Below are 255,493 nucleotides of genomic sequence, written 5' to 3' on the forward strand. Positions count from 1 at the left end.
CACAAGGGTACTTAGCCGTTTTTGGTGTTTGTGTTTAACATTTGACTTATCATTACTTATAAGTAATGGATTCTGACCGCAATTACGATGTTGCTGAATTCACCCACAAAGTGATTGATGACTTAAAAATTATGCCAACATTGACAATTTCGTTCCACTTGTCGACGAATATCTGTTTCAAAACAGCGTTACTAGACCCTCGTATACACTCAAATATAATCTTTTCAAGCGCTAAATAGAAACAGACCGTTGAAACCACTGTGATGTATCACAACCAACTTGAGGCCAACAAGAAGTCATTGCATTAGCAAGTGAAAATGCTCATTCGTTAAATGCATAACCAAGTTCGAAATCCCAAAAGAGTTCTTTCGACAATGACGAAATGAAATTCGCCGCTATATCTACCATGATTCATGTACCAACAAATATGTTACACCAAAATGACCCAACTGAGAGAAGAAATATATCGACTGGCATTTATTAAGGACGCACTTGTTCGGGTAACAGTTATTGGGCTGAAACGACTAACATCGTTTACTACACCAGGCACGGGTGTAACAAGTATATTTATAAATGATAGTAATGATGGGCCTCGAGAAAGAAGAATTGTTAAAAAGTTAAATATTAGTTAGATTTTTTGTTATGGTTGCATGACAGTTGTGCCGGTAAGAAAAGGGTAATCACAGCTCTGCCAGTGAAAAAAAGGGTAATTGGTCAGAAGTACGCGTGTCTATCGCACATGGTCGTGGTGAGTCTGGACTGGGTCTGCCGGTCGGGCACATATACTACACGATTATACTACTAATAAAAGAACTATGATAGACCATCAATGTTATCGACGTGAAAAAGTACTCGATGCGCAGCAACGAAGAGGACCGCGCTAATCGTAAAATATAAATGTACATGTCTTGTCACCAATACTATTTGTGGAATCGCCGCGATAATAACTGTTGGTCTGGGTGTAGTAGGAATGGCAGCCACATTAACTATTATAGGCACACATCGGAATCGGTTATGGGGCTATATCGATAGCAACCGGTGTTGCTAGTGGTGCTGGTAAAATAATTTTGATACCATTACATTAGCGAATACGTGTTTATTCAGAACTGCTCGTGGCAGCACGAAGTAGTCCTAATACGATGAAATGCTTAGCATGACAGACTTTGAGATTGTTTTGGCGGAAATGGAAAATCACCGACAACACCGATCAAAATAAAAAGGCAAACAAAATCTTGAAGTAACTTATTGATTTACAGACTCAAATTAAAGTATTTTATTTCCCTCAAAATAAAGGGTATGATGAACATTAATTTACACGCACTAGTGATCACTGGCAATCATCAAAGTAATCACTGGCTTGAGCACATTAGTGATTAACTAGCTATCTGCTGATTTTTACTTGGTATAAAGTATTAAAATAAAGCCCTATAATTTGTCTTTGGTTTATTTTTAATTTTTTTGTCTTACATTTATTTTGTTATTGTCTATTGCTCTATGGTGGTGTGACAGTGGCATTAGTAATCATCAAGTCATTGGTACAGAGGCTGTGACTTATATAAAAACCGGTCTAAACCAAACGATCTAAATCCGCCACTATATTCCCATTGAAGATTTTGAACGTCAGCGATAGATTGAAAACTGATTCATAGATCTTGACGAAGGAAGTATCGCCTTGCTTAGCTTTTCGTAAGGTTGGTACTGACGCTTGAACACGACACAGGTACAGAACACAGCCATGGCAAGTTTCCCCCTAGTCATTTATATAGCACACACAGTCCGCTTCCTCTTCATTCCTCCGCCAATTACTTAGAATCCATGTGGTAGTTAAGAATCGGTGTGATCGACCAAACTATACAAAACAACGCTTTCGAAACCAAAAGCGTATCTAAAAAACACAAAGTGTAAATGATTTGTTCAAATAATCCATTTCATCGCTCTTTGGACATCATTCTAACATTCACTTAATTTTTATAGCGCAAATTAAGCGAAATAAATCTTATATTTTCTGTTTGATTGGAGAGAAGGTACGTCCATTCAAAAGCCGATTTGTAAGGGAACCTATCTACCCACCCCTGTTGAATATTTGCAGCTAAATTTCGGGGCGGTATGCAAGCAGAAGAGACTTTTGAAATATCTTTGAAATCGATTTATCGAGCGATCATATTTTAAATCGATTTATCGAGCGATCGTAATTACCTTCTAAAAATTAAGTCAGAAACTCTTACGTGTATAGATAAATCAGACTGTGTTCACTGTATCGAATGGGCGAGATTTCAAGCCTTTGCTGGCCAATCATATCGAGTTATCTCTTACATATTTGTCCCGTGTGTGTGTGTGTGTGTGTTTGTCAGAGAGAGATAGAGAGAGAGAGAGAGAGAGAGAAACAAAGATGAAAACGATGAAATTTTGTACCATGTTTAATTTAATTAGACAACAGGGATTATTAATATTTTTCTCGTTATTTTCTTACTTTGCTAATGATTAGTGAGTGGACCTAATCGAACAAGAAAGATTGGGATAGGCAATAAATAAATGCATCTATGGTAAGTTCCCCCAGCATCATCACTACCCCCCCTCCCCGTTCTCTCTCTCTCTCTCTCTCTCTCTCTGTCTCTCTGTCTCTCTCTCTCTCTCTCACACACACACATACTTCTGGACCGTCTGTCAGGATATCAGTTTTAACTTTGTCTGTCTCTCTGTCCCTCTCTCTCTCTCTCTCTCTCTCTCTCTCTCTCTCTCATTCATCGTAGGAAGATATCGGCCAAATAATCCATGAAAAATGAGCACGGCGGATTTTCTATTGTGTCGTGCAATGGTGACTCTTGACCTGTGAACGTTACCAAATGTACGGTCACTCGGAAAGAAAGAAATGGGATATAGAAACAATAGTATGGTCTGTAGCAATGTTAATGACTTACATCACCTATAAATACATTTAAAGGTTTGATTTACCTCTTGCTGGTTCGTCATTGTTTAGTTTATATATCCCACAAGCCGGTAAGTGAAATGTCTGTGCGTTCAGTGTTCAAGTAGCTAGCCTAACCCTGATGTATTTGTAGTGCTCTACTTTCTTCAGTTAAACCGTCTTTCATACTTAAATCATAAGTGTGCTTTATATTTATATAATCAATATGAATGGAAAAGAAGTTAAAAAATAAAGAAACAACTTATCAATTCGCAAAGAAGATTCTGATTAGGCGCATAAGGTAAAAAATGCCCAAATTATTTTGTAGTGGACACACTGGGTAGAGATGTGCATAGGCCGATAAATCAGCCTCTCACCCGTTTTACGGCCTTGCTGTGGAAAATTTCGAGAACTGTTCATGGAACACGGAGGGATCGATCCTTTGAAGGAAGCCTGAACTATTGCCAAAGCGTGTTCCTTTGCGTACCGCGAACGATTCATGCCGGAAAACACCATGGCTGTCATCAGCCCTCAAACGACCAACTTTGTCAAACATCAGTACTCGGTAAAAGCCCTGCGCTGGCTACATTACTTGTGCGACAAGGAAGACAAATGGATCCAACAATCTCGCAACGGAGGAGGCAACAAATAGCATCGGAACGTATTCGGTGGATGGCTGAGACTTAGAAAATCCCCAGATCGTGTGTGAGTTTAACGGTTGCTTATTTCACCGATGTCCCCTCTGTTACCCTCAACGTGGCACCAAAAATCAGTTTTTACAACGGACCATGGAAGACTTGTATGAGGCCACTTGTCATCAGCTACTGAAGTTAGAACAGCAAGGATACCAAGTGATGGAAATGTGGGAACACGAATACGATCATCGTTTGAAAACCGATCCCGAGTTTAAACGCATCGTGGAAAGTTACCAGCTGGTAGACCCACTGAACCCGTGGGATAGTTTGTACGAATGCCACCTGTTTGCTGCACCACGCTGACGAAGAGAAAGAAGAAATCAAATACTTGTACGTGTGTTCGCTGTATCCTTACGTGTGCAAATATTGTCGCTTTCCCACAGGTCACCCGCAATTGCCGATGGAACACATCGACTTGTACAACATTCGACAATACGAAGGCATGATTAAGTGCAAAGTCTTACCTCCCACCGACTTGTACCATCACGTTTTACCTCACCATGGCCAAGGAAAACTGGTGTTTTCCTTGTGCCGTACTTGTGCCGAAACGTGCAACCAAGCCCAGCTTTGTCATCACACCCAGGAAGAACATGCCTTGACGGGAACGTGGGTCAGCGTAGAATTATTTAAAGCTATGGACATGGGATACCAACTGTTAGAAGTGTACGAAATTTGCCACTTTCCCAAGACAGAACAGAACCACGAGGGTGACGAGACTCAGAAAAGCATTTTCGCAGGCTATGTGGATGCTTTTTTGAAACTGAAACAAGAAGCCAGCGGCTATCCTTTCTGGTGCCAGACTCCCGAAAACCAAAAGAAATTCAAAGAGAGGGAAGGCATCACCTTAGACCACATAGAGAAAAACGAAGGAACGCGATCGTTTACCAAAGTGATGTTAAATTGCTTGTGGGGCAAAATGGCACAACGACCGTGTTTACCTAAGACGGAGTATTTGACAGAACCTTTCCGGTACTTCCAGATGTTTCACAACAAAACCAAATACATTAAACACGTGAACGTAGTTCGTGAGGATTTGATCTTAGTCAATTACGAATAAGAACTGGACTTAGTACAAGCTGACGAATTTGGAAATGTCATCATTGCGGATTACTTGACAGCCCATGCTCGCTTAAAATTGTACGAAGCTTTAGAACTGTAAGGTGATCGAGTCCTGTACTTTGACACGGATAGTTGCATCTACATCGATCGCCCGGGTCAACGTCACCCTGACATCGAAGGAGACCGTTTAGGAGCCTGGACAGACGAACACTCGGGCAAGAAGATTCTAAGTTTTGCTAGTGGTGGTCCTAAATATTACGGCTACGAATACCGGGACCAACAAGGATCAGTGAACACGGAGTGTAAAGTGAAAGGATTGACTCTCAATTATCGCAACAGTCAAGTGGTGAACTTTGACGTATTGAAAGAAGTACTGCATTCTGGAGAGGATGGAAAGTTTAAAGTGACCACGTACGAAACGCACAAGATTGTACGCTTACCCACTCACCAAATCGTCAGTCGACCTTTGGAAAAAGTGAATCAAATCGTGTACCACAAGCGAGAGCGGCTTTCTAATCACTTCACTTTACCGTATGGACATGTCGGTAGAAAAAAATTGGTTCCAAGACGATAACCACCAACAAGAAGGATGACTTCGTCACAGCAAGAATCGAGTGAGAGACCCAGTGAGAACTCCAAGTTCAAACCAAACCATTTTCCTGTCTTCTTGCCTGACTATTGTGATTGTGCCTGTCGATTGGAAACGTTTCAAAAATGACCCACGGATAGGGAAGGATTACCTACTTCAAATATTTTAGCTAGAACAGGATTTCTCTACCTGGGACCTGGGACTGGATTGGGAACAGAAGTACAGTGTTTCAGTTGTGGTCTGATGCTGCAAATGGATCAATGTTTCTAAAAAGATTGAGCTCTTTTGGAACATACTCGATGGTCTCCGCAGTGTCCTTACCTTTCTATGGCCTTTCCACCTATCACACTGCGGTACATTTATGACGGTGCCTTACAGAAGGTAGTACCTTTGTCCAGGAAGAAAAAAAGGAAGACTTCCAAAACTAGGCATAAAAAGGAACGATGTACAAGCTCAAGACTTCATTACGGCTAGTATAAAAAGGGACAACATTCAAGACCGATAGTTCAATGTAACTACCAAGACCAAGCGAGAAAGATGAATCCTTTTAAACAGACATCATTAAAGTCTGGATACTCTCAAGTGGAGTGCGATGCTGTGCCTTGCGATGAGAGCGATGTCGTACGCTGTGACCTCAGCGATGCAGTAAAGCATCATGGGAACTTTGTTATAACTACTACTACCACTACACCTACCATGGAAAGTGATGATGTGTGTGTCAAACCTGACGGATGTGAAAGTCATGCCACTCGTTATCGTGGACTCTTTACTGCTTTTCATTGTCAATGTCAACCTTCACGTGAGACCATGCGTCTACCACCCTATGAATGTCATCAAAATCTGAGCAAACTCCTGTCGATTTCACCCTGCTCTCATCGAAACGAACCTGTGAAAGACGAATACTCGTTCCCTGTGCGTTTGCCTGAATACTGCGACTTTGAAAATCGTTTTCAAACGTTCCAATGAAAATAGCCTAAATATCTGGGAGGCCCTAACCCCAAAGAATTAGCCAGAGCCGGAGTTTTCTACTTGGGCGAAGGGGTTAAAGTCAAGTGCTTCAGTTGCGGTTCACCAGTGGGAACAGAAAGATTTGGCATACCTGGAACATGATCGATGGTCTCCGAATTGTCACTACCTACCTTTAGTGGGACCGAGTTATTGAAGTGACATACCATGTCGTTTAAGAATCCAGATTGGCTAGCAGTCAAACGTTGGACACCATAGAGACCAGTATTTAAACCCCATTTAAAAAATAATATTCAAGGATTTCCAAACGAACTGCAAGAGAAGATCTACAATGAAATTTGGCAGGGACTTGCCAGAGCAAAATCTCAATGAGTGACTGTAACACTTTTGTGTCAAGAAATTCACAAGATAAAAGTGAAAACAGTCAACAAACGGGTCAGATTTCTCTGGATCAAGTGTGCATTCATCCTATTATTCCGCTTTAGACCGTTTGCATCAGAAGATGTTATTGATATTCTTGACCGTTACCCTAAATGGCAGTGGTCAGAAATTACTCGCTATGTTCATTATCATCACATTCGCTATAGAAGAAGATTTTAAATAAAATAATAATGACTGACATGATCATGGATACATTACAAGAGAACATTCGTGGTTTGCCTGTGGAGTTGAGAGAACGCATTTACCGAGAGCTAGTCAAAATGCAAGTTCAACGCAAAGAACAATTGCATCCGTTACATCACCGGTGTTTAAACCACTGGTACCTGAATGCTATAAGAAGACTGATTTAGATGAAAGTATTCCAGTGGTCAGATATTGTTAAACTGGACGTGGGCGAGAAGGATTGGATTTCTTTTTACTACAAGGTAGACATATTGCAACGAATTCCAGAAGAAGAGTTAGAAGATTACCAAAATCTTTTGCGCAACATAAACTTAGTTCAAGAGGAAACTTCTGAACGGAGTGTGATGTGTAAGTTAGTGACTAAACCATTTATATTTGCCATTGTAGTATGATCATCTCTGTGCAGAAAGTACATTTATTGCCTCCGACAAAAAGAGGAATAAAAACAGACTACCATACCACAGTCTTTATCATAATTGATACAACAGATTCCGTGGAAGGAAATCAATGACACTGTTCAGACGTAGGAGGATTACCAACACTTATTACAAGAAATGTGTCCATTGAATTGGGGTCGTCGTATGGTGTGTGTCTTAGTGACCTTACATTCGCAAACCACGACCTGCAGCGACGGTAACCGCGTCTCCAGTAGCCTCAGGTTCATCCACTTCTCCGTTGCTGTTGATGTCAGCCAAACCCAATTTGACTACCGTTTTTCCTCATTTGATGAAACAATGGAATCCGCGTCTCCAGAAACTTCTCCTCCAGCGCTGACACCCTCCTCCTCTTTAGCTGAAGTAGCAGCTGCTCACAAAGTACCTGCTCCCAAAATCTAAGTCTAAGAGTGATCGGGCATGTTACAGAGTTTACAGGATTTGTCCAAGCAAGAACTGTCTCGATTTGGTCCGTTGCGAACCCCTCCACGACGCGTGACGCCTGTCATCAAGTTGATACGACGTAAAGACAATCAGTGGCGACGCGTTCCAGTATAAAAAAGACCTAAGGTAAAGAAAGGGCATCAGTGTTTTTGTGCTCCTGAACAAGTGCGTTGGAAAGGATATCCTCCCAGTTTGTATTCTTGGATCGACGCTTCGCAAGTCATCGACTATAAAAAGAAGTGACCATCATGCCCTTCCACACATTCTCAGCTACCGATACCACCGCAGTGACCATTCCTTCAGCCAGTTCTTCTCTGCAAGATCTACAAAAGCAACCCCTGTGTGTGTGGTGTGGAGAACGTGTGCCTAAAACACAAATCGTCTTTTTCGGCCAAATCTTTGTGGTGTATTGTGTCTTCGGTGCAGCCATTGCCAATTGGAGTTTGCAACAAGGAGACAAACACTTACTGACCATTTTATTGATCAGTTGCATCGGTTACCTTCTTCTCAATCCTTCCCTGAAATACTCCTCGAACGGGAACAACAGGAATCTTGCGTCCAACGTCAGTCATCACCCCAACAACAACCACATTTTGGACGGAGACACTCCTCTGATTTCCAGTGACCGCTCGAACAGCCGCAGAACTCTGGAATTATGAACAACAACAAGCAATTTTACGTAACCTTACCCAGTGATAGTTCCATGGAAGTGTTTGCCCACAACACTTTATGCTGTTACACGGCCAAATTACCTCAGACCATCCAATAGGATCACGAATGCCATTGGGAATTGGCTTTGGTGGAATCATTCACCCTACACAAATAAAAAAACATCACTGAAACTAAAAACACTTTTGAGGTCGAAGTTCTGAACAACACACTGTAACAAGCCATGTTTAGCACTAAACAACATTTAAAATTGACTGCAAATCGAGTATCACCCCACAATGACCATTCATTGTACATCTATGAGTTTAACATTAACCCAGATCATTATTTTTGTGGTCAACATGTCGTGGACGCGATTGCTGACAAATTCAATGCAGCATTTGACAAACCCCTGACCAAATTAAACAAGCCTGTCACAATTGAGTACCATAAAGTGGCTCGTCGCCTAATGATGAAATTTCCAGAAGAAAAAATGATAGGTATTAAATATTGTCCTGAATTGTATGACATTTTGGAAAGAGACCTTAATATCGTCACGGATAAGATTAGCAAAAAGGTCACCATACCAACCATTGCCAACAACCTAGATTTTGCAAGATATTTTCGTTCCCCGGTAGAACTGAACCAAGAACTGAATTTGACCTTTGTATACTCCAATGTGGTGGAGTACAACGGGGTGGAACACACCTCCGTACCGTTACTACTTGTCATTCCTTTCAAAGTAGATTCTGCCACGAACGCTGACGAGGAAGGTGGAAACACCTATCACGTTCACCGCGACTCTGTACATCCTCAATATTTGTCCGTCAGTAAGTCGTATTTTGACACTGTCAACATTGCTATAAAAGAAGATCTGGGACAAAATATTCCATTCACCAAAGGGTAAGTCAGGATGAAACTCCATTTTCGAATTAAAAAGATTCTCTAACGAACCGTATGTCATGTATCCAGTGTACCGAGGCGTCGCTTGACAGCGAGGACATGGTTTAGGAGATAGGTTTAAATCAGCCTTTCGTTCGGTGGCCTTCGTGTTGAAACCAATGGTGACACGAGGATTTCACGCTTTGAAAGATGCCGCATTGACGCACGGTAAAGAATGTCATCATCGACAAACAAAGAAGCTTTCTTGAGAGCAGGCAACATCGTCTTGCTGCAAACATGCAAAGACATTTTGGCTCGAATAGAAACGCCTATAAATGCCCTGAACGCTGTCGAGTCAGGCATTCCTGCTTCCCTGACATAACAGCAAGGGCAAGTTAGAAAGAGACGACGAAGAAAACACCCTTCAGAAGTCTTCATACCCCTAGAACTAGATACTACTAAGAAAAGAAGAACCGTCCGAGACTTAGACGTTTTTGATTGTTTAAAATATCACAGAGACAAAAAATGATGCACGAGAGTCTTGCACCTGTTCCAAGTCGGAAATGGGTCTGTTTGCCATGCCACCCACCATGATGACGATGCAAGAATCCCAATGGGTCGGATTTCATCTCATCTCCTCTGTGACGGATTCAGCTCCCATCGAGTTTAAAATCAAGGGACAACCAGAAGATTACATAGATCTGAATAGCAGTTACTTGTACTTGAAAGTGAAGATGATCAAAATGGGTGATAATCCCGATCTAGCTGACGCATCTAGAGTAACTCCCGTAAACAATTTTATGCATTCCTTGTTCAGCTCAGTGGATCTGCACTTAAATAACAAACTGGCCAGCAACAGCGTGGATACTTACCCTTACCGAGCGTACCTGGAAAATTAATTGACGTACGAAAAGAAGCCAAAAACACCCATCTAGATGCCTGCATAGTATGGAAACCTGACGCAATGGGCATCAAGTTCGACAGCACTACGATTGAGGGGGCCAAGCAAAATTTATCTGGATTTATGGAACGACAAACAAAAATCATAACCAACACAAGTTTAGAACGGATGGATCGTTTGCATTTGGACATGTGGTTGCAAGATAAGATAAGATTTGCTGAACTGTTTGGATGTCCTCTTGAGACTGAATCGCAGTAGTGCCGCTTTCCACTTGATGGCTAATACTCTCGAGTACAAAACTGTCATCCAAGAAGCCAGACTCTACGTGCGACGTGTGGAAGTGTTACCTAAATTGGGAAAAGACATCAGTCACACTTTGAGCAGAACTACCGCCAAGTATCCGATACGACGCGTGGAAGCAAAAACCTTCACCTTCCCCGCTTACCAGAAATCCATGATCGAAGATCATCTGTTCCAAGGACAGTTACCCAAACGTTTAATCTTTGGTATCGTCGAGAATGCAGCCTTCAACGGAGCCATGAATAAAAATCGTTTCAACTTTCAGCACTTTGGTGTGTGAAAGATCGAAGTCAGTCGCGATGGTAAGACCGAGTGTACCAGACCTTTCGAACCTAAGTTTGATGACGGGAAGAATTACTTGAGATCGTACTTGTCCCTGTACGAAGCCACCGGGCAGTTAGGAACCAACACCAGTCATGGTATTATGTACGAAGATTATGCAGGAGGCTATGGTTTGTGGGCTTTTGAATTCACTCCAGACCAAGGCAGCGATGAGGGACATTTTCACCCTATAAAATCAGGGCAAATTCGTGTGGAACTTCAATTTGCAGAGCGAGAACCTGATGTAACGGTAAATGTCATCTTCTATGCCTAATTTGATAATACCATATAAATCAATAGTTTGAGCGAAGTCATTCTAGACTATTAAAAGCTATGGAAGACTGTTATCCCTCTTTGAATAGTGGAGAATCTTTGGAATGGGAGGATACCGTGGAAGCAGAACCCCAAGACAAAGACGAAAAGGACATAGCCATGAAGTCCAGATGGCCAGAACAAGAATGACATTTAGTCTCCTGTTTTGCCAAACACCTGGCAGAAAAAACTAAGGAACTGATCAAGAAAGGTTGCTATGGATGTCAAAACGATCATCCTAATCAAATTCAACACGATACATGTCCGATGCTGAGTCAAGAAGAAAAATTGGACGAGTATCTGGACGAAGCCAGGAGTCTCGTCTCTGAAGAAGCCCTGTTGCATCAGTGGTATAAAGACTTGCATGATAATTCCTCTCCTTCATTGATGACTCTAGAGACCCATCACATCGAAGCTCTCTTGGCTCGGAGTGCAGAGACGAAACGAAGAAACGGTTACTTGTCAGACATTTTCAAATAGAAAGTCAAGATTGAATTGATCACTTATCATTACGTGTAAAGAAAAGAGCAAGGAAAAACTTCACAAACATGGATACCTGTGAACTTTATCTTTTGAACCACGGTTCGTATACTGCTTCTTGGAATCCTGTATTGTGTGGTAAAGATAAACTGCCTCAACGCAACCTCAAGACCATCAAGCTTATGTCATCAACACGGACGACAGTCATCTCCCAGGAACGCACTGGGTAGCCGACTACTTTCCTAAAGAAGATTGCCACCTTTGGAAGATGATATCATTGACTTTATGAGAAGAAATGCCCAGACGACACGATTCAATAATGTGAAATTACAAGGTACAGATTCCATGGTGTGTGGAGAACATTGTGTGTATTTTTTTCATCAACGCAGTCTTGAGTATTCTTTAGAACATTTAGTGATTTATTTTGATCGTCACTCATCTAGAAACGATGACAAAGTAGATCGATGGTTTTATGAACATTGTGGTTATCTTTTGTCTTTAGCTTGGAAACGTAGTGTACATCAATGACCCAATGACTTTCATCAGTGGAAGTCTAGCTTCACTTCACATCAGTGTCAACCATGTCCATAATAGATTGTTATTAGAAAAAAAATGTTTGTTAGTTAATGTGATTGTTAATTTAAAAAATTTTTGATTGTTGGTTGTTAGTTATTTGAATAAAAATGTTGTGGTTTTAAAAAATGCGTCTGTCGTTTGTTTGCCATTTTTATGATGAACCATGCTCTTTGACTTCTCTCTATCCGTCTCCCTCAAATCAAACTATCCTAGCGTTCCGACTCTAAACAGTGTAGGTATGTTTTCTATCGCGTCCGCGCTTGAGCAATATAAAGCTGGACTATCTTCAGTCTGACCATCAAACACGACTTACTACCGACAGAAGGAAAATTTATGCACATGTTGTCACTGGAAAAGAGAAGAGCAAGGTCACCAGAGGTGATATTGAATTCGAAAAAGGGTAAAACTCCCATGAACGGAATATCCAAGTCCAAACATACAACTAACGCAATTGTTAAGACAACAACCAAAACAATCAAGACCCCTACCAAAACAACAAAGGAAATAACGGCAACCACACAATCAACAGTAGGTAACACCAAGGAAGAGACAATACAACAACCAAGAATGAATAATCGAACAACAGTGGGAGAAAAACAGGCAAAAAATCAATACCATAGTATAGACCTTACCTTATTCATCGCCAGCAACAGCTCCAAACAACTCAATATAAGTACTTTTAGTTTAGCATCCATTCTAACTAAAACTTATGCTGGAGCCTTTGAAATCATCCGACCAAGATCAAATTACATCATAGTCAGATGCAGCACCTCAAGGCAAGTGGCCAAATATATGGAGATTCAGCAAATAGGCCCAACCAAAGTGAACGTAACAAGGCATAAAGCGCTCTCCAAAACCACCCCAAACATAATACAGCAGGACCAGACAAGGAACAAGAAAAAGGAGGAAAAACCAAAAAATCAATACTCAACAAGCACTGATGATTAGACCCAATTCAACTACAACATACAAAAAGGTCATTAAATTACATCAAAAATATAATCAGCTAAGTAACAACGACATAACCTTAGAACTAATAAACCAGGGAGCTGATATATCTAGAGCTTCCAGGTTTAAGTCGAGCCAAGGACAACCGACCAACATAATCATACTAGACTTTTATTCAGTTCCACCACTTCTCGTCTACTTTGATGGCCACTCATACCCACTACTAGAATTCAATATCAAACGTCGCTTCTGCAGTCACTGAAAGTCATCGGGACACCACACCAGCAGCTGAAAAAATAAAAAAAGATGCGACACAGCAGCAAATGCACATACTTAGGACAGAAATGTGCCAACTGCAACCGCCGCCACCATCCTATCTCCAAAGACTGTCATTACACCAGAAGAGAAGAGGAAATCATAAAAGTGATGAAAGAACAAAGGCTGCCCTATGCAATTGCCAAATCAACTCTCCAATCGAAACGCCCCTTGCAGGAAAAGGAACCAAAACCACGAGTGTGCTATAGATGTACCGAACCCCAAAGAATACCCCACTCCCGCCCCAACCCAAGCCGGCTCGAATCCAATAAATCGGCTTCCAAAAGGAAAAGCCCTCATGTCCTCTAACACCAATAAAAACAGGTGGATCTTAAACCAAAACAAGTAATCAAAGCTAATAATACTACTACTAAACCAACCAAATCAAACATATCGACCTTCGTTCGGGAGGTTCGGAACCAAGCAAAATCTGAAATTGCAGACCCACTACTACCAATCAATACAAGTAACAAGGGTGAAATCAATGCCGGTAACACAAGTGCGCCCCCACATGAGTAATTCTCACATGACACAATTATCCACTACTTAAAGGACCCCATGGTGGGGATCACTGACATCTCTCAAAATTATCACATACCTTGTACCCATTCTTCAGATTATTATCTGACTTACTGGAAAAACACCTCCAAACCAAACACTAATTTGACTCTATAATTTATTAACATAATTAATTATAACAACATAAATTGATACAACTAGGGGGAAAAATAGTAATCTGGCAATGGAATAGCCGAGGATTAAATATTAATAAACCGGAATTAATGATCAAACTTCAACAATCTAAAATTAAACCTGATTTGATAGTCATACAAGAAACACTTATCCATCAAAAAACTAAAAATATACCAAAAGTCCCAGGTTATTCAGCTATCAACTTCACTATGAGAGATAATGAGCTAAGAGAAGGTGGTCTAGCCATCTTTGTCAGTGACTCACTCCCAAATACATCATTTCATCAACACCCTGTAGCCACAAACGACCCCAATAATTCCACACCCCTTGAGTATCAATCGATACTCGTCCATAGTGGGCAGTTTTTATTCGAAATTTTTAATATTTATGATCCGGGCAAGCCTTATGTCGTCTCCCCACTTAACTATGCCCAACTCATCAGCACAACAAATGAATACATGATATGCGGTGACTTCAACGCACATAGCAAAAGATGGAAAGGAAAGCATCAAAACAAGAGAGGCAAATTAATCGAAGAATGGATCACCAATAACAATCTAGTCATACTTAATGATGGTACTAAAACCAGAATTTCACCAGAGGATGGATCGTTATCGGCAACTGATCTAACAATTTGCACACCCAGATTAGCACCTATATCTAATTGGAAGTAGATAGAGATTCCACGTTAGACAGTGACCATTTCCCCATAATTATTACCAATAATTTCACCAATCCTGTTGCCACTTCCTCCAAAATCTCCAAGTGGAGTTTGGACAAAGCCAACTGGCATTCATTCAATTCCTTGCTCGCCGGAATAGCTATAGCCAGCCTATGGGACGACGACATTAACAAATGCAACCAAAAAATCCTTGAAGAGATCAATGCAGCCGCCACTCAAAGTATCCCCACTACTGGATCCAAAAACACCGCTAATACTAAACAACCAATTCCATGGTGGAACGACAACTGCAAAAATATAATCAAGGAAAAAAAGAAATCCCTCAATAAATTTCGCCATACAGGTCATTCAACTGATTATACAAACTATAAATAAAAGTAAAACAAGCAAAGAATATCATTAAAAGAGCAACGGAAAAATCATGGCAAACACTTTTCTCCACCCTTGAAATTAACCAATGCAATTCAAAACAGGTTTGGAATAAACTAAAAGCATTGCGAGATACAAATAGTAACAGTATTCCAAACGTCAAGGGTGGAATAACTGATAAAGAAAAAGCAGAACAACTAGCAATACACTTCGCTGGAATGAGCAAAAATGACAACTATACAGCCAAATTCCAAGCACATAGAAAAACAATAGAGTATAAATATCGATACCTATTTACTGACCTAGATCAAAGGATTTCTCCCTTAAACGAACTATTTAGCTTGGACGAATGGAAATCAGCACTTAGAAATAAGAAATCCACCTCCCCAGGAGAAGATAACCTAGGATATAAAATATATAAGAAAATACCACCCAATATGGAAGAGATCATATTAGATTTGTTTAATCAATCATGGCAGACAGGACAAATTCCCCACAAATGGAAACAGGCTATAGTTATCCCGATCCCTAAAGCTGGCAATGACCACACATAAATATTCCCCTACATACCGATCTCCGTTACCTATACCATATGCAAGGTGATGGAGACAATGATAAACAACAGACTCAAACATCACCTTGAAAGTAACAATCTTCTCACAAAACCAAAGTGGCTTCCGCAGTGAAAGATCCACCCTAGATCAACTAATAAGGCTTGAGTCTCGTATCAAACTAGCTTTTAATGCTAGAAGAAAATGCGATAGACACCTCATAGATATTTTCTTAGACCTTGAGAAAGCCTTCGATTTAGTTTGGACTGATGGTCTCGTTGCCAAATTGAACCATTATGGAATCAATGGCAACATGCATAAATGGATTAAAACCTTTTTAAAAGACAGACACATCAGAACCAGAATAGGGGCGCATTATTCAGAAGAATATATGCTAGAGAATGGCACCCCACAATGAAGTGTCCTGAGTCCGACCCTATTTAACATCATGATAAACGTTGTAGAACGCTCTGTCGATCTCAGCAAAATAGACCTATCGCAATTTGCTGACGACAGCGGCTTATGGAAAGCGGGCAACCCACGTAGCCAACAACTATTAACAGAACTACAAGTCAGCCTAACTAACATCGGCAAATGGGCCGACAAATGGGGGTTCAAACTATCAAAAGGAAAAACAACGGGAATACTATTCTCCCTGTTACGGGGTACAAAAGTTGCAAACAATAACATCCAACACAAAGAATATTCCCAGCCAATTTGTAATGTTCACCCAAGCTAGGGTTCAAGACGACTGTTCTTTATAGAGAACAATTCTTTAGTTTTACACCAGGGCAATAGTTTATCAAAACAACAGTGATGACAAATACAGACTCCAACTCCTATGGGTCAGAATCTTTATCAGTATCAGATATGAATTAGGTAGAATTTGTTTCTAACATTACCATATCTGACCGCTTAAAATCCATTAAACTAAAACTATCATCTACACCACTGTCTCTTGTCCTAATGATAATTAATATTTGTACAATAAATTGGAGGGAAATGTTAAGCATTAATATGACGGTAACACTCCCCCATAAAAGATATAATATAGAGCCACCAACCCTACATATTCAAGGCGAGCCAATCAAATTTGAAAGAGTGGCAAAATATTTAGGTATGTACTACGTACGACCAACATCTCACATGGAACCATCACAGGTTTACAATGGGGTGCAGACCAATATACTGGTAACACTTTACAGGGCCTTAATTAGATCCAAGCTGGATTATGGATGCCAGATCTATACATCTGATAAACCATCAATTCTCAAACGCCTTGACATAATCCAAGCAAAAGCCTTGCATATATGCACAGGCACACTCCAAAATACATCTAAAGAAGAACTACAGATCCTAACAGTAGAAACATCTTTAACATTAGAGAGAAGAACTGATATTAAGATATGCAGTCAGAATTTCCATACAAAATCCAAACCACCCAACAAGGAACATCATAAACAAATGCAACATTCCATTTAGCCGGAGACTCGTCCCCTTACCACCATCTGGAAAATGATCCACACATTATGTAAAGAACTACAACTCCTCTGCCTTCGTGCAGAAATAATACGATATCCAGACCCTACTCCATGGTCAAAGCAAAACACCAATAATCAACACCCTAGCAACAACCTTCGGATCCAAAGAAGAACATCCTTTAGAAATAAAATCAAAGATCCTTACTATATTAGACAGCTCTTACAAAGACTTTGTCAAAATATACACAGACGGGTCTAAATCAAATAACCCAGACAGAGCTGCTGCAGCACTATCCCAGAACTGAATAACGAAATAGGAAGCAGACTCCCGGATAACTGTTCAATATACACAGCAGAATTGTGGGCCATATTTGAAGCAGTAAAAATAGCATATCAACAAAGAATTCAGAAAATATTAATAATAAGCCACCCACTTAGTGTACTTAAAACACTAGAAATAGGCAACTCAAAGGCGCGTGAAAACCTCCTTAAAGAAACCTATTTGCTAATTAACAAAATGGAAAAACAAGGCCAAATTGTAGAATTCATGTGGGTCCCATCACATATAAACATCCCAGGCAACGAGAAGGCCGATCAAGCAGCAAAGAACGCACTGAGCGAACTTAAACTAACCCACATCGATTACAGCGTCCCAGAAATGTACAGCATGATAACCAAAAACATTGTCTCTAAATGGCAAAGACAATGGGATACATGCCTCAAAGGACGGACGCTATACTCGATTAAAAAAACAGTGAGTCGCAATACCAAAGCACCGAAAACAAATGTCAAACATCATCAACGGATCATTAACCGGAATCAATACAGGAAAAAACTTACTTGCAAGTAGTATGGGGAATAATGTCCTAGTTAATTGTGGATTTGGAGCAAACTGCCCCAATTGCGTTGATGATTAAGACCTCCGGCATGTTTTCAATATATGTCCGAAATATGACGAACAAAGGAAAAAATTGGCCAATACATTAAAGAAAATTAATTCGTCATATACCTACCCCGAACTTCTTTACCAAACCAACCCAAACCCCAATCAAACAATTGATGCCATGTTAATCTTCCACAAGGAAATAGAAAAAAATCAATAAATTATAAGCCAACCAATCCATATACTCAGACCGACCGGACACCTAGGGCGATTACATAAGCATTATAGTTTAAGACACAGTTTTAGAAAAAGGACAGATCAATAAACATCCATACAACATTAGATTGTGCATTATCGGGCATCCCTCTTAGGTCGGCTGGGCGTGATCGGTAACTAAGAAACCATCATTCACTAAAACCTATCTTCTATCATTACTTAAGGTATGATGAATCGACTTAGAATATACTAATTATGACTGGCTAACAAAATAAAAAATTATAAGGGGGCTTAAATCTCAGCATTCAGGGCCCCCTGTAAAATGCGACAAAAAATTGACTCATAAACTGACTAGAAACTAGAGTAACAACCCAAAGTTTGATCTATAAGGTGGCTAAAAACCCATAGCCATCAGGGCAGCCACACAAGGCGACACCAAATTATATAATTAGGAATTATGTCCTTAAAATATTGATCTATAAGGTGACTAAACCCCAGTCATCAGGCACCCCGCACAAGGCAGAGACATTTATTTTTAGAATAGAAACACCAAATATTATTCGATTAAATAATTTTTCCTTAAAATAGATTAGGAGATTCATCTTGCCATCTATATCTACATCTTTTCTACAAACAGAACAAATGATTTTCCAAATCATAAATACGGCAAAACGATGACATTTACTATTCGAAAATTGGGGACAAAACTCGGTACCGGATGTAGGGCGTACCCTTTCCACTAAGCTGGATCCTCCTTTGCCACCTCAGGACATGAACCATCTAGGTGAGTGCGTGTGGACCATTCTCGCTCACCACTAGTTCCGTGAGACATAAATGTCTCGAAATCGGACCAATCAAATAGCAGTTCTTAAGTGCATTAATACGTTGGGGGAAGTGGCACCATTCCTCCCCCCCCCCCCGAAAAAATCAATCATTTCCAAATGGGAAATAAAAATTCGTACATGACCGCAAGGGGCGAACACGACTATAATCCAAACGATCGACCGACCGACCAGTCTCACCATTGCAAACATAAACTGCTACCACACATTAGAAGACCTGCAACATGTATTCAATGATTACACTAAATTGCAACTACCAACTAAGTTCCAAAAAGCACAAAAAGCAATTTTCAGCAATCCTAGACTTGAAAAACCCTAACGTCCAATTAATATCCCATAATATACTAAAATTCCTTTTAAAAAAAAAAAACAGAACTTAAAAATTGGATATAACCAGCCCCAATCAACCTCGTCAGGCAGTTAACAAGAGACAGGCGACTTTGACACGTCTAACGAGACCTGATTTTTCAGCAAAGACACCCGTCTCCAATAAACAAATATCAAATAACCTCCTCCACTAAACCTATCTCCAATACAAAAACCGATTACTCTAACTGAAAACCTAAAAAAAAAACAACAACCAGAACTAGCAGCCAGGCGAAAAAAAAAAAAAAAATTAGGGGAAAACCAAACAAATAAGTACAGATATCCTTGACCCGTCCCAGCGACCCGAGTAATTCGGCAAAGATGTCTGTCTTATTAAAATAGAGTTAGCCTGAAATAAAATAACAACACATAAATAAAGCAAAACAAAATCAACTATCATATTAGTAAACAGGCTAATAAACTTAAAACTAGGGACTGAACAAGATCAGATGTCTTTGACATGTCGTAGAGACCCGATCTTTCGGCAAAGATATCTATCTTAATAAATTAAAACGTGGCCTGGAAATAAAATAATAGCTCCATCAATAAAACTATGACAAAATAAACCAAACAACCCTAAAACCCACATCAGGAACAATAAAATACATTAACCCTTACTCTTTATTTAACCATCTGTTTAATTATTTTATTTTTAAATTTAATTTAAAAAACAAAAATAATAATAAATTTAAATTTACAACTTAAATGTGATTTAAACAAAATAAAAGATAAAACATTATACCTATACTTTCATACTAACCTTAAACAGCACAGAATATTTTTCCAAAATTCAATAAAAATCTTTAGAACATGAATTCAAACTTCCTGCAAAGCGAAACCTTAGATCAACCTGGAAACAACGCACAGCAGCCTGCTTTCCCGTACTTCTCCTCCCTTACCACGGATGGACACCAATTATCAGTACGCAATGCGCGCATAAATGTTTCCAAATAAACACATGAATGAGTGAGTACAATCCCCACTCATCCCATCAAGTGAAACAGATTATTACTTCTAAAACATGCGTGTGTTGGGTCCATTCACACTCATGTCAGCCCTCCATTCAGGCAGTTAGGGACCAATATGGACCCACGGCCTGAGGCTAAATTAACAGCGCTCCTTGAGCAAATAAATATGCCTGGGGGATGAGGCACTGATTCCTTTCCCCAGGAACAATTAACAGGCCGCAGTGCGGTCATAAACCCGAGGTACATGCACTGAATGTGCGCACACCTCGTTAATTCAATAATAAATAAATAGTCTGACCATCAATTGTTGACACATCCTCCCATAAAGATGTGCTCAAGACTAGCCAAGCTGAACGAAGCTTACGTGAATTTACATCGTGTCAGGCAAAGCCTGATACCGAAGCATGCATAAATAAAGACTGTCAGAATGTTGAAGGTGACTGAATATCTGATAGAAGAGCTCTTCCGAGAGGAAATCAAGATGGAGAATGAAGAATGGACGGAGAAGTACAGACTTCAGAAACAGCAGAGAGAACAGCAGCAGCAGCAGCAGGAACTATACAGAGGTTTTGTCGACTACCGTGTAGACACCAAAGAGTTCTCCTTCTCTTTCCGAAGAAGCAGACCCTGTACTGTGGGAAAGCCTACCGCCAGACGGGGACGCAATCTTAGACAATAAAAGATTGTCATAATTTCCCGTCCACAAAAAAAACATTCCTTTTCAGGGCTGCCCAATACTCTAGAAAAGAGATACTAATTCAATTGCCAATGGTATGTTAGTAAGTTAAAAATAGAAGTGTGTCTATAAGCAATTCGTTTGTTTGACTTTGTTAGAAGTGTGTCTATAAGCACTTCTTTTTCCGTAGCTTTTAAAATAGTCACATGCCCTTTTGGGAGCACGCGACGTAAATCCAAGTAATCAATCAATCAAGTCTGGTACCCATTGTTGATTCATCAACTGTGAAGAATGAGTAGCAGACTAACCAGGCGGCACCTGCACGAGCTGGCTATGGAGGCCGTAGCTGAAGAGGCCATAATAGAAAAAGATGAGGAGGAGAGAAAAAAGAAAGAAGAGGAGGAAAAGAAAAAAATTATCCTACCTCACGTACTGATGAGACCTGTGTGTGAGGTCAAGCCTGAGGCTAGGGCGCCTCCACAGAGACAAACACAACAGCCACTACCAACACAGCAGCCTCTACCAGAACCACAGGCAGTAGTAGTAGTACAGGTGCGTGCGGAAGATATAAGGAGACCTCAACATCCAAGAATGTGGAATAGGAGAAGAGAGATGGAAGTCTTCACTATCCCTGAAAGTGAAGACTGTGAGAGTGAAGCCGATCAACCTCACTCAGCGCTCCCAACCATACGAATCAGCTGGGAGCAGGATTGGAACCAGAGATGTGCCTGTGGTGCCAGACCTGGAAGATGTAACCATTAGCCAGGTGCATTTGGAGTTATAAAAAAGTCCTTCTCAGGGCTACCTCAATACTCTAGAAAAGAGACTATTCAAACTGACAATTTGAGAGAGGGAGGAGTAGTGTGTTTATAAACACTCACTCATTTACTGATGTGATTGTGTGTGTGTGTGTGTGTGTGTGTGTGTGTGTGTGCGTGCGTGTTTGTATGAGCTCACGTACGTTTGGGTGGATAGTAGAGTGTGTGTTTGCATAAGTAACCAAGCTTGTGTGAATAGTAGATTTTAGGAGTTTGCAAGCGTTCGCGTACGTTTGTGTAAATAGAGGTGTGTGTGGTTTTTTCCCCTTCCCTTCTGTGTGGATGGTAATTTTGGTTTTCTTTTTCTCCTTCCGTGTGTGGATAGTAATAATATGGTTTTTGATAGTATAATTTTGGGCTTGTTTTTTCTCCTTCCACGTGTGGATAGTAATATTGTGGTTAATGGTAGCATATTTTGGTTTTTTTTCTCCTTCCCGTGTGTGGATAGTATATTTTGGTTTATTTTTGTCCTCACCTTTGTGTTGATAGTATATTTTGGTTTTGTGTTTGGTATAATAAAGGTTTGTTTTTCTCCTTCTCGTGTGTGGATAGTATATTTTTGTTTTATGGATAGTATAGTAAGGATTTTTTGTTGTCCTTCCCGTGTGTGGATAGTATATTTTGGTTTGTTTTTGCTCTTCATTTCTGTGTTGATAGTATATTTGTGGTTTGTGAATAGTATAATAAAGGTTTGTTTTTCTCTTTCTCGTTTGTGGATAGTATATTTTGGTTTTGTAGATAATATTGTAAGGGTTTGTTTTTTAGTAGATGGATAGTAGATAATATGTGAAGTGAGTGTAAGGGATGTTTTCCTTCACGTCCATGCTTGACACATATAAAGTCAAAGCGTTCGTCGTTCGCGCCATTCTACACAGAATAAAAGGGAATGACGATAGAGTTATTTAACCAGTTGAAGGACAGTTGATAATGGATGGTGGATGCCGCCTATGTGGTGGAAAGGCTACAACATGAATGGAGGTATCCAGTTACCAAAGACTTTGTGACAAGTCAAGTGACCAGCCTGAAAGTAGCCGGGATCTGGTCTAAGGCATGATCGAAGAGGAAGTCGAAAAGTTACGAGGCTTCATTCAACCAACATACGTGAGAGTGGGCAAACTGAAGGAGACCCTTGATAATGTAATGAATGTAAGGTGTTTTCTATAACAGATATTGGATTGGACAGAGTGATCCTTTGTGAAGTGGGGGCTGAACCAGCTAAAGAAAGCAGAAGAACTAATAAGAAAAGTGTTGGAAGACGAAGTGAAGAAGATAAAAGACAGGTGATCTAAAAATAAGAAAGGAAAAGAAAAAGAAAAAAAGAGAAGTTTGACAGACTAAATAAAAACTGGATAAAGGTGCAGGAAAAAATTAGATCGATGGGCCATCCTGACTGGATTCCAGAGAAAGAAAAAAAGAAGAAGTAAAGAATGATTGAAAAAGTGAGGAAATGGTGGAAGAACTGGAGAAAACAGAAGAACCCAAAGACCCTTTTCAGTGCCACTCATATGTCTCTAAAAGATTTGCTTTCTTGCCTAAACATTTTGTTAGTTAGTTGTATAGTTCTTTGTATAATGTCTATTGTCTGTGTTATCTCCGTTTCTGTCCCGCCAGTCCCGTTCCCCCAAGCGTTCTAGGTTCACACACACACACACACACACACACACACACACACACACCCGCCCCGCGGTTTGCTGCGATTGAGATCATCTCCTTGATACAGTGCTGTTAATCGTCAGAGGGTCTGTAATGTATTTTTCCATTGTCAGTATGCAGCCCCCCCTTCACTACTGCTCTCTCTCTCTCTCTCTCTCTCTCTCTCTCTCTCTCTCTCTCTCTCTATATATATATATATATATATATATATATATATATATATATATATATATATATATATATATATATCACAAGACAGAGCAGTTGAGAGCAACTAATCGCTATATTAAAGCATACGAGTACATTGTAAATGGTATCTGAGAGCGAAAAGAAAAACATCAGCAGCGAAAGCAACTAAAAAGAATAAACAAGAATAAAACAGTGAGAGCAACTAATAGCTATAAGCGAAACAACAATAACTAAAAGTTATTAACAAGACAACAACGCCTAAAACCAAAAAAAAAAAAAATGCTCCAGGGAAGACAACAACATTGAAAGCAACTAAAAGCTATAAGACAACATCGCCTGAAGAAACTAATAGCTACAGCAAAACATGAATGAAATCACCTAAAGGATAAAAACAAAACAACACCACTGAAAGTAACTAAAATCTGTAAACAGGACAACAGCGCTGAAAATATCTAAAATCTACTCGCAAGACAACAGAGCTGAAAACAACTACAAGACACAAGCAAGACAAGAACACTCAAACCAACTAAAAGCTAGAAGCAAAACACCAGCACTGAAAGCAATTAAAAGTTACAAGAAGGCCAGTAGAACTGAAAGCTATAGATACAACACCAGACCCCTTCAAAGGCTGAGCGAGGCCTGGACCTCTTCGAGAGTCTGAGACCCCTAGGCCCTGGTTATACTAAAATTTGGAAATTAATGGAATGCCAAAACAAGCCCATATAATTTACTATATAAAGATTTAACAGACAATTTAATGCACAACAAAGTAAATATATATATATATATATATATATATATATATATATATATATATATATATATATATATATATATATATAAAACCGTTGCCACCCCACCCCAAACTGGCCTGCACCATACACTACAAAATACATCTAGGATGCGGAAGTGAAGTATAAGCAGCAACCGTTATATTTATATTAAGGGTGCGCTCACCAGTTATTATGTACTGTTGAGAGAGTGGCGTATGTAAGGTGAAGTTGTTTGCATTTAAAACATACACAATGGAGAGAATGTTGGCACACCTCTATACTACATTAATGTAATGTGGATGATATTTCTTTGGATATTGTACTTTTGGAAATTGTACATGATCTAAGCACACTGCTAACTAAAATGACTGCTCCCTTGTGCTAAAACATTCAGTCTGAATTAGTCTAAAGTACACTATCCATAGCAGCTAGTAAAACAGAGAAAATGAATTTTGCCAGACTAGACAATACCAGCTTCTGAAAGTGCAATGAATGAATTACCAAATATATAAAATGTAAAAAAAAACAAAAAGTTATCGGCTCTTTTCTATACAATTTACCTCTGGAGTTCAGGAACTGAAAATGACCAAGTGGAGCTAGCACTTTTTTTAAAGGTGCACATCTGGAGTAAGGCCAAGCTGTATACTCTATAACCCATATTACACCCATCAATCATGCACCAAAATAAAGGAAAGTAAAGGTTCTTTGAATTATACTTAAGATATACAAGAGGTCTTTTTAAATAGCCAGTATAACCAGTGAGGAAAGCCGGGGAAAATCTTTTTCTTTAAAATTCTAACCTATGCAAAATGCGAAACTGTAGAGCGCCACCAAACTAAAGGCTACAAGCAGATATGTAAAAAAAAAAAAAGAAAATCCAAAACACTAAACATGCATAGAGCCATACAGGTCAAACACCCATACAGTACGAGGACAGTTTGAGCGCTATCAGCAACTGTATGTATGTATGTATGTGTGTATGTATGTATGTATGTATGTATGTATGTATGTTTGCAGATGACTGTGTCCTCAACTCCAGCACGGAGGCAGGCATACAACTGAGCATGGACCTCTTTTCCACAGCGTGTACCAACTTCGTGCTCACCATCTCTACCAGCAAGACCGAGGTTCTGCATCAGCCAGCTCCTGGAGAAGATTACCTGGAACCATCCAGCACTGTCAATAGCCAAAAGCTAAAAAATGTAGACAGGTTCACATACCTCGGCAGCATCTGCTCACAATCAGTCCACATAGACGATGAGGTCAACACTAGGATTGCTAAAGCCAGCATAGCATTTGGCAGACTCCGCTCAAATGTCTGGGATAGGAGAGGCATCAAGCTTGCCACCAAACTCAAAGTCTACGCAGCGGTTGTTCTCCCCACCCTCCTCTATGCTTGCTAGATATGGACTGCGTATAGCCGTCATGATAAAAAAGTTAACCACTTCCATAGGAGCTCCCTGAGAAAACTACTGAAAATCAGATGGCAGGACAAGGTACCGAACACAGAGGTGCTCACTAAGGGCGGCATGACAAGCATCCACACCATGCCGTGCAAGGCACAAATCCGATGGACTGGCCATGTTGTCCGCATGCCGGTAGAACGCCTACCTAAGAAGGTCTTCTATGGAAAGCTACACCAAGGTAAGAGATCTCACGGTGGTCAAAAAAAAAGAGGTACAAGGACACCCTCAAGGCTTCGTTGGAGAACCTAGGCATTGATCCTGACAGCTGGGAGAGTGTCGCTGCTAACCGATCTGCTTGGCGCAGTCAAGTCAATGCTGGTGCGGCAGCCTTTGAGCAGAAAAGACTGGTGGACGCAGCTGTAAAACGTGATCTGCGCAAATCCAGGAACAGCAGTTCCACAACTCCCGGCCAGCGACCTGCACATCCATGTCCCTACTGCAACAGACTCTTCCGGGCCCGGATCGGACTGATCAGCCATCTCCGGACCCACCCGCAGTGAATCGATGACATTAAATGGTCCTCATCGACACCGATTGACGAACATCATGTATGTATGTATGTATGTATGTGCACATTTTTTTTACAACTTTTGAAAATAGTAGTAATATCATACTGTAAATAACATTTTCGTGATGCATCCATTATTCAGAAGAAATTCAGCTAATCGATTGATTATTAAATTTCCCTAGTATTAAAAGATAACAGATTCTGAGCCGTGTTAGGTACGATTATTAGACCCTAACGCATATTTACTACAGGGTAGAAACTGGTAGAATGGACTACTTCCATCTGATGGATGCTGCTATAAATTGTGACCGTGATGGTGAATTTAAAGGTTAATTCGCCGATTGGATTCATGCGATGGTCGTTCGAGAGTTATGCGTTGTTACGTCGCTGTCTTTTGAATGGATATGTGTAGTTTTTCAGTCCTCTTGACATTCAGAAGCGATAAAAGACGCATGAGAAAAGTCTAATCGAGCGCATGGTTGGGATCAGACTTGCACTCCTAGTGTTCATTTAAATTTAATGTATAGTGCCGATAAGGTGATTTCATGTTGTCAGAGACTTCGTCGTACTTTACTAATAAAACGTGAGACTCCTGTGGTATGCTCGAAATAAATGCCAGTCCATTTTCTTTGTTAACATATCTATCGAAATCTGGAACAGCTGCAAAGAAGTATTCTGCGTTGTAAGTTTTATTAGGTAACCCTTTGTGCTGTACTTACTCGAACATATATGAAGGGTCACATATTATCAATCGAGAAATTTAATTAATTTAAAAATCTGTCTTGGTGAGTGGTGAAAACATGACGTTGAATATGGAACAATTAAATAACACGTATCTTCAATCGTCCCTGTAGCGCAGTGGATAGCGCGCTGGACTTCTAATCCAGAGGTCGCGGGTTCGAATCCCGCCAGGGATGGATTTTTTTTTTTTTTTTTCTTCTTTTTTTTTTCTTTTCTTTCTTCAATTGACAATTCGTCCAATGCTTTGACGGAAAGAATACTTTAGAAAAATACAACAAAATATGCATGTCTGAAACGATGACAAAAGCAAGCTGGCAGCATTAACCGAATTAGCAAACTTCAAAGATGTTATGTTGAAGTTATGGTTAAGGATTATGTTTGCACGAACATGTTGATTAATTTATTAATTAAAAACTTAGGTTTTTTTCCACTGTTATCAGCGAGGCGGATCCTTCGGGACGAGCGGATGGAAAATTTCCTTATATCTCATCAATAAATGCTTTGCGAAGGCCACTAGTGTAGGATACAGCCCAAAAATATGATTGCCAGAAACAGAGCAGATTTTATTTGCAAAGTTTTGGTCGAGTATGTCAGATCATTTGTTAAGCAGAACAGCGGGTACAAGTAATAAATAATGCCAAATAAAAAGCAGTCATAAATGACAGATTAGAATATATAAAAAATGCGATATAATAACATTTGCATATATTTTAAACTTTAATAATGAGAAATCTAAAATTGATGCTTCACAGCCTATAAAAGTTCGGATATTTCGCTGTTAAATTACACAATGACACCACGTATACATGAAATAAAACAACAACAAAAACTGTCCACCCCCACCCCCAGAAAAGAAGTTATATTTTGTTAATTTGACACTTATAGCGCTGATTTGTACCTTTACAAACAATAATATTTGGAAAGTAAATATTTTCTTTGCATTTCAAGTTTACATACAGTTCTTCGAAGTCTTGCTTTTACAATTTTGCCGTATTGTTTATTTCCTTCGAAATAAGTCTTTAATGGTTATCTTATTTTTCCTTTCATTTTCAAATAGTAATGAACGGTTACAAACATGCATATATCTTAGCAAAAATTTATCGACATAAAATACACATATAAAAGAGAATGTGATTGATAGTTACTCAGTCAAGGGGGAGGAGACGATGTGCTTAACATTCCTAACAAATAGCGTACTAATGGGGGGGGGGGACTTAACGGACGGTTGTCCAGGGCACCAGAGGTTTTGGGGCGCCTAAACAGGTGAAATTAAGAACTTAGATAACATGAAAAGCCACAAAATGGCATTACATTACAGGAAAATCGTTTGCGGCCAGGGCCCCTCCCCGGGACCTGCTGAGGGAGCTCCCAGCACTTGCCCAAACTCCCTAGCTATTGGGAGGGGGCACTAGTCCCGTCCCAAGAACCCTCCCCGGCTTCGCTCGTTCGAGCCTCGTATTCTGACCCTTTGGGCCATCATCGCAGCCATGGACGCAATTAACGTTCCTGGCCCAGGGCGCCATTTACCCGTAGTACGCCACTGCTCCTAACACTTTAACTTTCTTCTGTCACGAGTTTTTGGTATAACTGTTTAATTAATCCACTTATCATAATTATTTTGAGGGGGAAAATCAACAACACAATTTAGAATCTTTTCTTCAGTGGTACCCATCTGAAGGACTACATTTATCAACACCAACTGACTTTGAATTATGTATTTCCCGAAGAAGTCCGAATACTACATTCCGTACATTGAATTCTGGAATTTGGTTAAAATAAAATTGTAATTGTTTGAATTTTGTCGTCTCATTAATCAGCACGGTAATTATTTACAATAAATTAACAAATAATGCATACATATATGCCACAATATAATCGGAAAGAAAAGGATTTAATTTAATTGTCAGTATTTCTCCTTGTTTCTTTGAATAATAACAGTTTGGTGTCCAGAGTCTACGCAACCACCACCCCCATACAAAAAAATAATCCAACAGACAAAAAACAACACCAACAACAAAAGAGAAAAAGGAGACTTCTGTTTGCTATAAGCTTGGAGTAGATATCTATTTTCAGATCTTGTTGTACGCTTGCATTTTGTCTCCATCTTCATGAACTGGTGGTATTCATCATACACTAGTCAGTGGATATCTCAGTTCCGCAAGATATATAGTTGAAAGTATAAGGTGGATAACTGTCACTCATTTACTGGGTTATCTCGACATGAATCACTTCAAGAGATTCATTACAGATAAACTGTATGATAATTATTCTGTGTTGCGCCATCACCTTTCTTGCACATTGGGTATATATTTATAAAAATCCAATCGTTTGGAATGCTCAAGATTGCTGTAAAGGGCATGTAAGCACTGGTACTGGTTTTCAAGCCAGTTATTTAAGTATTTTAGGGTGCATTTCATCTTGATCGCATGAATTTGAAGAGATCAAAACATGTAGCAAATTTTTAACTCCAGGAGAGGTTACTAATATATTATTAATCTTTGGTTCTTGTAGAAATGCAGGGTGAAATAATTTTGTTGGTATGTGTAAAAACGCTGCAAAATTCGGTGGTAAGAGTTTCTGCAGTTTCTGCATTTGTTTTTGCTAATAAAAAGGTCTGTGTACTTGTATGTCCCCCCCCCCCACAGTGGATGCGCATATATTGTTTCACCTTTCTGTCCGTCCGTGCGGTTAAGTATTTCTTTCGGTCAGTTTTCAATATCTGATGTAGAGAATCTGTGTACCCTGAACACATTTATACTTTTAAATGTATTTTAGTTGAAATCCTGACAATTCAGTTCGAAGGGAGTCGCTGTACCTAATATGGTAGAGTGTTAGACTCGTAATTCAGGGCTCGCAGGCGTAACAACTGCCCCACTCTTTAGTTCCGATGGCATCACTCTCATAACCGAAAAGGGATGAAGCGATCAACCATCTACCCCAGGTGGAGATCAACGAGAGATTGACTGACCCTCCAACAATGCTGGAAACTCATAAGGCCATTGAGTCCCTGTCTAGTGGGAAAGCTCCAGGAGCAGACTCCATCCCAGCTGAGATCTTCAAGTGTGGTGGGCCTAAGCTAGTGGAAAGACTAACAGAGATGTTCCGTGGGATGTGGAAGCAGAAACGCATACCCCAGGAATTCAAAAATGCATCCATCATCCACATTTACAAATGCAAAAACAATCTCCAATCCTGCGACAACCATAGAGGAATCTCTCTACTCTGCATCGCAGGCAAGGTCCTCGCCATGCTACTGCTGAACAGACTCACAGAGCACCTTGAAAATGGTCTACTGCCAGAAAGTCAATGTGGCTTCAGAAAGGAGAGAGGCACCATTGACATGCGCTTTGCTGCCAGGCAAAATTTAAATAATAATAAAAACTGGATGAAAACCAGTGTCAAAATGTGTAATGTATATTTTCTGTTTAAGGGTCAGAATAGCAAGCGTTTATAACAAATACCAAAGATGTGGTTATCTGCGTAATTGTTTGTCTATCGTACGGAGAACCAAACTGATGTGACTAAATTCACGGCTAACGACACAAGAAGGAAACAATAAGTATCGAATGAACCATGCCATGTAGGGCCAGGTACTGCGACATATACTAGAATGAATTACGGTTACGCGTTGAAAAGGTAGCAAAGTAATTTTTTCTTGCTAATGTTCTAACTGGATAGTGTAAAAGAGATACTAACTTCTACTACTACTACTACTAAACTAACGCTGCTAATTCATATAAAGAGTAAAAGAATACTAACCATAATAAAATATGTCTGATAGATTTGTCCACGGCTGATAAACTGGTACTTGGATGTAATTTTGATAAGGCTGGTTTCGGAAAGTTAGATTTAATGATTTATGCAAAATTCTCGACGCGTTCTCAATTGTAGAATCCAGTATCGTTCCATACATTAAATTAAGTGCACCCTGGGTTAGATTTTGGTGCAAGCCTCTCAAGAAACTCTGTTGAACAATCTCTCATTTGTATTGGTTTGCGAGTTTCGCATTGATTTTATTGCAAAGATGACTCGTGAAGTCAATGGTTTCACCAACACATTGGATGGCACAGCTTTCTTGCATGTCAGGAGATAGACATTTTCGCTAGCCGAGGTTCTGATGTTTTAACTCTGTATACACCTTGGCGGATCCATCAAATACTTGTATGCTTTGTCATCGCGGCATCTTTTGGATTTCATGAGTTGTCTCCCTTAGTATATAATGCCAACTAACCAATAGAGTGTAAAAGTGGTGCATTGCTACTTTGTACATCAGCCGAAAATGCCGAAGGCAGTGACATTGAAAGGATACTTTGTAAGCTTAACATTGAATGTGGTATGACTACGTACCAGGGAGGAGCCATTACAAGTGTGTTTGATGGAAAGTGTATATTTGTACAAACACGGACCGGCAGTGGAAAATTGCTTTTTTATTAGTCCATTCCAGTTGTGTGCTCCCCTCTTATCGATCATGTAGGAACAGTGTTCAGATATGAACATCCTAGTTTTTATTTTTTTATCCAATTCAATTCATCGAAGCACTGAATTATCTGATCGATCCGCCAAGTTGTAGATCGGATTTGCTAGCTAAGATGTTGGGTTATATTTTAGGCTAGATATCCTAATTTCTGATTGATTGTAAAGCTAACTTCTGTAACCGATTCTCAGAACATTTCTGTCTCAGGCATATGTTTGCAGATTATTCAGCAGTCGCACTTGCAATTATCTGTGCTTGCTTCCGTACGAATATCTTCATATATACCTTCAGACGTTCAGAAGATTCAATATGACGCCATTGCTTCTAAATAAATGATCTTTGGCACATCTGGTGCATATATTAGTATGTATGACACGTATGCTTGGGGCATATATTAGAATGTATGACACGTATGATTGGGGCATATATTAATATGTATGACACGTTGAATGCCTGGGGCGTATATTAGTATGTATGACACAGTGTATGCTTTGGGGATGTAATACTATGTATGACACGTTGTATGTTTGGTACATATATTGACATGTATGACACGTTGTATGCTTGGGGCATATATTAATATGTGTGACACGTTTTATGTTTGGGGTATATATTAGTATGTATGCTTTAGAACATATAGTATGTATGACACGTTGTATGCTTTGGGGCATATATTAGGATGCATAACACGTATGCTTTGGGCATATATTAGTATGTATGATACGTTCATTACTTGGGCATATATTAGTATATATGACACATTATATGCTTTGGGGCATATGTTAGTATGTATGACACGTATGCTTTGGGCATATATTATTATGTATGACACCTATGCTTTGGGTACATATTAGTATGTATGACACGTATACTTGGGGCATATATTATTATTTATGGCACGTTGTGTGCTTGGGGCATATATTAGTATGTATGACACGTTGTATGATGGGGACATATATTAGTATGAATGACAAATATGCATGGGGCATATGTTATATTTTATGACACGTTTTATGTTTGGGGCATATATTAGTATGTGAGACACGTTGTATGCTTGGGGCATTTATTAGTATGCAAGACACATTGCATGTTTGGGGCATATATTAGTATATAAGACACATTGTATGCTTGGGGCATATATTAGTATGTATTACACGTATGCTTGAGGCATATATTATTTTTTATGGCTCGTATGTTTGGGGCATATATTAGTTTGTAAGACACGTTGTATGATTGGGTCATATATTAGTATCTAAAAGACGTTGCATGTTTGGGGCATATCTTAGTACGTAAGACACGTATGCTTGGGGCATATATTAGTATGTATGACACGTATGCTTGAGGCATATATTATTATTTATGACACGTTGTATGATTGGGCCTTATAGTAGTTATGCTAGTATGTAAAGACATGTAAGTCTGGGGAATATGCTAGTTTGAAAGACATGTAAGTCTGGGGAACATGCTAGTTTGAAAGACATGTAAGTCTGGGGAACATGCTAGTTTGAAAGACATGTAAGTCTGGGGAACATGCTAGTTTGAAAGACATGTAAGTCTGGGGAATATGCTAGTTTGAAAGACATGTAAGTCTGGGGAATATGCTAGTATGTAAGACATGTAAGTCTGGGGAACATGCTAGTTTGAAAGACATGTAAGTCTGGGGAACATGCTAGTTTGAAAGACATGTAAGTCTGGGGAATATGCTAGTATGTAAAGACATGTAAGTCTGGGGATATGCTAGTTTGAAAGACATGTAAGTCTGGGGAACATGCTAGTTTGAAAGACATGTAAGTCTGGGGAATATGCTAGTATGTAAAGACATGTAAGTCTGGGGAATATGCTAGTATGTAAAGACATGCAAGTCTGGGGAATATACTAGTATGTAAAGACATGTAAGTCTGGGGAATATGCTAGTATGTAAAGACATGTAAGTCTGGGGAATATGCTAGTTTGAAAGACATGTAAGTCTGGGGAATATGCTAGTTTGAAAGACATGTAAGTCTGGGGAATATACTAGTATGTAAAGACATGTAAGTCTGGGGAATATACTAGTATGTAAAGACATGCAAGTCTGGGGAATATGCTAGTATGTAAAGACATGTAAGTCTGGGGAATATGCTAGTTTTGAAAGACATGTTGCAAGTCTGGGGAATATACTAGTATAGGTTTGGGTTATATATTAATATCTTGACCATCATAAATAATTCCAAAGGCACCATCATTTCATTATGCTTTTAAGAACGACTAACGCAGCATCAAGCTGTGCTTCGAAGTGACATATGTTTATGATATATGTCACGGTTCGAGGCCACCATGAACGACACCACAGCAGTAACATTCCTTTATTGACCACCTAAACTGTATTTTCACCGTCTGTTAGATAGTCTCTTCAACAGTTAACGATTCGTTTAAAGAACGCTATTTGAAAAATTAAGCTTGGGCAAGAAAGGTCACGACCCGGAAAAAGCATCATTATAAGATCTGAGCACTTTATTTCTAAAGTTAGACTGAACTAAACTTTCGGTGGTGTTGCTATTTTATTGCCGAGTGATATGGTTACAAAAAATGGGTAGCATTGCTGAATGAAAAAATATATTTCAAAAAGTCGTCTGATCAAATTAAACTGCAAATTAAACTGCAAATGAACACTGCAATAAATAAGGAAGTTGTAAAAAAGATGACTCCAGCAGCTGAAAACCGTTTGTAACAATTCGTTAGAAGACACGCAGTTCAATCAAAGACGAGAAAGTGGGCTGAACTTTGCAGCAAAAAGGAGAAAAAATGATAACAGTCTTGTCATCGTAACTAAACGCGAATCAATGGATAAGATGATAATGAAGTAACAAAGAGCAATCGTTTCTATTGCTGTATATGTATGTATGTATGTATGTATGCATGTATGTATGTATGTATGTATGTATGTATGTATGTATGTATGTATGTATGTATGTATGTATGTATGTATGTATGTATATGTACGTTCGTACATACATACATATGCGCAAACATACAATACATACATACATGTATGTATGCATGTATGTGCGTGTATTTATATATGTATGCATATATGTATGCATGCATGCATGCATGTATGTATATATGTATGTATGCATGTATGTATGTATGCATGTATGCATATATGTGTATGTATGTATGTATGTATGTTTCTATGTATGTATGTATGTATGTATGTATGTATGTATGTATGTATTGTATTGTATGTATACACATATGTATGTATGTATGTATGCATGTATGTATGTATCTATGTATGTATGTATGTACGTATAAATGTATCTATGTATATATGTATGTATGTATGTATGTATGTATGTATGTATGTGGGTATGTATGTATGTATGTACGTATGCATGTATGTGTGTATGCATGTGTGTATATATGCATGTATGTATGTATGCATCTATGTATGTATGTATGCATGTATGTATGAATGTATGTGTTTGTGTGTGTATGTATGTATGTATGTATGTATGCATATATGTATGTATGTATGCATGTATATATGTATGTATGTATGATGTAGGTATGTATGTATGCATGCATGTATGCATATATGTATGTATGTATGCATCTATGTATGCATGTATATATGTATGTATGTATATATGTATGTATGTATGCATGTATGTATGTATGCCTGCATGTTTGTATGTATATGTATATGTGTATGTATGTATGTATGTATGTATGTATCTGTGTATATATGTATGTATGCATGTATGTATGTATGTATGTATGAATGTATGTATGCATGTATGTATATATGTATGCATATATGTATGTTTGTATGTATGCATGTTGTGAGGTTTAACGCCATTTTCAGCACACGATAGGCTGTGTATGGCGGCCAGTATTCATGGTGGAGGAAGAACCAGGGAAAACCCCGGGAAGCACCACCGACCCACGAGAAGCTACTGGCAAGCTTTCTCAATGTATGTATGTATGTATGTATGTATGCATGTATGTGTGTGTGTTTATATATGTATATATGTATGTATGTATGTATGCATGCATGCATGTATGTATGCATGCATGTTTGTATGCATATATATATATATGTGTGCATGCATGTATGCATCTATGTATGCATGTATATATGTGTGCATGTATGTATGCATGCATGTATGTATGTATGCATGCATGTTTGTATGTATATGCGTATGTATGTATGTATGTATGTATCTGTGTATATATGTATGTTGTTGTTGTTGTTGTGGGGTTTAACGCCATTTTTCAGAACATGATAGGCTATACATGGCGGCCAGTATTCATGGTGGAGGAAGAACCAGGGAAAACCCCGGAAAGCGCCACCGACCCACGAGAAGCTACTGGCAAGCTTTCTCAATGTATGTATGTATGGATGGATGTATGGATGTATGTATGTATGTATGTATGTATGTATGTATGTATGTATGTATGTATGTATGCATGTATGTGTGTGTGTTTATATATGTATGTAAGTATCTGTGTATGTATGTATGCATGCATGTATTATGCATGCATGTTTGTATGTATGTATATATGTATGTATGTATGCATGTATATATGTGTGCATGTATGTATGCATGCATGTATGTATGTATGTATGCATGCATGTTTGAATGTATATGTGTATGTATGTATGTATGTCTGTATGTATGTATGTATCTGTGTATATATATGTATGTATGTATGCATGCATGTATGTATGTATGTATGTATGTATGAATGTATGTATGCATGTATGTATGTATGCATGTATGTATGCATGCATGCATGTATGTATGTATGTATGTATGTATGTATGTATGTATGTATGTATGTATGTATGCATGTTGTGAGGTTTAACGCCATTTTCAGCACACGATAGGCTGTGTATGGCGGCCAGTATTCATGGTGGAGGAAGAACCAGGGAAAACCCCGGAAAGCACCACCGACCCACGAAAAGCTACTGGCAAGCTTTCTCAATGTATATATGTATGTATGTATGTATGTATGTATGTATGTATATATATATATATATATATATATATATATATATATATATATATATATATATATATATATATATATAATCATTGCTAAATCATCCAGGATTACTAGAATTGAAGCAAATATATTAAAAACCTAGTATTTTCAACGTTGTATCAAATTTAATGTTGTCTTTTAATGTCTGCATAACTTTGCTCTTTGTATTTCTTATTAATCTGAAAGTCTCCTCACTGTGGCAGTTTTTGTTTGTGTAAATTGTGTAGTATTCATTCAATTATTCCCTTCTTTCCTTCAGCGATTTCTTTCTGTGTACTTTACTGTACTCATCTTGACAAGGCTTTCAGTAAGATTAATTTTTAAAGAATATAGATTTTGTCTTGTTTATTTTATATTTTGAACATACCTGTATAAAAATACATTTTTAAATCTGTTAAATATTTATTTCATTCTTGATACTACTGTTATTTCACGACATGACTACAAAACAAATTTCAACTAAAATGGAAGGTGATATGATTGAAACTGTAGATGCACAAAGGGTGAAAAAATAACTTCATAAAAAAGAGATATCCGTGTAAAGCTTAACTTGGAAGACAGGATGGATTAAAGTTAAAAGAGTTTAAATGCAAAAGCAGAAAAGAATTAATACATGACAAGAAGAATCAACACCAACTAAACAAAGTTAGTTCAGTGTATATTTGGATAAGTGGTTTTATATTTTTTGGTATAGTGTTTCAACCTGTTTTACTTTTTAAGAAAAAACTTAAAGAACGATCCGTTAGTTATGTACTGTGTCACAAGGAAGCATTACCAACCTTCTGTAATACTGCGAAAACTGCGCTATAATACATGACATGTGAGGAACAGAATAATTATTACTATACAGCGTTGACTAGATTTTTGATATTCACATGAAACAATTTTTTATAAGAAATAATATATTGAAAGGTTCAACAAAAACAAGAAAATCAAGCAAGTTATTAAGTTGGCTGTTACAATTTCATTTAGCCGGTTTACAATTGACACCTGTGTAGCACAATGGATCCTAGAAGATAGAATAGTTAGGTAATAAAATTGACTAATATTGGCTTCCCATTTCTTACATATCAATGGGAGAGAAAATACGTATACGACAGACAATGATATTAATATCAGTTTGCAAAAGATGAAGGAGATTAAGAATGATTTTTTTTTACGAGATTACAACATCAAAAAGGAGTCGTAAAGATTGGCAGCAGAAGTTATTATTCCTCTGTGTTCTTGTCGGTTCTGTTCAACTTTAGTGGTCAATGTCTTCAAGGAAAAGTGAATTCAACACAGTTATTAAACAGTCGGACAGTGATTTCTCAGATTAGTCAGTTAGAAATAATGGATGACGTGATGAGTAAGGCAATAAGCTAAAAGAATTTAGCTGGGAAGAATCTAATTTGATTGTTAAATAGCACGGCATACAGAATCCAATTAGCAGAAAGAAAGAAAAAAAACATAGATTCAAGACACTGAAGAAATGAAAATTAGATTTTTTGATGAGAGAAATAAGTTGAAGGAAAATCTTACAACAAAACAGAAGTCGATTGCTGTAACTAAAGTAAATTGACAACCTACAACTTTTGTATTGATTAAATTCTCATGAAGGTTATACTATGATAGAAGGACAACCTGATAAGGAAATGTGTTTTACCAAAATCCAGTTGGTAATATAGATGGTAAACTATCCATTTCATTACAGAAAATGAAATCGGTTGTCGTTATAACAATCTTTCTAATGAACGAAGAAACATATTGTATTACGTCAACGACAAAAATTAAGCAAAGTCTGTTTGAATTTGTCGTAATTTCTATAACCCTGAAAGTATAGATGAACAAAGTTAAAGATGGTTAAATAAGACAACGAAAACGTTACTGAAAAACTGTGCTTGAAATAAAGTTAACAAATTATATTCACTCAATCCACTAAAACCAAATGTATATAACCAACTTCATATCTGTTTTATTATTAATCATTAAACAGAGTGCAATATAGGAATCTACTGAATCAAGTACATTTTGTATAAAATCTAAAAACGTGTATATTTCCTCGATCAATTTTACCAACTATTTGTCTAACTTTTATTATTCATGTATGTTAGAGTCTCTTCTTGTTAAAATGTTACTGTTTTAAATCGGTGTGTCTTATAAAATGTTAATGGCCGTTATATGCAAGAAAGAAGTAAGGTAAACCGGTTATATATAAGTATTAAAGAAGAGGAAGGAACTGTGCAAGGCTTCCATGGCATGTGTGTAAGTAAATACCATTTACACAATGGGAGAGACATACTTAAGAGGTGGTAGTGATATAGATTTTAAATCAAGCAGATGAAAAACAAAAGATTTAAAAGTCAAACAATAAACAAAGAATCAAACATGAATTAAAACCACTTACTGGCTTGGATGATCCAGCAAAATCAAATGCTGCTGAAAATAAAATATTTGTGGATTCACATATTCGTAGCCAAAATCAAATGCTGCTGATAATAAAATATTTGTGGATTCACATTGATAGCCATAATAAAATGCTGCTGATAATAAAATATTTGTGGATTCACATTGGTAGCCATAATAAAATGCTGCTGATGATAAAATATTTGTGGATTCACATATTGGTAGCCATAATCAAATGCTGCTGATAATAAAATATTTGTGGATTCACATATTGGTAGCCATAATCAAATGCTGCTGATAATAAAATATTTGTGGATTTACATATTGGTAGCCACTGATTTTGGAGTATATTAATCTGAATGGTATTAAGTTAAAGAGAATACTTGCAGACAGCAAATTAGCATGTATGGAACAGTGGTAATGAACATGTTACCAGAATTCTGGATTTAGAAAATGCACTGGGTGAAATCTGTTACATGTTTAACGATGCTAGTTCTTGAGTATACCTGGTTGGGACTTGAAAACGTTTTCATGAGGATGCGTTTCATAACTATGTGAGAGAAGCTGGGCAAGTGGCGAATATTGGTTTTTGTTTATCGAAATGACCAATGGTTCAAATGTTGCAACAAAAAGAAACATTGTACTTGTTGAAATATTTGTCATATTTTGAAACTTTGCAGAGATCGGCATATTAATAGGAGTGGGAATATGCAAAATTTTCCAAACACCGAATGGAGTTTGTGCTAATTGTTGCGGTTAGAAAAACGGAGATCTTATTTTTGGTAGTTAATGGTTTGGGGTGTGTTTCCAAGGCGAGGTGTCGTGTTGTAAAATGAGTTACACGGCAAACTCAGGTATCTAATGTTTGTGCGCAAGACGAAAGGTCTGGACTCTGGTGGTGGGCTGGACCCTCTTAAAGGTTGTCCAAGGACGTGTAGTTGAGAGTTTATGAGAGATGCATAACCAGGAGTGGAAGGAGAAGGTTCTGCTGAAGGAAAAGAGGAGCTAACGTCAAAGCATGAATGTACTGTGTTTTAATTTCATAGAGAATTTTTCTTTGATATGTGACTTAAGATAAGTGTTTGAATTGATTTTTTGTCGTAAATGATATAGGAATGGTGTATGATAAGAGTTGGTTATTATTAGGTTGGTACGATGTTTTATGCCAATAAATTGTTAGTTTCCAATAGGTTGTATAAGCTAAGAAATTAATTTTGTTTGATCTATTTGTGCAACTACGATGTGAATTCTTTTAAACTATGAATTTTTGTATTAGCATTTGAGTAGCTTTATGGGGATAAACGGTCATTTATTGATCAGGTGTATGTGTGCATATGTCCAATATTTTAGATCCCATTGCAGGGGCTTAATTGTCATTAAGTGAGAGTAGACTATGCTATCAATCAGTTAGTAATGGTTACTAGATCTATTGGAGAAATACACTGATTTCCCTACACTATGTTCATTTCTTCGGAAAGAGAGAGGCTGGAGTGTATGTCGATAAATACTGCATTGTTGTATTGGACGCAAGGTTATGACTTGGAGTCAGTTATCAGTGAGTATCGGCTGTGAAAGGTGATACAGGCCATTAGGTGTGTGCCAGCGAGTGGAATTTGTGTTCAGTGCAGATATAAGCCACGAACAATGAATTAGGAAGCATTTATTTTATTTAATCAGGAAAATAGCTTGCACGGCTAATAGAAGAGATTCCACGACTAAATACAAGAGAGGGACTGAGCAACCAGTACGGTTTCTGGACGACCGAGAGAGGACTAAAAGTCGGTGTGACGCATAAGAGGCAAAACGGAGGTGTTCTAGTGCGTGTCGACCCCAATCATCAAGCTATGTTGATTCTAGAGAGTGAATAGCAGCCAGTTATTAAGTCACAAAAGACCTACCGGACAAGTAAATTCGAAACAATCAATCAATTTCGTGATAAAGTGTGCCATTTCAATATAACCAGAGCTGATAGTTGCATTATTGAACTGTGAGTTAATAGATTTTTGTCTCCCTTTTCGTTTTATGGTAGAGGTGCATCCTGCACTTGGTCCTGTACAATTTTATTTTGTATCTAATTAATTAAATTGTTATATGCATCGGGCTCGTGTTGTCCTATTCTGTAGCCTTGGGCCCCGCGCTTTTATCGGACAAGACTGTTACATTTGCATTGATGAGCCCCTCTTCATAATTACATCATAGGCATAGTTACGTTTTAGAGATATATTAGCAATGCATGAGAGAGCTTGCTGCATGCACAACAAACTTCAAACATTCATATGAGGAACTTGCAGAGAACTGAAACGCCCATGCTTTTATTAACACTTGTGTTATGTATATTCAATGTGCATTGTTTGTTTGTTTTCTTTGTTGTTTTTTTCGTTTTAATTATATGCTATGGGTTTTGTAACATTGTATTTTGTAGCTGACCTTGCCCGAAATCATGCTCATTGTCTACCTGACCAGAATCATTGACTTTTTAATTCTGTAAAAAAAAATAACATGTAGCTAATATTTTCTCTATCAGCGTGGGTTTAATATTAGGATTATTATCAATAGAAATAAACAGATGCATCTTGGTCTGAGTCAAGGACATTATATGTATCATGTTCTTTAGTATCATTTAAGTAACATACCTTGTCTATTAATAGCTTGGATTCTTTTGAAAATGAACCTTTGTCCTACATTCTGGTTCTTCTGTTGTGTCTTTTTTTTAAATCTTGTTTACTGGAGAAATTTTTATTCCTGAGATAACGTAAGGGCAGAAATCATTTAAAATGTTGCATTCAGATATTGATTTTCTGGAAAAACAAGGTGCTCATTACTATTCTGGTAAAGAGACGTTAAATGAGAATAATAGTGAATTCAAACGAGGAACTCATGGATTATATTACTGTGAGTCAACAAAAGACTATTGACATATCAGTACAATACAGGTCATTAGTACATTAGACTACCATCTACTACAGGCACATCAACACCTTCAACGTTGGAAATTATTTTGAATACCACTAAATATTATTCAGAACTTTATTCATTAGGACTTGTGTTAGTACTTCTAGGATTATCTGGAATTTAATTTACAATACGAAAGATTTTTGTGGAATTTTCACTTAGTGTTCTATGGAAATAAATTACTTGTTGAATTTTCATTTAGTGTTGTATGGAAATAAATTACTTGTTGAATTTTACAAAGCTTGTTGCTACTAATTCTTACTTATTTTTTACCATAAAGTCGTAATGCTTATTTTTTACCATAATGTCGTAATACTTATTTTTTACCATAAAGTCGTAATACTTATTATTTACCATAAAGTCGTAATACTTATTTTTTACCATAAAGTCGTAATACTTATTTTTTACCATAAAGTCGTAATACTTATTTTTTACCATAAAGTAGTAATACTTATTTTTTACCATAAAGTAGTAATACTTATTTTTTACCATAAAGTCGTAATACTTATTTTTTACCATAATGTCGTAATACTTATTTTTTACCATAAAGTCGTAATACTTATTTTTTACCATAAAGTCGTAATACTTATTTTTTATCATAAAGTAGTAATACTTATCTTTTATCATAAAGTCGTAATACTTATTATTTACCATAAAGTCGTAATACTGGGTCGTGGATATTTAATTCCAAATTATCATGATTTGTGTCATTCTTGACCTTTCAAATTTAAGAGATTTAAAGCTTGTTCTACCGTAAAAGCTTTTTTAATTGTTTTTGCTTCCTAATGTTATGTATATTTAATTTGTATTATTTGTTGGCTTTTCTTAATGACTGTATGTTATCTATATCAGTATTTTGTATTTGACTTTGTCCGAAAATCAAGTTCCTTGTGACCCTAAACGGTAACATTTATTCTGCAAACAATATAATCCATAGCTGATATTTCTGTATCATTGTAGAATAAATATTCAGATCATTATCTATGGAGGTAAATATGTTTATTTGGGTCTAAGTCTAGGACATCAGATTTCAACCTGGCAATACCAAAACCTGTTGCAACATTGAATGTTTTATAAAGTAGATTTGCATGCAAACTGGTTCTATTATCGTGTCTTAGCTCTTTATATAACGTTGTTTAACTAAACAATTATAATTCTTGCCTTAGGATCTTGAAACAGAATCAGCCTTATTGTTGTGTTCAGTTTTTTATTTTGGGTGGAATTATTTATTCAAATTATTATTCACTGGAACTACCAAATTCTCATCAAAAATATGCGTAGAATGAGACATTTATTTGAAATTATTGTGAATTCAGACAAGAACAGTTTTTGGACTATATTATTGTAATCCATCAAAAGATGTAGCACATCATAACACTCCATGCCACTGGCATATTACCACATTCGAGACTACAGGCACATCAACACATTCAATATTGGAACTTATTTGGAATACCACTTTAATTCAGTTTGAACTTTATGCATTTTGACTTTTGAAAAAAAAATGGTTAAGACAATTAGGGATTTAATACACAATATTGTCCGTAAGTTCTTTAAACATCTTCACTTTTTATTTCAGTGAATATATTAATTGTTGAACAAAAAAACAATTGCTGGTTTTCGCTCTTTTCTCTTACTTAGTTTCGTAACACTAAGAAGAAGATCAAATTTGCCAACATTTGCGCAACCGAAACATGCCGTTCTTCTGTTGCATAAGGTGTACAGATATGCAGTTCACCTCGGTTAGTTCACCTCGATTATTGCTAGGTTCTCATGACTAGAGTATGACTCTGCAGTGTTTTATTACGTGAACACATCAATTTGTATCCAACGACTATTCAAACGGCTAGGTCGGGACCGGAAAATTTCAGCTTTATATACGACGGTATGTTTAAGTAAGCTATGACGCACATTGATTTTATAGTCTATTATGGAAATGGCTCAGAGATTTCATATACAAGCCGTCTAATAAGGAACCAACGTTCGCCCACTACATATGCCTTTGGGAATATAGTACCCGGTACATCGAAGTATTATTATTTTAATAGTTCCTACCAGTAATAGGCTTTTGCACAAATTTTCAAAAGCAAACATCGATCGAAATTGACCATAGGGTGGATTAATCTGGATTATGACTTGTATGGATATCTGAAAATAATTCGTACAGATGCAGAAACACGAATGAAACAGCGCCGCAGCGCGGAATCCATGGAACATGATTAATTAGTCCAATAAAAATTCCGTCAATTTTTACAAGCAAGAGCGTACAACATTATGGAGAAAACAGCGAACTTGGATACGTTGTTCGGCGATATCAAATGAAATGGAAATTACGGAGAACGCAATCACTTGCATTAATCAAATTGAGCATTGAGTATGCAGGCGGAAAAATCGACGCAATTGGATTTTTGCCGCCAAGGGACAGTATTTTGACAGTCTACTGCCTTATAAATAGGGTACCAAACAAACTTAGACTTTCTTCAAGTCAACTAGAAATATAAATTCATGAGATAGATTTCATTTTTCTTAATGCAATTTCTTCCTGTCAGCTCCTAGACCCTACCAAGCGTAAAACCTGGATGCAAGGGTCAACTTGAATTTTCCGCGAACTGATCAAGCATTCCTTCAATTTTCGAACGAATATCGACACTTTCTCGTGTTTCAGGGGTTTGCAAGCAAGATTTCGAAGTAATATATTTCGGAATATCGTATAAATATCATCAGCAGCATATATCAAGTCTACAATGGTAAAAATATAAATCTCTCTCACTCTCTCTCTCTCTCTCTCTTTCTCATAATAAACAGATATAAGGCATGACGTAATTATGTTCTCTCCTAATGAAGAACAATGAAACTATTTTTCAAATATGCATACCAGAGTCAAGAAAAAAGGGGAAATCCTGTCGTGTGACCATAATGCGTCAATCGACCAGGCTACTTTCGTTTACATTTTGTAACGCACTAGTAAACAAACCAAACAAATGGTCACCGTGGCACACACACACACACACACACGCACACACAGAGCAAGCATAACATTTACTCCAATGCTGTCAAAACCATGTGTTTAGGATCTCTTTGATTTAGGTTATAAACAATAGGTGTGCGTCCTAACCCCACAAGTACGTTCTGCCTAGTTAACATTCGGTTAAATCTATGTATTAAAAAAAATATGTCAAACCCAGATTTTAACTGTCAGTTCAAGTGCGAGAAATACCCAGTTCATCGGTGTTTTATACCCGTATAAGGAACTGAGCAAGCTTCATCACACATTTATTATTATCATTATTATTATTATTATTATCATCATCATCATTATTATTATTATTATTATTATTATTATTATTATTATTATATCCATCATATTTGTATAAGGCAACCACATATACTATAAAATAGCAGAGACAGCATGCGGTGACGAAAAGTTACCCTTTACAGTCTTGCCTATAGCGCGATGTACGATCTTCATATCGTGAAAATGTTAACGACAACATGATTAAACTGTCAGGATGTACGGTCTCCATGTCGTGAAAATGTTAACGACAACATGATTAAACTGTCAAGATACACATTTTTGGCGTTTATTGCGCTCCTGTTTAAATTTAGGGATGAGGGAAAAAGAAAACGTAGACTCCACCCACAAATAGTACAATCAGAAACCGAAGGATTTATTTTGTAACTTTAATGGATGAAGCGTTACTTGACACCATGCTTGCGGGAACTGTGTCACATAGTTCTCATCTTTTCTTCTTCTTCTTTTTCTAATACTATAGGGATAATGTTCATTTGAAAGGGAGTTGGGGTGGAGGTTGGGGGTGGGTTAGGGATGGGGATGGAGTGGAGTGGAATCATAACAGTGATATTAGAAAATTTTACACTGGCCTAATTATTACGACCTAGTGGTCACAAAGTTAGTAACAGAAAGAAGCAAAACTAACAAGTTTTGAAAAACTTAACAAATAATTTAATTATCAAAGTTATACAATAAAAAATAAAAGAGGAAATCGTACATTATTTATGAATTGAATCCCAATAATCCTAAAAAGTTCTATTTAAGCACCCAAAATCCCATGTTCCGCTTGAGTTTCAGCGTATCCATAACTCCTTTGGCTAATTCACAATAGTCCCAGAATAATGGTTTAGTCCAACGAGCACTTTATAGTTACAATGAATAATATAAGCACATGTTTCTTCTCATTATTATGTAAATACAACATTAAATATATCTGAAGACTGAAGAACGTAACAAATAAGGCTGATTAAATTGTCCAGCTCCACGTCTTGTATACAAGCCTATGGGTAAGAATGCAGTTTGTTACTGCTCGTAACGTGATACTTTGCAAATATCCGCATCGTAAAATCCCATCTGACCAAACATATATAATGGGAAATACGGTTCAGAACTCGTACAACCACAGGATAAACTTTAGGTAGGTATGTTTGTTCAATACACAGATATAGCTCATTTTAGTTAGAACGGTTAACAAACCATACATTTGAATCTAAGCTTATTTTAATCTGTCTTAAATTCATTTATTATGGCGCAATAGGAAATAGGTCGAATTTCTCAAGGATCAAACGTTGGTTGAAGTTATTATAAACTAGAAAAAAATTCATGTGAAAATGTTGGCTTTTTAAATAGCGAGTTACAGCTGGGAAAGACTTGCGATCTGTCTATGACATAGATCCACTATTCCTGAAACAAACACCCATGATTGAAAGATACAATCAGGAATTAAACATGGCATTAACACACTGAACATTAGACATAACCAGGCATTAACACACTGAACATACTAGACATAACCAGGCATTAACACACTGAACGTACTAGACATAACCAGGTATTAACACACTGAACATACTAGACATAACCAGGCATTAACACACAGCAGCAGGGAAGTTGAACAGACCAGTGCGTCCAGCCAAAATAAACCTTCCTACGCGAACTTTCTCCGCAGAAGCCTCAGAATTCAAAAATAAAGCCTTCTACGGGAGCTAATTTTCATGTATTTCAGACCGGATGCATCGGGTGGTCGCGCCGGTGTGTTAGTAAATATAGCATCCGAGACAGGAAAAATAAAAGTCAGGGAATAATTTTTGTTTTTTGTTGCAACGTGGGGCTGCTTTTGGCCAATTTTACGTCGCATTAAAATAATATACTTGAAAATAATATGAGTTCGAAAACTAGTACAGTTGGAGAGCCTCATTCTGCTAGATTAGCGCGAGAACAATTAGCGGCACTAAAGAAACTTATTCCAGTAAAAAAATTATTCAAGAAAAATGTTCGTGATTACGAAGATACGCAATATGGAATTACCGAGATATCATCAAAATGGTTAAAGCCAGTTACCGAAACAACCGAGCGAATCGCATACGGTGACAAAAAAGATGATAAGGAACTCAGGAAACGCGGAATTGTTCCCATGGTGAAAGATATTGAGGAACATACTCGAGCGGTGCCAGATAGACTGGATCAAATTCGCCAAGCACAAGTACAAGCACAAGCGATAACTCCATCAATAATCGAGGAAGAAAAATTATTATCATTCATGAACCAAGGTGGTAAATCTATCATGTCATGGCTGACAACAACAACAGATTCCATAAACACCAATATTAACGGTGATTTTACTTGGCGTATTGCATCGCTGCAAGGTACCTCTGCGCCTAGGCGTATCTTTATCGCTTTTTTGCGTACTAGTAGATATCATCAATTATACAGTCACATGATATTTGATCACATTGGAGCAACAAACGTATCGTTGAGAATAAACGGGCAACAAGAACCATCGGAGGAAATATCGATTGATTTTGCCAACTATTCGACGGCTCGTGCGTATCATCGCTTGTTAAGTTTCATGGGTCGTGATCAAAATATCGATACCGGATTGCAAATATCACAGCTAGATTTTAATAAATTTTATCCTATCTATTACTTTTCTCTGGAGCATCTTGATCTGGTAAAGCAATCTGTCGTTGATATCCATTTCAAAGCCAGAATTAACACAGGTGGACTTAATCACAAAGCAATTGCGGTGATTCTCAGCGATAGAACAATGATCTTGGAAGGAATCAGCGGCAGAATGAGAATTATCGACGCTCCTGTCGAGAAAATGTAACTTTAAAATCGAAGATTTTTAAGATTTCTAAATTTAGATTAAACGATTATTAATATGCCATACGAACACGTCAGCGTAACTCTGACCCCCGGTCAGATGAAAAAACTTCAGTCAGCGATATCAAAGCGATGCGGTGTGAAATTAACCCTGAAAAACGATCAAATTCAGGGCGGGCCTAACAAACTGTCGCTAACTAAGAATCAACGTGAACGTTTCACCAAAGCCAAATCAGCGAATTCCGGCGTTCATGTGAATCTTAGTATAGGTGCCATCAGAGACATGGTCAAAACGGGCGGAATTTTCCCTTTCCTAGCTGCTATTCCTGGATTATTATCCGGGGCTCTTCCGGCAATTGCAAAAGCGATAGGATTAGGTGCGGCCGGAGCTGTAGGCGACAAACTAGTAAACAAAGTAATGGGAGGGCGATATGGTAAAAAAAAGGGAAGCGGCCTTTATCTAAGACGCCCCCCATACGGATCCGGCCTAAGATTAGCACGGCCTATTCAAATTTAGATTTATTCAACGAAGCAAAGAATAAAAAAATAAAATTTTTCAGAGGCGTATTTATGCGGGATCAACTATCAGAAAAACCAAACCCCACCGAGACAGGAATAATAAATCTCGATTCAAATACCGGCCCTGGCACACACTGGGTCGCCTACGCGATTAATCCTCGCGAAGTTGTTTACTTTGACTCGTACGGACTAGCTCCACCAAAAGAATTTATCGATTACGTGTCAAAGTTAAATATTCCGATTTGGTATTCGACACTTCCGACGCAGACGTTAATGGATCCACCGATATGCGGCCCAGAATCAATTGATGTCCTCGACGCAATTTCAAAATCATCCGGTCCGTATCATAGAATCGTATTTGAATATGCCATAGATAAATATCATGGTTGATATTTACGGGAGATTCCTCTACAGGAAGAAGGAAGCAGAAGTGACTGACGTCGATCTATCAAAATTCGCAACCAGGGATGATATTAATAATCTTCTATCGCTGTCAGAGGTAGATCCTGGCGAAGTTGCTATTTTTCAGAGCCGCGAAGGAAGATTACAAACAAGCAACGTCAAAATAACTGATATAATCAAGCGAGACGAATATAACGATCGCATTAATCAATTTACTAGCCTGTCAGATTCGGTATCAAAATCCATCGCTGATATCGCCGATATTATAGCGAAGTTACCCTCGAAGGCTAATATCGCGGATGTTGAGCAAAAAGATAGCGAATTATCAGCAACGTTGCTTCTGAAGGCTGATAAAGCATTACACGATGATCTTCAAGAAAGACTGACAAAAAGATTAAACGGGCTAAATAGAGATCTTAAAAAACTCGACGATACCTTAACCAAATTTAGCAAAAAAATCGAGGAAGATATAAAAACATCCGTCGATAATATCTCCACCGCTGCAAACGAACTAGCAAAGAAAAAAACCGATCAAGCATCGCATGACGATCTTAGCGATAAAGTAAGAAAAATCAACGAGGATATTACTAAAATTCTAGCCGATATTACCAAAATAAATACTGTAATGAGTCAGAAAAGCGATCAAGCATCGCACGACGATATCAACAAGGAAATAAAAAGAATCAACGAGAATATTGACAACATTGACAGGGATCTTAACATAGTGCATGGATTGGCGCTTCAAAAAGTCGATACATCGGTGTACGACGGAGAAATTCGAGATTTAAGTGCGAAACTTCTTGACGCAACTACAAAAATTAGCGATATTAACACAAAAATATCGTCAATGAATCTTGGAATATTAGCGCGTATTTCGATACCAGCGGAGGCAGAAACAAAAAATATTAGTTGTCATGTACCATTTGTGGTAAAAATACAAGATGTTGAGTGGACACCTGAGAATAACACATTTAGCTTTACTTCGCCAATTACTGGCGTATATCGAGTATATATTATCTCCTTTATGACAAAATTCAATGTAATAATGGACGATATTTATGATCTTCGTGAATATTATCCTGGGTTTTTTGTTACTACTATATTTGAAAATACAACAAAAACCTTTAGGCTAGAACCACTAATTAGAACCATGATGATGGCCAATTGTCAAGTAATTTTCGAATATTTATCCGGAATACACGCAATTGGTTAGATAACCTAACTAATAAATGACTGCATCGGATTACCGATACAATCAGGCGCGTTTATGGCAGGATTCGCTAAAAAAGCTCCTCGACGAGTATCAGGTAAAAATAAAGAAATACCAGCGCAGATTAATTGCCATCGATGTTGCTGTGTACGCGGTAAGTGCAGTAATCGCCGGTGCAGGTATAATCTTATCCGCGGTAACAACAATCGCGCCGATCATAGCAACGATATTAATCTCGTCGACAACAACAATCGCCGGTGTTCTCAATATCATCGCAAAAAAAAAATATCATCATGCACGAATGAAAAATTGTCTCTATACACGAGTAAATTATCCCAGGTCAACGAGGCGTATTCGAAATTATCATCGCTGCTTTCTGAGAGTCTCAACGACGGCGTTATATCCGATCTAGAATTTTCCGTGATGGTAAATATCTACTCTGAGATTGAACAAATGAATATCAATAATGTCGGAACTAACTCAAATCGTGACAAACACGACACCACCGATAACAACGCTGATATCGGCAAGCTCAACCAGGCCAGAATTTAGTATCGATTTTCCAATACCAATTAGCGTCAAGGAAATTGCGCTGTCACAGTTACGCGTCTATAATAGCTGGCCCAATGTTAGGTCGAAATCATTCGGTAGATTATCATCGAATAATTCGCTTGTTTTTGCCAATAAAAACCGTCCCGATGGAACTCCCGATTGGATCGTCGTTGGCATACCAACAGGCAGTTACGAAATTGAGCAAATCGACAAGGAATTCACATATAGGATATCAAATATAACCGGCGATGCTGAACCAGGAATAAAAATATTAGCACACGAACCAACGCTGTCATCGATAATCGAGGTAAAATCGCCATATGTCGTCGATATTTACCAGTCATCGATTAGGACAGTTCTAGGTTGGCCCGAAATCGCACCTCTGGCAAAACCAGAAAAATCTGATTTTATTATTCCAGGTTGACACGAGGAAGCTCCTCCAGAACTACCGGAGCCAAAAAAATCAGATTTTACCACCGACGAAGGATGGTACGGAGATATCAAACATAAACCTATAATCCACAGCGCCATTAATCTCATGAATAGCCACAAATTTAACTTGGTAATGTTCGCTTTTACTTTTAGGGACGAAAGAATTCTCTCGTGGTTGCCTCTTCCTAAAATTCCCCCCGGTGTGAAAATCTTCGACGCTACCAATATTAACAGGATAATATTTCCCATAGACGGTATCTTGGTAAGAAAAACCATCGACGAATTTATTCAAGAACATAAATTACAATTAAATTTATTGCGGGAATCCTTTCATGAATGCATCTTAAATAAATCAGGTTCATGTAGCGAAATTATCGAACGCGTGAAGATTTTAAATCAACTCGCGAATGATGTTGAATATTATCATGGTATGTTCATTCGGGCGATAATCGACGATATATCAATTGCCGATTATGTTCTTCCTATTAGCAAATTCGAGTTGATCAGAAATTCAGGAGAAAAACAAAAATTCATGAGAGTATTTGGATTAACCGAGGAAACGCTACCAAATTTCAAATTTCCTGATTATGATGTTGATAAAATGAGAAAATCCGTCGTTGATACCATCGATGATTTATTTCCGAAATTACATGCCGCGTGGACTAAAAAAATACAATCAGAATCGATTCTCAAACATAATAATGATCCTGCCGGGCAAGGGCGGCATATCTCGCCAGGTATCGTTAACATAACGGAAGTTATCGCGATTTATCTTCACGCGGACGTCGTTGAAGGTAGCTACAACGTGGATTCGTCTGTGTCAGAGCAGGCACAGCAGGGATTTATCTTATATTCGTTTTCACCTAGCGCATCTCCGGGTTTTTTGATAATAAAAGAGCCAGTAAATCCGTTTTATCTGCGATGTCACAATCGATTATTATCGAAGATAAATTTCAAACTGACGGACCAGAATGGAAATTTGCTTGATATACGCGGGGAAACACTGAGTATCAACTTGCTGGTGAGATCGTAGAATTGGAATTGGAATCGAAGATTCTAAAGATTCTTAAGATTCTTAAATCTGCCCGCCAGAGAAAAATGGCCAAAAAAATAAATAAAAACCAGGAAATTTTTCAAAATTAGTAAATTACTCAATTTTGATGGGGTAAATACCCGTCAAATTGAGTAATTTATATAATTTCGTAAATCTGTTGGGGTAAATACCCGTCAAATTGAGAAATTTATATAATTTTATGTTTTTGATGGGGTAAATACCCGTCAAAATTAAGAAAATTGTACAATTTCAGTAAATAAATTAATTTAGTAAATAATAATAAAAATAATAAAAATCAGGGAAATTAAGAAATTTGTGTAATTTTATGTTTTTGATGGGGTAAATACCCAACAAATTGTGTAATTTATATAATTTCGTAAATTTGATGGGGTAAATACCCGTCAAATTGTGCAATTTATATAATTTCGTAAATTTGATGGGGTAAATGGTAGTCAGAAACAAGAAAATTGCACAATTTCAGTAAAATAAATAAAAAAAGATAATAAAAATTAGAATCAGAATCGAAGATTCTTAAGATTCTTAAAATTTTGTTTTTTTTGTGGCAAGAATGAAAATCAAAGATTTTTAAGAATCTTCGATTTTAATTCAAGAATCTTTGATTCTACTTTCATCGACCAGCTTTTTTAGCTGCCTGACACGCGAGCTGGTAATTTTTCTTGACTCGTATTCATCAGATAAACTCGATCTCACTTTTTCTACCAGCGTCGATAATTTAACGAAATCCTCGATTTGATCATCACTGACAGTCGCAAGCGATTGATACATCGCAATCTGGATTTTCTTTATAAACTTGTATTCAGATGATAGCGTGTACCTGTATTCGAGTTTTCCTTGGACGATCGTTTCAAATTCGGACCGGATTTTACCTGTGTCCAAATCTGAGGATAAATTTACATTTTTTTTCAGATCCTCGATGGCTTCGATGATATTATTTATATTCTCCTCATTCATTTATATTATATTTGTAATATTCAATTAATTTTCAAAAATCTTCGATTTCACTTTCTGAGTCTGAAATTATCGGAATATAATAAAACTCGATCCACTCGCCAAATCGGTATGAGAATGTCGCGTTTATTATTTTTTCTGCCACTCGCCGCACCGAGGCTGGATTAATATCAAAATATTTTGCAGCAACACTCATCGATGTGAATATGGCTTCTTCATTTGTCTCTCGATTTATCGATTTAACCGCCTTAGCTGGTCGCCGTCCGCCACCGGTATTATTACCAGATTCACAATTTTCCTTCTGAGTCACCGCCCGGAGGTTGGATATCTTGTTATTAAGTTTATTTCTGTCGATATGGTCAATAACAAGATCGCCCTTGATAAGTCCATGGAAACACTCGTATACGAACCTGTGAAGGATATAATTTGTGTATCTTCCCCTTTTACCCCCGCTGAAGGTACATATCAAATAACCCGAATTACAAATTTTACCAACACGATTCTTTGTTATGATATTTCTGACGATACCATCCGATGACGCTTCGTATCCCTTGATCGTTGGATGAGATTTAAACTCGTGTGTCATTGTTGTTTCTGGAATAGCTGATTTCAGATCCATATATAATATTCTATTTGTTTAAATCGTTATTTACCTTGAATCGATTAATATAATCTTCTTCACATGTTATCACCGACGAGGATCTTTTTTCATAATATCGCCGCAATTCTCGATAATTCTTTCCTCCGCAGGCCAAACATAATCGAGTTTTCCCTCGCGTGCCAACTTGGCAAACTAAACACCGCTGTGGTCCTTTACTGCCACGCCGAATCGCGTGTATGTGAGCGCCGCAATAATCGCCTCTGCAGGATTTGTCACAGAATTTTGTTGAACCGATTAGTATCCATTTGCAATGCATTATTATAATTTAAACATATGTCTAAAATATAATTATGGACGCATTTGATCTTGATGAGGCAGAATATATTATTCCTGAAGTTGATCGAGCCAAGAAAGAGTTCTTCGACGATGGAGCGATTCACACTTGGTCGACCTGGAAAACAAATTCCATTGATGCTACGATGAATCTGGAACGAGCTAAGAAAATAATCGAGCATATAAAGATCGAACACTCCGAAGAGCGATTTATATTTGGGATAAAATTTATCGCACAAATGCCCGATGATACCTGGATTATTCGCGATAAACGAGATCCAGTGCGTGGCGGTAAGAAAAACGTTGTTCTCGATAAAAACTCTAAGCCCGGATTGTTATTGGGAATCGATGGTCCTTATTATGCTAGGGCATATCCATCTAGTGCAGTCGTTTATGGAATTTATCGGCTAAATAATAATCCGGATGTGAACAATCTACCTGCGATGAAAGAATCGCCGATGATAAATTGCGTGGCTGAGCGTGTTATCGAGCATATGAAAAACGCTCGACCGACGTGGATCTGGTTTGACACAATTGAGGCTAGATAAAATTAACGCGTGGGCGAAGACTGTCGCTGATGGTGCATCGGTGGACGATGTAGCTGCGTTGAGTAAAAAGCTTAAATTTCCAATTACCGTAAAAACGTTATCGGGAGAAATATTATACTCGTCGCCGTATAGATCCCGAGGAGCACCAATCGAGATTGTCGATCATAATTCACATGCGTGGTCGCAATCGGTGATGATATTTCCGCGGGATCGTATGGTTAAATTTTATCCCGTTGACACCGCGAAGGACAATTCCGATTCTATGTTTAGATTTATCAAAAAATTAAACGCATCTGATCCAATATCGATATGGTTGTTCTCGAGTGAAGAAAGATACGACCAATTTATTTTACCATGCGGTGATATTTACCGGGATGAAATATTACACGAGTCGATGAAAAAACTCGCGGTGAAATATTCGTCGAATCCCGATCAGTTACTAACGAATTGCTTTACAGTTCCGTCTGTGGCCGCTCATGCCGCTAGAGAGAAAAATTCGTGGAAACCTACGAGGAACGAATTTCTCGCCGATATTCAACTTAGTTGTATCGAATACGGCCATGGCGGATTGTGGAATACCAAGTACGATTTCCGTTGACATGAGCGCGTGTTATCCTGGAAGTTTCCTTGGATACGGCGATTGTGCAGATTATTTTGCTAAATTCGGCCATCCTACCAGCGAGATGACAAGAGTAGCGATTAACGGACCGTTACCTGATTTTGTCATGACCGGATTCGCTTGTGTAACGTCGTTCGAGTTTGCTGAAAATTTGCATAAAATCTGCTATATTTGGTTCGGAAGGCATTTATCTCAGCGCCGTTGGGTCCCTACGGTGTTGTTGAGATATATGCTGGATTCGTCGATGTTAGTATCGTTGACAGTGAGCGAGGCGATTATATCCTACAGAAAACAAACTAATGTGTGGTTGCCGACGGACTGTGACAACGCGAAAGATATAGGAAGAAAGATAATTGGCAAATTTACTCAAGGTGGATCCGTTGATCATAAACACCGGCACGCTAGATTATTTATCAACGACGCCGAGATGGATTTTATAATCGCCGATACGGTATCACGAGGAATATTTTGTAATAGAGAGAATATTATGATTGATGGAGCAAAGTTAGGTACCGTGATTAGCTATCTTGACGGAGAATCAGCGCAATATACGCATTTACGGTCGTCGATGCTCGCTTATGTAAGTATAAATTTACTCTCGATGATAAACAAATTTTCTGATATCGCGGTAAGAGTCGCAACGGATTCATTTTATATCGATAAAAAATACCAGTGTAGGCTGGAAAATTTAATCACCGACGGTAGCTCCTGGGGAACTTGGAGGATAAAAAACGAAGAAATTCTAGATTATTGTGAAGACGCCGATGTTGAAGATCGCGATGAATTTCATCAAGGTAAATTTGAAAAATCTTCGATTTTGGAAATATCGGCAGCCGCATCTGCATTTGACCCAATTTCACGCAGCAAATTCGTTTACCTAAATGGACCTGGTGGTAGCGGTAAAACAACGCGAGTAATAAATTTATTTACGAACTCCGATATGATTGTATTGACTCCGACACATAGATTAGCGCGAGAAATAAAGCAGTGTGGCGTTAATTCGTGCACGTATCACAGTTATTTCAAATACAGCGGTGGATCATGGGACTCGGTGCGAATGGGAGACAAATATGTCAACAAGATTATAATATTCGATGAGATTTGCACGGTGAATTTAGATATACTAAAATCGATATTAGCTTGGCTGGAAGGAAAAAATACCGCTGTGATAATGTGCGGAGATCACGGCCAGCCTAATCCGATTGATGGCGAATCGCCTCACGAATGGCTCAGAAACTTCGTTGATTATTACGAGGAAATCGACGCTGATTATAGATCGACGGATACTTTACTAACAGAATTCAAAAAATTGATTCGATTACAGCCGAATAAGATTCAATGTGACGTCATGAGGAAAATAATCGACGAGACTCCGATGAGCGATTTTCTAAATTTGTGGCGTCCCGATCATTTGATCGTCGCTAGTAGGAAAATTGTTCGTGATATTATTCAGGAAATGTTATTCAAGCTGCATTGCGAGAAATTTCCCACGTTGCAGGTACCGTTATGCTACAGGCCCACTGATACTCGACGACAAAATATCGACGTTACTTTGCCATGTGGGAAGGAAAAGATTTTGGTCCTAAATGATATTATCTTTGTTGATATTAGTCTCGTTAATGACGCGATAAATGCAGAAAAATCACCGTGGAAATTAGGCTACGCAACAACGATACACTCATCGCAGGGATTGACCGTAGATGGCCAAGTTTGGATCGTCGATGATAGAATTTCTTGGTCAAATTTGGTATATTTGGCCGTGTCGAGAGTAAGAAAATTATCTCAACTAGGACGAATTCGAGTAAATTATCTTAGTGACGCTGGCGGTAGATGAGTATCTTCTGGTACTATTTGTAATTCTTCCTTGGTAAATCCGCGTTGAGGCGCTAACGAATCTAGGATATAAATAGCTGGTCTTCCTGACGATCTTGTTACAGCGGATATTTTGTGTGTTGTAACGCTCCAGGTTGGGTCGGTTGCTCTTTTTCTTCCTCCTTCGGCCTCGCCTTCTTTATATAAATATCTGACTGTGACGCTACCTAGTACAGATTGAATTGTGGAATCTCGCTTTAGTGGTATATTCGATTTTGTAATTGCAATTGCGGGTTTCATTGCTATTGTTCGAGTTACTTCGTTATTTAGCGCGTTAATTACATGAGGCAATCTTGATACCCAATCGTGAGATCGATTATTCTGAATAAATTCACGCGCGTATTGGTATCCGAATAATCGTTCTGCAAGCGTTTTATTGAATCTTTCGACGATAGCTTGATTGTGATGAACACCTACAATACCGCGTCGGATTTTCACATTATTCTTTTTCATCAATGAAGTAACCGCGCCAAGAAATTCTCGACCTGGATCAACCTGGAGAAGATTCGGCCAGGTCAACGGGGATCGTGAATAAATTTCGCTAAACGCCTTAGCGATCTCCGTTGCTGTTTTATTCGATAATGGCTCTGCTTCTTTATACCTGCTAGCGATATCAACGACTGTCAGGACATATTTATATGTGACTCCGTCGACGGTATCGTGAGGAAGAAACATCAGATCCGCTTGATGGACCTCATTGGGGACGCTGACGGTGAAACTCGCGTACGGTATTTTCTTGGGCGGAGGGAGATATATTTGCCAGATTGCCTGTTTTGATAGCCACGATTCAGCGACGGATTGTTTTACTTTAGCGGCTTTAGCGAGTTTGGCGATCGCTGATTTTCCTCGCCAGAATCCTCGCGGAGAATAATATATTTGTTCCATATTATTTACCAGCACCGAATACTAATTTACCTTTCATCGCGCCTTTTATCAACCAAGTTGCCAATTTCTCTTTGAAACTTTTGTCGGGAATTGCGTCTAGTGCGTGAATTAGCTTGATATCAGCGAGATGCCTTTGTTGTAAATCCCCGCTGCGATACGCGAGATCGTGGTAGTAACAAGCTCTATCGATTGCGTTTACCGGATCTTCACCCTGAAATGGTTGGTTATTATCGTCGAGCCTGATATCGAGTCTAGTTCCGGGTCCACAATAATTGTACCCTGGTAGATGCTTCTCTCCGGGATATTTCGCCCAGGGAGTCCCAGGTAGATTTGTTAAGGAGGTGGCAATGTCTCCTCCGGTTCTAGTTTTTTTTTTTACAAATCTAAACTTGCGTGTCTTACAAACTTCGCATTCTCCTGCAATTGCGTTCCTGTTGTTTCGTGTGACGATTTCGGTTGGATTTATCGTGGCTGTGTGAGTGCGACACTTAACACAATATAGATCCATGTATTTTATTAACATGAATGTAATTGATTTTTCAGCCACGAAGCGACGCGAGCAGGTAAAACATAACGCGGTATTACCGAATTCGATTAGAATGATAATTATTGGCCCGTCAGCATCTGGAAAGACGCAGTTGTTATTGAATTTGATCATGCGATGGCTAAAATGGGATAAGTTGTATCTGGTTACACCATCCGTTGACGATCAGCGATGTTATCAAGTGCTAAAGGAATTTAGCGAAAATACCGACGAAGGCACAATCGAATTCATCACAGATATCAATGAAGCTCCATCCGTGGAAAATTTGGACGGCGATGTTAATAATCTTGTTGCATTCGATGACGTTATGCTGGACAAGCAAACTAATCCGGCCAGAATATTCTCGCGTGGCAGACACAAGAACACCGATGTTATTTACGTAACACAGAGATATACGCAGATTCCCAAGGTGATTAGGGACAATTGCAATATTTTATCGGTGTTCAATGGCGTAGACACGCACACGTTGAGAAATATCCATCAGACCTGGTGCAACGGCGACATGGATATAAATAAATTTAAAAATTTGTTCAGCCGCGCTCAGGCAACGCCGCATGGTTTCATCACGATAAATCTTCATGATCCACGAAGTCGGTATCGAATTGGTCTTGATCAAATTTATTCATGAAAAAGCAGCCCCTAATGACAACAAAAAAATTAACACAAAAACTTATTCCCGGTAATTTATTTTTCCTGTCTCGGATGCTATATTTACTAACACACCGGCGCGACCACCCGATGCATCCGGTCTGAAATACATGAAAATTAGCTCCCGTTGAAGGCTTTATTTTTGAATTCTGAGGCTTCTACGGAGAAAGTTCGCGTAGGAAGGTTTGTTTTGGCTGGACGCACTGGTCTGTTCAACTTCCCTGCTGCTAACACACTGAACATACTAAACATAACCAGGCAAAAACACACTGAACATACTAGACATAACCAGGCATTAACACACTAAACATACTAGACATAACCAGGCATTAACATACTGAAGATACTAGACATAACCAGGCATTAACACACTAAACATACTAGACATAACCAGGCATTAACACACTAAACATACTAGACATAACCAGGCATTAACAAACTGAACATACTAGACATTATCAGTAAGAGCCTGGTTGAAAATGAGTTGGAAAACATGGATGAGCAAAGAACAAAAGGTATGTATAAAATATTTGTCAAGACTAGATCTACAATATTCTACAAATCATTTTCATGTGTAATTTACATTGTGTCAGCATTGATAAGCAATTGACAAGCTGGACATTTTACAACGATGAATTGAAAGATGACATTTTCCAATAAAATCGGATATTTCACGGATTTCTGTTATTTAAGAAAATAAGCGACCAGACGTGTAGAGTGATTTAAGAAGGTTTTAGCATTGAGATTTGAACAAGACAACAGAAAGGAACGTGGAAATTAAAGACTTTGAAAAAGTGGCTGCTAATTACAATGCGTAGTGGTTGTTTTGTTGATGATGAATTTGTGCCTTGAAAAAAGTATAGGTTAAATATCTTGAATAATTGAATGCTTTCATTGTGTTCTCCTTTCCGTCACTGGAGGGCATTTTGGCATTGTTGTATCTGTTTTCACTGGCTAACATATATCAGGTAGAAACAGATGAAAGACATAATCTTGGTCAAACTAATATTTAATGACTCCTTCAAGCTTTGTGAAAATTAGCCATCTCTGATAAAAATCAATAAACGAGACATCAGATTTTTAAACGCTTTCCCTATTTTTGGTGGGGTTTTTTTAGTGCTTGTAAAACTGTAAAACCTATAACTGAATTCATCGGAAATATTCTTTATTGTTGCAACGTTTTAAAATATATTTTCTCATATAATGTATTCACTACTGTGCTATTTATTTTCTTACCTGCATTTTCTTTACAGTGATCATTGTTTTTATCTTTTCATTGTTTGTATTTGCCTCGCAGTGCTCTTTTGTTTTCCCAATGGCAAAAAGTTGTTAATTCGTATTACAGTGATCGGCCAAGAAAACAAGCAATCACTTGTTCTGGGAATATAAAGCATGGCAACTGACATCTGGGCACCTGGTGAACATGTTCGCTGACGTGTTGGGGGAGGACCGTGGTGTTTCCAGAACCAAATGTGTAAAAGAAATTCACAGAAGGTTTCTGATGCTCTGGTCGCTGGTGGAAGTTGAGGGTGGGCGTGTGTGCTGGAACATCGAGGTATGTGTTTTGCACGTCATGATAGGATGGCATTGCCTGCTCTGGGTTAGTCGTCTTTAGTTCATGTACTAATAATGCGACCCGAAGAGATGCTAGAATCACACACATCGCGAACATTGCCCAGCATGGCCGGAGCTCACAAGATGGCAAAACGTAAAGCAAGTTGCCTGTTACTTCATACGCATAGTAGTACTGCGAAACACAGATCCTGCGGTTAATGAACATGTCTTTAAAGGCTTTCATTACTCTTTGCACGTGCCTTTTGTGAATCTGGCGAGAGGCGAAGTCTTGATCACCTGGCCATGTTTGCGAAGCGACCACGTTTTCAGTGGAGGGTATAACCAGGGCCATAAATTTAAGACTGGCTACCTCGTTGACGGCAGAAGAGAGGGCAGAATAGTCTTAGTCACGGACAGTGCCAACCTGATCCGACAATCACCTAACGCTTCCACATACCTTGTTCCATTGGCGTCAACGAGGACTGGCAGCACAACCTTTGCCTGATTGACAATACGCGATGTGAAGGCAATAGTTGCTGTGTCAGGGGCTGTGCTCAGTGATGCGGAGTTGGTGGCTACCATGACTACTGCTTGAAAGATGACACCCAGCCCACAACCAGTGTACGGAAGACCTTTCGGTGGATGCCAACGATTCGTACTGGTAACATGCACTGAGGGTTTTTCATTGCTCGCTCTCGCCGTGGCTTTTCGCTGTGGACGATTTTCTAAATGAGGATCTTTACACTCTAATATACACATAATACATTGAGTGGTTGAGAATCTTTAGCAAAGAGGATAGCAGTGTAAAAATCAGCATCCCCTCTCCCATTTGAAAATGACCCTCCGAGAGCTACAGCATTAAGCAGTCGGCCTCCATCTTGCATTTATTGGCAATGTGTTTTCCTATCTGCTTGGATGACGACCGCCTCCACATCCAGACATATCAGCGTTTCTGCTGGTGGCCTATTTGTTTCTGTCGCCTTTGCAGACTGCTTCGCCCAAAAAGGGACGCAACAGAGCTCATCGGCGCCTCTAGGTCGGGAGTCGCGCGTCTCGTCGTTGCTGCCATAGACCTGCTGAGGTGCCAGCGGCACCATCCGTGCAACCAACTCTATCCGTGAATTGTTGTTGTAGAGTCGTTATGTCATGAAGCGCCTGTGTTGGAGGGATTTAGTAGACTCTGAGATAGTTCGCTGAAACCATTTATGTGGTTCTATTCTCTTGAATAAACCGTACACGGGTGGAGATGTCCTCACCTATATATTTAAGCATTTTCAAAACTTCCTTATGTATGTCAGCCATTAACGTTCAAAATGTGTCATTGTGCTTTATGTTGTCATTTAACAGACGAATGCAGTTGGCTCTGACCTCATTTACAGGATTGGGGGACGTGTTGACATCTTGTCAAAAACAATCACGTCACAAGGCGATCAGAAAGTTCAGCTAGATCGCAGAAGATAGTGCTACTGATTATTACTTCATTTGGCATATATTTGATTTGCTCCTGCGCCGTCCTTTGACTTTGGTGTTCACAGCTGGAAGATCTTCGTTAGTATGGATCTCAACATTATGCTATTCGGACGATGCACCTCTATGAACGAAAGTTTTGAACCGATCCATTTATGAAGCACTTGCCAACATTCCCCATTTACCTTTCAAGACACCCACTTTGGCCAATTGTCCTGCAAGTACTTTGCGGTTCATAATTTTTCTTGCTCAAATAATAGCAGCGTTTGACATATGCTAGCGCTTTCAGGAACTGCAACCGCATCACCCATATCCAGGTTAAACTGGAATCCTTTCTCGTTAAACTGACCTATACTCGGGCACTTTTGGCAAAACTGTGTGGAGGACACTGGGCAGCCTTTTCAGCGCACCTACGGTTTCCGCCCTCTTTCTTTGATGATCTCTTTTGAGTCTTTGGTCTTCTTATCCGTCTTTTCGGCGGCTTTTTGGCGCTGGCAGTAGCTTCGCTGGTGGCCTTGATGAGGGCGAAGGAAATAATAAGTCATCAATTCAATCCTGATATTTTGCTTGAAGATGTCTGACAAGTAACAGTTTCTTCGCTTCGTCTCCGCACTCTTTTTTATAGGGGGGAGGTATTGTCACGGAATTGTATAAATTCTTTTATTTATTAAATACATGTACTCTGGTTTCGTTTTTTGTGTACAACGACACCCGAGGGTGATTTATGTATATTGTGTTGTATTTCGAAATAGTGACTTCGGTTCATGCTATGCCGCACGTGCGAAGTGCTTTCGATGGGAAGAACCGAATGCCTTCAATGCACAGACGATATCTGTGTATAAATACCTCACAGTAGGTAAAGCTCTTTACATTACGGATAGTCTTGTCAGTCAGCGGTCTACTGTAAGGACTTGCACATCTTCAGCTGTACAGGTATGTAAGATACTTGCATATCTTCAGCTGTTGAGGTATGTAAGTTTTTTAATTTCTTATGTGTAAGATATAACTATTGTACAATCACATTTAGTTCTGTACGTTTGCTATGTAGCTTTGATTTGTGCAGTATAATGCACGAATTTCTATTCTTTTTTGTGACTTAGCAAGAGATTTATATTAGTAATACAAAACTACATTTTTAAGAAATGTTTAGTACAGTAAGATTCTTATCAAGCAGGGTTAGGTTTATTTCTGAAACCTGTTATTTTGTAATTATCGTGCCGATAATAGAATCAGTATAACTTACCGTGTATAACGTCATTACGTTTTTTATGCCCGTGTCATGTATAGTACACGGTATTGGATATATTTTCAGCTGTTCGGAGTGTTCGGAGTGTCCGGAGTGTGTAGAGCTGTGTAGAGCTGTCTGGAGTGTCCAGAGTATCTAGGGTGTCTAGAGTGACCAGAGTGACCCGAGCGTTCAAAGTTATGAGAGTGATCTGGGTCGACGTGGTGCAAGCTGTAAAGCCAACCACAGGAATTAACCGTAGCAGCCGTGAAGCTGAACTGGAGCAGCCGTGGAGCTGAAATAAAGTGTGCTGATGACGGAGTGTGTCTCCTTACATATAATCAATTAGCCGTTGGCTAATTTTGGGGTTCGTAAAACCCATTGTATCTTTTGGAACTGTAAAGATAAGTTGTATATCTGTCCCTTTTTGTCACCATAATTTCCCTACCTGAGTGAATTCATTTTACTACATGAGTAAAATTCTACATTGTTTACTAGCTGAGTAAACTATATCCATCTTTTCCTTGTGAAATCGTTGTGAACCATTCACCCCTTGTCTTTGTATTTTGTAAAGTAATTTCTTTGTATTTTTCATTATTAAGTCTGTGCGTTCTTATGTCAATTAATCCAATATTTGGATTATATATACACGCACATATTCATAATTAATTGTTCATTCAAATCATTCATAATTAAACATTGTATTTATATCATCGTCAAAAGTGTTTTGTTGTGAATCCGTAAATCTCACCCGGTTATCTTGTTACATTTGGCCGGTTTTTATAGGGTGAAATTGTCCCTCATCCCTGCCTTGGTCTGGAGTTAAATGAAAAACACACAAAGCGTAACTTCCTGAATAATCTTCGTACGTAATAACATGACTGATGTTAGTTCCTAACTGCCCGGTGCCATCGTACAAGGACAAGTACGACCTCAAGTAATTCTTCTCTTTAAACTTAGGTTCGAAGGGTCTGGTACACAACAGTAGTAAAGGGGGATACATTAGCGACAATGGGAATTAGCATTACAGACCCCCCTGGGACAGATTAGCGACAAGGGAAATTTAACATGGGAATAAATCGTGGGTCACTCTAGCGACAAGGGGAATTTAACATGGAACTATAGTGTGGGTCTGTCTAGCGACAAGGGGAAATTAACATGGGAATAGGGGACTGTATAGCGTCAAAGGAATTTAAACAGGGTGTGTCTGTCAAGCGACAAGGGGAAATTAACATGGGGAATAGAGTTTGGGCTTTTGGGATTTTTTTTTAAAATTTAAATTTAAATTTAAATTTAAAAAAAGGGGTAGGCAATGGAAAGGCTATCTCTTTTCGAGAAATATGGGGGCCCTGAAAAGGGCCTTTGGATTTATGTTAATATGCCCTTAACATAAAGGGCATCTGTGGCATCTTCTTGTCCTCAAGCTGCGTCTTACAGCAGGGCCATACATCAGAGTCCTCTTGAGGCAACCTTGTCTCTCTATGTAGACTCTTCGTATCCACAAACTGCTGGTGGTCCTGTGGACAACGGTCCACTTGGATCGGACATACATGAGCATGTCCGTCCTGAACATCATTGAAGACACGAAGGTGGAAGATTCAACGTCAGTCCACATCTTGCGGCTACGAGAATAGCTGAGTGAGTGATTGCACTGAACTGCGCTTATTTATAGGTACATGTAGGATTGAAACGGATTGAGTTCATTCACCAATCCAAACACGCGTTACAAAATTCAGTCAGCCCGCATCCAATCCGAAGAGAGCAGTCTGTGACGTCACTTAGTCTATATAGATTTGCTAGCGCTTGTGTGCAGTCAATCTATGCGACAGTGATTCAACATGACGGAAACTCAGAAAACGATCCATTGGGGTGCACCAGCAGGGGAGACTGCCCAAGGGAACCCGGACTTACTTTCAGAAGAGGTACATTGGGATTTTGTGGATTTTCTTACCTCGCAAGAATTTGTTCCGGAACCTTCGTTACCATCTTCATTACCGCAAGTGGAGAATTTTAGACAGAGACAAAAAGAAGAATTGGAGAAATTTATGCAACGACAAAAGGAAGCGGAACAAGCTTTTCTCCTACAGCAACAGCAACAGCAACAAGAAGAGGTAAGAAAAAAACAACAGCAACAACAGCAAGAAGAAGTAGCAGCAAAGAAACAAGAGGGTGAAAATCAAACGGCTACGGTACTGTTGGACATTTTAGCGGAGTTAAGAAGTCTGAAACAAATGTATCAGACTTCTTTATCACGACCGAAGAGAATACGACCTTCCCGAGCTAAACACGCCAACCCTGTGACTAAGCCTGTCGTACCACCCTTAGTGATTTCAATCCAATCATCAGAAGTAGGCCTTGACCGTGGCAAAGGCTTAAGGCAGTTAAAGTTGATTGGTTAAACTCACCCCTACACCAAAATAAAAAGGCCCTTTTCAGGGCCACCCACATTTCTCGAAAAGAAATACAATTTCAATTTGCCAATCACTCAAAAATAAACCCCACCCATTTTACCTTATAGTACGTGTCTGTGTATGAGTGCGTGAGTGTAGCTTCTTATTTTAAAATCAAAACTCAAAGACACTTACCTTATATCATTCATGTATTCTTTTATCCATTTTTTTACAATCCAATTCACAATTCACCACAGAACACTTTAATTAAAAGTTCATTGACTTCTTCTTTCTCCTTGTTTAGTCTCTCTGTTTTTTGAATTTCTTCACCGTTTTATCCTCATTTTCTTCCCTTCTTCTTTTCTTCTCCTGTTTCTTTGCTTCTTTTAAATAGAATTGTCTTCTTTCTTCCTCTTCTTCCTCTGAAGAATCCCTCTCTTCTTTCGAAGAATCCCTCTCTTCTTCTGAAGAATCCTTCTTTTCTTCTGACTCCTCTTGTTTCTTTTTTGGGCAATCTGGAGACCAATGTCCTTTTTCTTGACAATAATAACAGATATCTTGACTTTTGTCTTTTTTAGCCCCTGTTTTTTTTCTTTTTTGACGGTCTGGACACTCTGAAGACCAATGCCCTTTCTTCTGACAGATATAGCAAGTATCTTGACTTTTATCTCGAAAGGAAGGAGAGTAGTCCGTCGGCTGGTCTGAAGAGAATTTTCTAATGACCCCTCGCAAAGCTCTGACGAAACGTTCCATCTGGGTAGTCTCTTCCATCGTTGTGCTCGGCTTGAGAGTGAAATGAATAGTGAAAGGACAAGACACACACCCTTTTTATATACGCTGGTTTGCCAAGACTATAAATTAGTCTATGGTGTTTAAACTTGAGTCATTTGACGTTTTGCACTCAAGATGAAACGATCCCATTCATTCGAGAAGAAAGAAGAAGAAGAAGAAAGTAAGAGGCAGAAACGTGATCTATCTCCTCGTACCAGGGCTGAAATCTTGGCACAAATTCATGCCAGTGATTTTGAAGAGGACATGAGTGAACCAGAATCCGAACCCTCTAAACCAAGTTCACCACCCTTAGTCAACCCTGAAAAGTACTATTCCATTCGAGAGACGGAAAAGCGCTCCTCTAGAAAATTTAGAACCACGGCTTACACCTACACGGTGAAGTTTAAAGATTTCAAGGCCGACGTACCCTTGGAGAAAGCAGAAGGGTTTATCACCGAGATGTGGGATTCTTTGCTCACCGCACTCAAGCGACAATGTCAAGCCAAAGAAGACGATCGCTTGACACTATCGATAGATCACGACGGTTTGAAATCCCCTGTTTGGATCGAGTTTAGCAGACCCGCAGAACTGACCCCTTCCAAAGTCATGGACAAGATTCAACACGTACAACAATCTAATGACCAGTTTGACATCACCGATGGTAAAGCCACACTGAAAATGGCCCACGTCTCTCCTCCTCAAGGAACTGGATGCAAAAAGATGTTATTGGTGGACGACCTTCGCAACACCAAAAAGAGTCTCGTCCGAATTAACAACCCTCAAGACCAGATGTGTTTAGCCCGTGCCATCGTGGTGGGACGAACCTATGCCAACAAGAACGACACGGTAGAATGGAAAAGAACCTGGAAAACTATTCAACGATGCGATCGAGCCAAACAACGAAATGAAGCAGAACTCCTGTTGCAACAAGCCGGACTGTCCAAAGACACACCCTGTGGCATTCCTGAGATGCAAAAATTGCAAGATGCCCTAGCTCCACGCTACACCTTGAAAGTGCACCCTCAAGAAATGCGCGGGTCTCTGTTGTTTCGAGGCCAAGACTTTAAGGACGGAAAATACATTCATGTCTATCATCACGATGACCATTTCGATACCATTACCAGTATCACTGGATTCCTGGGATACGGTTATTACTGTGAGAAATGTGACCATGGTTATAACAATCGAGAGCAACACAAGAATTGTGGATTGAAATGTTCAGGATGTTTGGCCTCTTCACCCTGTCTGAGCGAAGAACCAGTGCCTTGTTCAACTTGTCTGCGCACATTTGTCAGCCCTACCTGTTACCAACAACATCAGAAAACGCAAGGTTCACAGAAGAAATGTGCTTGTCAACTCCTGAGATTGTGCTCTACGTGTGAACAAGTCATACGTACCAATAATACCTAGGCACACGTATGTTCAGGAAAGAAAAAATGTCACATTTGTCACCACATCGTGGACTTGGAACACGAATGCTACGTGCAAAAATACCAACCCCCACCAGAGAAAGAGGACGGTCACAAGAAGAAAGGCAATTTCATCTTTTTCGATTTCGAATGCATGCAAGAGACTGGCATTCACATTCCTAATTTCTGCGTGGCTCATCGAGCGTGCGAGAAGTGTATTCAAGAACCTATCTTCAGTCATTGCCCTCACTGCAGCAAGATTCCTGGAGGACGTGAAAAAATCTTTCGGGGACCAAACACGTTAGCCGATTTTGCCCAATGGGTCTTAGACCCCATCGACAAGACGTGGAGCCAAGAGGACATCGAACGTTACGGAGATTGTCATCGTCATGCCACGGTGATGGCTCACAATTTCTCCGGATACGATGGACAGTTTCTTCTCAGATACTATACGGAACAAGGCACCGAACGTCCTAAAGTGACTTTGAACGGAGCCAAAATCATTTTCATGCAAGTGGGACAAGTACAGTTTAAAGATTCGATGAGTTACTTGGCCATGCCTTTGAGCCGAATGCCTAAAACGTTTGGAATGACAGAAATGGCTAAAGGGTACTTTCCACACTTTTTCAATACGGAAGCCAATCAACACGCCGTTCAACCCCATTTGCCTGAGGCTCACTATTACGACCCCGACAACATGCGTACCGAACAACGAGAAGCTTTCTACGCTTGGTACCAGGCTCACGCCTCGGACCCTTTCGACTTTCAGGAAGAAATGCTAAAGTATTGTCGTTCCGACGTGGACATTTTACGGCGTTGCTGTGGAAAATTTCGAGAACTGTTCATGGAACACGGAGGGGTCGATCCTTTGAAAGAAGCTTGCACCATTGCCAAAGCGTGTTCCTTAGTGTACCGCCAACGATTCATGCCTGAAAACACCGTGGCTGTCATCAGTCCTCAAACGACCCACTATGTCAAGCGTCAATACTCGGTCAAAGCCCTACGTTGGTTACATTACTTGTGCGACAAGGAAGACAAATGGATTCAGCATGCCCGCAACGGAGGAGGCGAAAAGACCATCGGAACGTATTCGGTCGATGGCTGGGACTTAGAAAACCCCAAGATCGTGTACGAGTTTAACGGTTGCTTATTTCACGGATGTCCCGTCTGCTACCCTGACCGTGACACTAAAAATCAGTTTTTGCAACGAACCATGGAAGACTTGTACCAGGACACTTGTCAGCGACGCTTGAAGTTAGAACAGCAAGGATACCAAGTGGTGGAAATGTGGGAACACGAGTACGATCACCGTTTGAAAACCGATCCCGAGTTTAAACGCCTCGTGGAAAGTTACCAGTTCATGGACCCGCTGAACCCGAGGGATAGTTTGTACGGAGGAAGGACCAATGCCACCTGTTTGCTGTACCAAGCCAACGAAGAGAAAGGAGAAGAAATCAAATACTTGGACGTGTGTTCGCTGTATCCCTACGTGTGCAAATATTGTCGCTTTCCTGTAGGGCACCCGCAATTGTTGACGGAACACATCGACCTGAAAAACATTCGACAATACGAAGGCTTGATCAAGTGCAAAGTTTTGCCTCCCACGAACCTATACCATCCCGTCTTACCTCACCATTGTCAAGGCAAACTGATGTTTCCCTTGTGCCGTACTTGTGCCGAAACGTGCAACCAGGACCAACCTTGCCATCACAGCCAGGAAGAACGTGCCTTGACGGGAACCTGGGTCAGCGTGGAATTATTCAAAGCTCTGGACATGGGATACCAACTGTTAGAAGTGTACGAAATTTGCCACTTTCCCAAGACACAACAGTACCACAAGGGTGACCCTACTCAGAAAGGCATTTTCGCCGACTACGTGGACGCCTTTTTGAAACTGAAGCAAGAAGCCAGCGGCTATCCTTCCTGGTGTCACACTCCCGAAGACCAAATACAATTCAAAGAGAAATACTATGCACAAGAAGGCATCTCTTTAGACCACATCGAAAAAAACGAAGGCAGGCGATCGTTTGCCAAAGTGATGTTAAATTGCTTGTGGGGTAAAATGGCACAACGACCGTGTTTACCCAAGACGGAATATTTGACAGAACCTTCCCGCTACTTCCAGATGATTCACGACAAAACCAAATACATGAAACACGTGGACGTCGTTCGAGAGGATTTGATCTTGGTCAATTACGAAGAAGATCTGGACTTTGTACAAGACGACCCTTTTGGAAATGTCATCATTGCGGCTTACGTGACAGCTCATGCTCGCTTAAAATTCTACGAAGCTTTAGAACTGTTAGAAGAACGCGTCCTGTACTCTGACACGGACAGTTGCATTTACATCCATCACCCGATTCAACAGCACCCTGACATCGAAGGAGACCGTTTAGGAGCCTGGACAGACGAGCATCCCGACGACAAGATTCTAAGTTTCGTCAGTGGCGGTCCCAAAAATTACGGCTACGAATACCGGGACAAACAAGGAGAAGTGCACACGACGTGCAAAGTGAAAGGACTGACTCTGAATCATCGTACCAGTCGAGTGGTCAACTTTGGGGTATTGAAAGAAGCCTTGCAATCGGGAGAGGATGGAAACTTTAAAGTGACCACCTATCAACCGAACAAGATTGTACGTTTACCCACTCACCACATCGTCAGTCGACCCTTGGAAAAAGTCTATCAAATTGTATACCAGAAGCGAGTGCGACTTCCCAATCACTTCACCTTACCGTACGGTCACGTCGGTATTGGTCTGTATATGAAAAGGAACCCTAGGCAAGATCGATAGTTCATTGTTCATTGAAGTAACTTACCATGTCGTTGACGAAGAAGAAACCAGACTGGTTAGGAGTCAAATGTTGGACATCACCGAGACCAGGGTTTTGAGGCTTGGACACAAGAGGTGGCTCAGTATGCACGAGAGTTATTCAAGGAAAAAAAGTTACTTTTCAACCTGTGTTAGTGACGGTTCCAGAAGAACCCGTCACCCAGGACAGGACTGTCGTGGACAGGCCTGAAAGACCCTTTCGGGAGGACACTTGTGTGACCTTACCCCTACTGTAGAACTGGTTAGAACTTTACCCAAAACATGTTGTACAGACACTTGTGTTTATTCCACGTTCATGGTTATCATGTGCCTTTTATTCTTGTACTTAAGTCTTTGGCTTTTATGCATTTTTGTCTTTCGTATTCATGTTTGAAAAAAAAAATTCAATTAACGTATTCTGAAAAAGTATATAAACTCTTGTCTTGTTTGTTTTTTTCGTGTCACAAGTGACATTTCTCACACCATGGCTACCTCTGCTGTCTCTGCTCCCTCTTCCTCTACTGTCAAAGTCATCGACGAACACTTAGATCGTGCCAGTTGGGAGGCTTTCTATCTTCGCCATCCCTTTAACATGCTCATTGCTGGACCTAGCGGTTCAGGCAAAACCGAATTCGTCAAACGTTTGATCGAACATAAACATCATTTGATCGATCGACCCCGTCAACGAATCGTGTGGTGTTACAAAGAGTGGCAATCGGCGTACAGCCTCTTGCGAGAAAGTCAAGGCGATTCCATCGTGTTTGTGGAAGGCATTCCTAAAGAAGACGACGGCATCGTCTCTGACTCCCGTCTAACCCATTTGGTCATTTTCGACGACATGTTAGGAGAAGACGAAGAAGAAATTAAACTGTGGTTCACGCGCAAAGGGCATCACCGTAATGCCAGTGTCGTTTACATCACCCAAAATTTGTTTCAACAAAGTAAAGCCCATCGCACCATCAGTCTCAATGCGCATTACGTGGTCTTGTTTAAAAGCCCTCGAGATAAATCGCAAGTGCAAGTCTTAGCCAAACAGTTAGGAACGCCTTGGCTGACTCAGGCGTACGACGATGCCACTCAAACACCACACGCCTATTTACTCGTCGATTTGAAACCTACGACTCCCGAGGATTTGCGATTTCGTACCCACTTGTTTCACCACTGGTGCCAAGACGGAGGGCCTGTCCTGTACACGTCTCCGTCCTCGACTTCATTTCACTCCCCATAAAAAAATCTATAAAAACCTCAGACCCTTTTTCGTCTGTCTCACTCTCAGTGCGAACATGACGTCCCTTCAGTCGCATCTTCCCGTCAAATTGATTCGTGCCTTGTATGGCATCAGTCGAGAAAAAGATCCACAAACACGAGCTCGTGTCTTAGAAGCTAGTCTCAAAGAAGTCTTACGATGGTTCACGGTGACGGCACGTCAATTACTCCAAGGAATCATTCAGATTCCTCATCAAACCCAACGCTTTTTCGATCGAAACAAAGTCGCTTTGGTCCAACTGGCCGATCCCCGCATCGACACTCAAACCAAAAAACAAATCATTTTGAAACCTGGAGGGAGCGGTACTCTAGGAGGGGTAATCATTCGCTCACTTTTAAGATGGGATCCTAATGCCCCCAAAGTTATCCCCAAGACAAAAGTCCAAGGAAGCCCCAAGAAGAAAAAGAAAAAGACCAGGTCCCCAAGAAGAATAACTTCTCCAGTGGCAGGACCCTCCTCTGACCAGACACCACCACCCCGGAAAAAGAAAAGAAGCCCCCAGAAAAAGAAACAGAGAAAAAGTCCCCAGAAAAAGAAAAGTCCACAGAAGAAAACTAGTCGCAAGAGAGGCACCTCGGCCAGGACGCAACCTTACACTCGCAAACCACGACCTGCCACAGCGGTGACTGCGTCTCCGGCATCCTCACGTTTGTCCACTTCTCCGTTAATGACACCAGGAACTGAAGAGTACTTGGAGACGTTGATCACACCAAGAACTTCTCCGTTGATGACCCCCAAAAGAACTTCCCCAGTGGCAGGACCCTCCAATTTAGCGGCAGTGGCTGCTGCTCACAATGTACCTTCTCCCAAAATCAAAGTCCATGAAAGATCGGGCATGTTACAAAGTTTACTGGATTTGTCCAAACAAGAACTGGCTCGATTTAGTCCGTTGCGTACCCCTGCACGACGTGTCATGCCTGTCCTCAAACTAATACGACGTCAAGACAATCAGTGGAGACGCGTTCCAGTATAAAAAAGACCTGTGACCAAGTCGGATATCAGTGTTTTTTGGTGCTCCTGAAGGCTCAAAGATGTCACCCTCCAGAAAACCCCAAGGAAAGAAAAGGAAAGGATTGCCACCACGTTTAGCCAAACATGGGGACATGTTATATGTCCTGTCCAAAGCTTCTCCACCCCTACGAAAAAAACTCATTCAAACGGCCTCCAAAGAGGTCATCGATACCGTGTGCGAATGTTGTTTGAACGTTTTGAAAGGCACGATCCCTTTGTCCAAACACCAGAAACAATGCTTAAGCAAGCATCGTCACGTTCTTCGCCAAATGGTTCGAAAGAAAATTCCCATTCGTCAAAAAAAGAAGATGTTAGTGCAACGTGGAGGTATTTTACCTCTCTTGTTAGGCCCCATACTGAAAGGAGTCTTGGGAACCATGTTGGGAGGACTGGTGGGAGCAAGATAAAAAGGCCTCGGAAGTTCCAAGATCTCAGAATCGACCCCTGACAACCCCATGGAAGGACGAAAACTAGCCTTAGTACCTTACAAACGATGGATGGAATACCATCGGTGGCAAGAACAACACACCCCGCATTTACCTCCCAATCCCCATTTGAGCGAGATGTCCCAGTTACAACACGAATTGCAGTCCTTGATGGATCGCCAAGATTTGTCCGAAACAGAAAAATCGCAAAAGTACGGTCAACTCTTGCAACGACTGCAACTCTTTCACCACAAAGCTTTAGACGAAACAGCTCTACCCACTCTGAAAGATTTTAAGACCTTGATGAAAAGTCCAGCACCATCACCAGTACCAGTACCAGTACCAGTACCACCAGTACCCGTGACCAAGACAGAAATAGGAGAAGAAGAGGAAGGGTTTCAAACTCCACCAGAAAAAGTACGCAAGTTAACAACACCACCTACCTCCAGAATTGGATGGATTAAAAAGATGATGGCCACCCCTTCTTTCTCACAAGAGAAAAAGAAAGTGAAGACAGAAGTGAAGACAGAAGTGAAACAAGAACCGATATCCCCCGCTCAGACATCCTTCTCCTCTTCGACACCTATTGCTAGCCGCACACGCAAGGCATTACAATCCAAGAAAATACCCCAAGAGAAAAAGAGTAGCCTCCTCCAAGAGTGGGTGTCTTATTAACACACCAACCAACACAAAAAAATGGAAAAAGTCTTAGCCAGCATTTACTACGATCCCTCCCATCCTGCAGGTTACGCAGGAGTTCAAAAATTGTATCGTGCTGCCAAAACGCGACTGAAAAGTCTCCGTTTACCTCAAGTGCAACGATGGTTACAAGAACAAGCTACCTACACTTTACACAAACCCATTCGACGCAAGTTTGCCAGAAGTCGCACCCGAGTGGAAGGCATCGATCATCAATGGCAAGCCGATTTAGCCGACGTCTCTCATTTGGCCAGCTACAATCGTGGCTACAAATATTTGTTTTGTGTCATCGACGTCTTCTCCAAATTTGCCTGGGTCGTGCCCTTGACTTCCAAATCGAGCAGCGAGTTAGTGCGAGCCCTGCAACGGGTGTTGAAACAAAGCGGTCGTCACCCTCTTCGATGGCAAACGGACAAAGGCACCGAATTTCTGAACCAAGCTTTCCAAAAAGAATTAAAGAAACGTGACATTCATTTTTTTACCACCGAGAATCCCGAAACCAAAGCCAGCATCGTGGAACGTTTTCAACGCACTTTGAAAGAACGCATGTGGAAATATTTTACGCATCACCACACTCTGAAGTACATCGACATCTTACCGCACCTGGTGCAAGCGTACAACCAATCTTACCATCGAAGCATCGGACGTGCCCCGCAAGACGTGACTCCCGACAACGAAGTGCTGGTGTTTGAGCGCCTGTTTGGTACGTCCCCGACGAGGGCTGTCCCCAAGAAAAGTGGAGAGTTGGCCGTAGGAGATTGGGTGCGCATTGGCAAAACCAAACGCACTTTCGACAAAGGTTACTTACCTAACTGGACGACCGAATTGTTTCGCGTCACTGGACGAGTGCATGGCCGTCATCCTGCCGTCTATAAATTGGAAGACATGAACGGAGAAGTGCTCAAAGGAACGTTCTATTTGCCCGAGTTACAACGTGTCACCAAAAAAGAAGACGACGTGTACGACATCGAAAGCATTCTCGAACGCAGAACCCGTAAAGTGGGCAAACGACGTGTCAAAGAAGTCAAAGTACGTTGGAAAGGATATCCACCCAGTTTCGATTCTTGGATCGACGCTTCGCAAGTCATCGACTATAAAAAGAAGTGACCATCATGCCCTTTCACACAGCAGACGCAGCTACGTCGACCACTCCTCCTTCACCTAGTTCTTCTGTGCAAGATTTACAAAAACAACCCTTGTGGGTGTGGTGTGGAGAACGTGTGCCTAAAACGCAAATCGTCTTTTTCTGCCAAATCTTCGTGGTGTATTGTGTCATCGGGGCAGCCATTGCCAATTTGAGTTTGCAACAAGGAGACAAACAATTGTGGACCATTTTATTGAGCAGTTGCATCGGTTACCTGCTTCCTAATCCCTCCCTGAAATTCACCTCGAACGGGAACCCCGGGAACCTTGTGTCCAGTGCCAGTGCCAGTCACCACTTCAATCACAACCAGAACCCCATTTTGGGCGGAGACACGCCTCTGACGTCCAGTAACCCCTCGGACAGCCACAGAACTCTGGAATTATGAGTCACCAAAACCAATTTTACTTAACCTTACCCAGTGACAGTTCCATGGAGGTGTTTCCCAAGAACACGTTGTGCTGTTACACGGCCAAATTACCTCAAGCCATCCAGTTAGATCACGAAGCCCATTGGGAAGTGGCTTTAGTAGAAATGATTCACCCGACCAAAGTCCTCAATGTCCTTCCCAATCAAAATTTTTTTGATGTGGAAGTTCATGACGAGCAAATGCAACAGTGGATGGATAGCAATGTCAAATATGACAAGAAAACCCGTACACAAAAGTACAGCACCTATCACTTGGTCATTCCCCCAGGCTATTATTTTAGTGGTCAACATTTGGTCAGCACCATAACCTCCAGGTTTAATATCGTGTTTCTGAAAGCTTTGGAGCATGTCAACAAAAATGTCACCATGGAGTACCACAAAGCAGCTCGTCGCTTCTTGATGAAATTTGAACGGAGTAAAATCCTGTCCATTTTATTTTGTCCTGAATTGTATGACATGTTGGGCGGAGACATGGTCATGAGAAAGACCATGATCAAGAAAAACGAATTACCCATCGTTTACGACAACGAGTCTTTTAGCAAGTTATTTCGTGCCCCGGTAGAACTGAACCAAGGACTGAATTTGATGTTCGTGTATTCCGATGTGGTGGAGTACAACGTGGTGGGACACACCTCCGTACCGTTACTGCGTGTCATTCCTTTCAAAGTGGATTCTGCCACGAACACTGACGAGGAAGGTGGAAACACTTACCACGTCCACCGCGAATTTGTCCATCCTCACTATTTGCCTGTCAGTAAGTCGTATTTGGACACGGTCAACATTGCTATAAAAGGAGATCTGGGACAAAATATTCCATTCACCAAAGGAAAAGTCACGGTGAAACTCCATTTTCGAAAACGGTTCTCTCACGACTCTTAAGTCATGTATCCAGTGTACCGAGGGGTTGCTCGACAGCGAGGACACGGCTTAGGAGACATGTTAAAATCGGCCTTTCGTTCGGTGGCCCCGGTGTTGAAACCGATGGTGACACGCGGATTGCACGCCTTGAAAGATGCGGCACTGACGCAAGGCAAAGAATTTCTCCAAAATGTCATCATCGACAAAAAAAACCCTAAAGAAGCCTTCATGAGGGCAGGCAAAAATGTCTTGCTGCAAACGGGAAAAGACATTTTAGGCCAACGAGAAACACCTATAAATGCCCTGCACGCTACCGAGTCAGGCATTCAGCAAGGACAAGGCAGAAAGAGACGACGAAGAAAACACCCTTTCACCAGACTTCAAGCGAGAAAGGCCAAGAAAAGAAGAACCGTTCGAGACTTAGACGTTTTCGATTATTGAGAAAAGAGACAAAAAAAAAATGATGCACCGAGAATCTTGCGCTTGTTCCAAGACGGAACTGGATCTGTTTGCCATGCCCCCCACGATGATGACGATGCAAGAATCTCAGTGGGTGGAATTTCACCCCGTCTCCTCACTGACCGATTCCGCTCCCATCGAGTTTGAAATCAAAGGACAGCCCGAAGATTACATCGATCTGAATAGCAGTTACTTGTACCTGAAAGTCAAAATTCTAGATAAGACTGGAGGTGCTATAGACGATGAAGCAGTAGCTGCCGTCAACAATTTCATGCATTCCTTGTTCAGTGGAGTGGACTTGTACTTGAATAACAAACTGGTCAGTAGCAGCATGGATACTTACCCTTATCGTGCCTACCTGGAAAATCTCTTGACGTACGGAATAGATGCCAAGAACACTCATCTCAATGCCTGTGTGGTATGGGAAGCTGACGAACCTACCAAGTTTGAAATATTGGAAACTGATGAAAAGAAAGACAACAATGATGGATTTGCAGAACGAAGAAAGAGAATCACGGGAGCAGACACAAGTTTAGAACTGATGGATCGTTTGCATTTGGACATGTGGTTGCAAGAAAAGTATTTGCTGAACGGGGTGGATGTCCGCCTGAGACTGAATCGTAGCAGTGCCGCTTTCCATTTGATGGCTGATAGTGACGCTTACAAAACCAAAATCCTAGAAGCCAGACTCTACGTACGCCGTGTGGAAGTGTTACCTAAAGTGGGAAACGACATCAGTCAGACGTTGAGCAGAACGACTGCCAAGTATCCCATACGACGCGTGGAAGTGAAAACCTTCACCATTCCCAAGGGACAGCGATCCATGATCGAAGATCATCTGTTCCAAGGACAGTTACCCAAACATTTGATCGTTGGTATCGTCGAGAATACAGCCTTCAACGGAGCTGCCGAAAAAAATCCTTTCTACTTTCAACACTTTGGCGTGTCCAAAATCGAAGTCAGTCGCGATGGCAAGACCTTGTGTACCCGACCTTTCGAACCTGACTTTACCAAGAAGAATTACTTGAGATCGTACTTGTCCCTGTACGAAGGCACCGGACAGTTAGGAACCAATACCAGTCACGGTATTACGTACGAGGATTATGCAGGAGGCTACGCTTTGTGGGCTTTCGATTTCACTCCAGACCAAGGCAGCGACGAGGGACATTTCCACCCTATAAAATCCGGCCAGATTCGTGTGGAAATTCAGTTTAAAGACCGAGACCCTGATGAAACGGTGAACGTCATCCTGTATGCAGAATTCGATAATACCATAGAAATCAACAGTTTGAGAGAAGTCATCCTAGATTACTAGAAACCATGGAAGACTGTTATCCCTCTTTACCTAGTGGAGAAACGTTTAGTGTTGGATTATTGTTAAAAAATGTTAGAGTTCTTGTTGTTTAGTGTTAAGTGATTTTTGAATAAAAAAATGTTGTGTTTTGAAAAAAATTGTTTGATGTTATATTGTTGGATTATTGTTAAAAATGTTAGAGTTGTTGTTTAGTGTTAAGTGATTTTTGAATAAAAAATGTTGTGTTTTGAAAAAAATGCCTTTGTCTTTTGTTTAGCTATAAGAATGTTGGATTGATGCTCTTTCATTTCTTACTATCCCTCTCATGACACTCACTAAACGTTGCGACTCAAAAACCGTATGGGGGATGTTTTCCTTCACGTCCGCGCTTTGACTTTAAGAACCGGGTTGTTTCCAGTCTAACCATCCATTGTCGACTCATCCTCCTAAGAAGATGTGCTCCAAAGTAGCTAAACTCAACGAAGCCTACGTAAATTTGCATAGGGTCAGACACAGTCTGATACCGAAGCCAGAAGAAATAGAGAATGTGAGAATGTTAAAAATCACTGAAGACCTGATAGAAGAGCTCTTCAGAGAAGAAATGAACAGGGAAAAAGAAGAATGGACAGAGAAGTACAGACTTCAGAGACAGCAGCAACAACAACAACAACAAGAGCAGCAGCAGCAGCAACCTGAACCTGACAGAGGCTTTGTCGATTGCCGTATCGACACAAAGGGGTTCTTCTTTTCTTTCCGAAGAAGCAGACCTATCGCCAGAAAGTCTATCCTCAGAGGACATCGCATTCTTAGAAACTAAAAAAAGAATGCCATAGCAAACAAAAAAAAAAGAACAGCCCTTTTCAGGGCTACCCCAATACTCTAGAAAAGAAATAACGATCGATTTGCCAATGTGTGTAGGTAGAATAGTGTGAAAATAAACACTAACTCTTTTTTAAAAAATGTGAGGGTATGTGTTTGTGTGTTAGTAAGTGCTTAAGTAAGTTGGTATGAATAGTAGAATAAAATCATGTTTTTTTTTGGTGTTTGAGGTGTATATTTGGAGTTAGATTGGATTGCTTTGCGTATGTGGATAGTCTAATGAAGTGATTTATAAAAAATTTAAAAATAGTGATGGGTAGCATAAAAAAGTGAGTGAGTGTTTCTTTTAGGTCCGCGCGTTGTTGTTTTTGGTCATGATGTAGGTAACATCAATTTTATGTTTTTTAGGGGGATGTTTTCCTTCACGTCCGCGCTTTCACTATAAATTGAAACTCGCTGGGCGGTCTAGCTACCCTTGTTGATTGATCAACACCAAAAATGAACACGAGACTGTCTAAACTGTTGGAACTTCATGTGCATCTGGAATATGCCAGGCGCCTGTTGAATGAACTGGCCGCGGAAGCCATTGTGGAGGAGGGAAGGATAAGAGAGGAGGAGGAAAGAAGAAAAAAAGAAGAGGAGGAGAGAAGATATAAAGAAGAAGAAGAGGAAAGAAGATACAAAGAGGAGGAGAGAAGAAAAAAAAGAAGAGGAGGAGGAGGAGAAGGAAAAGAAGAGAAGAAGAATAAATTTCAGAATCCCAGAGAGCGAAAATTGGGATTCTGAAGCGACATATCCTGCCTCTGCTCTCTCCCCCAAAAAAGTAAAAAGTAACTGGGGGATAAGATGTGTATGTGGCGCCAGGCCTGGAAGGTGCCACCATTAACCAGGTGTCCATGAAGTTCCAAAAGAACAGCCCTTTTCAGGGCTACCCAATACTCTAGAAAAGAAATAACGATCGATTTGCCAATGTGTAGGTAGAGTAGTGTGAATATAAACACTAACTCTTTTCTAAGATAGTGTGAGGGTATGTGTTTGTGTGTTGGTGCTTGTAAGAGCTAAGGTATGTTTGTGTGAATAGTAGATTATGGGTTTCTTTATTGTTTCTTAGCGTATGTGGAGAGTATAGTTTGGGTTTTGTAAGCGCTCACGTACGATTGTGAGGATAGTAGATTATGGATTTTGTTTATTGTTTCTTAGCGTATGTGTTTGTGTGTTTGTGTTTGTGTGTTTGTGTTTGTACCCGCTCACGTAAGATTGTGTGGATAGTAGATTATGGATTTGTTTATTGTTTCTTAGCGTATGTGTTTGTGTGTTTGTGTTTGTGTGTTTGTGTTTGTACCCGCTCACGTACGATTGTGTGGATAGTAGATTATGGATTTTGTTTATTGTTTCTTAGCGTATGTGGAGAGTATAGTTTGGGTTTTGTAACCGCTCACGTACGATTGTGAGGATAGTAGATTATGGATTTTGTTTATTGTTTCTTAGCGTATGTGTTTGTGTGTTTGTGTTTGTGTGTTTGTGTTTGTACCCGCTCACGTACGATTGTGTGGATAGTAGATTATGGATTTGTTTATTGTTTCTTAGCGTATGTGGAGAGTATAGTTTGGGTTTTATTATATGAAATGAAAAAGTAGGGGATGTTTTCCTTCACGTCCGCGCGTTGTTTGGTCATGATCTAGGTAAGATCAATTTTACGTTTTAGGGGGATGTTTTCCTTCACGTACGCGCTTTAAGTATAAGAACCCACAATATTCGTCGTTCAAACCATTCTGCAAAGAATAAAAAAAGAAGATGGCTTCTAACCAAATGGACAAAATACAAACATTACAAGACGTTTTAGACAACTTAGGAATGATGGAGCAGATGTTGATAAGACTGGTTGAAGACCATTATTCCTATAGTCCCCATCGTGTAAAGATGGAAATTAATAACTTAAAAAAGGTAAAGGACAAGATTAGTGGTGTCATGAAAGAGATAAAGGAGGAGAAGGAGGATGAAGAGGAAAGAATAAGAATAAGCAAATGGAACGAAAAGATTGAAAAAGAAGAAGAAAATGAGAAGAGGAAGAAAGAAGAGGAGGAGAAAAAGAAAGAGAAGAAGAGAAAGAGTGTTGGAGATAAAATAAGAACTTGGTGGAGAAAAAGAAGAAATTAGAAGCAGAAGAAGAAGAAGAAAACCCAAAGGCCCTTTTCAGGGCCAGCCATATTTCTCGAAAAGAGATAGCCTTTCCATTGCCTACCCCTTTTTTTAAATTTAAATTTAAATTTAAATTTAAAAAAAAATCCCAAAAGCCCAAACTCTATTCCCCATGTTAATTTCCCCTTGTCGCTAGACAGACCCACCCTGTTTAAATTCCTTTGACGCTATACAGTCCCCTATTCCCATGTTAATTTCCCCTTGTCGCTAGACAGACCCACACTATAGTTCCATGTTAAATTCCCCTTGTCGCTAGAGTGACCCACGATTTATTCCCATGTTAATTTCCCTTGTCGCTAATCTGACCCACGATTTTCTCCATGTTAAATTTCCCTTGTCGCTAATCTGTCCCAGGGGGGTCTGTAATGCTAATTCCCATTGTCGCTAATGTATCCCCCTGTACTGCTCACAACGTTTTGCCATCGCGACTGATTTCGATCCTGGACTCTTTGTAATGCTGAAAGTTGAACGGATTTTTATTTTGGACTCCGTTGAAGGCATCGTTGCTCACCATACCAATGATTACAGGTTTGGGTCACTGTCCTTGGAACAGATTATCTTCGATCATGGATCGCTGTCCAGAGGAAATGTTGAAGGTTTTCACTTCCACTTGTAAAATATTTCTACATGCGTTCTTTCAAGGTGCTTTGAAAACGTTCCATGATATTCTCTTTGGTTTCGGGATTCTCGGTGGTGAAATAATGAATGTCACGTTTCTTTAATTCTTTTTGGAAACCTTGGTTCAGAAATTATGTGCCTTTGTCCGTTTGCCATCGAAAAGGGTGAGGATGACCGCTTTGTTCAACACCAGTTTGAGGGCTCGCACTAACTCACTGCTCGATTTGGAAGTCAACGGCACGACCCAGGCAAATTTGGAAAAGACGTCGATGACACAAAACAAATATTTGTAGCCACGATTGTAGGTGGCCAAATTAGAGGCATCGGCTAAATCGGCTTGCCATTGATAATCGATGCCCTCCACTCGGGTGCGACTTCTGGAACATTTTCGTCGAATGGGTTTGTGTAAAGTGAAAGTGGCTTGTTCTTGTAACCATCGATGCACGTGAGGTAAACGGAGACTTTTCAGACGGGTTTTGGCAGCACGATACAATTTCTGAACTCCTCCGTAACCTGCAGGATTGGTTGGATCGCAGTAAATGCTGGCTAACAACTTCTCCATTTTTTAATAAGTCACCCACTCTTCGCTGATGATACTTTGGATGGGGCAAAATGGTGGTTTGGAAACGGCTTTACGTGTCCGACGTGTCACGGGAGTAGAAGTCGATGGTAGTGGTGGCGGTGGGGGTGGTAATAGGGTGGTTTTGGTCTTCTTTTCTTTTTTCACTTCTCTTTTCCCTTCTTTCCTTTTCACTTCTGCCGAAGGATGAGTGGACATCATCTTTTTAACCCAAGCTTTGAGTTCTTCTCGTTGAGGATTGGGGGAAGGGGTCAACAATCACGCTGAAATTTCACTTAGGATGGGAGCTGCTGACGGTGTTTGAAAGACTTCTCGTACCTCTTCTTCCTCTGGCATCCATGGGGCTGCGTCTGTCTTGACCGCTTGGGTTGGTGATGGTGGTATTGATGGTGATGGACTTTTCATCAGGGTCTTAAAATCTTTTAGATTTGGTAGAGCCGTTTCGTCTAAAGCTTTCTGGTGAAAGAGTTGCAGTCGTTGCAACACTTGACCATACCTTTGCGATTTTTCCGTTTCGGACAAATCGTTGCGATCTATCAACGACTGCAATTCGTCTCGGTCAAATGAAGATTGGGAGGCAAACACGGGGTCCGTTGTACTTGCCAGTGTTGGAATTCCATCCATCGTTTGTAAGGCACTAAAGTCAGTTTTCGTCTTTCCATAAGATTTCAATGGTCACGTCTGAGATCTATGTTTTAACTCCAGAGTTCTTTTTTTTATCTTTTTGTTCCTTTTTTATCTTGCTCACATGAGCCCGCCCAGCATTCTTCCCAATATTACTTTCAACAAGGGTCCTAACAACATGAGCGAAATTCCTCCGCGTTGGACCAACATCTTCTTCCTTTGACGAATGGGTATTTTCTTCTTGACCATTTGGCGAAGAACATGTCAATGTTTGGCTAAGCAGTTTTTCTGGTGTTCAGACATAGGTATCGTGCTTTTCAAACAGTTCAAACAACATTCGCACACGGTATTGATGACGTCTTTGGAGGCTGTTTGAATTAGTTTTAGGTTTTTTTTGCATGAGTGGAGAAACTTTGGACAGGACGGAGAACATGTCCCCATATTTGACTAAACGAGGAAGGAATCCTTTCCTTTTCTTTCTTTTGGGGTCCGAAGATGGATTGCTTTTGGGGGTGACATCTTTGTTTATTCCGGAGCACAAAAACACTGATTCTCTATCTTTACCGCATGACTTTTTGTACTGGAATGCGTCGCCACTGATTGTCTTTATGTCGTATCAACTTGATGACAGGTATCACACATCGTGGAGGGGACAGTTCTTGATTGGACAAATCCAGGAAACTATGTAACATGCCCAATCTCTCTTGGAATTTGATTTTGGGGCCATGTACTTTGTGAGCAGCTGCTACTGCAGCTAAAGAGAAGGAGGGTGTCTCCGCTGGAGGATAAGTTCTTGGAGACGCGGATTTCCAAAATTTTATCAAATGAGGAAGAACGGGTGTCAAACTGGGTTTGGCAGGCATCACCAGCAAGGGAGAAGTGGAAGAACCTGAGGCTACTGGGGACGCGGTCACCGTCGCTGCAGTTCGTGGTTTGCGAATGTAAGGTGTGTCCTGGCCGAAATGTCTCTCTTGCGGATAAAAGCTGTTTTCTGGGGGCATTTCTTTTTCTGGGGATCTTTTCTTTTTCTTTTTCTGTGGGCTTTTCTTTTTCTGGGGCTGTAACGTGATTTTGATACCGTTGATCCTTTTCTTCTTTTGAGTTCGTTTGTCTTTATGGGAGTTGCTTTTTCTTGGGAAGGACTTTGGGGGCATTGGGATCCCATTTTAAGAGGGAGCGAATGATGACACCTGCTAGAAAACCGCTACCTCCAGGTTTCAAAATAATTTGCTTTTTTGGTTTGAGTCTCGATGCGGAGATCGGCCATTTGTGTCAATTATACTTTGTTTCTGTCGAAAAAGCGTTTGGTTTGATGAGGAACACGAATGATGCCTTGCATTGATTGATGTTCTGTCACCGTAAACCAACGTAAGACTTCTTTGAGACTGGCTTCTAAGACACGAGCACGTATTTGTGTTGTTTTTTTTTCGATTGATGCCGTACAAGGCACGAATCAATTTGACGGGAAGATGAGACTGAAGGGATGTCATGTTGACGCTGAGTGAGACAGACCCAAAGCATCTGAGTTTTTATAGATTTTTTGTTGTTGTTGTTAAGTCGACGACGGGGATGACAGGCCTTCCGTCTTGGCAGCAGTTGTGAAACAGATGCGTATGAAATCGCAAATAATCGGGGGTAGTGGGTTTTAAATCCATGAGGAAATAGGCGTGTGGGGTTTGAGTGGCATCGTTGTACGCACGATTCAGCCAATGTATTCCTAACTGTTTGGCTAACACTTGCACTTGCGATTTATCTCTAAGGCTTTTAAACAAGACCACGTAATGAGCATTGAGACTGATGGTGCGATGGGCTTTACTTTGTTGAAACAAATTTTGAGTGATGTAAATGACACTGCATTACGATGATGCCCTTTGCGCGTAAACAATAGTTTACTTTCTTCTTCGTCTTTTCCTAACATGTCGAAAATGACCAGATGGGTTTGCTTGGGGTCCGACACTATCACGTCGTCTTCGCCAGGAATGCCTTCCACAAACACGATGAAATCGCCTTGACTTTCTCGCAGGAGGCTGTACGCCAATTGCAAATCTTTGTAACACCACACGATCCGTTGAGGTGGAAGATAGATCAAATGGTGTTTATGTTCGATCAAAGGTTTGACAAATTCGGTAATTAACATGTTAAATGGATGGCAAAAAGAGAAGGCCTTCAAACTGGTACGATCTAAGTGGTCGACGATGACTTTGAAAGTGGAGAAAGAGGGAGCAAAGATAGCAGAGGTAGTCACAATGTAGTGAATGTCACTTTGACACGAAGACAGACAAGACAAGAGTTTTTATACTTTTTCAGGAGACCTTTATTTTCTTTAAAATGAACATGAAAAACAAAAATACATTTAAAGCCAAATTTTTAAGTACAGCGATAAAATACACATCAAAGCGATCAAAGTGGAATATAAACAAGTCACTGTTCAACATGTTTTTGGTAACAAAGGTGTCCTAGGGACAGTATGTAATGTTCTTACAGTCTCTACATTGAGTACAGTCACACAGGTGTCCTCCGGGAATGTCTATGACAGTCCTGCCCTGAAGTGAGTGGTTGTCCTCGGTGTCGGGTTCTTCTGGCACTGCAGTTAACACAGGTTTAAAAGTTACTTTTTTCACTGGACACTTTAAGTTCAATTTTTCCTTTGAATGCATAACAAAAATCTCGGGCAAGGTAAGCCACTTCTTTGGTCTTAGCCTGGAACCCCAACTTTTCCAGTCACGTACATCTTTACAGTGAAAGTGTAAGTCACAAACTAAACACACATCTTCGTAAGCATCCAGAGTGGCTAAAATTTCACAAATAAACTTGTCTTCAAACAGAGGTCGACAAGTTTGTAGATGAAAGTGCAAGGCTTTTTGCAGAGCTAGTTTCTCGTGCTCATTTAAACAAAATACTATCATGTATTTTGATACAGTACAGATCGTACCGAGCCCACAAGGAATCGGCTGGTAAACGAAATCCCAGAAAACAAGTCATTGAGACACACACCACACGTCGACCCCAATCCATGGGATATAATTCTCGCAATAAATGTTGGTAATCCTCCACCGTTTGAATACTCTCATTGATTTCTTCTACGGAATATGTTGTATCACCACTGATAAAGGTCGTGGCAGGGTAAACCGTTTTTATACCTCTTTTTGTCGGAGGCAATAAGTGTGCTTTCTGCACAGAGATGATCGTACTCCAGTGGCGAATCTATATGGTTTAGGCACAAACTTGCACATCACAACACACCGTCCAGAAGTTACCTCTCATACTAAGTTTACATTGTGTAAAAGATTTTGGTAGCTCTCTATCTCTTCCTCTGGAATTCGTGTCAGTATGCCTATATTGTACTAAACATACGCAGTCACAACAAAGCAATCATTCTAGCCCACGTCCAGTTTGACAATGTCTGACCACTGGAACACTTTCATCTGAATCAGTCCTCTTATAGCATTCAAGTATCAGCGGTTTAAACATAGGTGACGTAATGGCGTAACGGGTGCTATCATTCATAGCGTTTAACTTGTATTTTGACCAGCTCTTTGTAAATGCATTCTTTCAACTCCACAGGCAAACCACCAATGTTCTCTTGCAAAGGATTCATCCAGAGATTACTGAGGTCGTCCCACTAAAGGTAGGTAGTGACAATGCGGAGACCATCGAGCATGTTCCAGGTAAGCCGAATTTTTCTGCTCTTATTCGTGAAGTGACACACCACAACTGAAGCACTTGATTTTATCCCCAAAACCAAGGAGATAAATCTGGCTCTGACTAATTCTTTGGGGGTAGGTCCTCCCAGATAATTAGGCCATTTTCCATGGAACGTTTGAAGTCGACTTTCAATTTCGGAGTATTCAGGCAAACGCACAGGGAACGAATATTCGTCTTTCACAGGTCCATTTTGACGACGGTACGGTGAAATCCGCAGCAGTTTGCTCATTTTTGGATGACATCCGTATGGTGGTAGCTGCATGGTTTCACGTGGAGTATGACATTGACAATGAAAACCAGTAAAGGGATAAGGTGTTCTGTAATGAGTGGTTTCGCTTTTGCGTCCGTCAGGTTTGACACGAACATCATCACTTTCCATGGTTGGTGTAATGGTAGTAGTAGTAGTCATAGCAAAGTTCCCATGATATGGTACTGAATCGCTGAGGTCACAGCATACCGTATCGCTCTCATAGCAAGGAACAGCATCGAACTCCACTTGAGAATCCCCGAACAAGAAATATGTCTGCTTAAAAGTATTCATCTTTCTCGCTTGGTCTTGGTAGTTACAATGAACGTTGTCTTGGACGTTGTCCCTTTTTTATGTTGACCAATATCGACATTTCCAGTACGGCAAAGTGAAGTGATTGGAAATCCGCACTTGCTTTTGGTACACGATTTGATATACTTTTTCCAAAGGCCAACTGACAATTTGATGTGTGGGTAATCGTACAATCTTGTGCGGCTCGTAAGTGGTCACTTTGAAGTTTCTATCCTGTCCAGACTGCAAGGTTTCTTTCAGCATGCCAAAGTTCAATACTAGACCGGTGCGATATTTGAGAGTCAATCCTTTCACTTTACACTCTGTATGCACTTCTCCTTGTTTGTTGCTGTATTCGTAGCCGTAAGTTTTGGGACCACCACGAGAAAAACGGTCTCTTTTGATGTTAGTGTGACGTTGACCCTGATGATCAACGTAGATGCAACCGTCCGTATCAAAGTAAATGACGCGATCTCCTAACAGCTCTAAAACAATTTTAAGTGAGCATGAGCTGTCACGTAAGCCGCAATTATGACATTTCTAAATTCAAACGCTTCTACAAAGTTCAGTTCTTCTTCGTAATTGAACAGGACCAAATCTTCACGAACGACGTCCACGTGTTTCAGATATTTGGTTTTGTCGTGAACCATCTGGAAGTAGCGGGAAGGTTCTGTTAAATACTCCCTCTTGTGTAAACACGGTCGCTGTGCCATTTTACCCCACAAGCAATTCAACATCCCTTTGACAAACGATCGCTTTCCTTCGTTTTTCTCCATGTGATCTAAAGTGATGCCTTCCTGGTCCCAGTATTTCTCTTTGAATTTCTTTGGGTCTTCGGGAGTGTGACACCAGTAAGGATAGCCGCCGTCTTCTTGTTTCAGTTTCAAAAAACCATCCACGTAGTCTGCGAAAATGCCTTTCTGAGTTTGGTCATCCTTGTGATATTTTTCCGTCTAGGGAAAGTAGTAAATTTCGTACACTTCTCACAGATGGCATGCCAAGCTCAGAGCTTTAAATAATTCCAACTTGACCCACGTTAAGGTCAAGGCGCGTTCTTCCTGGGTGCGCTGACAAGGTCGGTCTTGGTTGCACGTTCCGGCACAAGTACGATACAAGGTAAACATCAGTTTTCCTTGGCAATGGATAGGTTAAACGGGATCGTACAAGTCCGTAGGAGGCAAGACTTTACATTCAATCAATCCTTCATATTGTCAAATGATGTCCACGTTGATGTGTTCTGTCAGCTATTGTGGGTGAAAAAGTCCCAGCCATCCACCGATCCGTTTGTCTTCCTTGTCGCACCAGTAATGTAGTCAGCGAAGGGCTTTGACCGAGTATTGACGTTTGACAAAGTTCGTCGTTTGAGGGCTTATGACAGCCAAGGTGTTTTCAGGCATGAATCGTTGACGGTACGCTTCGGTATTGAAAATGTGCACAAAAAAAAGCCTTTGGCCATTTCTGGCATTCCAAACGTTTTAGGCATTCGACTCAAAGGCATGGCCAAGTAACTCATTGAATCTTTAAACTTCACTTGTACATCTTGCATGGAAATGATTTTGGCTCCGTTCAAAGTCACTTTCGGACGTTCGGTACTTTTTTCCGTATATTATCTGAGAAGAAATTGTCCATCGTATCCCGAGAAATTGTGAGCCATCACCGAGGCATGCCAATGACAAATTCCGTAATGTTCGATGTCCTCTTGGCTCCACGTCTCGTCAAATATGCTAGCTTGTTCGGTCCTCGAAATATTTTTTTCACGTCCTCCATGAATCTTGCTACAGCGAGGGCAATAGGTTCTTGGATGCACTTCTCGCACGCTCGAAGAGTCACACAGAAATTAGGAATGTGAATACCGGTCTCTTGCATGCATTTGAAGTGGGTGGTCCTGAAAAGGACCGTTGGGTGTTGTTTGTTTTTTAAAAACAGACTCAGGAATGGGACGTTATCAGCTCTATCTGCCTTAAGCCTTTGCCACAGCCAAGGATTACTTCTGGACTTGCTCCTGTCAATGATTTGGTATTAATCACTATGGGTAGTATGTCAGGTGTAACAACAGGGTTGGGCTGTTTGGCTCGGGCTGTTTGGCTCGGAAGGTATTAGACCTTATTTCTTCTCCGCTGCTTCTTTCTGTCGTTTCTTTCTTGTCTCTTCTTCTTCTCGCTGTTGTTGTTGAAGGAAAATGCTTGTTCTGCTTCTTTCTGCTTCTTTCTGCTGTTGTAAAAATGTATTCAATTCTTCTTTCAGTCTCCGTTTAAAATCACCGACGTGTGGTGAAGAAGGAAAAGGTGGCGAAGGTACTGGTACCGGAACAAATTGTTGCGAAGAAGAAAGAAAGTCGACTAAATCCCAATTACAATCGGTCTCTTTGGAAGTTAGACTGTGTTGACCTTGATAGCCGCTGCTATACCATCGCTTCTCGTCTCCACTGCCAGTGCACCCCAGTTCATCGTTTTCTTAGTTTCCGTCATGTTTGAAAACTTTGTCGTATAAATTCACTGCGCACGGACGCTAGCGTGTAGAGGCAATATGACGTCACAGTCAGCTTTATTCGGATTGGAAGACAGACTCCACACTGTGACTGAATTTTGTAACGCGTGTTAGGATTGGTGAAAAAACTCAATAAGTTTCGATCCGCTCTTCCATTATAAATAACTGCAGTTCATTTCATTGCCTTCATCTGTTCTCATCACAAGATGTGGAGTAATGTTGAATCATCTACTCTCGCATCGTTGATGTTGTTCCGTACAGACTTATCCATGAATGTGAAATTATCATAGACAATCATCCGGATCACCGATACGAATGTTTGGAAAAGAAGAATGAATTTATGTGGAGACAAGGCTGTTTGAATAGAGTCCTCATCTAAGGTCCAAAAGTTAGAAGAAATTTGAGGAAGAGAAGAAGACAAATGCGATGCCCTGTATGTTAACGGAATGATGCTAACATACAACCAAAGGCCCTTTTCAGGGCCACTCATATGCCTCGAAAACATTTGCTTTCTTGCCTAAAATATTTTTTGTCAATTTTATAGTTAACGTATAACAACAGATCGATGTTCATCAATGTATGTATGTATGTATGTATGTATGTATGTATGTGTGTGTGTGTGTGTGTGTGTGTGTGTGTGTGTGTGTGTGTGTATGTATGTGTGTATGTATGTGTATGCATTATATATGTCTCTATCTCTCCCTCTCCTGTATTTGTCTGTCCCTAGATTATCGCGTATTCAGGTCAGCCCCTTGCTACGTTGTTGCCAATCTTCAGTACCTCACCTGTTCCATTCATATTGTCTCTATACAACAACTCCACTTTTCGTTGTTTCTATACAGACCCAATATTCCCCATCTTAAATTCTCCTTGTCGCCAGACGTGACCAGGGGGTCTGTAAAAACCTTGTCGCCAGACGTGCCCACGACCCTTTTGGCTGGGATTTCTAGGGTACCCCACTATACCATTGACAAGTATTTGGATTTTATTCAGATGTTCGCAACGCTGTTTTCGAAGCCAAATGCAGTCACATTATTCTGGAAGGGCTTCCTTAACGATGCAATTTGTTGTGCATACGGTTCTGTTGGAAAAGTTTAGTTGTCAATATTATCGGTGTGGAAGACAGTGATAACTCCATCGCTGACCACAGAAGACCATTTGCTGGCATACTGAAGACTATCAACTAATAAATAATTTATTTCCCTAGAATACAAAGTGAAACTTTAAAAAGAACTTACAGTAATGCAAATTAAATCCGAAATAGTCCAAAAACTGTTATAACCAGTCCTAATGAATAAAGTTCTAATTAAATTCTAGTGGTGTTCGAAATAAGATCCAGCGCTGAAGTTGTTGATGTGCCGGTAGTCTTGAATGTTGTAATGTACAAGTGGTCTAAAGTTTGTTGATGTGCAAACAGTCTTGCAATTAATAACTATAATCTAATCCAAGATCTCCTTGTCTGAATTCCCGATAATTTCAAGTTAATGTCTGTGTCCAATAATATTACTGAGTACTTTGTATTTAAAGTGAATATTAATTTAAATAAATAAAATCAAATACTTACCACCACAATACAAATGATTATGTATCAAGATCTTACGGCAAGAATGAGTAACTTTTAGATAAACAAGATTATAAAGCCGTCACCTTGACCTAGGTCACAATTATCATTTTCTGGAAATACTGACATAATGGAATTTTTTCTGTGATCTTCTCTGACGAGACTCTATTGTTGGAGGGCGTAGGTGGTCGAATGAGAGTCATTGACGAGCATTTAGAAAAATTATAGAATCGTAACGTAGTAATTTAACCTGTTGCGTGTTCAAATAATAATTTTCGATCACAAAGATAATCAGTTGGCCTTTGCCCAAAGCAGCTTTCGAAAATTAAGATCACAATGCGCATTATGGGCCGGTGGAACTGCATTTAAAAATTACTGTTGGTGGTCGTACCATACGAATCGCAAATGACCTCCGCTTGGCCATACTTTTATTTACATGTACTCGCTATGACTAAATGAGCCAAACATTTCCGAGGTGTCTTTCTGCGGGAAGAACATGAATAGATGATTCCTGACATAAAGGAAACTGGCATCATCAACCTAGATTCTGATTCCTGACATAAAGGAAACTGGCATCATCAACCTAGATTCTGATTCCTGATATAAGGGAAACTGGCATCATCAACCTAGATTCATCAACAGAACATGGAACTCACTGGGCCGGATACGGGGTAACGCCTCATCATCTGTTGTATTTTGACTCGAACGGGCTTGCATCGTCACTTTAACTTGATTATTTAGATCGTGTATTCACCATTAGGATTAAATTTATCATAACATATAAGTGATGGATTCTGATCGCGGTGGTGAGTTTGCGGAATTAGCTGACGGTATGTCGGACTGGTTGACAGCGGGTCATAAAATTGATAATGATTTTGTCCTACTTATGACGATTATCTGCGTCGGAGTTTTGTTACCAAATCATCATGTACACATATAGTCATGTTTGGAGCCAAATAGAAATCGGCAGTTGGGACCACCCTAATATCCCAATACCAACTCGAGGGCAGCTTAGCGCCGTAGCAATAACGCTTGAAATGAGCGGTAGTTGACTGTACAACCAGGCACGAAAATACTCAGGAATTGCTTCTTTAACGAAGTTAAACATAATGGTAGTGTCGCTCGAGCAATAAACTTCTGAAGTTCGTCAAAGTAGTAGCTGCAAACCGTTTTATTAATAATTTCCCAAAACCCACATACTTGATTCCATGTCGTCGGTAGCGGTATAAATCTGATACAATACTCGAAGTAACATTTTTGAATTACCCAAGCTGCGCAGTAACATCCCTGCTTGGTAATCGGGATTTTCAGTATTTATTAACAGGTCGCGATAGTCACGCAAGTAATTTTTATCCATTACATTAAAACCGTCTATTTTTTACATTTAAATCCTTTTACGATGATTCACATACACCCGGGTGACACACCGTTCATTTGCTGAGAGACCTTCATGCGCACATATATTGATTGTTATGTATATCTACATTATGTGTGTTAATTTTCATGATTAATGATTGTAATGGTCATTTAGTAAATAATATATTAAATACTAAGTCTCTTTACAATTGTGGGTTTGTGCTTTAAGATGGGGTCATTTTAGTAAACACATTACATATTTCGGAATAGAAGTAAACTTGTTAATGGAATATGAGTACAGGTCATCTTTTTTCTGAAAAGCCAGGCGGACCTAATTTCTGATTGGCTAGCTGTTAAAGTACCTGACCTTGTTGACAAACAGAGAGTTGGAAATTATCATTCACATTCTTTCTGGTTCTAAAACTGCGTATTAGTTTTTAACCTGAAGATTTATTTATTCCTAGCATAGGCATCAGTCTTGGAGGAGACAAACAGTTGTATTCGTGTCATTTGAGAGGATTTAATTTGTTTATCTTAAGTATTCGTTTGTATTACAACGTGCTCATAATTTAGGTTTTAGAAGCTGTTTTTTAATTAGTATGAATTGATTTAAATATATTTTTGGATTGTATGATTGCGACACATTAAGACTTTTGGCAAATCAGCACAATAAATTTGTCTTCATTCAGAACAGCACTGGAACTGATTTGAATTTGTTATTTAGCTTTTAGGACTATTTAGGATTTCATTCACCATATTGTACGTTATGTTTAATTTCACTTCCTATTTTAGGGAAATAAATTATTTCTTCAATTTTACAAAAGTTGCTAGTTTTCCCTCTTTTCTGTTACCTAGTTTAAGACCATAAAGTCGTAACATTATTCATATCTCCACCCTAGCCACGTCGTGTTCGTTCGTAAACCATTAGCTGGCCAAATCGGATGTCACACACACATACGCGAACGACCACGCTTACCCTGGCGGAGGAACTGTGGAGCCACCTTGACTGTTGCTAAACCGTCGACTTGCCAAATTATGGACTACAATCCCCGCTTAGGAGTGCACTCACTTTATTGCTACTTGTAACCTATGCACTATACCTTAATTCAGGTCGGTCAGCACACGAGACAACTCGCGCAGGGCCGGAAGATCAAGTGTTGGGGATGGGGGTGTTCAAAATTTTCAAAGGATCCTGACTTTCTTTTAAAAGGCATCAAAGCAATAGTCTATGTGTCTATTTACTCAGAGTGCAGATAATACCCAATACATGAGCGAAAGAATAAAACTGGTTAAATTTCAAGTGACAAGTGACTGTATGTTTTGTATGTGTACGTTGTTTGCTGTTGTTGTTTTTTTTTGTCCCCGTGAGTGGGGATGTGGGTGTATGTTGTTCATGTATAAATAGTTTTCGCCAATTCAGCGTTTACTGTTCCTGCCATTGTTGTAACTGTCGCCATTGTTATATTCATCAAATCTTGGAGGATTTACCCTTGGTATAGTCGGACCTATAACTCTCAAATGTATCTGCTGAGACCATATACTCCAATATGTATTGTTTAAAATAGTAAAAAGTTCATTTGATTTGTTCCTTTGTAAGATTACTGTAGGCTACTAATTTCTCTCATAAGTTTTGTTTCCAACAATCAAAGTCTGACCTTGACCCGTCACTAATACGTAACTAATTATTTACTTTAAAATTATATCTTATTTAAACAATTAAGAAATAGGTTAGCTCACAGCTTGTTCTTCTCTCTACCGTTTTAACTTTAAATCTTATATTTATTGGAGTTCTAATTTGTTTATGGCTTGTAAGAAGTAATTATTAAAATGCTGAATATATTGCACGTTTAGTACTAAAGTGACTACCGTTTTGAAATTATCTTCTTGGTAAACCTCGCATAGAAGTATCGTCCCTTAATGTACTCTCGACGAAGGAGGTAGTTGACCTAGAACTTGTGTTCTGCAACATACGTCTGGTATAATTTATAAGTTTTGCAAAGGTGCGGCATTACATTTATTGTAGAAAACTTTAAAATGACGTAATTCGATTTTATTTTATGCGTGTAAGCACAGATCGCATGGGGTACTGTAATAATATTTCCAGCCAATCATTCAAAGAGGGCGAAATATTTGCTGTCATCGTTGACATGATCGAATGCTGGTCAGTGGTAGATTCTGACCAAATTACGGTCTGATTCGGACGAAATTACGGACTAAGTAGGACCATATGATATATTATAAGAAAATCAATTAAACACCTGATTTATTTTAGTAATTTTTACTGACTGCAAACAAAGAGACTAAAAGGTTGATTTTCAGCTCATTGCATTAGATAATTAGTATAAACTTGGACAGTAATAGGCATAACATAACATGCGTTCAACATCGATTATTTCAGTGATACGTTTAATTTTTAAAATTTGATTCTTCATACCTTTAAATGGCAATTGTTCACTTTATTTGGACCTTTATACATCCATATTCCTTTAGAAGGTCATTATTTTCATACGGCAAAATAAATGTTAAATTATGTGGACATTTGACTTGTGGACGAGATCACAGAAGTCTGACGTTTTATCAATAAAGTACGATGTAATCTCTGATAACAAGAAATCACCTTATCGGTACTATAAATTAAATTTTTAGTTCTGGTAAGGTGATTTTGTGTTGTCAGAGATCTCATCATACTTTACTGATTAAATGTCAGACTCCTGTGACGAGATAAATCTAAAGGTGTGATGCAGTAGAATCAGGACTGAGTGTTGGTTGCTGTGATGTGAAATGAAAATTACACATGTTAATAACCAGATTCATACTACCCTATATTTTGACAGTTAGGCTCTATGTGCTTTTTTCTTTACCCAGTTTAGTACCTGACCACCATTATAAAAGTCCATAGTGATCGATAATTTTAGTCTAGAAGTTTCTTGATTACAGTTAAGGTGCAGAGCATTCAATAGTCAGGACTGAATACTCTTTGGTTAAACTTAATTAGTATTAAATTGGTAAACAGTGACTTAGATTTAATTTAAGATGAGTAATCAAGGCATTCATGACCTGTATGACTTTGCTATAGCTGAAAATCAGAACCATATACGAGTTTTCGGATGTCAGTTTTGTCTGTTTTATAGCATTTATGTACATGGAGGCGACCCTTTTTCCCATGCAATTTAAGATGGTCTTTGAGTGCAAGCACAGTTGTTAACAAAGTAAACAGATGAAGTGCTAGGGAGGCTTGATGACACTGAGGTCGTATGCTGAGAAGCAGACCACATCACTCGTCAGCTGAAGTTATGTGCCAGCAATAATGGAGCAGTTTTGTTTCAGCATTACTATATTATGAAATAGCATTATGAAATAGCATTATGAAATATCACTATTTTAAATAGCAAACTGCTTTCCTCATGTACAGTGTACAGTTTCAGTAATAATTACATAAAGTTAAATAATAAGTTTTAAATTCAGATAATGGAGATAAGTTAGAGTACTTGCTGTTTATAAGATTTATTTAGGAAGAATTCTACATAAATCTGTTTTAAAAAAGGCATTAACATATTAAGACCAGTAAAAAAAATAAAACATTAACATAACGTTACCAATACATATTGATTAAAACAAATTAACTTTGTGGCCACTGTAATAAAAATTAACAGATGGTGGTTTAAACAAATATTATTAAAATGTATTTCACCATACGACGTCTACGAAATTAGGAGAAGGTACCTGCTCATCATGTCTGGAAAATAATGAGAAATATAATATTTTAGGCAAGTATATATGTCACATTTAAATCCAAGAAGAAACTTTTTAATATTTCACATGGTATGAATTAACGTAACATTTGGTCTGAATTGGCCCATAATCTGCGCTGGATAAACCAGGTCTGAATCAGACTGTTACACAAGATGAAGTTAACCTACATTTCACTATAAACAAATTGTAGACATTCACAAATACTTCATTACAGTATTTTTCTTTCCCTTTTTTACCAGCTGTACAGTGATATGTGGCAAGTTCTCATCAGCAGTTATGAACTATTGCAAATGTTGGCTTCAGCTATCAAACACTCATTTTTGGCATTGCAAAAGGGACACTATTGATAACATAGGCTTGCATTGTACCAATGAAGCAGGGGTGAAGCTAGACTTGAATTTTAGGGAGAAGTGATTTCTTCTTTTGGACAGAGCTGGAAACAAGAGCTGAACAGAGAGAAGGGGGAGCAAAGCAAGACATGCAACATATATATAAATATTTCAAGTAGAAAATTTTCTGAGTTCTGTCTATATTATAAATACATTTGGTGCATGATTTAAAACTATCATATTCATATGCAGTGTATTTTGGCAATATGACTTGAAAAGAGAACAACAGAAGCTATACACTAATGAATTTCAACTAAGTAGATTATAGCATTGTAATTGCAAGTTAGTGCAAATGCTTTATCAACTACCTTTAATCAAGAACTTTTCTTGTTATTTTCTTACTTTTCTTCAACTTACGAGCACTCATTTTTCGCAGTCATATGCTTGCATTTTACCACTTAAGACAAGTTGACTAACTTGCACAGTTGAAATTCTGACCTCTTGCCAATATCCAGCTAATTTTTTAACTTTTGGAGGTCACATTCAGCAACTTATAACTTGCATTGCCATAAAGGAGACATCCAAACTTTTTCACTACGAATGATTTCATTGTCCAGGAACCAGCTGTTTTGACACACTTAAGAACTCGCTTTCACCTTTTCAGAAATATACTCTGTTGACATCTTCACTAGCCAAAGTTCCAATAATATAACTCAATCTACAACTTGGTGTATCAAGCAGATCTGTGCTTTGGGTCTGTGAATTTCACTGGATGCAGCGGCAAGCCACTGCGTACAATCAAAATTAGGTTGTTCATATTTGAACACTGTTCCTACCTGGACCAAGTAACATAAGGTCAGAGACTTATACTATAGACCTAGATCAGATAATAAATTTAAAAAACTTATTATTAACTTTCAACTTTTAATGACTCTTGTTGGTGAAATACAGTCATTATTGCTTGAAGTTAAAGCTAATGAAAAATATAAGTTAAATCAGAAACTTAACCGGTTCGGTTTGATTTAGCTGGAATGGTGAAATTTAGGTAGGATAAGTTAATATTTTATTAAGGTGATCCTTTGGGTTAAGTGCAAAAAAAATATCCTAATGTTTTGCCCAGAGAGCAAGTTTGCAAATATGAACAAGAGAAGAGAGTTAAGAAAGTACCAAAAATGCTGGGAAAATGCAATGGCTGAAGTATGACCCAGAAAGGGCTGTGATGATGTGGACTCTGTGCAAGAGTATTCAGAGAAATATGAATTAATATAGGGTATTTAATGTGTTGATGAGTGTAAAATCCTGCATAAATCATCCAGGAATAACACTAATGATGGTGCTCTTTAACTCGCAAGACATCAAGGATTATAACGTAAGAATTGCCATCAAGCTGTGTCATGTAGCTGGACCAAGAAACATGAGGCCAGGGACAAGGCTTGGTGGACCTAGATATGATGATGAATCAGATACAGAAAGTGAACGTGAACATTAAATTTTCAACGAGTCTTGATTGTGAAATATAGTTACTGTTCGGAGTTGAGCTGCATTCTCTTGAGAAATGGGACAGATTGATACTTTGCAGAGAATTTATTGGCTACTTATAGTTATGGTTTCTTGGGTGCTGTTTTCTTGTCTAGTTGCAATGATTTTGAAGGTTATATGCTTCCAATTGTCTTGATTAATGCCCAAAAGCTCTATGAAGAAGAAGGTAATTTGCTGTCATGGCTTAGTTCGGAGAAAAAATTCTCAAGGTGAATCATGCGGGGGTAGAGTTGTGTCCCAAATGGCATTTTATTCTTTTTTTTCTTCTCAGGGTTTTAGGTATTTATCAGGATTATTGTAATTCTAGAAAAATTATAAAGATAGAACAGATTCCTGTTCTTCAACCATTAACTGATAGATTTGGGATTTTGTAACATTGTTTCCCTTACAAGAAACACGTCATTCTGTGTAGTGAATGACTCTGTCTTTTGTACCAAGCACACCATAAATCTGAAATAAAATTCAGGCCTCAACAGTTAAAATAACTTATAAGATTCTGTTGAAACATTTGAGGAGAAACCATTCAAAAATTTCTCAAGAACATGTTTTAGGCACAAAATATGGTGACTACTTAAAAAAGGTGTCAGACTTGATTGATTTCATAATAGATACAGCTAAATATTCTGGTGTATAAACTGTTCCATTTACCCGTATGTACGGATGAGTGTAAAGTGTATTTCCATTTAACCGTGTGTATGAATGAGTGTAAAGTGTATTTCCATTTATCCATGTGTACAGATGAGTGTAAAGTGTATTTCCATTTACCCTTGTGTATGGATGAGTGTAAAGTGTATTTCCATTTACCCGTGTGTACGGATGAGTGTAAAGTGTATTTTCATTTACTCCTGTGTACGGATGAGTGTAAAGTGTATTTCCATTTGCCCGTGTGTGCGGATGAGTGTAAAGTGTATTTCCAATTACCCGTGTGTACAGATGAGTGTAAAGTGTATTTCCATTTACCCATGTGTATGGATGAGTATAAAGTGTATTTCCATTTAGCCTTGTGTACGGAGGAGTGTAAAGTGAATTTCCATTTAGCCTTGTGTACGGATGAGTGTAAAGTGTATTTCCATTTACCCGTGTGTACGGATGAGTGTAAAGTGTATTTCCATTTAGCTTTATGTACGGATGAGTGTAAAGTGTATTTCCATTTACCCTTGTTTACAGATGAGTGTAAAGTGTATTTCCATTTACCCATGTGTATGGATGAGTGTAAAGTGTATTTCCATTTAGCCTTGTGTACGGAGGAGTGTAAAGTGTATTTCCATTTACCCTTGTGTACGGATGAGTGTAAAGTGTATTTCCATTTACCCGTGTGTACGGATGAGTGTAAAGTGTATTTCCATTTACCTGTATGTACGGATGAGTGTAAAGTGTATTTCCATTTACCCGTGTGTACGGATGAGTGTAAAGTGTATTTCCATTTACCCGTGTGTACGGATGAGTGTAAAGTGTACTATCAGGGATCAAGCTATGCTTGAATTTTATGGCAAATTGAATTTTCCAGTTGCTTGTCAGGTTTTCATTTCTTTATTGTTTATTCATTTTCTTTTGTAATCAAGATTGTGTCTTAGCCATAATAGTCCTACAGCAAAATTAAGTTGTATGCTAATCCTGATTTTATTAGTGGGACAGCAAATTTTTAGCCAGGACTCCATATTTGTTCAGAGTGAAAACCCAGGCCTCAGTCATTAAACAAAATTTTGACAAAAGTTATTAGAATCCCTATTTTTATGTTCAAATTTCATTTTTTTAAAAGCTGAAATGTAATGTTTTCAGCGTTGGCATCTCTTTGATGCCTGGTGTATGGGATTGCATCTAAAATGTGTTGCTATCTGGGATCACATCACATGCAAACAGGGTTTCGTATAGTGGACCATAATAAAGACAGAGTACAGCATATACAAACTTAGACTTAATAAATCAAAAGGTTCTTAATCACATTTTGTGTATATTTCCAGCTACTTATTTTATTTAAAACAATATGCCTGTAAAAATGTAGTGTGTGCAGTAGGAAAGAGTTTCCTATGCATATGAGGGTAAATGGGACTTGGAGCAGACAGTGGAACTATCAATGTGAAATTTTGATTTACCATAGGGAGGAGGAGAGGTCAAACTAAATTTAGGCCATGGTTTGGGAAATGGTATGATTATTGGAGGGATCAATAACTGACAAAAGGTTAGAGACCTGCTGTTGATCGGCACATGTATGGTTTAATTTTGCTAATTGATTTTAATTAATAATAATGCAATCAGGGTTTCTCTTTTGGCAATGTTTTTGCTGTAAATGGCATTTTCAGGATGATTTACCCTCTAATTAAAATTCACTGCATCAGTCTGAAAACACAACATGATTTTATTCAAACCTGCTATTTAAAGCAACTATTTTAATGATAGAGGTTTGACTTCCCTGAGGTGCCACATGTCAACAAATGACACATTAAGCATAATATGTAGGCTATAGACTGTCAGGTAGACCTCATGTGCAGATTGAATAAACATTTTCGAATGACTGGTCTTCATTGGCAGAAGTGCAAGCAAAGTTGGCCCTGATTTGTTCTACTGAAAATAGTAACAGCTTGCCAGACATAAAAAAAATCAAAGGTGTGGGTTGGAATCATGTCCAGACCAAATTAGGTTGTCAGTAATGGCATCTCTCAGTATAAAATGTGTTTCTCAAATTGATTTGGCATGATGTAACCTTATATGTGTTGATGCATTATTAAAGAAAACACATGCTTCCCATCTTTGATAACCAGCCTCAATGGTAGATTCTATAAAAATGTTTGGGTGCAATGATCTCTATTTTCAGAATAGGGCAAAGTTGTTTAAATAGGGAGAAATAAATGAGTGTAGACAGTTCAAAATAATCATTGTACACTTCAGTTTTTGTATATTTTCATGTCATGATAAAATATGAAGACATACTAATAAAACTATTAAAATATTAAAACTTCATATTTTACTTCACCACAGCTGTTTTATAACATGGTACAGTATTGTATAATGTAGCAACCTAGAAAATAAGTTCTAGAAATGACATTATTACAGATTTTGAGTCAAAATTCCACAGTCTGAACTAGTTTGATGAAATTCTGAAAATTCAGTTTGTTAGCAGTAATCAGTAGAAGAAATAACATACACCCTGATCTGCCAGTGCATTATATGACTGTAGATCAGGTCCTCCATCTTTGCTGTTGAACTTTTATGCAAGTATACATGGTACCTATACTGCCATTTAAATTCACAAAATAAATGGTTGGGTATTCTTGTTTCAAACCCCAATTCACCCGTGTAAAGGCCCATTATATAGGCCCATTATAGATGGTATTAAGTTTGTAGGCTGTACATGTCTCTATTTTTCAATATGATTTTTTTGTAGTCCTGGTCGGCGTTTAATGATGAACAATAAGATGGAAGATTTGACACCAAAAACACAGGGAATAGATCTAACCTTTAGGAATGTCACAGTTGCTCAAAACTCGAAGGTTATTATCTCCAGTATCAGTGGACATGCCAGACCAGGGGAGTTGTTGGCAATTATGGGACCAAGTGGTATGTAGTTTTTTCTTTCTTATTTTGTGCAACAGTATTTACTTTATATTGCATTTAAAAAAACATTTTATGAAAATTATGTGATACTGCCTCTCCATGCATGCATGCTGGTAATTACTTTATCTTCATTCATTGATTTAATGACTATTTGACATTTTACAGTCTTCTGATTGTTTTAAGGTGCTGGCAAGACAACATTATTAAACACCTTGGCTGGAAGAGTACCAGTGGCATCAGGGGAAATAATTCTTGGTGGACAGTTGCTTAACAAAAGACTGAAGAGGAAGATAGCCTATGTGCTTCAACAGGACATTTTTTTTTCAAACCTGACTTTACGTGAGACTTTGACTGTAAGTATCTGACTTGTTCATATTGCCAGTGTTGTTGTGAATAGGTTGCTAAGGCCATGGTTTAGCTGTGTTGACACAGAGCTAACTTGGTGCAAGAGTTCAGCAAGCAGTCACTGATTTTTGCCCAGATAAAATACTGACATGTTTGACTGTCTAGTGTACTAGAAAAGGGCTGACATGTTTGACTGTCTAGTTTACTAGAAAAGGGCTGACATGTTTGACTGTCTAGTGTACTAGAAAAGGGCTGACATGTTTGACTGTCTAGTGTAATAGAAAAGGGCTGACATGTTTGACTGTCTAGTGTGCTAGAAAAGGGGTGTCATGTTTGACTGTCTAGTGTACTAGAAAAAGGCTGACATATTTGACTGTCTAGTGTACTAGAAAAGGGCTGACATGTTTGACTGTCTAGTGTACTAGAAAAGGGCTGCATTTTGGAAGATTAGTTCAGGATCTGGCTTCTATTCAGCTTCTGTCATTACCTGTTATCTACCATTGTTTCTTCATTACCTGTTATTTACCATTATTTCTTCATTACCAATTATTTACCATTGTTTCTTCATTACCTGTTATTTACCACTGTTTCTTCATTACCTGTTATTTACCATTGTTTCTTGAATAATTTCTAACATTTGTTAAGCTGATAAATGTTTGAAATCATGGATTTATTTACGTTCCTTTCTGAGGAGATTTTGCCTTGTGCATTAATGTTTAGAGCATTGAACATTGCTTCCCCGTAGAAGTTAGCAAGTTCATGCCAAAAATAGACAGGTGAATGAAGCTCTAAATTTTCAGTTGCCAGCTATGCTATTTTAGTTTAACTGAATGACCGTTGGAACATTTTTATCATCTTTGGCAATTTTCAGATGTTGCCAGCATTATCAGCTTTAACCAGTTTTTGCAGCATACACATGCTTCCAATGTTGAAACATTTTAGCGATTTCTGGACGGTAAGAAGCTCAAAAAGTGCTTCTGATTATGTGTATGGATGCTTAAGAGGGTTAGGGTTAGGTTTATTTAGGCACATTAGGTTTATTTTGACAATTAAATTTGATTAGAACAATAATGCTTTTTTAGAAGAAGTCAGTAACATATTTTTGAGGGTTTTTTAAAAATCCATAGAGGATGATGGGGATGTGTACTTCTCCTGGATGGATTTTCATACTGACATGGGTTTTCACTAAAATACTTCTTGTGACATTGGTCCTTAATGAAAAATGGTTCCTGTCTGACAACATTATGGTCATGGTGGCCATCTTGAAATCTTGTTATTGCTGCTTCTTCTGAATGACTGGTCTTACTGAGATTGAGTTTTCAAAAAAGACTTATTATGTCTAGTTGGTCCTAAATGAAAATAATGCAGATGTTGTATCCAATATGGCTGCTGATTTAGCCAGCTTGAAGCTCTTGTTATTGCTACTTCTACCGAATGACTGGTCTTTTTGAGATGGAGTTTTCACCAAAAGACTTATGATGTCTAGTTGGTTCAAAATGAAAATGGTTCTGTTATTGCATTCAATATGGCTGCTGCTTTGGCTGAAATTCATGTTACTGCTTTTCCTCCTGAGCAGATATCAGCAGGTGAAAATGGTGGTTATCTTGGCAATATTTGTATTGCTGAACAATGTCCAAGATGGTTTCAACACTTAGCATATAAAAGGAAGAAACATTCTTATCTTGGATTTCTAGAAAAGAAAAAAAAATGTCCTGCAGAGCATCAGTCCTTTGAGGACTTGTTTTCTTAACTTCTTGAAAGCATGTACATATTTTCCCAGTTCAAAGCTGGGACAGCCATGTTACATGATACTTGAAAGCATGTACATATTTTCCCAGTTCAAAGCTGGGACAGCCATGTTACATAATTCTTGAAAGCATTTACATATTTTCCCAGTTCAAAGCTGGAACAGCCATGTTACGTGATTCTTGAAAGCATGTACAGATTTTCCCAGTCCAAAGCTGGGACAGCCATGTTACATGATTCTTGAAAGCATGTACAGATTTTCCCAGTCCAAAGCTGGGACAGCCATGTTACATGATTCTTGAAAGCATGTACAGATTTTCCCAGTCCAAAGCTGGGACAGCCATGTTACATGATACTTTACTCATATAGCCTGATTTGTGATCCATTCTTAGTTTATCACACAGCTCAACCTCCTGACTTGTTACAAAGCCAGAAAGCACAAAAAAGAGATTATTGATACATAGTCAGCCGGTGTATATGCTTTGTGATATCTGGTCTTTAGTCAGCAGGTGTATATGCTTTGTGGTATCTGGTCTTTAGTCAGCAGGTGCATATTCTTTGTGGTATCTGGTCTTTAATCTGCAGGTGTATATGCTTTGTTGTTTCTGGTCTTTAGTCAGCAGGTGTATATGCTTTGTGGTATCTGGTCTTTAGTCAGCAGGTGTATATGCTTTGTGGTTTCTGGTCTTTAGTCAGCAGGTGTATATGCTTTGTGGTATCTGGTCTTTAGTCAGCAGGTGTATATGCTTTGTGATATCTGGTCTTTAGTCAGCAGGTGTATATGCTTTGTGGTATCTGGTCTTTAGTCAGCAGGTGCATATTCCTTGTGGTATCTGGTCTTTAATCTGCAGGTGTATATGCTTTGTTGTTTCTGGTCTTTAGTCAGCAGGTGTATATGCTTTGTGGTATCTGGTCTTTAGTCAGCAGGTGTATATGCTTTGTGGTTTCTGGTCTTTAGTCAGCAGGTGTATATGCTTTGTGGTATCTGGTCTTTAGTCAGCAGGTGTATATGCTTTGTGGTATCTGGTCTTTAGTCAGCAGGTGTATATGCTTTGTGGTATCTGGTCTTTAGTCAGCAGGTGTATATGCTTTGTGGTATCTGGTCTTTAGTCAGCAGGTGTATATGCTTTGTTGTTTCTGGTCTTTAGTCAGCAGGTGTATATGCTTTGTGGTATCTGGTCTTTAGTCAGCAGGTGTATATGCTTTGTGGTATCTGGTCTTTACAAAGATTTAAGTTGTTTTATATGCTTTTATTGTCTAGTGAAGTCCAAAGCAAAGTCATTCATGATAAAATAAGAATATAATAATTGCCTATTTACACCCTTTCCAAGGGTGCATTGACAATAGCAAACAAGTATGGCTCAAGGTTTTGAAGAATCACAAGTCTTAAAGATGAATACAATATGCAAGGATAATTGCTGGTTACTTATTAGATTTTATATTAATGACATAATGAGTACTTTATTCATTTGACAGAAATATTATCTGAAGCTTAGCAGATTGTTTATAGCAATGTCTGAGTGATAGCAAAAAGAACCATGACTAGCAATATCTATAGAATTACCTTTTACCTCAGACCTTAGGTATCATTTCAACTCTCCAAACAACCAGTTTGCTCAGTACTTTGATATTTGCTGCCAGATGAACTTGTGTTGGAACAAATAGTTAAGAGTTATTCAGTATAATGAGAAATATTGTATTTTCACATTTTAGAATATAAGAACATATTTTCATGTGAAAAAATGGGAATGAAAAAATATATGCATTAATAATTTTCTATATTTCACTCATTAGAGTATAATAAATATGGTGTATTAGTGTTGTATTTTGAAATCTTGTGAATATTTTGCAATCAGTTTTTGTAATACAGTAAATATTGGCACTTGAAACAAAGGTTCATAGTCTTGCACCTTTATCACTCGGAGATAAAAGTGCATTTGGTCACATTAATATCAATGGTATTCAAAATAGGATAAGGTATAGATTATTAATTTGGCAACTGTGGTATTCAAACTAGGATAAGGCAGAAATAATTAATTTGGCAAATGTTGTATTCAAACTAGGATAAGTTAAAATAATTTGCAGCTATGGTATTAGTACTAGGATAAGGTATAGAAAATTAATTGGCAACTGTGGTATTCATACTAGAATAAGGTATAGAAAATTAATTGGCAGGTGTGGTATTCAAACTAGGATAAGGTATAGAAAATAATTGGCAGGTGTGGTATTCAAACTAGGATAAGGTATAGAAAATAATTGGCAGGTGTGGTATTCAAACTAGGATAAGGTATAGAAAATTAATTGGCAACAATGGTATCCAAACTTGGATAAGGTACAGATTATTAATTGGCAGCTGTGGTATTCAAACTAGGATAAGGTACAGATTATTAATTGGCAGCTGTGGTATTCAAACTAGGATAAGGTACAGATTATTAATTGGCAGCTGTGGTATTCAAACTAGGATAAGGTACAGATTATTAATTGGCAGCTGTGGTATTCAAACTAGGATAAGGTACAGATTATTAATTGGCAGCTGTGGTATTCAAGCTAGGATAAGGTACAGATTATTAATTGGCAGCTGTGGTATTCAAGCTAGGATAAGGTACAGATTATTAATTGGCAACAGTGGTATTCAAACTAGGATAAGGTACAGATTATTAATTGGCAGCTGTGGTATTCAAGCTAGGATAAGGTACAGATTATTAATTGGCAGCTGTGGTATTCAAGCTAGGAGAAGGTACAGATTATTAATTGGCAACAGTGGTATTCAAACTAGGAGAAGGTACAGATTATTAATTGGCAGCTGTGGTATTCAAACTAGGATAAGGTACAGATTATGAATTGGCAGCTGTGGTATTTAAACTAGGATAAGGTATAGAAAATTAATTGGCAACAATGGTAATCAAACTAGGATAAGATATAGAAAGCAGATTTCATCCTTTTATTGAGCGTAGAGAAAGTGAAATATATCAGCTCTGTTTCATAAATTTCTACACCATATCTAAAATGAATGCATCTTTTGAAATTACATATATATCACATACAAATCAAACCATTTTGAACAAAATGAATTGTATCGAGAAATTGTCTTTTAAAATAGCCACTTTATACATGCCTAGAATAAATTGATTGAGCAGTAATAAATATACTTTTTTTAATGAGCTTGGACAAGACTCCAAGACACACAGATCAATATGAAAGAATTTCTGAAAGTTAGATTTGTATGAAGATGCTTAGAATTTTTTAACACTGATTTCTTGATATGAATAAATTGCAAATATAAGTAGTTTGCAGCACATTACAAACTCATGTTTTCCAGTTTGTTGCCATGATTCGCCTCCCAGATTATGTCTTTAAAGAAGAAAAGATGAAAAGGCTGCAAGAAATTGTGGATACTCTCGATCTCAACAAGTGCCTTGATACAAGTTTGTATCCAGAGATACAAGTATATAAATGATGTCATTGATATTGCGTCTGAGACAAGTATAAGATACATGATGTCATTGATATTGTATTTGATACAAGTGTAACATGCATGATGCCAATGATATTGTGTTTGATACAAGTATATTACAGGATGTCATTGATGTTGTGTTTGATACAAGTATAAGATACATGATGTCATTGATATTGTGTTTGATACAAGTATAAGATACATGATGTCAATGATATTGTGTTTGATACAAGTATAAGATACATGATGTCATTGATATTGTGTTTGGTACAAGTATAAGATACATATTGTCATTGATATTGTGTTTGGTACAAGTATAAGATACATGATGTCAATGATATTGTGTTTGATACAAGTATAAGATACATATTGTCATTGATATTATGTTTGGTACAAGTATAAGATACATGATGTCATTGATATTGTGTTTCATACAAGTATAAGATACATATTGTCATTGATATTGTGTTTGATACAAGTATAAGATACATAATGTCATTGATATTGTGTTTGATACAAGTATAAGATACATGATGTCAGTGATATTGTGTTTGATACAAGTATAAGATACATGATGTCATTGATATTGTGTTTGGTACAAGTATAAGATACATGATGTCATTGATATTGTGTTTGATACAAGTATAAGATACATGATGTCATTGATATTGTGTTTGGTACAAGTATAAGATACATGATGTCATTGATATTGTGTTTGGTACAGTTATATGATACATGATGTCATTGATATTGTGTTTGATACAAGTATAAGGTACATGATGTCATTGATATTGTGTTTGGTACAAGTATAAGATACATGATGTCATTGATATTGTGTTTGATACAAGTATAAGATACATGATGTCATTGATATTGTGTTTGATACAAGTATAAGATACATGATGTCATTGATATTGTGTTTGATACAAGTATAAGATACATGATGTCATTGATATTGTGTTTGATACAAGTATAAGATGCATGATGTCATTGATATTGTGTTTGATACAAGTATAAGATATATTATGTCATTGATATTTTGTTTGATACAAGTATAACATGCATGATGTCAATGATAGTGTTTGATACAATTATATTACAGGATGTCATTGATGTTGTGTTTGATACAAGTATAAGATACATTATGTCATAGACATTTGTTTCATACATGTATAACATACTTGATGTCATTGATATTTTGTTTGATACAAGTATAATATGCATGATGTCATTGATATTGTGTTTGATACAAGTATAAGATACATGATGTCATTGATATTGTGTTTGATACAAGTATAAGATACATGATGTCATTGATATTGTGTTTGATACAAGTATAAGATACATGATGTCATTGATATTGTGTTTGATACAAGTATAACATGCATGATGTCATTGATATTGTGTTTGATACAGGTATAAGATACATGATGTCATTGATATTGTGTTTGATACAAGTATAACATGCATGATGTCAGTGATATTGTGTTTGATACAAGTATAAGATACATGATGTCAGTGATATTGTGTTTGATACAAGTATAACATGCATGATGTCATTGATATTGTGTTTGATGCAAATATAAGATACATGATGTCATTGAAATTGTGTTTCATATAAATATAAGATACATGATGTCATTGATATTGTATTTGATATGAGTATAAGATACATATTGTCAATGATATTGTGTTTGATACAAGTATATTACATGATGTGATTGATATTGTGTTTGATACAAGTATAAGATACATATTGTCATTGATATTGCATTTGATACAAGTATAAGATACATATTGTCATTGATATTGTGTTTGATACAAGTATAAGATACATATTGTCATTGATATTGCATTTCATACAAGTATAAGATACATATTGTCATTGATATTGTGTTTGATACAAGTATAAGATACATGATGTCATTGATATTGTGTTTGATACAAGTATAAGATACATATTGTTTAAAGTGTCTGGGGTACTCCTGTGCATTTAGTCTGGTTCCATTATGAATTCCACTGAATCAAATATGAAACTTTGAGCCAAATCAAACAGAGACAAATTTACTGCAACAGTCATATTTCTCTAATCTTTGCATTTTTATTATTAAAAAGTCTGAGTTTTAAGGGTCTTTTTCATAAGACTTATGACCAAATCATAAGGGTCATTTCCATAAGACTTATGGCCAGATCATAAGGGTCATTTCCATAAGACATGACCAGATCATAACAGTCGTTTTCATAAGACTTATGGCCAGATCATAAGGGTCATTTCCATGAGACTTATTGCCAAATCATAAGGGTCATTTCCATGAGACTTATGGCCAGATCATAAGGGTCATTTTCATAAGACTTATGGCCAGATCATAAGGGTCATTTCCATGAGACTTATTGCCAAATCATAAGGGTCATTTCCATGAGACTTATGGCCAGATCATAAAGGGTCATTTCCATGAGACTTATTGCCAAATCATAAGGGTCATTTCCATGAGACTTATGGCCAGATCATAAAGGGTCATTTCCATAAGACTTATGGCCAAATCATTAGGGTCATTTCCATAAGACTTATGGCCAGATCATAAGGGTCATTTCATAAGACTTATGGCCAGATATAAGGGTCATTTCCGTAAATTGTAATTTTCATTTCATGAGACTTATGGCCAGATCATAAGGGTTGGCAGGTCTGTAATATGGACTTTCTTGGCACACAACTACTGATTCAAAATGTCATAACACTAGGGTCTATGTTCAACTTGATATTCATTGATATATTTCAGCAATCTGAAAACAGCCTAGCCTTGCCTGCTGAGACCCCAGAGAGGCAACAATGCTTTGATATGTTATGGCTGTAGGACCCATATTTAACTTGGTTTCCATGGTTGTTTTTTATTTCTTCTTAGTAATCATGAAATAGCCTTAAACCTTCTGTTCTGAAACTTGAGAAACTTGTGCTGAGGAGTGAGTTTCTTGTGTGGCTCATGCAGTAACAGAACAACTCAACACTAACATACCTATTGTCATGACAACATTATTCTTCAGCTTGTGGAGGAAATATATATCTCTCCACATTAGATATCTGGCAGTTATCTTATAATGAATGGACCACATAAGAGGCAGGCAGAGTGACACAGAGCCATACCTTGTTTTCCTTCAAGAGATCAAAGAAACAGGAAAATCATTCTAAGGGATGCAAAAACAGGCAACATCCCTTCCCTTTCTATTGATACTGTCAGCAATAACACCACAGTTCGGCTTCCTTTTCAGTATTGAGTTTGTAGGAAGTAAACATTTCCATGTAATGGGAGATATTGCCCTGTGGATCCATGGAGTATATAATTATTTTGAATGGCCATTAAACCCTGTTCTGTGACCCTACCTTATTATAATGTTACCCATCATTACAGATGTCCATGTAATGGGAGATATTGCCCTGTGGATCCATGGATGATATAATTATTTTGAATGGCCATTAAACACTGTTCTGTGACCCTACCTAATTATAATGTTACCCATCATTACAGATGTCCCAAGTGACCTGTACAGTGCGGATGTCTTGCAGATTAAATACAGGATTTTGCTTCAGGTTATTCTCATATCCAGAGGACAGTGATTTTCTGCTGATCATCTGTCCAGGTCAACTTTTTTATGCAGGCACAATGATTTGGAATGGAAACGCTGAGTTGGGTTGTTTATGATGTTCATGAGGGAGTTTTTGCATATGTCTGAAAAGTCATGACCTGAGATTTCATTATGGACAGAGTTGAATTGCTCATCAGAGTCATCTCATGTCAGTGACTTACAACCACCTGATTAACAATTGGCAAATAAAATCACCTGTTTCACTTCTGCACCACTTTGGATTCCTTGTCAACAAGGACATATCCATGGTACCATCTCATCATTTTATTCACTGAGGTATGGAGTTTAAAAAGCACATGAACAGGCTATGTCTCCCCAGGAATGTGCTCTGAATTATCTTTATGGCCTCTACTACTTACACATAGAATGACATTTCAGAATGGGAATTTCCATGTTGATTGGGTCTCCATGATGCAGCGACAGATATCATCCTTGGCCACCTGATCATGAGACCTTTGTAATGATTCTCTTGCATCACTGATGACTGAAAATTCGCCCACAGGATCAAGAGATCCTAGTTTGGGGAATACTCAAGATCCCATATAAGCAAATGGGAGAACACCACATGGTTTATGTTGGATATTTCCATGATGAATTAGTATCTGGGAATTTGAATCTGCATGGATGTCAACATGTCCAGCTGAAGTGACCACCTCTTGCTCTCAATTCTGGAAATGAGCAGTGTGTGGCCACTGCAGGAGTATTCATTTCCTGTCTGTTTGAGATGAATGTCAAAATCGTTAAATTCAATCATGGCAGGAGATGCTGTCTGGTATGAGCATATTCATCCTTCCACCTTCACTGTGTTATTTACATCAAAAGGCAAGGGAAACCAATTGCCCAGATCTCTGCCTTCTGGTTTGGGACTTTTTCATGTGGTATCATCAACAAATCCACATCCAAGTCTACTACATATATGGGCTTACTGAATGCCCTGCTGGACTCATTGTCTAAGTAGAAACAGTTACTCCAAGCTAAATGGTCCTTTCACCCCTCAGTTTTTATTGAGATCTGTGCTCACTGGGGTCAACTACTTATGGATTTATTTGCGACATGGTGGAGTGCTACCAACCTTTGTCGCTCTAAAGTCCCATGTCCAAAGACCTTGACAGTCAATCCTACCTCCCTGAAAAGGAATAGTTTAGATTCATATACATTCCTTTCAATCCCTCTGATTCCTAAGGTCTTGCAAAATGCAATGGAATTAGAGTCCTCTCTGATCCTGATTGTTCCACTCAAGTAGGAAAAATCATGGATAATGATCTGATAAGCTTCACAGGGGAAGGTCAAGGTCTTCCAGTACCTGCTCAAGCAACAGTGACTGCATCTAACTCATCTGATCCAGGAACTGCTGAACTTGCATATTTGGATCATGTCAAACAAGTCTTCAGATGCAAACGTTTCTCCGAACCTCTGTGTAGATTCTCTTTGGTTCATCTCCTGTATAGAACTTGCATCCTTGCCATTGTAGCTTCAACAAGCAGAATCAATAAAATTCTTACCTTGCTGGTTAATCAAACCATCAGGATGATTCATTGTCACTCATGGCAGTCCTTTCTTTCATTACTGTGCTATTTGGGGAAAGTCGGTTGCTGTAAAAACTTGTGCCTCATTATACCCTTCACCACCTGGGCATCTGCAACGAATTTGTTACGGCATAGAAGTTGTAGTGAGCCAATCCAATGTGAAGAGAGATATGGATTTGTTTACCATGGAAGTAAGGAAAAGTCGATACTGTCAACTTAGACTCAGTCATTCTGGATACAATGGGTTATATGATCAGTGTATAGAGACTTAACCCTAAGATCATATGAATATCTTGCAGCTCAAGTGATTGACAGTATCCATTAGCACATCAACTGTTTCCCTACTGACATTATTCAAGCCATGGGATGAGGGGCAGAGATGATTTTAGTAGCTGATACCTGGGAGATCCTTCATCCTATAGGGCTCAGTCGGTCCTGGTGGGCCTATAGTAACAACAAGCTACAGTACCCAGTTGTTCAGAAGCTTCACACTGAGGTGTCCACTTGACTTCCACTGGATTTGCAGAGGGAGTATTTTTACTGTTCTTGACCTCCAGTCATATGGAGTCACTGCTTTAGCTCATTTATTTTTTAAGATTTGAAGTTGCTTCACATACAATAGGGAATCAGAGATGTGGCCTTCTCTGGGGTAAGGGGATGTAACTCCCTCCACCTCTTACCTGGAAACCTATTTGAAGATGTCTGAAAATTTTGAGGTAAAATTGTTTTTTGATAATATTTACCTGATTATGATATGATTGCATCCTCTCAACCTTCTGACAGTTATATTTTAACTGAGTGAGCATGTATTTCCACTACAGTAGTAACTGAATTATGGATGAGATTCAGCACCAGTCCCTCTAGCCAATGGGAGATCACTCTTGTCTAACTATCCACCTGTATGGTCAAATAACTTTTAGCTTTTTATTGCTCCAGACTAGTATAGGAGGACTTGAGTTGCAAGGTTGTGTTTATCCTCTCAAGGTATTATGAGTGGGTAAGTATTATTGAAAAAACATTTTACTTCAGAAAGTTTTTCTTTATGGTTTTGTGAAAAATCACATTTTTTGCAGTGCTTAATTATGTGAAATGGGGACAGTCCTGTTGTTCACATAAAGTGTTCATTGTTTGTGGGGTCTTATAAAGATTAAGTAACCACAAAATCCCTGAAAATGACTATCCCACAAAAAGTTGTCATTGTGTGGGGTTTAATGCCATTTTTCATGGTGGCCAGTATAATTGGTGGAGTAAGAATCAGGGAAAACCCCAATAAGAACCACCAACCCATGGGAACCTACTGACAGCCTTCTTGCATAACCACATTGGCCGAGCCTGAGACTGGAACCCATCTAAGACAGAGTCTCATGGCAATGATTAATAAAGACAAATGCTTTAGACCATGCTTCCATCTGGGGCCCCCAAAATAGTGAATTCAGTGTTTTTGACATAAAGCTTGCAGAATTTGTTTTAAAAAATTGCTTGAAAGATCAACCTTTTGCTGTGAATTTACCATCATTCATGGCAATCAGTTTTTATGGGATTTCAATGTTTTATCTGACCACTGATTTGTGAATGCCTCCAAAAAATTATTTTTAAAAAAAAGTTTTTCTCTCCATCAATGAATTTATGTGTGATTAAAATGTTATTTTCCTCAAAATTATGAAAAGTTGAAAATAATGAATTCATTGCATTGATTCTCAAAATTAAATAAAACTTTTGCTTAGTGAAATATTTGTTTTGAAGACAATTATCATTCATTTGTTCATTACCTTATCCAGTATATTTTTATATCTAGAACAAAAGACATTCCACAGAGTGATTCTTGTGTAGTTTCTACATAATGCATTACCCAGTCACATAACTGTTAGGAAATTATTCTCTGCTATCTCTGAATCCAGACATCCCTGCAGGACAAAAGACATCTTGTCATTTATGTAGACAAAGGGAAGTAACTGTCAGATCAACTCCCCTTGTTTACTGCATGTTGCCTGTAGAAACTTTCATTTGCAACAGTGAACAGTACCACTGAAGAATCCGTTGCAATTTATACTAAATTTTAAACATCCAAGATTATTCTCATTGGTATAGTAAGTAAAATTTTTTATATACCTGGTGTGCACATTTGCATTTTTGCCTAGTGAATTTATTCACAGATATAAGCTTTTTTTTAAATGGTCGTTATTGTCCACATGAAACTAACCCAAAACACTTAAGTTTTCATTGCTGTAATTGTATTGCATTGTTCATACACCTCTTTGGCTATCTCAGTATCATAAGTTGAACAGTTTGTATATTTCTTGTGTGCACTTGTTTTGGTTTTGTCTTCACTTTTTAATTATGTGATGTCAGTCAAGTGTTTTACAGTATTGGAGGACAACCAAGAGATGTGCCTTGCCAGCACAAAATATTCATTTTCACACCCATGTAGTGTGTGCAATTTGGGAAGAAGACATTTAGCCCAGCATCTTGAAAAGGCAGTTGAAGGGCATGCTCTGAATCTTTTGAACATTAAGTATTAAGCAGTGTTTCCCTTTACGCACATTTGTGCATCAGGGACGCACGCTGGAGAAAATTGACGCACACATTTTGTTACCGTGCATTTTTTTGACGCAAAGGATTTTCATAATATGATCAGGATTTATTTAATACCCAATGCATTGGATGATGGATGGCATCGTATATACTTCGCATATAGACATTGACTGGTTCCCCACTTTGTTTGCTCCCTGCCTTGCGCTCCTCTATTCGTATAGCAAAGTGCAATGCAGGAAACATATAAAACAATGAACCAGATTAGTATAGGCAGTGTTATGATGGAGTAGCTTCCCCTAATCTCACGAGCTTCTTGCGATTTCCATCGAGCTCAGCAAACTGTTCTAGATATTTAACATCAAGGCTCGTTGCACTAGAAAGTGATCTCCAGATTAAAACGTCATGCACTAAAAAGCATTAGTGAAGAAAGTGAAAGAAGCAGAACACAAAGAGTAACTGTGGATCTAACTTTAATGAAAAATGGAGAAAATTATTCCCTTGACTGGAATATTCATTGTGATTACTGGTGTGACTTCTGATTGCGTGATTGCAAAGACTGCAAAAGTGAATAATCCTTTCGTGACAGGATTTTAAAATTTTTAAAAAGAAGCCCTCGTTCGCCATAAGATATCTGGAGAACACATTATAACCTAAGACATTATTTTACAACAAAGAAATCAGTAAACTTGCAGAGACAAATGCGTTATTTGGATTACAAAGTCAGCGGGTCATTGCAGATTTTGTTGGTTTTTAACTTTTACTGCAATAAAAGAAAGATCTTAAAGTTCAAGTGGAACTTATTAGAAAGAAGATGAATCAGTATCCTCCTTGATATTTGGATAAATGTGTTCTAGGACGAAGTACAATGAAACCTATGATAGTACACATTTGATGAAAGGCAGTAAATTAACTCCCATTTGGTTAAAAATATTTGTTTGGCTCTTTGTATTGACTTATATGTAATGTGTTGGGCTATAATATTGTTGAGGAGACTGTTAAAAGTACGACTTTAAAAGAAAAATGAATTAATAAAATTATTCTTTGAATGGACAATGCATTTGCTTGTTAACTGTGCATGTTGGTGTATTTGCATGTTTAGAGCAAGAGAGAGAGAGTATGTTGTGCAAGTTGCAATATCCTATTTCAAGCTGAAAAAGTACGAGTCGTATGAAAATTTGTCAGTACATTTTTGACCCCCACATTTTTTATTTGACCCCCAGTTTTGACACCTAGGGGTTTTTTGTACCCTCAGTTTTACACCCCTGGGGGATACACTGATTAAGGAGTCATCCAAATTCTAAATTGTTGACCAGATTTATTGGCAAATGTGAAGATGGCACCCCCACTTCACATGATGATATATAACTTAGTGCCTATGGTGATGATCACTTGAGATCCAGTCGAAGCTAAGCAGTTCCACTCAGACTATATCTGGAATTGCATATGACATGCATACTACAGCAAACAAGCTCTGTCATCAAGAATGTCAACGAGTGAGTTGGATGAAACTAGGACCATTTGAACACAGTTTGGGAACCTACTATGATTCAGTCCCTGTCCCCACCCATGCATGCGCTTAAGAGTATTGAGACATGTTTGTGGGTATACCTTCCAACTTTGCTGACCAGCTAAGCCCACAAGTTACGTCATTTGTTGTGCAGCATCCCAGCTGCCAACCAACTGGTCCGGCTGTCCAGATAAACAGCTTATCGTTTCAACATCATGTACCTATCAGCTCAGACTGATGAACAGCACATTGCTTTACAGTTCCTACAGCGATGATGTCCAAGGCCAAGCAGTTGCCCTTTCTGGCCATGTAGATGATAGTAGTCTGTGGCAAACTGGCATCACAAATGGATCCATCAGTCTATCACTACCCAACCAACTATGCATGGTCTGGCATTCCCCATTGGACCTTGCACTGTGCTGGACATGCTCAGCTGGCCCTACTTGTATATCTGATAGAGTCTTTATTATGCATAGTGATGATTGAGCATCATCACTGCTGTATGGAATGCTACACCCCTGGATGCAGAGTGAACAGGAGGAAGACAACTCCTGGTTGATGATGGGGGAGGGCAACATGGACTTGCCTGAACATTCTGATCCAGCCATGTTAATGATGGAATTGAGTTTTGGATGGCAGTCAAATAGGTATACATAATTTTGACTCTTTTCAAATGCTGTTCTCCACTGGCAGTCAATACTGTATGCAAGGTCAAGGCATTGGTGGATATTGTTGAAGATGATGAACATCTGTACTTTGGAATTTTATCACAGTCACAAAAGATTGCAGAAATTACTGGTCATCTCTCGGATAAAATGTATAATGGGGGTAAATTTAGGCCACCTAGCAGGAATAGTAGGTTAATCTGTAAGAGTTACTTCCCTTGGCCTATATATAGATATATATATATATATATATATATATATATATATATATATATATATATATATATATATCACATCTTGCAGGGAGGGCTGGATTCAGATTTAACGTTGAGTAATTTCATAATGTTAATGTGATCAGGTAAATATTTGCAGTGAATCATAATTTACTAAAAATATATTCCTTTTCATTTGTATGGATGATAAATATTATAAATAAAATTCGTATGTTCCAACGAGCTTGGATGATTAATTTCTTATTGCTAAACAGTACATGTAACAACAAAGTGTTAAGGTTTTACTGGAAATGAATGGTTTGCTGTATTGTTTTAGTACATGTAATAAAAATTGTGTAAGTTTTTACTGGAAATGAATGGTTTGCTGTATTGTTTTATGGCACAGCAACACAGGGAGCTTATTTATTGTCAAGGCAATGAGAGTAAAGTGCCTTGCCCAAGGATGTGCTGTAGTGGTTTGATTTTGTACCTGGTCCATTAGCTTTTTGGTCATAAGTCTAACAAACTAACCATTGAACCACCATGGCTTCTGCCTCCATTAGTCACCACTTACAACATTCTGGTCTGTTTAACATCCTGACCTATATGGAAATTACTGGAAATGAATATTTTCCTAAGAATCCTCTTGTACTTCTTTTAATTCTGTATGGATATCCTAAGACATGCAGACTTTTTGAAATTTTAAATACAGTAAAGCTTCAAACTTTGAATTTTATCATTTTCAGTTAATAAAAACTGATACTGTTTTGCCCAAATATTTTTAATAGAGACTTGTAGTAGAGACAGCCTGTCTTCAGAGACCACCTGTTTTAGATTTAATATGTGATACTTTAGATACTTAAAGAACCTGTATTAAACAGAACTTGAATTTAATGAATTGTGTCTTTTACTCTCTTGTTTCTACCTTGAGTCAAACCTGTTAGTAGTGGCCATTCATGGGGAAAAGCCAAATTGGTATTTATACACAGGTGAACTCTGTGCAGATTCTGCTTTGAAACTTGGTTTTCAAGCAGTTACCATTTTTTGCCCAAATATTTTTAATAGAGACTTGTAGTAGAGACAGCCTGTCTTCAGAGACCACCTGTTTTAGATTTAATATGTGATACTTTAGATACTTAAAGAACCTGTATTAAACAGAACTTGAATTTAATGAATTGTGTCTTTTACTCTCTTGTTTCTACCTTGAGTCAAACCTGTTAGTAGTGGCCATTCATGGGGAAAAGCCAAATTGGTATTTATACACAGGTGAACTCTGTGCAGATTCTGCTTTGAAACTTGGTTTTCAAGCAGTTACCATTCTCTGATTATTATTTTTCTTAGTATTATTACTTTTATTCTTGTTACTTTTATTATTATTATTATTATTATTATTACCAACAGCTTTAATTTAGTCATCAAAATCATAAGATACATGTGTTGTTCTCACCCAAAATTTGCTCAACAGAAGATTATTGGATCCTGTTGTCCACCTATAAATTAAATTAGTATTGGTTAAAAAAAAGAACCTTGTATCACACACCAAAACACTAATTTAACTCCTAATTTACACTTTGCATGACTGTGGAACAGAGGACTTACTCATTATTTGACCAGATTTTACAGTTATGCTTAGAAAAATGTTCACACTTCAAACACTATCTGGATTGAGCTGTTAATTAGTTGCCAACATCTAAAGTGTCAGCTTGTGAGAGTCCTGTGATGAATAGAAAATGAAAATAAGCTTAATGTGGCTATAGTTATTAATATGTTAACTGAAACATTTCATACCTGTAAATATCAAATAAAATATGTTCTTAGTTAAATAGGATGAACTAATTTTTCTCCAAAAATTGGTTTATTTCATCAAATATAAAAACTCAGATTGCAAACAATACCTGTCACAGAATGTGACTGCCACTGCTTTAGTAACACCCGGCCACTGACCACAGAAAACAGATGACCATTATGTACACATCCTTCCAATTGGAAATTTGTTAGGTGTGGGTAATTATAATCATTGTTGTGACTACACGACCACTATATGAAGGCTGTTTTGATGGGTTTGTACTGTAAGAAATGTTGGTCTTATGACTCAAAACTAATTTGTATTTTTGTTGTGCCCAGACACTTAGAGGCACATAAATTATTAGTGATGTAAAGATAAAGATTGCCACATTTTACACTACAGTCACCAGCTACAAAGTGAATAAACTGTCATAAACTAAATATGATTGCTTTTATTTTTATGTGCATGGCCTTTTTTTCTTTTTCAAACATGAAAAACTAAATGAAAGGTAATTAAAGACTTCATCTGCTACTTCATGACTAAAGATGGACCTATGTAGACTACTGTACTTAATCAGTGCAAATAGTTAATGCCAGGTTTAAAAAAAAAAAATTTTTTACAAGAGTTAAATTGTTTAACATGAAGACCTAAAATCTCTAGAGAATATGAACTTCAAAATGGGGGGGGAGAGAAAAAAAATGGAATTTTACTGCTATCATACCTTAATACATTACCTGCTACTATTGCATTCCTTTCTTCCTTTTCCTGTACTCTAGTTCCCAGCTACTTATTGTTATATTAGATTCATTAAATTGTATCCCCCTTCATTCTTCTAGTGCAGAGGTAAGTATTGTCTACCCTCTTTTCGTTCTAGACTTTTTGTTTTGCGTTAATATCTATCTTTCATATTTTTTTATGTCGAATGATGTGGGCAAGTGTGGGCACTGGAGGGCATTGTGAGAGACTCACCCCATCTGCTTTGCATGTACATGGTGTGTACACATGGGCATCTGTCTTTAGTCAGATTGGGTGTAGGAATTCGCTGAAAATCATAGCATATTAGAAGGAGGTAGGATGGACCCACATTTTTAATAGATAACCCCACCATTTCCAGGAGGGGTCTGGAACTGTGTTGGGGAAGACTACTGCCTTATAAGGCATGATCATTCTGCAATATCCATGGTTTGGACATCACCCAAGGGCCATGGATCCCTACTGCTTTGTTATTGTGCCATCAGTACCAGTGTGGGGTTGATCTTTGGCCTCTCCCATGTGAGGAAAAACACCTGAGAGTGTTTTCCTGGTGAATTAGATTAGCAATTTATGCCTTCTTGAGAGGGAATGGCGGCAGTCTTGTTCAGATAAATATGATTTGTTCTTATCCATCAGATTTCTGTCACCTGGTTGTTCTGTGTCCAGTGAGCAGGCACTAGTCACTAGCCATCTACGAGTCATGGGGTCACGAGGTCACCAAGGTTTATTTATCAGTCTGGGGATAGGGATTTGGTTGATAACCCTACACACACTCCTATATTACCAAATAATCCTGATGAGGAAAGACTTGCCAAAAAATGATAAAAACACTTGAATGAGTAATGCAATGCTGGTTAAATGTATTAATGGGCACCTAGGAACAGCATTAGAGAGAAACTATCGATCAAGACATTCTTCACTAGCTGATGAACATCAACACTGCTGATCCAGTGAGTCAAGGGGACCTTGATAGATCAGTGGCTGATGAACATCAGCACTGCTGATCCAGCGAGTCAGGGGGACCGTGATAGATCAGTGGTTGATGAACATCAACACTGCTGATCCAGCGAGTCAGGGGGACCTTGATAGATCAGTGGTTGATGAACATCAACACTGCTGATCCAGCAAGTCAGGGGGACCTTGATAGATCAGTGGCTGATGAACATCAACACTGCTGATCCAGCAAGTCAAGGGGACCTTGATAGATCAGTGGCTGATGAACATCAACACTTCTGATCCAGCGAGTCAGGGGGACCTTGATAGATCAGTGGCTGATGAACATCAACACTGCTGATCCAGTGAGTCAGGGGGACCGTGATAGATCAGTGGTTGATGAACATCAACACTGCTGATCAGCGAGTCAGGGGGACTTTGATAGATCAGTGATTGATGAACATCAACACTGCTGATCCAGCAAGTCAGGGGGACCTTGATAGATCAGTGGCTGATGAACATCAACACTGCTGATCCAGCAAGTCAAGGGGACCTTGATAGATCAGTGGCTGATGAACATCAACACTTCTAATCCAGTGAGTCAGGGGGACCTTGATAGATCAGTGGCTGATGAACATCAACACTGCTGATCCAGCAAGTCAGGGGGACCTTGATAGATCAGTGGACAATAGCTGACATAAAGACCTGGAGGAAAACATTGATTTATGTGAAATATTTTGAGATCTGTTTAATATATAAAAAAATTTTAAAATCATTTTATATTATTTAAAGTGCAGCAATTGTAGCATTGTATGACAAATAAATTTGGCCCTTTTAAGCACATGGAATTTGAGTCTGGGCTTGTTATTTCTGCTAAAGTAACCCCACCCCCGGGTTTCTGTCTGAAAAACCTTTTCTTTGAGCACTGGATGGACAGTCTGGTTTCACGTCAGAAGCAGGCTCAAGACATCTATGTCATTTCCATCATGGTGGATTCAAATGTGTTCTCAGAGGAACCATTGGCAATGGTTCCTTCCCCTCCATTGGGGTCCCTAGCTCCCCACCAGATGGGCCAAGTTTTTACCACCTTCTTCCCCCAAATTTGCTGTCCAATGCTTTCTGGCACCGAGAATGAAAAAGATTCCTGTATATTGCAACATCTCAACCAGATTATGTCCTCTCTTCTACAGTTTGGCTGCTGGTGCTTACCTCCAGCTATCAAATTCATTAGTCACCTTAAGCGCCACCACCACCACCCAACTCTGTTTCATCACATTGAGGATATCAGTTTGCAGGCTGGGCTATTCTTCCAGTTAAAATCTTGGACAGCTTATTAGGCATATAGTCTTGCAATGATTGCCCTGCATACTGATCTCCTTCAGTCTCTTGAAGAAAGAAGCATTGTCTCTAGCAGTGCTTCACCATTATTTTCTTTTGTTGAAGGTACGTACCATGGTACTTTCTCACTGTACCAGTATTTCTATAGTTTTTGTCAGTATGGAATGTAAGAAAATTCCTGAGTAACCTTGTTGTAAATTAAATGATATGTTGTACTGACATCAAAATAATTTGGTTAATTATTTTTTTTTTACAAAACAGTTGTATTTGTCCCAAATTTTATTTTTGAATATTGCAGTTTTAATTATATTTATGATCCTTTAATAAGATTTTTGACAGTCATGTATACCAATGTGGCTTGACACATGTCATGTATACCAATGTGGCTTGACACATGTCATGTATACCAATGTGGTTTGACACATGTCATGTATACCAATGTGGTTTGACACATGTCATGTATACCAATGTGGTTTGACACATGTCATGTATACCAATGTGGTTTGACACATGTCATGTATACCAATGTGGCTTGACACATGTCATGTATACCAATGTGGCTTGACACATGTCATGTATACCAGTGTGGCTTGACACATGTCATGTATACCAATGTGGCTTGACACATGTCATGTATACCAATGTGGCTTGACACATGTCATGTATACCAATGTGGCTTGACACATGTCATGTATACCAATGTGACTTGACACATGTCATGTATACCAGTGTGGCTTGACACATGTCATGTATACCAATGTGACTTGACACATGTCATGTATGCCAATGTGGCTTGACACATGTCATGTATACCAATGTGGTTTGACACATGTCATGTATACCAATGTGGTTTGACACATGTCATGTATACCAATGTGGCTTGACACATGTCATGTATACCAATGTGGTTTGACACATGTCATGTATACCAATGTGGCTTGACACATGTCATGTATACCAATGTGGTTTGATACATGTCATGTATACCAATGTGGTGGCCAAAAAGGATGTTGTGAAATATGCTCTGGCCAAATCCAACTGTTGGAAAAATGTTGAAGTTTGAACAAAAGCAAAACTGACCATCACATTGTTTAGTTACTTACTAGCATATGTTAATGTATTAAGTGCACATATTCCTTTGTAAGACTGTGAATCATCTTTAGATTTTCAGGGCAGTAGTTGTTTTCTGTTTGAATTTTAATTGATTTCTTTTGTCCATTAAATCTTTTCTTGTTTGTTGAGTAAGTGTGTTTTATGTTTACAGGCCCTCTATGATAAATATCTTGCCCAGATTTTGGCATCCTGCTCAAAGTTTCCTTGACTATTGTATCAATAGTATAGCTAGTAAAGTGTCAGCACTTCCTATTTTTATCAGCAAGCTCTTTAACGTTAACAAAATGTCTCACTCAGGGTGTTTGACATTTATATTGTTGGGCCTTGTGGTGATGGCACAACTTGAGGCTGAATCTTGTACTATCTAGCAGTGAACACTCCTACCATATGGGTTAGTACAATAGTTTTCTATATCAGAGTTCTTTATTCCATCAGCCTACCTCCTAAATGGTATTTCATTAATGTAACAGTAATCTATTACTGCTATTAAAATGTATTTTTGGGATGGGTGGGTAAAACTAACCATAATTTCATAATACTTACCTGCTGCTGTTGGAAAGATTTACTCCTTCCACACTTCCCTGATGCCTTGTACTCTAGGGTCAGGTTAAAAGAGAATGGTGTTATGCACATTGACCAAGGAGTCACTGTTTTCAAGTTTGCCCCTCCCCCAATACTAACTGGAAGATGGAATTATTAAGGATTAGAAAAGGAAAGATATGCAACAGTCGTAGGTAACTATTACATAATTAAAATTATTTTACCTCTCAAAAAAAAAATATTTCAAATGTAAGGCATCTAAACTAAACATAGCAAATTAAAACAGAAAATATTGCATCAATGTATTGAATGACAAAATGCTTTCTTTTAAAGATTGACTGACTTTCTTTCTTTAGTATGATGGCAGATAAATTATAGTACATATTATATTTTGTTTGTTTTAATTTTCAGACATGGGTGACATGTGGATGCCAGGATTATCTGGAGGGGAAAAGAAAAGGGCCAGCATTGCCTGTGAGCTTATTCATGATCCAGTACTCATATTCTTAGATGTGAGTTCAATTTACACATTTCAAAAATACTGTATGTACCTACTTATAAGACAAGTTCTACTGCAAACAACATAGATCCTGCTCAGTCATGACATAATGTGCCAGCAGATCAGGCTCTGTGTTTGTTCTACTGATTACTCTAACAAACTGCATAGGCCCAGATCTGCCTGTGCATTATGCAAGGCAGATCAGGGTCTGTGCAGTTTGCATTTGGACTCAATTTATAAGCGAGTACATACAGTAGATAGTACATATTATTTTTCCCATTTTTAAACACCTTAACTCAAGGAATAATGTGTTTATAATAGAAGGACTGCAACAGTCACTGCATGGAGCCAGTTCCCACATATTTATTATTAAGCCTGTGCAGTAATACTGTTGGTATAAACTTTCATCTGCTAATAAGCAACATATTTAGAGAATAAAGAATAAGTGTCATGCAGTGACTGGTGCTGTTCCTTGAATATTTACTGCTTTGTATATCAAAAGATGACATGTACTTTTTTCTTTTCAAATGACATTCAGCTGTCACAAAATTAATTTCTCATTATTGCCTATTGAGTATTCTAGTTCACTAAACTTCTGTAAACAGAAATTTTGATTACATGGTTTTCTTTCTTATAGCTATCCATCAATACAAGATGTAAGATTACTTTGCAGTCATTATTCTAAATAAAATCATAATTATATATCTTGGAAACACACATGCATGGAAAATCTTTCTTGGAATTATCTTTTGGGGAAACACACATGCATGGAAAATCTTTCTTGGAATTATCTTTCATGGAAACATACATGCATGAATATAACAATGCAATTCATGTAAATTTTTCAAAAAAAATGAAAACAATTAGAATGGAATTTGTGAGGCCAAGGACACCAGTGGTCCAGTTTTGATAAAATCTACATAAACTGACCAACTTGTCTGCCAAAATTGTTGTCCCCAGCAGTGGTCATTTTGATGGGAGTTCTTGTCTATAGCACACAAACTTCCTCAAGTCTAGTGGTAATTAAAGATGTTATTGTTAGCTTAAAGTTTTATCACAATATCGCCATTAGATTTACAGTTTTGCCAGAAAAATATGAATTTGTTTATATTAACAATTAGTTATTTCATCAAAGTGCACCGAAGACAATTATTGCCGATATCACTCGATTGAAATCCAATAGCGATACATGATAACATTAGAGTAGTAATGATACAAGAAGTGTTCAGCAAATTGAAAATTTTCTCATCTGGAGGTAATTTGGTTAGATTATTTTATAATATTCTGTAGCAGGGAAGATATGTTCATATTGTACAATATTGCTTGTTAATGTTATACAATATTGCTTATTAATATTATACAATATTGCTTATTAATATTATACAATATTGCTTATTAATATTATACAATATTGCTTATTTTAATATTATACAATATTGCTTTGAAATACCTGTTTAGTGTAATTATTTTCTGTCTTTGTTACAATTTTGAATGTAATGTGAGACAATGCTGATACAAAGATTAAGTTTTCCAATAAAGTTTATCTTGTGTTGCCATATAAAGCTAACCTCTTTATTTTCAATACCTAGGAACCCACCACTGGTTTAGACTCGAGCACAACTTCAAGCTTGATATCAACTCTATCCGCATATGCAGAGAAATCCCACAAAACAATTGTGTGTTCCATCCATCAGCCTTCCTCGCAGCTCTTCTTCCAGTTCCACAAGCTACTTCTCTTGTCTCAAGGACAGGTATACAATAAAGCTGGCATTAACGGTTTTTATGAGGATATTTTAAAGCGGCACCTGTAAGCTTGTATTTAACATAAGATGGTTTTCCTCATCCTTTATTGGTCTGATTTCATTGTGAATTCACTATTTTGATGGAGATTGCTACAAAGCATAAATGTAAAGACCCTACATGACATGATCCTTTCATGGAAACAAGGGTCCTTCCCCAGTCCCCATGTTTAGGCACCAGTGAAATGTCATTTTTTCCTCAAACTATAAAACTGTTACAAAAAAATAACAAACCAAACATGAATTAACAGTATTAGCTAGCATTGTAGTTATTTATAAGGTTGAAATTTATGTTTTTTCTTATCGTTCCTTTGGTTGGACATTTTTCATGTTTTCATTGCAAGTTCCTAGTTAGTATTTTCTTTAAGCATCTCCCATCCACATTTTTATTTCCAATTTGTGTGGCATATGAATTGTTGCCTTTTTATTTCCCTTTAATCTGGTCATTTGAGCCATTTGATTTTTTTAAAATTATTTTCCTGTAAAATGCTTTCATTGAAATAAAAATAAGCCTTGAATTTAAGTACATTCTTTGTGATATATCTATCCTTTGATTGGCATCCTGGTTGTTTTGCAATACACATAAAGTTTTCCTACAAGCATTTTACCATTCCATGCATATATAGTTGTATGCTTGTTTAATTTTATTTCTTTTTAGTTTGTTATATTTTATAGGGATGGCGGTGCTGAGAATATATAAAATTCTTAGTGCTTGTCCATCTTCACCTCAGTTCATCCATCCGGCACACAATTTGTTAGTGAAATTTGGTAAATATTATGGTCCTCACCTGATGATGTGCATACTGGCATATTATGGTCCTCACCTGATGATGTGCATACTGACATATTGTGGTCCTCACCTGATGATGTGCATACTGACATATTATGGTCCTCACCTGATGATGTGCATACTGGCATATTATTGTCCTCACCTGATGATGTGCATACTGGCATATTATTGTCCTCACCTGATGATGTGCATACTGATATATTCCTATTGTTACTACATTTTATAAGAGTTATGGCCCTTTTTGACTTGCAGCTGTATGCATTGCATGACAGAATCTTGGATTAGTATTAGGTTAATGATATGGTCATCATCAGAAGATATACATATCAACAGGTCACATTGCTCCAGCTACTTAGTTACAGTTGTTGCTAAGATACACATATCAACAGGTCACATTGCTCCAGCTACTTAGTTACACTTGTTGCTAAGATACACATATCAACAGGTCACATTGCTCCAGCTACTTAGTTACAGTTGTTGCTAAGATACACATATCAACAGGTCACATTGCTCCAGCTACTTAGTTACACTTGTTGCTAAGATACACATATCAACAGGTCACATTGCTCCAGCTACTTAGTTACACTTGTTGCTAAGATACACATATCAACAGGTCACATTGCTCCAGCTACTTAGTTACAGTTGTTGCTAAGATACACATATCAACAGGTCACATTGCTCCAGCTACTTAGTTACACTTGTTGCCCTTTTTTTAGCTTAATACAGTGTGTGACACAATATTGTAAGTGCAGCTAGCTGTTCAGTTTTTGATGGATTGCAATGAAGGTGAAATGATTAATCAATATTGTGATATATTTATACTTTTCCATAACAGTACAAGAGGTGAACTATCGATTCAAATGATACTTGCCCTATTCAAGTTACCTTAATCTTCAGCACCCGTGAATAATTATTACTTTTTATTTTTTCAATTGAGTATACATCTGAGATATATGCACTCATTTCTTTCATATATGCACTCTTTCTTTCATATATGCACTCTTTCTTTCACATATGCACTCATTTCTTTCATATATGCACTCTTTCTTTCATATATGCACTCATCTCTCTCTCTATATACAATGAAGACTATTGACAACATCCATTCACCTTCTACAAATGAATGCAAGGTGACTAACTCACATGGTTCAAAATCTGCCCCTCCCCCACCATTTCCAAGCTAATTATTTTATCCTTTCATCATGTCCAGACACTGATAACATACATCAAAGTAATGAAGACATTTAATTTTGTTTCTCCATATATGATGTAATCAATCACTTTACTGATCCTTTAATAAATACTTTTATGTGAAGTTTATCTGTTGCTTTTCATCTTGTCTACTTGGATCAAATTTGAAGGCTACACTTCTGGTGTGCCACAGAGTGAAATATGTTGCATTCAGTTCTCGATGGTGGTAATTATTCAAATCCTGGGTAAAACAGTTACCTCCAATCAATCAGCAGTAACTGTAGCTTGTTGACTTCATGAAACACTGAATGTATTGTCATCCCAGTTCAGTCCAAACAGATACACAGCAACATTGAAACTTGACACAGACCTGGCTTTAAACGATATGCAGAGTAGCTTAATTGGAATGTCTCCTTTTTATGCTGGTTTGTATAATCAGCAACTGATTGTGCCAACAGGATTAAAAAGAACAAAACTGACCAGGGGGTAGAATCCATATCACACAAGTTATGAGTTATAGTCACCTTGTTAATTTGCAGAACGGGAGTGGGTGTTGTTAATAATTCCCTTTTTCACTGGCAGAAAGGAGTGCCTGTGACCATGGAAGTTGTTTTGCTGGAAGTACAATTTAAAAGATCTGGTTGATAGTTATCTCTGCTCAGACGTGTTCTAGATAAATTTTCAACACATATTTAATAGCACTACCATACCACTGACAGAGTGTCTAAAGATGAAAAGAACCTCCTCAAGTTGATATGTGTAATGAAACTATATCATATTATTTGCTTTGAATCATATTGATAGGTGGCGGAGGTGTATCGTTTTGCCCCTAATGAAAAGCCTGGCGAATATTATGGTCATCACCTGAAGATGTCCATATATAAAAAAATTACTGTCCTCCCACAGTTTTCATTAGAGTTATTGCCACTTTTGTCCTGCAGATGACTGTAGTGTTTGACAGAATCCTGTGAATGCAACTAGTTCTTGATGCATCACTGTGAAACTTGGTATATAGTATGGTCATCATATGAAGAAGCATATTTGAACAAATTGCAATGCTACTGCAGTTTTTGTCAGAGTTATTGTTCTTTTTTACCTGGAGCTGGATTTAGCATCTGACAGAATCTTGTGAATAGTCTCATTTGTCAGTGGAAATGTTTTTATGTTGTGGCCTTTATATGAGGATGTGCAGATGAACAAATCACTATGCTTCCAGTGTTTTCAGCTCTACTGGCCATTGTCCAGAATAGAGTATGGCATGGTGTGTTGTCCTGTGGTCCATATCTTTGTTATCAGTATACCTCCTAAACTCCTTGGAGGATTGCCATGAAAAAAAAGAAACACACAGACACACACACTTATTGTTACTCATCATGAATGGATGGTATTATCAAAATGGGGCTTTCATAAAATGTCTTCTAATGATGTCTAGTTGGTCCTAAATAGAAATGACACTAGTCTGACATCCAGTGTAGTCACCATGGCAGCCAGTTTGAAAATCTTGTTATCTCTACTCACTCTGGATGGCTTGTCATATTAACATGGGGTTTGTCAGATTAACATGGGCTTTGTCATATTAACATGGGGTTTCACCAAAAGACTAATTATGATGTCAAGTTGGTCCCTAATGAAAATTGTGCCAATTAACTTCTGTTTGTCCTGGCATTCATCTTTAAAAAATTGTTATTGCTGCTTGTCTTACATGAACGTTATATCAACATGGGGTTTTCATGTTATATCGACATGGGGTTTTCACGTTATATCGACATGTGGTTTTCACATTTAATCGACATGGGGTTTTCACATTGTATTGACATGGGGTGTTCACGATATATTGACATGGGGTTTTCACGTTATATTAACATGGAATATATCGACATAGGTTTTAACTTTATATTGACATGGTGTTATCACCAAAAGACTTCTTATGAGTTTCAGTTGGTTATAAATGAAAATGATGCCAATGTCAATCTGATGTCCAGTATGGCCACCATCAAAAGCTTGTTATTGCTACTTTTCTAGAATGGATAGTGATATTGAATGGGGTTTGCCAAAGGACTTATTTTGATACCCATTTGGTTGTAAAAGAAAATGGTCTCTATTTTACATTCAGTGTGTCTACCATGGCAGCCATCTTAAATAACTTTTAATTGCTGAAGAATATCATAGTTGTTTTCAGCACTCAGCAGAAGAAACAGTTATATCTAGGAATCCTGGAAATTATTTTTGGCCAGTTGAACATCAATCCCTTTTTGGAACTCTTGTTACTGCCCTGTTACATTTCTTGTTACTGCCCTGTTACTGCTCTTGTTACTGCCCTGTTACTGTTCTTGTTACTGCCCTGTTTGACATACAGCAAGAGGCAAAAAATGACAGAATTTTGTGAATCCAGATACTCTGGCAAATTTTAGTCAATTTTGCTGTGAAATTTAGTGTATTTACATATTATCTTTATTGTCAGAAGATATGCATGCTTACCAATCACCATTATACTCAAGCGTATTTTGTCATTACTTTGAATGAAGTTAAAGAACACAGTTCAAAATATTTTGAATTTCATCTTTCAATTATTTCATTGCCAAAAATCATGTCGTATCAGACAACTTTTTGTAACATGCAGACAGTGAAAACAGTGATTTTAAACATGTCAATTATAGGTTGCTTACTTCGGGGAAACAACAATGGTCATAGATCATTTTGCTTCACTAGGAATTCCCATAGAGGAACATTACAATCCAGCAGATTTTATCAGTAAGTTGATCTTTATTGACATTGTGGAGTACAGAGTAGTTATGTACCATATGTACTTGTTTGTATAGCATTTGTACTTGTTTGTATACCATTTGTACTTGTTTGTATACCATTTGTACTTGCTTGTATATCATATGTACTTGCTTGTATACCATTTGTACTTGTTTGTATACCATATGTACTTGTTTGTATACCATTTGTACTTATAAATCGGGTCCAGCTGAAATACAAAATAGACCTTGATCTGCTGTTGCATAATGTGCCAGCATATCAGGTTCTCTTTATTGTTTCTTCTACAGATTACTACTAACAAAACTGTATAGACCCATATCTGCCAGTACATTATGTGCATGCAGATCTGGATCTCTACAGTTTGCAGTTGGACCTAAGTTGTAAGTGAGCATAGATACTATAAAACTTGCTTCACAAAGTTAGTAAATAAATCTTGAACGAAACTTCTTTGATAAAGGTTTAAAATAATGATGTTTATTGAGATTTTTTTGTTAAAATATATATATTTCTGAATGATGAAATTTTCATGAACATAACTATTACTAACATAACTATTCCCATATAAAATATGTATATATAATTGGATTCCATCAAAAAATATATTCCAAGTACATGTTTATGCTCTAAATGATGAATTTTATATTTTTTAATCATTGCCGCTATTATCCCTTTGAAGTAACTGTAAGTATATTTAACATTTTTAGTATCAGATTTTTTTGAAATTTTAAAATTATGAGTTTGAATACAGTAAAAACCTATATTTATCTGTTATGAACAAGTGTCCATAAATTCAAGAATGATACAGTATAAGAAAAGCAGCACTTTGAAAATCTGCAAATTATGGGCAATTGACTATCTAATTCAGGTGTCTGTTCGGACTGGTTTTATTATGTTAACTTTTTTTGTATATCAGTGGAAAAATTAAAGGAAGATGAAGGTGTGAGAGGGAAGGCTGTTTCTGCTATGAAAGATCTACAGGAGTAAGTATGTTTATACGAAATTCCACATTACTTCTAGTACTTGTCTTGTATACAATGAAAGATCTACAGGAGTAAGTATGTTTATACAAAATTCTACATTACTTCTAGTACTTATCTTGTATACAGTGAAAGATCTACAGAAGTATGTTTATACAAAATTCCACATTACTTCTAGTACTTACATTGTATACAATGAAAGATCTACAGGAGTAAGTATGTTTATATGAAATTCCACATTACTTCTAGTACAGTACTTACCTTGTATACAATGAAAGATCTACAGGAGTAAGTATGTTTATACGAAATTCCACATTACTTCCATTATATGCCTTATACTGTTTATTCAGCCATGTTTGTTGTGTTAAAATTCTTCAGCTCAAAGGCCATTAAAGACCTTATACTATTTATTCAGCCATGTTTGTTGTGTTAAAATTCTTCAGCTCAAAGGCCATTAAAGGCCTTATACTGTTTATTCTGCCATGTCCATAATGTAAAAAATTTTCAGCTCAAGGACCATTAAGGCCTTATAGTGTTTATTCAGCCATGTCTGTTATTAAATTGTTCAGCTCAAAAGCCATTAAATGCCTTATACTGTTTATTCAGCCATATCTGTTGTGTTAAAATTCTTCAGCTCAAAGGCCACTGAAGACCTTATACTGTTTATTCAGCCAAGTCTGTTGTGTTAAAATTCTTCAGATTAAAGACCTTATACTGTTTATTCAGCCATGTATGTTGTGTTAAAATTCTTCAGCTCAAAGGCCATTAAAGACCTTATACTGTTTATTCAGCCATGTATGTTGTGTTAAAATCCTTCAGCTCAATGGCCATTAAAGACCTTATACTGTTTATTCAGCCAAGTCTGTTGTGTTAAATCTCTTCAGTTCAAAGGCCATTAAAGACCTTATACTGTTTATTCAGCCAAGTCTGTTGTGTTAAAATTCTTCAGTTCAAAGGCCATTAAATTCCTTATACTGTTTATTCAGCCAAGTATGTTGTGTTAAAATTCTTTAGCTCAGAGGCCATTAAAGGTCTCATGCTGTTTATTCAGCCATGTCCATTGTGTTAGTATACTTTGGCTTAAAGGCCTTATACTGTTTATTCAGCCATGTCTGTTGTGTTAAAATTCTTCAGTTCAAAGGCCATTAAAGACCTTATATATTGTTTATTCAGCCATGTCCATTGTGTTAAAATTCTGCTAATCTTGATTAATTGGTGTATAAACATAACATTACCTGAGGATGGCATGGACATAATATCTGGCTATAAGTCATTGTGACATGGGTATGATAAACAAATAAATGAGTGACATGCTTTTTTTCAAACAGTTTGCATCAAACATAAGAGACTGGAGTTTGAAGATCACTGTTGGTTAAACTAGTCTGTTGATTACAAAATATGTTTCATTAAATTTTGCCATATAAAGTCAACTTTATGCCTAGTGGTGGTGGAATGCAGAGGAGTAGACTGTAATAATTGTTAATTAATACTTATAATTCCTTATTGACCATATGAGGTAAAAATTTTAACTTTTGTTCACAGTCTGAAAGAATTTGCTGAAATACAGGTAAGAAAGTATAACTTCTTTTGGGCTGTAACTTGATTCTTTGGGACTCTAAACTCATGGTTTGTTAACAACAAGAAAATTGAAAAAAATTCACCATGTTAGTATGGCAGCTACAATTAAACTTCTGTTTTGACGTGTCTTTCTCATTTTACTTACCCTCATGGATCTAAATTTGGTAGGTTTGATTAAGACAAAATTTGATTTGAGACTTATTCGCATAAAGTTTTGGCAACATAGCAAAAATATTTAACAAATGCAGTTCATCATTTACTTGTCAAAAGAGGCATGTTGTTTCTGATTTTAGTGTACATTCATACAATTTATTAGAAAATATTATCTGTTTTTGTTCTTTGTTATTCAGGAAGTACTCTGCTGCAGGAAATATGTTGCGGTCAGTTTCGACAGAGGAGGATGTACCTGAAAAGCCATCACATATCAACACCAAGATAAGAGGAGTTATTTACAAGATCCTCAGGAAACCACCAGCATCAGCCGCAAATGTTGAGGTGGATGCTAATATTTCAGGTATAATCAAGTATGAAATGTGTTTTGTCCATTAGCACAATAGGCAACAATGGCAGCTTTTTCTGTGTGTCCTTTTCTCAGAATTATGTTTAATTGGCTCATCGGGTTTACAGAAATGCAATATGCACAAAAGAGATGTTGATATACATGCGTGTACACCTCTCCCTCGATAACTCGCACATAACAGGGTCCACAAACATAGACCGCACTATAAGCGAGGTGCGAGTTAAAGAGGGACCTCCAAAAATTGAAAACAAATCGCTTTGACATCGAGTAAACCGTGGGGGGGGGCAGCGTTAGGGAACTGGGCTGTTTAATGACTGAATCCTCATTTTACAATCACGTTGATAATAATATTTAATAATGCGCTTTTTCTTATGAAGTTGTTCGTTATTCTGTTTAAATAACATTTTTTTCTCTCAAAATATCCAACATATGAAAGATCGTTCCAACTGGTTTGAACAACTATCACGTGTACGCGAAACATCTGTGTATTACGTCACTGCTTTTTGTTTTCTTGATGAGTCTGGTTCCCGTAGTGGTATTTAATAGTATCTTGCCAAATCGGTAGTCCACAATCTGGGAACTAGACTAACTGTTGATACACCACCAAACAAGCTTCCATTTTTTCAAAAACATGCGACATTTATTTCGTGACACATCTACGTCGAAACTCAATTTTTTTAATGTTCAATTAGTACAATGTTAATGTCGTGATTTCATTGGAAGTAATAATGAAATTTCTTATCATCCCTGAGGATATCTCTAAATGCCAGTTCAAGAATTCTCTGAAACTCACTTGCCCACAATGGTCCGTATCTGTGAAATCAAGCTCTTTATTTTGCAAAGTATTCTTTTCGCTTTCCTGCCTTGTTATCTTTGATCAGTTATGAAAGAGTCGGTTAATTTAAGGTAGTTTCTGTTACATACACAGTAATGTTTATTACAGTGTTCGATTGATCAAATGAAGTGAGTTCATATGACAGGCCACTAGATTTTAAGTTAGTCCGATTTTTGTGCCTTTTAACTTTTCTTTTATTCCACCTCCTTTTTTTAATTCAAAGACATAATTAACGTGATGATATAAAGGAGGCCAGCTTTTAATTCAGTGCAACAGTACAACAAATACTTCCACAAGTCAGTTATCAAAACATGATCGGCATTTAATTAGACGCTCGAGGACATAGCTGTTATGCTAGATTGACACATTTTATGTTTAATTACAAGAGGACACATTGCACTTATGACGATTGCACTTAAAAGGAACTAAATGATGGAACTAGAACACAAATTTCAATTGATAAAAGAGTTATTTAATTTGTATTTATTTATTAAAGTACTGCCTCCACTTGGCGTAAGTGACATTTTCATTGATCAAAATTTCCTTACATATTGTTAATTGCGGTGTACTAGGAATGTTGTTTGGAAAGAAAATGTAAAAAATTGTATGAGTTATTTTTAAGTTGGATATTTCATAGTGTTGATTAAAATTTCCAGGTCATATCTACCGTTTTCAACGATAAAACGAGCGATACATCAAAGTTTCTGTTACCAATTTTGATTGCAATTTTCTTCAAGTTCAACAAATAGGGATAATTTTTTTTGGTATTTTCGGGTTTAAAAAATGGGATCCACGCATGACACTGCGTTATAAGCAGGTTCGCGAGTTATCAGGACGCGAGTTATCAAGGGAGTGATGTATCAATATTTAAATAATGTTTGGTTTATTCTGTGCAATTGTTGACATAAATTTTACCCTTTTATTTAATATAGTATAATTAAGCCAATTCTCATTCATATACACTCAGAATTTAATAATTTTGTCATGCCTGTACTGATCACATTGGTTGTACTCCATTCCTTCTTTGTAAGATTTTCAGAAAAGGACAATGTTTTATGCTTCATAATTAAGCCAAGTATCTTTTCCTAATTTGTTTGTAGGTGGCAGCCAAAGTGGCTCAGTGGTTAGTTTGCTACACAAAGAATTGGTTGCCTGTTACCTGTCATAGTGTTTTTCCATTGAATAGATTCCCTGATTACATTAATGTATGGAAAATAAACTCAGGCTCCTGAATCCCACCCTTCCAAATAATAAAACTTTTCTATCAGTACGACATATAGTTAAGGGAAGAAACTCTTGCCTATTACCTCCCCTTTACCACTGCATGGTGACTTGAGTTTTCAGCCTCAGATCAACACTATCAATATAGTCCTGCAAATCCTCCAGAAATCCTATGAATATCTTCTTGATTTCAACCCATCCATCAAGAAAGTGTGTATATCAGAGTATACTAAGGTTTTTACTACAAGTGGTAATCATTATTTTTTTGTGTGCTTTTGATCAATGTTTATGTGAATTCTTTCACATTTGTGGACTTTGTGCTTCAGCATAGTATCTTTGATGTGTATTGTTGGCAGTTTATTTGTACTCAGGGCATATATATTTCTGCTTAAGTAATGTATGTTGCTATGCTTGGTGAAAACTTTAATTTTCCATCTTTTGGTCTTTCTTGTTCTTTCAGTTAAACAGTGGTTATGATATGGAGTAAGTATAAGAAGTATAAAGCTAACGAGGCTGCACATTGTTTCATGCTTGCACAACAGTGTTCATTTCCCAGCATGCAGTGTGTGTATATTATGGTCAGAATATCTTGAATCCGTGGCATTGTGGAAAAGCATCAGTAGCAAGATGACATGTGCAAAGTATTGTATGGAGCACTGTGATGTCTTGAGCCTTTACCCAAAGATGGTATTGATTGCTTGCATAGTGAGGGACATTCTGTTGGTAACCCCTTCCAAATTAGATGTACAATGCTGTGATAATTACCTTTGGCGCATTGGAGAAACCACGGATTGCAGAGTTGCTGTACCTATTGTCTGTCCAGATGCTGTTAGAGCTGATGTGTTTACTGATACAGGAAGTGAAGTGATGCTGCAGTTGCTGGCCTTTGAATAGGTTTGTCTGCATGACTGTTACAAGGCTCTATATAGAAAGTAGAGCATATATAAGAAGGTCCCTCCATCTCCTTTATCTAGGCAGACCAGTGGGCATAAATGTTTGAGCATGGCCTTCAGGCCAGATTCTGAGCACATGGTGTATTTTTCAGATCTTGGTGATCCATTTCAGCATTCTTTCATGCTGTGCACTGCAGCTTTGGCGGTTGACCAGACAGTTCAGTTATTTGGAAGGGCATGTCTGTTGTCTAGTGACTGGAGGTACATCACTTTGAAAAGCCATGTCAAAAATTGGTTGATAGTGCCATCGTATATGGAAGAATACAGGATCGAATTGACCGATCTGTCTCTTTTGCCAACCATCATAACAGGTGGTTCCAGAGCCAACCATCTAACTGATTGTCCAACCCATAGCCATGCATAATACTTAAGTAGCCAGCCATACTAGCAATAGCAAGACCTGCCTGGACAACCCAGTCTTTGAGTCATTTGTTTGTGGCTCCATTCGAGTGATTTCATGATCCATTTAAAAACAATGGCAATAGTTTGTCCATGTCAGTGGGGATGTTCTACACTGATATGGATGAAGACCCTGATAAGAATAACCCACAATGTGAGTATGGGGATAACCTTGACCCACTTAGAGCCTGCTATGGAATGGACTGAATAAAAACAGCTGATGAGGAAAGAGATCATGTGTTGCTGACTTCAGAATGTCTAACTATGAGCATCATTAGAGTTGGAAGAGGAGGACAAACATCTCTCCAACTGCCTGCTGCCATAATAAGTGAAAATAAGGGAAATGTCAATCACATTATTATAAAACCCTTGAACACCACCTCTTGAATGCAAGAATTCTAGTTGATGTCTTGCTCAGCTTAAAACTGGAGTCACCTTGGTCTGTATGGTATTTAAATGAAAAGATGAACTTTTCATCTTTTTGGGAGTGCTGGATTCAGGGGATAGTAGAGTTAGTTTCCCTGATTGTCATTATGTAAGTGTTCTTGGATGAAAATAATTTTCTAAACAATTTGCACATTCAGGGCAAGGCAGCTTACTCAGTTTGCCCTAAAAAGTCGTTCATGTGCAGATATTCAGTTAAAAAGTGAACAGTTATTCAGACATTGTTTGTAGGATTTAAGAATTTTTAATGGGAACTATTTTGTTAGCATTTGTTTTTAATACATGTATGCATGTTATTATGGACACACACAAAAATTTAAACTGGGAAACTCATTTTTTGTATATCACATTGTCTTGAAAATTGTTGCTTTTTCAAATATCTGAAAGATGGTTATCTCTTAACAGACCCTGGCAGTATTCATATGAGCCTGCTTGACCTTGAGAAACCAACTAATGATGACAACAAAAAATGGCCAACATGCTTTGTCACACAGTATACCCAGCTGACTCTCCGCACTTTCCGAGAATCTCGGAAAAGAATCCTGGAAAAGATGAAAATCCTGGAGAACCTCTTGATCTGTGCCATTGTATGTCTCATCTACTTCCAGCTGCCAAGAACTGAAGAAACTCTACGGGATAGGATGGGGGCAGTATGCAGTTACTTTCTTTCAATCATATGTTGTGCGTAACTGTACTTTAGAGAGTACAGAATTTGAACCAAATTTTAATGAGGAAGCTGTGTTATTGAAAATAATTTCTCTGTTGCATATATTTTTTGATAACATTGATATTAGGAATTAACTTAACTCTTTACCATCTGCAAATACTAGCTGCTCTCCCAACAAAGCCTGCCAAGCTGCCTGCCTTCTAGCAGATGTTTGTAGGCTAAACCCCATTGCATCATACGGCTAACTGAGTGAGAGATACTTGAGTTAGTGCACATGTTGTCTATGTTTTGTATATTAATCTTGCCCCATGTAGGCTATGTAATTTAATGAGAAATAAAATTTTAAACACTCACCAAAGTTTATTCTGGATTCGTGGCCAAGATCTAGTTGTCATTCATTGTTAATAATAAATTGATCATTCACACAATACCAAACAGTTCAGTTTTGGCAGAATAATTCCTCAGATTATTCAGTTACGATTCTGTCAGATTCTGATTTTGTAGTCATATAAAATTTTATATAGGCAGACTTCAGTTTGAAGACCATTATGTCTAAATCATGACTGATTGTAATCCCTTATGATTGTATATATATCTGCTTGTATTACAGAACCAACTGAATATTGACCAGTCAGATTCACATTGGCTAAGTGGCTTTGAATATTGACCAATCAGATTAACATTGGCTAACTGGCCTTGAATATTGACCAGTCAGATTCACATTGGCTAAGTGGCCTTGAATATTGACCAATCAGATTAACATTGGCTAACTGGCCTTGAATATTGACCAATCACATTCACATTGGCTAAGTGGCCTTGAATATTGACCAATCAGATTCACATTGGCTAAGTGCCCTTGAATATTAACCAATCAGATTCATATAGGCTAAGTGCCCTTGAATATTGACCAATCAGATTCACATTGGCTAAGTGCTTTTGAATATTGACCAATCAGATTCACATTGGCTAAGTGCCCTTGAATATTGACCAATCAGATTCACATTGGCTAAGTGGCCTTGAATATTGACCAATCAGATTCACATTGGCTAAGTGCCCTTGAATATTGACCTATCAGATTCACATTGGCTAAGTGCACTTGAATATTGACCAATCAGATTCACATTGGCTAAGTGGCCTTGAATATTGACCAATCAGATTCATATTGGCTAAGTGCTTTTGAATTTAGACCTATCAAATTCACATTGGCTAAGTGCCCTAATTTACCTTAGAAAGTGGAAGAAAGATGTTCAACAAAAACACATGCTGCAAAAATTAAAACAGGATATGCAATGTATCAACAACAAATGAATACCAAGTATTTGCAGTCTTTTCTCTATGGGCTTAAGCATGCTGGTAAAAATGATTGTAAGACACACTTTGACTGTACCAGTGAGATTTATTTTTATCAGATAGAAATTGTAAGTGTTCCTTCTTTTACGTTTGGTTTTCAGAATTTAAAGTTAACATTCCTATTTCATATCAGTCAAGGTTGGCATCTCAGCATTCACTCCCTTTCCTCTCTATATCCTTCAAGAGAAACAAGGTTCAAAGACCCAGTTCATACTTTCAGGTGCTACCTTAAATGAACTGAAAGCATTCTGGTGAATTCGGAAAAGCAAGACATTACTCCCCTGTCTTTTTTCTTCTTTGCTGAAGTGAGTGTTTCACTCTGTGTATTTTGAAATCTGACACAGTATCAGCTTATAAGATTGGAGTCATCTCTTTGAGCCTTGCATTCAGTGCAACTTGAATTCAAGACATTATTAAGGCTCTTAACAGGCACACACAGTGGACTGTCTCCAGCTTTTATCTAAATCATGTAGCTTTGTAGAGAAGAAAACTGTATCTGGTAGTATCAGTGACAGTTGCCCAGATGTCCACTAAATCTAAACGCCAGTAAAACCACATCATGGGCTTTGGCTTCAGATTTGTACTGGATTTGCTTAGAATGTTTCATTGATTAGGAAATGCCATACATTTCTTCATACTGTTTAATTGTGTTTGTGATAATCACGTTTTTCTAGTTATTATCCCTTATTTTTGCTGATTTTCAGTAGGTGGTTCTATCCTTTGCATGAGCACCCATACCATTATGTCCTTTGAGTAGTGATTAAGGTAGAGGTTGAATGTTCATGCCTTTCTTTTTCCTCATACCTATTCTCATGATGTTAGTGTGATTGAGTAATGTATTTAATGGCGAAATAAAATTTTTATCATAATTTATATTTCTCCTTGAATACTTACCTGATCACTTTATGATTAGGCCCACAGAACACAAATATGAGTATCCTTGTTCATGTATCACTCAAGCTTAAACTACTGGATAATCATCTGGTTTACAGGTTGCCAGTTAGTGGGGGCCCCAAGTGGCCGAGTGGTCTAAAGCGCTCACCATTACGGATCACTGCCATCTCACCTCTGTCTGTGTCTCGGATTTGGCTAATGTGGTTATGTGAGAAAGCTTGCCAGTAGCTTCTCGTGGGTCGGTGGTTCTTTCCAGGGTTTTTCCGGGTTCTTCCTCCACCATTAATACTGGCCGCCATATATAGCCTATCTTGTGCTGAAAAAATGGCGTTAAACCCTACAACAACAACAAAAAAAGCCAGTTAGTGACTGCAAGGGGAGGTAATTATAGTATCTTGGATGAGTTTCATTACAAAGATACTATTTTTATAGTCACTATTGTATATACTGGTAGTTGGGAAAGATTAATTATTTTGTCATTCTGGTTTAGGCTAGGTTAAGGAAGTAGCAAACATGAATTCCTAATATGTTGTCAGGTAATTATCTCAGAGAAATATAATTTACTATTAAAATGTGTTGTTTGAAAATAACAGTATGGTTTTTAAGCATCATTTACTCACTGCAAATTTTATGATTTAAAATAATACACTGTATTTGATGAAGTTTTCATAAATGGTATTTTTGCAGTTTTCATGGTCAGATTAAAAATCACAAACATTGAGCTTCGCAGAGATTTAGGAAGTAAAGCCATTTATGCTTACAGATTCAAAAAATTAGGCACATAGAATCTACCAAAGTAATGAATTTGACAAAATTATGCAAATCAGAAATGTCCTCAGTTTTCTTTTGTCTGCTTTGACTTCCTATCTTCAGAATGGTTTGGTGAAATTAAAGCTACTTACACCTCGTTTTGATGTTATATGGCAAAATTTAAGAATGGTGTTGCATAGCATCATCACGCAGTGTCCCTTGTCTGTCCCTGCTCATCAGTCATACCAGCATACAGATCAGTATTAAATTGTATGTTTAATGCATGGCAAATATTATCTTAAGGTACTTTGCTTTATACATTATTTGTACATTATTTTTTTATATTGTTGATACTATTATGACTCTATGGTCTTAAACAAAGCAATAGAAGATCGTGAACACCAACAAGATTTGTAAAATTCAACAAATAATTTATTTCCCTAGAATACAAAGGGAAAATTCTAAATGAACTTGCAGTAATGCGAATTAAATCCCACATACTCCATAAAGTTTTTCACAAATTCTAATGAATACAATTCAGATTAAACTCCAGTGGTATTCCAAATAAGATCCAATGCTGAATGTGTTGATGCGCCTGTAGTCTTGAATGTACTAATGTACAGATGGCCTGAAGTGTTATGATGTGCCAACAGTTTTTTGATAAATCATAACAATATAATCCAAGATATCCTTGTCTGAATTCATTATAATTCCAGATGAATGTCTTTGTCCACGATTAGCATTTACCCTTTTGTAATTCCAGAGAATAATAACGTGAATAAATAATTTTGGCCCAAATGAAATACTGAATGCAACAAATGATTCTGCTTCAAGATCTTGCAGCGTGAATGAATAATTTCTTGATAAACAAGGTTATATATTTTAAAAAAAACAACTAACGCACAATAATCCAAGCTATAAATAGACAAGGTATTTACTAAAATTATAATACAGAACATGGTAAACATAATATACTTGATTCAGACCAAGATAATGATCCTAATATTTAACCCACACATCAGGTATATAGCGAGTTGTTTTACCTGACTAAACATCAGGTGTATATTGAGTTGTTTTACCTAAGCATCTGTTATATAGTGAGTTGTTTTTTCCTGTCTGAGCATCAGGTGTATAGTGAGTTGTTGTACCTGACTAAACATCAGTTGTATAGTGAGTTGTTTTACCTGACTAAACATCAGTTGTATAGTGAGTTGTTGTACCTGACTAAACTTCAGTTGTATAGTGAGTTGTTTTACCTGACTACAGATATGGTTCTGAATGATATTCAGAATTGTTATTCAGAATAAATGTGTATCCTGTTTGCCTGTTGACTGAATTTAGAGTTTAGAGGTCAGATTCATAGAAACCATTTAATTGTATCGGAGTAAATTTCTAATATGAAGAGAGGGAAAATCTCATGGATATTTGTAGCATGTACAATCACGGTTCCCCAAATGTTGAACCAAATATTTCTGGATTAGAAGAAAGAAAATAAAAATTTTATGTGATATCAAATACTTTGCTATATTATGAAATCAGTTCATTTTAAGAACATTTATTTTCAGGTGTTTTTCATTTCTGCTCACTGGGGATTCATTCCTTTGTTTGATGCTGTAACATCATGTAAGTTAAATACAATAAACCTACATTTATTTGCATTGTAAATTCTTTGATTTCTTAATGTCCATCTATATAGTTGCTGTGTGTGAAAGAAGATGACAAAATATGAATTTTTAAATTTTTAAATTTCCAGATAGATTTCACTTATGATTTCAGAAGTGTTTGCAGTGTTATATCTTTCTGTCAGTTTCATATAAATTGCCTTTATTGTCATTTTTAAATGTCTTTTTGGCCAATAATAATCTTTTTTATGTTTTTCATCTTGCATTGTTTGAAAGTGTTTTGTGTTCCTTGTGCTAATTTTCAAAGGATTTTGCTCCTTGTTCAGCAGACTGTGCTTCTTTTCTTTGTACCCCTTCATACTCAATGGTATTTAGGGTAAGTATACCGGATGCTTGGCTTGAAGGATAGACCCTTCACCCCTCCTAATGGAGAAAAAGTGTCTGTGTGCAAGTCATGACTTCCTAGAATGGATGAGCAGCACCCTCTCAAGGATGACATAGTGCCGGTGAGACATTTGTAAGATGACATAGTGCCAGTGACTGACATATGTAAGTCACACAATCTCAATGATGGTTAAAGGCAGGGATCTTGCTTTGATAGCACCAAGGCATGTCTGTCAGATCTTTGATGCTGACCAGTCTTTGATTGTTGACTGGTCACCGGACCATGCCCTTCAAGCAATAGTACACCTATTATTTAGGAATCAGTAATCGCATTGAACCCAGGAGAACAGGTAGTGTTAGTCCCATTTTTCCCTATGAATGATTATGGGATGACACAAACCCTAATTCGGTGTCTCCCTTTCTGCTGAGGGATGCCAGATAGACAGCCTTGTCTAGCCTAATTCAATGTCTTCCTCTCTGCTGAGGGATGCCAGATAGACAGCCTTGTCTAGCCTAATTCAATGTCTCCCTCTCTGCTGAGGGATGCCAGATAGACAGCCTTGTCTAGCCTAATTCAATGTCTCCCTCTCTGTTGAGGTATGCCAGATAGACAGCCTTGTCTAGTCTAATTCAGTGTCTCCCTCTCTGCTGAGGTATGCCAGATAGACAGCCTTGTCTAGCCTAATTCAATGTCTCCCTCTCTGCTGAGGGATGCCAGATAGCCTTGTCTAGCCTAATTCAATGTCTCCCTCTCTGCTGAGGAATGCCAGATAGACAGCCTTGTCTAGCCTAATTCAGTGTCTCCCTCTCTGCTGAGGGATGCCAGATAGACAGCCTTGTCTAGCCTAATTCAATGTCTCCCTCTCTGCTGAGGGATGCCAGATAGACAGCCTTGTCTAGCCTCAGGAGAGGGTTCAGGACAGAATTTCCTTTTCATTCTGAAGAACTCCTTCCAACCTGTTGGGTCAGGTGTTGGAGGAGAAGGAAGTCTAGTTGCCTTCTTCCCCAAATTTGTGCCCAAAGTTTTCTGTGGCTGAGGACACTGAGATTATCTCCCATTTGGAGAGGCTTGCTGGGTCATGCTCTCATTCAGATCTTCTGCTACTCCTGCACCCTGCTAATGGTTCAGAAGCTTTTACAGAATTATCCATGGATCAAGAATCTGCCAGGCAGCATAAGGAATCTTTTTCCTCTTTGTCACTCCAGCTGCTGGTCTCTGCCTCCAGCTATCAGGTTCATTACCTTGCTTGGCCCTTTCTTAAGCCACCTCTCTCTCCCAGACATTTTATGTCTTAATTTTGGATTTCAGCTCGGAACTGGGCTTGTCTCCTGGTAGAAGTCTTGGGGAAATCAGCTGGGACCTGTATCCTTGTAGATGTCATGGAGGCATTGGAGTTTGTGGCTTGAACCTAGTGATGATCACCTTCCATGCTGCTCTCTTTTCAGCTACATGCTTTAGCCTGGTAAAGGAGAAACTGTTTTATCCATCAGTGCTTAAGCACTTGCTGAAGGCTGTGGCAAAAACATCATGTCAGTGGTGCTGTCTGTGGATATTTTCCATCACCACAGGGATGTCTCCTTGGTGACATCTGAAGTCTTGCTGGACCACAGCAAGAATCTTTTGAGAGCTGCTCCACTTGAGGTGGATACATTATTCTGAGGTCTTGTCACCCCTGTATAGTCACATAATTTGAGGAACCAGCAACACCGCTCCCTGGCCATGACTCCATACTAATTGAAGTCAGCCTGAATGTGTGCAGTTACTGATGGACATCCTTACAAGTTTCTAAGACAGGGTCAGCCTCAGCATTTCAATTTATCCATTCAATTTAATCTAAATTAACATAGCTGTTAAATATTATAACTAATGCTTCAAGCACACTTGATAATTAAATCTTCATGAATGCACTCTATTTACAGTACAGTACTAAAGCTCACACTTTATACAGTGTTTAAAATTTAATTACAGTACAGCATTAAAGATCACACTTAAGTGTTTATAAAAACGTATTACAGGGCAGTACTAAAGATTGCACTTCATTGTACATATAAACTAATTACAGTACAGTATTAATTCTCAGTCTTGACTGTGTATATAAGCTAATTACAGTACAGAACTATTTCTCAGTCTTCACTGTACATATAAACTAATTACAGTACAGTACTAATTCTCAGTCTTCACTGTACATATAAACTAATTACAGTACAGTACTAATTCTCGGTCTTCACTGTACATATAAACTAATTACAGTACAGTATTAATTCTCAGTCTTGACTGTGTATATAAACTAATTACAGTACAGTACTAATTCTCGGTCTTCACTGTACATATAAACTAATTACAGTACAGTACTATTTCTCAGTCTTCACTGTACATATAAACTAATTACAGTACAGTACTAATTCTCAGTCTTCACTGTACATATAAACTAATTACAGTACAGTACTAATTCTCAGTCTTCACTGTACATATAAACTAATTACAGTACAGTACTAATTCTCAGTCTTCACTGTACATATAAACTAATTACAGTACAGTACTAATTCTCGGTCTTCACTGTACATATAAACTAATTACAGTACAGTACTAATTCTCAGTCTTCACTGTACATATAAACTAATTACAGTAGAGTACTTAAGCTTCCACTTCACTGTATATCCACTTCACTGTATATCAACTAATCACAGTACAGTACTAAAGCTTGCATGTCACTGTATATATAAATCAGTTACAGTACAGTATTCACACTTTCACACTTCAGTGATTTTTTTAGACAGAAACAGTGAAAGATTTTTTGTCAGTCAAATCTCTTGGTTCACATATTTTTCATGCAAATAATCCTAATATTGTGGAATTACACTTGCACAGCTTTCTCAAAGCCGCAAATAATTAGGTCTGATCTCTCAGACATTTTCTTATGGAAGATAAGTATCCGTTTAGCCTGAATTATGTTCCACTTATACAAAACATTGATCTTCACCAGTGATGTAATTCTTTTCCCTTTGTGTCCTCTATGACCTGATTCTCAAACCATTTGTATCAGTGTGATTTTGTTTACTGTCAGTTCTAGTGGTAGGAGTCTGTCCATAATCCCTTGTGGTTTAGGTAGTCTTCACACTTTGATGTGCTTTGTACAAAGAAAGATTTCCAGATAGTCTTCACACTTTGATGTGCTTTGTACAAAGAAAGATTGCCAGATAGTCTTCACACTTTGATGTGCTTTGTACAAAGAAAGATTGCCAGATAGTCTTCACACTTTGATGTGCTTTGTACAAAGAAAGATTGCCAGATAGTCTTCACACTTTGATGTGCTTTGTACAAAGAAAGATTGCCAGATAGTCTTCACACTTTGATGTGCTTTGTACAAAGAAAGATTGCCAGATAGTCTTCACACTTTGATGTGTTTTGTACAAAGAAAGATTGCCAGATAGTCTTCACACTTTGATGTGCTTTGTACAAAGAAAGATTGCCAGATAGTCTTCACACTTTGATGTGTTTTGTACAAAGAAAGATTGCCAGATAGTCTTCACACTTTGATGTGCTTTGTACAAAGAAAGATTGCCAAATAGTCTTCACACTTTGATGTGCTTTGTACGAAGAAAGATTGCCAGATAGTCTTCACACTTTGATGTGCTTTGTACAAAGAAAGATTGCCACTTGCTGCTGATTGCTAAAGGCAGTGGCCAACTGGTCATGTACTTTTTTCACGTATGAAATGTGGTTTACGTATGAAATGCTGGCATTGTCCAAATAACTTTTTACCACTGTTAAGCCACTGTGTTAACGCCATAATTGTCAGACTGTACTGATGATGCATTTGTATGGACAGTGGTTTAAGTAAAGATCATATAGCTGTACTTCATTAAAGATTGGCTGTGTTTGATATTGAGCACTCAGACTAAAACATGGTGTAATGGATTGACTGTGTTCGATATTGAGCACTCAGACTAAAACATGGTGTAATGGATTGATCTGTGTATGATATTGAGCACTCAGACTAAAACATGGTGTAATGGATTGAGCTGTGTTTGATATTGAGCACTCAGACTAAACATGGTGTAATGGATTGACTGTGTTTGATATTGAGCACTCAGACTAAAACATGGTGTAATGGATTGAGCTGTGTTTGATATTGAGCACTCAGACTAAACATGGTGTAATGGATTGACTGTGTTTGATATTGAGCACTCAGACTAAAACATGGTGTAATGGATTGATGTGTGTTTGATATTGAGCACTCAGACTAAAACATGGTGTAATGGATTGACTGTGTTTGACATTGAGCACTCAGACTAAAACATGGTATAATAGATTGACTGTGTTTGATATTGAGCACTCAGACTAAAACATGGTGTAATGGATTGATGTGTGTTTGATATTGAGCACTCAGACTAAAACATGGTGTAATGGATTGATGTGTGTTTGATATTGAGCACTCAGACTAAAACATGGTGTAATGGATTGACTGTGTTTGACATTGAGCACTCAGACTAAAACATGGTATAATAGATTGACTGTGTTTGATATTGAGCACTCAGACTAAAACATGGTGTAATGGATTGACTGTGTTTGATATTAAGCACTCAGACTAAAACATGGTGTAATGGATTGACTGTGTTTGACATTGAGCACTCAGACTAAAACATGGTATAATAGATTGACTGTGTTTGATATTGAGCACTCAGACTAAAACATGGTGTAATGGATTGATGTGTGTTTGATATTGAGCACTCAGACTAAAACATGGTGTAATGGATTGACTGTGTTTGATATTGAGCACTCAGACTAAAACATGGTGTAATGGATTGATCTGTGTTTGATATTGAGCACTCAGACTAAAACATGGTGTAATGGATTGATGTGTGTTTGATATTGAGCACTCAGACTAAAACATGGTGTAATGGATTGACCATGACAGGTCTTTTATTTGTGTGCATACTGGTAGTAGTAGTATTTTAACTGTTTCAGTGACCATTGTTTGGTGTCAGCATATTTTTGTTGTTTTTGTTCTATGTGGGGTATTTTGTAGAAGTTAATCAAATACCAATAAATATTCAAACTTTGATTGAAGCAAGTCCAACAATTCAGATACCCAAGAAAATGTCTTTTTTCTACAAAAACTCAAAGATATTTACTCATGAAAGTAAACAAAACTGCAATAGAATGTATTTAATTGTACTGTGAGTTAATTTTATAAATAATGTATATCCAGTATCTTTTTTAAGAGATTAATTGAATGTAACAACTTCAAAACTTCCTGTCAATTTAAGAGCAAAGGAATGTATAAATGATATGGTAAGTAAAAAACTTTCAGATGGAAGGAAAAGCAAAGTCACAAAGTATATGAGAAGAGACATACATTAGTTTATTTGATAATCATTTAGCATTCCACAAATTAATAATATGTTAATTAATAATATATTTGTAATTGCAGTTCCTATGGAGAGGGTTGTCATCAATAAGGAGAGAAGTGCAGGATGGTACCGACTCTCTGCATACTATTGTGCTAAGATGACCAGTGAATTATTGCTAATTATTATTCAGCCTACTGTCTTTGTTGTGATTGCTTACTGGGTCATTGGGTTGAATGGTATTGCTGCCTTCTTTGCCACCTTGGGAACAGTGTTTATTGATTCCATTGCAGGACAGGTAAATGACTGGAAGTCAAATTATTTAGCAATATAAAACATTACAAAAAACAATAAAGATTCATTAAAGAAAAACAAAAGAAAATTTAAATGGAAATGTGCCAAACCTTCAGAAATTGTATGCAATGATTCCTAACATATGTTAAAAAAATTCATATAAATCCTTTTTCATGGGTTCAGAAGGTGTGCAGCTCAAAAGAACTAATTTCTGGATAACTGACAGACTTGGTTGACTTCTTCCAAATATTCCAGTTTCCTTCACATGAAATGCTACCAAACGCTAAGAGCTGAGATGGGAGGTGGGCCATGAGGACTTAGCAATATACTGTCATATCACTAATTTTCATGGGTATCAATTTTTATGGGGCATCAATTTTCATGGGGTATCAATTTTTATGGGGCATCAATTTTCATGGGGTATCAATTTTCATGGAATTTGTTGTTGCCCTGAACAACAAATTTAAAGACCCAACAAAAAGTTAGCAGCATCTGAAAGTCTTCTGCCACTCATGTTTTACTCTGTTTCATTACTAGAGATCAACAAAGCTTTGTGTTAAGTCAACATCATTTCTGTAATCTAGTAAAAAAACAAACAGTGTATTGCTTGAAGAACAATTACTATTGAAAGACTGAATATACACTAATTACCACAGAATAGTGAAGCTCACACTTCACTGACTTCAGGATCAAACCCATGAATCAGAATTGTGTCAAACCAGTTGGCTGGCACAAACAGATGTTGTCGGGTAAATAACCCTGAAAAAGTCATGGATAATGAGGTCTGATCTTTCAGTGTGAGCCACAATTATTCATTCAGCATGAATCTGCTTTATTAATAAGGTTTCAGATAAATCTAGTGGCTGAAGTTGGTTCATACATGAGGCAAGCTCAGAGCAAGGAATAATTCCATTGTTGTTTAATTTAGATAGCATCTTTGTACTTTGATGTTCTCTGAAGACATCAGATGGTGAATATTGTTTGCTAATTGCAAGGATCAGCTGGTCATATTTTTAAGTTCACATGTGGAATGATGACATTATCCAAAATGATGGGTATCTAAGTTGAATTTCCACTTTTCATCCACAGTCTTAATGCCATGGTTGTTAGAAAGTAATTGATGGTACAACTTTATTGACTGTGTTTAAAGGAAGAGATCATGTACATGTACTTTAATAACTTATTAGCTTAGTGTTGTTTCCCATAATGGCTTGCTTTAGTCTTGAGTGTGAATTATCTTGACAGGTGTTTGATTTGTGCTCATACAGGTTGTGGTATTGCTTTCTCCATTAATGTGTCCATCATTTGTTGTTGTAGTTTTGTTCTTTTCTGTTCTTTATTTGGGGGATTTGTTGATGTTAGTCCATGAAATTAAATACCGGCAGAGAGTTAGTACCCATGAAAATGTCTTTTTTTAAAACAAAACCAAGAAAATTGAGACCCACTGAAATAAATGATACTACATTATTAGATCTTGTTGCCTAATTAAAGTAACATGAATAAAAATAAACCAAATAAATTTTTCAGAGTTTTGGACTATTTGTTGGAATTGCATGTATGGAAGTTTCTGAGGCAATGACTGTGTCCATCATGCTACAGATGGGAATCATGCTTCTAGGTAAATATGGTTTCATTTTCATCCTGTTTGCTCCAAAATGATTAGCTTAATAGTTAGCCACACGTGCAGATGTAAAGTTTTGTTAATCGGTCACATGTCAAAATTTGTATCAGTAAAATCAATAAACACATCTGCGTCAGACATGTTTGCTCCATAATGTTATTATGACTTCTCTGTGCATCATGGATTAATTAAAGTTAATAGAGTTGATTTTCTCATGTCACAACCCAAAATTTTTAACATGTCTGAGCTACAAGATAATTGACATTTTACCATTCAGTCTGATTGCCTTGGGGGAAAAAAGAAAGAAAAGGTACAGAAATGAAATAATCTGGAAGAAAAATTGAATGATATGGTAGAATACCCGAAGAAGTAAAATGATGGACATAGCTTGAAAGATACAATGCAATGATTTCGTAGCTTAGTAGATATAGTGCATGATTTGATAGCTTAGAAGATACAGTCAGTGATTTAATAGCTTGGAAGATACAATGCATGATTTAATAGCTTGGAAGATACAATGCATGATTTGATAGCTTGGTAGATACAATGCAATGATTTGATAGCTTGGTAGATACAATGCATGATTTGATAGCTTGGTAGATACAGTGCAATGGTTTGATAGCTTGGAAGATACAGTCAGTGATTTAATAGCTTGGAAGATACAATGCAATGATTTGATAGCTTGGTAGATACAATGCAATGATTTGATAGCTTGGTAGATACAATGCAATGATTTGATAGCTTAGAAGATACAGTCAGTGATTTAATAGCTTGGAAGATACAATGCATGATTTAATAGCTTGGAAGATACAATGCATGATCTGATAGCTTGGTAGATACAATGCAATGATTTGATAGCTTGGTAGATACAATGCATGATTTGATAGCTTGGTAGATACAATGCATGATTTGATAGCTTGGAAGAGACAGTCAGTGATTTAATAGCTTGGAAGATACAATGCATGATTTAATAGCTTGGAAGATACAATGCATGATTTGATAGCTTGGTAGATACAATGCAATGATTTGATAGCTTGGTAGATACAATGCATGATTTGATAGCTTGGTAGATACAATGCAATGATTTGATAGCTTGGTAGACACAATGCAATGATTTGATAGCTTGGTAGATACAATGCAGTGATTTGATAGCTTGGTAGATACAATGCAATGATTTGATAGCTTGGAAGATACAGTCAGTGATTTAATAGCTTGGAAGATACAATGCATGATTTAATAGCTTGGAAGATACAATGCATGATTTGATAGCTTGGTAGATACAATGCAGTGATTTGATAGCTTGGTAGATACAATGCATGATTTGATAGCTTGGTAGATACAGTGCAATGGTTTGATAGCTTGGAAGATATGGTCAGTGATTTAATAGCTTGGAAGATACAATGCATGATTTAATAGCTTGGAAGATACAATGCATGATTTGATAGCTTGGTAGATACAATGCAATGATTTGATAGCTTGGTAGATACAGTGCAATGGTTTGATAGCTTGGTAGATACAGTGCAATGGTTTGATAGCTTGGAAGATACAGTCAGTGATTTAATAGCTTGGAAGATACAATGCATGATTTGATAGCTTGGTAGATACAATCAATGATTTGATAGCTTGGTAGATACAGTGCAATGGTTTGATAGCTTGGAAGATATGGTCAGTGATTTAATAGCTTGGAAGATACAATGCATGATTTAATAGCTTGGAAGATACAATGCATGATTTGATAGCTTGGTAGATACAATGCATGATTTGATAGCTTGGTAGATACAGTGCAATGGTTTGATAGCTTGGAAGATATGGTCAGTGATTTAATAGCTTGGAAGATACAGTGCATGATTTAATAGCTTGGAAGATACAATGCATGATTTGATAGCTTGGTAGATACAATGCAATGATTTGATAGCTTGGTAGATACAGTGCAATGGTTTGATAGCTTGGTAGATACAGTGCAATGGTTTGATAGCTTGGAAGATACAGTGCATGATTTAATAGCTTGGAAGATACAATGCATGATTTGATAGCTTGGTAGATACAATGCAATGATTTGATAGCTTGGTAGATACAGTGCAATGGTTTGATAGCTTGGTAGATACAGTGCAATGGTTTGATAGCTTGGAAGATACAGTCAGTGATTTAATAGCTTGGAAGATACAATGCATGATTTGATAGCTTGGTAGATACAATGCAATGATTTGATAGCTTGGTAGATACAGTGCAATGGTTTGATAGCTTGGTAGATACAGTGCAATGGTTTGATAGCTTGGAAGATACAGTCAGTGATTTAATAGCTTGGAAGATACAATGCATGATTTGATAGCTTGGTAGATACAATGCAATGATTTGATAGCTTGGTAGATACAGTGCAATGGTTTGATAGCTTGGAAGATACAGTCAGTGATTTAATAGCTTGGAAGATACAATGCATGATTTGATAGCTTGGTAGATACAATGCAATGATTTGATAGCTTGGTAGATACAATGCAATGATTTGATAGCTTGGTAGATACAGTGCAATGATTTGATAGCTTGGTAGATACAATGCAATGATTTGATAGCTTGGAAGATACAGTCAATGATTTGATAGCTTGGTAGATACAATGCAATGATTTGATAGCTTGGTAGATACAATGCAATGATTTGATAGCTTGGTAGATACAATGCAATGATTTGATAGCTTGGTAGATACAATGCAATGATTTGATAGCTTGGTAGATACAATGCAATGATTTGATAGCTTGGAAGATACAGTCAATGATTTGATAGCTTGGTAGATACAATGCAATGATTTGATAGCTTGGTAGATACAATGCAATGATTTGATAGCTTGGTAGATACAATGCAATGATTTGATAGCTTGGTAGATACAATGCAATGATTTGATAGCTTGGTAGATACAATGCAATGATTTGATAGCTTGGTAATACAATGCAATGATTTGATAGCTTGGTAGATACAATGCATGATTTAATAGCTTGGAAGATACAATGCATGATTTGATAGCTTGGTAGATACAATGCAATGATTTGATAGCTTGGTAGATGCAATGCAATGATTTGATAGCTTGGTAGATGCAATGCAATGATTTGATAGCTTGGTAGATGCAATGCAATGATTTGATAGCTTGGTAGATACAATGCAATGATTTGATAGCTTGGTAGATACAATGCAGTGATTTAATAGCTTGGAAGATACAATGCATGATTTGATAGCTTGGTAGATACAATGCAATGATTTGATAGCTTGGAAGATACAATGCAATTATTTGATAGCTTGGTTGATACAGTGCAATGGTTTGATAGCTTGGAAGATACAGTCAATGATTTAATAGCTTGGAAGATACAATGCATGATTTGATAGCTTGGTACATACAATGCATGATTTGATAGCTTGGAAGATACAGTCAGTGATTTAATAGCTTGGAAGATACAATGCAATGATTTGATAGCTTGGAAGATACAGTGCAGCTATTTTATAGCTTGGAAGATACAATACAATGATTTGATGGCATGAAATTATTTAACAAAGTTTGGAAAATCAGTAATGGCAGTATTTGTTTATGGTGTATATGTTGGTGTTTATATTTCAAGACAAACTTTTCACAATTTATTTTAAAATTGGGAAGATACACCCTACATAAATAAAATAAATAAGAATACAGAATTCAACTTTAAAAGTAAAAGGAAAACCTTGAACAAAATTATGACAAACCCTTGAAAAGTCCTTAAATTTGGTCATGAGATATCATGTTATGATTTGACCATCCATCATTTCTGCACAGCTCTAGTTGTCTAACCATTAACAGTTTTACCAGACTTTGCAGATGGCTTGTACATGGGGTAAGTAAGAAGACAGTTGATTTAGGATTACATTTCCTGAATCTTCAGTTATCAGACTTGGATCATGGCTTGCATTTGGGGTAAGGAAGAACCCTGTATATTTTGGGGTCAAAAGGTCAAAGATGAGGGTTACTGTGACAAAGAAAAATGATTTCTGAATAGTAATATTACAAGTACCTCACTGACTGGGGCCATGCCTTATGGATGGCTTACACTTTGGATAAGGAAGAAACAAACTGATTTTGAGGTCAGAAGTCATGGTCGTTGTGACTAAAATAAAGAAAAATGATTTCATCACTAAATTTTTATTAACCATATACCTCCACTGAAGTTTGTGGATCACTTACATGTTGGCTAAGAAAAGATGCATATTTTTTTGTAGTCAAAAAGTGAAAAGTCAAAGTCACATGACTAAAAAAAGGAAAAAAAAGTTTTACATGGTGACTTTAGTTCTAGGCCACACACCTGGACCAGTGTTTATGGCGGACTTGTACTTAAATGTAGACCACACACTTGGACCAGTGTTTATGGCAGACTTGTACTTAAATGTAGACCACACGCTTGGACCAGTGTTTATGGAGGACTTGTACTTAAATGTAGACCACATGCCTGGACCAGTGTTTATGGAGGACTTGTACTTAAATGTAGACTACACACCTGGACCAGTGTTTATGGAGGACTTGTACTTAAATGTAGACCACACACCTGGACCAGTGTTTATGGAAGACTTGTACTTAAATGTAGACCACACACCTGGACCAGTGTTATGGAGGACTTGTACTTAAATGTAGACCGCACACCTGGACCAGTGTTTATGGAGGACTTGTACTTAAATGTAGACCATACACTTGGACCAGTGTTAATGGAGGACTTGTACTTAAATGTAGACCACACACCTGGACCAGTGTTTATGGAGGACTTGTACTTAAATGTAGACCACACACCTGGACCAGTGTTTATGGAGGACTTGTACTTAAATGTAGACCACACACCTGGACCAGTGTTTATGGAGGATTTGTATTTAAATGTAGACCACACACCTGGACCAGTGTTTATGGAGGACTTGTACTAAAATGTAGACCAGAATGCAATACAATGCAATCATCAATTCTTATTTGTTAGACATTTCATATCAATACTTTATGCATATTTACTCACAGGATCTAAAAATACAGCTGTATAATTATCACAAAAATGCAATCTCTACAAAAAAAAAACAAGTAACCTTTTGTAAACAGCCATTATGCATGCATGAGCTTGTGACTTCATTGGGGAGTAGTGGACATCATACAGAATAGTCAATGATAGTGCCAATAAAACTTAATTTTTTTTGCAACATTGTTTAAATGATGTGCATTTATTCATTAAATATGTTGACTACATCGGACATCTATTTTCGTTTTCATTCAGATATTTCACTTAGTTTAGCACTGACTTGCATTTCAAAATCTTGCCAAAATCACCACAAAAAGGAAAATTTTTATATTTTTTTAATTATTTACTTCACACACAAAAATCTGCAGACTTTTTGTACAATAGTAATAGATACCAAATAAGGAATCCATTGTCTTTATGTTGAATGTGTATTTTTGACAATACAAATATCATTTCAAAAGAGTCTTGTATATTCAGTACATGAGTGTTTAGGTGTTATTTATATTAAATGAAACCATCTAACATAGAGCATTGTATTTAATAACCACAATTCTAACCCATCAATTAATTAACAATGGATATTTGATTATTGAACCATTGTTAATTTATAATTTCCAATCCTGACTATGGATCTTATATTACATGAAGCCACTTGACTTGGAACACTGTATTTAACAGCCTTAATATATCCCAGCAATTAACAGTGAAGTTTTATGATTGATTCATAACTGTCTATAAAAACTTGTCTTGCTCTCATGGTCCCAGGTTTAGAGCTAAGATCTGAAATTGTCAGCGATTTTTAAGGCGGTGGGATGGGCTAGACCACCAGTCATGCCTGTCTTGAATTCATCTGATGCTGTAGTAGTCTGCATAAAGTCTGTGTGAGGAATGTGTAAATTGTATTTTTGGTTGACCTTTAGCCAGCAGTAAAATTGATAGTTGTTTATATTCTATTTTTATGGCATTGAGGTTGCACCTAATCACTTGTTTAGTTCCCTCTCTTAATCTTTCTCCTTAGCATTTTGTTCCTTCCTTCTCTCTTTTATTCTTGTGGTTTAATGTTACATTAGTTTTGCCAATCATGGTTAATTTAAAATAATTAAATTCACTTTTAGCTGCAACTCATTATGCTTCAAAACAATTTTCACTGACCAGTCACAAAGTACTATTTCTCTCTCTCTCCCCATGTTGTGACTTAAACATATGATTTATGTTTTCTTTAAAAATGTAAATGTCCAAAAATGTGAATGTAAAAATATAAATGTAAAAATGTAAATGTAAAAAATGTTAGGAAATATATCATCAAACTACTCATCCACCAATCATACACCTCCTTCACATGCTGAATAAAGCATGCACTCCGAAAACAATCAGAGGAAACTTTGCACTCAACAATGATAGAACAATGGTGATTCATAGTGATGGGTTCCCCCAGTGATGTCATTGGGACTTGAGTAATGGAAGATGATTGTACATGGCCTATGGGAATATTTTTACATGTACATTTAAAATGAAATATCTAGCTTACAGTTGATTGTATCGAGTCAGAATTTTAAGATAAATAATACTGAATAATTCAGAGCTGTGTTAAGTTGGTTGTCTGGTCTGTCTTTAAGGTATGGGAGAGGCCTATTGATTTTGGGGCTAAATTACCAATACACCACTAAATTACCATTATATGGGTCGAGGAATTGTCAAGAGTGTATTTAAAATTAATTGTTCTATTGGTCGTAGTTAATAAATTTCTGGACTCTATTAATGTTTTTATGTTTAACAGTTCAGTTTCAACTATAATCATTGATTGTTAATATGATCGTATAATGTTAAGTCTTAATGGTAACACATCATTGATTATGCAATACCAAGGAAATGGGAATAAAGTGTTTCTCCCAGAGACACACACAGGCAACTGATGGGCTGGCCTGGTTGGGTATTGAACCTGCAATCCTTGGATTATGTGTGATGCTCTAGCAGATTAGCTGTTTATGTGTGTGTGTGTGTGTGTGTGTGTGTGCATCAGAAGATTTAATGTATCACAAATGAAATAGACATTGGTTATTTATAGCTAGCAAGATTTAATATATCACAATTGAAATAGACAATGGTTATATATAGCTAGCAAGATGTACAAATATGAGAAGCCTGTTATAAAAATTGATACAGAGCTTATCTGGTCTGGTTAATTCATTGCAAGCTGTTAACGTTATACTTCAGTAGACCTAAATGTTAGATTAATTAGCATTTAAATGACCTGCATTAACACATTCTCTTTCTGTTATCATGTAAATATGAATTTGGATAATCATAAGTTACTTCAGTTTGAGCAGAGAGTAGATGTGTTTTTATTAATAATTGGATGATGTTAAATTAATTTATCTTGCAAAGTATGAATCATTTGCAAAACGTGAATCTCCAGATCTGAAATGACACTGCAAACAGCATCCCAAGTCTGGAATGACACTGCAAACAGCATGTTTAATTTTGTTCCATTAATAAGATCGCCATTTTGCCAGCTACATGGTACAAATCAATTTCAGTACATAAATCTCCAAAGCTTAAATAAAACTACAAAACAGTGTAAGTAGTTTTGATTCATAATATCTTTTAGCTGTCAGTTCATATTTTATTTATGGGTATCTATTGTCAAGGTTTTGGAGAAAATGACATTTTCAGTTGTATTTAAATCAGTGCATTGGTATTATTATTTTCACAGAAGGATCTTTGTGTATTGGAACTATGAGTCCATGGTTTGTTGGAAATTTGAGTTCATGGTTTGTAACAATTATAAGCTGCATGAAAATTGTTGCCATTTTAATTATGATACATTTGAGCTGGATGTAAATTTTTCATAACAGTTTCATCTTTGCCAATGATGGAAGGGGGTAAAAACAAAATGTACACTTTTACTTTTAAAATTTCAGGTTGTGGAAAGCAGTTTGTTATTAGCATTAACATATGCTTGAAATATCTATGAATTTTAAGACTATAACATGATGGTAAACTCTCATTAATATAGTTTTATTTTCATGACACAAACACGTATGTTAAATTTTGTTTTACTAAAAGGGAAGCAACTCTTGTTTAAAGAGTTCCTGAGAACCAGAACTCTTAATTAACAAATCTCTTACTGTGGATTGATCAATAGAGGCCAATAAATATCGGGTCTTGTTTTCCAACCATTTCAGTCTAATTTACAGTTGCAATGGTCAGACATTTTTCTCCATTTTAAAGTGGAATTCCACTTTTCGCCTTACTTGAATCGGATTTTTCTTGATATAGTCCGTTCTTTTTATATCATCTCTGATCCGGTTTTTTAAAAACAGTCTGACCCTCCCATTCTGCTGCGACCCTTGTAAATTATTCGTTTCATATATTAGTTAGCACAAGACTCTCGTAAAGAGTATTCTGATTCATCAAAGGTTTAAATTCATCGAATGAATCTTCGTGTAATGGAAACTGATGGCAATGGTAAGAAGAAGCATGCTTGCAAAACATGTTGTACTGTGTTGTTGAGAGAGACCATAACACGAAAAGATTGCATAAAGGTTTAAAAAACATGGGAATGGCTGGAGCGAAAAGTTGATGGAAATTTAATTGGTTTATAAGAGAACTGAATGCTAGAGGACTGGTATTTTGTGACTTCTGCAATAAATATGTGAATTACAGTAATTGTAGTCGGAAGAGTTTGGAACAGCACCTACAAAAAAGTTGCATATGGAAAAATTGAAGCTCAGAAGGCATCTGGGGAAAGTGCAATTAATTACTATAAGAAGAAAGATTTCTTGCATGAAAGAACCGATGTAGCCCTCTGTCAGAATATGCACACTGCATGTCACCAATACAAGCACCAGCTTGAAAGGAGAGAGACTCTCATTGAGAAGGAAAAGAAATGATTGCACATTGAGCCCATAAAGTAAGTGGTGACAAAGCCGCAAAAAGAACTTGACAGGCATATCAACAGGTTGTGTCCACTGGAGAAAAAGACAAGTGAATGTATGGAATTAATTGTATATACCAGTAGTTGATGTGCTTGGGTGTTTATTTTACAGATTTGTTATGAAAAGAGAGAAGTATAATATATTTGCTGCAAAAATTGAGAAATTATTGTGACTTAATTACAATGTGAACACTGACATGCACATGAAATAACTTAAGCATCAGTAGTATTGGAGAACAAATTCTATGACTATAAATTCATGAGCAGTTTTTTATGAGTGTAAACCATGTTCTTGGCTGGGGGCCTTCGGCTACACTGGATCCTCAGATCTGGGGCGCTGTTCTTCGAGACCCCATTGGGGGAGGACCCCCAAACCCCCCTTAAAATTTTTTCAGCTTTTTATATGGAAACTAAAATCATATCTGAATGGTTTGCATAGACTAGACTTACACTAGGCTAGATTCACTTTTATATATTTTATAGAGAACTGTTTACACACTGAGTTATGGTACTAGATTCATTTCTTGGTAGTTGTTAATCAGCACCATCTTCAGTCTAATTAAAATACGTGTGGTACTATGTGGACCTATGCAGTAAGTATCTTGTATGAATCTTGGTATCAAAGTAAGGATCTTGTATGAATCTTGGTATCAAAGTAAGGATCTTGTATGAATCTTGGTATCAAAGTAAGGATCTTCTATGAACCTTGGTATCAAAGTAAGGATCTTGTATGAATCTTGGTATCAAAATAAGGATCTTGTATGAATCTTGGTATTAAAGTAAGGATCTTGTATGAATCTTGGTATCAAAGTAAGGATCTTGTATGAATCTTGGTATCAAAGTAAGGATCTTGTATGAATCTTGGTATCAAAGTAAGGATCTTGTATGAATCTTGTTATTAAAGTAAGGATCTTGTATGAATCTTGGTATCAAAGTAAGGATCTTGTATGAATCTTGGTATCAAAGTAAGGATCTTGTATGAACCTTGGTATCAAAACATTGAAAAGATCATTGTGTAAATTGAATATAAAACATTCTATAGAACGGATTTATGAAACATGTAAAGTTTTCTTCCAAATTTCTAGAACACAAAGAAATATTGATTATTACATTATAAAATTGTTACAGGTGGCCTTTTCACAAGGTCTTTGCCATTCTGGTTGGATTGGCTGAAATATGTCTCCTTCCTGCACTATTCCTTCCATTCTTTGATGTTTCTGGAATTTCATGATGCTCCTCCAGTTCAGTAAGTTATTATTAACTATATTCTCACCATTATATCAGTACGCATTATCTACAACATGAAGAATTTTCTTCATTAATAGATCAATTAAAATACAAACCCGTATTGTGTTGGTTTAAACTCCATTTTATCATCGTGTGATGTTAAATGTGTGTCCAGAATTTATAGATGTTTGTATTGTGGTGTGATATTCACTCTGTGTCCAGAATTTATAGATGTTTGTATTGTGGTGTGATAATCACTCTGTGTCCAGAATTTATAGATGTTGTATTATGGTGTGATGTTCACTCTGTGTCCAGAATTTATAGATGTTTGTATTGTGGTGTGATGTTCACTCTGTGTCCAGAATTTATAGATGTTGTATTATGGTGTGATGTTCACTCTGTGTCCAGAATTTATAGATGTTTGTATTGTGGTGTGATGTTCACTCTGTGTCCAGAATTTATAGATGTTTGTATTATGGTGTGATGTTCACTCTGTGTCCAGAATTTATAGATGTTTGTATTGTGGTGTGATATTCACTCTGTGTCCAGAATTTATAGATGTTTGTATTGTGGTGTGATGTTCACTCTGTGTCCAGAATTTATAGATGTTTGTATTGTGGTGTGATGTTCACTCTGTGTCCAGAATTTATAGATGTTGTATTAAGGTGTGATGTTCACTCTGTGTCCAGAATTTATAGATGTTGTATTATGGTGTGATGTTCACTCTGTGTCCAGAATTTATAGATGTTTGTATTATGGTGTGATGTTCACTCTGTGTCCAGAATTTATAGATGTTGTATTATGGTGTGATGTTCACTCTGTGTCCAGAATTTATAGATGTTTGTATTATGGTGTGATGTTCACTCTGTGTCCAGAATTTATAGATGTTTGTATTATGGTGTGATGTTCACTCTGTGTCCAGAATTTATAGATGTTTGTATTATGGTGTGATGTTCACTCTGTGTCCAGAATTTATAGATGTTTGTATTATGGTGTGATGTTCACTCTGTGTCCAGAATTTATAGATGTTTGTATTGTGGTGTGATGTTCACTCTGTGTCCAGAATTTATAGATGTTTGTATTGTGGTGTGATGTTCACTCTGTGTCCAGAATTTATAGATGTTTGTATTATGGTGTGATGTTCACTCTGTGTCCAGAATTTATAGATGTTTGTATTGTGGTGTGATGTTCACTCTGTGTCCAGAATTTATAGATGTTTGTATTATGGTGTGATGTTCACTCTGTGTCCAGAATTTATAGATGTTTGTATTGTGGTGTGATATTCACTCTGTGTCCAGAATTTGTAGATACTGCTTTCTCTAGGTCAGCATAAATCAGTTCCTCCTACAATATTGAATTTATTTACCACTCTGGTACATGATTTTGAATCTTGACAATTTCTTCGAGTAGAAATACATGGAATTTTGAAAGTTTTAGGATGAATAAGGACTGCATAAGACTGTAAAAAAAATAGTTTGGGTCTTAGACATTTATCTTTATATACTTGGTGGAGGAGCTACATGTTTGGTTGGATTGTTTTGTTTTTTCCTGTTGCAAATATAAACACTTTGCACTCAACAGATGGAACCAGAAATCCAAAATACTGACATTGTTACAGTGCTGTTACATCATAACACACACACAGTGTGCAATTAAGACACATTGTTACAGTGCTCTTACATCATAGCACAGTGTACAGTTGAGACATAGTTACAGTGCTGTTACATCATAACACACACAGTGTGCAATTAAGACACATTGTTACAGTGCTCTTACATCATAGCACAGTGTACAGTTGAGACATAGTTACAGTGCTGTTACATCATAACACACACAGTGTGCAATTAAGACACATTGTTACAGTGCTCTTACATCATAGCACAGTGTACAGTTGAGACATAGTTACAGTGCTGTTACATCATAACACACACAGTGTGCAATTAAGACACATTGTTACAGTGCTGTTACATCATAACACACACAGTGTGCAATTAAGACACATTGTTACAGTGCTCTTACATCATAGCACAGTGTACAGTTGAGACATAGTTACAGTGCTGTTACATCATAACACACACAGTGTGCAATTAAGACACATTGTTACAGTGCTCTTACATCATAGCACAGTGTACAGTTGAGACATAGTTACAGTGCTGTTACATCATAACACACACAGTGTGCAATTAAGACACATTGTTACAGTGCTCTTACATCATAGCACAGTGTACAGTTGAGACATAGTTACAGTGCTGTTACATCATAACACACACAGTGTGCAATTAAGACACATTGTTACAGTGCTGTTACATCATAACACACACAGTGTGCAATTAAGACACATTGTTACAGTGCTCTTACATCATAGCACAGTGTACAGTTGAGACATTGTTACAGTGCTGTTAAATCATAACACACACAGTGTGCAATTAAGACACTGTTACAGTGCTGTTACATCATAGCACAGTGTACAGTTGAGACACATTGTTATAGTGTTGTTACATCATAGCACAGTGTGTCGTTAAGACACATTGTTACAGTGTTGTTACATCATAGCACATTGTACAGTTGAGACACATTGTGACAGTTTTGTTACATCATAGCACAGTGTGTAGTTAAGACACATTGTTACAGTGCAGTTAAACTGAATCCTTGTTTTTTCTTTTGTACAGGTGTGCCAGTAATAGGAACAGTTCTGTGTTCGTGTCATGCAGAGAACCCAACATCACTTCTCATACTATTCCATCAAAGGAGGTTTTACAGTATTACAATGTCACCTGGAACTACTGGCAATACATTCTGCCACTCCTGTTCTTCACCATAATGTTCAGAATACTTGGATATATTGTGCTCCGCTTTTTCAGGAAACCAGTTTGATGTCTTACCCGTTAATTGATGTAAACTGTATATCAATGGAAATTTATACAATTGTTAATTTTTGCATATATTGGTAATGAAGCAAAAAGCTTATGGGAAGGTCTGTCATCCATTGTCTGTCTGTCTGTTAGTTCAAGTTTTGTTTTCTCCACACATTAATCTGAAAGTTTTGTTGGTTATCATGAAAATGGTGCCACAGAGATATCTAATGTAGATACCACAATGATAATCTTCACAACCTTTTTCATCACTACTCCACCTCAATGGATGGTCATATCAACATGGGATTTTCACTAGAAGATTTTTTTTTATGATGTGTAGTTGATCCTAAGTGAAAGTGGTGCCAGTCTGACATTCAGCTTGGCCACCATGGCAGCCATCTTTAAAAAAATTGTTATCAATGCTCCTCAGTGGAAAGTCATATGGGTTTTTCGCTTCTTTTTATTTCTAGTTGGCACTGAATAGAAATGATTCCAATCTGACCTCCAGTAGAGTGGTGGTGATCTTGAAAATCTTGTCATTGTTACTCCTGGATAGATGGTACATACAGTTGTCATGAAGAAAAAAAACTTTCTGTGATGTCTAGTTTGTCCTAAACAAAAATTATGCCAATCTGACCTCTAATATAGCCATCAATGTGGCCATTTTGTAAAGCTTTTTACTGCTACTCATTTGAATGGTCATGTCAACTTGGGGTTTTATTAAAAGACTTTGTATAATGTCTTGTTGATTGTAAATGAAAATGGTACTTAAAGTTTTTATGCAAGATAATAAAAAATGTTTTGATTTTTTTCAACTCACATGATCGTTATCATCTTTAATAATTTATACAAGTTATTTGTTGCTCAGATTGAATTAAAAGTAGAAATCATTTTAGCAAGAGATATATGATATACCAAACACTAAGACCTGTCTATTAAGGACATTCAGTTTTGTAAGATGAGGACAGGTATCGTCTCTACTTAAGGTTCCCTGTTGGCATTGTACGTAGAATACTGGTGGTGGTATAATAGACTTGACACCTGTAAAAAGCAACAGTTGGGTGCAGCCTGTGAGATGATGTTCACTCTGAGAAGGTATATTTTATTCAAAAAATCAGTTTTATATAAACATTTTACTTTGTATTTTGAGGATTTCACTTATTTTGTGATTACAATTTTTGTTTTATATGCCTTTTTAGCCAGGCTTATGATGATATGCCTTTAAGCCATATACTATAAATATATACTTTAAATAGAGATTAGTTAATTTAGTCAAATTAAAACTAGGTTCCTAGGTGTTCATTAGGAACAGGCATATTTTTATTGAGATATTTGTTAAGACAGGTTTCACTTTATTATTATTAAAATTGTTTTATTATAAATACTTATGAGGTTTTTTTTTGCAATTTTTTATTTTGTCATAGCTTACATAGAGAATCTCAAATAGGTAATATTTAATATTGAATTTATGAAACGTGTTGAATAATGTCCAGCTTTTGCAAGCATTGGTGAGCAAAAGCTGGACATTATTCAATGAGTTTCATAAATTTAATATTAAATCATTACCTATTTGAGATTCTTTTTATAACATGGTTATTATTTCAAATGAAATTATTTAGACAGAAGAATGAATAATTTCATTCATTCTGTCAGACAGTGCACCTTTCATTTGTTGTCCCAAACAAAAGCTGAACTAGTAAGAGTAGATTGTACTTTCATTGCAAACTATTATTCAAAGAACAAGTGTCCATCTGAATAAACAGAACATTTTATAAAGACAAAAGTATTTTTCATAACAGAATGATCAATGCGTGAGATGTTACATTGTTTGATATGGTACACAGTAGGCCTAGAGTACATGTTTACTGTAAAATATAACTTTCACAACTAAATAATACATTGTTGCAATTTTCATGTGAAATAGGATTACTGGATGCAGAAATTCCCACATTTACTGTAACGTATTTGTTACCAGATATTGGCAGTATTTGATTTGGAACAGTACCTCTGTACAGAACATGTAAACAAATTTCTTTTTGAGTCATATTTGCAAAAAGAAACTGCGTAAATATGTTTATGGTTGGATAAAGTTCTGTCAGTTGGGAGACCTGTTTATGTCTACGGTCTTCTGTGAACAGAGGTGAGTTTATTTACTTCTGTAATTTAACATTGAAACCACATTTGTATATAGGGTGAAAGGAAAAATCAAGAGCAAATAGAAGCTGTGAATACTCAGATTAATTTTTCCTTGCTAGAAATTTGTGTTTGCAGCTGTTAGAGTGTATTTACATTTGTAACATTTAATGATTAGATCTGATTCAATGTCTTGTGAGTGACACACTCTCTGAATGAATGAATCTCCTATATCCATTTATACTTTCAGCATGCTTTTTTCTGAATATTGATACTTTCAACAATGTTTTTATATATGGTAAGTACTTTTTGAAAGTCTGTGTTTTATGGCACTAATTTCAGCATGTATTTACAAATGCATTTACCTTTACATTTGTTAGCTTTTTAAATTTTCTTTAACTTAGATCATTGAATATATATATATATATATATATATATATATATATATATATATATATATATATATATATATATAGATATATATATTTATTTATGTATAATAAACTGCCTACGAACAGTGCAAAACTAGTATCTAACTAGCCTAAGCGCTTTTGACTCTTTAATGAGTCTTTTTCAAAGGCAAATACAAAACATAGACAAGACAAACTAATAAAACAAACTGTTGTCTTTGTAAAACTTTACATTCTTAATATATATATTTACATACACACACACACACTGCATCCACCTCAACTGCAGGATGCCATGGGTTCAAACCCTGGCGGAGTCATACCAAAGACTTATAGAAATGGTACTAGCTGCTGCCTTGCTTGGCACTCAGCATTATGAGGTTAGTGTTAGGACTGGTTGGCCAAGTGTCAGGATAATGTGACTGGGTGGGACATCATGCTACATGTCTTCGACATGATACCTCATTGCAAGGCATCACTAGAAACTGCCACACTGCAGACATCGTAGCGATATGAACTGAAAATTGTTCAAAGCTACATTAAAAATCCAAATCTCGCAGAGCCTTCAAACTCAGAAGCAATTTGCCAACAGTAAGCAGCCAACATTTTGCCAACAGTAAGCAGCAGGCCCACAGGATCTCCTAAGAGAAACCCTAATAGAACTAATAACTCGGGATCATGTTTGTAATTCTTCATTTGGGCACAAAGCTAATTACTGCATCTCCGCAGCAACTAATCTCCCTTACACAAAGCATGTGAGGTTGATACAACAAAAACGGACATTTCAGGTTTTGAATGAGTGGGATCATGAATGCACTCAATACACTGGAATATTCTGTTAGACATTTCTTGTTTTATTTATCAAGTGTAAAATATTGGAATGTGATTCAACTCATTAAGCACATTTTTGAAAAAATGTGAAGGTTAGTGAAAACAATCATATCTTAATCAGTATGCATGAAGATTCATGCGTGTTATGGTATGGCCCTGTGAAGATTCATGCATGTTATGGTATGGCCCTGTGAAGATTCATGCGTGTAATGGTATGGCCCTGTGAAGATTCATGCATGTAATGGTATGGCCCTGTGAAGATTCATGTGTGTTATGGTATGGCCCTGTGAAGATTCATGCGTGTAATGGTATGGCCCTGTGAAGATTCATGCGTATTATGGTATGGCCCTGTGAAGATTCATGCGTGTTATGGTATGGCCCTGTGAAGATTCATGCGTGTTATGGTATGGCCCTGTGAAGATTCATGCGTGTTATGGTATGGCCCTGTGAAGATTCATGCGTGTTATGATATGGCCCTGAATCCATCATGCATTGTGCTTCACAATTGTTATATTAAACTTCTTAAAAAGCACTTGACCAATTTTGATTAAATTTGGCACAGCATTGGGGCCTGAAGTTCTTTCAAATTTAAATAAATTTTGCCAGAATGCTTGAAAATATCGTCACTATTACTATAGACATTGAATGATGACTTCTAAAACAACACTGAACATACAAATTTGACAGAAAGCATGAATAACTTTTTACAGATGATGACAATCAGCAATCAAATATGGCCACCATTACAAAAAAAATATTTACAAAGTTTGATCACATTGGACAGAAATCTTGCTTAAAGCTTCTACAAATGATGCTGATCTGTCAGATATGGCCACTGTTACCAGTAATAAAAACACCTTTAAATGACAGATTTGCTAGCAGAATAGAATTTTACCTAACTTGAGAGAATACATCCTGGCATGAAGACATTTACAAAAACTTTGCTGCAATTCCCCAAAGAATAGAAAAGTGTTTAAAATACTTTTTTCCCCAGAAATTTAACCAATATTGATAGAAATTACCTTGGCATGAAATGGTGCCAATTCACCATCAAATGTAGCCACTATTACTCAAACAGAAATACCTTTAAAATGCTTTTTTCTGTTTAAAAAAATACTGAACCGGAAACTGTGTCTTAGAAAGCTTACAAGTATGGATGCTGATCTGCCATTAAATATGACTAAAACAGATAAACCTTTCAGTGACTTCACAAAAACTGCTCAAAAGTATTTGACCAAATCAACAGAAAGCATCCTGACATTCAGGACTTTCATTTTTATACCAGTAATGCCAATCTGCAATCGAATATGGTCATTTTTGTTAAAATAAACATTTTAACCATTTTTTTTTTCTTCTATAAAATTGTTGAATAGAATTGGACCAAACTATAAAGAAAGCATCCTGTTGTAAAGGGCCTTAAACTTTTTATAAATGATGCCAATTAACCACTTAATAGGTAGAAAAACATTTTCACAACTTTATTGTAAAAGAATGCTGAACATAATTGGAATAGAAGCCTCCTGGCATAGGGACCTTTGGACAGTTTATGCTGAATTTGGCTAATAGACAGATGCTAAGTGGGTGAATGATCTCAGGTCCACTCTGGCCTCTTATATACATGCTTGTTACTTCCTTTGTACTATATTTTTTCAGATAATATCTTACCTGAAGAGAAATGTCTGTGCCAAATCTTGACATTTATAAAAAAATGTATCAGAGATGAAGAAAAAAAATCAGATTTGTAAACTTGATGATAAAAAGACAAATCCCCATTTTAATTGGAAATCCATTACGTTATCATAATGATCCCTCTGATGTGTAACTTGGATGATCCTTTTTATGCCTGCTCTGAAACATGTATTAGTGAACTATTTTGTGTCGATTTGATGCCATTAAATTGAATATTTTATATATTTTTATATTTATACAAACACATATCAGCGTTAAAAGTAAATTCTATGAAACATATCAGCATAATATGTATGAATAGAAATTTTTTTTTAATTGTATTGCTTCATTTTCACATGGAAGGTATTCTGCAGATATTATACCTCTACCATAAGTTTATGGTATGTCCATCCATCTTTTTGTTTTTTCACAATAACTTGTTTTTTCCACCATTTAGACTTTGTGGATGGCTTGTACTTTGGATAAATAAGGAGCCAGTCAATTTTGGGGTCAGTGATCAGGCGTAGTGTGTTTAAAAGAAAAAAATGGTTTCCACAAAATAACATTAGTTACGCATAACAGAACAGGTCCAAACTTGCAATTGGGCTAAAGAAGAAGCCTTTTAATTTTGGGATCAAAAGTTCAAAGGTCACTGTAACTCGCAGGAAAAAATTGGTTTCTGCAAATAAATGTCAATTCTTGACCAAGTATGTTGACCAAAGTTGTTGGATGATTTACACATAGGTTAAGCTCATATTGTGGATTATTGGCATTGAACATAATGAAGAAACCATTAGAGTCTGCGGTCATGGTAAATCGCATAAGAAATTAAAGATTTCTGCATAGCCAATTTAGTTTAAGACCACATATGTTGACCAAAGGTCAGGGTGATTGGTCAATAATCTCCAGTGTAAAGCAGTGTCAACATTTAACTGTTAAACATGGTCTGGGTGCATAATGTGTTCACAGTACTCTAGTTTTTAAATAATATGTTGTGTATTCACTCTTACAAAAGTATAATGTGTCAATAGTTGCTGTTGTTATGCTTTATCCAAGTTACATTACAATCTGTGTTTTAATTGTTTTCTTATTGTTTATATACTGTTAAAGCTAAGAAAAACTTTAATAAATTCAATTGTATCACAAACATTTCTGTCTTCTTTTTTCATGAAATACATTTTAAATAACAGAACAGTTTTACAACTTTGCAAGATATTTCATAATTTGGTTATCAGATAATAGATAAATAAAAATCTTGTTCTTACAAAGACGTGTCCCAATGAGGGTACATGAGATATTTTGCCAGTAGCTTCCTGTGGGTTGGTGGTTCTAACCAGGCTTTCTTGGGTTCTTCAACCAGTTATATACTGGGTGCAATGTATAGTCTAAAGTAAATTAAGTTTCTCTGAGAATATTTACCCAATCACATTACATTAGGAATATTAGCCTGCTACCTTGAGAATCCAGCCCTACTAAAAGACAAAGATTGGCTTTATACTGTCTACCTTATATAGACAAATGGCAATATATCTTGACCATTACATCCTTTTGCCACTGCCAGGTGTCGCTAGTTTTTAGCCAAGTGATATACTGACGAGGATGCTTGCATGGCGCGGTTGTTGGGAGGGTTTTTAAGTAATGTGATTGGGTAAATATTCTCGGAGATATATAATTGACTTAAAACTGTCTTCTCTCTTTATCATGCCCAGTATCACATCTACCATGATGCTAGAATGTGTCCAATATCATGGAGCTGAAGCCTTTGAGACCAACTGTTTCTCCTCAAAGAGCCAGAGAAAAATGTTGGCCAGTTGCTCGAATGAGGCACTCAGAGGGACGATGTTATTCGTATGACACCTGTCACTGAGAACAAGCCACTTTCACTCGTAATCATTATGCTCTTTTTCACCTAATTGCATCTTACACTCACCTGTATACGGAATACTCTTTTCTGGTACACTAAACAATCAAATAAAGATAAAGCAATAGAGTTGTGTTTGTCATTTTTACTATCATCTCTTTAATCCCATTCATCATATAAATTTTAGAATAATCTTTAAAAATTTATTTTTGTATAAGATTGGTGTAAGAGTTTATCCCTGACCTCCATGTACTTTCCTTATTTTCTGTTTATAGCAAATGTATATGACCCATTTCCAAGAAAATAGGTATCTTAATTTGAAACTTTGCCTTGCAGATTCATTGATAATCAAACTAGTTAATGGACCAGTCTGCACTTTTAAAGAAAATGGTGCAAGATGTTAAGCGAAATGGTACTTTTTTTTGGTGTGAAATGTGGATGAAAATTGTTCAAGAAAATGGATCTTTTTCAACTTCAAAACATGTCCAACCAGAAAAAGAACCAATCAACACCGCTTTGCAAATTTGAAAAGAAGAATATGAGAGTGATATAATACAAGAGTCGGAACATATAACAGAATATGTGCACATCACAATCATTCACCAAAAGATAGACTGGTAGACTAGTTAGAGTGAGTGTTGAATGTAAATAATATGTCACTTTTGTATTTGTATTTTGGTTCTAATCCACATAGATTTACCCATTTTTGCCAAGAACTTTGACCTGCTGCAGATCCAAGTTAGTTGTAAATATAAATGTACATTTTCCATACAGTGCACTGTAATTATGGCATATAATATATCGAGTACACTTTTTATGCTCAGATTACACTTTTTTGACACCTCTATCGGGGTTGGCATGTGTGCTGCTTGGCAGCCATACTGGATATCAGACTGACACAACTGCTTTAATCAAGACCAAATGGACACCATATGAAGTCTTTCATTAAAGAGATGTAGCAAAAACAAGATTTTCATGATGGTTGATGTGATGGCCATATTGAATATTAGATTGTCTCCATTTTCATTTTGGAACAACCACACATGATAAGAAGTCTTTATGTAAAAATCTCTTGTTTATATGACAATCCAGTCAGGTAAAGTTCATATATAAAAAAAATTTCAACTTGGCTGATATTGAAGCCATACTGATTTCCCAACAGCACTCCATGACTATCAACATTTTGTATCCAGCTGTCAATATGTTCAAATGATGAACATAATATGTACTAGGTTTCACAGCAATCCATCAAAAACTATAATACAAATTGTGTCCACAATATTCGGCCACACACTACATTCAGAAAGGGCAATAACTCTAAAATAAATCAAAAGGCAAGATAGTTTGTTGATATGCTTCTGCTTTGCAGTTATTAGGTATATCTGACAATGGGACAGGTATTAGATGAAGTTGTGCATATTTTCTAAATGTACAATGGAGAGAATTTTAGCATAATAATTGATATGACCACTCATTCATAAGAAATAGCATGAAGAGGATTTTCAAGATGGGCACTGTGGCAGGCACACTGACTATATGAATGGCACCATTAGGACCAAGTAGACAACATAAGATAGGAGTTTAGCAAATAACCCATACTGATACAACTATTCAAGAGGAGTAGTGATAACAACATTTTCAAGATGACCACTGTGAACTCCAGTTTCTGGAACCTTCTGATGAAAAGGTCTATTAATACATACAAATGTTTTTTAACTTTATGGTAAGTTCACATCTTCAAATTTGTATTTTTCCTTCTAATCTGTGCTTGCAACATAATATTTTTCATAAGCACACTTCTGTACACAGCATTAATCATGTACAGTGATTCAATAAGCCATACTTCTACACACTGCATTACTCATGTACACTTATTTCATAAGCCACACTTCAACACACTGCATCAATCATGTACACTGATTGAATAATCCACACTTTAACACACTGCATTATTCATGTATACTGACAAAATAAGCCACACTTCTAAACACTGCATTACTCATGTACACTGACAAAATAAGCCACACTTCTAAAACACTGCATTACTCATGTACACTGATTGTATAAGCCACATATCAACACACTGCATTAATCATGTACACCAATTTAATAAGCCACACTTCAACACATTGCATTAATCATGTACACTGAGTTAATAAGCCACACTTCAACACATTGCATTAAACAGGTACTCATTTTAATAAAGCACACTTCAACAGACTGCACTATTATCTACTGATTTAATAAGCCACACATAAACACATTGCATTATCCATGTATATTAACTGAATAAGCCACACATAAACACATTGCATTATCCATGTATATTAACTGAATAAGCCACACTTCAACACATTGCATTATCCATGTATATTAACTGAATAAGCCACACTTCAATACATTGCATTATCCATGTATATTAACTGAATAAGCCACACATCAACACATTGGATTATCCATGTATATTAACTGAATAAGCCATACTTCAACACATTGCATTACCCATGTATATTAACTGAATAAGCCACACTTCAACACATTGCATTACCCATGTATATTAACTGAATAAGCCACACTTCAACACACTGCACTTAAATTAGCTTGCAAAGAGTTCTATATATTGAAGTTTGTTAGAAGCAAATGAACTCACTCTTGACATTTTATGACATTATTGCATTAACAGCTATTTAACATCACATTATACTAATCTGACGTTACACAGTCATCACTATTTAAAATTCCATTATGCTAATCTGTTGCTATACATTTATCAGCTATTTAAAATCCCATTATGCTAATCTTATGTTACACTGCTATCACTATTTAAAATCACATTATGCTAATCTTACGTTACACTGCTATCACTATTTAAAATCCCATTATGCTACAGTGTTATCACTATTTAAAATCCCATTATACAAATCTTATGTTACACTGTTATCACTATTTAAATCTCATTATGCTACAGTGTTATCACTATTTAAAATCCAATTATACTAATCTTATGTTACACTGTTACCACTATCTAATTCCCATTATGCTAATCTTGTGTAACACTGTTATCAGCTTAAAATCCCATTATGCTAATCTTATGCAAAACCGTTGTCAGCTATTTAAATCCCATTATGCTAATCTTATGTAAAACTGTTGTCAGCTATTTAAAACCCCATTATGCTATTCTTATGGTACACTATGACAAAATATCTATAAATATTACATAGCAAAAGTATGGAATAACACAAAAATGCATTATTCATGAAGCTCAAGTTTATTACACCTGAAACGTTATGAAACTCACTACAAAGAGCTCATGGCATATATTACATTTGTTTAATAAATTTCACATTTTCATAAAGGTTCAAAAACTCTTCTATTTCAACTTTTACCAAACATGCTCACTTGAATGCTTGACAAGTAAACAAATAAAAACTATCTTTTGCCATGAGAGATTAACTTCTCAACAGGATCAACCTTAAATTATGTTATATTCCTTGTGTTAAAAAATATGCATTGCTTTTATTCAAATGAGTCCCAGTAAAGTATCACACCAGGTGAATGAAACAGGGACACCATCTGGAAGTTATTAACTGTTTATTTAGTACAAGTTCGTTCTGTTTTTGTCACAATGAGTCAGCCTCATTACTAGTATCCAATATGGGACTGCTACCTAAAGTTCCTTTTTCAGATTCTGAATAAACTGTTTCACTATCTGACCCCACATGTTCTGAATCATTTTCTTTCTTTTTCTTTTTTCTCTCCTTGTCCTCTGCATGTTTGGTTTCAACCTCAATGCTCCGAACCTCAATTTCTTGAAGTTTTGCCTTGGCAGCTTCACTTTCACACATGGCATCTACATGCCTCTCTGCACTGTGCAATCGTTCTCCTGCACTTATTCCTGCATATTCTGCACCTGATAAATAATAAATTATCAGAGATAATCAACTTCTACCAAATAACAACTGAATGAGGTTTTTCAAAGGTCAAATATTTTACGTAAATGCAGGCGACACGCAATTCAAGAATAAGAACCTGCCATGACAATGGTAAAATAATTTGTTTGACAATTATACATAAATAATCATTACTTCAAAACTTAGAGGAATTGTTGACCAATTTACAAGTATACTATAGGAATATTACTTTCAATTTATGCCATAACCTCAGGAATGCATCTATGCATAATCAGGTCTTCTTGCATCTAATTGGCTGACACAGTTACCACTAAAGAGGCCAAAGTTTTCATCCAACTTGGAGTACATACTTATGTCATCACTATCATGGATTGTTAAATAATGATTGACATCCATGCATACAAATGAGGTGACCTTACATTTTATTGGCTGAGCTTATTAATCTGGATGCCATAATCTGATCAAAACTGGAATATAGGCTTATGTCAATAAGAGCAAAATTGGAATGTAGGCTTATGTCAATAAGAGCAAAATTGGAATGTAGGCTTATGTCAATAAGATCAAAATTGGAATGTAGGCTTATGTCAACAAGATCAAAATTGGAATGTAGGCTTATGTCAATAAGATCAAAATTGGAATGTAGGCTTATGTCAATAAGATCTTGGGCAATTTTGAAAGTAAGCAGGAACCACGCTTTTCTAAGACGTGACCTTGCATCAGATTGACTAAACTTGTTACCAACCACGAAGCCATATTTTGGAACTATTTGTGTTTATTATCATTAAGAACATGGATAACTTAAGATATGAGCAAGTTACTGTGCATATTTATTATACCTTTATCTTTTGAAAGAAATTTTATAAAGATATAAAATCAATATAAGTTTGGCAAGATAGTTTACTTAGGCTGTTTTCTTTCATATTACATGAACCTGCTTAGTACAATAATCAACTGTTATGTTATGTGAGCCAGGTGAGTAATATTATATCCATCTGGGCCATTTGTTTGTTAAGGCCATTTTTTTATATAAAACTACTGTTTTTATTTAAATCTGGAAGTATTTCAGGAAAAGAGATAATTTGGGTATTGTTTGTATATTAATACTAAAAAAAATGTTTAATTGTGATTGACGACACCGAATAAAAAAGAAAAAGAAAAATAGGCTGGCTACCAGAATATGAAATTTTTAGGTACGCTTATAGTGTTTCATATTTTCTGCTGTAAACCAGTCTAAAGTACCTGCAGAGTATTCAAGCACTTAGCCTGGTTCCCAGCCTTATCGTAGCAGGACCATCATAGCTACTGCCAATATGTAGACTACGAGTAGGACCCAGTATCCAGCTTTATGAATGACTGTATCGTGTATTTGTAAGAACGATCACATGTATAGTACAGATTGTTCTTATCAAAAACATGCATGAAAAAGAAGGGAAAATAAAGGATTCTGGCAACCATTTTGTATATAGTGACAGATGGTACAGTCTGTAAACCAGGCTAATGTACATGTCACATACATTGCTGGTCTTTAAAATTAATCTGTATTGCCTGGGGGTGACTAAGGTCTTTCTCTATTAAACCAGCAAGTGAGAATTGTTTGAGGGATTTGATTGATAGTGTTAAAGTCTTGTGATGTTTGTTGTCTTTGGCTTTTTTCCCCCCCAATGTTACAGAGATTACATCCCAGTCACCAAGCTGTCATCTATTCAAGTTGGTGCGACCAGGTTGTACACTTTATTTGTAGAGTTAATCCCTGTATGTCTTCTGTAGTGCCATAATGGATGTCCAATCAGCATCATTTTTACTTACTGCCAACTAGACGTCATCAGAAATCTTTTGGTGAAAATGTCATTCTGATTATTCATTCAGGAACAGTAGCATAAAACAAGGTGGTGGCAAACGTGGCTATACTGGATGTCAGATCAGCACTATTTTCATTTAGAAACATCTAAACACATAAGATGAAACCTTTTGGTCAAAACCCATGTTGATTAGCTATCCATCTTGGAAGAGTTGAGATAACAAGCTTTTCAAAATGGCTATCAAGGCAGCCGTACTGGAGGTCAGATTGGCACCACTTTAATTTAGCAACAACCAGATATTATAAGGAGTCTTCTAGTGGAAACCCTATAGCGATATGACTTTCCATTAAGATTTTCAAAAGGTATATATTAGATGTTGAATCGGCACCATTTTTATTTAGACAGATATCATAAGCAGTCTTTTTGTGAAAACTCAATATGCTCATCCATAATGGAGGAGTAGTGAACAGATTTTCAAGATGGCCAATTTGGCATCCATATTAGAGGTCAGAACACCACCATTTTCATTTGGGAGCAACTAGACATCATAATAGGTTTTTGGGTGAAAGCTCCCATGTCAATATGACTTTCAATTCAGGAGGAGTAGTGACAATAAGATTTTCATGATGTCCATGATGGTGGCCATACTGATGTCAGACTGGCACCATTTTTATTTAGGACCAACTAAACATCATAAGAAGTCTGCTGTTGACCCAACTTTCCATTCAGGAGAAGTAGTGACAATAAGATTTTCATGATGTCCATGATGGTGGCCATACTGATGTCAGACTGGCACCATTTTTATTTAGGACCAACTAAACATCATAAGAAGTCTGCTGTTGACCCAACTTTCCATTCAGGAGAAGTAGTGACAATAAGATTTTCATGATGTCCATGATGGTGGCCATACTGATGTCAGACTGGCACCATTTTTATTTAGGACCAACTAAACATCATAAGAAGTCTGCTGTTGACCCAACTTTCCATTCAGGAGAAGTAGTGACAATAAGATTTTCATGATGTCCATGATGGTGGCCATACTGATGTCAGACTGGCACCATTTTTATTTAGGACCAACTAAACATCATAAGAAGTCTGCTGTTGACCCAACTTTCCATTCAGGAGAAGTAGTGACAATAAGATTTTCATGATGTCCATGATGGTGGCCATACTGATGTCAGACTGGCACCATTTTTATTTAGGACCAACTAAACATCATAAGAAGTCTGCTGTTGACCCATTCAGGAGAAGTAGTGATAGCAAGATTTTTAAGCTGTTTGTTTTGGTGGCAATAATGGATGTTAGACTGGCACCATTTTCATTTAGGGCCAACTAAACATTATAATAAGAAGACTTTTAGTGAAACCTCAGGTTGATATAACTACCCATTCAGATGGAGTTGTGCAGCACCATTTTTATTTAGAACCAACTAGACCATGGGATGCAAGTGTGTATATTGTGTCAGGATAATCTTCCAAATAGTTGAGTAATGATAACAAGCTAGTGCTAGCATAAAGACAGATGTTGATTGATGGATAACAGGCCATCACATATTTAGAGGAGCTAAAATCACACAAATAAATAATACCACTTACGTCAATCCTGTGCATTTCTTTCTAAGAAGAAACAAAACATTACATATTCAAGCAAGATGTGGTGAAAGTGTTTTATAGTACACCATGAAGGCCATAGTTATATTTTGAACAAAGAATATAAACTGATTCTGCCAGCAATTTGCAAAGAGGAGTACCACAAAAGGTTCAATGCATGTATATGTCTACCCCATGTTTAATAATTCAGTACATGTATAATAAGCAGGGCATACCTGACTCAGTGCACATCAACCTTGCATACTTGATCTTTAAACCCTAAAAGAAATAGGTTGCAACTTTGCCACAAAGGTAAACAATTTCTGATGTCTGTTGCAAGATCGGGTCGAACACAAGTTATAATGTCCAGATTGGTTTGACCTGGACATTTGAGCTGTTGACCACAACATCATCAACTTACATCCTTCTCAAAACAAGAAACCAGCCTTAAAAATTTTGGAGCAATAATTAGGTTTGTAATTTAATTATTTTATAGTAACTCTACACTTATTTATGTCACTGTGACCTTGATCTTTGAATTTTTTACCACAATCAGCATATTCTCTCCTTGCCCAAAGTGCAAGCCATAGTTGATTTAGCTGTAATTCCAAGCCATAGTTGATTTAGCTGTAATTCCAAGCCATAGTTGATTTAGATGTAATTCCAAGCCATAGTTGATTTAGATGTAATTCAATAGTTGATTTAGCTGTAATTCCAAGCCATAGCTGATTTAGCTATAATTCCAAGCCATAGTTGATTTAGCTGTAATTCCAAGCCATAGTTGATTTAGCTGTAATTCCAAGTCATAGTTGATTTAGCTGTAATTCCATAGTTGATTTAGCTGTAATTCCAAGCCATAGCTGATTTAGCTATAATTCCAAGCCATAGTTGATTTAGCTGTAATTCCAAGCCATAGTTGATTTAGCTGTAATTCCAAGTCATAGTTGATTTAGCTGTAATTCCATAGTTGATTTAGCTGTAATTCCAAGCCATAGTTGATTTAGCTGTAATTCCAAGCCATAGTTGATTTAGCTGTAATTCCAAGCCATAGTTGATTTAGCTGTAATTCCAAGTCATAGTTGATTTAGCTGTAATTCCATAGTTGATTTAGCTGTAATTCCAAGCCATAGTTGATTTAGCTGTTATTCCAAGCCATAGTTGATTTAGCTATAATTCCATACATGATTTAGCTGTAATTCCAAAGTTACATTAGACATAGTATGTGCTCATCTTGAATTATTTACTTTTTAATGACCAAATACAGGCATATATAGGGTCAGTCTGATGTTTGACCAAATACAGGCATATATAGGGTCAGTCTGATATTTGACGAAATACGGGCATATATAGGGTCAGTCTAATGTTTGGTTCATCAAATAATAAATTCGCAAGTTCCAGTTTATATTAAGACAGTATGCTATTCCCCCAGATTCCAGGATACTATACCCAGCAATAAGACGTATCAAGACAGTATGCATTTCCCCTGATTCCAGGATAATATAAGCAGCAATAGGACTTATATTAAGACAGTATGCATTTCCCAATTCCAAGATACTACATCCAGCAATGTGACTAATATTAAAACAGTATGCATTTCCCGATTCCAGGATACTATACCCAGCAATGTGACTAATATTAAAACAGTATGCATTTCCCCTGATTCCAGGTTACTACACCCAGCACTGGGACTTCTATTAAGACAATATGCATTTCCCCTGATTCCAGGATATTACACCCAGCAATGGGACTTATATTAAGATATTATGCATTTCCCCTTGATTCCAGTATTGAATACCCAGCAATAGGCATGTTCCAACAGGCACTACTATCAAGTACTTACATTTTTAAGTCCGCTGTTACCCGTGTGCAGTGGTTTTTTTGATAAACAACATCAGGGTTTGGACATGTAGACACTAGCAAATTTAATTTGAAATTCATTTGCTATGCTGGTGTCTGGTGGGTCATGCACTGTACTTAATCTAGTTTTCATTTGGAACCTGCTATTTTACAGTGTTGTCTGGTAGTGCATTGGTCTTTGGCTTAGGCACTATATCCCACCAGATGACACTAAGTGTTGTCTGGTAGTGCATTGGTCTTTGGCTTAGGCACTATATCCCACCAGATGACACTAAGTGTTGTCTGGTAGTGCATTGGTCGTTTGGCTCAGGCACTATATCCCAGCAGATGACACTAAGTGTTGTCTGGTAGTGCATTGGTCGTTTGGCTTAGGCACTATATCCCAGCAGATGACACTAAGTGTTGTCTGGTAGTGCATTGGTCTTTGGCTTAGGCACTATATCCCAGCAGATGACACTAAGTGCTGTCTGGTAGTGCATTGGTCTTTGGCTTAGGCACTATATCCCAGCAGATGACACTAAGTGTTGTCTGGTAGTGCATTGGTCTTTGGCTTAGGCACTATATCCCAGCAGATGACACTAAGTGTTGTCTGGTAGTGCATTGGTCGTTTGGCTTAGGTACTATATCCCACCAGATGACACTAAGTGTTGTCTGGTAGTGCATTGGTCTTTGGCTTAGGCACTATATCCCAGCAGATGACACTAAAAGTTCCTCATGAGAAAGTCATTATAGAATAACAAATCTTACTGATCCCAAAACTTCTCATGCCTGGTCATTTACAAATGTGATAAATACCTGAAAGATAAGCAGCTTCTGCTGCTGATGTCATCAGATTCTTTACTATGGACATTAGTAACTCCAGGGTCTGCATTTAAAACAAAAGATTTATTAACAAAATGTTGCACAAGATTATTTCTTATTTTTAAAAGATTTTTCTCAAACATTTTTATTACATTATTATTATAAAAAGGTAGAAAGTGTTTTTTTTCAAAATGGAGTTAAAAATCAGTACATCTACATATGTTCTCTAATCATTTTTAAAAAATTCTAAATTTACAGTAAACACATAGCCCTTTCAGTTTTGTGGGCCTTAATAGTTTGCAATGATCTTTCCATCATAAAGTCAAAATGAATAAAACAGAAACGTCATTAGTGGTTGACACAGGAAATGATGAATATGCAATGCACGAAGCATTCAAGGACATGCAGTATATCCATTTGCCATAAGCTCAACTACATGAAACAAAAAAATATACAAAATTCTGCAAAATTCTCAGTCTTGCTTACACTGCTGCAAACAATCAATACTCCTTACTTATCCCTAACTCTAATGTAAAATATATATCTCTGTGACCTACTTTTACTCACAGTAAGCAGTGCATCTCAATCTATTTTTCATGGCTGTTCACATGGTTTCCGTTAATGAAAGTCTCATAGTATTATATGACTGACTTGTTCTCCAGGATTCAAACATTAGACACCATAGCAACTTCCTCTTATCTACTGATACACTCAAACTTATGATATCAAAGTCTTAGTCATTTAGATGTCTTTTATAATAAATTTTGATCTTAATGACCAAGAATATTCAGGATGCAATAATAAATTTATTGTTCTCTTGGAGTATATGAAGAAGGGTACTATCATTTAAGACACACAGAACATGTCCTGATAGCACTGTGTATAATGTTTGAATGTGACATTATAAAACATGATCTGTGCCTTTGAGAGGATCAATACACTGAAAATATTCGACTAAATACTTAAATTTAAATATTTTGTGCAGTTTTAACAAATTAAAAAATTACTTTATGTGTTTTTAGTCCATCTAAAATAAGCACATATGCTGACTATCTATGGATCTGAAACTGGGTGGCAGACTTGAATCGGTAATCAGTTTCAGTGGTGCTGAAATGGGCACTACTCAAATTAGCCAAACACCAATATGTGTACTCTAATAAGACTAACTCACCAATGTTACAAAAGTAATGTGAACTGCACATTACACACCTACACTGTGTTTTATAGTCCTCCGTACTGGCAAACCATCCACAAATTTTAGTAAAAGAATAATCTCCATAACAAAAGCTATTCTGCAAAACCCATTTTTATTTCAACCACAATGACCCTGACCTTTGATCTTTCATACCTTAAACTCAAACCGTCCACAAATGTTGATCAAGGTACATTGTCTAGAACTATAGTTCACATGCAAAAACCCTTTTTCTTCTTCCAGGCAGTGACCTTGACATTAGACCCCAAAATTAATATGCTTCTTTCTTACCTAATGTGTAAATCATCCACAAGTTTTGATGATGGTACACAGAACTATTTGTGTGCAAAATTAATTTTTCTTCTTTCAGAAATGATACCTTGACCTTTTACTCCAAATTCAATAAGCTTACTTGCCACAAGTGCAAGCTGTCCGCAAAGTTTTTGGTCCAGCTGTGTGCAAAAACCACTTCTCTTCTTTCAGTGACAGTGACCTCGACCTTTGACCCTCAAGTTAACCATGTGCAAGCCATCCACAAAGTTTGGAAACTGTAGACTGTGCAGAAACAAAACAGGTAACATATGGACAGACAGCCAACATCTTAATGTAATTTACTTCATAAAACAGTGTCAGAGTCACATGTTAGGGAACGAAACAATGTCTCCCTCACTCAAAGGTGTTTCCCTGTCTTGTTCTGATTTGCCATTATAAACAATTTAATGCCCTTTTTTGGGGGTGATATCAAGATTTGTTCAACCATGACAATTCACATTCTGCTTGGGCTTTGCCCTCATGCCATATTTGATGGTCTTGCGGTCTTTGAGAAGAAGTTGGAAATAGCAATTTTTGACAGATGGACAACGATAACCAGGAACCTCATCAAATGTAACACAGACATTAACAAGTGGATCAAAATGATATCAAATACTATGTCTAAACTGTTTCACATTGCTCATGGAACAGAGAAAAGGATGAGTCTATATTCTTTTCTGAACAAAATAAACCAAAGTTGATGAACAACAGAAAGGAGGTGATAGTGAAGTAACTTGAAAAGATATAGTCAATTTTTGCTTTCTCTGCCAATTTTAACAAAATGAAAGACAATGAGACAGCTGTTTCACCCGAGTTGCCCCTTATTATGGACCCTACAAATATGAAAATACTGACATACTTAATTATCAAGTCTACCAGAAAATTTTTCATTTTGGTTCAAGATATGATTTAGTATTATCCAAGCTTCACAAAGTTTATCTCAAACTATAAACATGATTTATTTTGTTTCAGAACTAAAGAGTTTCATCCAAAAGAAGTATTACGTTGTTAACTAACAACAAGCAGACCTACTACTTTGAAAATACAAGCATTTCTCATAAAGTCCAACTTAAGTTTTATTTCCAACTGTAAGTTTTATTTCAGCTGGTCTTAAAACAAGTAATGAAGGTTAGTCGTAACTGTTGCTTGTATGTACGTTCTTTTCAATTAGGGACTTGTATGTACTATCAAACCAACATACAGTATAGTTAAAATAACACATAGTGTGAGGGTTAGACTAAAGAACCTAATTCTTCAATAACAGGTTTATGATAAGATAAGCTTATACATCTATTTTGTCTTGTGGTGAGTGTAGAAAACATAATGACCAAATAATTGCATGGGATAATTATGGGAACTTCATGTGCAATATCTGACAAGTTGAATTAACAAATGATCATTTCAGCTTATTTGTCTGTCATGTGTGGCAATCATGGCTGCTCTGGGATCTCACACACACACACACACACACACATATATATATATATATATACATAATTGCAAATAGAAACCAAAACAGAATAAAAAGTACTATCACTTGATCCTATGGATAATACAAACATAATTTTCATAAATATGAATAAAAAGCATTATTATGCAGGTTAGAGAATCTGAATTTGTCCACTACAGAGATTCAAACCCAGGTGGTGGGTAAACTACACCCAGTGCCTTGCATGTAAGCACTGATCCCTATACTATCTCAACCATGCACACATCACCAAAAAATGATGCCTCAGAGTTAGTGCCCAAGATATACCTACATGTTGACCTAGTAATTAATTCGTATCTGTACAGTCATTCCAGACTCCTAAAATAGAAATCGAGGAATACAGAAATAATAATATAGGATTACAAATATACACAAAAACAACTGAATGTTCTATCCTTGGATTTGGCAGGAGAATGCTTGATATTACTAATGGAATTAAAATTCTCAAATCTGTATGATAATGCTATTTATTTGCAGATATATATATCCTATCAATGAAAAGTTCTAAGTGAATCTCTGTTCAAATCCCGATGAAATTCAAGATGATGTCTGTAATAGCCAGAATCCCGGATGAGGGTCAAAAGTTTATCCTTCTGGAAAAGACAGAAGTTTGTTTACCAATGGACACATATTTTATATCAACTTAATGATTCTTACTCTGAGACAGATTTTTTTTAAAAAGTTGTTTACCAAAACTGTCACTGATTTTGAAGGTCAGCAGCTAGTTACAATGTTTCAATTCTGGACAATGTCAAATCCAGTAAACAATGCTACATTACAATAGCATGTAATGGAATATAAAAAAAATTAAATCTAACAAACAAACAATTAAATTAAATATACATAAAAGTATTCTCATATTTTATGTAAAGAAAGAGAGTAAAATCATATAAGGAACTTTTTTGAGTTCTAATTTCACTGAACCCTTTGTACCATAAAGGATCCTATGAGATAACACATAGGTCAAGCAACTATTCAGTATGCAAATCCAAAGTCATGGTTACATTTTATTTTTAGCTACTAAAAAAGTTTTTCCTATAGTTCAGAGTGTCCCCTCACATTTTAAGATTCGTATAAAAGACAATCTATAAAAGACAATGAGGCTCAGATTAGCACTGTTTCCTTTACTTTTACACTAAGTGTACAATGATTCCTTCCCACAGCAAAGTTTCAGTGCACTGGCCAGCACTGCTACCTTCATCATACCACTGTTAATGGTCGATGATGTGCTGCATGCACAACTAAAACCAGACTGTTGTAGATGGATTTTTTTCTTCACATCAAGAACTTTTCTGTGTTCTAATTATGCAAGACATTTTAAGCATTTAGTCCAAAGTCGGAAGTGCAGTGCTCCTGGCATGAGCACAGTCCATGTTTTATGACAGCACCTTTGATGTGAAAACCACACTATCAGGACATGTTCTGGATGTTTTTGTAGGACATGTTCTGCATGTTTTTGTAGGATATGTTCTGGATGTTTTTGTAGGATATGTTCTGGATGTTTTGTTCATGTTTGAATTGATAATATATTATAACTATGAGAAAACTTATTTTTAGCAGATCGATATATGGCTGTTCTAGTAGAATATACTTGGGATCCAGGGAAGACACTTTCAATGAGGTGTAGTCACCCATTTATGCAATTTATAATTTTGTATGATTGTCATATGATCTTGTTGAGTAATAAGAGTACCCTGGTATACATTTTAAAAATGCCTTCCCTTAAATGGAACAGCCTTGTGTAACATGTATTTTTAAATGGAACAGCCTGGGTACCATGGCATATTTAAAATGAACAGCCATATGTGAAAAAACCCTGACTTATTCTTGGTCACTAAGCCATTCAAAATGATCTCAAAGGCATGATCAGCATCTTGATGAATAAGATTCAGTCTAGTATGATAAGTTTGTGCTTTGTACTGTTCAAATCCAGCTGCTAAACAATTTTATAAATGTAATTAGTTCAATAACACTAAATTTAACCAATTCTTATCCAGAGTTTTGCCTAAAGATTGAATTACATCTTTCTTTAGTTTAGCCTGCTTGACAAGAGCCCTGGCTTCTATGATGAGGCCCCAAATCCGACTCTCTTCAGTTTCATCTCCCAAAATTTTCAGTTTGTATTCCATCAACACTGCTAGGGCAAACAAAGCCTGAAAAAAAAATTGTGAGTTTATAAAATCAATGGGTGAAAAACTCTGTCATACTTAACATAAAAGTCTGTTCAGCAAGCACCTGTTTATAAAATCATATGCCACATTTATGCTGACAGATTTTATTACCTCTACATATAAGATCACATGCCAACAAACACCAATTTCATATAATCCATTGAATTATTTTCTCATAAGAATGAAAACCTGATTTTAATACCATTAAATTATTAACAAAATTGCTCCGGAATTTTGGTGGATTTTGTACTGATGGAGACAACAGAAGTACCTGTACAGTGAAAAAGTAGAGCAGAAAGTACCACCAGAAAAGCATACAGCCTTAAACCATTATACTGGCAATACCTTGCACCTCTAATGGGTGTCACTCTTAATTTAACTCGGTTTAGACTTTAATGATCAGATAATATGGCCTGTAGAGTGTTTACATGGTCCACCAATCAGATGCAGTATTACATTATTAATGGATGATATGGCCTGTAGAGTGTTTACATGGTCCACCAATCAGATGCAGAATTACATTATTAATGGATGATATGGCCTGTAGAGTGTTTACATGGTCCACCAATCAGATGCAGTATTACATCATTAATGGATGATACCCTAATCTAACTTAGCTACATCCATAATCTAACTTAGCTTAGATACAATCTTAAATACATGATCACAACTGTGGACTCCAGGGTTTTCATCAGCTCAACCAATCTGATGCTAGATTATCTCTATAATACATTTGGATGTCACTTGTTATCAAACTCTTCCGAGGTCTTGATGATATAAACTTACATTTTAAGATCAGAATTTGATCAGAAATATTGATGAACAGACCGATGATGGACCTTAACTTTGACCAGGTGAGCTAAAACACATCGGAAGTCAAAAGGAAAATAAAACTCCTTAACTTTGACCAGGTAAGCTAAAACAAACTGGAAGTCAAAAGGAAAATAAAACTCCTTAACTTTGACAAGGTGAACTAAAACACATCGGAAGTCAAAAAGAAAAGAAAACTCCTTAACTTTGACCAGGTGAACTAAAACACATCCGAAGTCAAAAAGAAAAGAAAACTCCTTAACTCTGACCAGGTGAATTAAAACACATCGGAAGTCAAAAGGAAAATAAAACACATCGAAAGTCAAAAGGAAAATAAAACTCATCGGAAGTCAAAAGGAAAATAAAACTCATTGGAAGTCAAAAGGAAAATAAAACTCATCATCACAGCAGCTCAGCATTTCTTTTTATTAAAAAAAATCCACATCAACAGTCATGTGCTAAAACTACCAGCATCATGTGTCCCTGGGGTCACAACAAGATGTCTTTGTATGGGCCTTACATTTGGCCAAAAGACCTTCAGGAATCCAATATAAGTACGTTCCTCATTTTTTTGAACTGATGCATATTGAAACCATCTCTAATGTTCTTGAAAATATCCAAAATACCAAATTTGGTATTTAAAAAAATGTTCTTAATGTCCGAGTTAACATATTCACAAGGTGCCGGCAAGTGCAGGGCAGAATTCTTTGTTATGGCCCTTTTATTTTAAATCTCTGTGTGTGCATATTTTCAATGGAATCACTTGTATTGTGGATTCAATGTATATGTTGATATTCACAGGTGAGTACACGGTGTTGATACTCTATTCATACTATATATTAGGCATGTATATATAAACAGTATTCACGTATATATACCCATTCGTGGCTGTCTAAATAAAGTAAACTATTATAAACTATTATATATATCTTCTCCGTTTTCACTAGAGGTGTATTTCTCATTTAATATGCATCAATTTAAGATGGTAACTATGCCAATGAAACACGTATTTTACTGCCTGCATCTATTACCTACCCCACCCCACCCTGATTTTTGGGGGGTAAATGCATTTTCTTCAGCTAAGTGACCTGGCTGCTTATAACACGCTTCGGTCTATAACATGGTTGGGTTCTCTGGCTCCTAACTACCTTGTTATAGCAAGGTCACAAAGTACATGTATTTTATGAGCTGAATAGTGCACATTACTAAATCTATTGATAATGTAATAACAATAATACATGTAATACATTACTAAATCTATTGATAATGTAATAACAATAATACATGTAATACATTACTAAATCTATTGATAATGTAATAACAATAATACATGTAATACATTACTAAATCTATTGATAATGTAATAACAATAATACATGTAATACATTACTAAATCTATTGATAATGTAATAACAATAATACATGTAATACATTACTAAATCTATTGATAATGTAATAACAATAATACATGTAATACATTACTAAATCTATTGATAATGTAATAACAATAATACATGTAATATATGTAAAACTGCTACTACTACAAATAATAATAATAATAATAATAATATTATTATTATTATTAATAATAATGGGATTTGATGTATACAGTATTTGTTCAAAAACCAAGTCTGAATGATGAGCTTGCAAAAAGAGATCACAAGTCATGAATTTCCACACATTATATCTTATATACAGTACACTACCAAGAGTGGTAAATTTCCACACAGTGTAACTTGTATACACTACCAAGATGGTGAATTTCCACACAGCAGTTTAGGACATTACAGACAGACAGTCATACAAATACCCATGATGCGAAAGCAGCATTTCTCTCCGACTTTATCTGAAGAGTCCCTGACTCCAAAGAAATGTGTGATATTATCATATAGATTTGAATTTCTCATATCAACTCTAATATAAGAATATCGGTTTCAAATATATTCATATCAGAAACAAAGCTACTTTAGAAAATGAACTCAAATAAAGCTGCTTCCTTTACACACATGTACCATATATAGTCACTTATAACTCAAATAAAGCTGCTTCCTTTACACACATGTACCATATATAGTCACTTATAACTCAAATAAAGCTGCTTCCTTTACACACATGTACCATATATAGTTGCTTATAACTCAAATAAAGCTGCTTCCTTTACACACATGTACCATATATAGTCACTTATAACTCAAATAAAGCTGCTTCTTTTACACACATGTACCATATATAGTTGCTTATAACTCAAATAAAGCTGCTTCTTTTACACACATGTACCATATATAGTTGCTTATAACTCAAATAAAGCTGCTTCTTTTACACACATGTACCATATATACTCCCTTATAACTCAGATCAAACTGCAAACTGCACAGACCCAGATATGCTTTCACATAATGTGCCAACAGATAAGAGTCAATACAGTTTGCTGGGCAATCAGATAAACAACACAGACCCTAATCTGGTGGCAAATTATGTGACAGTATATCAGGGTCTATGCTGTTGTCCAAAAGACTCAACTTATAAGTGAGTATATATGATAACTCAAACCTGTGCATATTCCTTTTCTGCCTGCACCAAAGCCACTGTGGTCTGTGTGAGAAGAGCACTTGCTGAGTCCACTGTAGCTACACCAGCACTTTTTATTAGGTATTCTGTTGACAACTTACCGGGATCTGGCATCTGTGAAGACAAATTATAATCAGTATATGGACACCATCATCCATTTCTGTATATTTCATTTGTCTGCATTAATATTACAAAATTTAAATGATTGAACATTTTATGAAACATCTATCAATGAAATATTAATTGATTACTAAATCTGTTAAACTGCTTTCTATAAACAAATATGAAATTCATATGCAATATAAAAAAGAAAGGCCAATTTATTTTCATTGAAATTTTGTATGAATTGATGGAAGAAACACTGAAAATCTCAAGTATATAATTTAATGAAAGAACTGCTCTTCAATTAGAAATATGATATATTATTAATACTTTTTTTTTTTATTGGAAAAGATATTTCTCCTGAAAATCTGTAGTGAGTGAAAATTGCAATTACCTTCAAAATTATATGACAGATGTATAAAATAAAGCATGTACTAAATTTTATTTAAAAGAAAAAAGAATCTAAAAGAATGATTCAATTTTCTCAGAGCCGGCCTAAGGCCAATTAGACTGATTTCTTGCGCTCACAGGGGTCCCGCATGTTAGTAATTTTTAACAATATATCTATAGAGAAAAAGTAATTTTAAAGTGATGGAAGAAAATTTTAATTTCAATATCATATCAAACTTGCTTAAAAGTCTATTTCCAAATGCCATGCTCACAGGGGACCCCCATGTGTAAATCTGTGGGACCCTGCCAAAATGATAGGCTGCTTCTGAATTTTCTGATTTAGAATGTACACATCTTTAGTGAGATCCACAGGCCTATTTTTCATTGTTGTTGAATACTGCTCCTCAAGTCTCCACAGATGGCCTACAAATTGCCTTCTTATTTTAATGAGTGATCCAACTCTTGCTACATTCATGTCATCTGATACATGAGACTCTTTAAAGATGACATGTGGATATAAAAACACCAGGGCTGAGCAAATATTTTTGGATTTACTTGCCATAGATGAGTAAATTTCTAAAAAACAGTCATCATGCAGACTTTATCACTTGTCCATGGATCTGAATGACACAGAGGCCACATGCAGTTGATAATCCGAATTAAATTTATGACTTACTTTCTGAAAGAAAAAATGCAAGAAACAGCAAGCATGATGAGGTCAAAAATTATCCTCTGATTGGTACATACTTTTACTCAATTCAACTCAGTGAAGTTTTTGTGCAGCACATAACCCTAATATTACCAATTTGAATCTAATAAAAACTCCTATGTAACCCTATTATGTGTTTAGGCTCGAATAAACCGTAACACAGAAAGAGTGAAAACAACAAGCTTTTTAAAATTTAACAAATAATTTCCCTGGAAAAATTCTGTAAAATTGAAAAAAGGAGAAGAATTTACGGTTTCAAGAATCAAATCCACAAATAATCCAAGAATATCCACGAATTAAATTGCAAAAGTCCTAGTAATAAATGTTCTAATAATTTCAAGTTCGAATCCTGGTGGAAAATCCAAGATGGACGAAGATGACGTATGTGAAGTCTGTATTGTGTTGTCTTTTACAGTTCCTTGTAGAAATACAAATAATGACACTCCAGTGTTGGAAATCCAAAGTAAATTTGTAACCAATGTCTTTCCAAAATTTCTGAGTAAGCACTCCTCAAAATATTTCCAGAGAAAAAAAGAATTAATCCTTTTGAAATCCAACTGATCTGAAGAAAATTATAACTGTAAATCTGGCTACAACAAAATAACTTGCAACAAGCCCAAAACTGAGAAATCTCTCTCTATGCATCTCTACTGAAACTAACAAATGCGCAGTAATGGAAAAACCGGAATTGCAAAATCAAAAAGGGGGGTCATGTGATCGTGTTTATGTCAAGTACACCAAAAATGACCCTGACAAAATCCAATCATTTTAAAATAAAATCGAACTTGTTACGAAGGTTGCTACAAATTCTGAAACAAGGTCAGGATTTAGATCAATACCTGGTGTTTACAAAAAGAATGATCAGGTCAACCAATTTTATGGAAAAATACCATCTCCAGTGAATAAATTTACATTATAATAGCATATAATAGAATAAAAATTTTAAAACTGACGAACAATTAAATTAAAATAAATATGAATTAAATCAGATATATGTAACAACCCTAATATTAACAATCTGAATCTAATGAAAACTCCTATGTAACACTACTATTACCTATCTGGATCTGATGAAAACTCCCAGATAACCCTAATATTACCAATCTGATTCTGATGAAACTCCCAGATAACCCTAATATTACCAATCTGGATCTGATGAAAACTCCCAGGAAACCCTAATATAACCAATCTGGATATGATGAAAACTCCAATATAACCCTACTATTATCAATCTGGATATGATGAAAATTCCCAGATACCTAATATTACCAATCTGATTCTGATGAAAACTCCTATATAACCCTAATATTACCAATCTGAATCTAACAAAAACTCCCAGATAATCCTAATATTACCAGTCAGGATTCTTACAAAAACTCCCTGATAACCCTAATATTACCAATCTGATTCTGGCAAAAACTCCTATATAACCCTGTTATTACCAATCTGGATCTGACGAAAACTCCTATATAACCCTAATATTACCAATCTGGATATGATGAAACTTACCAGATAACCCTAATATTACCAATCTGATTCTGATGAAAAATCCCAGATAACCCTAATATTACCAATCTGGATCTGATGAAAACTCCCAGATAACCCTAATATTACCAATTTGGATATGATGAAAACTTCCAGATAACCCTAACATTACCAATCTGAATCTGATGAAAACTTCTATAGAACCCTAATATTACCAATCTGATTCTGATGAAAACTCCAATATTGAATGTTACAAATACTTTTTTGTAATCAAATGTGTCACCCAAACAAGGGTGACGGTGGGTTTGGTCAACTCAATTTAAAATTTGGTGCAAATCTGTGACTTTAAAATACCAGTAGGATTTTGATAGAAAAGGACAATACATTAATGCAACCTACACTGGACTATGGGTATCTCCCAAACAACAGGGTTCTGATCCCTGGGTCACAACGTAATTATTCACAGCCCCAACTTATGGATTTTTTTCCATGATGCAATCTGTCAGCAGCAATTCAATGTTAAAAATTTAGTGGAAAAAGACAAGGCAAAACATTCAATAAAACCCATGTTTTATTTAATATTCAAATGCTTCTACTTTATGTAACACATTTTATAAACTTATAATTATATATTCCATACCCTAATATGCATCTAGTAATAACAAACTGAACCTGAACCACTTCGGTGGCCAAGTGGTTAGAGTATCTACCTCAGATGCGGGAGTTTACAGGTTCGAACCCCAGCGAGTCATACCAAAGACTTATAAAAATGGTTCTAACAGCTGCCTTGCTAAACACTCAGCATTAAGAGGTTAGTGTTAGAACTGGTCAGCCTGGTGTCAGGATAATGTGACTGGGTGGGGACACAATGCTTCATGTCTGTGGCAGGTCCCAGTACTAGACATCACTATAAACTGCCACACTGCAGACATTGTAGCAATATGACTGGAAAATTTTAAGCTATGTTAAAACTCCAAATGTCACTCACTCACTCGGAACCAAGTTTTAAAAAATAATAATAATACCACGATATCTGTACATCAAGTAAGTTTTTTGTTGTTGTTGGTTTTATTTGCACTTTTAACACATCATTAGCTAAATCATGCTAAGGAAATGGGATTCAAGTACTATGGACACACACAGACAGTCAACCTATACTGCCCTGAGCATATACTGAACCTGCAACCCTTGGATTACAAGTCTGACACAGTCTCTACCTCTTGTTGTTGTTGTTGTTGTAGGGTTTAACGCCACTTTCAGCACAAGATAGGCCATACATGGCGGCCAGTATTAATGGTGGAGGAAGAACCCGGAAAAACCCCGGAAAGAACCACCGACCCACGAGAAGCTACTGGCAAGCTTTCTCACATAACCATATTAGCCGAATCCGAGACTCGAACCGACGCAGACAGAGGTGAGATGGCAGTGATCCGTAACGGTGAGCGCTTTAGACCACTCGGCCACTCGGGGCCCCCTCTACCTCTTGTGCTATTGTAATTCCATAACACAGAAAGAGGGGGTATAACTTTTCAAGTATGTCATAGGTGTCATGGGGACACTATGACATCATCAGTGTATACTTATTATGATTAGCATTACCCTCAAGAAAGTTACACCAATTTAAAAATTTTATATTCACAGTGTTAGTGTTACATCAAAATATGACATATCCATAAATCTTATAACAACAAATTTGGTAATGAATGTAAAAGATATTTATTTATGACTGCTGTGATTAGAAAAATTGTACAATAAATGCATATGCTGATCCATCACCAGTAAATTTCCTAACCAATCAGTTTCTTCTAGGCTGCTGACGTACACTGTACATTATGAGTCTATGATCTCAAAACAATAAACTCACTTATAAGTTGAGTTAAAATGCACACTGCACAGACCCAGATATGTTACTGTATAATGTACAAGTAGATCAGTGTCTATGCGATGTAGGATCAGGGTTTGTGTTAGTTACAGTTGGGCTTGACATATAACGCCCATGCATTTTCATATTTCAGGAGGTGATAGAGATACTGCAACCCTCACAAACATTTAAACTGTGATATGGCAATAAGAAGCAAACATCAGTTTCCTCTTAGTATAAGAAGCAAATATCAGTTTCCTCTTAGTATTACTTGTCAAAAGGCATCTGCCATTTAGATTTAACTTTCAAAATTCAATTGCTTTCTGAAGATTTCCAAAACTGTGCCAAAAAGTAGTAGTCATATAATAGGGTAGTACTTTGTAAAATCATACGTGAAAACTTTTAATCAAAATGAAACAATAATAAAATGGTTACTTCTTTCCTTGACATGTTTGTAAATGATTTTCATGACAAAAAGAAATTAAAAAAACTTGTATTAGGCCTAACTACTCTGTCCATTTTTGCTGGTCCATTTAACTTTAATAACCTGAAATATAAAACACTAGTACAAACTGCACAAAACAGTTCCAAATGCAAGTTAGTGATAATATGATGGTATATATTTACAGAACAGTAATACATGTATATGTCTATTTCATTGTTAGATTACATAATTTAGGCTTGTTTACACTTCCACATGCACTTTGTGGAACATGCATACAGAAAATGGCAACAACAACAAAAATGATTATAGCTTTACATTCTACCTGAATATATTTTTAAAAAAATATCAGTAAATACTGAAATTTGTAATGAAGTCAGACAGGAAAATATGTTAAGTCACGAGACCCCCAGAAGTCAACCAGTAGGCAGTCATAGAGACTCTGATGGAGTAATAATAACCAAATGTTGAACAGTTTCAGTAGCGACTACTACTATCCATCTCTACGAGTGTCTTGACCTTTCGATGAGAGGTTGAAATGCATAACGTTCGCGATATCGGAGTTAGGGACGATATTAAATTAACTGTAACCCATATATCGAAGTTTAGTTACTTTTTATTTTGTCTGAATTATTTAAAGAAGCAGCTGATATCATTTGTAGTGCCAACTTTAAAATAGCTATAGATTACCGCGAAAATATGTATCGGATCAGTAAATTCCAATTTTGTCTCAATTTACTTGTAATTTCGGTTTCTCCTGTACAGCTGCAACAGTCGCAGCCATCGCTCCAACATTTGCAATGCGGAATCTGTGCCTTCTAGTAAAATTATATAGTTTTCTACAACCGTGGAACTTAAACTTTGATGCAAACAATTTCTGAAAACCAGAAATCCAGTTGAATGTCGCCATGATTGTTAACTGGTTCTCTTTCAAGTTAAATGTTTGATGAAGCGGTCACGGCAATGTGATTGATCTGTCACGAAGCAGAAGAAGAGACAGAAATAACCAAAGACAAAAAAGAAAAGAAAGACGAATTTTGTCAAATTAGAAGATGAATCTGTTTACAATGGTTAAAATACCAATGAACACATTTTTAAAACAAACACAACTTACGCAAATTTAGCCATCAATTTGAAATAAATCCGATCAAATATGCATTTATCTTATTAATCTTCCCTAACTTAGATTAGTATGGGCCGTGATCGATTTGTAACTTGTCCGTTGAGGAAGAAAAGAAAAAGAAGCTGCTAAAAGTTAAAATTGATTGAATGAATATTTGTTCATCGCTAGTACTAGTACTCAAATTTATTTTTAAATTGTATATGTGCATACCGGGTAGATAAGAGTGCTCTGGGACTGTCTTGGGGTGATTATATAGACGCTCCCTGTGCACACAATTCATAATGCACTCATAAAGGAACTAATTTTCTATTGTAAACAAACAATGGACGCAGACGCCAACACTTTTGATTCGTAAACAACTCATCGTGTAGACTAACGTAGTAGGTCCTTTACGTTTTGTTGATTAAATTTGTTTCTGAATGAACTAAAGCAGACGTTTCGTGGACTGCCACATATCAGCTGCTTTGCTACATTCCGCTTTAACTTTTTTGATACAATGTTTCGGATTTAGTTTGGCGATATACATCAGATTTCATAAAATTGCTTGGTACCTACAAATAGCATGCAAGTGACAAGGCATAAGCAGTCTCCTTTAGCTGGTAATAAGAATGGCAAAAAATATACTCAGTTTTACATCCTGAATTTCCTCAAAATGTACTTTCTTAGTTCTACAAATCCGAATTACATGAGCCATGTCATGGGTTGTCAAGCTTGATTACACATTTCGAAATTGTACTGTAATTTTGATTATATAGTCCAAGTGCAATTACATCCTCCTTACTGCACTCAAAATGAAACAAACATTAAATTCCATAGCGTCTTTTTGATAATTGGAATTGAAAGACATCATATGTTCCCACATGATGATTTAAAATATTCAGTGACAGAACAGAAACACACTTGCAGATGTCAACACGCTTCTCCCTCGCTGCTTGAATCCGATGTATTTCATGTAGAATTTGCACAGTTGAGTCCAGTCCATACTCACGAAATTTCGTAGAATCGACAAAAATCTATTCATTCCAGAACAAACGGAAAAGTTGTTGCAATGCGCATTTATTCACAATATGACTCCAAATTTCAATTTTAAGTAGACCAAAATGGTATTTTCTTTCGAAACTTAGTTCTAGCGCGCGACTAAGTTCAAATTTATTTGGGCCGATTTATGTGCGCATTAATAATATTGTTGTTTTCGTTGTGTAATGATGAATCTGCGCTTGTTGTTGTTGAGTTTAGTTATAGTGGCGTGCGCACAATTGTGCATGTGCCACTTTTTCTGACTGAACCGCAGTCTGCTAGTTGTTCCTGGGGAAGGGGATGGTGCCACCCACCCACCCCCAGGCTTTTATGGATTCAAGGAACCCTGATAGTGTGGCTTCAATCTGTGGGTCCATAAAGGTCCCTACAGTTGAATGGTTGGCTGTCATTAGTGGGAAGGAGAGCTCGGGAATGGTCCTGCTTGCTTTACATCGCTGGTTTCTTGTTGCATTTGCCTGGTGTTTCTTGCGATTTTTTTTTTTTCTTTTTTTTTTTCTTCAAAATATTCTAAAAGGAGGGGGGATGTTCTATACTGTTTATAGAGGTTCTTAGTAGAAATCATGTATGAAGAGAGATTTTCCAGGTTATTATGGTATTACTAGTCGAGGTGTTTAGGGTGTGTTTCCTACGTTATGTTATTTATAAGTTTTTAGATATTACCTGTTTAAGTTATTTATTAATTAATGTTTTTAGAGATTGAATGTTATTTATACTTTATTTAGCAAGAGACCGGAGTCCTAGCCGATTACACGGTTCGTTAAGGACATCTAGGACCGGAATCCTAGCTGATTACTCGGTTTGTTAAGGACATCTAGGACATCCGATTTTGCGGTTTCCTTAGTTTTTTTATAGGTGCTTCGTAAGTGAATTATTTATTAATACTTTTATAAAATTGAATGATATGTTATGGGTTTTTATGTGGTGGCTTCTAAATTTGTTTAGCTAGTTACTGGGTATTTTGGTTTTGTGGGGATAGTAATTATATTTTTTCCTAAGTCCTGCTGAGTCTATGAATTGATTTATATTTTTATATGCTGATTGTTTATTTTCATTAAAGTCCATAAGTAACTCTGGGTATGTGTGTGGTGATCCACTCTCTTTTTGGTTTTTGATAAATATTTTCCGAGCGGGTTGATATTTTGGGCATATATTGAATACGTGGTGTAGATCTTCGGTGGTGTGGCAGTTAAAGCAGTTAATGGTTGCTGGTTTGGGTCCTATAAACCTTCCAAAACTGCTTGCTAGTTTAGTTTTTCCAGTTATTATCCTGTTTATGGTTTTCTGTTCTAAATAGGTACCCTTAGGTAGCTGTATGTTCCTATCTACGTTTTTTTGGGTTTCATGGTGCTTTTTACCTTTTGTGGAGGAGTTCCAAAAATCTTGCCATGTTTGGTCTATATATGTTTGTGCGAAGCTTATTGCTTCTGTAGAACTATAGTTAAGCTTGATAGAGTTTTGATCTCCTAGTTTGGTTTTTGCAACTTCGTCTGCTGTTTCGTTGCCAGAGATTCCAATGTGCGACGGTATCCACATGACCTCGACTAATTGATGTGCTGTGGTGATATCGTCGATTAATTGGCATGCTCTGTCGAGGAATTGTTCCCTAGAGTGTGTATTGCGATTTTGGATCGATTTGATAACGCTTAGGGAATCGCTTATAATGATTGCTTTAGGTATTTGGTTGTCTTTGATCCATTGTAGTGATTCAAGTATAGCCCAGAATTCAGTGGTGTAAATGGAGCAATAGTCAGGTAATCTGGATCCCGTTTGTATATTGAATTCAGGGATGACTATTGCTGCTGCTGTTCTTGGTGGGTTGTGTGTTTTTGATCCATCGGTATATATTTTAACATAGTCCGGGTATTTTTGGTTGATTTCGTTTACCAGTACAGGTTGTAGTAAGTTTTCTTGTCCTTCTTTATTGCCTAATTTGGTAGCTTCAGTGTTAATCCTTGGTGGTTTTTGTAACCATGGTGATTTGTTCTGGTCTGTATTGTTTGTTACCTGTCTTTTTAGTAGAGGTATCTTTTCTCTTAGTTCAAGGATTACTTTGCCACTTGATGTGATGGGTATGATTTTGGGTTTGAAGACAACTTTACACTTATTTATAGCTATTTTGGTGGGATGGTTGTCTGGGTGGGTATCTAATCGAATGGAGTATCGGAGGAGCAGCTCTTGCCTACGTAATTTTAAGGGTAGTTCTCCTGTTAGTGTTTGTAGTTCTTCTAATGATGTTGAGGGGAGTGTTCCTGTGCATAATAGTAAGGCTTTTCTCTGGATAGTGTCAAGTTTTTGTAGTACAGGTTGCTTAGCCGAGTTATATGCTTGGCAACCGTAATCCAGTTTTGATCTAATTAGGCTTTTATATATCGTGAGGAGGGTTTCCTGGTTGGATCCCCAGTCAGTCCCTGTGATGTTCCTGTTTAAACTGAGATCTTTGTTACAATTCTGGGAGAGTTGTTCAATGTGCTGTTTCCATGTGAGGTGGTTGTCAAAGAACATTCCTAGGAATTTTACTACTGTTACGTATTTGCTTAATTGATTTTGTATATAGAAGTTTGGATAGACTAGGTTGTTATTTCGTTTGGGGGTGAATATGATTGCCACATATTTTTCATGAGATATTTTGAAACCCCATTTGTCCGCCCATCTCCTTATGTTGTCTAGGCTCTGCTGGATTTCTTTAACTACTGTGTTATTGGCAGGATTTCCATTCCTCCATATACCATTATCATCTGCAAATTGTCACAAGTTTATTTTTGCAAAGGCTGCATTGAGGTCAAGGTCGTTCACCATTAGGTTAAATAGTAAGGGACTTATTACACTGCCTTGCGGTGTTCCATTTTCAAGTGAAAATTCTTCCGAACGGGTGTTGCCTATTCTTGTGGTAATTTTCCGGCCTGTGAGGAAATCGCCAATCCAGTTGAACAAGCGTCCAGTTATTCCAAATTGGTTTAGTTTGGCCATTAGTCCATTGGTCCATACTAGGTCGAACGCTTTTTCTAGGTCTAAAAAGACCGCTATGCGGTTGCGATCGGTTTTCCTATGTGCGTTAAAAGCGAGTTTGATGTCTGTTTCCAATCTGAGAAGTTGGTCAGTGGTGGACCGTTTGTTCCGAAAGCCACATTGATTTATGGAGAGTAGGTTATTGGTTTCTAGGTGGTGTTTTAACCTATTTGCGATTATTGTCTCCATTATTTTGCAAATATTGTTTGTAAGGGAGATGGGTCGGTACGAATTTATGTTGTTGCGATCTTTACCTAGCTTGGGGATTGGTATTACTATAGCCTGTTTCCATTTGGTGGGTAGTTGGCCTTTATCCCATATCCTATTAAAGAGTTTGATTATGGCTATTGTTATATTGATAGGCAGTTTTTTGTAGATAATGTAACCTAACTGATCCTTACCAGGGGATGTTTCGTTTTTGGATCGTAGGGCTATCTTCCATTCTTGTACTGTGATGTCGCTATTTAGGTGAGATTCTTTTGTTTCTTGGTCTTGAAACATTTGAGGTTGGGTTCCTGCGCTTGTATATTTAGTTTGGAATACGGCATACATTCAGTTACTTTGTTTCTTGTAGTGTATTTTGTATATATAATTAAGCCTTAGGTAGAATAAGAAAAATGAGCATATAATAAAAAGGTGACTGGATTTGTATGAGAAAATATGAACTCGTTTTGTCGAATGGATATACTGCACTCCCAAGATCGTGTAGTATTCCATCCTAAAAACTCGTTTATATTTTCCCATACAATTGAACCGCTCCGGTGACCTAGTGGTTAGAGCGTCCGCCTCGGAAGCGGGAGGTCATGGGTTCGATCCCCGACCAAGTCATACCAAAGACTTACAAAAATGGTACTAATAGCTGCCTCAGTAGTGAAATGGGGCGATTCAGCGTCAGTGGGAATTAGCATTTAAAACCACCCTGGGCCTGTATAGCGTCAAGGGAAATTTAACAAGGGAAAAAATCGTGGGCCTGTTTAGCGTCAAGAGAATTTAACATGGGGAATAAATCGTGGGTCTGTTTAGCGTCAACGGGAATAGAACACGTGAATAAATCGTGGGCCTGTTTAGCGTCAAGGGGAAATGAACATGGGAATAAATCGTGGGCCTGTTTAGCGTCAAGGGGAATTGAACATGGTGGGCCTGTAAAGCGTGAAGGGAAATTGAACATGGTGGGTCTGTATAACGTCAAGGGAAATTGAACAGGGGAGAGGGATATAACACACACACACACACACAATAGACAATAGACATTTGTTTAAAAAAAGGTAGGCATGAAAGTGAATATCTTTTCGAGGCAGGAAAGTGGCCCTGAAAAGGGCCTTTGGGTTTCTTCTTCCTGTTTTTTTTTATTTTCTCCAGTTCTTTATCCAGTTCCTGACCTTTTTATTCCTTTCTTCTTCTTCTTTTTCTCCTTCTCATCATTTTCCGGCAACCAGTCAGGATGACCCAACGCTCTGAACTTGGGCTGTATCTTTATCCAATTATTGTTAAGCCGCTCAAACTCTTCCTTTTTCTTTTTGTTTTCTTTTTCTTTTCTTTCTACAGTCCAAATGTCTTTTATCTTCTTGACTTGTTCTCTCATCACTTTCCTCATCATCTCCTCTGCTTTCATCAGTTGGTTTAAACCCCATTTCACATAGGACCACTCAGTCCCTCCAAAATATCTTTTAAAAAACACCTGACTTCAATAGCATAATCAAGGGCCTCTTTCAGTTTACCCACTTTCACATAGTCAAGTTGTATGAAGCCTCTTAACTTTTTAACCTCCTCTTCAATCATGTCCCCAATCAGATCCCTGGCAAGTTTTAGACTCGTCACTTGACCTTTGACAAAGTCCTTCGTAACTTCATGCATCCACTCCTTCTCTAGCCTTTCCACCACATAGGCTGCATCTGTCATCCAGTACCAACTCTCCTTTAGCTCATTAAATAGTTCGATACTCATTTTCTTGGGTTCTTCCGTACAATGGTGCGAACGACGAACCTTGTGGGTTCTTATATAAAAAGCGCGGACGTGAAGGAAAACATCCCCTACTTTTCTCATCTCATATTATTTACTATCCACACGAAGTTGATGAGCCATGTGTCCTTAAACGTGTTATCACTCGCTGTGTCAGGTTTCCATACCACGCAAGCATCCAGATGAGTATTCTTGGCTTCTTTTCCGTACGTCAAGAGATTTTCCAGGTAGGCACGATAAGGGTAAGCATCCATGCTGCTGCTGACCAGTTTGTCATTCAAGTACAAGTCCACTTCGCTGAACAAGGAATGCATGAAATTGTTGACGGGAGCTACTCTAGCGTCGCCTCCTGGATTGGTGTTGTCCGTTTTGATCACTTTCACTTTCAAATACAGGTAACTGCTATTCAGATCGATGTAATCTTCGGGCTGACCTTTGATATCAAACTCGATGGGAGCTGAATCCGTCAAAGAGGAGACGGGATGAAATTCCACTCATTGGGATTCTTGCATCGTCATCATGGTGGGTGGCATGGCAAACAGATCCAGTTCCGACTTGGAACAGGCGCAAGACTCTCGGTGCATCATTTTTTCTGTTTCTCAATACTTTAATAATCGAAAACGTCTAAGTCTCGAACGGTTCTTCTTTTCTTTGTCTTTCTAGCTTTAGAAGTGTGAAGCCTGCTGAAAGGGTGTTTTCTTCTTCGTCCCTTTCTGCCTTGTCCTTGCTGTCTCGTCAGGGAAGTTGGAATGCCTGATTGAGTAGGGTTCAGGGCATTTATAGGAGTTTCTCGTCGACCCAAAAGGTCTTTGCCCGTTTGCAACAAGACATTTTTGCCTCCTCTCAAGAAAGCTTCTTTTGGGTTTTGTTTGTCGATGATGACATTTTGGAGAAATTCTTTGCCGTGTGTCAATGCGGCATCTTTCAAGGCATGCAATCCGCGTGTCACCATCGGTTTCAACACCGGAGCCACCGAACGAAAAGCCGATTTTAACATATCTCCTAAACCGTGTCCTCGCTGTCGAGCAACCCCTCGGTACACTGGATACATGACTTACAACTCGTTAGAGAACCGTTTTCGAAAATGGAGTTTCACCGTGACTTTTCCTTTGGTAAATGGAATATTTTGTCCCAGATCTCCTTTTATAGCAATGTTGACCGTGTCCAAATACGACTTGCTGACAGGCAAATAGTGAGGATGTACAAATTCGCGGTGTACGTGATAAGTGTTTCCACCTTCCTCGTCAGTGACCGTGGCAGAATCCACTTTGAAAGGAATGACACGCAGTAACAGTACGGAGGTGTGTCCCACCACGTTATACTCCACCACATCGGAGTACACAAAGATCAAATTCAGTCCTTGGTTCAGTTCTACCGGGGAACGAAATAACTTGGTAAAAGAATCTTTGTCGGAAATGACTGGTAATTCGTTTTTCTTCATCATGGTCATCCTCATGTCCATGTCCCCGCCCAACATGTCAAACAATTCAGGACAAAATAAAATAGACATGATTTTACCCCCCGTCAAATTTCATCAGGAAGCGACGAGCTGCTTTGTGGTACTCCATGGTGACACTTTTTCTGACACTTTCCAAAGCTTTAAGAAACACGACAATAAATCTTGAGGTAATGGTGCTCACTAAATGTTGACCACTAAAATAATAGCCTGGAGGAACGAACAAGTGATAGGACCACTTTTGAGTTTCTGAGTTATATATTTTGTTATCATATTTGACATTGGTTTTCAAGTACTTTTGCAATTGTTCGTCATGAACTTCCACTGAAACATAATTTTGATTAGGAAGGACACTGAGGATTTGGGTCGGGTGAATGATTTTTACCAAAGCCACTTCCCAATAGGCTTCGTGATCTAATTGGATGGTCTGAGGTAATTGTACCCTGTAATAGCTCAAAATGTACATGGGAAACACCTCCATGGAACTGTCACTGGGTAAGGTTAAGTAAAATTGGTTGTTAGTATGACTCATAATTCCAGAGTTCTGTGGCTATCCGAGGGGTTACTGGAAGTCAGAGGAGTGTCTCCGCCTAAAATGGGGTTCTTGTTGTTGTTGGAGTGGTGACTGACACTGGCACTGGACACAAGGTTCCCGTTGTTCCCGTTCGAGGAGAATTTCAGGGAGGGATTGGGAAGCTGGTAACCGATGCAACTGCTCAATAAAATGGTCCACAATTGTTTGTCTCCTTGTTGCAAACTCAAATTGGCAATGGCTGCACCGATGACACAATACACCACAAAGATTTGGCAGAAAAAGACGATTTGCGTTTTAGGCACACGTTCTCCACACCACACCCACAAGGGTTGTTTCTGTAAATCTTGCAGAGAAGAAGGAGTGGTCGCAGTAGCTGATTCTGTGTGAAAGGGCATGATGGTCACTTCTTTTTATAGTCGATGACGTGCGAAGCGTCGATCCAAGAATCAAAACTGGGTGGATATCCTTTCCAACGTACTTTGACTTCTTTGACACGTCGTTTGCCCACTTTACGGGTTCAGCGTTCGAGAATGCTTTTGATGTCGTACACGTCGTCTTCTTTTTTGGTGACACGTTGTAACTCGGGCAAATAAAACGTTCCTTTTAACACTTCTCCGTTCATGTCTTTCAATTTATAGACGGCAGGATGACGGCCATGCACTCGTCCAGTGACACGAAACAATTCGCTAGTCCAGTTAGGTAAGTAACCTTTGTCGAAAGTGCGTTTGGTTTTGCCAATGCGCACCCAATCTCCTACTACCAACACTCCACATTTCTTGGGGACAGCCCCCGTCGGGGACGTACCAAACAGGCGATCAGACACCAGTACTTCGTTGTCGGGATTCACCTCTTTCGGGGCACGTCCAATGCTTCGATGGTAAGATTGGTTGTACGCTTGCACCAGGTGCGGTAAGATGTCGATGTACTGTGGTGATGCGTAAAATATTTCCGCATGCGTTCTTTCAAAGTGGGTTGAAAACGTTCTACGATGCTGCCTTGGTCTCAGGATTCTCGATGGTAAAAAAAATGAATGTCACGTTTCTTTAATTCTTTTTGGAAAGCTTGGTTCAGAAATTCGGTGCCTTTGTCCGTTTGCCATCGAAGAGGGTGACGACCGCTTTGTTTCAACACCCGTTGCAGGGCTCGCACTAACTCGTTGCTCGATTTGGAAGTCAATGGCACGACCTAGGCAAATTTGGAAAAGACGTCGATGACACAAAACAAATATTTGTAGCCTCGATTGTAGCTGGCCAAATGAGAGACATCGGCTAAATCGGTTTGCCATTGATGATCGATGCCTTCCACTTGGGTGCGACTTCTGGAAAACTTGCGTCGAATGGGTTTGTGTAAAGTGTAGGTAGCTTGTTCTTGTAGCCATCTTTGCACTTGAGGTAAACGGAGACTTTTCAGTCGAGTTTTGGCAGCACGATACAATTTTTGAACTCCTGCGTAACCTGCAGGATGGGAGGGATCGTAGTAAATGCTGGCTAACACCTTTTCCATGTTGTTTGTTAATAAGGCACCCACTCTTGGAGGATGCTACTCTTTTTCTCGTGGTATTTCCTTGGTTTGTAATGCTTTACGTGTGCGACCAGCGATCGGTGTCGAAGAGCAGGATGTCTGAACGGGGGATATCGGTTCTTGTTTCACTTCTGTCTTCACCTTCTTTTTCTCTTCTGATGAAGAAGGGGTGGTCATCATCTGTGTAATCCATCCAATTCTGGAGGTAGGTGGTGTTGTTAACTTGCGTACTTTTTCTGGTGGAGTTTGAAACCCTTCTTCTTCTTCTTCTTTCTCTGTCTTGGTCACTGGTAGTGGTGGTGGTAGTGGTGATGGTGATGGACTTTTCACCAAGGTCTTAAAATCTTTCAGAGTGGGTAGAGCTGTTTCGTCTAAAGCTTTTTGGTGAAAGAGTTGCAGTCGTTGCAAGAGTTGACCGTACTTTTGCGATTTTTCTGTTTCGGACAAATCTTGGCGATCCATCAAGGACTGCAATTCGTCTTGTAACTGGGACATCTCGCTCAAATGGGGATTGGGAGGTAAATGTGGGGTCAGTTTTTCTTGCCAGCGATGGTATTCCATCCATCGTTTCTAAGGTGCTAAAGCTAGTTTTCGTCCTTCCATTGGATGTTAAGGGTCAATTCTGAGATCTTGGGACTTCAGAGGTCCTTTTTATCTTGCTCCCACCAGTCCTCCCAACATGTTTCCCAAGACTCCTTTCAGCAATGGGCCTAAGAAGAGGGGTAAAATTCCTCCACGTTGGACCAACATCTTCTTCTTTTGACGAAGGGGGATTTTGTTTTGAACCATTTGGCGAAGAACGTGACGATGTTTGCCTAAGCATTGTTTCTGGTGTTTGGACAAAGGGATCGTACCTTTCAAAACGTTCAAACAACATTCGCACACGGTATCGATGACCTCTTTGGAGGCCGATTAAATGAGTTTCTTTCGTAGGGATGAAGAAGCTTTGGACAGGACAGATAACATGTCCCCATATTTGACTAAACGAGGAAGCAGTCCTTTCCTTTTCTTTCCTTGGGACTTAGAAGAGGGATGTTTTCTGGAGGGTGACATCTTTGAGTCTTCAGAAGCACCAAAACACTGATACCCTACTTTGTCACAGACCTTTTTTATACTGGAACGCGTCGCCACTGATTGTCTTTACGTCGTATTAACTTGATATTAGGCTTGACACGTCGTGCAGGGGTATGCAACGGACTAAATCGAGCCAGTTCTTGTTTGGACAAATCCAGTAAACTTTGTAACATGTCCGATATCTCTTGGACTTTGATTTTGGGAGAAGCTACTTTGTGAGCAGCGGCCAATGCCGCTAAATAGGAAGGTCCTGCCATTGGAGAAGTTCTTGGTGTCATCAACGGAGAAGTTCTTGGTGTTATCAACGTCTCCAAGTACTTCTCAGTTCTTGGTGTCATCAACAGAGAAGTGACTGAACCTGAGGCTACCCTAGACGCGGTCACCGTCCTTGCAGGTCGTGGTTTGCGAGTATAAGGTTGTGTCCTGGCCGAAGTGCCTCTCTTGCGACTAGTTTTCTGTGGGCTTTTCTTTTTCTGTGGACTTTTTCTCTGTTTCTTTTTTTGTGGGCTTTTCTTTTCCCGGGGTGGTGACCGGTAAGAGGAGGGTCCCGCCACTGGAGAAGTTCTTGCAGACACGGGTCTCCTTGGGGACCTTGTCTTGACACCGTGGCTCTTTTTCTTCTTGGAGCTTTGTTTGGCTTTTTTCTTGGGGAGAACTTTGGGAGCATTAGGATCCCATCTTAAGAGAGAGCGAATGATAACACCTCCTAGAGTACCGCTCCCTCCAGGTTTCAAAATTATTTGTTTTTTGGTTTGAGTGTCGATGCAGGGATCGGCAAGCTGGGTCAAAGCGACTTTGTTTCGATCAAAAAAGCGTTTAGTTTGATGAGGAATCTGAATGATCCCTTGTAGTAATTGACGTGCTGTCACCGTGAACCATCGTAAGACTTCTCTGAGACTAGCTTCTAAGACACGAGCTCGTATTTGTGGATTTTTTTCGCGACTGATGCCATACAAGGCACGAATCAATTTGACGGGAAGATGCGACTGAAGGGACGTCATGTTGAGACTGTGTGAGACAGACGAAAAGTGTATTAGGTTTTTATAGATTTTTTGTGGGGTTAAGTCGAGGACGGAGACGTGTACAGGACAGGCCCTCCATCTTGGCACCAGTGGTAAAGCAACAATTGGGTATGAAATCGCAAATCATCAGGGGTAGTAGGTTTCAAATCGACGAGTAAATAGGCGTGTGGAGTTTGAGGGGCATCGTCGTACTCCTGAGTGAGCCAAGGCGTTCCTAACTGTTTGGCTAAGACTTGCACTTGCGATTTATCTCGAGGGCTTTTAAACAAGACCACGTAATGAGCATTGAGACTGATGGTGCGATGGGCTTTACTTTGTTGAAACAAATTTTGGGTGATGTAAACGACACTGGCATTACGGTGATGCCCTTTGCGCGTGAACCACAGTTTAATTTCTTCTTCGTCTTCTACTAACATGTCGTCAAAAATGACCAGATGGGTTTGACGGGAGTCAGAGACGATGCCGTCGTCTTCTTTAGGAATGCCTTCCACAAACACGATGGAATCGCCTTGACTTTCTCGCAAGAGACTGTACGCCGATTGCCACTCTTTGTAACACCACACGATGCGTTGAGGTGGACGATCGATCAAATGATATTTATGTTCGATCAAACGTTTGACAAATTCGGTTTTGCCTGAACCGCTAGGTCCAGCAATGAGCATGTTAAAGGGATGGCGAAGATACAAAGCCTCCCAGCTGGCACGATCTAAGTGTTCGTCGATGACTTTGACAGTGGAGGAAGAGGGAGCAAAAATAGCAGAGGTAGTCATAGTGTTAGGAATGTCACTTGTGACACGAAAACAAACAAGACAAGAGTTTATATACTTTTTTCAGGACACGTTTATTGAATGTTTTAAACATGAACACGAAAGACAAAAATACATAAAAGCCAAAGGCTTAAGTACAACGATAAAAGGCACATGAAAATGATCAACGTGGAATAGAAACAAGTTTCTGTACAACATGTTTTGGGTAATGTTCTGACCAGTTCAACAGGGGGTAAGGTCACTCAAGTGTCCTCCCCAAAAGGGTCTTTCAGGAATGTCCACGATAGTCCTGTCCTGAGTGACGAGTTCTTCTTCTGGTACTTCACTAACACAGGTTGAAAAGTGACTTTTTTCCTTGGACGTTGAAAGGAAGGATCACAACTCTCGAACATACTGGGCTACTTCTTGGGTCCAAGCCTTAAAACCCCATTTTTTCCAGGCACGTACATCTGTCCAATGGGGGTGTAAGTCACAAGCTACACATACATCGTCATACACGTCTTCGGTAGCTAAAAGTTGACGAATCTTTTTTTCCCGTAGAGGTCGAGAAGTATCCAGATGAAAACGCAAGGCTTTGAGCAAAATGAGTCTTTCGTGAACATTTAAGACTATTTGGGTGGTAAGTACTGTTCGTAAAGAGTCCACAAGGAATTGGCTGGTAAACGAAATCCCAGAAAACAAGTCACTAAGACACACACCACTTGTCGACCCAAATTGAACGGAAACAGTTCTTGTAATAATTGATGGTAATGATCCACGGTTTGAATATGGTCATTGAGTTCCTTCCACGGAATCTGTTCAATCACATGTGATAAAAGCCTTGGCATGGCAGCCTGTTTTTATACTCTCTTTTTTTCGGAAGCAATACACGTAGTTTTCTACCCAGAGATCTTCGTTCTCCAGTTGGAAATTTAAATGCTCCAAACTGTTACCTACACTTCAGAGTTCGATTAGAAGTTTCCTCTTTCTCCAAGCAGATTCGACGTAAAATATGTTGGTAATCCTTTAACTTGTCTTCCTCAATTCGTTGCACTAGGTGAATCTCGAAGTAACCAAAATCACAAACATGTCGATCATTGGCGACCTGGAAGTATTGAACAAGGTCTGACCACTGAAACAATTTCTGACGAATCAGTTCTCTTATAGCATTCAGGTACCAGTGGTTAAACATCTGGTGACATAACGGATGCAATTGTTCTTTACGTTTGACTTGTATTTTGACCAGCTCTCGGTAAATGCGTTCTCTCAACTCCACAGGCAAACCACGAATGTTCTCTTGTAAAGTATCCATGAATAGGTCATACTAAATCCTCTTTGGTCTGACACAAGAAATGTACTGTTTGCACAAACATGGTTTTAATTCATTGTCGAATCTAAATCGTTTCACCACTAATCTACACATTACAATTCGTTCAGAAGTTTCCTCTTTCACCAAGTTGACATTGTGTTCAAGATGTTGGTAATTCGTTAACTCTTCCTCTGGAATTCGATGCAGTACGTTTACAATGTAGTAGATAGAATCGTCAATACCAAACCATTCCTTTTTATAACCAGGAGGTCGTTGATCAATGTCTGTCCAATGGAACACTTTCAACTCAATCAGTCCTTGTATAGCCTGAAGGTACCAGTGGTTCAAACACCGGTGACGTAACGGATGCAATTGTTCTTTACGTTTCACTTGTATTTTGACCAGCTCTCGGTAAATGCATTCTCTCAATTCCACAGGCAAAGCACGAATGTTCTCTTGTAAAGTATCCATGAACAGATGATTATGGTAAGAAGTTACTTCAATGTCTCGGTCCCACTAAAGGTAAGTAATGACAATTCGGTGACCATCGAGCATGTTCAACGTAGGCCGAATCTTGCGGTTCCCAGTGGTGAAGTGACACACCGCAACTGAAGCACTTGACTTTATCTCCTTCGCCCAAGTAGAAAAATCCGGCTCTGGCTAATTCTTCGGGGGTCGGTCCTCCCAGATACTTAAGCCATTTTCCTTTGAACGATTGAAGACGATTTTCAAAGTCGCAGTATTCCGACAAACGCACAGAGAACGAATATTCGTCTTTCACAGGTTCGTTTCGATGAGGGTTGAGTGACATGGGCAGGAGTTTGCTCAGGGCTGGATGACATCCGTAGGGGGGTAGACGTGAAGGTGAACATTCCCCTGTAAAAGGAAACCCAGTAAAATGTCCAAGAGGACGAGCGGCATCACTTTCGCATCCCTCAGGTTTGACACGCACAGCATCACTTTCCATGATAGGAGTAGTGAAAACAAAGTTCCCATGATGATGCTTTACGGCATCGCTAAGGTCACAACGTACAGCATCGTACCCATCGCAAGGCTCACAATCGCATTCCACTTCCGAAGCTTCACACTTGAATTGTGCCTTTCTAAACAACTTGTTCTGTGTTTCTCTGAAAGTATTCATCTTGTTCGCTCGGTCTTGGTAGTCACAATGAACTATCGATCTTGACCATAGCCCCTTTTTATACTAGTCGCAATGCAGTCTCCAGCTTGTACATCTTTCCTTTTTTACGTTTTTTATGTCTTGTTCTGGAAGGTACCGTCTCTAAGGTACCGTCAACATTGTACCGTAGTGTGATGGGTGGAAAGGCCATAGAAAGGTAAGGGCAGTGCGGAGACCATCGAGTATGTTCCAGAATAGCTGAATCTTTATAGATACATAGATCCATTCGTAACTTCAGTCCGCAAGCGAAACACTGTAACTCGTATCCCAATCCTGACTCAGGTCCCAAGTAGACAAATCCTGTTCTAGCTAAAACATGCGAAGAAGGTAATCCTTCCCTATCAGTAGGCCATTTCTGAAACGTGTCCAATCGACGGGCACAATCACAATAGTCAGGTAAGAAGACTGGAAAATGGTAGGGTTTGAACTTGGAGTTCTCATCGGGTTTCTCACTCGATTCTTGCTGTGGCGAAGTCATCCTTCTAGCGTGTGACTATCCTCTTACAACCAATGTTTTATACCAACGTGTCCATACGGTAAGGTGAAATGATTGGGAAGTCGCACTCGCTTCTGGTACACGATTTGATAGACTTTTTCCAAGGGCCGACTGACGATGTGGTGAGTGGGTAAACGTACAATCTTGTTCGGTTGATAGGTGGTCACTTTAAAGTTTCCATCCTCTCCGGATTGCAAAGCTTCTTTCAATACCCCAAAGTTGACCACTCGACTGGTACGATGATTCAGAGTCAGTCCTTTCACTTTGCACGTCGTGTGCACTTCTCCTTGTTCGTCCCGGTATTCGTAGCCGTAATTTTTGGGGCCGCCACTGACGAAACTTAGAATCTTGTCGTCGGGATGCTCGTCTGTCCAGGCTCCTAAACGGTCTCCTTCGATGTCAGGGTGCTGTTGACTCGGGTGATGGATGTAAATGCAACTGTCCGTGTCAAAGTACAGGACACGTTCTCCTAACAGTTCTAAAGCTTCGTACAATTTTAAGCGAGCATGAGCTGTCACGTAAGCCGCAATGATGACATTTCCAAAAGGGTCGTCTTGTACAAAGTCCAGATCTTCTTCGTAATTGACCAAGATCAAATCCTCGCGAACGACGTCCACGTGTTTCATGTATTTGGTTTTGTCGTGAATCATCTGGAAGTAGCGGGAAGGTTCTGTCAAATATTCCGTCTTGGGTAAACACGGTCGTTGTGCCATTTTACCCCACAAGCAATTTAACATCACTTTGGCAAACGATCGCCTGCCTTCGTTTTTCTCGATGTGGTCTAAAGAGACGCCTTCTTGTTCATATTATTTCTCTTTGAATTGTATTTGGTCTTCGGGAGTGTGACACCAGGACGGATAGCCGCTGGCTTCTTGTTTCAGTTTCAAAAAGGCATCCACGTAGTCGGCGAAAATGCCTTTCTGACTGGGGTCACCCTTGTGGTATTGTTGTGTCTTGGGAAAGTGGCAAATTTCGTACACTTCTAACAGTTGGTATCCCATGTCCAGAGCTTTGAACAATTTTACGCTGACCCAGGTTCCCGTCAAGGCCCGTTCTTCCTGGGTGTGATGGCAAGGCTGATCTTGGTTGCACGTTTCGGCACAAGGGAAACATCAGTTTGCCTTGACAATGGTGAGGTAAGACGGGATGGTATAGGTTCGTGGGAGGCAAAACTTTACACTTGATCAAGCCTTCGTAATGTCGAATGTTTTTCAGGTCGATGTGTTCCGTCAGCAATTGTGGGTGCCCTACAGGAAAGCAACAATATTTGCACACATAGGGATACAGCGAACACACGTCCAAGTATTTGATTTCTTCTCCTTTCTCTTCGTCGGCTTGGTACAGCAAACAGGTGGTCCTTCCTCCGTACAAACTATCCCTCGGGTTCAGCGGGTCCATGAACTGGTAACTTTCTACGAGGCGTTTAAACTCGGGATCGGTTTTCATACGGTGATCGTACTCGTGTTCCCACATATCCACCACTTGGTATCCTTCCTGTTCCAACTTTAGTCGGCGCTGACAAGTGTCCTGGTACAAGTCTTCCGTGGTTCGTTGCAAAAACTGATTTTTAGTGCCACGGTCAGGGTAACAGACGGGACATCCGTGAAATAAGCAACCGTTAAACTCGTACACGATCTTGGGGTTTTCTAAGTCCCAGCCATCGACCGAATACATTCCGATGGTCTTTTCGCCCCCTCCGTTGCGAGCATGCTGAATCCACTTGTCTTCCTTGTCGCACAAGTAATGTAACCAGCGTAGGGCTTTGACCGAGTATTGACGCTTGACAAAGTTGGTCGTTTGAGGGCTGATGACAGCCACGGTGTTTTCAGGCATGAATCGTTGTCGATACACTAAGGAACACGCTTTGGCAATGGTGCAAGCTTCTTTCAAAGGCTAGCGTGTTCGGTCCCCGAAAGATTTTTTCACGCCCTCCAGGAATCTTGCTGCAGTGAGGGCAATGACTGAAGATAGGTTCTTGAATGCACTTCTCGCACGCTCGATGAGCCACGCAGAAATTAGGAATGTGAATGCCGGTCTCTTGCATGCATTCGAAATCGAAAAAGATGAAATTGCCTTTTTTCTTGTGACCGTCCTCTTTCTCTGGTGGGGGTTGGTATTTTTGCACGTAGCATTCGTGTTCCAAGTCCACGATGTGGTGACAAATGTGACATTTTTTCTTTCCTCGACATACGTGTGCCTTGGCAGTATTGGTACATATGCCTTGCACAATCTCAGCAGTTGACAAGCACATTTCTTCTGTGAACCTTGTGTCTTCAAATGTTGTTGGTAACAGGTAGGACTGACAAACGTGCGCAGACAAGTTGAACAAGGCACTGGTTCTTCGCTCAGACAGGGTGGAGAGGCCAAACATCCTGGGCATTTCATTCCACAATGCTTGTGTTGCTCTCGATTGTTATAACCATAATCACATTTCTCACAATAATAAACATATCCCAGGAATCCGGTGATGGTGGTAATGGTATCGAAATGGTCATCGTGATGATAAACATGAATGTATTTTCCATCCTTAAAATCTTGGCCTCGAAACAACAGAGGCCCGCGCATTTCTTGAGGGTGCACTTTCAAGGTGTATCGTGGAGCTAGGACATCTTGCAATTTTTGCATTTCAGGAATGCCACAGGGTGTGTCTTTGGAGAGGCCAGCTTTTTGCAACAGGAGTTCTGCTTCATTTCGTTGTTTGGCTCGATCGGAACATTGAGTAGTTTTCCAGGTTCTTTTCCATTCTACCGTGTCGTTCTTATTGGCATAGGTTCGTCCCACCACGATGGCACGGGCTAAACACATCTGGTCATGAGTGTTGTTAATTCGGACGAGACTTGTTTTGGTGTTGCGAAGGTCGTCCACCAATAACATCTTTTTGCGTCCGGTCCCTTGAGGAGGAGAAACGTGGGTCATGTCCAGTGTGGCTTTTCCATCGGTGATGTCAAACTGATCATTAGATTGTTGCACGTGTTGAATCTTGTCCATGACTTTGGAAGCAGTCAATTCTGCAGGGGTGCTAAACTCGATCCAAACAGGGGATTTCAAACCGTCGTGTTGTATGGAAAGTCTCAAGCGATCGTCTTCTTTGGGTTGACATTGTCGCTTGAGTGCAGTGAGCAAAGAATCCCACACCCCAGTGATAAACACTTCTGCTTTCTCTAACGGCACTTCAGCCTTGAAATCTTTAAACTTCACCGTGTATTTGTAAGCCGTGGTTCTAAATTTTCTAGAGGAGCGCTTTTCCGTCTCTCGAATGGAATAGTACTTTTCAGGGTTGACTAAGGGTGGTGAACTTGGTTTAGAGGGTTGGGATTCTGGTTCACTCATGTCCTCTTCAAAATCACTGGCATGAATTTGTGCCAAGATTTCAGCCCTGGTACGAGGCGATAGATCACGTTTCTGCCTCTTACTTTCTTCTTCTTTCTTCTCGAATGAATAAGATCGTTTCATCTTGAGTGCAAAACGTCAAATGACTCAAGTTTAAACACCATAGACTAATTTATAGTCATGGCAGACCAGCGTATATAAAAGGGTGTGTGTCTTGTCCTTTCACTATTCATTTCACTCTCAAGCCGAGCACAACGATGGAAGAGACTAACCAAATCGAACGTTTCGTCAGAGCTTTGCGAGGGGTCATTAGAAAATTCTCTTCAGACCAGCCCACGGACTACTCTCCTTCCTTTCGAGATAAAAGTCAAAATACTTGCTATATCTGTAAGAAGAAAGGGCATTGGTCTTCAGAGTGTCCAGACCGTCAAAAAAGAAAAAAACAGGGGCTAAAAAAGACAAAAGTCAAGATACCTGTTATTATTGTAAAGAAAAAGGACATTGGTCTCCAGATTGCCCAAAAAAGAAACAAGAGGAATCAGAAGAAAAGAGGGATTCTTCAGAGGAAGAGAGGGATTCTTCTGAGGAAGAAAGAAGACAGGTGAAGAAAAAGAAACAGGAGAAGAAAAGAAGAAGGGAAGAAAGCGAGGAGGAAGAAGAAGAGGAAAAGAGTGTGACGGTGAAGAAATTCAAAAAACAGAGAGACTAAACAAGGAGAAAGAAGAAGTCAATGAACTTTTTTTAAAGTTATGTATTGTGAATTGTGAATTGGATTGTAAAAATTGAGAAAAGAATAAATTAATTATACAAGGTAAGTGTCTTTGAGTTTTGATTTTAAAATAAGAACGTACACTCACGCACTCATACAAAGACACGTACTATAAGGGTAAAATGGGTGGTTTTTTTTAGTTATTGGCAAATTGAAATTGTATTTCTTTTCGAGAAATGTGGGTGGCCCTGAAAAGGGCCTTTTTTTCTTTATGGTGTAGGGGTGAGTTTAAACAATCAACTTTAACTGCCTTAAGCCTTTGCCACGGCCAAGGCCTACTTCTGGACTGCGTAATGTTGATGATGATGATTGGGTTGAAATCACTAAGGGTGGTACTGTAGGCTTAGTCACAGGGTTAACGTGTTTAGCTCGGAAAGGTCGTATTCTCTTCGGTCGTAATAAAGAAGTCTGATACATTTGTTTCAGACTTCTTAACTCCGCTAAAATGTCCAACAGTACCGTGACCGTTTGATTTTCACCCTCTTGTTTCTTTGCTGCTACTTCTTCTTGCTGTTCTTGCTGTTGTTTTTTTTTCTTACCTCTTCTTCTTGCTGCTGTTGCTGTAGGAGAAAAGCTTGTTCCGCTTCCTTTTGTCGTTGCATAAATTTCTCCAATTCTTCTTTCTGTCTCTGTCTAAAATTTTCCACTTGCGGTAATGAAGAAGGTAACGAAGGTTCCGGAACAAATTCTTGCGAGGAAAGAAAATCCACAAAATCCCAATGTACCTCTTCTGAAAGTAAGTCCGGGTTCCCTTGGGCAGTCTCCCCTGTTGGTGCACCCCAATGGATCGTTTTCTGAATTTCCGTCATGTTGAATCACTGTCGCATAGATTGACTGCACACAAGCGCTAGCGAATCTATATAGACCAACTGACGTCACAGACTGCTCTCTTCGGATTGGATGCGGGCTGACTGAATTTTGCAACGCGTGTTCGGATTGGTAAATGAACTCAATCCGTTTCAATCCTTCCTCTACCTATAAATAAGCGCAGTTCACTGCATTGATTCACCTGTTCTCGGCGCCTCAACATGTGGACCGATGTGCACTCTTCAACGCTTGTGTCAACGATGATGTTCAGGACGGACATGCTCATGTATGTCCGATCCAAGTGGACCGTTGTCCACAGGACAAACACCAGTCTGTGGATACGTAGGATCTACGTAGAAAGACAAGGATGCCTCAAAAGAGTGCTGATTTACGGACCAACAGTGAGACGCAGCCTAAGGACAAGAAGAAGACCAATGCGGTGCCCTTTATGTTAATGGATACATTAACATAAACCCAAAGGCCCTTTTCAGGGCCACCCATATTTCTCGAAAAGAGAATGACTTTTCAATTGCCTACCCCTTTTTTTAAATTTTAAAAAAAAACAAAAAAAAAACCCATGTTCAATTCCCCTTGTCCCTAGACAAGCCCAAACTCTATTCCCCCATGTTAACTTCCCTTGTCGCTAGACAGACCCACGATTTATTCCCATGTTAATTTCCCTTGTCGCTAGAGTGACCCACGATTTTTCTCCATGTTAAATTTCCATTGTCGCTAGAGTGACCCAGGGGGGTCTGTAATGCTAATTCCCATTGTCGCTAGGGTGACCCTATTTACTACTATCGAGTTCGTGGGATGTCCAAATCGCTTAAAGTATTCGCGACACTCGCCCATCCCGAGAAAGCTTCCTGGGTAGCAAGCAATCATATCCACGGAAATCATATCCCGGTAGTCATACCGGGTATTCCACAACCCGCCATGCCCATACTCGACACAACTTAATTGTATATCCGAAAGAAACTGACTTCTGGTTGGTCTCCACGAATTTCTTTCTCTTGCGGCGTGAGCGGCAACACTTGGAACTGTAAAATAATTAACCAATAACTGCTCAATGTTTTCTTTCACATATTTCTCTGCGAGTTTTTTCATTTGTTGTTGCAACGACTCCGTCCGGTATAATTCACCGTTGGGTTTTACAAATTGATCATATTCGCCATCTTCGGAACTCTTAAATAACCACACTGACACAGGGTCGGTTTTACTCAGTGTGTAAATAACATCAAATATGTTTTCCGAGTAAAATTTTACAACACGATCTTGTGGAAATATTGTAACCGCATCAGTCCAGGCATGAGAGTTATGATCAATAATTTCAATCGGTGATCCTGACTTTTTATAATGCTTAGAATTATATAATATTTCCCCGGTTAGTGTTTTTACTGTTATTGAAAATTTTAATTTACTTGATAGCACAGCAACATCATTCACTGATGCCCCAGTATCTTTGACTTGCTCAGCCCATGCTGTTATTTTTTCACGTCGCAGAGCGGTTAAACCGTTTCCTCGTTTTGCGTTTTTAAAATGTTCCATTACTCGCTCGGCTACACAATTTAACGCCAACGACGAAGTCGTCAACGACGAAGTCATTTTCATCGGAGCGAGTTTATCAATTTTTGTTTTTTTTACCAGATAGATTCCATAAACGATTGCGGTCACAGGATACGCTCGAGCGTAATATGGTTTATCAATCCCGGTCAGCATTCCTGGTTTGGAATCTCCACTTAACAGAATGGTCTTTTCGTTAGCAAGAACAGGGTCGAGTTTGTCACGGATAATCCACGTATCGGAATCTGCTTGCACAATAAATTTTATTCTGAAAAAATATTTTTTACCGCGTTGATGTTCATCACTTTGATATCCATCAGCGAGGTAATCAATAATTGTTTTTGCTCGTGCATCAGTCATTGTAGTATCGATGACTTCGTCAACATCGATGCTGTCATCGATGATTTCGTCAATATCGCGGGTAATTTTAAATGACAACCATACATGAGAAGCGCCGTCGTCGAGGAATTCTTTTTTGGCATCCCTGATAATATTAAATAGATCAGTTAGATTCCGTCGTCGTGAGTCTCTGTTTAGTCTGTCAAGATCGAATCTCCCGGCGCCAAATAACTCCTTCATATTATATTTAAGACAAATATTTAAATAAGAAATATTATATATATATATAAATGAATAACTGCAAGTGGTTAAAAGTTGGATCCGTAACAGTCTGTAATAAGCCCTGCAGGAAGGAATTCTGCGGTGAACGCATACAAAGCATCAAACGAGGAAGTACAGGACCTATACCGTGTCTTCGATGTGGCATTGGGGTCAGAGGTAAAACACAGTTATGTGCGGGATGCGGAGGTAAGCGATACCGTGAACTCAAGCGATACTACAATAAAAAATAATAATGGAGATGCGCTGAAATCCGAGAGTGATTATATAACTAAGTTCTCAGACAAATTATAAATTAGACAAATATATTATTATATAAATGAATCAAGAATTTGTCCCACATCCAATCATTAAGAATTATGAAGCATCTCGCGAGGGAATAGTGAGACACTGTAGATTGAAAAAACCAGTTGGTGTTGTTAATAATACTGGTTATCTAATGTTTAGGGCTGGAAAGAAACATTATTATTATCATAGGTTTGTGCACGAGTGTTTCTTTGGAAAGATCAAAGACGGCCTTGTAATTGATCACATTGATGGACAAAGACTTAATAATAATTTATCCAATCTGAGAGTTGTCAAACAGCGCGAGAACTGTCAATTCGGAAACACTGGTTGTTATAGTAAATACGCCAAGAAGGTTGTTTCCATAAATTTAAATACAAAAGAACAAAAAACATTTCATTCGATGAATGCAGCCAGTAAGCATTTTGATATTTGTGTGGCTTCAGTACGAAAAGTCGCGGAAAATGTATATAAATCCGCGTTGTCAAAAAAATATAACAAGGAAAGGATTACTTTTTATTATTGTCAGGTACTTCTATAATCCTGAAGTTTTTTAATGGGAGATAACTCTACAGCGACTGCGTAAAAGTCAATGATACAATTATTTCCCCTTGTCAGGAAGTGTTGCGCAACACTCCTTGACAGGTAAATTTATCCAGTGCGGTATTTTTTTTACATCCAACTGTCTATACACTGCGTCACAGTCTCGCGTTTGTCAGTATTTTCATAAATCAGAGCTTAAATTCAGTGTTTAAAATTCAATTCAGAATTTGTTAACTGTCTGTTACCACTATAGAGGTATATTATTTTACAGGTAACAGCAGACGGTTTTCTGTGTACAAGGAAGTAAATAACTTCCCTTCATTTTATCACCCTTCATTTTATCAAGGTGACAGCGTCAAGAATGACAAAGTCCTTGATGAAATCAAGGGACAAACGCGTATTTATCTTTTCTTACAGACAAAATCACTATTTTATTACACTTGTTCGGGTTTATGGTTCGTCTGTATTTTCCACACGATCATATTTAAGAAAAAACATTTTAAACAAGTCACGCTGAGCTATTTCTGAACTCCCAGGTATCAGTCGGTTTATATACAATATCGTCCGAATAATATACGGGGTTTCGAAACCCAACGAAGTTGCACAACTTTCTCCGTTATCGCCCCGTCAGGGGTGGTCTTTTACCACCCAACGGGATTGATTTTGGGGAAGGGGGTGCAACTTTGTTGGACGTAGAATATAACCCCGCATCTATATGTTTGTACTGTCCTAGGATAAGTTAGAATTAAGTTATTTGTTTGTACCGTCCTAGGATAAGGTATATATGCAATTGTAAATATTGTAAATACAACTGCTGTAAATATGCTTCTACTGTAAATATTGTAAATACAACTGCTGTAAATATGCATCTACCGTAAATATTGTAAATACTATGTGTTAAGTTAGAATTAAGTTATAAGTTTGTACCGTCCTAGGATAAGTTAGAATTAAGTACTAGGATAAGTTACATGTTATGTGTTGTCCCTATATGAACCTTGCTAGCATATCAAAAATGTTCACAAATGGGGAATGTCTCGTCGTTCGCAAACACACCCTCTGGGCTTTCTAGACTGTTATTTGACAGATTAGGAGCTCATTGGGGGTCGTGTTTCCGCTCCTGAGATTGGTAGCCTATCATATGATAAGCTAGAAGCTCAAGGAGATGTGATATTTTTTTATTTTAAATATATAAAAATATATATGAATCACGAAAATATCAATAATGTGATTGATGCTATTAAAAAATTAGAAAAACAAGGATTTAATTTATCACTAAATCCTGAAACAATTCTGTCTGATTTTGAATCATTATATGAATCTAAATGCGCAGGGCGTTATATTCTTCCTGCTCAATATCGATTCATAAAGATGATCCAAAATAATTTGTATAAATCACTGGCCAGCGTAGAAGAAGCACAAATAAATGAATTTGTTCCATTGTCTCGTGCAATTGAAAAGATCAGGCTGGCACTGGCAGCCGAGTATGAAACTAAAAAGATAATAAATAATCGGGTTAGAAAATTAAAGCACTGTATGTCCCTTGACTTCGTCAAGGATGAAATCAAGGACAAAGTCACTGACGAGGAAGTAAATACCTCACCTTGATTTCGTCATTGACTTCGTCAAATACTTGGAAGTGAAATCGAAAGTAAAAAAAATATTAATTTTTTTTACCGTCCGATTTACTAGTAAATACCCCAGAATAAAGCGTTTGAAAACGCTAGCGTTTTTACTGCAATATCTTATTAAGATGATCCCGTGAAATACACGAGTGAACATAATTTATGATTTGGTCTGGAAAACACATGATCATTGTGATATGATTCTCTTGTAGTTGTTTCAACTGTGATTCTGTCAGTAAAAAATCATTGCCGTATTTATCAATAACTATTTTAACTTCACCTATCAACGACGTTCCGCTGAATAGTTTTTTGATATATTCTTCAAGTACTTGTTTGTCGTATATGAAACATTTCACGTGCTGATACATGCTATATTTTTTTTATCACTTAATATAATTTATTTTAATGGTGATGGCACTGTTATTGTTGCCGACATCACTGTCGGTGTCGTCACTGTCAGTGGAAATGTCAGAGACATTTTCATCACTGTCACTAACAATAAAATCACTGTCAGTGGAAATGTCAGAGACATTTTCATCACTGTCACTAACAATAAAATCACTGTCAGAGAGATCACTGTCGGTGCAAATGTCAGAGACATTTTCATCATCATCATCATATTTTTTCGGAAATGCTTTGCATTTCTGGGAAGTCTTTGGAAAATGCCTTGCATTTTCATTGAAAATCGAAGATTTTTTGGACATTATTATAATATGATATTTTTAATTGAAAATCGTTTCACGATTTGAAAGTCCTCGGAGTGTAAAACACTCTAGGATTAAAAGTCCTTAGGACTTTACTAGCAAATTAATACTAATAGTTTCATTTCTCAGGTCCAAAAGTCTACCCTGTTGGTCAGTGACTTTAAAATTCATCCTTGTCAGCGTTGGATTTAAACACTGTAGAAATACTGGATTAATCGGCTCTTGTACAATCAAAAACCCAGGTGGTTCTTCAGGAGTAAATGAATATAATATAAACCCTTGCTGGGCTTGATTTGATATTGTTGTGTCTATGTTGTAACCGCCATCAATTGCGTCACACACAACATTGACCGAGACCGCTTGAGTGATATTTACGATTCCCGGAGAAATATGTCTGCCATCACTGGCTGTGGAATTGTCATGTCTGAGGATAGTTGGCGGTGGTAATATTTTTTTGTACTGGTCAAGTATGTCATCGAAGTACTCATCGGCGATATCAGTAACAAATTTTTTCAAGATGACCGGGGAAACGTATCCTGGAAATTTAAAATTCGGCAACGTGGCTTCGGTCAGTGAATATGCAGCTAGAAATCTTCCTTTATCGGTCTGGCCGACGGGATCAGTGTAATCAATTATTGCCTGAACGAATCGCTGGTTAATATATTCAATATCTGCGGCAAGTTGATTTAATATCTCAATTTGTTTAATAATTTCGCTGCGTGAACTTATATCAAAAAGATGTTCTTGGAAGCGTTGCCGTAGATGCGCTGGTTGTGTTTTATGTAATTGATTAATTTCTTCAAAATATTTAATCATAATGCTTAGTGTCATAGAAGTAAAAGGATCAGAACCTACTGCTCCAGAATTCCACGAAATGTTGTTCTTGTTGTAGAAGAGAAAACTCACATTCACCGGTGCACTTTTTATAGCATCCAGATGTTCTTTATATGACGGTGTAATTCCGTGATATGATTGTTTGTCAGTGACATAATCAGACTTTTTAGGTTCAGGTGGTATCGGTGGTGTCGGTGGTGGATTTTCAGGCCATCCTAATACTGTTCTGATTGAACTGTTATAAATGTCTACGGCGTAACCCGGTGAAGCGACTTCGATGGTCGTTGACAACGTTGGCTCGTGAGCAATTATTAATATTTTTGCTTCTTTTCCGGTGATACGCTTCATTTGACGCTGTATTTCTTTGTTGATTTCTTCTGTCTGATAAGACCCTGTTGGTAAATGAATGACGTTCCAATCTGGAGTACCGTCAGTGCCATCGGCACCAGGTTTATTCTGATACGAAAATACAAATGAATTATCTGGCAACTGTCCGTGAAATGATGTCGACCTGATGTTGGGCCAACTGTGATATACTCGTAATTGTGCCAGTGCGATTTCTTTTACTGGAATTGCAGTTGGAAAATTAATATTAAACTCTGGTTGCGTTGAAGATATTGTTATTTGCGGCTATCTGCTGCAGTAATTCCGTCATTATTTATCTTCATCGTTTTCAAATCAAAGTTCTTTGTGTTTTCGTAATCGTTGTATGCGCTGGACATCAACGTGAATTCGGAATTGGATATAACTGTATCTTCAAGGCTGGATGATATCAACGAGGACAATTTCGAGTAGGTGCTTGTGGCCGCGCTGTTTAACTTTTCATATTCGTGCAATTTTGTTAACGCACACGAGGGTATTTTTTTCGCAATTATATTAGCAACTCCTGCAATTGTCGTTGATGTTGAAATTGTAATTGTAATCACAACTGCAGTTGTAATTGCAGTTGTCACTGGTGTCAGCGCTGATAATAACACCCCAGCAGATGCAACTACCGTGGATACCGAATACACTATTGTGTCTAATACAGTTACACGCCGTTTGTATTTTTTTATCTTTGTTGCGCATTTGTCAATAGTGTTTTTTAACTCTGACTGCCATTCGCGTACTTGATCATATCTATATTGCTGCGCACTTAATGACTCTGTCATTAGTGTTGTCGTTGATGCCATTTTATTCTTTTACGCGGTAACCAATTGAGGCGTTTCAGCTACAAATTCCAAACACCACCAGTAAGATGTTGCGGTTAATTTCTTGTCTGCGGCTTCCAGCATAAATGTTTCTTCGGTTTCCTTGTTTAATATGATAGTCACAACCCCGGAATACTTATCGGTGGAATGTCTCCAGGGATATGTTGTGAAGATCTCAAACTTAGCGGCACTGAACACAGACAGTCTATACACACCAGTGGCTGCTGCTGTATATTTGATAGTATTATTTGTTTGGACCATGTTGCAAATCCAGATGATACCGTGTATACGATGTTGGTGATATGCCCGGGGGTAACTCCAGTGGGGACTTTAATCAGACTGGTTTTGTTAACGATCTCAGGAATTCCACTTACGATATCTTGATGTGTTTGTTTGATCGTGTCAATGCTATTTTGTATCAACGCGATTTGATCTGAAAAACTTCTATCTGTTCGTACTACACCTAACCGGGTATTAATCTTGTTGATATCGTTGGCGTTATTAGTAAGTTTTGGTATGATTTCAGAAAGTTTCATGTCGATGACTGGAGGAGCCCCAAAGAACTTATCCACCGCCTCATCAGTTTTTGCGAAGTTTCTTCGAAGTCTTGTAAACGCGCCCACGTGAACATCATACTCTGCCCGCAACGTAGTTAGTTTACTGTCAACGGCGCTAGTGCTTGTGTGGACACTCGTGTCTACATATTGTTTGTTTGCGGCATCTTCCGGGGATGTTGGATCTCTTAAAACGGTTATTTTGTTACCTTTCATGCTGAGTTCACCTGTCATTGTATCACCGGTCTTCGCTACACGTTCCCCTGCGACTTTTCGTGCATCATCTCGAAGTGCCGTGATTGATATCGACGAATCTCTGATTCTGCCCCTGTCAGTGAATACATTGATGTTGTCCGTGGTGGCTCCAATAACCCTGCGAATTATGTCATTCCACTTAATGTTACTGGTTTTTAGCTTGCCATGTCGATCTTGAAAAATTACAACCTCATCTGGGTCTATCCCGGTCAGATTTAAAAGATTATCAATTTCATCTTTGGTCGCATACTTTGAAAAATCGATATCTTTTTTTTCTTCCTTTGTTCTGCTTGATCTTCGGTAAATATCAACCATTATTAGTTATGGGATTGTTTAAATTTGGAAATCACATATGTGATTTCAACGTGTATTCATGCACGACTTTGTGAGTTTTTTGTATATCGAAGAAACTCAATTGGCGGTGCTATTCCGTACGAATCAAAATAGATAATTCCACTTGGATCGATCGCATAAGCAACCCAGTGAGTTCCTGGACCATCACTGTTATCAAGATTAATAATTCCGGTTTCTGGATTATTCGGTCGTGCTGGTAATTGATCTCGCATAAAGACGCCTCTGAAGTTCTTTATATTTAATTGTTTAACAGCATCAAGCAAATCAAAATTAGAAGCTGGAAGCTTCAACATCGGTAGAAAACCAGCGGTTTTCAGAACCGTTTTGGGTACCATGAGGTTGGAGTTCCTGGAAGTCTTAACCCGCGTCCCTTTTTTTGTATCCATTTCCTGTTGCTTTCTTTAGAGCCATTCCAGCAGCGGTTCCAACAGCACCTAACGCGGCTGCTTTTGCGACTGCGGCAGCATCAGCAGCTATCAGTGCTGGTATCGCGGCGAGAAGAGGAAATATACCGCCGGTTTTAACCATATCTTTGACAGCTGCAGGAGAGAAATCAAGCTGAGTTCCAGTCGTTGCTTGCTTTGCTTTATTGAAATGTTTTAGTTGAGTTTTAGTTAATGATAGTTTGTTTGGACCGCCCATTAGCTGATCGTGTTTTAGTGTTGTTTTTGTCCCACATGTGCTCGCGTTCTTCGATTGTAATTTCTTCACCTGACCAGGAGTCAGAGTGCCATTAACATGACTGTATGACATTTTATTTAATACGAGATTGATCTAATTGCTACATATTTTCTACTGGTGCATCAGCGAAAATCATTCGGCCGCCAGCACCTTCAAGCAACATTGCTTTATCGGAAAGTATGACCGCGATTGCTCTGTAATTAGCTCCCCCGCTATTCACGGTAGCCCGAAAGTGTATATCAACGACAGACTGTCTGGCTAAATCAAGATGCTCCAGCGAGAAGTAATAGATTGGATAATGAGATATAAAATCCAATTGTGATATTTGCAAACCAGTGTCGATGTTTAGATCACGCGCTAGATATTTCGTCAAGCGTTGATATGCACGTGCAACATGGTTGTTAGCAAAATTTAGCATTATGTTCTTGGATGGTTCTTGATGCCCGTTTATTCTCAGAGAAACGTCAGTGACACCAAGTTGATCAAATATCAAATATGCGAGCGTGTTTGATCGCCTACTCGTGTAACATCCTGAAGAGCAATGAAAATATGTCGCGGCGCGGAAACCCCCTGCTGTGATGCTATATGCCATGTGAATAAACCACTAATGGCACTTTGTATGCTATCTGTGGATGTTGTGAGCCACGATAGCAGCGTTTTACCACCTTGATCCATAAAAGAAAGCAGTCGCTGTTCTTCGGCAATTGCAGGAGTCATTACCGGCATCCACAGTGATAGTTTTGTTATGTTTACCTTACCAGCGTCACCTAGAGGTCGCCATATAGCATCATTGTCATTGGCTTTTCTAACAAGCGTGACCGTATGTTTTGCTCCAAAAATTACATTTCTGACATCTCTGCAAAATCCAAAGATGTGCGACAGCGGAATGGCACATGAAAAATTTCTACGATTACCTTTTAGCATTTGTCTACGTGCAGCGAAACCTAAATTAAATTCTGTATTAGTACCATGAACCACCGGCCACACATCAGCGTCAGCGTTATCGGCATTATTTCTTGGTCGTCTAATATAGTACTGATCACTGTTAGGAAAATTAGAAGTATCCTTGGCAAACATCATTGATGGACCAGATGATCTTGTATAATCATCAGAATATCTTGCTAGACCAATTATTGTTGTAGCAACATCGAGATCCTTGTGAATCGCTTCAATATTTTTTCCGTCAATTCTGTAGATAGCACTATCAAACAAAGCCATAGTTCCGTTATTGACAAAACCGATTTTAACATTGGGTCCGTATTCTGTATCATCTGTTTTTATAATTTCACCTTCTATTCAATAAATGCATCAGCGGGCAGGAAATATCTACTTGTATCCTGGACCTGAAGTTCAATTCGCGTTTGTAGTGGAAATCGCGCGTCGTAGGAATAATACTGATAATCACGCACTGATTCATTTTTAAGAACCGGTTCGTCTATGTCGAATGCTGGGTCGGATTCCCGTTTAAACATTTTGTTATAGAAGTTATCGTCTAAAACGAAGACCACTTCCCGCCACCAAACTTGTGTTTATTTGTTCAGGATTTATCAGCGCCGCTAATTTTTGATTTGCGGCTTCATTTATTACTTTACTAACATTTGCTGACATGTCTGCAGTGGCTGGTAATTTTACCGGCGGGGGTTTTCTACGTATCAGTCGTGCTAGTCTGTCCTTGATTGCCAGGAATGCTTTACTGGCAGCGCTACCAACAGCGCCAGTAGCTTTATCTTTAATAACATCAATGGCTTTCATTGATAATTGTTTTGCGATCGGTATTGCTTTAGGTGCCATTCTCGCAAATAAACCCTGAACAACATCGCCTAATCCGTTTCCATAAGTCATCCTGTATACGGGTACTCGTGAATTTACCACCCTGACCATGACTGGTCTACGATGAGAATTGTGTACGATCATTTTCTTTAATTAGTTATTTCTCTAATCGCGACGACTTTGAAAATGTCAAAGACATTTTAGTCGCTGTCCACGAGTTCATCAATAAGTTCTCGATAGATGTGAGTATCCATGATGCCGCCTTGAAATAATCGCTGACAGATATCAGCCGCTTCATTAATTATTTCTGTTGAGTTATTTCCGGCATTCCTTCCTCCTAAGAGAACTTCTAGCCGTGATACATCATTGATGATATTTATCAGGACAAGTAATGTGACCACCAAGACCACTACCTGTAGCTCCATATAAGCCAAGATCTTTGAGAACATCATCATCTTTTTCATCTGGACGCTCCTCCAATAGCGATGAATAGGGAGGTGGAGATCCTCGTTGTCTACTTTCGTGAAGTTTCTTTATTGCATTTACAAGTTTTGGGTATCCCGAATCGACCTTTTTTTTTGTCGTAGTATATACGATACGCCCATTTAACAAAATTTGTATCATTCGTGGACTTATATTTCTTGCTTAAATTTTTACCTTTTTCATATAAACCATCTAATATCACTTCAGGTAATTTTTCTTCTGATGTGTTTTTAAGGGAATTAACAAACCCCGGATCAAATTTTGCAGTTAGTTCAATAATTTCCTTTGCTGCTTTGGGCACAGCAGCTTCGGCGATTTCAGTACCTTCTTTAGCGGTGGGTGGAGGTTGAGCTACAACGGTGGGTGGAGGTTGAGCTGCAGCTATATCAGTTGGAAGCTCTCGTAAAATCTTTTTTGTTTGTTTAGTTCTCCTAGCAATCTTTTCAGTCTGTTCGGCGGCTTGTTTTAGCACGGGAAGAATACCCGGTTTTGTTATATCACCTGGATCTCCCAGTAAAGCTCTTTCAGTGACCACCGCAGCTTTCTCAGTAGCTGTTGTAACGGGTTTAAATAATTCTTCTGCACCTGTTGAAAATTCAACTTGCGCTTGCTGCCGTGCTTGTAATTTTTGTCTTACACGTTCTCGTACAGGAAGAAATTTTTCATTGCTTCTAGTCGCTCTCGATCTAGTCTAGCGGAATGTGCTTCTCCAATGTTGGCCATTATTGTTAACTTAAATTTTTAATTCACAGCAGCAGAAACGGCGACGACAAACAAACCCTGCCAGGATATTTTCACGCGGCAGGCATAAAAATGTTGATGTGATTTATGTAACTCAACGATATACACAAATACCAAAAGTGATCAGAGATAACTGTAACATTCTTGCGGTATTTAACGGCGTTGACATACACACGTTACGAAATATTCATCAGACCTGGTGCAGCGGTGACATGGACATAAATAAATTCAGAAATTTCTTTAGTCGTGCTCAGGCAAAACCACACGGATTTGTAACAATAAATTTACATGATCCTCGGACACGGTATCGAGTTGGGTTGGATACAATTTTTAACTAGAAATGCAAGCATTAAAAATTCTAGGATTTTTAGAAATACTTTGTATTTCAAGCAGCAGAGAGACTGAAACAACACCGAATGTTTCGTCTAGTAGACCCTTGTATCGAGAAGTAGTTATATAGGTAGATATTTTTCATGAGATAACCCTTCTGTCAGCGGAGAAAGCCTATTTATCAGTGTTTTCTGACCAGAAGGGTTTATTTTGTGAAGACAATACTTCTATCAAGAGTGTTTTCGATAGAAGGTTCTGTTTGAAGAAATAGTTGGTGGGCTCAGTCTCTCTGCTGCTCCTTATACCAATTCCGACGTAATAATTATAAAGTAGTTGTTAGCAAATGGAATGCCGTCGAAATGTGCAACATTTGACAAGAGGTCGTCACTTTCGCCCCTTCATAGAAGAGGTTATTGTATCGATCCTAATATTTGACATAATTTGGGCTGTCATGGAAAACGATATATACATATTTATATAAAATTGGTCAAGGAATTCATTGCAACTATAATATTTTGGATGATGCAGTGTGAAATGTGCAATATTTGCAAAACAATCGTTACCCTCACCCCTGGTAAAATGGAGAAGATATTTTCGTCTTAATCTTTGGCAAAATTAAGCTGCCGTACAAAACCTCATATCAATTTCGACGTAAAATTTATCAAGGAATCGATTGGAAAAGGAATTTTTGAGATGACATATTGGGAAACGTGCAATATTAACAAAATATTGTTGTGTATATCCCTATACTTTGTCTTCGCCTAATTGTAGAAATATTTGTAAAAATACCTAAGTAGCCAATTTGCTGGTTAAGCTTGAATACACGATAGCGACTGCTATTGTTCAAATCGAAAGTATTAGTAAAGTTCGCATTGTGTCACTAACAAAGAGAATATTAAAGCAATACGTGTGCCACGGTTAGATTACCGAGATCTCTCCATGTGAGGCTATTTGTTTGATCACGTGACAATATGGCGTCTGCGTTGGCCTGACTTAGTATAGCGGAGGGTAAGGCAGGGAGCATACTAAGCAGGGAACCAGACTATACCTTACTATCCAAATCACGGGCTTGTATAGTGTGTTCCGATGTCAGTTGAAATCGAGACGAGTAGTCAAAGTTTCAGGAATATCTCACACATTGGCAGTCTATATTGACATTCTTCCTCTAATTTATGTGTAATGAATATACTTACTGTGCTGTCTTTATCCTGGCGGAATGAAAATATGACACTAGCAAATAGATGTATTTTCATGTTCCATTAACATACATTTTAATTTGTTGCATTGCGATATTAGTCAAAGTATGCAGAATTATGTTTTAGTAGGTTCATGTGGGGTAAATGTTTGAACGAAATTAAACATTGCTTACAGTTCCAATAGGCATAATATATTTTTGTTCATTTTGTTAAAAAATAATATTTCAACTTTACCTGATTTTGGTATTCCTGGCCTTCATTGCTTTCCTGCCAAATGAAATGTAGGCCATTGAAACTTGAAAACAGGTTCATTTCGTTTGTGAGAATTTGAATTTATTAGATAAAAGACATCAGGGTAAGTAAAGTCTGACAAAAACATTATAACTTTACTTTGTAGGAAAATGGCATATTGGTTGTCAGTTGTGTGAGATATTTCTGAAAATTTGACTTGCGTTACACTGTTAGTCGACATTAAAACACACTACAGAGTGCCGTTAGTTTGGCAGTAATACCCATCACCCCCAGAACAAAAATATCAGGTGATGTGTCTTACATTGGAGGACTAGTATGACAGCTAAATTATAAACAATGATACAAGCCCCTGTGATCATCCCAAGACACCCTAACTTAAGCTGTTGAAAAATACCCAAAACAAACTGAAACAACTTACAACATTTAACACTTAAAATTATGTTGGTAAATTATAAATAATGATACAAGCCCCTGTGATCATCCCAAGACACCCTAACTTAAGCTCTTGAAAAAACCCCAAAACAAACTGAAACAACTTGCAACATTTAACACTTAAAATTATGTTGGTAAATTATAAATAATGATACAAGCCCCTGTGATCATCCCAAGACACCCTAACTTAAGCTCTTGAAAAAACCCCAAAACAAACTGAAACAGCTTACAACATTTAACACTTAAAATGATGTTTTTCAATTGAAATTATTTTCTCAGTTGAACGGAAATCATTTAGTTTAATCTTAAATACCACGAAATTGAATGTTAAATTTCAAAGAAACGCTTTTAAGCTGATTGCCTAGTTCCACACAGTGACAAAAGAGTGATGCATGTATCCTGTTTTGGAGTAGACTTGGGTGTCGTAATACAGACTGCTAAATTACCTCTTATTGACTCATTTGTTTTTAATTGTATTTTTTTGTTCACTTTTGTTCAACTTTAATGTAACTTATATACCGGTATATATATATATATATATATATATATATATATATATATATATATATATATATATTATATAGAGCATAGGGTTGACATTGAACAATTTATTATCATGATCATCCAAAATTGGTAAATTGCACAAGGTTGACTTTGGAAGATTGCGCAGACCAGTATACGGATTAATGATTCATTCAGTTGTAAGATCACAAAGCAGAATTTAAAAAGTATGCAGATTAGAAAAATGCAGACCACTCTGGTGGCCTAGTGGTTAGAGTAGCCACCTTGGATGAGGGAGGTCGTGGGTTCGATTCCCGGCCAAATCATACCAAAGACTTACAAAAATAGTACTGACAGCTGCCTCACTAGGCGCTCAACTTTAAGAGGTTAGTGTTAGGACTGGTCAGCCTGGTGTCAGGATAGTGTGACTGGGTGGGACATCATGATACATGTCTGCGGCATGATGCCCTAGTGCTAGACATCACTATAAACTGCCACACTGCAGACATTGTAGCAGTATGACTGAAAAATTGTTAAAGTTAGTTAAAAATCCTCATCACACACACACACGCAGAGAAAAATGCAAGCAGCATGAATTTACAGTCCTCTCAGTGACCTGAGTTTCTGGGTCAATTATGTGTGAAATTCTTATTCGATTGGAAAAGGAATTTTTGAGATGACATATTGGGATGCCAATTTGCTGGTTAAGCTTGAATACACGATAGCGACTGCTATTGTTCAAATCGAAAGTATTAGTAAAGTTCGCATTGTGTCACTAACAAAGAGAATATTAAAGCAATACGTGTGCCACGGTTAGATTACCGAGATCTCTCCATGTGAGGCTATTTGTTTGATCACGTGACAATATGGCGTCTGCGATGGCCTGACTTAGTATAGCGGAGGGTAAGGCAGGGAGCATACTAAGCAGGGAACCAGACTATACCTTACTATCCAAATCACGGGCTTGTATAGTGTGTTCCGATGTCAGTTGAAATCGAGACGAGTAGTCAAAGTTTCAGGAATATCTCACACATTGGCAGTCTATATTGACATTCTTCCTCTAATTTATGTGTAATGAATATACTTACTGTGCTGTCTTTATCCTGGCGGAATGAAAATATGACACTAGCAAATAGATGTATTTTCATGTTCCATTAACATACATTTTAATTTGTTGCATTGCGATATTAGTCAAAGTATGCAGAATTATGTTTTAGTAGGTTCATGTGGGGTAAATGTTTGAACGAAATTAAACATTGCTTACAGTTCCAATAGGCATAATATATTTTTGTTCATTTTGTTAAAAAATAATATTTCAACTTTACCTGATTTTGGTATTCCTGGCCTTCATTGCTTTCCTGCCAAATGAAATGTAGGCCATTGAAACTTGAAAACAGGTTCATTTCGTTTGTGAGAATTTGAATTTATTAGATAAAAGACATCAGGGTAAGTAAAGTCTGACAAAAACATTATAACTTTACTTTGTAGGAAAATGGCATATTGGTTGTCAGTTGTGTGAGATATTTCTGAAAATTTGACTTGCGTTACACTGTTAGTCGACATTAAAACACACTACAGAGTGCCGTTAGTTTGGCAGTAATACCCATCACCCCCAGAACAAAAATATCAGGTGATGTGTCTTACATTGGAGGACTAGTATGACAGCTAAATTATAAACAATGATACAAGCCCCTGTGATCATCCCAAGACACCCTAACTTAAGCTGTTGAAAAATACCCAAAACAAACTGAAACAACTTACAACATTTAACACTTAAAATTATGTTGGTAAATTATAAATAATGATACAAGCCCCTGTGATCATCCCAAGACACCCTAACTTAAGCTCTTGAAAAAACCCCAAAACAAACTGAAACAACTTGCAACATTTAACACTTAAAATTATGTTGGTAAATTATAAATAATGATACAAGCCCCTGTGATCATCCCAAGACACCCTAACTTAAGCTCTTGAAAAAACCCCAAAACAAACTGAAACAGCTTACAACATTTAACACTTAAAATGATGTTTTTCAATTGAAATTATTTTCTCAGTTGAACGGAAATCATTTAGTTTAATCTTAAATACCACGAAATTGAATGTTAAATTTCAAAGAAACGCTTTTAAGCTGATTGCCTAGTTCCACACAGTGACAAAAGAGTGATGCATGTATCCTGTTTTGGAGTAGACTTGGGTGTCGTAATACAGACTGCTAAATTACCTCTTATTGACTCATTTGTTTTTAATTGTATTTTTTTGTTCACTTTTGTTCAACTTTAATGTAACTTATATACCGGTATATATATATATATATATATATATATATATATATATATATATATATATATATATATATATATATATATAGAGCATAGGGTTGACATTGAACAATTTATTATCATGATCATCCAAAATTGGTAAATTGCACAAGGTTGACTTTGGAAGATTGCGCAGACCAGTATACGGATTAATGATTCATTCAGTTGTAAGATCACAAAGCAGAATTTAAAAAGTATGCAGATTAGAAAAATGCAGACCACTCTGGTGGCCTAGTGGTTAGAGTAGCCACCTTGGATGAGGGAGGTCGTGGGTTCGATTCCCGGCCAAATCATACCAAAGACTTACAAAAATAGTACTGACAGCTGCCTCACTAGGCGCTCAACTTTAAGAGGTTAGTGTTAGGACTGGTCAGCCTGGTGTCAGGATAGTGTGACTGGGTGGGACATCATGATACATGTCTGCGGCATGATGCCCTAGTGCTAGACATCACTATAAACTGCCACACTGCAGACATTGTAGCAGTATGACTGAAAAATTGTTAAAGTTAGTTAAAAATCCTCATCACACACACACACGCAGAGAAAAATGCAAGCAGCATGAATTTACAGTCCTCTCAGTGACCTGAGTTTCTGGGTCAATTATGTGTGAAATTCTTATTCGATTGGAAAAGGAATTTTTGAGATGACATATTGGGATGCCAATTTGCTGGTTAAGCTTGAATACACGATAACGACTGCTATTGTTCAAATCGAAAGTATTAGTAAAGTTCGCATTGTGTCACTAACAAAGAGAATATTAAAGCAATACGTGTGCCACGGTTAGATTACCGAGATCTCTCCATGTGAGGCTATTTGTTTGATCACGTGACAATATGGCGTCGGCATTCGCCTGACTTAGTATAGCGGAGGGCAACGCAGGGAGCATACTAAGCAGGGAACCAGACTAAGTAAGGTATAGCACTAAAACACTATGTCTTACATTGTAGACGGTATGACTAAAATGCGAAAAGTTGCGAAAAGTGCGAAAGGTTGCGAAAAGTTACGAAAAGTTCATTTAAATTTATAGTCAAATAATATAATAGACAAATAGTCATACATACAAATACATTTTTATAAAGGCTATGCAACATATCAATCTTTGAATTAACATTTATACAAGGATACAAAGTATCTTATAAATCCAATAACTTTCTTGGATGAGTGTGTTCATGTCTCCATGCACAATATCGATTGTCCAACATATTGCATGTTACATTTTTACAGGTTATCAAATAAATCGCATCAGTTGATACTCAGTTAGTGTTATAACGAAGAGGAAAAACTTCATCTGTATTGGCGCTACTAATATTTGCACAGTGAGAGCACTGATGTCTGGTTTTTTTTAGATGATAAAAAAATCTTTTTATTTTTTGCCTGTTTAGTTTTAATTAGAAAATCTTGCAAATTCTTTGGTCTTCCATAAGCAAGAATTAGTATATTTTTGTAAAGTGTTTTACGCTGTTTTTATTTGATAAATTTAGGAGACTCCAATATTTATTAACTATAAGGCCTATATTAGGTGAACAAAGAAGCTTAAATAATAAATTAAAAGCTACTTTTCTCGTCATAGCTTACAATAATTTTTTTTATTTTTTTCTTCATATTTTTGTAATTTTTCGTTTTTGTGACTTTTCTCAACTTTTCGTTACTTTTATCACTTTCGTAACTTTTCGCACTTTTAACTTTTCGTAACTTTTCTCACTTTTCTCAACTTTTCGTAACTTTTCGCACTTTTCGTAACTTTTCGCACTTTTCGTAACTTTTCGCACTTTTCGTAACTTTTCGCATTTTAGTCATACCCCATTGTAGAACCACCTGTTATACATGTACTATATAATAACTAGTTATTACAACTAGTTACTATATAGTACATATATGGAAGATAACTTGTTAGGAAGGATACGAGCCCCTGTGAGGGTGATTATAGTTCTACAATGTAATACCTCGACCCTGGTATTTATATTTTGGGCGTCGACGCCTTGTAGAACTCTGGTGATTACATATTAGTCACTCTCGTAACTTAGTTTTTAAAAAAGTCAAAACTGCTTACCAAGTTGGCTCTTGTCCAAGCCCTCCGACTCAGCAAGTGATGGCATGGCATAATTAACAGATCTCCTGGTATATACGTACAGCAAATAACTAACGTATAAACTGCCAAGCAATAGCTTCTGCTTAAAAACCGACATTATTCTGTGCCAAATCGATACGAAAACGTGTAATTTTATGTGAACTTATTGAAAACTTACAGGTGTAACTCTTACTGGTAACAAATTACCAATACCTAATATTAAATTTGCCTTTTATAACTTTGAATTGTGGACTTAGCTCGAAAATTCACTACAAATTCCAAATTTTCCCTTTCCGTCTGCATGCAATTTAGACAGCATGAAGACGATGCTCAAGGGTGATAACTTTGTCGCACAGCTCTATAGATCAAACGAACTTGTAGCAAGTAACATTCAATTAAGAAACGTTTAAGAGTTTAGATTGAAACAAGAAGAAACGATGTGATAACATTCTAAAAACAATGCCCAGCCCATATAAATAAATAAACATTTAACGTAAATAAAACATTACTGACAATTCTGACAGCATAAACTACACCAACTAACAAACATCGGTGCATAAAAACACCGGAACGCACCGAAACGCCAGAATAGAAACACCGAAACGCAATATCGTATATACCATAGCTGGAAATTGTGAAACACCGACTTAGAAATTATGAATAAAGGTGTTCAGATTATTATTAACGCTTGCGTTTTTAATGCACTAAAAATGAAAATCGCTGAATTATTTGCATTATTCATTAAGTTTTGATTATGAAATTCATAGTTACCATACAGCAATCAACACATTTTCCTAATAAACACAATTAATGACCATTTGGTATTCGTAAGCACAAAAGGTCAACATGATTAAGGACTGCTGAAACATAGTCTTTATAAATTTATAACAGAAATATTATTGATTCGCTTTACTTCGCTACGTAATGTAGCATACTGTCCAGTAGACTCAAGAATGTCAACATCTGTGTTGATTAAACCGTCCACACACGTGGCCCGCTTTCTATAAGATGGTTGACGTTTTAATGTTTGTATAGTTCCGTCAAATTCCTTATCAGTTAATTTGCACAAAGTTGTAAAAAAAAAAGTATAATGTAAAAAAGATGTATAATTTTAATTCGCTACTTTTTTACATTAATCATAACGAACAAAAATGTCTTGATATAAATGTGTAGATGCATGCAAATATATACAAATAATAACAAATTATACAGAATTTGTCTGACTTTTCAGTGTTTAGTAGGTCCGACATGGAAATGACGCTATGGACCTGGAAAGTGGACGCTTTATATTCATCAATTGCTGAATAAAAAACATACCACTAAAGATATATTTAATGGGTATATTTGAGTATATTTGAATGTATTTGAGTAAAAAGACGCGCAAAACAACTCCACATCATTAGCTGATTAAATACATATGATAGTGTATTGAACTTCAATGGCTACTGTTTAAATAATCTTTATTGCAGGAACTCAAGAATGAATGTTGGCCGATTTTTAAAGGTTGAATTTCCGCGACTAGTGGAAGAAAGCGAAAATAATTTAGGATTTATCAAATAGTCATTTCTTGTGCCACGTGGAAGACACGCTTTTCAATATGTAGGTTTTGTTGGTTACTGTTAGTATTTAATAAAATATTCATGATAAAGATACATTATCATAAATTTAACAAAGCATTTTCATACTCCGACTAATACTCTCTCTTTCTGTATGTAATAAGAAAACAGTAATTATTAATAACCACAATAAAAAAATCAACTAAAGAAATCAATATTAATATTTGCTTAGTATTACTAGCTAAAGCATTAAACTCGTGTATAAATTGTAATGCACGCTGTTAATATTAAATTTTGTTACTTTACAAACTGTCTCCAAATTACGCAATTTCAAGCTTCTTTTAGGCTTATGTTGCATCACTTGCAGAAAAGAAAGTATATATTAATTTATTATATAACTAATATTAAATGTCACAGATATGAATTATACATTTACAACCAATATACACTATGGTATATACGATATAAATGAAGTGCGTCTCGGTGTTTCCATTGCGTTCCGGCGTTTCGGTGTGTTCCGGTATTTATATGCATCTTACACACATGTGAAAACGACCAAATGACAGAAAGAATCCATAATTTTTTAAGAATTAGTTTGCTTCTTAAATAGCACCTGCATCAAATCAACCCTTTGATTTCGGTGCTAACAAGTTATATTTTCTGAGATAAATGTAATAATGAGATAAAAAGATGGCGATAACTTTTATCCATTTCAAATTTGGGCACACTGAGCATAAATGAATGCCTACTTATTAAATACATTTTTACTGAATGTCTGCTTATTAAATACGTTTTTACTGTTAAATGGCATTACAGAAAGGAATTGCATTTTGTGAAAGCTTATGTCAATATAGTTTCTGCAAGCCAAACTGATCTCTGGGATAAAATGATGCACTGTTAAAATGTTTCATTTGTCAGATATTTTGAATAATGTAGAATAAAGAAGAATCCTTTTAATGGCCCTACCGATCTGAAAGAATTTCCAGGAATCTAAGATAACAGTTTATTTCTTCGTTTTAACGTTTTAGCATTGAAACCATCTCTGAAATTTTAGAGAAGCTCCAACATACCATATTTGGCATCAAAATGATTTTCTTATGTTTTAGTTAACATTCTCACATCATTCTAAACCAAAACGGAAGAAAATATAGAGTCATATTCCTTATTTCTGACAGACCCTGGCCACATATTCAATATTTGTATCACATCTTGTGTTTTGGTCTCTTTGATGATGAGCGTCACTACAATATTGCTCCGTCCCTTGATGAATTGAAATATGAATAAAAACGAAGGAATGTAAAACAAAAGGAAAAAAGACAAACTTTTTAACCATTTGGGCATTGATTTATACGTGACTTTTGTGTTGCATATCTCTTTCTCATATAATAATAATAATAATAATAATACAGGCCCATGTTTATTCAGTATAGTCACGAGAACATTGTGGGGTTATTTGCATATTTGCATGACAGACAACGTTATGAAAATACAAAACATTTTTGAACTTTTTTGTGGGGGAGGGGAGGGAGACAACATATATGTCTACTTGGTATAAGCTAAAAATAACCTTAGACGATACACATGTGAATCAGTACCAAGAGAAGCGTTTTTTTAATACTTGCACTTATGTTAATTAGATGAATTTGATTTTGTGAAAGGCGCATACAGAGTAGAAATGCCCAAAGCAGTGATATACCTTGTGGATGCAGTGTACGTAAGCTCAATATGAGGATTCAGCATACATGAGGAAACCTGTACGCAGAAACTTCATGCATTTCATAATATAAAAACAGTATATGTTCTTCTTTGAAGGCAAGTTATATTAATAAACCTGGAACACATGAAATAACAAACACTGAATTTGATCCCAGGCCAAAACATTTAAGGAAAACTCAAAATTATTCTTCATATTTCCGAAGTGTTTTTTCTTCTTGCTTTTTTAAAAATAATTTATTTTACAGGGGAATACAAAAATAAAATGAACATTTATAATATTTTAACCTGCAAATGTATGTGCCATTGCTCATGATCAGGACTACCGGAAGTTAACCCAAGGACACAATTTGTTTAAGGGAAATAAATGTCAGTGAAATAAAAGAACAATTTTTTTTTTGTAAAGGAAATAAGAACGAGTTTAATAAAAAGATTATTTTTTAAAGGAAATAAAAGTCAGCTAAATAAAAGACAAAATATGTTTGTAAAGGTGATAAGAGCTAGCAAAATAAAAAGAATTTGTAAAACAGAAGAAAAGGAAATAAGACAGTGAGAAAAGGTAATTGATTCAAGGAAGTATGTGTTACTGAACTAACAGGTCAATTTTCAAAGGAATTAAGAGTGAAATAACAGGACAATTAAAAAAAAAGTAAATAAGAGTTAGTAAAACAAAAGTCAGAGAAAAATACCTTTGTAATAGTATACGAGGAAACCTTTGAAGTTGTATACGAGGTCAGTCCAAAAAACAATTATGGAAAGATAAAAGGCTTAAGCATGTACAGTCATCAAATCTTGGGAGGGTATGCAAAGCTACAGACAAAACACATTTTTTGAAGCTTGTTCTTTCTCTATGTAGACATAAGAAAGTTTGATATGAGGCCATCCTACACAGAAAAATTATGAACAGGAAGATATGAGAATGACTTCCTATGTACAGTAAGGAACTAATTTTTTTCTCTAGTAAAATATACTTCTTCGATAATACTTACCTAATAATGATACATTAGGTGGGTCGGTGGTTCTTTCTGGGGTTTTCCCGGGTTCTTCCTCCACCATTAATACTGACCGCCATGTATAGCCGTGTGCTGAAAAATGGCGTTAAACCCTACAACAGCAACTACATTAGGAAAGTTACTGCTACCTCGAAAATCCAGCCTTCCCAGATTATAACGTTTTAACTAACAAGATAAAAGTTATCTACTCAACTAGGTGGCAGGTATGTACTTATCAAGGGCAAGAAGGCACGTGATTTTTAAGTATCACTGCAGAGCTTCCACTGGGTCCTGTAGATCACCTTGAGATGAAGTGTTCACAGGAGAAAGGAATTGTTAGCAAAGTCTGATTACTCATAAACAGATGCCTGTTCTTGGCAATTGAAAATGGGCATCATGAGTGATACTGACCCACTTTTTGGATCACCAATAGGACATGTATTCGCCGATTTTGCTTGCCGTTCGCCGATGCGTGAGGAAGCATGACTTATGTGAGAGGTGATCCAATCCAAAGTATCTCTTGTTCGGCCATGTTAGTGTCAATGTTAAATTCCACTTGGACAAGGATCCAACGTCATTGGTCATAAGAAATCCAAAATGAACAGAAAGACCGCATAGGTCTTTGGTTTGTCCTATATTCCCTCTTCCATGATAATGCAGCGTGCCAGTGATCGTGGAACGGTAGGTTTAATTGTGATTGGTGCTAATTGTTTCTCCTCGAAGAGCCATAAGAAGTTAGCTATTGAAGTATGGGTGCCTGTAGTAGTATACATTGTTCTTGTGCACGCCATTGAGAATATATTCCATTACCTTCGTACACCTTAGAGGTAGATGGGCCATATCACTTTAAGGATTCTCCACCATATATTATGACAACTGTTTGTCCCCAAGATGCAGATGTGCAAGACTGGGATGAAACACACGATGTCGTGGTTGCTAAAAGCATAAGAGGGTATGTCTTTATTACTAACAATTCTGTTGCGAGATTAATGAGGTTGATCCAAGATTTCCCATTTGAGTGAAAAAATCAGGATGGGTGTTGGAGGAGGAGCGTATACATTTGGCTGTTGCAATCTATATAAAGAACATCGATTATCCAGGCATAATGAAAGCAGGACTGGAGAGACAAATGTTGGGATTATTGTATTCCACCTCATCGTTAATAGGTCCATCATATGTCGATTCCATCGGGAATATATTGAGTGAAAAGGGTAACAAGTGATATCATGTCTTGCTCTAAATATATAACTAGCCTGCTGGTTTGTAGCATGTTGTTTTTGTTGGAGAATAACAGGTCTTCTGGAAGCTGTGTGAACTGGGGCGTGAAGACATGCCTCTTGCAAATCTACACTGATTGCACAGTAACCCTCGATGGATGGCATTTAGAACCCATTGTTGTATTCTATCGTGAGCCCAAGAGCGTAAAAGAATTGAATGAATGTGCTTAGGTTGACGATCAAGTGATGAGTCCTACATTTGTAGCTGAAGGATCTCTGGGCAAAGGAGGAGGTGCGATGAACGTGATAGAGTCCACCAGAAATCGCTTGTCGGGTCCATATATCGTTATGCTTAATCTTCCTCATTCGGCAACGAAAGATTGGAACCTTCCCGTTACCAGCATATGTGATAAGAGGGGTGGAGGAGCATGACATTATATTATTTACGATATGAAAGGTCTCGAGGAAACGTTGCGTAAGCGATCCACCTCCCTTTGCCTCTTTTCCACTTTAGTTCGGGAGAAATGTCGTTTTCGAAATGCGGTGAGACTGCTTCCCAGTAACCTGTGCTCTAGGGATGTCCATGCTACCGTGTGTTGGTTGCCTTGTAAACCCTCCGCTGTAATTGAACCATTGAGGGATGAGAAAGAGTGTATCCTTGGTGGCTTGTTGCAAATTCTGTCTACTTGATGATTAAACGGTCTTAAAGAAAGGTGTCAGTAGAGAGCATTTTATCTCGTCCCACCTGTTGCAAGTTCATAGTATGTTGGACCCTATGTTTACTAACTCTATAAACAGGTTCCCACGTATGTCCGGTAAGATTCGGGGTGGGGCAAGGTAAGCTTATTCCGCCTATTGAAAGATCACCATAGATATTATATGCTACGTTGATCCCACGGTCACGACGCTACTAATCGACTAATGGGTATCCAAATGCAAAACTGGTGTGTAAGATGAATAAAACCGCCCACAACAATTGCGAGGCAAGGCATCTGCGAGAAGAAGAAAAAAAATAAGTCTGTGTACATCTGCGGCTTGTAATTGCCTATATAAGCAGCCGAAAATGTCAGCAAATTTGATCGTGGAAGCAATTACAAGTATATTCTTCCGTAGTCAATGCTCACCTGCTATCTAAACTGTAGACCAGCCAGTAGGCAATAGACCACCAAGTCGGTCTCCACTATTTTCTGACGTTTCAGGTAGTGGAGACCACCCGTGCCAGACACAAATTGGAATGAATACAGATTAGTTTTCGAAAGTACACACAAAACCTGCATCTGAATCCTTTGTTTTTGACCCATGCCATTAATCATTTAGAAGAATCAATTTTTTTTATAGCATTGATCCATTTCAGAACAGAACACTGGTGTCACGTACATAACTATAAAGTGTACTTTAAGCCAAGATAATATAAAAAAAACTTACCTACATGAATCTGGACATAGTGGAGATTACACACCAGACCTGCAATTCTTAATAATGTTATAATAATGGGAGGGGACACCATCGCAACCCATGCAGTTATGTAGCAAAGGCATCTAAGTGTGTGAAAATGGCAAAGTGATAACACTGAAAAGTCATAAACTTTGTCATCAATGAACGAAAGAACAGAAAAGTTGGAAATTTATTGATGGCAACTCCTCCAACTTGTTTTAAGGTAGAAAACTTTTAAAATAATTGTATGGATTTTTGAGGCCTCTCTGTAGTTAAACGACTTGTATTGATTTTTGAGGCCTCTCTGTAGTTAAACCACTTGTATGGATTTTCAAGGCCTCTCTGTTGTTAAACTACTTGTATGGATTTTCGAGGCCTCTCTGTAGTTAAACGACTTGTATTGATTTTTGAGGCCTCTCTGTAGTTAAACTACTTGTATGGATTTTCGAGACCTCTCTAGTTAAAATACTTGTATGGATTTTCAAGGCTCCTCTGTAGTTAAACTGCTTTATGGATTTTCAAGGCCTCTCTATAGTTAAAATACTTTTATTTTCAAGGCCTCTCTGTAGTTAAAATACTTGTATGGATTTTCGAGGCCTCTCTGTAGTTAAAATACTTGTATGGATTATTGAGGATCCTCTGTAGCATCCAAGGGAGATCTCTTTAACTGCCAACTAGGTTGACAGATAACTTTAAGCTTTTTAGCTAAAACATTTTAATCTTAAAGGGCTTGATTTGTGAGACAGAAGTACTTCTTCTAATGTATTATGATTGGGTACAGTATTTGAAAAAGAAAATCTTTGCAAACAACAAAAAAGAAATGCTGGCGATATGGCCTGAAGTGATCCAAGATAGTTATTGAAGAGCTCATACTCCAGTATTATGTCAACCTGGTTGTGATGTAACAGATAGCAAATGTTTACACTCAAATGAAGAAGTTGGCTGATGAGAAAGTCCAGTGGGAAACCATAGCAGAGACCATTGATAAGATAATCCACTGACCTGACCGTATGGAAGTTTAGTCTTCAAATTCATGTGGCATTAGTGATAATTATATATTTTTTTATATTCACCTATAATGGTCTCCTGCAATTGTGGGCTGAAAAGGTCACTATCCCGGAAGGAAGAGAAATGCACACCATTGTCAGGGAAAATGGGGACATACGTAACAATGCTGCTATTCATTCTGGTTTCCATATCCGACATACCTGTTGCAAGACTGTGCAACTGCCCTTCAGTGCCAACATGTCCTGTATTGTTGGCCATATTTAACTGGGCTTGCATATTTATCAATGTTGCTTGAAGAGAGGACAGAGCATCCAATAACATGGTATCCCTTTCATGTACATAGTGTTGTTGTTGTTCATGAATATTGTCTCCAGTGATAGGAGCCCCACTAACCAAGGGCATGGAACAAGGCATTCCAATTGCTTGCATCTGCACAATAACTCAACTGGTTATTCTGGCCTGCATAGAGAGGTATCCAATTGACTATCTGCTGTGGTGTCTATGTTAGAGGGGCATGTCAGTGGGTAATGATTCATTAGCAACTGATGGAAACCCTCCATGCCAATACAGGCTGGCAGCAGTTCCACTGTTTGATATTTGCCGCCATGTTGGGAATCTTGTGTATGCCCTGATGGGTTTGCATCCTCGGTTCTTCTATTGGCTTGAATCTCAGCACCAACATTAAAACCCTTCAGGTTCGCTTTGTAAAACTGAAAAAAGTTGCGATTTATTTAACAAAGCTGGCACAATATAAAATAATCTCACAAATTTTTAAAAAGTTTTTTCACTGACCAATTTTCTGGTGACTGGGCATATTCCAAGTTTTCTGGTCGTGGCTGATCTATAACCACTACAACAAGGGGTTGCTGCTGCAGCTTATCCATGATACCAAAGCCACAACAAAAATTATCATTAGAATCAGCAATTCACCAGCAGAACTTTTGAGTTTGTGCAGCAAACAAATTAACACAACATGAAATTCACTTTAAGTTGAAGTATCAGACAAATTCCTCCTGTTGCCATGTAGCATAGTAATCCAGATTAATTAAAAGTTCCACCATCATGACCTGGGAATTTTAGCACTATCTCAACATGGTAACAGTATTACTTATGTATGAGTCCTGGAAACACTATACACTTTCATAAAATGATAACAGTATTACTTATGTACGAGTCCTGGAAACACTATACACTTTCATAAAATGATAACAGTATTACTTATGTACAAGTCCTGGAAACACTATACACTTTCATAAAATGGTAACAGTATTACTTATGTATGAGTCCTGGAAACACTATACACTTTCATAAAATGATAACAGTATTACTTATGTACGAGTCCCGGAAACACTATACACTTTCATAAAATGGTAACAGTATTACCTATGTATGAGTCCTGGAAACACTATACACTTTCATAAAATAATAACAGTATTACTTATGTACGAGTCCTGGAAACACTATACACTTTCATAAAATGGTAACAGTATTACCTATGTATGAGTCCTGGAAACACTATACACTTTCATAAAATGGTAACAGTTAAAATGAATAATGAGAAGATAATAAGCAACTAAAGCCTGTCTACCTTCACAAGAGTCACTTGAAACTGACCGACACTATCTGGCTTCTCTGCTCTTGATCCGTTTCCCATCTCTGATTGACTGATACATTGTGGGCAGGTGGCTGAACAGACATTGCATAAGAGGCTTTGTAGACATGCTTATTTGTGTAAACATCTTTTAATTAAATTAAATGCCTAATAAAACATGCAAACAAATTAAAAAACACGAATCAAGAAAACAATCAATGAAAGACAACAAAAATGTTATTAAAATAATCCATTTATTTAAATGTTCAATATTAAAATATTTTTTATATTATCTATATTTATTTATACCTGTTTATTTTAAAATTATTACTATCGATCATATTATTCTAATGTTATGCAAATAATCAAAAGCATTTTAACCTAAAATATGAGATAAATACACAATAATATAAAAAATAGTGAAAAGAGAACAGAAAAACAGCATCTGGTATCTTAAAAATTTGTCAGAAACTGTGACAAATGTTCAGTTAATAAATTTGCATCATTCATTCAACCAAAATATTCTCAAAATGAAATAAATCAATCTAGATGTTTCATTACCAAATGTTTCAAATTCAATCAAACATGTAAAAACTCTTCGTCTCAGACACACATACACTCTTCTCAATGCACACATCAAACACTATGCATTAATTTATATTTGTCAGTATAATTGGCATGGTTTGTGATAAATGACATACTTTTGTACCCAAGGTATTTATGGACTTTAAAGTTTACTGTTTAAAAAAAAAAACATTTTTGGGACCCATTAATTTCGTACACTATTAAATGGCTTCTTTTAAATGTTTATTTCGTTTTATTAATCTAAGATACGCCATTACTTTATGGCCAGCAAAGATAGGCCATTACTTTATGGCCAGCAAAGATAGGCCATTACTTTATGGCTAGCAAAGATAGGCCATTACTTTATGGCCAGCAAAGATAGGCCATTAATTCATGGCCAGCAAAGATAGGCCATTACTTTATGGCCAGAAAAGATAGGCCATTACTTTATGGCCAGCAAAGATAGGCCATTACTTTATGGCCAGCAAAGATAGGCCATTACTTTATGGCCAGCAAATAACAACAAACAATAAAGAAAGGAACGACACTACATGAAACTTATGCAACAATAGATTAGCTAGGGAAAACAAAGAGGTTGGCTTGATACTGTTCACCTTGGTAACTGACATGTGTTGGGCCAAGGCAAATTAACACATGTATTGAAAAAGGGGAGATGAATGAAAAGGTCAGAGAACCTTGCAGTCTATTAATGTTGCTGTGACTAATCTTCAAATAAATCAATGTAACAGTCAGATATTTGTTAAATTTACACTTAGAATCATTCAAGTTATGACAAAAGAGAAAGTATTTATGTATATAAATATTAAATGTACTGGAAAATGTTTAAACTTTTGTTCTGGATATGTTTTGCTTACCAGTAAGTATTAGTATTATCATTCCATACTTCACTAGTTTCTCTCAAACTATTTATTTTTAAAAATGATTGATTCTTTCATAAAACTACACAACAGAATTTCACCCAACAGTACCATGCCATTTATGGCACAATTAATATGCACAGTCTGTTGCTAATAATCAAAGTCATCCAAGATCTTGATGTTATAAACCCAGTAACAAAGTGTATGGGAAAAATACATTCATCAGATGAACAGACATAACTAGATCAACCTATCTGATTGAGGTATCTCAATATATTCAGATCTCATTTATTAAAGAACCTGTCAATGACGATGATAATATAAGGTTATTTACCAGGATGTGGCAAAACTGGATTGAAATGTGGTCTCAATAGTGATAACAAACTTAGCCAATCAGATAAATATTAATAGTGATAACAAACTTAGCTAATCAGATAAATATCAATAGTGATAACAAACTTAGCCAATCAGATAAATATCAATAGTGATAACAAACTTAGCCAATCAGATAAATATCAATAGTGATAACAAACTTAGCCAATCAGATAAACAACAATAGTGATAACAAACTTAGCCAATCAGGTAAATATCAATAGTGATAATAAACTTATCCAATCAGATAAATATCAATAGTGATAACAAACTTAGCCAATCAGATAAATATCACATCAATAATGTGTATAGATCTTGCTTATATTCAAACTATTCCAACATCTTGATAATCCAAGTCTATTCAACTAATCTGATCCAAATCAGATCAGAAATATATTTAAGTGTTGACAAGCTTAGCCAATCAAATGTGAGGTAAGATAGTTCATGAATTTCATTCATAATCACACTTGACCAATATCTTGATGACATAGTCCGATATATCAAGTTTGATTTTTATTAAAATCCCTGATGAAATATACAGTTGTTATGTATATTTGATTTAAGTTATATCTGATTTAATTTAATTGTTCGTAAGTTTTTTTTTTAAACAAATTTTTTACATGTCAAAATAATGTAGTCTTGTTAATCAGGAACTTGATATTTTTTCAGAAAATAGATCGACTTAGACTCTTCAGTTGTAAACACCTAAAGCTGACTTAGTTCCCAACCTTGGTTTAGAAATCAGTGAGAGAAGTAAACAACTTTTTATTTTTATCTTGATCTTAGAGTAAAATGATTGGTTATTTTCAAGGTCATACTGGGACTATGTGCTTTAGATGTGAATACTTCTTGAAGATTCTGGAAAGTTGACCCTCATCCAGGAATTCATTTTGCATTTCAAGTTACTGTATAATCATTGTTAATAGAGATTTTTCTCAGTTTGGGCTTAAAACACTTTATGTCAAGGTGTTTGTCTGTTTGTGACCAGTTTGGGGAATTACATTTTAATATTTATTTGAATTATTTGGATTTTAAAGGATAATTCTTTTTTTTCTGGAAAAATTTGAGTGCTCATACAGAATTCTTGGACAAAGACATTTCTTTAATTCAAACTCCAGATTTATTGTTTGTGAATAATAAAGAACTGTAAACCTTACAACACCACAAAGGATACAGTATACATCATCGCCTTCCATCTTGGATCTTGGATTATTTGTTGGGAATTGAACTTGAATTCATTATAAAATTTCATTACTAGGACTTCTGGGGCCCCAAGTGACCAAGTGGCCTAAAGTGCTCACCGTTCTGGATCACTGCCATCTCAACTCTGTCTACATGGATTCGAGTCTCATGCTCGGCTAACGAAAGTATGTGAGAAAGCCTGCCTTTAGCTTCTCATGGGTCAGTAGTTTTTCCCAGGGTTTTCCAGCATTCTTACTCCACCAGCTATACGGGCTACCATGTATAGCCTATTTTGTGCTGAAAAATGGCATTAAACCCTACAACAATAACAACTAGAACTTCTAAAATTTAATTTGTGGATTATTCTTGGATTATTTTTGGATTTGATTCTTAAAACCGTAAGTTCTTATTTTTTTATTTTTACAGCATTTTTACAGGAAAATAAATTATTTGTTAAATTTTTCAAAGCTTGTTGTTTCACTCTTTCTTTTGTTACTGTTTATTTGAGCCTTATCACATAACATAAGACAGTCTATATGGTGGTAAAAATCTCAGTCAATCAAATGCATGATCATCTCATAATAGTGCATAGGTATCATTCTGAAACAAAATCATCCAAAACTTGGTATTATTAGCTTATTTACCAACCCTAATTAAAATTAGGTGATAAATACAGACTCTCGATTGGTAAGAAGATCAGTCAATTATATTGAACTGAATATGGATGAAAAACAGCCTCTAGAGAAGTAACAAGCTCAGAAGTGTATCATTAATATTTGTATATCTCATTTATTATAGAAATCATCTACAACTATGATCATATAAGTTTACTGACAACAGTGGAAAACAATTTGATTGAAATATGGTCTCCAGAATGGTAAAAAGGTCAGCCAATCAGATGCAAGATCACCTCATTGATATGCATTGATCCTGCTCACAATCAAAATTATTCAATACTTGATAATTATACAAATTAACAAATCTTATTTTTGAAGTTTGATCAAATGTGGCTTCAGTAGTGGCAAACGAGCCAAAATTAGAGGTAAGATCACCCTATTAATATGTATGGATCCAGCATATTTTTTAAATGGTCCAAGATCTTGATGAAATTAGCATATGTTCTAAGTTTGATTAAAATCAGAAATTTAGCCTCCAAAATAGTAACAACTTCAGCCAATAAAATGCAAGACTATGTCATTATTATGTGTGGATCTTAATGACAGAAGCATATATTCAATGTTTGATCCTAGTCATCAAAAGTATGGCATCCAGAAAGGTAACAAGGTTAACCAATTGGGTGTAAGATCCTTCATTAGTAAGAATGGTTCTCGTTCATTATTGAACTTGTTCAAGATTTTAATGACTAATATTCCAAGTTTGATAGAAATCAGATCGGAAATATAGACCCCAGAGTCACAACAAACAACTGTTGAATGATGGACAACAGATATCAATGACACAAGAGGCATGGCAGTACCACAAGCTCATTTGGCCTTATAGCCACAAGGTAATGAAGCTGTCAAAACATTGAAGATGCAAAAATCAAATATGATGCACAACAATAAAAAAGTAAAAATTAAACTCCCAAAATGTTTTGAACTCTTAAAAATGTAAGGATTAAAACTTTGTGATCATCAAAAATGTACCAACTTAATAAATACAAATGCAAATAACTATTTTTACTTCCTGTAAAGATTTCCTAACTTTTCATACACAATACAGAAGAATGAACATTAAACTATCATTTAATTAGTAAATGTTTTTAAATGATAAATTAATGATGAAATAGGACATTCTTTTCCTTTACAGTGCAGGACATGTAATATTCATTTTGTCTGCTTTACTATATGATTTAAAATAATAAGCGAAAATATGTAAATTTCTGTAAATATTTTAAATATACAATTTTCTGAAAAAAACAAGAGATTCTCTAAGGTGTCAAAAAACCCACTGATTTCATGACAGTGAGTTCATCTACATTTGTGGATATTGGTTTTTGAGGTTTTCCAGAAATTTGAAGATTGGGTGGGATTCCTGTTGCTTCCACAGAAGGGTCATTTTTACTGTAGATTGGGGCAGGAATTTTATGTTTCCACAAAAGAATCATTATTTTCTGATGATTGTGGTGGTATTCCTATTGTGTTTACAAAAGGATATTTGTTTTCTGCAGACCAAGATGGGATTTCTATTGTTTTAATTTGTTTAAATGTAGAATGAGGTGGTATTCCAATTGTTTCCACAGAAGGATAATTATATCTAATAGTTCTTTAAATTTGTTGTTTGTAGCAACCACGGAAACCACAAAAACTGGTACCTCCACAAAAAGAGTGAATTAAAAGTATTTATAAAAGCCTTTCAAACTTTATTATGGCCATATCATGTCAAAAATACACAAAATTAATTGACAACAAATTTGGGGAACAGAATGGTACAACAAATTAAAAATGACGACCTAATAAAATGATACAAGGCCAGCAGGTCACAAGCTGAAAAAAATTTTACACCAAGATCATTCATGATATTGACACGGTCTACATGATTAAATTACTGATGTTCCCGGCAAAACTGATGAATTTCCCAAAAGAATGAAAGAACATTTATCTGCCTACTTATGCAATTTCGACTTACATAAATTTCACACTGACAAGATTTCATATAAAAACTAAACCAACAATTCCTCTCAATATATTACAACAGAAGCCAAAGTCAGAAGACCTGGCAATCAAAAGTCACTTAATTAATAAAGTTAACTATGGTTTCATCAATATAAAAGGATGCATACACAATCTGACTCAAAACTCAATAACAATTTGTAAAGTAATGCTATTACATATATATTATTATCACAATAATGTGATCTTCATCACTAGTTCATGTTGACTTGTCAGCATTAGAAAATACCAATTACGAGATGCAAATCATCAAGTCATGATCTGGAATTTCTTATGCTGACAAGACATTATCTAGCAATCAAGATCAAATTACATGTACTATGATAATACTTTGTATCTATCAGTTTTCAGATAATATAAAAGAAATCAACATACTTCAATGAACAACAAAATAAACTGCTTAACTTTACAACCTTTATAACATGAACATCATTTTAAATCATGAAACAAATTAAATACTGATCGCTTGATATGTGCATGAATATCATAGCTTATGAACAAAGAACAGGAAACAACACTCTCATTTCACTGTGATCACTGGTAGTAACACGAATTCTTAGTAGCATAGGGGATGCAGACAAGTATCTGCTATTTTCTGTTATTGTACTGTTGTGAATTTCGCATCATGGAAGATTTCAATAAATGACTCTGAAGAGTTACTCTTCAAGGACAGGCTAAAAGTGGTGTGCGAGTCCTTGTTATGGTAAGGACAGCATTACAGTTATTTACAATGGAATTGGAAAAATTATTTGAACTTGATAATAAAGATTTGCAACAAACAATGTTATTCATTCATTTTGATGTCACGTAAGTCTATAGTACAGTGTAACTGGGAAACATCAAGGAAAGAGTTCCAGTCTCAATGGAGAGGATGGTGATACAGAAACAGAAAATGAGATTATCCTACTTCTAGGAAATAATGGTAAAATTCAGGCTCTTTTTTATGTAATTTTTTTTGGCAAGTATAGTAATATCTGGGATTATAACACCTGCAAACAGTAAGAAACACAATAAATAGAAACTCATTTATGTCTTATAAATATAAAGGATGATGCAAACTTCAGTTAAAATCCAAATGTTCTAAGTAATGTTATACTGCAGAAAATAGATGTAGAAGGCCATTAAGTCAGGAACCACAATGACACTGCAGAACACTTGAAATCCATCTCTTTCAAGAGCTCATCAATAACAGTTCATGCCAAATTTGGTTGAAATCCAACAATCCTTGATAAAGGAATATTGCAGCAACAAAGACATAAGGAAGGAGAATCAGGACAAAACTCCATCATATGAAAATAATGGAATTCTGGGCATTTAACTCATTCAAGTCTCATAATCATAAAGCAACTTATCAAATTTGGTTGAAATCCAACAAATTATAGTGAAGTTATGCTGCAGAAATCAAAATTATGAGGCTGGGAAATCATGGGGGATAACTCTCACAAGAACTGATCAATATAAAGCAGCATACTGAGTTTACTTGAAATCGATTAAACCTTAGTCAGGTTTTGTTGTGGAAAACAAAGTTAAGAGGCATAACACCTGCAAATGATGTTACACAACACTGGAAATCAGAATCTTTCAAAGTCTCTTTAATATAAAACCCTATACCAATTTAGGTTTAAATGCAACAAACTTTATACTGATGAAAATTAGAAGAATCGACAATCAAGGGGCATAATTCCTTTATCCTGTCATAAAATGCTGTAAATCAAACTCTTTAAAGGTCCAATTAATAAAAATCTAAATGGTACCCTAATATACTGACCATAACAAATTTAATTTTACTTGACCAAAATTTATGAAAAGCAGCAACAGAGAAGCTTTAACAAAAGTGAAAAAAGTTATTAGGATGGATGCATTGGAGTGGTCATTTCACAAATCATAATTATTAGGTCAAAAGGTCCCGACCTGGTCAAAAATTGGTGCCACTGAAAAAAAGAAGGATAAATCTAAAATATATTTCATTACATGTTCCCCTGCTTTGGGCTTCCCTCATTTTTTCAGTAACCATGTTCCAACTAGAATTTTATTTTGGATGCTCAAGTCTTCATTTTCCAAGTATATATGGTAGTTGTTATATAAGGAAGTATTTATGGTAGTTGTTGTATAAGCAGTTTTATATGGTAGTTGTTGTATAAGCAAGTATATATGGTAGTTATTGTATAAGCAAGTATATATGGTAGCTGTTGTATAAGCAAGTATATATGGTAGTTATTGTATAAGCAAGTATATATGGTAGTTATTGTATAAGCAAGTATATATGGTAGCTGTTGTATAAGCAAGTATATATGTTAGTTGTTGTATAAGCAATGGTAGTTGTTGCATAATCAAGTAAATATGGTAGTTGTTGTATAAGGAAGTATTTATGGTAGTTGTTGTATAAGCAGTTTTATATGGTAGCTGTTGTATAAGCAAGTATATATGGTAGTTATTGTATAAGCAAGTATATATGGTAGTTGTTGTATAAGCAAGTATATATGGTAGCTGTTGTATAAGCAAGTATATATGGTAGCTGTTGTATAAGCAAGTATATATGGTAGTTGTTGTATAAGCAATGGCAGTTGTTGCATAATCAAGTAAATATGGTAGTTGTTGTTAAGAAATAACGTAATTGATATTCTGTTTCTACATTTGTTTAAATTAGTGTAATTTGGATTCTGAGAATCCCTTCTATCAGAATAAGGCAGTCACATTTAATTTCTTTTTGTTTGTACAGCTTAGCATGGGTGCATACATCACTTTCTTTCATCTATAAAAGGCGTAGCATAGAACCATTACCAGGCCTAGCATAGAACCATTACCAGGCCTAGCACAGAACCATTACCAGGCTTATCATAGAACCATTACCAGGCCTAGCATAGAACCTTTACCAGGCCAAGCATAGAACCATTACCAGGCCAAGCATAGAACCATTACCAAGCCTAGCACAGAACCATTACCAGGCCTAGCACAGAACCATTACCAGGCCTATCATAGAACCATTACCAGGCCTAGCATAGAACCATTACCAGGCCTAGCATAGAACCATTACCAAGCCTAGCATAGAACCATTACCAGGCCTAGCATAGAACCATTACCAGGCCTAGCATAGAACCATTACCAGGCCTAGTATAAAACCTTTTTTCCACTACAAATGCATAATAATAATACACATCAATAATTTACTTTAATTTTACATAAATATGTTAAAAAAATGAAAATTCCCTAAAGTTGAATAATTCCAAATTAATGTGCTGTTACAGTATGTTTCTCTGCATAAATCCTGAAATTTTGAATTAAAAAAATCGACTAATAAACTGAATCAAATACTTTAAAATCATGAACTCAAGAAAAGATCCTGAAAAGTTGTTTCATTCACTATATGCTAATTAAGTGTGTGTATGTGTTACTTGGATTTTTAACGTAGCTTTAACAATTTTTCAGTCATATCGCTATAATGTCTGCAGTGTGGCAGTTTATAGTGATGTCTAGTACTGTGGCATCATGCCTCAGACATGTTGCATGATGTTCCACCCAATCACATTATCCTGACACCAGGCCAACGAGTCCTAACACTAACCTCTTAATGATGAGAAACATTTTTGTAAGTCTTTGGTATGATTCTGCCAGGGATTGAACCCACGCTCTCCAACATCCAAGGCGGATGCTCTAACCACTAGGTCACCGGAGTGGTCTGCTAGTTAAGTAATTACAAAGAGGCAAATATTTTTCTACTGAATGACTAAAGAATAATTAACACTAACAAAATGAACAAGACCTTGCCACTGAATTCTGTAAAATCTAATAATCACAGATGTCATGTGATATACTTAAAATAAAGCTACACAGCTAACTTGGTCGGAATTAAAAAGAAGATGTGAATGTTGCTTTTCAAATCATAGTGAATGTCTATGTTAAGTCTTTCTATGGCCATAACCTGGTAATTTGCAAATTTATTTAAGAGCTTTTTCAGCTAAAGGTTGACTGCAAATTTGATTGGATTCCAAGAAAAAAAGGATAAAACCCATCATCAAACTCATCTGTCACTCTGGTGAGGTGAAGTTTCATAGCCAATTTGGTTGAAATCAAACAAAACACATGAATGTTAATGTTAACAAGCAAGTGGGATGCACATTCCAAGATCATCAAGGGCCAAAACTCTGCAAATAAGCTCACAAATCTGGTCTTTGTTGAACTAATTCAAGCTTTTAAGATAAAGCTTCAGTGTAACTTTTACTGCAATCAGACAATACGAATTAACTGGAATATTTCATCTCACCTGTTCTGCTGTGGCATATTACAAAAGTCATTACCATGGCATGAAAAGTAGGTCACTGTGGCCTACAAGGGTCCATAGTGACTAGTGCTCCCCGGTATGAATAAACCCATAAAGTTTCACAACAATACATACCACATTCAGAAAAGAGAGTTAAATACATGAAAAGATTTATGTCCTATTGGCTGAAAAGAATCCAAGACAATTTCTTCATTTTAACTGCTGAGCAGTGGTGTATTGGCAACCCAAGGAACCCCATCGCCTAGGCCCAGAGGAAAACCCAAATTTCCATCCAACAATGTTTTTTTTTTTGGGAAAGGAACTCCTAATTAGGTTTTGAAGGGTGGGGTCAAGAATTTCAATATGTCCACCACTGTGGCCATGTCAGATTGGCATCGTTGTTATTTAGGATCAACTAATACTAAATCAATATTACTATACATTAGGGAGGAGTTGCAAAAAGATTTTCAAGATGGCTGCCACAGTGGCCATATTGGATATCAGATCAAGATCCTTTTCATGTAGGAATAAGAATGTCTTCTGGTGAAAATCCCCATTTGATATGACTTTCCATTTGGAAGTAGTGGCAATAATTAGATTTTTAAGATGTTATGACACCCTTAAGATCAGCATCATGTCCATTTAAGACACGATACTAGTCTTTTCATGAAAATCACATGTTGTGTTGTACAA

General features: G+C 37.4%; 2 protein-coding genes and 1 non-coding gene across 4 annotated transcripts; 2 read left to right on the forward strand and 1 right to left on the reverse strand.

Moving 5' to 3' along the window:
- Positions 1 to 27,377: 27,377 nt before the first annotated feature.
- Positions 27,378 to 27,450, forward strand: Trnar-ucu (transfer RNA arginine (anticodon UCU)). The gene has a single exon. It is a non-coding gene; the product is annotated as a tRNA-Arg (tRNA).
- A 67,603-nt stretch (positions 27,451 to 95,053) lies between these two features.
- Positions 95,054 to 170,496, forward strand: LOC149784857 (uncharacterized). The gene is made up of 15 exons (XM_089978431.1): positions 95,054 to 95,120; positions 102,124 to 102,296; positions 102,477 to 102,646; positions 107,704 to 107,809; positions 124,794 to 124,894; positions 126,471 to 126,632; positions 131,319 to 131,412; positions 132,338 to 132,404; positions 134,330 to 134,493; positions 138,757 to 139,001; positions 143,578 to 143,635; positions 149,454 to 149,668; positions 151,192 to 151,282; positions 161,354 to 161,471; positions 164,122 to 170,496. Exons 2-15 carry the CDS (start codon positions 102,140 to 102,142, stop codon positions 164,324 to 164,326), a joined length of 1,953 nt encoding a protein of 650 aa, XP_089834557.1. The 5' UTR covers positions 95,054 to 95,120; positions 102,124 to 102,139; the 3' UTR covers positions 164,327 to 170,496.
- Positions 170,497 to 174,459: 3,963 nt separating this feature from the next.
- On the reverse strand, positions 174,460 to 235,477 carry LOC149784858 (diablo IAP-binding mitochondrial protein-like). 2 transcript variants are annotated; one of them, XM_089978433.1, is made up of 5 exons: positions 235,346 to 235,477; positions 189,692 to 189,823; positions 186,182 to 186,313; positions 181,162 to 181,231; positions 174,460 to 175,120 (listed from the first exon to the last, which is right to left on the reverse strand). In XM_089978433.1, exons 1-5 carry the CDS (start codon positions 235,394 to 235,396, stop codon positions 174,831 to 174,833), a joined length of 675 nt encoding a protein of 224 aa, XP_089834559.1. In that variant the 5' UTR covers positions 235,397 to 235,477; the 3' UTR covers positions 174,460 to 174,830. The 2 variants fall into 2 exon arrangements, with proteins under 2 accessions (XP_089834559.1, XP_089834558.1); XM_089978432.1 differs by lacking the exon at positions 235,346 to 235,477 and adding an exon at positions 195,438 to 195,637.
- Positions 235,478 to 255,493: the final 20,016 nt, after the last annotated feature.

The sequence above is a fragment of the Sinohyriopsis cumingii genome, chromosome 13 (genome assembly GCF_028554795.1).
Source record: "Sinohyriopsis cumingii isolate HCF-2022 chromosome 13, ASM2855479v2, whole genome shotgun sequence".
NCBI classification, from domain to species: domain Eukaryota; kingdom Metazoa; phylum Mollusca; class Bivalvia; order Unionida; family Unionidae; genus Sinohyriopsis; species Sinohyriopsis cumingii.

Excerpts from the sequence above, each read along its gene's own strand:
- LOC149784857 (XM_089978431.1), top strand. The coding sequence starts at position 102,140 with ATGATGAACAATAAGATGGAAGATTTGACACCAAAAACACAGGGAATA. Across the intron at positions 107,810-124,793 it reads CAACAAGTGCCTTGATACAA|ACATGGGTGACATGTGGATG; the intron begins GTTTGTATCCAG and ends TTTAATTTTCAG. Across the intron at positions 149,669-151,191 it reads TTGATTCCATTGCAGGACAG|AGTTTTGGACTATTTGTTGG; the intron begins GTAAATGACTGG and ends TAAATTTTTCAG.
- LOC149784858 (XM_089978432.1), bottom strand. The coding sequence starts at position 195,608 with ATGGCGACATTCAACTGGATTTCTGGTTTTCAGAAATTGTTTGCATCA. Across the intron at positions 181,232-186,181 it reads AGGCTAAACTAAAGAAAGAT|ACCCTGGAGTTACTAATGTC; the intron begins GTAATTCAATCT and ends TTTTAAATGCAG. Across the intron at positions 175,121-181,161 it reads AGAAGCTGCTTATCTTTCAG|GTGCAGAATATGCAGGAATA; the intron begins GTATTTATCACA and ends ATTATTTATCAG.